The sequence below is a fragment of the Misgurnus anguillicaudatus genome, chromosome 18, assembly GCF_027580225.2.
Source record: "Misgurnus anguillicaudatus chromosome 18, ASM2758022v2, whole genome shotgun sequence".
Lineage (NCBI taxonomy): Eukaryota > Metazoa > Chordata > Actinopteri > Cypriniformes > Cobitidae > Misgurnus > Misgurnus anguillicaudatus.
The window spans coordinates 28669644-28917105 of record NC_073354.2 but is presented as its reverse complement, the minus strand read 5'-3'; the positions used below and the strand labels follow the sequence as shown (position 1 = coordinate 28917105).

The window sequence follows — 247462 nt, the reverse complement described above, 5'->3', positions numbered from 1 at the left end:
CTCTATCAAACAACCTGTTTTGGCTTGTCCATTTAAGCTTTTGTCACTTTTTCTTTTGTTAAAGGATTAGTCCATTTTCTTTAAAAAAAAATCCAGATAATTTACTCACCACCATGTCATCCAAAATGTTGATGTCTTTGTTCAGTCGGGAAGAAAGTTTTTTGAGGAGGGAATTCCAGGATTTTTCTCATTTTAATGGACTTTAATGGACCCCAACACGTGACAGTAAAATTTCAGTTTTAAATAAACGATCTCAAACGAGGCATAAGGGTCTTATCTAGCGAAATTATTGTTATAAAAATATAAAAATATGCACTTTTAAACCACAACTTCTCGCCAGCACGAAAATCTTGAAATGTTTTCGTCAAAAAACATAATTTCTTCTCGACTGAACAAAAAAAAGACATCAACATTTTGGATGACATAGTGGTGAGTAAAATATCTGGATTTTTTTAAGAAAATTGACTAATCCTTTAAAGCTCTTTATCACATTATTTCTAACTTCAAGGCCATTTTTTATATTAAATGTACAAAAAATGAAAACATGCATTTCCTTACAGTATTACTCTAATCTATAATTGCCCATTTGGGTCCATCATTGTTTTAGTGATGACAGATGGTAGAACGCAAAAATGTTGCCCCTGTTCAACCTGAATTATGATTCAAAAAGGCAGCCAAAGAGGTTTACAGTGGAAAATCCCTTGCCACAGGCAAACAAATGGTTTCCAGAACCCAGCTATTAGGAATGAGGATTAAAGAACTACGCCTTCCTCCACTTAACTCAGCACTGGATGGGCCGGTTTTACTTCTGTGATCTGAACTATATTCCCTTTTCGGTTTTATCCCCATATTACATTAGGATTATTTTTTACTTCAAGAGATATAAGGCATTATATACACAAATTTAGCCATCACATTTCATATAGTTTTGTAAAATCAAAGGCGTTCATGTTTTGACACATTATAACATGCACATTTATTCATAGCTAAAGTGTTCCTGTAGCTCAGCTGGTGTTAGCAGTGCAAAGGTTTGATTCTTAGGGAACGTACATAGCTACTAATAAAAAACATATATGTATACGTACTTAAAGGCGGAGTGCCAGATTTCTGAAAAAGGCTGACTACCAAAACACACTTGTAGCCAATCAGGTGCGTGTCTACTAGCCGAGGGTCTATCAAAAGAAGGTCCAGATATTTGTTTAAGTGATTTCAAATGTCAACATTGGCTTTCAAAGATCATGGACCCTGCCTTTAAGTCGCTTTGGATTAATGTGTTGGCCAAATGCATGAATATAACAAACATGCTAAAGCTTTTTCATGAATACATCAGGCCCCTGAAGTGCTTAAAATAATGTGTGTTAAAGTTTTTTCTATAAAATATTCAAAGCCTCATATTTATCTAACTCAACCCGAGCCCCATAAGCAAAATGAGAAACCCTAAAGCAAATACAAGACACGCTAACTGCTGCGCAGGCCCTTCACCTACCGTGGGGTTCGATGGGGTCTTCCAAAGTGCATGAGTGCTCTGCAGTTTGCGGTTAGCTGTGGGGAGTGTGCAAGAGTTTCCAAAACTGAGGTGTACTTGTTCACAGTAAGTGCACTTCAGTGAGATATGCATGAGGCTCTGGATGTGTGCACCCATCGGTCATTCAAAACATTTTCATGTTCAGTCGACCCCAAACTCTCTGACATGCGAGTGCGATCCTACAGCGTAGATAGTATTATGCAATACGGTGCCAAATCCATCTAGTTAGGTGCCCTGATGTCTGACACTCAAAAAACACAATTTCTAAATACATGCTTGTATTATTCAAATTCAAGTAATTTTAAACCCAACGTGTATGATGAATTAACACGATAAATAATAAAGCCATAGTAAATGCAGCAAAGAAAAACATCTAAGAGGTTGTGCACTTGTGGCTTTTGTGGCTGGGCTGCTATACTGTCTATATGTCTGCTTCAATTTTCTGTTAACTTAAAAAAAATCACAGCATACGTTATAGCCAATAAAATGTGCGATGTCAACCATTATTTAACCACATGTAAAAAGACCACAAGTTTTAATGCAGTCTACAGTCACAGCATAGAGCAATATATCTGACTTTTGGATACATCTCGCCACGGTTGGAGTTGTGTGGGGGAAAGTCACTCTTAATCCCTTTTCCCCTTATCAATCTCTGGCCAGATCTGCAGCCAGATTTCATGCACTAAGATGCTCTTGTGCATGCACACCTAAAAGAGTTGGTTTATTAACAACATCATGCCATGGACCCAAACACCGTGAGCATTGATGCTTGGATCTGCAGACATCAAAGTCAGCCTAATCAGTCTAATGAAGAGAAAGAACCCACACATTTGCTCACTAGCACCCACCTTGTGCTTAAGTTGTTTTGGATTTGCCAATTAGATGTCCCTTCTTAGAAACCAACCAACAGATAATGAGCAAATATTATTCATGCATTACAATTGTCTCCAGATTTAAATTTGCTTATATTGTTAATGTTCCTCTATAGCTCATTGCATTAGCAGTGCAAAAGGTCATGGGTAAAATGTATACGTTGTAATGCACTGTAAGTCGCTTTGGATAAATGCATCTGCCAAATGCATAAAATATACATTTAATCATATAGCATCAACACAGATAGGACTTTTGCAAAGAGACTGGATAGCCCACTGATGCTTTAATGGATGCACTTGTATGTCTGTTTTCAGGAATGACGCATATTCATCTATATTGACAAAATTAACATTTATTTACAAAGTATTGAATGAAACCCATAACCTTTGCGCTGCAAATGCAATGCTCTACCAAAGAGTTACCACAACAATGCAAATGTGAACTGCACTAGGATAACATGTCCCTTTTATTTGGACACAGTGTATCTATGGACACTTTAATGTCTACATTATGCACACCATCCATTTATGCATCCAACCTTCCATGAAAGTTTTAAAGTTAACTTTTGGGGTTCTCAAATAAAAAACATATCTTACATAGTACAGTAAAAATAACCCATCCTTCTTTATTTTCTCAATTCTCTCATGGTTCATTTGCTCAAGAATGAAAGATGCATGTGGGTAGGTTCTAATTGTTTTTGTGGACGTGAAATTTGAGTATGACTGTGCCAACAGCTTTCTTGGACAAGCAATAAATGATACGGTACATAAAGCCATTACTGAAAGCAACCGTGCTTCTATAATAATGCACCATTCCATATTAAAGTGTTTGTAGCCATAGACCCGCAGTGTGGACAGATATGTTTAAAGCATAAAGGGTGTGGTATTTGGTGTTTAATGGAGAGGTGTGAAAGCCAGGTGGCTGTGAAGAGGTGTGTAAACACTTCACTCGCACTGGTGTGGAGATAAAGAAAGTGTGTACAAAATGCAAACATCCACCTTGACAGCATAAGAGCTTTGCAAACAAAATAATGAGCAATAATAACACACAGATGCTATTGAACGTGACAACTAAATAGGATTAACTCGCCTCTTCTTGCTGAACTATTTCCATACCTGTTTAAATACTGTAAGAAAAAAATGTCAAAAACTGGTCTCAAGTTGTTAGTGGGGCAGGTTCAAGATATGTGCCATTTAGGTAAGATATGTATACATGTGGTACCAATATGCACAGTACCGTGCAAAAGTCTTTACATTTGATCATTATTTCTCAGTCTCTTTAATAGAATACATTCAGAGAATACAGGAAATGTGTATATAGTATTAAAAACTGTATAAAAATGTAAACTGATGTGTCAAGTTTTTAGGGTAAACTCCCTTTCCACTCCAGCAATAGCAGGAAACTGGATCTCAGGATTTTAAAGAAATTAGTCTTTTTACTTCATTTTGCTCAAAAACACTTGAGATGTGTTTAGTGCCAAGAGAGGTCACACTAAGTTATTTACACTTAATTTACACTATCAGCCCCCCACAATTTTTTATATGATTTAATATTCACATATTTCATATTTTTCAAGTATGACAAACATGGGCAAGTCTTATATCAAATGAAAGCTCCCACTCTCAGGAATAAGACTACAGTGTTATTTTTGTACTATTGTCATCACATATCCAACAATCGTCGAATGAATTATGAGGTAAAAATGGTCTTTTGTAAACATATGGGAAACTTGAGTGTGAACTGCCTCAGATAGCACAGATAGCCACAAATGATACACCATCTTTTCTCTTAGGTCCTACTCTAAAAAATGAGTCCATTCACAGCATTTTCTTTGGTTGTGTGCATGAATAATCCCTTGCTATTTATTATATGTGCAAAACAAAAAATTTATATTCATATGAAAAATGTATTTTCGCACCCTTCAGTTAATTAAGAATATCTTTTGAATGCGACATGCTAAAGAGTTCATTCTTTTTTGGGGTGTGTACTGTCTGCTGCTGCTAACAACCAGTCTGCAGTCTGCTAGAGCACCCAGAACCAGAGTTATACACTATCAGAGACAGTATTTACAACATAAAAAAAGAAAATTTGGTGTTTTATCATATGAAAAACAACATAAATAACACTATTTGTCAGAAACAGCAGCTTTTTATGTAACTTCAAAGGGTTTTCTGCAAAATGATATAAAGATATTGCATTTATTCCACTGTATGTGGTTATGGGAGCACTTCAAATGTTTTTAGGCAGAAATTTTATACAAAAAGGGAATCATTCCTCCCATCAGTTGGAGTAAAATAACTTTTGCATTTATTATGATAGAGAAAAAAAATCCTTTTTCCTCTGTAAGCTGGCTATTGCTGGAATCAAACAAAACTGTCTGCATGTTTTGTTACCACTCAGGGCCAGAGTTATACACTTTTAAATACAGACTTTAGAAAAAAAACATCAAAAAGCACCTATTTATTTTTGTGTTTATTAGAGGACTGACAACACATACAACCATGTTGAGCACTTTTAACAGTGTTTTATGTAATTTCAAAGGGTTTCCTGTAAAATGATACCAAACTTTTGTATGTGCACCTCTGCTTGTGGGTATGAGAAGCTTTTGAAATTGGGTAGCCCAAATCCAGGCGGAAATCCCCAAAATAGCCTCAGAGTGTTAACACTGTATTGTTATTGAATAATTTATTGTTCGGCCAAGAGGGGTGTTTTTATCAATTAATTGTGATACCTAGATGTATATCACTGTGTTGCCTTTTGTTTACTTTATTTAGTGATTATCTGTTTCACATTGCTTATACATGACCTGGGACAAATACACTAAACTGGAAAAATTTCACATTGTATTTTTCCCCTATAAACTTTAGGTTAACATTTTTATATTTATGATGCCAATAACATTGATTGAACATTTTTTAAACTTTCACTGAGGCGTGGAAACTAAACACAGAGCATAAAAGACTACATAAAGCGTGTTAAAACTTAATAAGCTGAGCTTTCTTTAGTTTACAATTTATTGTAACCTAAGGTTGGCAACTGCAAATTTAAGACAAAATGATTGTCAAAAGACTGACTGTCAAAAAGTCATTCTCTCTGATCGTGAGAATGTAATGACCTGTCTGATTTGTGGGAAAATATGAGCCCGGAACCCATATGTCCCCCAAGTCCATCATGGAAAACCTGCCTCAACCTTTTATCATTTTGTGTCAGTTGGCAACTTCAAATGCAGTGCATCGGTCTCATGGGATGGAGAAGTTTGCAATCGCTGGGCTGTAATCTCACAAAAACGTGGAGACCGCCTTTGTGCAGGGGCCCCTATGTCCTGTCTGGAGTCCTGAAAAATTACATACAGTACATACACACATACTGATACAAAATGTATAGACTGAAATCACTGTAAGTCAGTTTGGATAAAATTGTCTGATAAATGCATAAATGTAATTTTGATTTCCTGATACTGATATATTAATTGTTGTCACTGAATCACTAAGGGGAAGTTTCCCAGACAGGGTTTAGATTAATCCAGGACTAGGCCTTAGTTATATTAAGAAATAATAAGGCATAATTCACCCAAAAATGAAAATTCTGTCATCATTTACTTACCCTGTGTTGTTACAAAACCTGTATACATTTCTTTGTTCTGATGACCACAAATGAAGATATTTTGAGATGTTTGAAACCAAACCGATCATGAGCCCCATTCACTTCCATAGTAGGAAAAAAGAATACTATGGAAGTGAATGGGACTCATGAATGGTTTGGTTACAAACATTCCTCACAATATCTTCCTTCATGTTCATCAGAACAAAAAAAATGTAACAGGTTTGTAACAACATGAGAGTAAGTAAATGATGAATTTTCATTTTTGGATGAACTATCTCTTAAAGTAGTTTTAACAAACCTTACAAAAAACAATACAGTGGTGCATCTTAAGACAAAACAATGGCACTTGATATATGTTAAGAGATATGTCAGTACAGGGTGTTTTAAATGAAGGCAGCTCAAACATGCATTTTAGTCTGGGACTAGGATAAGCTCTGTCTTGGAAACTTCCCCCTAAACGACAAATACAAAATATTTTATAAGGAATAAGCAAAATAATATTTAAATAAATAATTATGTTTATCAACCCAATAGTGGTCAGTGACATTGCAATATCATTCTCAGCCACCAGAGGTCTTAAGGCCATTCCTCAATCAGAGAGACCAAGTGACCTTCAGCAAAATATTTTCATTAAAAATCTGTAAAAGGTTTTTTTTTCAGTCTCGAACTGATACAATATTAGTTCACGCAAAACTCAACAGGATCATTCAGATCCTGTTCTTTCAACAGATATTTAACATCTGATTCATCAAAAGGTAATTTCGGCAATATTCCTGGAAATGAACACTTTAATAGTCTCTCTCTCTCTCTCTCTCTCCCTCTCTCTCTCTCTCTCTCTCTCTCTCTCTCTCTCTCTCTCTCTCTCTCTCTCTCTTTTTAATAGTCAGCAGACCCAGCAATGGAATGAGTTTGAAATGTTATTAACTCTGAGACTTTAGGTGTGTCTGCTTGTCAGGCATTTGTCAGTTTTACAGGGCGGTTTTACAGCTTTAGGTACATAAGATGAAAGGAATCGTTTAATGAGGATTCACTGTCATGCCACATTAGTGCCCTGCCTTATCGTACAGACCAAATGACCTTTGTCAACTGTAACATGCTCTTATGTAATTTCCTGGCAACCGAAAAAAGAAGTGTTGGGATTCCTGTCATTGACGCATTGCTGAGGTTAATCACAGGTGTGTGAACACTGCACACAATAGCTGAGGATTTCTTGGGGTAAAACTCGAAGGGTGAGGTCGCGCTCTTTAAGTGAGCACTGGTGAAATGACTGCGGTCGTTGCAATTTTACACCATCTCTTCTAGAGAAACAGATACAGCCTTAGGCTATATTCATGTGTCATACATAGTATCTGTATGTGAGATCTTTTAGGTTATAGAAGTGCAGCTTGAAATGAGCCTCTATGTCTACAAAAGTCAGGAGGAAATCCAATGCTATTGATATTCGGTCTTGCTTTTAACATCTTAATAACAAAGAAAGCAATTGTAGAGTAAAAGTAAAGATATCCAGCCTGATCTCACAGGAATTTGTACGTATTTTATGGGTCGGCATAAAAAGTGAATCGTACGAAAAACGTACAATTATTAGAAAAAAAAAAACAATAATGAATCCCAACTTCACAGAGCTGAAAGCACATCGTACAAAAAGGTATGAATGTGGTCGTACAAATTACCCTACTAAGAATTACCCACCCCGTAAAATATGTACAAATTGCCATGAGATTGTGCTGAGATTTCAGATTTAGCTAGAAATGCTATTATTTTTTAATTTACTTAATTAGTCCATTTTCTTAAAAAATCCAGATACTCACCACCATATCATCTAAAATGTCGATGTCTTTCTTCGTTCAGTTGAGAAGAAATTATGTTTTTTTGAGGAAAAGATTCCAGGATTTTTCTCATTTAAATGGACTTTAATGGACACCAATACGTAACAGTTTAAATGCAGTTTAAAATTGCAGTTTCAAAGGACTCTAAACGATCCCAAACGAGGCATAAGGGTCTTATCTAGTGAAATGATTGTCATTTTTGACAATAAAAATATGCACCACAACTTCTTATCTATCTCCGTTCCTGTGACGCGCCAGCGTGACCTCACGTAATTCCGTAATGCCGTGGAAAGGTCATGTGTTACATTTATGAAACGCACATTTGCGGACCATTTTAAACAATGATCTGACACAAAGACATTAATTATTATCATTCGAAATACAACAACGTCGAAACAGTCCTCTTTCTCCACATTTGTAATCACTGGGCCGTAGTTTCACATACGTCATCCGTAACCTTGACGTGATGACGTATTGCGTGAGGTCGGGCTGGCGCGTCACAGGACTGGAGATAGATGAGAGGTTGTGGTTTAAAAGTGCATATTTTTTATTTTTCTTGTCAAAAATGACAAATGTTTTGCTAAGACCCTTATGCCTCGTTTGTGATCGTTTAGAGTCCTTTGAAACTGCAATTTTAAACTACATTAAAACTGCAACGTGTTGGGGTCCATTAAAATGAGAAAAATTTTATGTTTTTCTAAAAATATAATTTCTTCTTGACTGAACAAAGAAAGACATCAACATTTTGAATGACATGGTGGTGAGTAAATTATTTGAAATTTTTTTAAGAAAATGGACAAATCCTTTAATTAAAGTTTAATTAAATATAAATTACTTAAATTAATTAAGTTATATTAAAAATTACTTTCAAAACATTTTCCTCAGATCAAAAATCTGCAAATTCAAGTTTCAAAAACATTTAGTGCGTTAGGCTTTTAAGTTTTTTTTAACTGTTAATGCTGATCCATAACATGAATTCCAACCAAATTTACAGTAACTTACTGGTTACTACTTTACTGTAAATGCACACACTCATGAACAATGAGCTTAGTCACATAAAGGCATGGCTTTTGTTCTCTTGTACAAAGCTTTTCTTTTATTCTCGTCTTTGCTGACGTAGGTTTACGTCTATTAGGCCACTAACAGTGCACTATATGGTCGTAAAAAATAAGTATGTAAATTGGTAAAAAAATGATTTTAGTAATCACAGTCATAGGAGTTTTGTTCTGCTTTTTGTCCACTTATGTTTCTGGGAAGCAAGAGTGCAGCGTGATTCATGACATTCAAACATTTATAATAGCACTGTGATTTTATCCGGTCCACTGGTGATTTACTGAGAACAGCTCTGGGCTGCAGGGAACACCTTAATGTCCTTGAGCAAATGACTCTGCATGTTGAATACATGCAGGCGCTCTCCAACAGTAAACGCCAAGCAGTGCAACAAGATGACTTGATAAATGTTGATGAAACATGTCCTTTGGGTCAAGAACAGACATTTTCATTTCCTTTTATTTCCTGCAGGATCGTGCTGTTGACTCAGATTGTCTAAGCCGGTCCGGCAACGCTGATTTATTTGTGTGCTCTGTCAATTATGCTCGAGTGAATCAGATGCCAAGTGTCTTTGGGGATGCCCTTGTTGACGATTAGAGAGGAGCTCCCTATTGAGAATGTGATGGGAACTCCAGGACACATCTGATGTGATCGCAAGCTCTTTATGGGAAGCATAAAGTATCCCATTAAACACAATACAGAAAATACAAAGCACAAAGAAAGTTGGAGCAGCTTTGTAAATCATGCAAGAATTCTTGTTTATTTGGTGTTCTTGTAGCTCAGTTGGGAGAGTATTATGTTAGCAATGCAAAGGTCATGGTGTTGATCCCAAGAACACACATAACAATGGAAAAATATATTGCTTAAATGTACTGTAAGTTGATTTGGATGAAGTCTATGACATGCATAAATGTGGCTAAACAAGAAGTAGCCTACATGCAGAACTGACAATGAACTATGCTGTACATCTGCATTTACCACATGCATTTTTCTCATGCAAGAATGGAGAAATATAAAAAATCCAAGGACACCAAGGAAACTATTAAATGCTGAAATAAGTTACATATTGTACAGTACACCATAAATGATTACCATTGTGCATTATCTACAGGTCCATCTTGGGACAGATAAAAATCATGACTGCAATATAATATTCATCCAACATTATGAAACGGTATTTCAATGATGTCTTACTCCGGTAGTCTAGCAAGATTTACAAGTCAAGTAGACCTAATGTCACGGCGCGTACCCGCAACGCCCTGCAAAATCAAATACAAGCAACTCTCAACATCTGTCGCGGTTTGCAGTTGCGCGCACCCGCAGCCAGTTCTGAGGAAAATTCGCCAAGGGAGTTCCCTCCTCCTATCAAGACTAGGAAGAGGCCGGGCGGGTTGTCTCGGTCAACCCCATTCCCTCCCTCCCTCCTCCTTCTTCCCTCTCTGCCGCTCCAAGGGTTGTACCTCACACCGGGAACCGCGCTGGGGGATCCGATGACGTCACAGTCACGCTGACAAACGCCAGCTACTTCTCTCCTCTTCACTCATGCGCTCACGCTGCTTTTCTATTCTGGGAAGCGGCGCTAGGAATAACCCTGTCTGTCCCCCCCTCAAGCCCCAGCCGAAGCGGACACTTACTCACTTTCATCTCTTCCTGAAGCAAACGCGCAACGCACATCTGGCTTTTGCAGAATCGCTACAATTTCCCGCGAGCTGTTACGGCGAATTTAAACATTTCGATATTGAAGTGATACACTGAGAAGGAAGAGTCTCTGGAGTTAACATAAAGAGGTTGACATTCGCCTGAAATGTTGTGGACGTTTCAAAGGGGGCGGATTTGAACGCGTTTTACCGGTAAGTAAACGCGCACCTTATTACTTTGTATCTGAGGTAATGTCATTGTTTTAAAACCGTAACCGTGTTGCGGACGCGTCTCCTCCGTTTAAAAGGATATATGGGGAATACCCAGTGTTCTTGCAGATAGTGAATATTGCGTAACAACTGCCAGAGGAATTTGTACGGCTGGTGTGGGAATACGAAATAAGTCGACCTTGTCCTAATTCTTACGATGGTCGCACCCTCAAAGGGTCAGTGTCGTTTGTGTTATTGTGGACTGTTGTTTTTATCGGCGTCCTGTGTAATGTTGTGATCTGTATTTTCATGTACACAGTGCCCGTGCGCGTGTATGTGTGTGAGCAGGAGCGAGAAGGTGGGCGGGGCTCTGGCTCGTTCCGGGAATGTTCCATGACGTGCTTTCAGTCAGTGAAGGGCCCATCTTAGGGGGAACATCTAAGAACGATTGTTGCTCAAATCAGATGTTATCTGAAACGAATTACTGTATTATGGTGTGCTGGAACATTTTGTTGTTGCTTTTTATTGATGTTATTTTTAGATTCACCATCTGTTCTTCAAATGAAAATGCTTGGAAAGTTGGTTTTTGTTATCTGCATATGAATTTCTCAAATTTTACTCCAAAGCAAAGCAGAATTATTGTTTCCTGTTTATTATATTATAAATAGACGCTTCAAAATGAAATATGTGTCAGGTTAGTATGGACAGTAGCATTATGTAATTGTGTAGAGCACAGCAGTGCAGCAGGGTCAAGGGTGCACCCAAGTATTTACAACCCATCAGGCAAATTAGTTTATTTGACTATGCCAAACAGATGAGCCAGTGCTCCTTTCTCTAGGTTGATATATGTGTGTAATGCAATGCATAAACACACCCCTCAGTATCTCTTCCTGACACTGACACATGATGTATAAACATAATTTTCTTTTCCATCACCTGAGTTCTATCTATCACAAGGAAACAGACAGAGTTGGAGGTTTGATAAATGTCCTTACACATTTTTTCCACAACAAAATCAATCAAATTGATTTCCTTCTTGAGCTTTGACACATCTAGGCTTTCTGGCAATTTGTTTGTAATTGTTTCTCATGGAAAGTTGTTTTTAAAGTTAAACTGACCCACTGTGTGTTTACACTATACATTCAGATTCGATTCGGTTTTGGAGTGACCTCCAAAAAGTTTTTGTTGTGGAAGCCAGTGGTCGGTTGCATAAAAGTTTAAGACTAATCTTCATAGTTATGCCGAGTTCAGACTACGGCTGGGCAATTTTTTTTAACATGGTCGATTCAAAATCGATTCTTAAAGCCCACAAATCAAAAAAACGATCATATTTATTTCCGCAAACACTGAACGTAAGATTAACGTTAATCTAATTACTAGTCTTCCCCATAAGATGTGATTCATTCATTCAGTCTTTATTCTTATATATTCTATATAATGTAATATTTGAATATCATATAATATAATATTCTATATAATCTATATTCATTGAGTTGAATTGAACATCGAGTATAAAAATCGTCCCGAGAATCGGAATTGAATCGAGAATCGAAATCGAATCGATTTGATAGCTTGTGAATAGGCCTGCATAACGATTAATCGTGACTAATCGTTTGCAGAATAAAAGTTTTATTTACACACATATATGTGCCTGTGCTGTGTATAATAATTATGTATATATAGAAACACACACACACATTTATGTAGAATTTTAAGAGAAAAAAATATATTTATATATTAAGTATTTATATTTATTTATAAAATAAATTATATATAAATATAAAAATGTATATAAACAAGTAAATATTTCTTAAATATTTACATGTATGTGTGTGTGTATTTATACATAATTATTATACACAGTACTCACACATATTTGATGTAAACAGATTTTTTTATTTTGCAACGATTGGTCACGATTAATCATTATGCAGCCCTACTTGTGAATCGAAATCGAATCGATCTGGAACATCTGATTCGATACCCAGCCCTAGTTCAGACTCAGCACATGCAATTTTTAATAATAATCCCAGTCTCACGTGAGAACTAGGGTCTTGCACACGTGACCTCGCATTGTTTCCTTCACGTGTGTTTGGTTGTGAGACGTAGTTTACGCACCGGGACAAAGTTGTCGGCGATTCTTCCTACGGTAAAGTCATGCAGTATGAAAACCCCTGTCGCCAATCCATCATGCAGTCTGAACAGCAGCGACTCAACGCTACCCCAGATAATCACTCAGTATGAAAACCTCTGTGACCCGACTAGTTTGAAAATAATGCAGTCTGAACTCGGCATTAGTCATGAATTCATGAAGACTGATCATAACTGTATGTTACATAGAAAGGTAGATTGGTCTAATTTAAATCCAAATAATAAGACTGATTAGCCGTAACTAATTGCTAGTTAGTCAGAATCATTCTTAAGACGAGTATACTAGTATACTCTAATTACTTCTGCATACTTCTTGCTGCCTTATCAAAAATGTATATGTGTTACCACTAAAATTGGTGTGCACCAGTTGTGGTTAAATGCTAAATTGTTCAAAAAGCCACTGTTGTTTTTCGTGTGCATGATAAGAGGAAGGGGATTCGATCTAGAAGGAAATGCTTGGTGTATCACCATTGACGGGAATGTCACATGAATAGGGGCCTACATCTGGGTCGTGCTTTCCACCTGTTGTGTCAAGTTACATAATTGGATTTCTTCACAAGAATGCAAGGTTAGGATGAAAGATAGCGATTTGGGTTTGTCATGTACAAGTGTATGCCGTGGGGCCGATAGCTTATCGAGGACAATCTGAGATAAGTGAAAATAGTGGATGTGCTTTTAATAGATTCCCTCAACTGAGAGTCTGCTGGTGTGCACACACTGCAGCAGTTACAGGCTACAGAATGAATTTATAGTATTAAATTCAACCAGGTACACGTAAGGACGCAGGTCTGTTGTAATCCTGAAGCCGCCGGGAGAGTTGTCAAGTTGAGCCGGCGCCTGTGTTGACACCCGCCAGGGTGCGAATGCTGCGAGTGACGTCCTCGCTCGCTTCAGCTGCACAACAGGAAATACTCACGGCCTCCCCTCCTTCCTGCTTTGAAAAAGAGGTAGTCTCGCACTCGCTCTCCAACTCGGCCCCTTCTTTTCTTTCGTTTTCTGCAGCAGGGCAAGGCGAAACCTATTTTAATGCCATTTCTCTGTCTGCAACCATTGCCTGTGTGCCATCGCTGTGACCGCCACCCCCTTTGCTCCATCTGGCCAATCGGAGCGCAGCAGCTTATGCCGAAGAAACATGATCGTTTCTTTCGCTCTTTCGTGCTGCTCCTTTCTCTGAGCGAGTGAAGGTGGCAGAGTGCGAGCAACCAAAAAAATAGTGTGTGAGCAAGAGGGAGGGGGAAGGAGGAGGGAGAGAGCGAGCGAGCGAGTGAGTGAGCGAGAGAGAGTGAGAGAGAGAGAAAGCTGCAGACAGTGGCAGGGAAATAGCTTGTCGCACAGAACGTGAGCAAATGGTGATTGTACGGGCTTGCGCGACTGGCAACAGCAGAGAGGAAGGAGGTTTGGAGACCCCGGGGATCTGCAGGATGCAATGTCAGGTGGGCACTTGGCCGGGGCAGAGAGATGTAGTGGTGGAGGAGAGTGATAAAATGAGAATGAAAGTAAAAGAGATAAAATGCTGGTTACACTGTAACTAGTTTAATTTCAAGATGCGTTACTGCTTGTTTTTAAGTCCTGTATGGGTTCTGGTTGAAGTGACTGGCTGTCAGGTAAGGATAGAGGGTCTGATAGATGCTGGACGCATTTACCGTTTAACTGAAAGTAGGAACAAGTTTGTCAACCCACTGACGTACCTTTGCTGATACTGTGAAATACGGATACTTTGCACATTGTTGATTTAGTAACAAGAGGTCTTCAGTAATGAACAAATAAATATTGCTGCATATTGTATATTTAAAGTAAGGTTTACATTTTTCTCATGTTGTAGTGAAACTAGCATGCTTAATGACATCATTTTTATTTTTTATTTTTGTACAGGGTGTGTGAGGAGGGTGTGTACCTGGATTTAATTCCCAGGACTGCAACTTTAGGTAAAGTATGTTTAAAATATGTTGTGTTGAAGTTACACTGTGACATATTTATGACAAATTGTTTGTGTTATGTCGCAGCACATAGGTGTTAATGATGTGGTTTATGCTAAAATGATAGCCTTTATTAACGTCATCGATTTCTGTGTATTTCTGGGTTGTCAGAAGAAACCAGTGCTAATCTGTTTGCAGAAATGCACATACAGTAGGGTGGTAGTTCAAGCAAAAAGATTACTTGGTACCCATCACACCTTTTTTAGTTTCCGTGCTTTGTTAATAGGGCTACATTATTAATAAGCAGGTAAATGAGTTGGACTAATTATTCATTATGGGAATGATGAATATCATTGTAACTGAAAGTCTTTCTCAATTCTCATTATTTTCTGCCACTTCTGATGAACTTGTAGTCAACTTTGTTCAGACCGAGTGCGAGATAACAAAGAACACGAATTAGTGGGACTAAAGGAATGAGGAAGTGAAAATAGTAAAAGTATCAAGAACTTTCTAATCTGTTACACAAATCTATAATATAGCCCTCTTCAGCGCATGCATGCACTGTTTAACAGTGTTGGTTCGAGGTAGGCCTACAGTTATATTCATATACAATATTGCTTTGTTCCGAAACGTAGTGTGCTGCCTACAGTGACCATATTTTAAGATGTCACAGGCGTACTTTGTTATTTTGATACCTCGCTTTGGCCAAATTCCAAGGCAGCATTGTATGTACACAGGGAAGGCAATCCCAGAATGCATTGCACCAAGATCAGTAAAAAAATTGAAGATTGCAGAGAAAGTTGATATATTTTACTCAGTGCTGAGAAGTATTTAAAGCTCCTGTTATGTCGGTGATTTTGAAGCTTTGATTGTGTTTATAGTGGGCAATATAAAATGTGTTCATGTTTCACGTGTAAAAAAACGCGGTATTTTTCACACAATGTACTTATCTGTATAGCGCTGTTTTCACTGTCCTCAAAACAGGCTGATGTCTTCCTTATTATGTGAAGTCCCTTCTTCAGAAATACGTATCTAGTTCTTATTGTTTAGTTTGTTTAGTGTGCTGTGATTCGATAGCTGCTTAGCTTAGCAGATCAGTTTGAGCCAAAGCTGGTGACTGACGTATTCATGTGGGCGGAGTTTAGTCAACGAACTGTTTTGCTGACGTCATTAAAGCAGGAAATAAAGGGCTGTAGTCAGGGCTCAAAATTAACTTTTTTATTTGGTAGCACTGGTGCTCCCAACTTTAAAGAGTTAGGAGCACCAGCAAAAATTTAGGCGCATCCATCCAAAAATTAAAAAGTACCACAACTACAATGTAAATGTTAATAGATTTATTTTATTAAAAATAAAACACCACCACCGGGCTTTACACGTCCTATGGCCAGCATTTAAAAGTTGGTCTTCTATTTTATTTTATTTTATTTTTTGCTGCATAAATTCCTAAATTAATATCCAAATGCTGTTGAAATAGTATAGCAGCAATAATAATTTAACAATTACAGGTAACATGATTAAGATTTCATAGAAAATCTTGCACACACGTAAAACACTGATTAATTGTGACATTACAAAAGTGCCCCTAATATAGAAGGCTAATATATATTGGTATTGATAACTGCATTACCAGGATGCTTTTACTACTAAATAGGCAATGTTTTAAAAAATACAACAAAAACATACCATCAGCATTGTGGTATTCCACAGCAACATGGACCACAAGGATGTTTGTCGAATGTCCATTCACCAGCGCATGCGCACATACACCATTAAACACACTGACAGACAGGTCGGTGTCTCCATCAATAATAAACACATTTGTCATAACACGTCTTGTGTTTTTGGCACTTTCGCCATGTTTAAGCAAGGTACGTCTGGCGCTTAAAATGTTTTGATTCCGCCATTAACACCGTTTTACAGGATTTACAGTAAACAGTTACATTTTCATAGACACTCGGAATCTTTAAGCCACTCTCTCTGAAAGGTTTAACGTCAACTCGCATTTTCCGGTGGTGGAGTTACATTTGAATCCCGATCGTCGTCAAAAAATACAGTAATAACCTTGGCTGTAATCGGCTCGCTCTCGTCATGCTCGCGACGCGTTCGTCTTTTCACATTTCCGCGCTTCACTGAAACAAGGAATGACTGACGCTCATATTAGCCAATCTGCGGTCTTCATTAAACGCAAGAACTTAATGGTGAAATTTGATTGGTTATGTATCGTTGGAGAGAACACTGACTGAACCTGGGACAGCGCCATAGATATATACACTAGATGTCGCCTTGGGGCTCTGAGCATGCGTCAAAACCGCCGCCATCTTAGAACAGGGGTCTTGTCATAGGAAGTATCTAGGTAAAGCAGCTATCTCCGCCTGTACCTCGAATTCATGAAAGATGCCGGACTTTTGTGCAGCGCATGGATGAAAGGGCTACTAGCACTATGCATTACAGTTAGAAAAAGTAAATTTTCATAAAATAAAAACTTTAATTTTTTCCTGTACTGAATGCTAAATACATGAAACGAACCAAAAGAAAACCAAGAAAATCGCGTTCATGACGATTTATGGTGATTTTATTTCTGTTACACCATTGCCTACAATGACGCTTATGCGGGATTCCCCTGTTTCAAGATGGCGGCTCTGTTTTACGCATTCGGTCAAATGAACTGCCGTAGCCAAGGCGACATCTAGTGTACATATCTATGGGACAGCGCCAGCACGCAGGATCACAATCAACTCGCGTCACAACAAAATGGGCAGTCGCACAAATGCTCCAAAATATATTTTAAGGTCGCACAGATTAAATTTCGGTCGCAATTTCGAGCCCTGGCTGTAGTCCAAACCGGTCGTTCATTGTAGGCTTTTAAAGAGGAATTCTATTGAAGGAAATATATATCGCCTGGCAGTGAACTTTGAGCTTTATAATTTTACAGGTATTATTTATGCTATTATAGCAACATTACACACTAACTAGGGTTTAAAAAAATGGTATCAGGAAGAACGTTACCTGTAATACAAAAATATGTAAATATTTTAATTTGTAAGTTCTGCATAACGATTAATTGCAACTAATTGTTTGCAGAATTTTTTTTTTTGTATTACTGTGTATAATAATTATGTATGTATGTATGTATATATATATATATATATATATATATATATATATATATATATATATATATATATATATATATATATATATATATATATATATATATATATATATATATATAAAAACGGTTAGTTCCAATCCTTGATTCTGATTGGTCAATAGGTGTGCTTTATTGACAATAAAACACTGCTATGACCGCTTCACCCAACGGTTTTATTTAATATCACTGCGCCCTTAGCAACACATAAACATATAATGAGACAAAGTCTGAGAACAGTTTGTTGTTTTTATTTGAGCTTTCATGTTGTTGTTCGCAGGCAGGGACTATTTTTTCTAGCAGAAGGAATGATTTTATTGATTTAACTTCATGAAAGTTGCACTAATATTTGTTTCTACTTTAATATTATGTGGTAACCGTTTTATAAAAGCAATAAGGTACTCGAGGCAAGTGCTGTATCGTGAATAAGTAACGGCTGAAGGGGTTGCAGGCACTCCGCTTCGCGTCGTGCCTAACAACGCCCTTCAGCCGTTACTTATTCACGATACAGCACAGCCTCTCGTACCTTATTGCTTACATATAATAGTTATATATATTTAAGAAATTATTATTATAATTATTATAACAATTATTATACACAGTACACACACATATACAAAAACTTTTATTCTGCAAACGATTACTTGAGATTCATCGTTATGCAGACCTACCCAATGTTTGTGTATGGTGTTTGTTTTTAAGGATTAAAACATGCCAAACTAACTATCACACGTACAAGCTTTCGTTGACAGTTATAATGCATCCTTAGAAGGCCTATGTAGGCATCTCATTAGGTTATAAAACAGAGCATAAACATTCTGATTGTAAGTCTTTATGTAGGCCAGCCTATTCTGTTTTTCTCTCAAGCATTTGCTAAATGTACAAAAAGCTGTTTGTGGCTACGTGCGTGGTGTGCACTGTAGCCACGATAAAAAATAAGCAAATGAAACACCGCTAACCATCAGGCACCACACAGGTCTGCCAGTGGATCAACAACACGGAGACACCAGCCACACAGTGTAAACTCACTGTACAGTATAAGAGTAGAAAACTAGATTTCATGTGTTTTGGTTGATTAGGTTGTGGTGCTCACATCCATCATGATGTGTGTGTGTGTGTGTGTGTGTATTTGTCGTTGTGGAGTGGTTAAAACTGGGCCATGGTTACTTAAAGTGTTGTGTCTGTCTGGACTAGAGTATTGTGGGTGGCAAATGTTGATCTATGCTTGAAGCATTCCAGTGAGGTAACCACAGGTTGCTTGAGGTGATAGAACAGGCAAACTATTGAACTTTTCTGTTTACTTTTCTTGTGTATTTTAGATAGGGTTGAGCAACTTATATCGCAACTTATATCCTTGGATTGGTTTTTCATTGGTTGAAAATGTGTGAAGCAGAGTCTGATTGGTCTTGTTTCTCACTGGCTGAGAAAGTCAGACTCTTGTTTGTAATTGGCTAAGAAAGTTGTGAAGCAGAGTCTGATTGGTCTTGTTTCTCATTGGCTGAGAATGTTGGACTCTTGTTTGTCATTGGCTAAGAAAGTTGTGAAGCAGAGTGTGATTGGTCTTGTTTGTCACTGGCTGAAAATGTTGTGAAGCAAAGTTTGACTCTTGCTTGTAACAGACTGAAAATGTTTTGAAACAGAGTCCGATTAGATTTGTTTCTCATTGGCTGAGAAAGTTGTAAAGAAGAGTTTGGCTCTTGTTTCTCTCATTGGCTAAGAAAGCTGTGAAGCAGAGTTTGGCTGTTGTTTCCCATTGGCTGAATAGGTTGTGAAGCAGAGTCTGATTGGATTTGTTTCTCATTGGCATTACAAAGTTCCCCTCGGGGATAATAAAGTTTCTTGAACTTGAACTTGAACCTGGCTGAGAACTTTGTAGAGTTTGATCAGTCTTGTTTGTCATTGGTTGAAAATGTTGTAAGCAAAGTCTGATTGGTTTTGCTTCTCATTGGCTGAGAATTTTATAGAGTTTGATCAGTCTTGTTTGTCATTGGTTGAAAATGTTGTAAGCAAAGTCTGATTGGTTTTGATTCTCATTGGCTGAGAACTTTGTAGAGTTTGATCAGTCTTGCTTGTCATTGGTTGAAAATGTTGTAAGCAGAGTCTGATTGCTTTTGCTTCTCGTTGGCTAAGAAGGTTGTAAATCAGAGTTTGGCTCTTGTTTCTCATTGGCAGAGAATGCTGTGAAGCAGAGTCTGATTGGTTTTTGTTTCTCATTGGCTGAGAAAGTTGTAGAGTTTGATCAGTCTTGTTTGAAAATGTTGTGATGCAGAGTCTGATTAGTTTTGCTTCTCATTGGTTGATAATTTTGTAGAGTTCGATCAGAGTTTGAGTTTGATCAGTCTTGTTTGTCATTGGTTGAAAATGTTTTTAGCAGAGTCTGGTTGGTTTTGTTTCTCATTGGCTGAGAAGGTTGTAAAGCGAAGTTCAACTCTTGTTTATCATTGGCTGATAAGGTTGTAAAGCGGAGTTCAACTCTTGTTTCTCATTGGATGAGAAAGTTGCGATGCTGTTTGCTGATTTAAAGTGACAGTAACATACAAATGGTGCCCTCCAGTATCAAACACTGTGGTAATTGTAAATTGACATGCTTCTGTATGACACTTAGCTCCGTGGCAAATGCATTTGTCTTCGTTTACCCTGGGCAGCGTGCAAGTGGGTATAAAGATCAAAAGGTCATTCTTAGAATTTTCATTGAGCAGTCTGCGTCGTATGTGGGTAAAAATGACAGATGATAATATGAGGAACTTTGACAAAGGTCAGTGTGTTTAATGTGTTCTAATTTTGATCTAGGAAGATTTTTACATTTGTCCTAAACAATGCAACCTTTTGAACGAAGTCACCTTTTTATTGACATCTGTTATTGTGCATTTAATGTTTACCATTTCGTAGCTTAAAATACAATTTTGCATTGCAGCATATTTGTGTATGCATTCTTGCATTCTTAGTTATTAAAACCTGACAAATCATAGTGACAAGGATGTAAACAAATATTAAAGAACAGAGTTAGAAATAACTTTTGATCTAAAATATTGTGATCACATCTTTCTGGCTTTTGGGTCACTGCTCTTTGCCAATAACTGAAACGTTTAGAAGCCAAGCCAAGTTAAGCTTAACATCAGCCGCCAACAGACATTTTGCTACACCAGGTTAACACTTATGATCAGAAATAATTCTTGCTTTGTCACTTTAAACAGCATAGAGAACAGGAAGTGCACGACGTGGTAAATCATATGGCAGATGTTGAGAAAGTGTCTCGTGGTGAAATGCTGACTGATGTCGCAGCCCATTATTGGCATGTCGGTTCAGGAAGGAGGTAGCTGGCATCAAGCATGTGTTGCTTAAATGAAGTTGTGAAAATAACGCACAGACATTCTGGAATTGCAAAAAGCTTGCAAAAAGTGCTGATGTGTCATAATTACGTTGTCATGAAGTTAGCGGAACCCAAATTTACTGGTTGAACTTTTGACCAATGTGAATATGATGACATCATTCACTCAACTCAAAATCAGTCCAGTAAGTCCACGCTTTTTATAATGACTAATACTTACGGAAACTATATATCATCTGTGCAGCTGTCAGTGTTTCATAGCCAACTGTGGCAATGGGGGATTTTGTTATGGATTACAGTTTAGAAAGTTGGGGCGTTTGCCCGATTTGTCTGTATAGAAGTGTTTTGTCCCAAAAGTGCATGAGTTTTTTCACCTGTCGGCCTGTTAGTTTCTATCCAAGTTGTGGGTGCTAGATTTGTGCATTTCTGGATCACATGCATTTAAGAAGTAGAGCAATATGTTCAGTAAAGTAGAGTACAGCACTGGTTAGTTAGTTTGTAAAATATGCACATTTCAAAAAAATCTCCTCACATTGTCTTCCAGCTTGCACTTGGCTAGCACCACATACTACTATAGTAGAGAGAGAGTGTTTGTATCCGATGTTAAACTCTGTCTCAGACATAGTAGACAGGTATTACGGCATAATTTACCGAGATGCACTGCCTGTTTATGGTTCCTTTATGCCATATGATATCACTTAAATTGTTTCTTGATGCATTTAGTCCTCCATTAGCTCTTAAGTGAAGTAGGCGGTTCAGTATAAGCGGCAAAATATACGACACAGCAAAAACACTATGCTTGATGGTTATACAAAGATCCTCCTTTGCCAGCACTTGCAAGTATCATGCTAGTGAAGGATTTAACTCATTAGATGAGCACGACCTTTATAGTATCTACGCTGTGATGATGGCAGGTATAACAGGTCTAGAGGTTAGAGGAAATGAGAGCTATTGGTCAGCCCGGCGCTTTTGTGCAATCCCCGACAGAGACAATGCACGAGAGCCCCCTAAAGCAGGAACACATACTCTGTTACTATGGGAACCTATCAGAACTGTGCTTTTGTCCTTGACGGAATCAGATGGATTGAGATGTGAACAAGAATAAAAACAGGAAGTGGCACGAGTGAGTATGAACGGAGGTGAGATAACATTTTCGGAAAATGGCAGGGATTGGCCCACGTGTGTATTATTTCAGCACTCCGAAACCTCATCAGATGGACTTTATTGACAGTAATGTCTCCCCCCATGTCCTCCTTGGCTTGATCTGCCTTTATCGATTCAATACATTAAGCATTTATTCTGTCGCTGGATCAATCGACACGTCTCTAGATTACACAAGCTCTTTTCTGACTAATTAGGTGCCCTGGGTGAAACTAAAATAGACAACAATGTATTGGGTGGGCAAGATAAAAGTAAAGGTTTCTACACACGGCACACAGGGACCAAAACTAGTCTCATCTTTCCCAAGCCGAACAATGGTACCTGCAGGTGTTTCTTCTGATCAGAAATCGAGCCCCCACCCAACCACCCACGTACACGTACAGTTATACAAAGACACACGGAAACAGACACACACACATACGTTCTCATTCACCTAAACCATATTCTCTCATGAGCAGCCTTGCATGTAGGCTGAACACCTTTTTTTAGACACAGGTTGTGTGAAAAATAAAATGTGTAGTGCGTATATTGTGGCCTGTGTTAGCACCAAGGTGTACAGTACACATGATTTTGGTAAAGAACCTAACCTTTCTGTTTTCCAAATGTTATCGACTGTAACAGGTTAGAAGTTTTGACTGAATGGTTCTTTAGGGGAACCAAAAATGGTTCTTTATAGCATGTACCTTTGTAGCCTCTTTATTTTTAACAGTGAAGATATGATATTCAGTGCAGCACAACCTCTCAGCTGTTTCGTTTTTCCTCTTGCCACTTCCAGATAACAGAGCATTTGAATTTGAATAGTCCAGAGTCGGACAACAAGCGCGTGCACTTCCTGTAGCCAGGCAGAGCCGAGAGACGTGTGTCCGTAGGCAAAGCACATGGAAAGCAGCGCGACTGCAAGCAGGAACTGTCCTGCCCTCCTCTCCCACGCATTTCACTACACGGCACACACAACGTGCAGGCGGAGAGCCGAAATACGCCCTGATTTCATTTCCTTCTCTCTGCTAATGCAAATCGTACACCATCCAGACGTTGCACGGTTGCAGCGGAGCACGCTTCCTGTTTGACGAGGTGCATGCGCGAGGTTTTGCAGAAGTGGAGGGATGCGAGCTGATGATGGATGTCAAAGACATGACGGGCCTGTGGTTGTCTTGCCCACTCAGTTGCCACATGCAAGGGCACACGTGTGCGTGTGGGTGCTCAGTCGAAGGAGCCGCGATAAGGTCAGACAACGACGGCTGTTTTTGGTGTGGTGTTGCATCACAGCGATGGACCAGGGTACAACTTTGGCTCGTCTCTCTCTCTCTCTCTCTCTCTCTCTCTCTCCGGATGTGTGCCGTGTAATAGGGAGACAAAGAGGCACTCATGTGGTGCCTCTTTAACCTAATGCTCTATTTTAATCAGCTGAGGAGAGGCTTAATCTATATCTTCTCATTGTATCAACTTGGCATCTGCAGATGACCCACAGAATGCAGCGATAATTTGCATGAATATCCACATCATTAGATTACATACATTTTATGCAACTAAACCCAGTATGGATGTAAAATAGCACCATGTGGCCTTAAAACTATAGATTTTGTTCAGTTCTATTTGTTTATGCAATCTCACTCTTGGGATATCACTTTACGAAGGTTGACTATGTGTCCAAGGACAGACTTATCTATTAGCGAGGTTAAGTAGTTCATCTAAATTTAAAAAAAGAAATAAATCCTGGTGGCAATAGCGATAAAAAAGCATAGCTGGCAAAAATATTATAATATTTAAAAGATAAAAAAAATCTTCATGGACCAAAATGGTGTTAAAGATTTATGCAAGTTGTGTTTTTTTCTCCCTCTCTCTCTCAGGTATGTGGTGCTTGTTAATAAGTTAGCACATTTTGTATCATTTCAGTGTCATTTTTTTTACCCAATGACTTTCATATCATTGACGTCCATAGTACGTGTTTTTCCCACTATGGAAGTCAGCGGATAACGTCAACTGTGTGATTACCATCATTTATCAAAATATCTTCTTGTGTGCTCTACAAAATAAAGAAACTTATACAAGTTTTGAACAACATGAGGCTGAGTCAATGTTGACAAAATACTATTTTTGGGGAAACTATCCCTTTAAAAGAATACTCTACTTTCATAAAAAATTACTCACCCCCATGTCATCCAAGATATTATGTCTTTCTTTGTTGGGTCGAGAAGAAATTAAGTTTTTTGAGGAAAACATTCAAGGATTTCTACATATAATGGACTTTAATGGACCTTAACAGTTTACAGTTTCAACCTAGGCATAAATCTACGTTTACACCAACAACGTTTGAGGCGTCAAAATCGCGGGTACCATGCCTAGTTTGCCACTTGAACAGTTTGAATCGATTTCACGCGTCTAGAGTGAAGTAGCAAAATACATGCACAATAAGCGCCATTCGCGCGTCCTGCGCCAGGCTCTCAATTCGCGCCATTCGCACGAACTAGACACGCAAAGACCTCCAGACGCGCATCAATGCATCTTCACATTGACTAAACATTGAACTCACTCGCGGTTCACGCCTTTACCGTGGCTGGTGTAAACGCAGCATAAGAGTCTTAGCTAGCGAAACGATTGTCATTTTCTCCCAAAAAAATTGTCGCGTGATGCACCAGCGTGACCTTACGTATTGCGTAACCACGTCAAAAGGTCACACGTTACATATGTGAAACCCACACTTGCCGACCATTTTAAACAATAAACTGACACAATGACATTAAAGAGCACCTATTGTTCGATTCACGTTTTTACATTTCCTTTGGTCTGTACGTGTGTATTAGTACTTGTTAATGATATGCAAAAGATAAATACTCTAGAGTAAACGATGACGTGAGTTATCGTCTCCAACGTAAATTTCTTTTCTTAGACTACAACAAACATGGATTGTAGGCAACAGTTTACTTACTGGGATTGGTGATGTAGACAAGACCGACATTATCATATTTCCTCCCGCTTCGGACTTACAGCCTGTAAGTTAACTAATGTTAGCAACTGAATCTTTTAAACATGGTAAGGAGCGTCATGTTTCCGGCTGACGAGGTATTCAGGCCAATAACAATAGACAGATTAGCTGGCCAATCAGAATCACAAAGCTTTTCAAATCCGTGTGTTTCAGGAAAATAGTGAAGTCTGGAGCTACAAAAATGTACGGTATGTGAAAAAATTATGTTTTTAACCATAAACCACACAAACACATTCTATTATACCAAATACACAAAATAACTTTGTTTTTTAGCAATGAAATAGGTGCTCTTTAATAAGTATCATTCCACATACAACAATGTTGGAACTTTCTCCATACTTGTAAACACTGGAGCGGTAGTTTCATATACGTAATGACCTTTTAACGTGATTACGTAATACGTAAGGTCACGCTGGTGCATCACACCGTTAGTGCAAGAGGAGAAGTTGTGATTAAAAATATATATTTTTGGGCAAAAATTACAATCCTTTTGCTAGATAAATCCCTTAAGCCTCTGTTGGGAACATTTAGAGCCCTTTAAAGATGCATTAAAAATCCACTGAATTGAAACTGTAAACTGTTGAGGTCCACTATAAGGAGAAAAAACCTGGAATGTCTTCCTCAAAAAACGTAATTTCTTCTTGACTGAACAAAGAAAGTCATAAACATCTTGGATGACATGGTGTGAGTAAATTATCCGATTTTTTTTATAAAAGTGGAATATTCCTTTAATATCTCAGTTTTTAAATATGTAATTTCGCACATAATTTCAGCTTCCTCTTAATTTGTTTATGGTAAGCACATATTCCTGAAATATGTTTGATATGAGTTTACCAGTTAACCATTGACTGAACTGTATTTGCACATGATTGTGACTTTTTGGCCAACATTTGTCAGAAAGCTGGATAAAATAGGTAACACTCATTGGGGGGTTAGTCAAGGAGAGCTCTGTTTCACTCTTTCTCACTTTCTGTGGTGCTTGTAGAACAGGTGGTGAGCTGAGCCTGGTAGGATTGGTTGGCAGAGACTGTCGAGTTTCTGCAGCTGCGTTGAGCACTGAGCAAAAGTAGCGCGCCCCCCTTCACTTTCAACACACCCACGTGCCACCCGCATGCCAAAAGAGAGCTGCTCTCACCCTACTTTTGCTACGCCAGGCTTAGGGTGCGAGTGTGTGATGTTGCAATCAGTGTAACGGTGAGGCGAGGAAAGATTTCAGCAAATTTGCTGTGCAGAAGTCACTTGAGGAATAGTGTTGTAGTAGTGGCACATCACACATTCATCACCTTGCCTATGTTTTTAATACAGGATATTTATTGTTTTTATTTTCTTTGGATGTGACCTATGTATCAAAACTAAAGGAATGAAGTATCGCTCCTTTTTGTACAGTTTGAGCCAAGTTATCCATACTGTATGTTATCTGTTAACCAACAATCCTGCATATGGAGGATTTGGCCAGTGATGGGGATATGGAGGGGACAGGCCGCCCCCCGCCTCCATCATAAGTGCCCTGCCGGGAAAGGAGCATCCCTGACATTGGCCTGTTGGCTCATCTACCCAGGTCATTAATCCAACATTCTGTCATTAGCGGTCCCACGCTGTTCCTCAGCAGCTGCCCTTCACACTTGATAGCAGTACATCGAAGAGATTATTTAACAGAGAGCAGGCTGGACAGTGTTTCTCTGTCGACACAAATGAATGGCGCGTGTCACTCGGCTTCCCTGCAGTCAGGAAGGGTGCTTGCGATAAATTAGCGCTGGTCTTTCCAACCAAGGATACAGCCAAGAGTTGTTTGACTGTGAGATGTTTGTAGGTCAGGAAATAGACAACAGCACATGGATGTGTGGATGCTGAAGTCATTTAATTTCAAACTAAATTTGAAGGTTTTTGTTGCATCAACATATTTGGATAGAGTCAACAGTACCAGTCTGAAATGGTGTTGTCGGGTGGATTTATACTGTTTATTAGCGAGGATAATTCATTTGATTCATTTTCTTTTTTAAATTTAGGGCCTGTATCTGTTACTTACTATCAAGTAACACACACAAGTATATATTTCTTTTTCAGGACCGAAAATTTTAAAGGGGACAGAGAACTAAAAACCATTTTTACCTTGTCTTTGTTGAATAATGGTAGTCTACCCACATTCACAAACATACAAAAAGTGCTAAACATGCTAAACATCTCAGTCTTATAGAAATTCCTCTTTTACAAATGTCAGCCAGAAAACAGCCCAATCTGAAAAACAGATGCTTATGACATCACAGGCATCTAACTGCCCCTCCACTTTAAAATAATTGGCTACATTTTTTGAGTGGCAGCAAAGTCAGACAATCAGTAATGAGATTGCAAGTTAAGCCAGTACGGGGAGCCAAATAGGTGCAAAACCACTTGTTTGAAATCCCCCACCCTAATAGAGCTATCTGAGAGAGGTTTTTAGGAAGCTTCTAAGGCATTACAGACCCAAACAAAAATTTTTTTGTCTACATGTCACATCACAGAACAAGGATAAATACTCCGTTCAACCATTCTATGTCACCTTTAAAGTTATTTCGTGACATGCCAATTAATGGCGGGGTGAATGTTTTTTTGAAAAACGCTTTGCAGGGTTTCCACGCGTCCTTGAAATTCTTGAAAGTTTGTGAATCTGGGGGAAAAATTCAATGCCCTGGGACGTTTTTAAAAATATACATACATAGATACAGGTCATTGAAAGTGCTTGCATCTATATTATGGATTTTTTATTCCCAGTAGTGTAGGATAATATAAAAATTCTTGACCCTTTAAGCACACGTGCTAAACTGTTCGCTTTAAATGTTTATATCTTCTGTATGCGGATGTTGATTAATACCAAAATGCTTTTTTGCATAGTTGTGTTTGACACATCAAACGTTTCGGGTTACGTATGTAACTGTTGTTCCCTGAGAAGGGAACGAGACGCTGTGTCTCCCTTGCCCTACTTCCTGTGTCCTTGTAATGTGGTCTTTGGCAATATTTCAGGTAGTGAAATACTTCCTGGCTCCCGCGTCACCCTGTCTTTTTTCGTTTAGCCTCACCATTTGTTGAATTTTATATACACATTCAGATGCATTTACCCCTGGAGGCGTACCCAAAGTGTCAACGCAGTGACGCAGCGCGAGTTCCCTCGAAAGGGAACTGTAACAATATATCTTGAAAGGTAACACGATGTAACCTTGCTCTCACTTGAAATGTGTCCCCACATTTACTCCTTGAATTCGAGGGTATTGGACCTGGAAAGTCCTTGAAAGGTCCTTGAATTTGAAGTTAACTAAGGTGTGGGAACCCTGGCTTTGGATAAGGGAGTTGGGCCGAGTACCAAAACACACTTGTAGCCAATCAGCAATAAGGGGCGTGTCAGAAATCGTGCACTCCGCCTTTAATACAATTATTATTTCATATTCTTAACATGTATTAGAAGTCTTCAAATTTTAAAACATTACTTTGGGATTAAATAGAGATTACAAAAAGTGACTTTGAGGTCAAATGCAAAATCTGTATTTTAATTAATTAACTAAATTAACGTGTTAAATTGATAGCCTTAATTATGAAAATAATAAATTATATCATGTCAGAATCATATTAGATACTAGCAACCCTGCTCCCTAGACATCAGTAATGGATATTGGAAAACCCACATTGGTCGACCTCTATCTATCATCTGATTTTAATTAAGAGTTGCATTAGATTGAGAAACAGAATCCGTTTTGAATGCTGAAAGTTTGACTGCACGCTACGCATGTGGATCTTTTGTCATGTTTGATGGAGGATAACAGTTGAATTTTTATAGTTACTCAGTGTTCATTTATTTAAAATGGGACATTTTTACCGTAGTACTGTTATTTATTGTTGTTCTTTTCTGAAATGAAACTCGACTTTGGAAAACCTAATAGACCGCTCCGAATGTTTTTATTAAAACTGCCATCTTCACAGACTCATATGATGAATGGCCGGCTAAATCCTTCCCTCGCTCCAATTTACTTCAGGGATTAATAGAAGTCAAAGTTTAATTACGGCAGGCGGACAGAGCTGCGTATTAAAGCTCTTTGTTCTCCCTGTACATGAAAGGTGATTACAGGTGTAGTACAGCTTTATGTATCACTGCCTTGGAAATACACCTGTCTAAGTCACCTTTAGTCTTATTTAAAGTGAGGATAAAAGCAAAGAGGAGATTTTATGGTGCTGACTGTTTTGAAGACTTTAAACTCTGAGTAGTGAATAATAAATAAAGTTTGGCTGCTGTACAGAGATGGCAACTTATCTTGAGATTGGAACCCACATGTGGTGTTTGACGTATAGTTTGATTTGTTGTTGAGGTATTGTTCTTCTGACCTAAAAAAACGTTTGCCGTCATCCAGACTGTGTGAATTAAAGTGCAAGAACACAATGTATTACTCACCTGATGTCTCTTGAGTCGCCGAGTGTCTTTTTCCACATCAGCAGTCCCTCCAGACAAGGTCGGATATTGACATGTTGGAAACAAGATCATCATGGGATTGTTTTTTTTTATGTGCCTCATAAAGCAGCTCTATACATTTTTTCCAGGCAAAACTCAATTTCAATATTTTTGAAATTATTTTAAATATTATTTTGTTAATATATTACATATTTACATGATTATATATTATATTATGTTTGCATTTGCATGTATGCTCCTGTATAGCTTTGTGGTAGACAGGGCTCAACATAAAGGAATGCTCGGTGGCCGGGGGCAAGCGTGAGAGAAGTTCGTCCCAGTAGAAAGTATTGTCACTTGCCCGATCGTGCCAGTGCTTCACCCTCAGTCACTAAAATATATTTTTATCAATGTATATTATTTAACATCTTGGAAGCAGACATTTACTATGGTAAAACACAACAAAAGAAAGGATGCAATATTTTGAACAATTTGCTGTCATTTTACAGGTAAAGCAGAAAAGTTGGGAGCCTTTTGTCGTTGGAACATGTCTGTTGTATATGTACGGAAAAATTGACGACTGGCTATTGAATTATAAGAAAATAATGCACACCCAAGGTGGTTATGCGGCACGACGCGAAGCGTTATCCCGCCGCGGGTGTGCATTATTTTCAAATAATTCAAAGGACCGGGGTCAGTTATTCCACTTATACCACGGTTTTTATACCGACTGGGCCAGGCCAGTATCAAAAATTATTTGCGTTGAACCCTGGCATTGCATGCAAAAGGTCATGAGGTTTGAAACCAGGCAACACACACACACACATACACATGAATTGTATAGCTTTGGATAAAAGCGTCTGCCAAATGCATAAATGTAAATATAAGACAATTAATTCAAAGTGGCATACAGTGCATCATAAGGTATACTTTTATCAGGATGTGTGTTTGCCGGGATCTCATTGAGGGGCAACCTTTCGATCTCTCTGATAAAGCCAATACGGAAGTGATTTAAATTGCAATTCATCGAACAGCCGCTAGAGGCTGGCTCCAAAAGTTAGTCAATTCCCATAGACCCCAATGTTAAAATGCCCATCTTTAGAGCAGAAAAACATGTATACAGCCTGGTAAAAAAAAAATTTGTTCGGTGTAGCTAATCTTGGCCTTCATGACAACTGTGAGGGGGTGAATTTTTATGCAAGTCATCCGTTTAACTTATATTAAGCCTTAAAGTTCTGCATAATTAAGGGCGTGGCCACTTATGTGACAGTTGAACAGCCACTGCTGTCACTAGAGTCGAGCTAGGTGGGCGTGGTTTCAGCAACCAGCCACCTCAGCTTTACCCACGTCCCGCCTCTTTACCCATTTTGGTATATCCGGGAGTGATGCGCCGAAAGGCACCACCTACTATTGGCCTCAAAAACGATCTTCCGAAACCTATGGGTGACGTCACGGACACTACGTCCATCTTTTTTACAGTCTATGGATTTAACCCATCAACTTTTGCACTGCTAATGCAATACTTTACCAACTGAGCTACAGGAACACTTAATTTTGTCAGTGATTTCTCTCATAATGCAAAAATATGTCTCATATATAAAATTGAGAAAATTCTTTATTTTTCAGTAAAGAAAAATACAATTATAAGAGCTGAGTAGCTCTGCAGAAAACGTTTGGTGTCCTTTGGTGTTTGTCTTGTAATGGAGGCATTTAGATGCAGAAGCTGATGTGATTTTTGGATTTGATTTGTGTTAAGCCTCTCTTCATTACAGGAGGACAGACGGAGAGCCTTCAGTCCTCCTCCTTTGAGTCTGGGTCCCTTGATCTGCACACCGCCAAATGCACTGTCACGGGTTCTGACGAGCCCAACCACTCACAGTATCTGTGGCACACAGCTTCAAAGAGTGAGCTGTCTGCTTCAGTGAGCTAAATCTGATCCCCTTCTCTTCGACAACGTCTCGCAACAGTGAAACTGACAATGTTAGCAAAAGAGATGAGCCCTTTACTTGACGTGTGTCGAAACGCGCGCTTTTCGAGCTCACCAAGCGAGCGGTGAACCACGCTACATTTACGTAGACGTTTGTTTGTTCTCCAGTAAAAGAAACGCCTACTTGGTTTGTTTGAACAGTATGATCAACCGGCTCGCCAGGACCACTGTGTGACAGGATGCATTACAGATAAAGACGTTATTACACTGACAGCCAAAAAAAAACCAAACACAATACAAGCCTTATGCTATGTTTTACTCATCTTAATGTGTGTGAGTAGATAAAATGGACCTGTGCTTATCAGTGTTTTGGCTTTATTGGAGTGTGTTTATTTTATTTAATCCATCTGGTCTTCCTCACAATTGACCCCATTACTATGCTTTGTTTTGAGAGAGACAACATGATCCAGACTCCAGCATTGTACCTTAATCTGGTCAAAAATCATCAGTTTGAACCGGAAATCTGAGTACACTTTAAAGTGATATAGTACATAGTAGCTTAATTGCGAAGGTCATGGGTACGATTCCCAGTGAACACACATACTAATAAAAATGTATACCTTGTAAGAAGTGGATCACACAGAAGTTAAAGTGCACCTATTTCATTGCTAAAAAACACGTTATTTTGTATAATTGATATAATTCAATGTGTTCATGTGGTTAATGGTAAAAAAACACATTATTTTCCACATACTGTACATTTTTGGAGCTCCAGATTTCCCTGTCTTCCTGAAATGCACAGATTTTGTACAAAGCTGTCCCTGATTGGCCAGCTAACCTGTACGTTGTGATTGGTCTGAATACCTCTGAATGTGACGCTCCTTACCATGTTTGAATGATTCGGTCACAATGCAATGCTAACAGGAGTTAACTTAAGGGCGATTTGTGGTCGTGCGTGGGTCCTACGGCGTAGCTACGGCGTAGGCTATCCGTAGCCTGTGCGTAGCTCTGCGTAGCCTGACGCGCACCTCACAAAATTTCTAACAGCGCGTCGGCTCTACGCGGACCGTAAGCGCTGTGATTGGTCCACCAGAACCCCTCCCGTCAGGTAAAAAAAACTGCGTCATAGGTATTTCCGTTTGAGACGTGAAAACAAAGATGAGCCAAGTTGAGGAGTGATTTAACTCAAACTGAAACATAAGTCGCTGTTTATTTACTTCCATCATTGCTGGTCTTCTCAAATTATACACAACAAGTTGCTATTTCTTCTTCGTTTGTGGGTTTACTTGCTTAGCTTCTTCTTCTGTGACGACTTCTGCTGCTACTGTGGTTACACGCGTGATTACTGCCAACCAGCGGTTTCGCGTGTGTTTGCACGTCGACGCGGACGGCGACGCACAAGTATAAATGAAAACCGACGCGGAACCTACGCCGTCGCTGCTACGCCATAGGACCTACGCACGACTATAAATCACCCTTTACTAGCTGTGAGTCCAAGCAGGAGGAATTATGATAATGTCGGTCTTCTCTTCATCATAAATCCTAGGAAGTAAACTTTTGCCTACAATCCGTGTGTTTGTTGCATTCCAAGAAAAGAGATTTACATTGGAGACGATAACTCACGTCATCGTTTATTTTGTGGTATGTACATTTTGCATATCGTAAACATGTACTAATACACACCTACGCACCAAAGGAAATGGTGTGAAGGGAATCGGACCATTGGTGCTCTTTAAATGTTTAACAGTATCTAACCGTTTTTAATCGAAGCACCTTCGTTTAGCCTAAATTCTTCACACCTGCTCGGTGTGATGTCATCGATGTCTGCCTTCTCGTGCTCAACATGTGGTGTGATGTAGGGTGATCGAGCGAGAGGAGGTGTCGCTGGTGCACATAGACTCGCATGCACACACCGTATTGGAAGGCTTTAGGAAATGTGAGCTGCCACTGTTTCGGGTCTCTGGTGCTTCCAGCAGCCCATGCCAAAAACATTCAGGCTTCCTGTCTGAGCTGACGATCTGCTCCCTGCTGACTGCTCATGTGTGCGTGTGTGTGTATACAAGCACAAACACTGTGAAATTCTGTTCCTTTGAAATGTCAGGTGTGCAGCTAATGCAAAACCGTGTTAGTCACAAGGCTTCTGTTTGTTTCTTGAAAAGACTTTACTTGCCTTGAAAGCCTCAGAGAAAAAATGCAAGAAAGCAAATTTACAGTCTTCGAAAATTGCAACTTCCATTTAAAAAGCTTTTTAGTCTGAAATATCTGGGCCTTTGCCTGGCCAAAACAAATTGTGTGGCAAAGCAGGGACATTTTAGCTGAGACTTGAGGCGTCGTCCCCGGAGGTCTGGATGTTGGCAGTGCTGCACCGGTAGCGTGGCAGGAGGGGGTTTTCACTTTATCTCAATTCTGTCTGTTTCCTCGTTCCATCTGTGAGCTTGGCAGGCTTGTTAAACTGACATTGCTAGTCGCCTATCTCACCTTCTAATTTGGTACCCACAAACCATCCAAGATTCACAAGCGCATCCGTTCTCCCGTGCTGATGGTTTCCATGGCGTTGAGGAACAGGTCTGTTGTGGCATGCCGGTTTGGTGTACGCTGTGGTCCCCCTTCCTGAATTAAAGTAGCATACTGGGACAGCTTGTTTTCTTACAGAGTGCCCTCAAGCTCCGGTGTGAAATACTCTCTGTGTTCATGATTAATGTCAGTTGGGGAATTTGGGAGTAAAGAGAAATCCAGTAGCAAGCCGTAGGTGAAGACAGGGACACTTTAGTTGATAACCCTTATTCCACAGGCCCTCTTGAGCTCTCTTCTGTACTCCTGTTAATATGAAGGGTTATTGCACCGTGTTGAAGAATGGAGGGCAGGTAGGCCAAAAAAAACAAAACAAAGTCCTATAGAGATGGTTTTGTTTTTCTCGTGCTAATGGCAAGATTTTTGTGACAATCATGGTGATATTTCGGATTTGAATGCGCTACCTTACTGTAGAATTTGATTTAATTGTATTTAATTATTACATTTATATTTAATGTTTTGTTTAATGTTTGTATTTAATGTTTGTAGTATAAAAACTTGACATTTTTGTAGCATAGATTACAGTCTTACAAGACTTTTTACACTCTTGGTGTGGGTTTATGATCTAGGTCTGTAGTCTGTCATTGAATTTAAAGCTGTAATTTTGTTGTATGTGTGTTTGGGGGGTTTAAGTCTCTCGTTGATAAATGAGACCCAAAGCAGCTCTGCTTTGCTGGACGTATAAATATTGAGGCAGCAAATTTCCGGGCTCAAAACCGTAATCCTGTCACCAATTGTTGCAATTTTGCAGAGGTTCAAACATTTATTTATGTATTGACTGAGATTTCGTAGCTGACGTTCAACACTGTTGCAGGCAAGCAGTTTACGGCATATCAAGTAATGTTATATTAAAAGTTTTGCTGTGTTTACCAAAGTTAGATGAGGTGATGAACCTTACTCTGTATCCCTCAGAGAACGGAGACTGGTACAGGAATCATAATTGTGCTAATTAGCACTAAATAGAAATGGCAGTGTTCTGCCCAAATCTCTTTGGGATTGTAGGGACACAGCGGCACACTCCCATTGGTGAGGGGAACTCTCAATTACCGTGCAGAACCTTGTATGTGCTCTCTACGTTGATGTGAGAAGGTGTGAAATATTCATGTCTAGCTTTATTTTAATAAGTTTGGATTGGCACGGTCAGAGTGGATTGGCCCCTACGTGGAAGAGAATCGGAGTCTGGCGTTTTGCATGTGTCCTGCTGAGAAAGCACTTTATTGGCTTAGAATGTCAGCTTTGTAAATACACAGGCTTGGAAGCCCTGGGAGTGGCAAGGTGAATTGATTTCCTATGGCGGGACAGACCTTGGTTCTGTGTGAGGAGTAGCAGTCAGACAGCTGGCGTGCAGGGGAGATTCTTCTGTATTTTTCTGCATCAAGGACACTTCTTGACCAGTTCTACACTATCGTACTGTTTACTGCTCGTTCTCTGCCCACACTTCCTCTATCTCCCCACTGCTTCTACCCTTCATCATGTTTTTCCTTTCTGACACTTTTCTCCCCTCTGAATATATTGTCGCGTCTGGCTGTGCGTGTGCTTTAAGCACTTGCTGTAGCCTTGAAAGATATTCTCTCTCTTTCTCCGACTCTTTCTCTCCCTCTCTTTTTTTCTCTCTCTCCTATTTCTCCATCCTGGCTGCTGCAGGTCTGTATTTCTCTCCCCAACAAACTCGGGCTGTTTTCCCAGTGTGATGTTAGATGCGGATCTAGGCGAGCAAATGGGCGTCCAATCGTGCGCCTCCCACCGCTTCCCCCACTTCTCGTTCTGCAGATGGGCTCAGGATCCTAAATTTAGCCGCTCAGCGTTCCGTGTTGTGCTTGCAGTGCATGGCATATTAAGCCATTACACACAACACAGCAGTGTACGTCTTGGGCAACGGATGCATTATATAATGCGTTATATAATTTAATGCATATTTTATGTTTTATGTTGAAAGAGAGAGAAGATATGTGCCAGTGTCAAGATTACAGTACAAGTTTATGTTCGGCCTGAAGATGTAAGGGCACCTTTAAGGTTAAATGATTTGGTCATTGTTGTACATAAACAACTTTGCTGTTATGTTGTGTTATGTTATGTTATGTTATCTATTGCTAACATAAAGCATCAAATCTCCAAGTTTTTTACCAATGTTTTTTTAAGTCATTGTAAAGTTACTGTGTCTTCTTTGTTGCGCATGATTATTTAGTCAAAAGCGCTTTATGAAAAAATCAATTCAAGATGTTTCTAGTAGAGTGTTCTTTGTAAACTAACAAGTCTCGTTGATTGTTTGGGTAATTGCTGTAAGCATCAGTGAGTCATTTCTTTTCCCGAAAGCGAAAAGGTTTACAATAGATGTTAACAAGCTCATGGCATGGTACCAGCCTACAAATATTTGACTGGAAAAGGGCTGCAACATAATAACCCCTCAGGAGAGAAACATTTGTGTCGTTTACAACTGGAACATTGAGCGTGTCATGACCTGGCCGTGATATTAGAATGTAACGTGAGATAACAGAGATACACCCAACTTTGAGTTTGTTCTCATAGTCTTATAAATGAAAACTGCATACTTATTTCATAATGGTGATCACACTCGTGACATGGAGTAAATTATGTAAGCTGCGGTTTTGCACGAGTGAACTGCCTTGAACTGCTTTGGGGTTGTAGTGGAATCTGCGGGGTGCTCGGAGGGGGAGATTGTGACCAGGCCACCGCTGTGTGAGTGGATCACGTTTCCAAAGAGATGGATATACTGTAGCCCGGCTCATTGACAGAGCTTCATTTGTTTGTTCTCTCCGGCAAACTATAGATGTTCAGTAGCCTCTCTGCTTACAGATTCATTAGCCTTGGAAAAAAGTCCTCTATAGAAAGCCATAACATCAGAGTAACTGTGACCGAGATTCATTCAAGGATTGCGCTTATTTGATTTTTTTTTAAATTTTGTGTGTGTGTGTGTGCAGTCCAAAGCAGTCTGTTTCTGTTGAATAAAAAAACTTAAATCTAGCCAGCCATTAAAAACCATATAGATAAAAACAGATTGTAGTGAGCTGCTTTAAAATGGCGAGCCTGATGCACATCCATTGATAAAAAAATCTCCTGCAGTTTCACCCGGCAATCTGTGCCTTTAGAGTTTGTGCTTGACATTTTCTTTTTAATTCATGTGGCTCAAACGTGTTGCCAGAGCAATTGATTTAATTTCAGCTACTAATGTTCTATTCACAGTAATTGTTCGGAAGTGGAAAAATATAATTTCTCAAATTGCCTTCATATAAGGTCATTTTTCGAGTTGCATCCGGTACCGGGTGCTGAATAGGTGGCGAGCGGCACATACAAAGCCCAAATCTGTTGGCGTGCGCTTTTAATAGAAGCCTTGTTCTTGCCCTGGCCGTGTGGCGGTGAGCGAGTCACCTGCGCTGCAATGTGTTTTGGTTCTGGGAAGCAACGGGGAATTGAGCACAACAGTGGGACTTCTGTTTGGGAAGCCCCCAGTGTTCCTTCCCAAAATTAGCCAGCTGATCTGATTCAGGGCCAGGGCTAAAATTGGTCGTGCTTGTCTGGGTGTTTTTTGTAAACCGACACTGTGTTGCAAGAAGGCGGCAAGGGGCTCTTTGGGGGCGTCCGTGCCCCTCCCCGCCTCCCCTCTATAGCAACAGGTGCAGCGGGGCAACTTGAGCCCGCGATGGAATGATCGTGGAGCGCTAAAAGAACCGCTCTGGGGAGTACACTTGGAGGGCTATTCACTCCAGAGGGTTGCTTTTGCCGTTTTTTCCTTCGGGCCAAATTGAAGACAGCTGCCAGGGAGCGCTGCACATAGGAAAACATGTTCCCGGGTTGCATAACAGGAGAAAGCAGGTCCCTGATGGTGCACCGAGTCTTGCACTCCAATAAGCAATTGTGCAGCGATCGCATGAGAGTCTGTTTGTTTTGGAATAGCTGCTGAGTGACTGTTTTCATCAGCTTTTGCGCATGGCCTGTCAGACTACACACACGCACCCCTTTAAACTCCCTCAGGGCGTCCTAGGCGAATCACTCCTGGCGTGAGTCACACTGGGGTTGGAAGGTCAAGTGGAGCACTGACACAAATTTCTGCTCGGTTCATGATGGGCTGAAGTGAGATTCTCAGAAATGTGTGACTGAGACACTGCAATGTGTCGAGTAACAGACTCTTCATTTTAATTTTAATAAACGCTTTAGCCTGGAAGGTCATCATTCATGTAGATGCAAATTATGAAGTCAAGTATGATGAATAGGTATAAATATATGCCATTGTTGATTATGTTCTGTACGTTTCAGCTTTTGTTTGAACATTGGGTGTGTGCTATAAGGGAAATTGGAACTAGATGTCACATGATTAAGTTGTCAAGGACTCCATATCTCACCCAATACATTAGCATATTCAGGCATGACTCAACTATATTATGAAGGCTATAACATTTTCAAAATTTTTATTGATCTTTGATTGATTTTAGTGCCCCAGATGTTTTAGATTTTAGAAATCTATGCTATTTTTACATGTGCAATGTGCTGCTATTTTATAAATATTTGTCTACTAGCAGGTTTGGCGGGTTTCCTTGGGACAACAAGAGCCAAGGTGTATTTAACAGAGTGCCGTAGGGATGACGTATTTTGTAGGCAAAACCCGGAAGCAAGCATTTTAGCACTTTCGGTTCCATCGTCCCAAAGTCAATCGTTTTTGGATGGGGTTTTGGTTAAACGGCAATTTTTTTGGCAAGAATTTTCATTCTTATGTGAACTATCGCTTTAAGTTATTTGTATACGCAAATTACGTGTGACAACTAGTCCCACTTAAAAAAAAAAATGTTAATGGTTGATTGAGAGGGCCATGCCAGAATAACAGTATTTTTGGTTCATTGTGGTTAATGATGGTGCTCTTCTCACAACCACTCCATATTTGTCATAAAATTTTCATTTTCTTTATAGAGGAACACCATGTGTACCTTAGGTATGTGATAGCTGTGGTTTTTGTTGTATGATAATTGGATACTGCAGTGTTTTTGATGCACTCTGCCCCAGTTCGTCTTCAGGTTAATCACTTGTGAATCTGCAAACCCCCCTGTATGGTTAACATGCTCTAATTGTGTGATTCATGTGCTCTTGTTTTTGAGAAGTTGGCAAGGCATGTGCTTGAGGGATGGGATGGAAAATACTATGCAGCATTACAAATGAATCCCAGCATAGGTTGCATTCCAATTTACTCCGCTCTAGTTATCCACTATTGCATTATTTCCTCTTTTATCTCTTATAGCTGCGGTAGCTGCATTTGCAGCACTCGTATATGAATGACTTGAATGAGCAAAACAGGCTCAGAAGAAACATTTTCAGTGCCACCCCCTGCAGATTCTGCTCCTTTTTTAGTTATATACAATTTAACGCTCTCTCGGCGATCATTACACTTGAGGATTGATGGTTCTTGAAGGCACGAGCTTCTGTTGTCACCAGAGCAAAGAAACAAAACATCCCTCATTTCCTTCTGAAGTTCCTTAACGCTTCAGACTTTTCATTATGACTCCACAAATAGATAAGAAAGAAAGCCAGCCGTGGTATGATGCAGGTCCTTTGTTACAGAGAAATGTTGAATTATTCAGTATTAATACAAAACCACTTTGATAAAGATATCAGAAGATGTCTTTCCTTGTACACCTTAATGGGAATACAATACTTACAGCAATACTTAATATACATTATTAATGCCATAAAGATGTACATAGGGAATTCAGGTTCTCAATTAACATTAGATCTGTTTCACTGTAAATGTTTCTTGCAGTTTAAGAATCATTGCAGAAGCCAGTTTTTCCTCATTTTTAAAATTTTGTTTATTTGTCACTGTAGTTGTGTGCACTGCATCTGGACTAGATGAGCGAGTTGTTGACACATACAGCATGCTGCACCATCAGGTCATAAACCTTGTCCAGATACCTCTAGCTTGCCATGAGCTATGAGTTTCATCCTCAAATGAAACGTCGACTCGAGATAAACTGCAGGAAACGTCCTTGGGGAACCCGACAATTGATTTTGCTTGCAAATATAATCCTCTTGGAAAAGGCTGTTCGCAAGCATTTATTTGGCACAGAGCACAGACTAATTTCATCTTAGAATGAATACATGCTTAATATATGGGAAACATAGGTTGACATATCTCGCACTATTCTCAGTACTCTGGTGTAGCAAAAATAATATGAATAATATTATGAGTAATAATTTGCAATGTCATACAGAGTTCAAAAGTTTGAAATGCCTGTAGCTTGGAAAGCATTGCGCTAGCAATACAAATGCCATTGGTTCGAATTGGTCCCCAGGGAATGCTAATACTGAAAAAATATTATAGCTCAAAGTAGATTTGTGCAGTATATTTGTCATTGACATCAAAGAAGAAAAACTTCCACGGGAAGCGGAAAATTAAGGCAAATCCCAGCTGGGGGTTCGGTGAGGTAAGCAGAGTTCACTTTGGTGACGGGAGGATCCTTCATTTCCCATGTGCCCTTCCCCTCATTGCAGCCTGCTGATTAGAGAGAAGCACTTGCAGTTTGGCAAATGTCCACGACTGCATCTCGGCCATTAAAGTGTTCATTCAGCAGTAATGCCAGCTGAGATCTTATTCCTCTTCTATTGTCCCTGGGCCACAGAGCCGTCAGCCTGTTTATTTACCTATAGGATGATGCGAAAAAACAGACAGACGTCTGTTCTGCCCTAGATTGTGTCTAGAGACAGAGAGTCTCATCACTCACCATTACCATGACTGTAAAATGCTTGTGTCTGTCTACACGCCATTGTGGCACTTTCTTATTTAATGTGGACTTGGTCCTGCTATCCATCAGATAAGTGGCATTTCTGCCGTTTTTTGCTCTCACAAATCATTCACACGGTCTTATATCAGTAATGGCTTGGATTGAGGTACTGTGTACCTACACTTCTGCTCAGCAAGGCTTATTTTAGATCAAGGGCAGTCATATTCTGAGTTGTTAAATATTAATGAAACTTCACCTTCCTAGTTAGCAAGAAGAATTCCACTATTATGTGCAAAAGTGTTTAGGGGAAATTTATGTATATAATATTTATGTGTATAATATTTATGTGACCACAGTTAGCCGATGAATAATTGATTTGTGAAACATGTTAAGACAACAAACATTGGGACGTAGATGAAACCTGCTCTTTGTTTTTTCACAGTAAGCAGATGTCCTGTTCTCTAAAGCACAACTTACTGTTAAACACCGAAAAGGCTGGTTTAGATTGAGATCTCATCTCAAAATCCATCTCTATAACATGACAGTTATGGTTGCAATAAAGTGCCATGAAACAGCATGTCCGAACTTTGTTCCCTATCAAAATCAATTTAAGGGTCTACAAACATTTACGTTTACATTTACACATTTTGGCAGAAACTTTTATTTAAAGCAACTTTAAGGGGACATTCACAATACTTTTTAAAATGTAAAATAAATCTTTAGTGTCCCCAGATTATGTATATGAAGTTTTAGCTCAAAATACCATATAGATAATTTATTATAACATGTTAAAATTGCCACTTTGTAGGTGTCAGCAAAAATGTGCTGCTTTTTTTATACAAATGAGCTGATGAAATGCAAACATTGTTTGCTATAATGGTGGTTTGTTGAAATCGAAACTCAGTTGTGCTCTCAATTATTTTATCTCGCTTTATCTCTGCATTAAATGGCAGTGCCGTGATAGTGCCAACTAAGGGGGTAAATTATTATAATAAGATCTCATTTTGACATCACAAGGGGAGCCAGATTTCAATAAATTATTTTTTCACATCCTTGCAGAGAATTGTTTACCAAAACTAAGTTACTGGGTTACTAGGTTACTATTTTCTAAGTTACTATTTTCTAGGTTGATAAAAGCACTGGGCACCCAATTATAGAACTTTAACATGAAAAAAGTTAGATTTTCATGATATGTCCTCTATAAGGCCGAAGTATGGTCCATTTTTTATGTGTATGCGAGGGTTCACATACAGTGTGCGTGACAAATTTTTTCATCAGAAGAGTGCATCCGTACTGATTTTTGAAACCCTCCATACATTGTACATGTAGGTTGCGCATGCACCTACAGGAGAATGTAGTAGGTTGCCCAGGAGATGCATTGCATTTTGTCATAATGGGCATGCGTCAAAGTCTGTGTTCATGCAAGTTAAATAAACTATACTTTGCAAGGCTGTGCGTTTGACCGTGTGTGTACGTTACTATACTCTGGGCTTTACAGTGCATTGATGGTTTTTCTTTTTAGCAGCATGTGTGTTCCTTGGGATAAAGTCAAAAAGTACTTTAACCAGAAAATTTGTTTACAAAGATACTTGTTCAGGCAATAAGTGAGAACCCCCAAGAAGCTCCACATTTTTATTCCCACGTCTCTTCGCTGTAGATGTCATATGGGATCTCACCTTCTAGTCAGCCAGATTCTCAGTTAGTCACTTTCTAGAGGTCAGCACTGGTCAAATATATTTAGCAGTGTAAATTGGATTCTGTGGTATAGGCAAAAGCGTGCGGGACAGCTGTGTATGTTAAGCGTAGAAACTTGATGAACTGATTCATCTTGGGATAACCGGCATAGTTGTTATCACAGTGGCACTTGACAGCTTGATGTCATCCCAGAGGTTTGAATAAATGGTCTCCGGAACGGTGCTGCTGCTGTGCAGAATGTGGCCATAACTCTCGAGCCAGGTGACCCTCAAAAGGGCCACATTGCTGTCACTCAAGACTCAAGGAGCGGAGGTAAATATATTAGCGTGAGAATTAATCTTGTCTGCTGTCAAGGGTCGGGAAGGAAGTGTTTGCTCAGCAGGCTTTCGGATCTTTATCGTCCCCTCTCTGGGACTGTCGCAGTGCACTTGTACAATGTCACATTTTGTTCAAGTATGATAAAAATAACCCTTGCTTATTAAATATGCACAGGCACAAAATAACACGTCATGATCTGCAAGCTAATCGTATCAGTATCGGGGCTAGCCAGGAGTGAACGGTGAAAGCACATCTATAAAGGGATTTTGCAGGAATTAGCCTGGTGAGCTATTTATAGGTCCACGGGAGGGGGGTGAGCGGTGATACCGCTGTGTTATATGCACTCTGTGGACAATCCCCAGGTCAAAGGCGCCGAGGCCAGACTGCAATTAAATCTCAGTCCGATAAAACTCTGCGTCATTACACACAAACACTCATGCAAACATACAAAAGCTGCCTGTAATCCCACTCCACCCTTGTACCCTGACCTCTTTTATTTGCGGTCAAGTGCAGCTTTCCAGAATTAAAACCTCTTTTGTGACAAGGCACAAAAACAGCAAAGAAAAACAGGCGCTGCGAAAGTACCTCTCAGCGTAGCCTGTTGCGCAACCCCTCTTGGGGCCCCAGTGCTATTTTTGTTCCTGGATATGCGTCACGACTGGGTATTTTCTCTGGTGACTAGCTTACATCAGTAGGTCTCCTAGTATACGCTCTATCAGCGAGAGCCTTCTGATTGATGGGAGTTTCGGCTGGCTGCCTGGTGTTTTATTCCTAACCTCCTAGAATGGACAAGGGGAATTCGAGATCAGGGGAATGTTGTGGATGACCAAGGACCTTGAGAAGCCAGGTTGGTTCTGAAATCTGTATTTTTTCCTTCTCTTCTGTATCTGTCATTGTGTCTAGTAGCGATCAGAGAGGTGATATCCCCCTCTGGGCTGACGTGACCATAAGGCAGTGGAGATATATGCTTGTGTAAGCTGTTCATCTGTGGCTGAAAGCAGAAGGCTTGGCTGCAGTAGGCTGTCAGAGAGAAAGAGTCTCTGCTCGCCTGCTCGTACCGCTTGCATGCTGAGCTATTGATGCCATCTCTGTCTGATAACAACACTAACATCTGCTTCTGGAGAAACAGACAAAGCATTAGATTGTATTTCTCTTTCAGTTTCTCCTTGCAGAGCGTATAATAGACATGCACTTGTTTGTATGCGTTACATCGGTGTACATAAGGTACAGTAGCTGTTCGACCCGCATCTGTCTGCGAAGCTTGTGCAGGAATGTCAGTTGCCTTTTTGGTGAAGGGACACCCCCAACCTTATCACCCAGGTTTACATGCCTTGCATCGTTTATCATTCCCACTGGGAATTATTAAAATGCTTTTTTGCAAAATAAATATCTGCGGACGTGCTTACCTCCCCCATGCAGCTGTTTGATTTATGAGCATGGCATTTAAAAACGTGAGGAAAGGCTTTGACAGTAAGACCAAGGGAACACCACATAAACACTGGGCGGACATCACAGATGCATATATTTGCATTAACAGCTTTATTTTATAAAATATTTATTTCATAAAAGCACATATCCTTTTATGTATGTGCATATGATCCTAATACATGCATGCCATTCAGAAAACGTACAACAGGGGAACCCAGGGTTTACAGTGACCTTGAGATGAGTGTCTTGATGCAGGTCAGGAGAGCACACCCTTCACTACTCCTCACGTGTCTACCTGTACTGAGAGAACTGTAATACTTTTGTCTGATAACAGAGAAATTAACCAGCAAGAAGTGTGTATTTTCCATTCACAAATACTATGACTTTATTATCTCATTGCTCTGAATTTTTCTCTCCGACGAATTGTCTCTCCGACGGAATTCGGGAAATGCCCAGCTCGACACACATCGATGAATATCAATAACTTCTTAAGAGAATGCTCGGCCGGCAGATCAATTGTGTGTTGTTTGCGTAAACGTTCCGTTACAAAAACCCAGTTCGTGTTTTCCTTTGGGTTTTGAGTAAAGCGGGTCAGCTGAGGGAAGCCTGATATCGCAGTGGCAGATTCTTTCCTAAGGTGATGTGCCGGCCTGCCAGCGGAGGGGAAAGCAATTACCAACCCGTGCGGGAGCTCTGTCTGCCTGTGACTACAAGAGTAATGTGATGTTAGCTTGCCGCCAGTGCACTCACGGGATTACAGAAGACCCTCGTCCGCAACAACCTGATACAGACCCGCTACATCAATTGCACTGCTTTGGCAGCGGGACAGGGAGTAATTGTGTCCAGGTTTGGGTGCTACATTCCTTGCTGCTTGTTTTTGCTGGCTTATGTTGTTTATGTGTGCGGATGTCACACCTATCGAATCATGTGTACCCAGAAGCCCTCAGAAGGGGGTCTCCTCTTTACTGCGTTTAATTTTAAACCTGTCATGGGGGTATAAACAGTAAAGATGTCAGTATTATTAAGAATCTAGTGAATTACACTGTTTTAGGATGTGACCTTGCGTCTTTTGAACACACTTCCTCTTTGGATGAATTGAATTTCTCCACTGAAAAGCTTGCCACTCGCTTTCACACATCGGTATGCATTTCCTTTTAATCATGACACATTATCATTGCTTTTCTAGAAAGAAGTGGATGTTATGCAAGACGTCTTCGCGTGGTGATTAAATCCTACCATTCAGTGGCTCAGCTGAAAGCTGTTCCATTTAAAGACAACACGTCTGAAATAAGTGGAGAGCTATAGAGTTTAGATCAGGGGTGGGCATTGCTGGTCCTGGAGGGCCACAGTCCTGCAGAGTTTAGCTCCAACATTAATACAACTGAATGAAAAATCTAATTGTATAACTTTGTCTATGAAAAAAGTATATATGTTTGATTAGGGTTGAAGCTAAACCCTGCAGGACTATGGCCCTCCAGGACCAGGAATGCCCACCCCTGGTTTAGATGGTAGAAGGAGCCATCTGTGCACCTGAGAGGAATAATCCTCTGTGACCTTGTGCCAGGATGTTCCATCCTCTGTTGAAGAGGAGTAAAAGAGACCATTAGCACATCCACGGCTGATCCTGCTGAATAATCCCCTTGATTTCTCAAGTGTCTCTTTGGTAACACAGAGACCCCCTTTTAGTACCGTGTGTCGTTGACAGATACTGATGAAATGACAAAAGATATGTTGATAATATTCCTGAATATATCCAAAGTGGCCATCAGGGATAGTAAGCATGTCCATGGACATTTTTATAAGTAAACGTGGCTGATATTAATTTATTATTTTAGTGTATAGATGGTCTGTGTACTAGGTGTTGCTGCATTTTATGTACTGTTCACTATTGATTCATTTCATTATTTGGAAAATATTTTTTTTATTTAGTTACTGCATTTCATTGACAACAAAGAACTTTAGATGAAATCTGATCAAGGCACTTTCAGAATATTAAATTACAATACAATTAAACCACAACTTAATCATAATATGACTCATTTCACGTCTTGCACAGCTAAATACCACTGATTTTATGGTTTCTTTGGCTTTACCGTGTGTTTTTGGAAACATGACAGAGTAATGAATCATATTGTTGTACAATAGCTTGAAGGCAGATGGCCCACTTGAAACAGCACTTCTATTATGACCACGAGTGACCACAACGCCTAAAAGGAATTGAGGAGCTCAGATGCAAAAGCAGCTAAACGCCACCTCCGTCAAAAATGAGATAATGATATTAACCGAACACTCTCGGCACGTATTATTCGTTCATCAAATACTTTTAAATGCGCTTAATCTCCACCTCAGGTCATTTAGAAATAACTCTTTTTTTTTTGGCAGAATCCATTGAGAGAAAAAATGCTAATTTAAACAGGAAAACATGTCAGACAAGCTCCTGAATTATTCTCTTAATTTTATCTTTATTATAAACCTGGGTCTGATCGAAACAGCATGGTCAGGTTTTTATAATGAAGGCTTAGGGTTTCATTCAGACCTAATCTAGCTGTGCCCCGTGACGCAAATGCCACTGATCCGAGTGCCAGAAGAGTGTGAAGGTGTGTGGATAGAGGTTGGACCGACCCTGACTGTGTCCCCTTCTCTGTGTCTGTGGCCGAGGGTCCGACTGAGCTAAGCTCTCCATACCTTCTGTTCAGTTTTGATCAATGCCAGAACTATAGCAAAGACAGAGACCCAGATACCCAACCTGTGCCAAATGGGCAAACACTCTGTGGCTCACACATCAGTGAAAGTGCGAGAAGGTGGAAAATCCAAGATTGTTTTGTTGTTTGCTGATTGTTTGACTTGGTTAATGATTGCACACTTACATATTTTTGTTATGCTTTGACTATGTTGTACATGCATTACCTTGAATTCGAACCTATGACCTTGGCATTGCTACCTATTTGAGCTACTGTTGTTGTATGTTTGTAGTGCATCTTTATGGCCTGGGCAGGGAGTTTACATTTATGCATTTGGCAGATGCTTTTATCCAAAGTGACTTTACAGTGCACACCTAGCTACACTTTTTGATTGGTATGTGTGTTCCCTGGGTTTAAACCTATGACCTATTACACTGCTAACGCAATGCTCTACCACTGAGTTATACAGGAGCACAGTTTAGTCAACCTGACCCCTCGCCTTATTGCAAATTTTGGTGTTTGGGCGCATACTGTGTCGTTATTAAGTTCTACCAGCCGGCAGCATTTTGTATTTGTATGCGTGTTTGTGTGCATTTTATGTGTGTGTTCAGGCCAAGCACTGGCCAGACCCAGAGTGTGGGCTCAACTCAGGAAGTAGGCAGGCAGGCATGTGGCCTTCTGCCACTCGGGCCCCAGGGTTCCTATCACAGATGGCCCACTGACATTAGCCCAGGCCTGGGGTCAGCTAAGACATCATACAGAGAGCAAGAGAGAGAGATTCATGACATTCTCAGCCGAACGGATGAAAAGACAACAGTGAGATACTCTTAAACGAGAGCAGTACCAAGGCAATTGGCCAGCGCTCAGCTGAGACGGCTTGCAGGGTTGGCAAATTTAAGCCAGATTTTGGAAAACGAATATAAAAGGAGAGATAGAAAGAGTGGGAGGAACTTCACGTGGAGGTGCGAGGGATGCATGAGAACAGCCAGGAAAATAGTGGGTTTTATTCCATGGCGTAACACTTTTGAATCACAGGTGAGACCACCTGTCTCCGCTGGCTTGAATCTACCGCATTCCTGGCAGCGTTCATGCTGTTTGTGCCAATTGAGATTCGCATAAAAACAATTTACGATCCAGATCTATCCCAGGTACAGATTTGACGTTACATATATTTATAGACTTTTATTGCACTGGCATCAATTCATCCAGCAACCTTCTCTGAACCCACTTTTATGCCATGGCATAATCTGTTATTGTTTTGACCAAAGTGTAAGACGTAGTCATGCTTTTAATATCTTTTTCATCTCATTATTCCTAACAACAGATATTTTTGTCCATATTTCTCTTCTTGGTCTCTTGGTCTCTTCTTGAAGTCAATTGCGCTCTCTGAGAGTCTGCAGGTTTCATTATTAATGCTGAAAAAATCTGGCTTTAGTTGCAAAGCTGGTAGACTGCATGTTATTAACATCATCCAACATCTAAATCAACGATTTTATAGCTAATACAGAACGTCGTTTGTCGTTTCAACTCAATTTTTTAGGTGGGGGTGATGGTTTAGAAACCTGGTAAGCACACCAGCCTATCAGCATTTTCATAATGCAGGGTCATTTCTTTAGTCAGGCACACAAAGATACAACATCTGTGCCCTGGAGAGTTAGCGTGTGGCAGTATTTTCTAATAACAATCGAGTTTTCAGAACATAAAAGTGTCTGATTAATGGATAAAGAGAGCTCACCTGCATCTCAAACCAACGAAGAGGAGAACAGCTGACGTTTATTCAGCCTACTAATGCCCTGACAACAAGGCAAGGTGAGGACCTCACTTATATTTTTAGCCCGTGAATGGAAGCGGCAGAGAGTTGAGTCAGAGAGAGGAGAGGATGGAGAAGAAATGGAAGGAAATGTGAAAAAAGGGTGCAGGCTGATGGAGAGGCAGCAGCCGTGGGTTGCTGTGACTGAGATTGTACTGCTCTATTTAAAAACCGCAGGAGTTTGTGAATGCTGCCGTGGGGCGCATGGTATGAGTGTGGAGATGAAGAGCGAGCAGGACGGAGGGAAGAAAACAGAAAAAACTTGGTAGCAGTGCAGCCGTCATTACAGCGCGACCACATAATGTGTTCCAATGACACTTATCCACGATGGTTTATAGCACAAAGCATCCGTGTCCAATGCATCCAGGCCTTGCCTGAATATGCAATATGCTGATTTTTGAACGAGGTTAGCAGTCTTGGGACAGCGAGACGACCATTAAGAGAAGGGATAATGACTTGATGATCTAAATTACATGCTTGACCTGATATTATATCTCATGTAAACAGCCCACAAAGAAATTGGTCATTGTACAGTATAGAACAGTATTTAATTTGGAATTTAAAGTGCACAATTTTATGTAATACAGTACATTTCTTGGCATCTGCTTTGGAGCCGTGCTACCAAATGATTTTAAATGGTTAAATTACAACATTGGAACTGACGAAAATTTTTAGCCTGAAAAAGAACATCTCCTGATCGTTCGATAATTGCTGTAATAGATGGTAACGGGGGGAGAGTTGATCTCCATATGTCACATTGAATATGCTTCACATCGGCCACCTCCCATCACGCCAACACATGGGAGATCGCTTTGTGACCCGTCCGTCTGCGAAGGGCCGCACCGAACAAAAGGCAAGCAAAAAGCCATTCAGCAGTGGGAGAAACTAGATCTTTCCTTGGTTTCTGTCTGCGTTTATCACCCGTGGAGACGGTCTAGGCTGCCTTGGTCGGAAATAAAACTGCGTCCTTGGTGAAATGGGGTATCGGTTTTTGGCTTTACAGTTGCGCAGTATTAATATAGCAGAGTGGTGGAGCCAGGATCAGTCAGGATGTGGCCTTCAAGAACGAAACCTCAGAGGGCATTAGAGACCATGTTGGTGGCTCAAGAAAAGCTTCGGTGTGATATGTAATACCTTTCTATGTTCTTTTAGCTGTCTTGAGTTGATGCACTTATGGCATTTTGGTTTTGGATTATAAATTGGTGTTCCTGTAGCTCAACTGGTAGATAATGGTGCTTGCAACACCAACGTCATGGATTTAATCCCACTTGCTGTGAATTTTCAGTGAATTTGGTGTAAAAGTGTCAAATGCATTAATATTACCTAAGAAGCATTTACTTGCACAGCAACTGATAGGTCCAAAAACAGCAGTGGACTGCCTGTGGGAATATCCCATTATCAGGGAGACATAAACACACAGAGAGATCCTCAAACACTCTTACACTCCACTCGAATTCCCAGGCTAAGGCATATGCCGTGCACGCTCGTCTGGCCCATGGAAAGGGAGGAATGTGGAAAACCTCGTAACGCACCTCTGATTTTCCACTCCTGCTGTGTACACATCCCATTATCAGTTTTATATGAAGGCTGGAAATTCCTCCAGTGAGGTGACTGCGGCGCCCAAATGCCCTGGGCGGCAGTGCCGCTGCATTCCTGACTGGGGGGCTTCCTTCCAAGACAACTTAGGGTGGCCCTTCATGGCTCATTTAATAGTGATATAAAAAAACTGGTATGCTCTTTCTCCCCAGCACCCCACTCATCAACTTGCAATGCGGCACCATATAATATGTGTGTTGAGTTGCGTGGACGTATGTTTGTGTGTGCGGTGGACTGTGACCTCATGAGCTGGCGGGTCAGGTCTATTGCTCTCCGCTTGTTGATCCAAAACTAATTAAATGCCGGTTAAGGAATAATTGTTTGTGGTAATGGCAAATTGTTAAAGAACTGTTGATAGATTTCTAACGTGTTGGAAGATGATTGGTTTTATAATATGGAGGGTGAAAAAAGTTTTATGCCAGAGTGCCAGACCTCAGTTAAAATGTTTTTGCATTTTGATTTTAGCTGAAATAAGTGTGGTTGTAGGCTTGTGGGTCCGAAAAACGCTTTTTACTTGACTGATACAGTAGAAAATTGATGTCACAAACATTACAGACATGATGTTGTCTGGCAACCTTGGGTTTTACCTTCTAGAAGTCACATGCTAGTATTATTTGTGTCAGATACATGAGGACAGACAGAGTCCACATAATAAAGAACGATGTGAATCAGGCTTATTTAGACAGAAATGAGACATAGTTTAGTAGATTTTGTAGCTTTGCTCAGTGTGAACTCAAACAATGCTATCAGATATTCAGGTTTTTTTCTGGAAATTTGTATTAGCACACATGGAATGTATGACGTCTATGTTTAAGATTCCTGAACAACAGATTTGACGTAGTCGCATTTTGCTACGATTTCACAACAGATGTACTTTACACAGAAAGCTGATTTGGGTTAAAATGAGCTCAGACTTGTTTTGCAGTGTTACAATCCATTCTATATTTACCCCAAAACGACTTCCAGATTATGGAAAGACGTGTAAATCAGGTACGGCAATGACGTGGCAGCTTTAGCCGTACTATGATTGTTTTTTTACAGGAATTAGTACAGATAACATATTTATTGGGTGTTCCTCTGTATATTTACCCCAAACTAATTTTAGACAGCAAGGCGTCTTAGTCAGGTGCTGCAATGACGTGACTGCTTTAGCAGTTTTAGGTTCCTGGAAAAAATGATGACATACTACTTGTTTTCTTCTATATTTATCCCAAAACTGCTTTTAGATTATAGCAAAGTGTCTATCACGTCTTAAAATAAAGGGTGCTACACTGTCAGAATAAGGTACAGAAGCCATTTAGGTACCAATATGTACCTTTGAAGTAATTATATGCACCCCTTAGGTACAGAGGTTTATTTAAAGGATTATTCAAGTTTTATAAAAAATATCCCGATAATTTACCCCCCCATGTCTTTCATTGTTCTGTCGAAAATAATGTAGTTTTTAAAGGAAAACATTTCAGGATTTTTCTCCATATAGTGGACTTTAGTGGACAACAATAGTTTACAGTTTCAATGCAGCTTAAAAAGCTCTAAACGATCTAAACGAGGCATAAGGGTCTTATCTAGCGAAACAATTGTCATTTTTGCAAAAAATAAAATAAAAAACATAATTTTAAACCACAATTTCCCGTCTTGCACTAGCCGTGTGATGTGCCACTTTACATATGTGAAACGCACACTTGCGGACAGTGTTGGGGGTAACGCATTACAAGTAATGCGCATTACGTAATAATATTACTTTTCTGAAGTAACGAGTAAAGTAACGCATTACTTTATAAATGTACACATTAATATTTGAGTTACTTTTTTAGTAATGCGAGTTACTTTTAATTAATTAAATTTAAAAATAAAATAATGTACTGAATTAAACTGAACATATTAACGTAGAATTACGCACTCTGTGTGCCTAAGCGCGAACACTTTGAGTCAGAAACAGAGATGGCAGGCCAGAGCTTGACATTTTTGCGATCATAAAAACACCTGCAAGGCCTGAAAGAGATCAAGCCTCAGCAAAGTAAGAAAAAGTAACGCAAAAGTAACGTGAGCATTACTTTCCATCTTAGTTACTTTTTTGGGGAGTAACTTAATATTGTAATGCATTACTTTTAAAAGTAACTTTCCCCAACACTGCTTGCGGACCATTTTAAACAATAAACTGACACAAAGACGTTAATTAGTATCATTCCACATACAACAACATCGAAACGGTCCTCTTTCTCCACACTTGTAGACACTGGAATGGTTTCGCATACGTCATGCGTGAGGTCCACTAAAGTCCACTATATGGAAAAATTGTTGAATGTTTTCCTCAAAAAACGTAATTTCTTCTCGATAAAATGGGGGTGAGTAAATGATCAGAATTTTTTTTTTTTTATATATATTTGGAATAACTGGATTTTTTCTTTTAGGTGAAAGGGTACTGGCCCGGTTTTTGAAACATTTTAAGTAGAATGAGTAAGTCACCCAAAAATGATCCCCATTGACTTGACCATAGTAGTTTTTATTCCTACTATTAAAAGTCAATGGGCCTCATTCTTTGGGTGGACTACTCCTTTAACATGCAATATTATACATAATAGTATTATATACTAGCAACAGGTTAATGAAATACGGTGAGGAATCTAAATGGTAGGAGCAAGGCACTAGGCAGATGTTAACAGTAAACACTTTTAATGTTGTCAACCGTGCACCCTGTGGAATTGTGGGTAAACTATAATCAGTCATGTTACTGTGGCTGCAGTTCTTCAATGTCGCAGTGGGGCAGAAAGATCACTCATCAATGAGACCACTGATCTCGGCTGCCAGTTCCTGGGCTACAATGCCGGCAAACATATCCGCTCTTTGCTTTAGGGGAAAAAGAATCAACCACGGCGTATTTGCCTATGTGGTTTGTTTATATGTTTACGTATTCCTCTTACCCCTAGTCTGATGTGTCTCCAGAGATAAATGTAAATACGCAAGTACAAACAAGCTCTCTTGGGTGCACGCACACCCACGATAGATGTGCACGTACAGGCATACATAAACACTCAAATATTCAGGAGGCCTCATGTGTGCGATCGAGCTCGGGCCAGATTATGATGACTTGTTTGCGATGGGGGCCAGCAGTGACCTCAGATGTTTAACAGAGGAGCTAGTGTACCCCTCCACCCCTCTGACACAGCGGAGTATGCATACTCCTCCGCCCAGCGAGACAGCGCAGGATCTGTTATGCAAGTCACACACATGCGGGCGAACACACTTCATGTTTAGTGCCGGACCCTAATGAAGAAGTCCACACTGTTCGAAAACACCCAAACCTGGGTGTCGCGCAATAGCCTCGCATCTCAGGGCGTCCATCTTTCTTTCCCCGAGAGTCAACTTATGACATCAGCTGAACTTTCCTCCCATCCAGCGTCACTTTCAACCTCATGTTTATGCGTGCAGAAAACGGAAAAATGGGTTTTGTGTCTGGCACTTGAGATGAATGATCATGTTGTTTGAGTGTGAGAGACAAGAACTACATTGTGCTTATATATAAATCAAGGAAACTGGACTAAGATGTTTGATTTGTGTCGGGGCACGAGGGTTGTTTTTATATGAAGACGTGCTGATAGACAATACTGTGCTTTTACACACTTTGTGTCGCTCAGAAGTCATGGAAAGAATGTAATTGAAAGCTTTTTATGTAGTGATATTTTAAACGGCAAATAGTGGTTTTAATTTGGTGGTTCGGTGACCTTGTTTACATGGACAGAAGTCATTCAATTATTGACCTTATTCTGAATAAGACAATAATCTAAGTAAGGTGTTTACATGAGTTGCTTTTAGAGTAGTCATGTTCCCGTTTTATATGTTATAGAACATAAACCGATTATTGGCAGATCCCCATTACGTCCCCATGCCAAGCCATCAGACATCAGTCCAAAATTGTACGTATCAACATACGCAGTTCATCGTCGTTATGATAACATATATATTTTGTGGGGGTTCATTTTTAATTTTACAAAAGCTTCAAGCGTTTTGAAATTGAGGGGTGAGCTGTTGGTTGCAATTCACAATCTCACCACTAGATTCCACTTAAATTTAAACACACCACCATTAAATTATTTATTCGTTAACTCTTTCCTCGCCATTGACGAGTTAACTCAAACAATAAAAACTCAGTGTGTGTTTTGATCATGGCTCTGAATCTGATCTATATCAAAAGTCCTTTACAAAAAATGCAATTATCTCAGCTTTTTGAAACTTGTTTTGTTTTAAAGCATGTATGTTTATATACATTTTAAGAAGAACATTTTCTAGAAGGCGTTAAACTTTTGTGAAAATCATAAAAAATGCTGCCGCTGGCGGGGAAAGAGTTAAATGCATTATATTAGCATCATATGACAGTCATTACAATTCATGCCTTATTTTAGTAAGAGAAACCTGTACGCCAGTGAGAGAGAACATTAGATTTCTTTACAGACTATAGAGTATTACTTATAACACAAAATCTATGATTAAATATTAATACTGGTCGTAATGTCATAGTTGTTAATGAAGACGCTGTCGATTTAATAAATAATATGCTAATTCCTCACAAAAGCGGTTCATTCAGCTTACTGGTGCCTCTCTTCCACTGACTTTTATTTAAAGAAAAGGCCTCTGGTCTCCTTCCCTGCGTAGTGCGTACTGCAGCGTTACACATTTTATGTTAACCTTGCAGGGTTGGCTTAAAGCGGCTTTGGCTCGGTTCTTTTGTTTGCCGTCAAGCGGTCGATAACTGCAGTGTGTGTTTGTGTCCTGTCGCAAAATACGGTGAAAAGTCCCACACGATGTTAATACACGTTAAAGGAAAAAAACACAATTTTTCAATATTTTACTATGTTCTTACCTCAAATTAGATAAATCTTTTTTTGTGTGGACTTTTAATCTTTGCACAGCGCTTCTTGAATGTGTTAGCATTAAGCCTAGCCCCATTCATTCCTATGGCTCCAAACAAAAGTTTTATTTTGTGCCACAATAGTCGTGTAACTCCTCATGTTTAAATAGGGAAAACATGGAAGTTCTAAATGGAAGTTCTAAATTCATCCCTGTTTGGATCCTAAGGAATTTATGGGGCTAGGCTAAATGCTAACACATTCTCGAGGTGCTGTACAAACATTAAAAGTGCATGCATTAAAAAAAGATAGGTATGTATTAATTCATCTAAATTGAGGTAAGAACATAGTAAAATATAAAAAAACTGTGGTGTTTTCCTTTAAGGTGTATACATGTCCATGAAGCACTTCAATAATACGACTAAAATAGGAATTCTCCACCTGTCTTAATTCGATTTGTGTTTACTTCGATTATGTCGGATTATGGTAAGCAAATAGTCCTGTATTGTCTTAATCTAATTAATATTGAATTATTGTTGTCCATGTAAACAGAGTCAATGTCTCATTCTTCAGAAGTTCACAAGAGCACCTGCAGACACAGGCCGGTTTGTGCCGATATACTGTATCATCAGATCTTCCAAACATTACTTCAACCCAAAACAGTTTTTTTGCTGTCCCTTGGTATCACACGAGACTTGACAGAGCTGAATGTGACAGTGGTACGATCATGGCACGGAACAACTCAAGCAAACGTGTAAACGAAATGGCTCGGCTGCGTGTCAATGGAACTGGAAAAACAATTCTCTTAATTTCATATTGAGTGGTTTCGTCCCAGTGCTCGGGGAGAAATAGTGAATGAGAGGTTTTAGTCCTGGTCGAGTTGCCTGTGTCTCTTAATAATGGAAATTCACAGTCAGATTACACTATAGACCTGTTTTTTGGAAATAAACATGCCCATGGAGAGGAATTATCTTGTTATGACTGACATGGAAAAGGCAGAACGCTATTTGATTTTTCCCCTTTCATTTTGCTAGGACAATAATTCCGAAAGAGACTGTCGCAACAAGGGGAAAAATACTACAATGCCATCAGAAAGTGCTTCGAGCTTGTTTGTGCAAAAAATGTGTGCGTGCTAGTGCCCAGCTTTTCCATGGGTAACATTTGGTCAGACCTATTTCTCCACTTCTTTCTCCTCCAGTGGAACCTCGAGTTTCCAAGCCTGGAACTATTACTGAGTGTTTGTTCAGAGCCCAAGTGTGCGTGTCAGACCCCTTCTTCACAGACGGAAAGCTAGGGCCAGCCCCTCCAGTCAGAGCGAACACAAAGAAGAACAATTCTTCCTCATTCTTAACCTCACTTCCTTTGTCTCCTTACTAAAAGAGAGCTATAGAGATTTGCTCTTGCATGTGGGCGGATGTATACGTGTGTTTGCGAGCGAGCGAGTCGTCTGCACTGTTGTGGTGTTGTAGCCTGCAGTCTTGTGGGAGTTTTGTTCACACCTTGACGTTACCACTTCCTGCAACGTCAACGGCACGGTTCCTGCCTCAATGTTGTAATCACTGTGCGGATCTGAGCGTGGGGTTTGTGCCCTACAGGTGCATGCTGGGATGCCCCTCCTGTTCAGAAAAACTGACTTCCTGTGATTGTAATACATTACAGCGTTGGGCATAATGTAGACATTTCGGTTTTACCATTAGCCTTCAAGATTGCTGAAAAACGATGTGAAAACGATGCTTGAAGATCACAGGTCAGGCTTTAGCAATGACTTTTGTTCAAAACATTTCCTGTCCGTCTCTGTGTGGTTCTGCAGTGAATTATCCTAATGCAAATCTCATGCTCCTCTCTTCTCTCAAGAGGTATGAAAGCTCTACTGAAAAATGAAAAATCTTCACAGAGCACACATTTGAGGCTTCTTTTGGAAACAAATTTAGATATAGAAACAGGATTACTATTGTATATTGTTGGCTGACATCTCTTTTCCCACGAAACTGCTCTTCAAAAAGAGACTCCTGTGGCTCGGTGGGTTGAGAATTGCGCAAAGGTCATGGGTTCGATCCTAAACACACAAATCAATAAAAGAAATATTCAAATTGAATTCTTCGGATAAAAGTTGTATCCATGTTAAAAGATGTTTGCCACTGGATTTTATTTTTTAGGGGAGACTCTACATATATTTATTCTATTTAAAGCAACTATATACATTTATAATTCAAACATTTTATATTTGTTTAATTTTATTAAAAAATGTAACTGTTCAAGCATCATCCATTACCCAGTCAAAAACGGCATGAAGGCGTTAAGACCATGAGCGACAAACATCCATGTACAGGAAATAGACATGCTGTCATTTTACTGAAGATGCCATAATTATGATGCCACAGCGGCTTCCTCTTTTCCCTCACACAGCTGTGAAAACCCCACCCTCTGCACTTGAGCCAGACACCCAAACTGCTTTGTCTCTTTGTCAGATTCTTGGAAGTTAAGGCTTTAATCTCATTATACAGTACAAATAGGCCCGATTTGCGAAGAAGGTCTAACTCCGATAAAGATCTTGGCATCTGGAATTGTTTGCGCTTGAAATGTTCCTCTCGTCGCAGTTGCAAACATGATGCTGTGTCCATTATCTGTCTGTTTAGCAGCAGGAGGCGGAAATGTAGACGAGCCGATTCCTGGGAAGTAATTTGGCACCTGGACAGTATGATGAGGTGTGACTTTGGTCCCGTTATTGTGCGCGTGGGACAAAGACTACTTCACAAGCTCTTCCCACGGGGCAGAGCATAAAAAGAGAGGGCCGTGTTTTGGAAAAGCAACCATGTCCTTTAGACTCGAGTGTCGGAAAATGCCCTCCGTCGCTTTCCTTCCGGATGGATTATGTGGCCTTGACTGCCGGGCTTGTCTGAAGTGGGCCACTTTAGTGCTTTAGCTTAGCTGCACTTCAATATTAATGCATCAGGAGGGTTATGGAGGGGATGTTATTATCTTCCGTGCGTGTCTGACTCCAGCAGTGTGACAGTTAAAGGGACAGGCGCCACAGAGCAAACAAGCCTGTTTTCTCTATGATGCGCCCAGAGAAACACTCAGAGGTGACAGATTGATATTCTTGGCCCCCAAAATTCTCCCCCGTGGCTTGTATTCACTCTTAATTATAGGAATGGTTGGAGGGCAAGGCGCTCTCTATCCAGTAACAATATTATTCTATCGGGTCTTAGGGGAGAGCCGCAAAATGTCAAACTTTCTCAGCTCCATTAATGCTTCGGTGATGCACTCTGATCGTTGGTGAAATTCCTGTGTAGTCTGAAATGGAGCGTGTTCAGTCGAGGTTGAATCAGATCTGCTTTATGTCTGCTCTTAGCCACAGCAATGGTGCTTAGCGGCGTGCGAGCAACTGCAATTACACGTTTATGCGTTAACCACCATAGTTTCCTCTCATCTTTTTATGTCGAAGACGGGCTGTAACGTCGGCACACAGCTTTCTTGAAGCTGGTACTGGTTTGAAACAGCTGTGCAATGCAAGCACAGCAGTGTGGATATCAATGGCCAGTGAATAGCATGACCATGGCAACGTTACTCCCACAGTGCCGATTCAGCTCTTTACCCCTAAAAAGAGCTTTTCTCAGTGTTTGTGGTTAAGCAATACCAGATTCACTTTCGACAAAAAGACAACAGGACGGGTGTAGCTATTGTTGCAGAGATATATGTGACCCTAGACCACAGAACCAGTTATAAGTCGCACAAGTATATTTGAAGATCCAAAACGAGATAACGTTTTTTTATTTTTCAAAAATCTTGTTTTTAATATCAATCAAACTGCAGTCGGTTTGTGTTGATTTCAAACTTTTGAGGTTTTAGCTCAAAATACCATGTAGATAATTAATTATAAAATGTTAAAATTGACACTTTGTAGGTGTGAGAAAAATTTTTTTTGGGGGTGTGTCCTTTTAAATGCAAATGAGTTGATCTCTGCACTAAATGGCAGTGCCGTGGTTGGATAGCGCAGATTAAGGGGCGGTATTATCCCCTTCTGACATCACAAGGGGAGCCAAATTTCAATGAACAGTTTTTTTTCTTGCTTCCAGAGAATGGTTTATCAAAACTTAGTTACTGGGTTAATCTGGGTAAAATCTCACAATTGAACATGGCAGTCGGATTTTCATGATATGGCCCATTTAAAGACAATTTTCTCAATATTTTGATTGGTTTTGCACTCAAAGATTCCAGATTTTCAAATAGTTGTATCTCGACCAAATATCATCCTAACATGGAAGGCTTATTTATTCAGCTTTCAGATGATGTATAAATTGCAATTTCAAAATATTGACCCTTATGCCTGGTTTTGTGGTCCAGGGTCACAAGCTTATGTTCCCAAGTCATGCTCTTTAAAGTGACATTTAAACATGCCCACAATTTTAACATTTGTGTTGTTTGTTCTTGTGAGTGTCTTGTGGTAGACGTCAGTGTGATCTTGCGTGATGGCTCTCCAGATAGTTCCTGAACTACATGACCTTTGACCTAGACTGAAGTATATATTTGAGCAACTTGTGATCGACTTCCCTCCAGTGTGAAACTCCTTTACTTATTGACACAGGCAGCATGTCACCCAGTGTTTGAACTTTTATATAGAAAAAGCATATGTGATGTTTTGTTGTAGATACATTCTGAGGTTGTCACAAGTTTAAAACCTGTCAGGGCAGTGACTGTTTCTTCTAGAATTACTGAAAGCTGTGCTTTCTAGGTGCAGTATTAAGTTCCTCTAGAGCTGGATGCTGGCAATTTTCCAAGGTTAGAGGTTTGATCCCCAGGCAACTGATGAACTGCACATCTTGAATGCACTGTAAGGTCATCATTTCATTTATGCATACATCAAATCTCATGGAAACTCAGCAATAAAGCCTAGAACACTCATTGTTGTGATGTTTCCGGACACAGTCATTGACTGCCAGTTCCTACAGATCGGATATATGTCTGAGTTTGTTGCGCTTCTGTGTATTGCAGGTTTCAGGAAATTTCATCATAAATCAGAGTTGAAATCGGATTTAGGTTGGTAGAAGTAGCACTGTGTTTTGAGAGTACCGCACAGGAAGAGCCGTTTTACACCCCTGAGGAGAGGCCAGTGGGTTATTGTTTAGACCTGCAATGAGAAACCAGCTGCTTTCACCCACATCCTTCATCAAAGACCAATTCAGGAAAACACACTTCCTGTTCGTCCTCAACACCTAATATACAGGAAAAATGGCCTGCGTCATATGTCGTTCTCAAGATAGTTTAGTTAAAGGCTTCTCGCCTTTCAGGTTTCTACTGAAAATGTTTCTTATGATCTTAAAAAATGTTTGATATGAAGAGCAGTGGCGGCCGGTGACTTCTTTTTTCGTGGGCGCTCGATGCGAAGTTCATCATATACATGCACAAGCCAATCATGTGTGTGGTTCCTTTTTTCAAAATATGTGTTCTGCGCATTGAGAGATCCTGTGTGCATCACGTGTCTTGTCAAAATAAGTGCCTGCTGCAGACGCGTCTAAGGGGTTTATGATAAGAGAGACACTCGCGTTTGTCAGATACTCACATAAACGCGTAATCAGAGTTTACTGTTAAGGGAGTGTCTTGCGTGTATATTGTGAACGTGGACGTCTCTTTTGTCAAAAAAGTTTTTTGACGGTGTGCAGCAGGCACTTACTTTGACAAAACACGTGATGCACATGGTTCACATGACGCAACAAACACATATTTTGAAAGCGCAAGTAACACACACGACACTCCGAACACTTTTTTTGAATTAGCTCACGAGCCACCACTGATGAAGAGGTATGCTTAACATTTTTGCCAACATATTATTTATTTCATTATTAAACTACCAAAACCATATCATTAAGAAACGCAACCAACACAGCTTGAAAGTCTTTCAATACTATTTAATAATCATCCCAAGGTAAGATAGGTTTATAAAATGGCAAGAGTACATTGTGCAAAGTGCAGGCAACAGGTGGCTCCTCTGAAGGTGCGAAATATAACAGCTTTTAGTCAAAATATAATTCCTATAGTGCTGTTTTTGTTGGTTCAGGTTTGATGAGTTAAACTTTTCTATATTATTTCTAGAATAATTGTTCCAAATATTTTGACTGGTAGTGTGTTATTTTGCATTTCTATTGATGATTCAGTGCTAATAGGTGTTGTTGCTTACACTAATCTGACTCCTCTACCTTACGTCGGGATGTTCATATATGGTGTGCTTCTATAAAAGGAGCTCATGTCCCTTCCAGGGTAATGGCACTGCGCTGTACTGCCTGAGCCCATCAATTACAGCTATAAAGCTCTCATTTCAACCCAAAGGATATTGCAGAGTCCCTGCCTGGGTACATTTAACAGCTGCCCTCGCCAATACCCCCCGGCCTAAGAAAATTGGTGAAAAGGCATGTTAGAGAGAAAATGAGTGGAAACTGGACAGACGGGGCCTGGATGTATTTTACGGACTGACTCAGACACCAGCTCAGCGCCAGCTTCTTGACTTGTATAACAGTGCAGGGATTGGAACTGATAGAGCAAGATTGACTCACGGTGCTATCATGAAGAATCTGCTCTTGTTTTTCTTCAGAAGAGGAAGGAGAGAGAACAGAAGGACAAGTGGGCGGACTCGCTTTGCACAGCAAAAGACAGCCGAACCCAGTGACCTCACAGTGGTCCTCGCGGAGCATTATCTTCGGCCCTCGGCCAGCGTGGGGTGTTTTACAAACAGGCTCCCAATCCCATTCTCTAGTAGGGTGGTTTATATAGTGCCGTGTTACTATCGCACCCGATCCAGTGGGCTTATTTTGTGTGATTTGTCACGCCTCCCCCGTTTAAAGGATTCTTTTGGCAAGGGATGCACATCAACTGATGCTGGTGAGATGCGTTCGCCTGTGATCAGAAAAGTTGCGCTGTTTATGAAAAGGGGCGAGAGGGATGCTAACCGGTCCACTCATCCCCTAATGACGTAAATGTCACTTCCCCCTTGCAATCTGGGCATTGGAGTTATAGATACATTGTGAAGGGGATGGGTTTAGGAAGATGACACTGATTAGCTTGCTCTGGGGGCGACTGTCGTGGCTTACGCAGAATGGCCGTGGCACTCTGTGATTAATGCCCATTAAACGCCATGTGGCTCCAATTTGTTGCAGCCCAAATCCTGTTTCCCAATGTGCTGATTACAGACTGAAAGGCCTGCGCTTCTACACCTGCTGGATGAAGCGATGCTCATTGTGCCACGTTCTTGGTCACGTGGTCCTGCTAACGCTTTGGATAAACAAGCCACGAAGAGACGTCCTCCCGTTTTGCCTAATCAACATTGTGTGATCGGGGTTTCATAGCTCATCTGAATCACAATAAACCATGAAGCTTAAAGATTTCTTTCCAGGAGTTTTGTTTAACTGGAAGATCTCTAGAGGTATTTGCCTTGCGATGTTTCAAATTAGTCGTGAGCAATGAATCAGTTTTTCGCCTTTTAAGAGCAGTCAGTTTATAAATCATTGAATACCTAACATCATTTTTTAACAAAGGTATGTGGCTGGTTATTTTTGATGCGTTTCTTTTATTATCTCTAATGTTCTTCCAGTGCTTTAAAACATTTTGCTTTTATCAAATGTTTCTGAATTCACCAAGCAATTGTCATGACACATAGAAGTGATTTAGGTGAAAGTACTGTGGTTTAAAGTACAAAGGTGATTGGATGGCCACTGACTTGGAGTAAACCCAGTCTGAGTTTTCCATTGGAAAGATCAAGCACATAAGTTAAAAGCACAGGAGGCTCCATTTTTCCCACTTTGACCTTAGGTCCTAACTTTGGCCCTGTTTACACGTGGTGTTTAGATGCGTTTTGGTCGATCAGATCACAAGTGGACGATGTTAAAGACAGGTGTAAACATGTTGTAAAACATTTTGAGTTTGTCCACATTCGACCACATTCAGAAGTAGCTGAAAACGCATTTGACCGGATTACTTTTGTGGTGTAGACGCTCATGTGTTCGAGCTGCCACAAAAAATGCTTCTACTTCTGATCACAATGTCCTTACATCAGCCCTGACTGCTAGTTTTGAGAGTGAAAGTTGGGCAAGCTTATTTTATCAATTGCTCTGAAATATCCGAAAAAAGTATTTACGGTACATTAACACAGGACAGAAGCGTTAACGCTTGATGGAAGGCTTGTTTAAAGCGTGACCAACAGCCAATCACAGTGGCCGCTACACATGCTCTGGTCTTCCTTAAACGTAATTGGCTGGCTCTGCATGGTTATTTGCATAAGGCGATCTGACTGACTTACGCATGCGTTGCTGCTTGAAAAGTTGAGAATCCACAATTCAGTTCGGCAATGCATGACGTCACCCATTAAAAGTGAATGAGAAGCATCATAGTCACTTCCTTCAAATCAGGACAGACACCAGGTGTGAACTGACATGCGTCTCTCTCGTACACTTGCTATCCGATCTACCAAAACGCATCTTAATACCAGGTGTAAATGTGCTCTGTGTCTTAGGAGATAATTTGAGTCAGCCAGTATTATCAGGAAATCCACTTAGTCCAATTTCCCGGTTCTTGTGAGGGGTAACATGACACCGGACCCCGGCTGTCAGGGGAATACTCACGGCCCAACAATAAAACGTGTGACTCTGATGTCCTGACCGCAACTATGCGCTGAATTCCTTTCTGATGCACTCATCTGTCAGCGCTGCTCTTTCTATTAAAACGCCCTGTCATGAAGAGACATGGGAGTCATGCAGTGAAAAGAGGTAGACGGAAAAATTTAAGGGGGGATTCAATGGGGAAATGTGTGCAGCTGGGGCTGTTGAAGAACAACATAGCCTACTGGTTTGTTTGTTTGCTCTGGGAGACATGAGAGTCTGTGTTCGTTTTTTTCAACCTTTTTTTTTAGGACGGAGCTGAAGTGGGGAGCTGTCACCTTTGTTGGTTGTGTCATTTGTCAAACGTACTTTCCCGTTTCCTTCCATAAATTTTTAAGCCGTCCCATTAAATATAAGGTAATTGCATTGTCTCTATATGGCGCCTGGAGCTACAAGTCCTATTAAAGAGACACAAAAGCCAGTGAATTTTAAGAGTATTTATTAAGAAGAATGGTATTAATTATGGGGGAGGAGAGAGCTAGATAAAGAACCTTTGCTCTGCAGTGATTATTCGCCGGGACTAAGAAAGAACTTGTGATTTGGTGATGGTCATGATGAGTGCCATTCACATTGGGTTTATTTGTACATACAGTAAGGCTGTCAGTACAGCGCATGTTGATGACAGTCCAAGGGTCGGGGATTTGGGCAATCTATTATTGGCAGTAACAGAGTTCCTCCTCACCCTGTTATTTGTCCCCAGCTGGGCTTCATTAAACTGATTTCCTCAAGTAAAGAGGTTCAGTTTTGGAGAGGAATTGTGTCATGACGTGCAAGAGAATACAAAATGATTCACAGGCAAAGGAAAGAGACCCAAATGAGCAAATACAGCCATGGTAGATGCGATGGAGCTGTCAGGCAGAGCCAGGTGCACCTGACAGAGCGCTCATTGGTTCCCATGGTTGCAGGGTCGGTACAATGATTGGCGAGTCAAAATAATGGCAGCTCGGCTTGCCCCAGGGCTCTTCCTCCTCCGTGATACATTTAACTTCTTAATGCCACCTCAAATGATCTCGCTAACTTTCCTGTATTACTCGGCATGAATTTTTTAGCACTCTGAATAATGTTGTGGAAGTGAGGCAACAGGAAGGCTCATCGCCTTGACGAATTTCATTGGGAGGATGTGGTCTGACCACATGCAACAGTAGCGCCAAGTCAATGTAAATAAGACTTAATGCATTCATACACTGTGCAGCTTAGTTGTTTTGTAGGATGTGCTGCTGGCATCATGGCGTCTGAAACGAACATGTAGTGCAAATCTATTTTTAAATACATTAATAAATTAAACCTTGCTTTTAACTGTTCATCTTTGCATGCAACACATACACCATCATCAACAGATTCTTGCTAGTGTTAACTGGAACTGGCTATAAAAATGTTAAATGATAATGTTTCCTCCGAACAGGACTTACTTCCAGGCTGCACAGAGTTTGTAGTTATGAAGCGTGTGCGTTCTCTCAGTAAATGGAAACAGATTAGGGGATGAACAGATTTCCCGTGTCAATACTGTAATCCTATTCATTTTAAGATAAAACGGCAAAATGGTGTGAGGATGTTGGGAAAGAGAGTATGGTGGGAGTGTGAAATGCATTTATGGTATTGCACATTTTCAACAGAAACCATTTTTCTCAGAAAATACTCAAGATGATTTAAATAGAAATGATGCATTCACTTTTCATTTTTACGTTTTATTTCACACATCGTGAAATGGCATGGTACAGTTTGTGAGCGCTTTTGATAAAATGTGCCACATGTCCTCAAGTACCTTCAAATGATAATTTCCAGGGAAAACGCAGAGGCATATCATTAGAGGCAGTTATTTATACCCTGAACATCTCCAATTCATTGCCTGTTCTTTTAACTAACAGTTCCATGTTGGGTATCCATTTTGGATTAAGATGTACTAAGGATTAAGCACTCATCACTGCCCCTACATCACTACAGCACAGGGGCTTCAATAGTAAGATTGTTTTTTGTGCACACAAAAGAATAACAAGTCCACAAGCAATTCTTTGGGGAAATTGTTTTTTCTCAGTGTACAATGACTTTTGTTTGGTGGACTTTTACTATTGGAGTTCAAAAAAGGATCAGTTTCTTCTCATTCAGTCAGAAAAAATGGTAAAAAAAACAATCCTGTAAAACGAAACTGTCACTGGGGCAGTACCCTTTCAAAAGTACACCTTTATACCTAAAGTCCAATTTATAGTCGTGCGTAAGGTCTACGCTGTAGGTTATCCGTAGCCTCTGCGTAGCCTGACGTGCACCTCGCCAAATTTTTAACAGCGCGTCATTTCTATGCGGATCACAAGCGCTGTGATTGGTTCACTAGAACCACTCCCGTCAGGTAAAAAAAACATGCCATAGGTATTTCCGTTTGCAACAGTGAGAACAAAGATGGATCAAGTTGAGGAGTGATTTAACTCAAACTGCAACATTAGTCGCTGTTTATTTACTTCCATCACTGCTGGTCATCTCAAAACATACACGACAAGTTACTGTTTTTCCTTCGCTTGTGGGTTAAACTTGTCAAGCTGCTTCTTCTTTGACGGTCGAACAGCTACTGTGGTTACATGCGTGGATACTGCCTACCAGCGGTCTGCATGTGTGTTTGCACGTCGATGACAATGCAAAAGTATAAATGAAAACTGACGCGTAACCTACTCCGTTGCTGCTACCCAGTAGGACCTACGCACAACTATAACGTGCCCTTATAGAATTCATATTAGTACATATTGGTATCATGTCGATATATCGGTACCTAAATGGTACATAACAGGACCTTTTTAAAGGATTCTGCCCCGGTGACCGCTAGGGAGGGACTATTTTTTGTTTCTTTTTTTCGGGCAGTGTAAATACGCTCGCTCTCACCTAAATGTGAATGTACTCTGAGCCCTGTTATGGGTTTACTGGCACCTTAAACCTATTTGAGCAATCTAAAGACTCTCCACTCCCTTTAATATAAATTATTTGTACTTTTTAATTATAGAGACCTTATAATAATATAACTTTCCTCATAATGGCGTCATTATGTCTGGCGTCTGGGTTTTTGAATTTCTGATGTTTTGATTCGCAACCCACCCATGTTTTGGAGCGCAGTGAGATATACAGTACGTAAGGCCCGGTGACAGATATTTTTGCGGGTGAGAGGAAGTGCTGCCTGTGTTTACCCTGGGTTAGCTCCACTGCAGATCGTGATGCAACCTCACAGAAATGTCTTGTTTTTCTGGGTTAGCTGTGCTTGTCTTAGTGCAGCAGAGCAGCATAATGGTGTTTGTAATATCTCCAGCCCTGCGGCACATTTTAGATTGCGAGGCTACACGGCACAGCTTGGCTACGTTTACTTGGAGGAAAGGGGAGACATGAAAACATTTGAGCAGGCTTTTGGAAACCAGGCCTTAATAGCTTACAAAGGCAAGCAAAGCTGTTTAACTAAGAATGTGATGTCCATTACGGGGTTACTTACAGTTGTGGAGTTCTGGGCAACATCTTTAATCTTTATTATCTCGATTAATTAGAGTGGTGTGGTGTGCAATTTGAGAGAGTTGTATACAGTACGTGTACCTTAAACCGTTATGATCCTTAGTAAATGCTAATATGGATGCTAGCTTTAGGCTCCATCATTAATTATAGATTTTAAGTGTCTTTAAATGATTTTTTGCATGCCACATTACTTTATTCAGCCTGCTATCTGATCTTTAACCAAACTATTTTTGTAGCAATACTACAGCAAGTTTCTTTATATCTTGCTGGCAGATGTTCAGTCTCGGCCAAGCACAAACAGAGAAGCCCTGTGGTTGTTGTCTGGATTCTTTGCTATTTTAATGTCTTCAAGGTCATTTTCTGCCAGTTTAGTGTCTGTAATTTGTTTTTCAAAAGCAACGGATCTTTGCACACAATTTTCGGTGAATGGTAAAGATGTGATTATATAATTATGGCTTACTGTGCTGTACAGTATGTTGATAAGATCATGTCACCTTGCATTAAAGGAGGGTAGATCCATATGAATCTGTCAAAAGAATGGCAAAAGCGTTTTAGGGAATCAAATGGCATTTTAGGGAATAATGTAGACGGTAGCCTACAGTTTAAAGGAAAACACAGTTTTTCAATATTTTACTATGTTCTTACCTCAACTTGAATTAATGATGAATTAATACATACCTATCTTCTATGTGTGCACTGAATGTGTTAGCATTTAGCCTAGCCCCATTCATTCCAATGGCTCCAAACAGGGATGAATTTAAAAGCCACCAAACACTTCCATATTTTCCCTATTAAAGACTGTTACATGAGTAGTTACACGAGTAAGTATGGCGGCACAAAATAAAGCTTTTGTTTGGTGCCATAGGAATGAATGGGGCTAGGCTAAATGCTAACACATTCAAGAAGCGCTGTACAAACATTAAAAGTGCTCGCAATGAGATATGTATTAATTAATCTAAGTTAAGCTAAAAACATAGTAAAATATTGAAAAACGGTGGTAAAGCTGTTCCTGGTTCCAAAGGTTCATATTTGATCAAGATCTGTATTGCCATTTCACGTTACACTTGTTTATTAGTTGGGCTCCTGATTGCAACAAGGTTGTGCATAAACACATCAGAGGATTGCTATTAATAGCGCAGGATGGCTCCAAAGGGAACAGACTTATTGTCCTAGCAGATGCTCACTGTAGTTTCAGTTTATTCATTCAATACGAAGATCTACCCTGAGAGATGTAGTATTTTCATTAAACCTGTCTGTTCTTTTCTCTGTACAGCGGTCTGTATAATCTCAGCACCCTGGCTAGTGGATCCTTTCTGTCACCACACTGCCCGACCCATCTGCCTGTAGAGATAGCAGCGCGAAGGAAAACCCTTAGATCCTAAACCCGTCGGCTGGCCTCGTCTCGCCAAGACCCTTCCGGTGAGTTTAAGATGTCACAACACGTGTAAAAACAGCGAGATGTGAGTGAACACATGGGAGCCCATGAAGGACCCAGGTGTTTACTATGGAAAAATGGAAAAAGAGAGGTTAGGGAAAGACAGACATGTTCCTCGGGCTGTGCATTTGGAGGGGCTGTGTGCTAAGACTGCATGATTCACAGATGCAGTGGGAAGATAAAAGTGCATCGCTGATAATGTCTGATTAACCACAGCTGATACAACTCACGATTAGACTTTGTGGGGCATTTAATCGCATCGGCCGTACCATTTGTGACAGTTAAAACTGCTACCCACAGCATACCGCCACATATCTGGGTTTTTAAAAACAAGCAACAACTTTTAAAAAGGTCCTATTATTTAAGTATAGATAGCAATTAGAGGTCTACACGGAAGACCCGAGACCTATATTTTAAATGATCAGCCGGGTCGGGTCTCAATATAGTACTTTGGGTCAAGGGTGTGTTTAACATTGTGGGTAGTACCAGAGTCGATCGGACTCGGAGAACACACACTCACATTTATATAAAATATTTCAAAAACAGCAAAAAAAAACGCTCAAATTGCGTTAAAAAGTTTATATTTGATTGTTCCAACCAGGCAGCTAACACGCATGTGCTCTATGTTTCTCTGGCTACCAGTCAGGAGGTTCTGCAGTAAGATGCAATGACTTTACCTTTGACAATTGGCTCTTTTATTTAAAAGGCGGGACTTGTTCCGCCATACCGCGTGTTTTGCACTGACCTTTCCAATTTTTATAATAATATTATAAATTGACCATCTTGCTGTTATATCTAAAGTTTTCGCGCAGACTCTGCTTAAAGAGCACAGGTATGATAGTAAAGAAGTAAAGCTAAAGAAAGCAGCCATGGCACTGAACGAGCAATCGTTATTAACCAGATGAGCAAACAGTATAATTTATTATGCAAGTTGACCCGATAAACAACAAATGTAAAACTGCATTATCACCGTGACTGTAAAGTGGACTTTTAAAGCTGGAATAAGCATTAAGCATTTCAATCGTCAAGAGAGGAATAACATGGATGGAACGTTATTGGCAATGAGGATCTATGGGTAAGACAAAACGTTTAATTTTCGCTACTTGTTATTAATATGTCAATAAACATTTAGCTTAAGAATATTTGCCGGTCTGGTCTGTGTCTTCTCGGACGGGTTCGGGTCCAGGTTTTAAATAATAGATGGGTCCGCGTCGGTTCCGGGTCCAGCTTTTAAATAAAAGACGGGGCTGGGTCGGTTCCGGGTCCAGCTTTCAAAATAACAGACACGTAGCACATTTACGGGTCTCTTCGGGTTCGGGTAGGAATTTTTGGAGTACCAATATGTACCTTTGATGTTTAAATATGCACTCTTTGGTACCATTTAGGGATGCACCGATAGGATTTTTTGGGCCGATACCGATTTAAACAGACAACTTCTTGCTGTTACCGATGCCGATATTAAACACTTGTATACAATACAGTTGGTCTATTAGCTAGTTTATTTCTGCATCAAATTATTTTTACTGAACATGGATTTGATCTAATTATTAACATTCAACTGAACAACATAATAAGAGAGGCACAAATTAAGCTAAAACAAATATAATAAGAAAGCATGACAAGACAACCTTCAAAGGTGGTTTTTGCTATTCAGCATTTATTTTATTAACAACATTAACTCATTTTTTTTGCATATAATGGATTTCTTTATGCAGTTAATTAATAAACAATCTGTATCGGCCTTTCTCGTGCAATTGTCGATATGCCGATGGTTTCAAATTCATAAAAAATCGGCCGATAAATATCGGCGGCCGATACATCGGTGCATCACTAGTACCAATGTCTACCTCTGAGGTACTAATATGATTATTAAATGTGTGCTTTTTGATAGAGTACCACCCCAGTGACAACTAGTGACCTTTTTGACAATATTTTTTCTGATAGTGTACTATGACAAATGTGACCCTGGGTATGGGTCAAAATTATCGATTTTTCTTGTATGTCAAAATCATAAGGATATTAAGTAAAGATCATGTTCCATGGTAAATATGTCATATGGTGAAATATATAAAAAATATTTATTATTGGTAATATTTGTTGCCAAGGACCAACTTTAAAGGTGATATATATATATTATAAACAATCACTTTTTAAATGTACATTTGTCAGTTTGTGTCCCCTGTACATACTAGAATGCTTTTTGATTGATTTTTCAAACTTGTTAAGCAACCTGTCAGACTAATATTTAGATTTAGTCTGTACAACAGAGTAAAGATCAAAGCCCACGCCTATGAGACTTCTCAACATCCACTATGGTGTTTTCGTGGACGTCACAAATGCTGCAGCTTCAAAGCCTGAGCCAAGAACAGTGACAGAGTTTATTTTCCCTGGTGCTCAGAGGAGTGGCAGCCAGACGTCCATCTAATTCATGTTCGCCCACCAATGCTTAAGCTTTTAACCTTGGTCAGTGACTAGAGTCATTTATTTGGTCTACTCCATGAGGCCAGGGCACACTGGTGGCAGATGTTTCAACTCGGAATCACAGCTTCCAGATGGTCTACTTCTTGTTTTGTACCTTCTCTTTATAGAATTTTGGCAATGGAAAACTTGTGAGGTATACTGTTCCACTTGGTTTGGCCAAGCATGTGCAGCCTTTTATTTTGAAGTACCAGTACCCAGCAAGTTATTTTACAAAGCTGCAGGGAGAATGGCATGCTAGTTAGATAAGTCTATAGTATTTTATGCTATAGTATGCTATTTGATAGTCTTTAAATCAAACTGTAAAATTCATCATTATATGAAATCCCTGAAGGCATGCAAGCTATCTTGTTGGCACACACTACAGACTGTAGTCGTTTTTAGGAACATAGTGATGAAGAGGACATCTGGCTGCTGTCTCTGTATTATGACACACCCGGTTTAACTAATGAGCTGATGTTTTGAATCAGGTGTAGTAAAAGAGAGACATCCAATAAGTGCAGTACTGTGGGTCTCAAAAACGGAAATGAACAAACACCGGTCTACAGGATCCAAGCTGTGTCCAAAAGAGAACTAGCAAAAACGTTCCCCTTGGGTTCTTGGCTTTTTAGATTTAGATTCAGTTAATACTGTTTGTAAATTAGAGGAGGTTCAAAACCAAGGATATAATTTTAATGAAGCATAATGTTATAAGTTGGAGACAAATAAAAAAGAAAGACAAATTAATGTGGTTCCACAGCTGCTTCCTGAAATTTCTGCAAAATGTTGTGGAAAATGTAATGAAGGCTAGCTTGTAATGGTTTCAAGCTTACCCAGTGGAAAATATGACAGTCTTTCCATAGACAATTAGGACCAACATGAAGCCCTGTTTTTTAATTCCTGTCTTTCCTTCCATAGGGCAGCGTTCCGTTTTAAGCCAAGCGTAAATGGAAACATGTACGTTAAAACAGATACAGCTGTGGAGTCTGAACAACCCCTAGGATTGCTGGCGCTTTGCGAAGCAATCTTAACTGTGGCACCTACAGGAAGCTTTAGCGTCAAATGTTGTTTTATTTTTTTTGAAACGCCTCCTCCAGGAATATGTCATAAATCCATCTAATGACCGACCTATACATGGTGGTGATAATCTTCCCCATCCACGACGTTTTCCAGCATTGCACCAGTCCACAAATATGCAGCTCTTGTTTTGGGAACGGGTTATTCACGGAGAATGTTTTCATCTGTGCCGTTTTCAATTATCGAACCATCCTGTAATTACAATGCACTGCACCATGTTTGAGTGCTGGTGTGCCTCAGAGTCCCGGGCCAGACCAGGATACATTTTGCTATTCCGGGCCTTTTTCTCTAGTGGCCAGTCCGGGCACTTATTTGATTGGTAACAGTATCTTGTGCGGGGGGAATTGTGTCTGGGCTTTCAAAGTGCCAGTTAAATTAAGCATGACCTAATGTTGAAAGGGATTTATTCTCTTTTAAATAGCTGTTGTGTTTTCTTTCAACCGGCCCTGCTTTTTGACCCGAGACCCACAGCACTCTTACCATGAGACAGTGACCATCCAAGCCTCTTTATTCAGTGATAGGAGACCCCTCCAATTACTGTCAGACCCATCCAAATGGACATCATGAGCATTATTAATATTACATAATTGAGGAAAATAACAGCTAGCTACTTTCTTAACGGCTTTAAGTATTCATTAGAATAAATCACAACATAATAAAAAGTCAAATTTCAGCACGTAGCAATTTGCTGAATGAGCGGGCGTCTGGACAGATGATGTTATTTAAATAATCATCATTGATATGATTATAATGACAAGCTAATGGCTAATGTGTCCCTTCCGCTGCCCTTTCCCAAAACTAATCAGAGAGAGCGAAAGATTTCTCCCTCTTCTTTATGCAGCGATATTGTCCTTATGAAAGAATTGCCCATAATTTCCATGAATGCAAGTCTGTTGATGCATAATTTTTCCGGTACATTCAGTCTCTCGTTCTCGCCTAGTCGCTGGCATCACAGCTGCTGGATAATTACGCATTCGACCGAATGTCTTGAAGGGTTGTATGCGCCTCGTTTCCGGCAGCGCGCACATCGCTGCAGCGTTGCCATCCTTCTCGGCCCACACAGGCAGAGAGTTGGATGGGCCGGGTTGTGTAACTGAAGCCCCTTTCATAACGCAATTCATCAACACCGTAACCCTGCATGGTATTCATGCCTTCTCCACCCACACAGGAACAGTCACCCACTCTCCTCAACCCGTCTCGAGATGGCTGTAGATGCGTCCCACGCATGCTTTCTCTCTCCAGCGTGCACGTTAACGCTCTGGCTCTCCTGTGCAAAGTGTTAAAAATACTTCCCCTTCACTTTAATGGCTTCCTTTCTCCTCCGTGTAGCTTTTAAAGGCCGGTTGATTTGTCTGAACTGCGAGTGCAACTGCCTTTTCTTGTAGTGCTTTTCTATTGAAAGCGTGCTATTGTTGAGGACCGAGTCATGGAGGCCTTGTGCACTTGGAAGGTGATTGTGATATTGTAGATCTCTGCTGACCATATGGACATGATTTTAACAGGCCCGTGTCTCTGTGCGTGAAACGTTATAAAAACCGGAATTCAACTTTAGGGTTTTAATGAGCAGTCGGTACGACACTCCAGGGGGCTGACTCGCACACATTTTGGGGCGATACATCCTCCCGTCCTGCTAACACAGACCAAAATCATACCGCAAAAGTTGCTGGATGAGCAAAAGGTGAATCTTGCAGGGAGCTGCGATAAACTGCAGAAACTAAAGTTTTGAGCGGGTAATGGAAAGGTCATGTGAGGATAGACTTATTGGGTCAAAATTGTCTTGGAAGGATCGTCTAGGAATTTTTCCTTTCCCAGAATGAGCGGACGGTGCCTTTTGTTACTGTAAGTTAGTTAAATGAAAGACAGCTATTCAGATCATTCCCTAATACAGTTGATATAGCTTAAATAATTAGTCTGCCGATTTAAAACACAAGACTTTATTGTCAAATCCTTCCCTTTGTCTATTTTCAGACATTTTCTATTCCCAATGATAAAGCCAGTTAAATGAGTTGGGAAAGAGCCATGGAAAGCAACTCCTCTGCAGGAATAGTGGTAGTTATGCACACTTGAAATTCCCTTACGGCAGTTAAGTCCCTCTTGAGACAAACAAGCAAACACAAGGAGTAAGCAAAATGTATAAGGTAGAAACCAGGAAAAATATTAACTGGAACTGACCATGATTGTATTAGCGACATTACTATAACATCTATAATCACTAAGTGGAAACAATTAGCAGCTTGTTGAATTATTCAGTGTCTGCCCTATACAAGGGACATAAAAGTGTACCATTTGTACTTAGGGAAATGAGATCTGGCTTGTGTACCTCCCCAGCACCGTGGCTGTGATGTCACAGGGGAGTAGACAAAAGGTGGAACTTAATCTCTGGAACATACCGCCCAGTGTGGCCAAGTGCAGCGAAATAGATGATCTAGTAACCCAGTCTGCCTCCAAAGAGTCCATTAGGTTAAGTATGCAAGCTAGAAAGTCACATACTGTACATATCTCCTAATTCTTCCCGAGCCAGTAGTAAAACTGTGTATCTTTATATGCTTAAACCAGCCGATCATAGCATACATTTCCTTGCATTGTAAAACCATCCCCTAAAAAAGTGGTTAACGGGAAATAAAGAAGCTTGACTTATTTTTTTAACCATGTTTATTGCTTTAACCCAGCCTTATTGGCAGGAGTTAAACAGCCGGGCAGCTGATAATCACTGTTAAAGAGCATAGTTTGGCAAAACGCCTTTTTTCCAGGTCTGCTTCCATTTTACCCTTTACTTATTTGTTCTTTTCTCTATTTATTTGTTTGCAGTCTTGAAGTGTCCTGTAGTAACCTTTAGGGAGATTAGGTATGTCTGCTGCATAATGGCTTTGAATTTGACACTTAAAAAAGACAGGGAGTCTCCCTTCAAGTGAAAAGGATATCCAAATGGCTTAGGATGTGACATGTTTTCCCAAATCCTTTTAGGGCTGTCATACCATGCAGCATCCATTGACAAACGGACTCAGTTTAAGACTGCTGTTAATCCCTTCACTGAAATCTGACAGCAGAACTGTAAAATCCATAATCCTTGCATTAAATTAGGTAGTGTGTTTGTATTCACGAGCAAGTGTCTTCGTAAGGGTTTTTATGTTCTTTGGTATAGCGGCAGTGTGCATCAGTTGGAGAGCTTGATGTAACCCCAGGCTAAGAACCTCCCACAATAAACTATACCCACAATGGTATAGTGAAGTAGGTCAGCTGTCAGCAATGTACTGATCTCTGCCACACACAAGGCTCCCCAGATTCTTTAGGCTTAAACATGTTGCTTAAGCATCTAGCAAGTACTTCATGGGGTGGATTTAAATATGTTTTGAGACGTGTACGTGTTGGAATGCATGTAAAAGAACAGTAAATGAAGAGTTTCGTTGCAAAACGAGATAAATCCATTTTTTAACATTTTTGTCAAAACATGTTTATTATTATGTTATCATGTTATTATTTTGTTTTATGGTGCTACTTAGCTGTATTTTTTAAGTTATGAAGGTTTAAATCAAAGCAAACCAACTGCAGTTGCATTGAAATTAGTTGGAATGCACAACCAAAAAACGAGATTTCTGAACAATTAAAAAAACGGTGGTTATCTCGTTTTGCAACGAAACTCTTCAAATATTGTGGGTTCGCAGGGTACTAGTGTCAGTACGGAGGACTCATGTCTTTTTAGATAGATTCCTGTAACCTTTTTTGCTTTATGTAATTTGACTTAGTCATTCTGTTCTGAATTCTGATAGATTTGCTATAAATGTGGCTGCTCTCATCCTTCTGACAGCGTTTGTGTCCCACGCATGCACTCTTTAAACTGTGAGCACATCCTTCTGCCTATTAAAGTATTTTTAACCTGACTTAAAATATAGATTATGTAACTCATTCAGTAGATATAGTGAACTGAAAACCCACTGTCTCGCATTCGGTTTACGAGAGCTAGAGAGATGTAGTGACAATGGCATGCCGTGTGTTTTTAATATACTAAGTTAAAATATGCACGTATGAAAAATTAGTGAGGTACAGCTAACAGAAAAATTGTTAGTCAATGATGATACAATTTTTTGACTTCTAAATTCGTGATCAGGAATCTCACTGAATTTTGGCCCCATTCTTGTCACATCCTTCTGAAAGTATTACATTTATCCATTAATAGGGATGTAACGATTCAACCGTGTGTCCCATTAAAAATGCCTGTCTGAAATCGATTCTGAATCGCAAGGCTGCGATTCTTTGTTTCATGCACAGCTTGTGCCTGTACTACGGCATTTGGTCAGTAGGAAGTCCTTATCAATCTAAAATTATAACGAGTCGGGAGTCGTTAATAACGTGCATTTAAAAAAAGCAACACTCGTTAAACAAAATCATTTAAAATATTCTTTATTATCATGAAAATACCTGAAACAATTTGAAGAACAGTGATATAAATATTCCTGTAGACATTTCCTGGAATAGCATTCGTAATGCTACTTCTTCTGTGGTACAAAGGGAGTTTCTGCACGGGAGCGCCCCCTGGCATTCGGATGTGCCTGGATTTCACCGTAATTCATTCAAATTTATTCATTGAGAAAACACGCATTTGCACGGTTAATTGTTACACCCCTATGCATTAAATAATTTAATATTCTTGAATTTCTTTTAATTTCTGAAATGATGGGTGGTACTATAATACTATGCTATAGTTTGATACAGTAAAATCTGCAAGTACGACTGAGCCATTACATTTTAAAGGTCTCACTAACTTACATAATTAGGAGCAGAAATTTTGTTGTGCTTATTTCTGTAGGAAACTATACAAGACAAAACTGATATACATTAAAAATGGCTTCCCTGGTGCTACATCAGCTCTGGAGCCCAGCTCATGGTTTATCTTGGTTTGTGAACGCATACTTTCCTGTGTCAGACATGGAAGAATATGAAAACAAAACTAACCAAAAGTTGATGTTTGAAGTGCTATAAATACCAGTGGTTTTCTGCCCTGCTATTTTTAGTTCTTGCATCGCCTTCTAGATACCAGCGTCACACAGTTTCCTCTCTCATATTCAGGCATTGCTGTCTGTTGCAATCAGAACAAATCAGATTACGATATACAGTACGTTGTACAGAGAGCATGTTCAGTATCTTCCCTCAATGAACCCATCCATTCTGTATTTATTGGGAACATGCTGTACCTTGAGGGTGTATTTTGGTCTGTCTCTCCCACATTTGTCCTCAGTGTTGTTTTAAAAAGCAAAAAAAAACGTGAAAATCTTAAGGAAGTAAATGCTCAGAGTTTGCCCTTTAAACACCCACACACATTACATCGAATGTCATTTGCATTCCGTGGGCTATTTTAAAATGTTTGTGTCTTTTTAGGAAATGAGTGGGCAAGGTTGTTAATGATGACTCATGAGCAGAGGGAGGTGTTAGCTCCACTGCATCAGTTCATTGAAAAGTCTTGACACGCTTGCTAGGCGAGAAGTACACAGCTGGTATATCTGTGCAGATGCCTAGATATCAAGCTAAAGGAATGAGACAAGAAAGCAAGCTGCAATTTAAGTATGACTAAGTCACGTGAATCAACTGTCAATTTTGCTCAGCAGTGCTACAGCAGACATCACCTTTACAATCTAAAGTTCATCAATACTGTTGTGCTAATTTTTCTTTTAAACTGTTCAGAAGATTTAAATTGCAACTTATTGTTCTGTCTTCTCTCATTTAGATACTGAGGAATCAACAGACTTTGACCTAAAGAGAAACAAGCTTGGATGAAACAAACAGTGAATGGACTGCAGTATGCTGCAATAATGAGATCAAGATAATGGCCTGATTGAAAGAGGAACACGTTATTGATTTTGATGCAAGAGCAACTCTTTTGCAAAATGGACCTGGAAGGACTTTTCGTTTAGGAATCTGGCATGCTAGCCTACATAAATAGAATTTAGCAAACACCATCTTAAGAAACCCCATACAAGTACAAAGAAAAATGGAGCCACATGAAACTGCTGTTGGCCAAAAATGTACCAAGGATCAACGGGAAAAGATCCCCTTACAAAGAAAATGGGTATCTGAGCCCTCTGCTGGAACAAAAAGGAGTACTTTTGCAGATCCAGATGTTAAAAGACATTCACATCGTGAGCATAGTCTTACAAGTGGGACAAGCCTTTCAAGCTCAACTCAGAAGTTTAGCTCTGGAAAGCTGTTGTCATCTGCAGTGTCACAGTCATCACAAGAAAGTCAGTTTCAACAGGTCTTTCCTCGGCCTTACTACCAGTTGCCACAATTATACCCCCAGGAGCCTTTCCTAGGTGGTACAAAGCCACAACCTGGGTTAGAAACCCATGCCTGGCCCTTCTCTGGGCAAATACAATCCCTGCCACCAGATGATATGTTTCATGTACAATCCCGCACTCATGGAGTCTTTCCTCGTCAGAAGCCTCCAGCCGTGTTCGGTCAGTTTTCCCAATCTGGACCGGAGCAGTCAGATGAAGTTCATAAGAAGGAACAAAAGCCCAAGAAGCCAGGAAAATACATATGTCACTACTGTGGAAGGGCATGTGCTAAACCCAGTGTGCTTAAAAAACACATTCGATCCCACACAGGGGAGCGCCCCTATCCTTGTGTTCCATGTGGATTCTCATTCAAAACCAAGAGCAATCTCTATAAACATAGAAAATCTCATGCCCATGCTATCAAAGCAGGTCTTGTTCCATTCTCTGAGTTAGCAACTCGAACAGACACTGATCAAGCATCTTCAGTTGGAGAAGCAGAGGCACATTCTGATGGTGAACAAAGCACTGACACTGATGAAGAAGTTGCAGAAGGTACAGTGTTCCCTGAGAAACGTAGCCCACAAATATCCTTTGACTCTGAAAAGAGCCCAATGGAAAGAGGGCCAGCATATGCTGATCCAGCAGAGGAACTGTCTGTGGCATCTATGAAAGTGCCTATACCTCTACTAATTGTTCCAAAACAAGGGGTACCGTTAACAGCCACAGAGTGTCCACTGTTTCCAGAAATGCAAGGTTCCCTTACTACTGGACAGATGGGCAGAGGGGACGAGTCTCATACTGTTAAACAGAAACTTGCCTTACGACTCACTGAGAAAAAGGACCAGGATTCTGAGCCATCTCAAAATCTGTTGAGCCCTCACAGCAAAGGCAGCACTGATTCTGGTTATTTTTCCCGTTCCGAAAGTGCTGAACAGCAGATCAGTCCACCTAACACCAATGCAAAGTCATATGAAGAAATTATGTTTGGAAGAACTTGGCCCAATAAAACCAACTCCAGACCTAGACAATCAGTCACAGTTGGCATGGCAGCTATTGCAGGTCAGGACACTAATATCCATATCAACAAGACTAGTGCCATGCAGGAGGCCATGGAAAAGATATCAGAGGGTCATGTATTTTATCGTAATTTTGGAGAATCACAACTAGTTCCTGGCTGTGACCCAAAGCAGTATCATCCTGGCTCTTGCCAAACCAATACAGGTCTACTGGAAGCACCATCTGATTCGGGACCACTTATTAGGAGTAACTCAATGCCAACACCTTCCCCTACAAACCTCAATGTACCACTGAATCTAAAAGGAAGTCACTCATTTGATGAGATGATGAGCCAAGATGATGTTTTTTACACTGCTGGTCTTAAGAGGTTAAGGAGACAGGCCGCTTTTGAACACTCTGCCCAAGAAGGGCATGGAGAATCAGAAAACTATGGAAAGATCACAGGTCCAAACACAAGTTTGAAAATGGGAGAGAGAGGTCTTTATATGCCAGAATTCAAAGGCTCTGGGTCAGAGCTTGCTTGTCCAGAAGTTCGCACAACATATAGTTCATATGGTACAAAGGTGGGAATGACAGAATCAAGAAAGCGACGTATGAAGAAGAGTGTTGGTGAAGAGGAAGACTGCCTTGGACAAGATGATGGTAGTCAGAGTGGCTCTATTGAAATGACTGGGGATTATGATCTAAGGCAAGGAAGTCAAGATTCTTCAAAGGCTGCTCCTGCCACTAAGGGAACAATGTTAAGAACCCATAGCCCATCAGACAGTTTTGACAGAGGCCTGTGTATGACTCCAGAAGATGTGGTACTTGTTCAGGATTCGGACACAAAGACTGTTGGTAATGTTATATCTGTCATACAGCATACTAATTCGCTTAGCAGGCCAAATTCATTTGAGAAGACTGAATCAATTGAACATCCATTTTATCAGCCAGAAAAGTCTGCTGGGCATCTTTCTGAGCAATCAGACACAGAGAACATTGATGATGTGCAGAGCCCTGATTCTTACCATAGATCAGAAAGCATCGAACGTCAGCAGCAAGGTGATAATGAACACAGATCATTCTCTTCTAACCAACTGTATCATATACCCCACAAACTTGTACGACAGCCCAACATTCAAGTGCCTGAAATTAGAGTTACAGAAGAGCCTGACAAACCAGAAAAAGAGCCTGAGGTGCAAGTGAAAGAACCAGAGAAACATGTTGAGGAATTTCAATGGCCACAAAGAAGCGAAACATTGTCCCAGCTTCCTGCAGAAAAGCTGCCTCCAAAGAAGAAACGTCTGCGTCTTGCAGATATCGAACACTCTTCTGGGGAGTCAAGCTTTGAGTCAACTTGCACTAGCCTTTCAAGAAGCCCTAGTCAAGAAAGTAATTTATCTCATAGCTCAAGTTTTTCAATGTCATTTGAGAGAGAGGAAGGCTTAAAATCTGGGTCCCCAACTAAGCAGGAAGAGTTTGGTAAGCAGTCTGAGTTCTTAACTGTTCCAGGCCATTCTCTGTCTATACCAGGGCATCATCAAAGAGAGATGAGACGTTCTTCATCAGAACAGGCGCCCTGTGCTTTGCCCACCGAGGTTCCGGAAATCCGCAGTAAATCATTTGATTATGGAAGTCTTTCAACTGGTTCAAGGCAAGGAGAAGTATATTCAAGTGCTTCAGCTATGAAGGAGCGTAGACGTGGCTACCTTGTTAGACAGGCATCCCTCAGTGTCTATCCTGAAGTAGTGGTTCAAGAGCCAGTCTCAGAATTAAATATTAAACAGGAGCATTCTGACCATGTTCTTCAAGCTGCCTTAACTGGTACATCCTGCTGTGTAACCAGTGACTTGGCAAAACCCAGAAGAGGTACACAGTTAGCTTATGGATCACGTCACTTGCTGCAACAGAGCATTAGTGAAGACAGCCAAACAGAGGATAATTTCCAAAATGCTCCTCGTTTGCCAGCACAACTTTCAACTGATAGTGAGCAGTCAGTGCATGAGCACATGAGCCAGGAGGTAATTCAGCACTCTTCACTTCCAAGCAACTTGGCATCTTCACCCTTCTTGCCATTTCAGCCTATGCTCTGGCATCATGAATCTGCACAAAGACAGAAGCAGCATCTGGCTTTTCAGACACATCCGTTACAGAAACTACATATCAAACAGCCAAATTTACAGCCCATGGTACAGAAACCACACCAAACCCCTCATCAAGTTCAGGTGCAAGCAGACTCCAAAACTGATGGCACTAGTCACAACTATCCTTATCCCTCAAGAGCCTCCCCACAGCAGCTTGGGGTCTTGTCATCAAAAGTACTTACTACAAGCTTCTTAAAACAAGTTCAACCCATCTTTGCCACTCAAAATGTAGGATCAGCATCATCACCTCCCATGCTTGTCCCAGTCAGAATCCAGACTAACGTGCCATCCTATGGTAGTGTTATGTATACAAGTGTTTCACAAATCATTGCTACCCAGAGTACAACTTCAATCAGAGTTATATGCACAGACAATGTGTCTTCTGCTTCACTCACAGGTACTGCATCAAAGCACCAAGTAGGGATTAATTTATCCAAAATATTAGGTCATTCTGAAGGATCCTTACATTTTCCACAGTGGAAAGTTCCTGAATATTTACCTGGAACCCTTAACACAGGAATTCCTCTGTCTTTGACCTCAGGAACTATCTCTACTACAGATGCATCTTCTAGTATTGGTGGAAGTAAGAGAATGTTGTCACCAGCCAGCAGTCTTGAGCTCTTTATTGAAACCAAACAACAGAAACGGGTCAAGGAAGAAAAGATGTATGGCCAGATAGTGAAAGAGCTTAGTGCGGTTGAGCTGAGCAATTCTAGTGCACCAAAAGATATCGATAAGTCCCCAAAACCAGAATTTTCAAACAGAGATGACTCAGTAGATGATCATGAGAGGATGTCGTCATCTCCACCCACTGATTTTGTATCCTCAAAATTCCTTCGGTACCCATCTGCACCTCATTTACCTGATGTCCCACCAAAAGATAACTTTATCCCACCCTTGCAAATTATTACAAATGTAGCCAAAAGAGCAGATTCCCCTGAAGCACTTGATGTAGATGAGTCCACCCCTGATGCAAGCCCAAGCCCTCAGTCAGTGATTTCCTCAAGTGAGACTCAGGAAGAATCTAAGCAGACCATGAGTAATAAGTTCCCTGTAAACATGCTGGTGCAACTAGCTGCCAATCAGGGTGGAGGAGTTGCTGGTAGTACTCTTCTGCTGACTGACTTGGCAGATGTCCATCAGTATTTTCAGTTCCCAAGTCTTCGAACACCAACCAGTGTCAGTTGGTGCTTCCTAAATTATACAAAGCCAAATTATGCACAGACAACTCCTCTAACCTCTGTCTATGGGTCTTGGTGTGTCAGCTCTTACAATCCCAACCCACTCAATCTCAGCACCAAGGCCTCTCTGGCACTTCTCCGCTCCAAACAAAGAAAGAACACAGAGATGTATACAATGGCTGCTATGTATCAACCTGGCTCTGGAAAACTTGTTTCATCTCTCCGGTGGAAACAGAAGTTTGAACAGGTAAGAATAACTCCTAAAATTCTAAAAGAATAAAAATAACATATTAAAACACTGGCTTGTGTAGCGTGCATTCCAGCGTGCCTCCCCAAAAGAAAATTCATGACATAAAACCCAGAATTTGAATTAAACAAAACTAATTATTGATTAGAATTAATTTGGTTTAATTACACCAAATGTATTATAATGTACTCTATAAAATGTCAGAAAACTGGGGTCCCTGGCACCATCTTACACCCCCTCCCCCCCGGATTTAGGATTTAAATTTAAGTAATATATAGTTTGATGTAGCTTTTATAATAATATTTGATAATACAGATGTTTACAGTATGATAATGGCTCAACACTCTTGTGCTTAATTTATACATTTTAGAGTTCATCATGTAATCTGTGTAATCTTTATGTTTACATTTTTAGTTGAAGCCAGAGCTTATACAGTTGGATGTTGGAAAGTTTGGGAAGAAAATGAAGGGAATCAGCTCGAGAGACAGGGGAAAAGAGGACCATGGAGAGAAAGAAGTTTCTTCAAAACAGGCTGAACCCACCCGCATAAAAATCTTTGATGGAGGGTATGTGAAGATGAGTGTGCTTATTTTTGGACATCTAAGGTAGATAGAGATAGATTTCATCTTCTAAGGTCTAATTAAATTGTAACACTATATAGAAACAAATATAAGATCTATGGAACCTAACATCTATAAATATAAAAATTATGCCTTTTAATAGTGCCTTCAATATTTGGACTCTGGAAGAAGAACATTTATTGCTTAAATTTTTACTGTATTTCTTGATGTTGTAATTGTCCAAAATCTTTTAAACTGAATTCTTAAAAAACGAAAATCCTGTACAGCAATAAAAAGACTTTTGAATGGGTACAGATGTAAAATTGTTTCAGCTTAAAAAGCTGAGATAAGAATCATGGCCTCATGAAATAATTATACCTTCCAAATGTATAATGTGAACTTTGATGTATTTGATTTCAATCCCCATCCATATTCACCGATATACTCGATACCCTCCAATAATGTTAATAAATCTTGCTTTGTTTTCATTTTAGGTACAAATCCAATGAGGACTATGTTTACGTACGTGGCCGAGGCCGGGGAAAGTACATATGTGAAGAGTGCGGGATCCGTTGTAAAAAGCCAAGCATGCTGAAGAAACATATTCGCACACACACGGACGTAAGACCATATGTCTGCAAGTTCTGCAACTTTGCTTTTAAAACGAAAGGTGGGTTTCCTTTCCCATTTTCAAAAACCATACACATGCCAATGTCCACCTAACAGCTTAAACAAAAACATGATTCATAGACTTAATAAAGTCATATTTTTCGGAAACCACATTACGCAACTGAGGATCTCTGTACTACTTAATGTGGATAAATGAAGAGAGTTAAAGATCACATGTTTCACACATTACATAGTTTAAACACTTCAAATCTGTTTTCAGGAAACCTTACAAAACACATGAAGTCAAAGGCTCACATGAAAAAATGCTTAGAGCTTGGAGTGTCGGTAACATCTGTGGATGAGGCCGAGGCTGAAGAACCAGGTATGATTTAGACACTGGGTTGACAGTAGCCAATATATTGCAGTTTATGATGTCTGGAAGTAAAAAGTATTCCAGTATTATGAGGCTATTTAAAAACAGCAGCCTTGCTTCTAACAGTTCGAATTAAATAAACAAATTACGATCCCACAATAAAGATTCCCATTCCAATCACATCTGTGTTTAGAGAGGGACAAAGAAACCCTATAACCCTTCTGAATTAACTGAAATTTACACATTTTGACAGTATCTGCAAAGTGAATTGAGAATTTGCTTTTTAATTTGCTGCCGTTCTTGTTTTTCCCAGAAACTGCTGAGGAAGTCCGAAGAACATCTGAGAAGGTGGCAGAACACCAGTTCTCTGACGCTGATGACTCAGATGGAGCTGAAGACGACGGTGATGAAGTTGATGAAGATGAGGATGATGATGACGAATACGATGGCGATTCAACACCGAAGACACGCTCTCGAAGCACAAGCCCACAGCCATGTGCCATCCCCTCACTCTCCATCACTGCAGTGGCTGCATCACAGGAATCCAACCCAGAGCTTCTAGGTTCAGCCTCTAAACAACCTCTTTTCACTTATTTCACTAGTCTGCCCAGTATTCAGATCACCCAACTCATGGCACCCAGTGAAAAAGCAGGGGAGGCCCAAATGGCAGAATACCAGAAACTCCTTCGAGGGGCTCTGGGTGAAGATCACAAAAACCGACTGGATGTCCCTAGTTCCATGGATGAAGACTTTGCTCTCTCTCCAGAACACAGTTCATCCTCCTTCGACTTTTCCCCATCCCGTATGTCTTCACCAGGTTGCGATTCCTCCCCCCTCCGAGAAAGTTCACCTTCCTCCAGGAGGTACCTGTCCCCACGAAGGGACCTCTCCCCACGTGGCCATTTGTCACCAAGGCGAGAAGCATCTCCACTTAGGCATATCTCTCCCAAGCGGGATCCATATAGAAGGGATCTGTCACCAAGGAGGGACCTTTCTCCTAGAGGGCATCTCTCCCCCATCTCCCAGTCAGGACGGCCAACATCCCCAGGAAGGGATCTCTCAGGCAGACTATCTCCCAGAAGCCGACACAGGGGCATGTTTAGACCTGTGTCCCCCAGGAGGAGTCTTCATTATCAGACTGGTCCATGGGCAACCAGCCCCAGTCCACATGCAGAGCTGTTATCATTAAGCCAAAAGACCAAGAACCATCCAGAGATGGCGACTGTAAGTCATTTTCTTTTAATTCTCTTCAGTCTTTTTAAGCGTGCTTTAAGATTGTAGATAATAACTGTAATGGGATAATGTAATCTTTACTCATTTCAAGCTAAATTGCTTTCTTAAAGGGCTGATTATAATTAGTTTTTTATTTGTTCATTTTAAGTTTTAGATCTACAAAACCTCAACAACTCTATTTAAAATTTTGTCCTTCAATATAAAATACTCTTAAACTTATTTGTGGAACATATTGCTCTTTGAAGCACAATTGTTATCCATGAGAAGAAGTATTGTATTGTGAAATTGTAGGTTAATAGCTCAAACAGAGTGGCTGGCTTGACGTTTTGAATATTGCAAATTTAACCCCCAGTTGCTAGGCAACCATACATCCCATCAATCCCAGTTACACAAAATGTCACAGACCGTATTGTAGTTGCATGTAAAGCTTGGTGAGAATTAACCACAGGTATGAAAAGTTAAAGCTGTTCACAGTGAAGAAAAGAACAATTAAAGGCTAGCGAAGCAAGAAGAATCGAGCATACATTGGATTTCTTTTTTTTAAGTTATATATTTAGTATAGTGGGTACAGAAAAGAATTGGGTGGAGATAGGGCAGCAGGATTGACCTTAAAGACGGGAATCGAACTTGGGTCACCGTGTGCTCACTGACCCTATACTGTGTCGGCGCTCACCACCATGCATTGGATTTCTAAATTTCCCCAAAACTCGAGTATAAAATTGCAAGACATTTTGTGAATGTCTGCTAAACGTAAATGGCAATGATAGCCAGTAAACAGTTCTAATAGTACCCAACTAATAATGTGCATGTAAAATGTAAACGTTTTATAGTGCTTGTTCTCATCATACTTAAATGGAGCATTGCTATTTAAATTAGTTGATTATGAACCTCTCTGAGAAAATGCAGTACCCATTGTGCTTATGCAGTACAGTTATTAATTCCAGCACTACTTGGCTTGTTACCATAGAGCTAGGGGGATAATAAGATAAATGAGCAATGTCTATTATGTAAGCTTGGCCCTTTTCAGCGGTAACTGATGTTTTTGTTCCTTGTGTTCTTGTTAAATTTTGCAAACTTTCCAAAGAGCTCCAGGTCAAATCACTACAACTGGCACCAGATTAGTGAAATAATTTAGCGTTCAAGTGTTAAAAGTATCATAGTCTAAAAGTGCAAAAGCAGCTACATTACTAATATTTTCAACTAAATAAGATATTTTAACAATGTAGCCTAATTATGTCTTTCAACTTTTTAGGACCAGAGGGATCGCAACACAGACGCCCCCAGCATCAACCAAGGATTATTTAGCCACCTTCCCCTACACTCCCAGCATCAAATCCGCACACCGTTCTCCATGATACCCATTGGCGGCATCCAGATGGTCCATTCTGTGCCCGCTTCCATGACAGGCCACGCCCACCCAACCCGCTTTCCCCTCCAGAAGAGCACATCGGAAGAATCCGGCACCAGTGAGGTGTCCTTCCACCTTCCCCAAGGCAGAGGGGCCAGCAGCAGATGCCCAGCCGACTCACCCCAACCCCCTGAAAAGTCAGTGTCCCCAAAGGCTCCATCGCCCTCCTTACAAAAGTCAAGAGAGGACAGCACAGACACTTCTGATAAGGAAAGCAAGCAAGAAGAGTGCATCCAAACGTGCACTAAGGCGATCGCCTCCCTGTGCATCGCCTCCGAGGAAACTCCTGAAAAATTATCAGTTTCCATCGATCCTTTCCATCCTTATTCACCTGTGGCTCAGCAAGACAGTCCACCGGCTAGAGCGCAGCACTATTGCAGTTCGGAGATCAGTCACCCTGTACACTCCAGAGCAGAAAACAGTATGTCCACCACATCAAAGAATCCCACAGCAGGCCATTCCACTCTCTACAATACTGAGGCGGCAGAACGAGAGAGAGAAAGAGCGCCTGGCCAACAGGGCCATGGAGATAGGCCAGTGACCATAAAGAAAGGCAAAGATATAAAAGATTCTATAAATAACAGGTGAACAAGGTCAAAGAGAGTAGTAAATTACGCTCGCACGTTTTATATTTACACATGTACACACACACACAAAAAATCAAGTAAACTGATTCAAAGTGGTTTTAATGTACATGTATAGCATGCCTTTTATAACATGGTTTGCTATATCTCAACTATAATAACTTTCTTATTTAAAGTTTTAAAGAATATACATATATGTTAACTTATATATGAGCCTGACCAAAATCGCTTATGGACTTTGTCTGGTACTTTTAAATGTACAGATGTGTGTGCCTTTTCTTTACTTTTTGCTTATATTCTTATAAGCATTAAACGGGAGGATATGTAAATATATCAAGTTTTGTGTATCGGCTTTGTAATAAATGCAATTTACCGTCTTTTCGGGACACTCGAGTCTGAACGATGTGAAGTATCAATACATGTAAGGTTGCACTAAAACATATTTTTATATGAGTGAGATTAAATGGCTTTTGTGTACAGCAGCAATTCTATAATACTATTTATTGTATCATGTTTCATAAATTGTACATTTTTTTCTTAATGTCGTGGATGCCTTTTCTATGTAAAGCATGGGTTTTGCTATTGCATAATTAGAGCAAAAATTATGTACATGTAATATGGCTTTATATATTAGAAGTATGTGTGCATATACTTCTCAGTAAATTCGCTTTACCTAGAATTCTATGTAATTTAATATATATATATATATGTCTATATATATTGAGTATATAGATAAACGAGTATATATATATATATATATCTGCACATATGGTTTGGATTGACACCTTCATACAGTATGGTAGTTGGTTCTAAGTGCTTGTACCCTTCTCTTTCATATTGGCTGGCTGGTAGGCTACACTAGTTTTTTCATTGTTCACATTTTAAATGTAATACTGTTAAGCATTAAACGAATCAACTTTCGCACTTCTGCATTTCCTCCAGAGCTTACTGAGGTAGATGTTAAAGGTATTTTGATCTTCTGTGAATTGTTGCTTGAAGTACTTGACTTGGTGATTAATATGGGGAACATTCCAACAGATGTAAATATTGGATGCCTACGGTTCTGTACGCTCACAGCCATACATATTCATAAACTGAAGGAGTTTGTCACGGGCCACGTCATCAGTCCATGAACACTTTTTTTGTTTTTTTTTAATTGTACATGCAAAAACTCCAATACTGAGAACTCCTGAAATGCACCTTATGTTTTCTAAACCTTTGCAAAAAATCCCAAATTATATCACTTTTAGAACTGGGATTGGAAATACAGATGTTTTTTTCTGTTTTGAATCGAAGCAACCTAATTGAACTGGAGTACGAAGCCAGTGCACTCTTGTGTGTATATCTGTATTTTGTATTGTGTGTATATGATCTATGTAATTTACTCCTTTGACATTTTTGTCAGTAGTCCCAACTATTCACTTAACTGTATTAACTTGTCTTTAAAACCTAAGGTATCAAAAGCACAAATCATTGTATTAAAATAAACAAACAAACAAAAAAAGGAATAAAAGACAATGAATTAAAAATAAAAAATTACTTTGTGATGTTCAGTGGAAAACAATAATATGTACAATCTCGGGTTTGAGAATGAATCACAGCACAGGTAAAAATACAGATTGCTGTTTTCAAATAAATGCAACTATGGTATAACTTTTGGTCTGTGGTTTTAATGCTTCTCTTTTGCACGGTCAAATCCGCAAAAAGTCTTTTGATTTATAAATGTCTGTGTAGTGGTAAAGAGGACACAGATTTTGACAGGTATCGGATACTATCAGATGTGATTTACGATTGCAGTTCACAAAGATGTGCTCCATTTCTAATTTTAGTAGCTACAGCACCTAAACTTTATTGTTGACAGAAGTAGGTTTTTTGTTCATTTACTAGTCAGATCAACCCACCAATTTTAACAGTTTTGGAAATGTAAACTATAATCAATCATAATCATTATCGTACCTAAAAAGTGTTTTTTTAAGAACAAGAGATACTTGATCTAAAAATAGCAAAGCTTTATCTATCTCTTAAACCTTTATATGATATTGCTTTCCACCCAACTTCCATCAGCAAATACATTTTTAGTACATTGTTATTGTGCTTAATAATACGCTGTAAAAATTACTGTTGAAATTACAGTATTACTGGCAGCTATGAAGCTTTTTTTCAGTACCTTGATATACTAAATACCAGTAATACTTAAACAGATTTGTGGTGTATTGAAATAAATGGTGTCTCAAAATAGTTGAGTACACTTGGATGTTCTTATGTTTATCTTAAGAAGTACTAAAGACTCATTTTTTGTATATTAGTATATTTTAGTGCAGTTTTTAACATGGATGCACACTACAAATTATCAATGGGGTGGTACCTTTTGAAAAAGTACACATTTGTACACAAATGGTACCTCAAAAGATACATATCTGTATCAAAATCTTACATATTAGGGCCTTCTTGAAAGGTAACTTTTTAAAATATACACTATACTAAGTGTACATTCACATCTAAATGATCTGTCATGAATCTTCCAGGTCTGACTATAGTAAAAATATGGGTTTGTCGGCAAGACAGACACCTGTCAGCATCTGACCATGATATGATCCTACATCTGATTATGTGGAACAAGTCTTACTGTGGGTTCACACCAGCCACGTTTGAGGCGTCAAATTCGCATCTACTGCGTCTAGTTTGCCGCTTGAACATTTTGAGTTTACTCGCCTCATTTCGCGCGTTAAAGCCGCACATGAAATTCTAGTCATTGAGATATTCATGCGGAAATTCGCGTCATGGGAGGGGCTTCTGCGACTCCGCTCGCTTCCTGTAATCACGTCACTACTTGAGCAAGCTCCTGATTGGTTAACATGGTGCTTGTTTCCGCCAGTTCAAAATTTTCAACTTGCGTGTTTACCGCGGCAACGCGCGAATGAGGCGGAATCGCGTCTACCGCGATGCACTAAACCAGTGGTTCCCACACTTTTTCAGCGTGCGGCCCCCCTTGTGTACGGTGCATTCCTTCGCGGCCCCCCAAAGAAAATTTGTGACAAAAAACTGTTCTAATACTCAACATTTTAATTAAAAAAACATTATATTATACAAAAAAGTACAGCTTTTGGTTAGTAGCCTTATTTTTTTTAGGTTTAATTACACAGAATTCATGATAAATTAATGTATTTCATAAAATGTCATAAAACTGGGGCCCCCCGGCACCATCTCGCGGCCCCCCTGGGGGCCCCGACCCCCCGTTTGAAAACCACTGCACTAAACGGCTCATTCACGTCGCCAGACCTCCAGACGCGCATCAATGCATCTTCACATTGACTTAACATTGAAATCACTCGCGCTTGACGCCTCTACCGCGGCTGGTGTGAACACAGCATTATTAGGAATGAACCTGTGTATAACCGTGAGTTCACACCAGCCGCGTTTGAGGCATCAAATTCGCATCTACTGCGTCTAGTTTGCCGCTTGAATATTTTGAGTTTACTCGCTTCATTCGCCCGTGAAAGCTGTGCCTGAAATTCTAGTCGTCGAGAAATTCACACGGAAATTTGCATCATGGGAGGGGCTTCTGCGACTATGCTCGCTTCCTGTAGTCACGTTTAAGTTATGATAATAATACGCTGTAAAAATTATAAACACTACTAGAGCAAGCTCCTGATTGGTTAACACGGAGTGTTTTTCCACCGAAGTTGAACTGAATGCACGAATGAGGCGGAATCACGTCTGGCGCGCTAAACACCTTGCGAGACCTCCAGACGTGCGTCAACGCGTCTTTACAACATTTATTTTATTTTAAGAAAACATAACTTAATCATGTGCAACCTATGTCCAGAGGTTTTTTTTCAGTGTCATACTAAGGGTCATTCTTCAATTGGGGTGGCAAATGAGAGGCAGAAATTGTAAAAATGCTTTTAATAAAATGTGTTGTTATGCATTTAAATTGAACTTTAATAACATGTTTAATTTTAAATAATTAAAAAAAATTAAAAAACACTGGTGAAACCATCTACTTATGTCTGTGGTGTTACCAATATTTGAAGTAAGACAGTAACACCACAGACAAATTAGCCTAAATCCAGTCTTTTCTAAAATTGAGGCTGCCATGATGATTTCAAGATCAGGGAGCATTTAGGAAATATTAATTTGTATTTATTAAAATTTGATGAAAATATTTAAAATCCACAAGTTATAAACACTACTAAAGTGCGACACATGAAATTGTCAGAAATTTAGCTAACTTTAAGAAAATTAATAAGAAAGAATTCACTCACATATCAACCAGCACTTGCAATGACCTTTACACACAGGAAGTAGTCCAAATAGATTTCTACCTTTTTTTAAAGGGGCAACATCCATTGTTGTAACACTACAGACATTAATTTGGAGTACAGTACGTTTTCGAAAATATTACAAAATATATATATTTTAAAACAATTTAATGAAATTGTACATGTTAAATAAAATTTATAATCACAATATAAAAATGATATATTGTTGCAATTACAATCCATAATACCTCTCTGAGGTATTTTATTACAAATGCAATCTCTCAAACTCAACTTATTATCTATTTTAAAACAAAAAAATTATTGTTAATAGTGCACAAATTGGGTCTATCCTACAGAATACAAACATGGAAACATTTTATAATTTGTTGGTATTTAAAGTTTATTTTAACTGTTGTAAAGTCTTCAAATTGAAGAATGACCCATATATAAATAAATTCATTAGCATTTGACATACAGTCTTTTCCAGTTGATAATTCCCATAGAGGACATCATTACGTTGTATTAACTTTCTAACTGACAAGGTAAATGTGACAGTCACCTCTCTGTTGAAATGTATGTAACGTACCACTTCCTACGCCATCCTCTATACATTCAATGATTGTGCAATAAAGTCTTATGCAACTGAATCATTTTAGGCGGCAAGCAGAAACTCGACAACTGTCATATAAATGTGCATAGCAGAACTGTATAATAATGTAAAATACCACCTACAGTATAAAAGCACTTCTAAAAACCAGCTTTCAAAAAGGAGCCTTGTTGAACAGAATTAAGTGGGACACACAAGCTCACAATAAATGTTTGTGATATATTTAGCCAGACTGACTTATATTTGCCTTGGCTGTTTTATATTTAAAAAGTCGTATTTGTACAGCCTAAATGTGGGGAAAATAATTTGTAATTAGTATGTTAGGTCTGCACATTTGCTGCGGATCTAACTGAAAGTCCATGGGAACATATGTTTGGAACAGTTCAAATTTTTCCTATGAGCAAATCTCTTGCCAAGAAATGAAGAAAACCAAGCCCACATTTTCCATGTGTAGCCCATGTTCTTACACGATCCTACACTGCTTTATTCATGGCCATAACATTGCCTGGAGGTCCTGCTGGAGGTGACCGGATGTCTTGTCATGTTTGACAGAAAGGCCTTGTGTGCCTAGTGCTTAACTGTAGGAACATTTCTTGATGTTATTTCAAACACATCACATTTGCAGTGCAGTATGCCACACAAACTGTAGCTACAGTACGAGTTCACACTTTGGTCTTTCTTTAAGACATACTGCCATCTGTTGGTTCATGAAATAACTGTATAACTGTGTTTACCTGATGCCATACAGTAAAAAACTGGCTTTCTTCAATTTACATGCAAAGTGTAGTATGCATGACTTGTAATTTATGTAACAGTTTATCTGAAACGTACCAGGAACTAAACAGCATTTTATGAAAGTCAGAATAACAGACTGCACATAAACTATAAATGAAGAGTTTCGTTGCAAAACGAGATAAATCAATTTTTTAACATTTTTGAAAAAACATGTTTATTATTATGTTATCATGTTATTATTTTGTTTTATGGTGCTACTTAGCTGTATTTTTTAAGTTATGAAGGTTTAAATCAAAACAAACCAACTGCAGGTGCATTGAAATTAATTGGAATGCACAACCAAAAAACGAGATTTCTGAACAATTAAAAAACGGTGGTTATCTCGTTTTGCAATGAAACTCTTCAAATCAAGGTAGATTTTAACATTTTATACACTGTCAGAAAAACGGGTCTTTCGCTGTTACTGGGCCAGTGCCCTTTATAGAAGTACCGCTTTGCACCTAAAGAGTTTATAAAAGTACCTCATAGGTACATACTGGTACCAAAGAGAGCTTAATAGTATATACATTAAAAATATATGTATATGGGTCAATGACCTGACGTTAATAAATTTTGTCTGTATGGATAAATTAAACGTAAAAGAGTTAAAATTTCAAAATAAATTTGCAGATTACTTGCATACATTCTCTTTTTTGAGGACCAAGTCTAAAATTTCTGGTTTTATGTCATTTTGAAAGAATATTTGGGGTATAATTGCAAAAATGTCAATGTGATGTAACCCGTCTTTGTCAATTGGTGTGTAACTAGTATTTTTTTTTATTAAAATATAAATATATTTATAAAAATAACATTTGTCAAAGATTATTTAGAAAACAGAGCTGTTTTCAGCATATGTCAGGACAAATATTACAAAACGCATTAAAATTTACATTTAGAAATAACTAATAAAATTATATTTATTACATATATTTAAAATTATTATTATTATTATTTGATGATTACGCTAACATGCCATCAAGGCAGATAAAATATTTAATATTTCTCATTCTTTGCGCAATTGGCGGTTACACCATTTGACATTTTCAGGTCCATTAAGTCTTAACTTTCATGAAAATGGTGCAAATGTAATTTTTTATTGCATAAAATTAACATAAATACACTGTGCATTAAATTAAACCTGATGCATGCTTTAAAAAAAGGTTTTTTTTTTACATTTTTTTTATTGAATTTCTCAACTTGCCAAACCATTTTTGTCACTGACCCACATATATGTCCCTATATACACTGTCAGAAAATATTTTACAAAAATGTACAAAACTGGTATACAACACATTGCCATGTTGGGTACCTTTATTTTTTGACAATGTATCTGTATATCACAACCCAGTCTCATGCAGATGCGTATAAATAGCACAAAGTGTGAAAAGTCGTGCAATACATACGCCAAATTCAAATTTGGTGTGCACATGATACGCCAGTCCTTCCCATTCATTTAAAACGGTGCATCTTTTTTTGTCATTTTATGTATTGGTTTCTCTTTTTTCTTCTTCTTTTTTTTACCATTGTAACTTGGGTTTGGGGTTAAAACAACTTTTTGTTACATAAAATGATATCCTCCTAACCCAAACCCCAATTCTAACCTCAACTCCAACTCCATGGCTTAAAAATAGATAAAAACATGAAGAAAACGATATATTTAACAACATCCTAAAGCAAATCTCAAATCTAACACCAAACCCAAGCGAAAATGGTTTAAAAAATACATGAAACGTAAAACAACAAAATTGGAATTTGGCATATGTATTGCATGAGTTTTCACACTTCGTGATATTTATACGCATCTACATGAGACTGGGAAAACATATCAGGACCTTTTAAAGAGTACAACACCAGTGACAGCTTGGGTACATACATGAACCATTTTTCTTACAGTGTAGTAAAGAGACCACACCACAGTGATTATAAACGCATTGTTGATCAACTATCATATGCTTATTTTAAGCTTCACATCAGCAGCTGTTAATGGTACCCTGATAGGACATAACCCTAAAGTGAATATCCATTAGGTGATGTGATTCGTTTTACAGGCCTTTACCGGCTGGTCCTCTGTTTATTGAGAGGGACAGACACATATGGCTTGCATGGAACTTCTGAGTCATAATAGGAAGCAGATGTAAAGAAGACAGCGACGATCTGAAAGTCAGACTTATAGCACTGTTTACAGTATTTTCCCTCCAGCTCTCCCTTGCGCCGAATGGCTTTGGTACAACTTTCCAAAATCAATTTACAGGCAATATATTTTGCCCTCTTTCCACTAAAGCGTTTAGAGACGTTCCTGCTGTGCTTAAAATACGTATCTAACTGTGCTGAAATATATCATGTGTCATGTCATTTAAAGAGCATGACTTACAAGTTACTAAATTTTTACTACATCTGGATAGTCAGCATATTAACCCTGGCAACACACAGGACAAATTAAATTTCCTAACATGAAATGATGTACTAGCTGTAAATGTCAATCAAAGCGAATTAAAATCAATAAAAACCATATGCAGTAACTATAACAATGTGATGATGGTGTGCAAGTACTGTGTGTTTGTATTTTCTTTTGTTTTCCATTATATTGCTCTCTAATGTAACCGGTGCTATGTTGTGAGATCTATGGCATGTACACTCTCAGAAATAAAGATACAAAAGCTGTCACTGGGGCAGTACCCTTTAAATAAGTCCAAATATGTACCAATTAGGTACAGATTGGAACTATTATGTACCTTTGAGGTACAAATATGCACTCTTTAGGTAGAAAAGTCTACTTTTTGAAAGGGTACTACCATCCCAGTGACAGCAGTTGTACCTTAAAAGGATAGTTCACCCAAAAATGAAAATAATGACATTAATGACTCCCCCTCATGTCGTTCCAAACTCGTAAGACCTTCGGAACACAGTTTAAGATGTTTTAGATTTAGTCCGAGAGCTTTCTGACCCTCCATTGAAAATCTAGTAACGGTATACTGTCCATGTCCAGAAAGGTAATAAAAACATCATCAAAGTAGTCCATGTGACATCAGTGGGTCAGTTAGAATGTGTTGAAGCACCGAAAATACATTTTGGTCCAAAAATAACGACTTTATTCAGGATTGTCTTCTCTTCCGCGTCTGTTGTGAAGCGCATGCGCGAGACTAAAGTCACGTGACGCGGATGATGTACGACGCGGTTAACGTGTTATCTGGTGCGTCCCAGCTGTTTTTTGTGCGCCCGGCCTTCGTTTAGAGTCTGAGGGAGACGCACGCTGTAAAATTTTGCAAACATGTCTGAGGATAACACGTCATCCGCGTCACTGCAGTCATGTGACTTTAGTCTCGTCTGTTTTGAAGCGAATACCCAGAAGGAAAGACAATGCTGAATAAAGTCGTAATTTTTGTTATTTTTGGACCAAAATGTATTTTTGATGCTCCAACACATTCTAACTGACCCACTGATGTCACATGGACTACTTTGATGATGTTTTATTAACTTTCTGGACATGGACAGTATATTGTATGTAGATTTTCAATGAAGGGTCAACAAGCTCTCGGACTAAATCTAAAACATCTTAAACTGCGTTCCGAAGATGAATGGAGGTCTTACGAGTTTGGAACGACATGAATGACATTATTTTCATTTTGGGGTGAACTACCAGTATCCCTTTAATTGCTAAGAGTGTACACAACCATTAAAAAGTTTGTGGCCTCACTTATTTTTCTTTATTTGTACACATTTTGGAATAATAGTTAACTTATCGAATATTTTAGCATCTTTAAAGTAGCTACTCTTTGCCTAAAATTAGTAAAAAAATGCTATTTTATCAGCCAGCTTCTTGAGGTTTCACCCTGCAGCATTAAAGGAGCTCCCACCTATGCTGAGCTCTTATTGGCTGCTTTCTACAATATTCAGTCCAAGTCATGCATCTCAATTTTTCTACTTAGAAAAATCTCTAACATGTAAGCACAATTAAATTCTATCTACCAAATTAATCTCACACATTTAGGCACACACCTTCAGATTAACTGACCCTAAACGTTTGAACAGTGGTGTTTTTTTCCTAAAAAAAAAAAAAAAACTATGTGGAAGAATGACAGTATTCACGTCAGGTGTGTTTAAACTGAAAACCCAGCTGCCACCTGTAAAGTGATGTATTTGGAACCGCTTGGGGAAAGAACAACATCAATTTCGCCTTGGTAGGCTGTGGAAAGGTTTGGGGTGTGCAGGTACATACACAGAGGTTACTTTCCATTTATAAAACAAGGCCAGGGAAACCACACCGCTTTCATTAATGCAAAACTCGTACTCACTCAGTCAATGGCCCCAAAGCCGTCATGTTTTGGCAGGGCAGGAGCCAGGAGAGGATGTTTAGCTGTCATTAATCTCCTTTAGGAAGTTCAACTTTGATAGTATCGGACATACGATTCCACACTTGTAAAGGAAAATAGAGATATGTAAAGTATAGTGGAGGAAGGAGAACAGGCAGCAGAATAGTAGGGGTGACGGAAGCCCAGCAAGACCTCACTGGCATATGGTAAAAAATCTGTTCTTTACTGTTTTTAAGTGGACTACATTCAGCCAAGGCATACCCAGCAAGCCATGGCAGACACTAAGTACTTTTCTCACTGAGAGATGACGCATTTTGTTTAGGTGAGCACTGCAGGACTAAGCACCCTCTGAAAGTCTGATATAATTAGAATGCTTTGTCGTCATCTTACAGTACATTGATGGTCTAATTATATATTCTAGAATGTCATTTAATACTTGCTAAATGTTAAACGCGTGTCCTTTTTAATCTCTTTTTTATATGAAAACAGCTTTTTACTACAATGTGTATGTTTTAAGTGGTTTTATGAATACCAGAGGTACATTCTTAAAGATAAAGGTGCTTAAATTGCACATTGATGCAACAGAAACCAGTCACATTTTTTTTCTTATAGTTTTATATTATTCACTACATACTGTAAAACAACGTTTTTTTATGGAACCACACAGCCAAAAATGGTCCTTTTACAGTATGGCATCATGTAGCACCTTTATTTTTAGGCGTGTAAGTCAAATTTTACCTCAAAGAAATTGCCTAAATTCTTAAAGACCTTCCTTGAATCCAATTACCCAAATATAGCCTCAAAATCTTTTTGCTACTTTAAGTTACGGTTGACCAACATGTGTTTTTCTGGTGGCATAATTACTAGATTCAGCACCAAAATAACATTTCATTATCTTTTGCGTAACCTTTCATTCGTTTTGTTGTTTTATCTAATTTGCATGCTCTATAAGTGGTACTTGGATATATTAGTATCCTAAAATTCTGATGTACCTCCACAAGTGACAAACAAGTCACCATAAACTATATAGCCACATTAGTGCCAAAGGGACGCATGTGCTGTTTTCATTTTACTATAAATAAGCATTATTGCCCATATTTTGCTAGCTATCTTAAAGAAAATGACCTTTTTGCTTTTGAGGGCACAAACAAAAGTAGTAAAATTGTGCTTATTTTAGATTTGTAATGAATCATATGCCATAAAAATAGGTATTATAAATCAAATTAGCGAGGAACCTAATTACATTTTAATAATTTAAGATGCTAAAACCCAGTAAATTGCCAAAGATAAAAGTGCTGCGCTTCTGTCAGTGCATTTTGCGATAGCAACACAAAAGGTCATAGGTTCAACCCAGGATACATACTGATCAAAAATGTATACCTTGTATGTAATGTAGTCAACTGTAATTTGCTTTGGATAAAAGCTTCTGCTAAATTCGTAAATGAGTCATAAACAAACACTAGTCAATTCAATTAAATCATACATGGGGCTCAGCTTGGAAATCTCCAAAAAGCACATCCTACCATTATTAAAGTACTCAAAAAGAATCTAGTGGGCCTTTAATAGGTCTTCTGTAGTTTGTGAGAGAAAACAATTAATATTTTTGAGCTTATTTATAGCGACCGATAGGCTATAGGTATCCACTCAACCGTTAATTAAGTTCAAATATGGCGGCATGTTGGGAACTCTCACGTGAAGAAACGCATAATGAAAACGAGTAGTGATAACACGATGGCACTTTAATATAACATTGAATCATGTTCTCACCTTGACAGTTACATCCGTCGTCATGTTTATTCAGCCGAGGTTTCCTGGTTTTCTGAGGCGATGCACGTGCACCTGACTGACGAAGTGCTACGTAAGTAAATCTCACAACGTTTTGTGAATAATCAATGTTTGTCAAACACAAATAAAAATGTATATTGTATAATACCTTAGAGAAATATTTAGATTTATGTGCTTTACTGTTGCCTTCATGTTGCCTGCCACTACAAATTTTAGGCTCAATCGTATTTAAACTGTTAGATTTGACCACTAGGGGGAGTTATAGCGCTCCTTATCTGTCAACCCCTATTAACGAGGTCGATTTCATTTCATTTTTATTGTTCAAATAAGTGAAAAATAATTATGACCAACACAATACACCAAATGCTACTTAATTTATGCATTGTTTTTAGATATACAATTCATTACACTTTAACAAATAACTAAATATACAGGGGTATATTATTGCAGTGGGTAGTGTTAAAGCATGGTTTCTATCAGCCTTAGGATAGGCCTACAGTATGACAGCATTTTTATTTTGGTGCTAAATGATCCCTGATTTCCAAAAACTCTGAAACCCCATCACTTCTTCCTCTGTTATAGTACCACAGGCCAGTTGAATGCTTTTTTTCTGACTGGTTGAGAAATGTAGGTGTTAATTATTTTTCTGTAAAACGCACACTACCTGCCAAATGTCTTAAAATAACCACCAGGGCAACACTTGTGGTAAGTAACCATGATATAAGCAGAATGATTGACTCAGGTCCTTTGAATTATTTGAAAATAATGTACCCCTGCTTCGCGTCATGCCGCAGTACCACTTTGGTGCGTGCCTTATTTTCAAATAATTCAGTGGTCTGTCGTCAACTTTTCCATAATCAATTCTGCAGTCAGTGTGATGGACTCCTGACAATTCTTTGGCAATGTCATTCCCAACACTCTCTAATGGGTCAAAAAATATCCCGCAAGCACATTACTGAAGACTTCACCCACCCAGACATCACGTTACAAAGATTCTCATTTTAACATAGTGTGCAGCTCTAGTTAAACATCTTTTCCTTAGATGGTTTACCATAAGAAGGATGTGCAGCTGAGGGTCAGTGAGAGTCCAGGGAAGTGTTTCGAAAACTGCACCTGTTTGTGCTTTGTATAAGGCAATACTGTTATATTGGAATAGATATGGATACGTTTTGGCATTGTCTTTTGATTCAGTACACAATTTAAATGCACAATTCAAGGAACTTTCCACTTTGTTGAAAGTATGCAGAGGAAATTTATGTCAAAGGTGACTGCTGTGTACTTGCGGCATCAAGCTTCAAGTTCATCCAGCCTGATCTCACGAGAAATCGTACATATTTTACGAGTTGGCTAATTCGTATCAATTCATACGAAGTTAATTGTGCAGAATCATACGATTCTCATGAAAAAACAACAACAATGAAACCGAACCCCCAACCTAAACCCAACGTCACAAGGGTCAAGGCAAGTCATACAAAAACGTACAAATGTGGTCGTATGAATTAACACGAATTAGCCAACTTGTAAAATATGTATTCTTGTGAGATAACATTGGTTCATTTGTCTGTATATATGACTACTATAAGTAAATCACAAGCTTTCTTATAACATTAAACAATAAAAAAAGAAAAACACTGCATTAATTTAAACAAACTGATATACACTGCTGTTATATGCGTATTAATATGAGCACTTAGGGTGATTTCCCGGACAGGGATTAGCATATACCAGGACTAGGCCTTAGTTTAATTATGAAATATAACTAGTTTTAAAGGGGACATATAACGAAAATCTGACTTTTTCCATGTTTAAGTGCTATAATTGGGTCCCCAGTGCTTCTATCAACCTAGAAAATGTGAAAAAAACCTAGTAACTTAAAGGGATGCTCCGATCGATCGGCCGATCATGCTTGCTATGTTTCTCAATGAATTACGGTGAAATGCCGCTACATCCAAAAGCCAGGGGGCGCTCTCGTGCAGAAACTCAAAATGCGCTGTAGACGAAGAACAATACACACGCAGCTGTGATGACACGCAGCTCCATGAAATGGCTGAAGGATATATTTATATTTCTGTTCTTCAAACCTTTTAGGTATTTTCATGATAATAAAGAATATGTTTAATAATTATGTTTGACGAGTGTTGCTTTTTCAAATGCATGTTATAAACGACTCAAACTAACAGTGATTTTAGATCGATAAGGACTTACTGATCAAAAGCCGTAGTACATGAAATAGCTGTAATATGATCGGCTGTCCGATTCAGAATAGTGATCTGCAACGTATTATTAGTGGAGATCGGCATTGATCGGAGCATCCCTAGTAACTTAGTTTGGTAAACCATTCTCTGCAAGCATGTGGAAAAAATAGGTCATTGAAATTTGGCTCCCCTTGTGATGTCAGAAGGCCCCTTAATCTGCACTATCCAACCACAGCACTGCCATTTAGTGCAGAGATCATTTGCATTTTAAAGGACACACCCAAAATGGCACATTTGGCTCACTCCTACAAAGTGTCAATATAACCATGTTATAATAAATTATCTATAAGGTATTTTGAGCTAAAACTTCACATATGTATTCTGGGGACACCAAGATTTATTAATCTTTAAAAAGTCTGGTGAAATGTCCTTAAAAGGGCAAAACAAAGGGCACTGGTGTATTTTAAGATATGTCAGTGCAAGTTGTTTTCAGTTTGGACACCTAATACATTTATTTTAGTCTAGGACTAGTCTAATCCCCGTCTGGGAAACCGCCCCATTATGTATTAAAACTAAAATAGCAAAAAATAAAGCATGGCTGCGGTAGTGTTTGCTACTTTTATTGCAGTAAACTCTATGGGGGCTAAGGGGCTATGATCATGAACAGACACATTTATTCAAAGAATTCAGCTAGCATTCAAGGTTCACATTAAATGTGAACATTAATTTTATTAGTATGCATTCTCAAACCCACAGTCTTGGCATTGCCAGCATCATACTATCATAAATGAAGCACCAGGAGCACTACAGTTTGATATTAAATAATTTTTTCAGTATGTATCTACTACACTTATAACTTGTGAAACATTGGCAAGGTTTCTATGGTTCACAGTTCAATGTAACAAACTCTTCAATAAACTTTTTCCACATCTGCAAGGAAACGTTTGGAGCTCTGAGGTTCTCCTTCCTCCACAGCATCTCACCTCTCAAGTCTAATTGCCGTAGCCGGGGGCTCTCTGACCAAATATGTTGTTTTGTGTCGTGCCCAGCCTTTAATTATCTCTTCTGAATGCAAAACTAAGCCTAATCTGGACTAATGAGAAGTCAAAAGTGAGCTAAATAAAACTAGGGATGGGAAAAAATAGCCCCTGTGGTTGTATCAGATTTTTCCCTACTGTGATTAAACGACTTCTTATTTAATTTAACCCTATACAGTTCATATCTCTTTTTATTGCCAAAGCATAAGATCACAAACTGAATGATGTTTAACCTGTTAGGGAACCCTCAAGGGTCTGGGACACAGATGCGTATACTGAGATGTTTCAGTTGGGTTTTTATTGTTTCAATTAAAACAGAGGTTTACCAAAATGGGCTTCCCTTGGTTTGGGAAAAAGACCTGGTCTGTCTAGGGTTTTCACTTTGAAGGAGATGGGTTTCCTTACCGGGTTAGTTTTGACTTTGTTCTTGAAGTTTAAGGATATGAGCAGTGGCGGCTCGTGACTGCTCATCCGAGGGGCGCAAATTCAAAATAAGTGTTCGGAGTGTCATGTGTGTGCGTTTTCAAAATATGTGTTTGTTGCATCATGTTACCCATGTGCATCACGTGTGTTGTCAAAATAAGTGCCTGCTGCACACGCGTCAAAACCTTTTATAATAAAAGAGACGCTCATGTTCACAAAATACACGCAAGACACTCCCTTAACTCTGATTACGCATGAGATTATGCGAGTATCTGGCAAACACGAGCGTCTCTTTTATCATAAACCCTTTAGACACGTCTGCAGCAGGCACTTATTTTGACAAGAAACGTGATGCACATAGGTTCACTCGATGCGCAAAACACATATTTTGAAAAAAGGGACCACACACATGATGGGCTACATACATGTTGTGACGAACTTCGCATCGAGCGCCCTTGAAAAAAGAAGTCACCGGCCGCCACTGGATATGAGTAATTCCCATTACATGCAAGCTCACATTCAAAGTCCAATTTAATCTGATATTAGTGCACTTAGTATTAATTATAAGTATTTGACTTTGTCTCTGAAATCCAGGCTAAAGTCTTGTAATCTATTTTCACTCATATTTGACATGACCTTACTCAGTCAATATGAAAATATCACAAAATCACAAAAATAAGAGTTTTTGATCCATATAATGTAATTCTATGTTCCATCCCCTGATGAGAAAAGACATTGTGGAGAAATCTTTTCCTCTGTGGTTTCTATAAGAATTGGAGCATCTATCCTTAAAGATCAGATCTTTGTCTATAACGGGTATGCATCCACGTGACCACCCCGGAGCACGCCCTGTGGCAAAAGTTCAACAAAATGGCTGGTTTTCATAGCAGCTGCTGCGAAAATGCCAGTAAAAATTTACTTCACTACATTCTAAAGCATAGAAACATACTTTATATTGCATTTTAAAATTTATTTAATACCTAATTACATTAAAATTGTGTATTTTTACTTGAGTAAAAGTACGTTAATGTATTAAATGTAAAACAAGAACGTGTATCTATTAAATGTAATAGAGTAAAAATTATGATAATATGCTTTGGAATGTATTTTTTCCAAAGAAAAATACGGATAAAATACAAATACTTGAAAAAATACTTTTAAGAAGAAAGTAAAACCTCAGCTTGATAGTGACCCTAGCGACTTATCAACCCACATGTTGTCTGTGGACTTTGGCATGAACGATCAATTTACTTCTCCTTTTGGTGTTTCTTGGCAGTCTGTAAAACGATAGCTCAGAATTCTGTTAGTACAGTCTATCGCACAACAGCTTTTTCCCATTTAGATGCGTTTTTCGCTGATTTTACACTGTACACAAATTCTGCCGCTCTGTCTTTTGCCACTCAGTGGGCGTATAGGCATTTTTGGTGACGTCACGTGCATACCCTCTATTTGAGGTTGTAAAACACCTGCTCCTAGTATTAAAAAAAACATGGCAGGGTGAGATGGGCATGGGGAGGAGGATGTGGTAGGCTGGAGGTGTCTAGAGAGTGGCAGGAGTTTCTGAAAGCCTTCATAGTCTGCTCTCTCTCTCCACACACAGCTTCTCACTCAGCCTTTAGATAGATATCCTGTAGATAGGCTCGCCAATTAAAGCGCTGTGCATTTTGGGAAAGGAGCATTATGGATTTTTTTCTCTCGTTCTTCATAAGTGGAGTTGTTTTGATGTTGGAACACCAAGGTAAATAAATGATTGTCATGTTTTATACTGACTTAGTGCTGACATATTTGTAAAATGTCTCTGCTAGATCTTATAGTTTACATGTGATGCTTTTCTATAATGTAAGCCATTGCTTTTAAATTAGATTTGCAAATATTACTTGACACTGTCACTTATTTAATTATTAAAAGTATTGTACATTTTTTGCAGTAAATTGAAGAGATCAACATTTTTATATGAACTATTCACTCTAACCTATGCTGGGTTGATTTAACCCATTGTTGGGTTAAACATACAAATTTTCTTTGTTAATATAACACAACAACTGGATTCATCCCATCAACTTCTGTTATCTTATGCTAGTAAAGAAGACATCTGACATTTGGTAACATACGCAAAATTATTGCCAATGGCCATAAAACGTGATAGAAATAAGTCAAAGGAATAAATCTTTATTACAACGCCCGTCACAATAGGCAGTTAGCCGTGATATACTGTAATAAGGAAAGCATTCGAGGGTTAAATGTGGCGTAAAATGCTGTTAAATCCTGTCTGGGTTTAGCATGTAATGGTGGAAACCCTGCATGTGTAGGCCATCTCCTATAGACCACAGAACTGTAGTTGGAGGCTCTGTGGGTAGGCTTGAATTAAATAGCGTTGGAGAGTTCATAGCCAGTGCAGGTTTTCTCTATAAACATTAAAACAAAAAGAACTGATAATTCTTGGACTTACCATGTATGTAATGCTTGCAAATCCTAAATCAACTAATAAAAGATGGTTAGCAGGCTGCAAAACCTCTGTATGTTTGTTCTTATAATAAGTTCTTATTTCAGCAGCGGATTATTTTGTATGCGGTGCAGGTTTTTGGGCTATCACAATGTATAACAGTATATTGTTACTACATGGCTGGAATGTGAATTATGATACTTTCCAGTAGTGTTTGGTTTAAATCATATTAAACGGTAAAGGATAACAACTTAAAACCTGCTGCTGCTGCTTATATTCAGTTGAGCAAGATGTGCTTTAATGTTTGTGGTTATGTGATTATGTAATTTCTCGCTTGTACTGTGCTGATCCACATTGGCACTGTCTTCAGGGCACAGGACACAAAATTACATTTTTAGGAAGTTTTATAGATCCTACCTAAGGGTTTATGTCTAGCCTAATACCAGGGATGAATAAAATATTTCCTGATTGTATCTTTCTCATGATAATTTAGGGTAGGGTGGTACAGGGGTCAGTATGCGAGGCATTTTAAGCAAGACATTCCAATAGGCTTTTCTTTAACTCCATTCATCACTATGGGGTGGCTTCCTGGACAGGGTTTAGATTAATCCATGACTAGGCCTTAGTTATATTAGGACATTTAACTCGTTTTTACAAGCATACATTACAACAAACAATACTGGTGTGCCTCTTTAAGACAAAACAATGGCACTGAGATATGTTATATGCCCTGTCCACCCCTAAACGTATTACTTTTCATTGACATTTATTATAACAGAAGCATAACTGTCTGGACTATTGTAACCGTAGCTTGTGCTGTGAGGGCATCACCAAAACATGAGCATCTAAATGCTGAGCCTTTAAGAGTGATGTCATTATAATCTACTTTATAATCGATTTCATTTAATTTATTAATAAAGAAAAAAGTACATGATGATGGTATTACCATGGAAACAGTACTATGGTGCATCTTGTTCTATGGTAATACCGTGTTGTTCCTTTGTTTGTTGCTCGTGTTGCTCATGTGTATTAGCCAGAAACCTGGTTTTCATTTAAGTTTTAAACCGCAACCAACGGAAGCTGTAGTGGTGGTTTGGTTTGTAGCAGGATCTGCATGTACTGCAGGAATCCTGGAGGCAAAAAATGCGGTCGGTCACTGATTCGTAGTTGCTGTCTTCTTGAAACACAATCCACATGGGCCACTTGGCTCACTCACCTCAACCTCAATGAAGTTGAACTGAATTCATTTGTTTGGGCTTTCTTTATTTGAATGTGTTTTAGCCTTTTATCTTTTTAAATGATAGCTAAATGTGGGAGATTATTTACATTACATATGTGTCTCTGACCCACAAAACCAGTCATAAGTAGCGTGGGTATATTTGTAGGAATAGTCAAAAATGCATGTGTATGGGTCAAATTTATCTTTTTTTGTGTGTAAGGACTTAATTTGGACAACTTTAAAGGCACTTTTCTCAATAGTTTGATTTTTTTGCACCCTCAGATCACATATTGTCCTATCCTAACAAACCATACATCAACATTCTATTCAAAGCCACTTACAGTGCATTCAAGTCTTGTTAGCTTGTTAGCTGTACATATTGTCACACAGCAGCTTTTAGGCATTATTCTGTTTTTTTGTTATAAGCCAGAAATGACAAGGAGGCGGCCTCTCGCAATACAAAGTCAATGGAGACGGTTGGATTGTTTTCCCCAGGTGGGCGTTGTTTTCAAATGTGCATAACTGCGCTCTGTCTCTATGATGTCGGTTACTAGACACGCCCATTAAACCCAGTCTCACCCCATGGGCTCTATCTTACACCCGGCGCAATGCAGCGCAATGCGCGACGCAAGTGTCTTTCGCTAGTTTCCACCCTAATTTTCACGTTTAGCGCCGCGTTGTTTAAATAGCAAATGCATTTGCGCCCCCTTTGCGCCCATGGGCGTTCTGGTCTGAAAAACGAGGTGTGTTCAGGCGCATTGTTGGCGCGTTGCTATTTTGAGGCAACTAAAATAGACTACGCCATTGACCAACAAAAACCTGGTCTAAAGTCTAAAGTCAATGGCGCAATATGTTTTATGTTATTTAAAGAGCGCATTAGTAATATGCGCCTATAAACGGGAGGACAACGCGGGTTTGCTTATCACAAAGTACATAAATGCGCAGCAGCACAAAAATGCTTTTAAATATGAAAGATTAAAGGATTGAATTTAAGAGATTATTACTGAGTCTCTTGGACATATTTATAGATGAGGACTGATTATGAGACGTTAGAAGGCGCAAAGAGCTGCTTCACCTGCAGCCTGATAAGTAAATAAATGCTTTGCTTTAAACAAATGCGTCTGTTTTTAAATGTTTTTTTTTAATGCTACCTCACGAATTTATTGTATATGATGTACCTGTGGATATGGCGAGATGAGAAACATTTGTAAGTAATGCTTAAAAAAACTCTTTGCTAAAAAAACCGCTGTCCAAAGTGCTGAAACGTGAGGAGAGCCGTTTGTAATTTCTTTATCTCCTGTTTGTTACAAATAAAGTATTTTTAGAGTACAAACCTTATCTTACATACTTGTAAAATATTTTTGATGATATTGGATAGGCATACATTTAAAGCAATTACAAGCCTGCTTTTTTAATTCCATGACTAAAAGAAAACGGCTTTTAAAGGTTTTAATAAAAAAATAACAATTTCAATACAAGTGAAAAACAACACAATTATTTAACATTAATCTTAAACTGGGGATCTTCTTCCTCCGCTTAGTTTTTCAGTTTTCAAAGTTCGTCATCTAAATAGGGATTAGACATAGCGCCAGCGCAACTTGCTTTTAAAGGGAATGAGAGCTGTGACTCTCATTGGTTTACTGCGCGTTACGCCCAAAATACTCCCATTACAATAGGACCTACCCTTTTCGACCATGCGCTCGGCGCAAAAATCATTTTTCCCGTCGTTAAATTAGCAAAAGTGGATTCGGACACGCCCATTTAGACGTTGCGCTGTGCGCTTTAGACAATGCGCTTAGATCGTTAAAATAGGGCCCCATGTCGTCAATATTTGACGACACTTGACCATTCGTCAATATGTGACGCGGAGGGTATACCTTTCGCGTCATTTTTTGACGAACTGGGGACTTCAATACTATTACGTCCGTTGCATTCTCTTCTCCTATTTTCTTACCATTTTCGCGTCGGTTTAGGGTTAGATTTACATAATGACATCCCTACCCAAACCTAACTCTAACCCCAACGCCAGGTGACAACTGTTTCTAACCCCAACGCCAGGTGACAACTGTTTAATTTCGCGTACACTGTTTAATTTCGCGTACACTGTTTAATTTTGCGTAATCTAACACTAAACCGACGCGAAAATGGCAAGAAAACAAGAGAAGAGAACGCAACGGACGCAACAGTACCGAAGTCCCCATTCGTCAAAAAATGACGCGAAAGGCACACCCTCCGCGTCACATATTGACGAATGGTCAAGTGTCGTCAAATCCCGACGACATGGGGTGAGACTGTGTTACCCATTACTGCTGATTGGCTACAAGTGTGTTTTGGTACTCTGCCCAACTCCCATTTCCAAAGCGTTTTACAAAAATGTTGCACCCCGCCTTTAAGGCGTACACCAAAGCAAAAACTTTAGCCTTTGAAACGTTTCAATTGCAGAAAATTAATTTGGAATTAAAATGTTGGGTAAATTGATAAAGGGTCGGTTTCCCGGACAGAGCTACTACCAGACTATTTGAGCTGTGTTAATTTAAACACAACTTGCATTGACATGCATATCTTATATCAGTGCCATTGTTTTGTCTCATGATGCTATAGGGCTGTAACGATTAATCGCGTATCCCATTAAAAATGCCTCTGAAATCGATTCAGAATCGTTTCTGTTTCAAGCTTGTGCGTGTACTACGGCATTTGGTCAGTAGGCAATCCTTATCAATCTAAAACTATTATGAGTCAGAGTCGTTTATAATGTGAATTTAAAAAAGCAACACTCCTTAAACAAAATCATTTAAAATATTCTTATTCTCATGAAAATACCTGAAACAATTTAAAGAACAGCAATATAAATATTCTTATAAACATTTCCTGGAATAGCGTTTGTAATGCTACTTCTTCACAAAGGGAGTTTCTGCACGAGAGTGTCCCCTGGCTTTGGGATGTGCCGGGATTTCATTAAAATTCATTTTTTGAGAAAAAGCACATTTGTCCGATTAATCGTTATTACGCTACTCACAGCATTGTTTTTTGTAAAGTATGTTTGTAAGAACTACTTAAATGCCCTGTTCCTGGATTACTCTAAACCCTGTCCTGGAAACCTTCCCAATATGTACTGGTGTTTAGTTATTTGTAATTAAAACTTATTTTTTGTATTCAGCCTACACAGCATCCCTGTCAGTCCCACGGTCCAATGCAAACAGAAGCCGATCTGTCAACTCTACTTTGCAAATCCATCATCGTGAGAAGCGCTGTTCCTGTGGAAATGTGAAGGACAAGGAATGTGTTTACTTTTGCCATATTGGAATAGTTTGGGTCGATACACCCAGGTACACCAGCCGCACACAGACCAAAGACGCAAGATTTACTTACACTGGTTTACGTTAGTAGATGTGGATGTGTAAAAAATGGCCAGAAGTGAATCAGGGAAGTTGATGTGTGCGGGGGAGTGATGTTGGTAACCTGTGCATGCTGTAAGTGTGTGTCTGGTTGTATTTAAAGTAAGTATGTGGTTTTACTAATGTGGCCCACGCATGGAGGAGACCTGAGGACAGGCAGACTGCCTTTGGTGAAAAACAACCTAAAAACCAAAGACATAAAGGTCTGGCTCCTGGGAAATGAAATAAGTAGCTGAGTGTGAACTCTTTAACCATCTAGAGAAGGTTGCTGTGTTTTATTTAAAATAGTGATCGGTTTTCAATTCTTTCTAAAATATTCATTGTTCTCTTTAAGTCAAGTCGTTCCCTACGGTGTGGGTTCGCTCCAAATCCGTCTAAGGCGAGATGTAAAACGATGCCTTTGTGCAGACCAGAGAGATACAAAGTGCCTGCAGTTTTGTTCCTGCAGACATCTGCAACGAGAGTGAGTATCATTTCTAAAAGTCACTGCATATTTGATAAAAAATATCTTATTGATGCACTGCTCCTGTTAAAATTTCAGAGAGGAAAATGGCAGTGTCAAAAAGAGCCATCACAGAAACTTCAAAGAACATTACAAATCTAGATTCCCATTGAGACTGGGGAGGCACAGTCTAATCCAAACAACCTGAAAAGGGTAAAACATATACTACCATGGTAACTTATTGTATTTTTTTTTTTTAGATTCTGGAATCTGGCGTGACAACATGTCAAAATATGTGTGCTTTATAACTGGTTGTGATGGTACAGTATTAGACATTGTTCAGTTTTGCCTTGTCATGAACGCTATCATCTCCATAATGCCCGTATAAAAAGTATGTAGGAAGGATAGATTTACTAAATGTCAGTTGCAAATGTTTCTTTCCACTGACGTTTCTTTATAATATTAAAAAATGAGCACAATATTTAGAACAAACTTGAGGGCAATAGTGGTATAGTAGTGTGCAATGCAGTGAATTTATAGAAGTATGAATTAGAAGACACTATGACAAATATTGGAGCCTACAGTATGTCAATAAAACACCTTATTGTGTAAGTCAATAAACACTTTACACTCTTAAAAATAAAGGGGTTTCCATAAGAGAACCATTTTTGGTTCCCAAAAGAACCATTCAGCCAAAGAAATCATTTATTTCATGCCTTTTTAAGGTCTTTAGGAGCTTTTATGACTATAGTGAAACTTCTGTGCAGCAGAAAGGTTCTGTAGATGTTAAAGGTTCTTTATAGAACCCTAAAAGAACCTTTATTTGAAAAGTGTATTTGCAGTTTTAAGAGTTATGCCACTTAGGTTTTTTTTGCAACTGGCTGCAGTTTTAATTTGATTTAACTTTATTTGAATGTTTTTGAAAATGTAGAAAAATACAACTTGCATTCAAAAGAAATTATCAAATTTTATTTATTTATTAGATTTTTTGGTCAACAAAAGAAAATTCCATTTGCATCATTTTGCACATGAAACATAAAAACGTGTAAGTACATACAGTTATGGATATACACATACAAAATCATTCAAAAAGAGAAAAAAAAAGAAGAATATTAATAAAAATAAAAAATAAAAATAAAAATTCCATTACACTTTTATTGACCAAAAGGTGTAGGCTGAAGCAAAAGCTTATTAAGCCCACCCTTAACTCCATACAAGCAGCAGTAATTTTCATTATTTAATATGGCGAAATAAAATATTTTCAATATATATTTAGAAGTACATGCATTATTATTATTGTTATTATTTTCACTATTAATTTTATCATTGCTATTCAATATATCTTTTTAATACCAATCCTTTATAAAGTATTTTAAATTGTATTAATGACCTGGCCTTTTTTAACTCATCTGGCAAGCTATTCCAAAGCTGAACACCTTTATTTGATGGACAGTGTCTTCTTAAATTTGTTCTACAATACGGTATATTAAACATATAAGCCCCTCTTAGATCATAAGTACTGTCTCTCAAGCTAAACATAGCTTGCAAGGACTGAGGGAGAGTAGGTTGTCTTGCCTTATACACAAATTTAGCTGTATACAAATCTACCAAATCATAGAATTTTAATGTTTTTAACTGAATAAACAAAGAATTCGTTGGAGTATTATATGAAGAATGTGTAATTATTCTGATAGCCTTTTTTTGTAGTAGAAAAACTGGAGTAGTTCTAACTTTATAAGTATTCCCCCAGATTTCTATTCCATATGTTAAATATGGAGTGATGAGAGAACTGTACAATATATATAATGCACTTTTATTCAAAATATATTGCAATTTATATAAAATAGCAATTATTTTTGATATTTTCTTTTGAACATTTTGTATATGGTATGTCCATGCCATTTTATGATCAATAATCACTCCTAAAAACTTAATGTAATTAACTCTTTCTAACAAATGATTTTCAATTTTAATATTAATATCATTTTCTATCAATTTATTATTAAATACCATAAATTTTGTTTTAGATAAATTCAAAGATAATTTATTTAAGTCAAACCAACTCTTTAATTTGTACAGTTCCCTCTCCACTACCATTACCAACTCTTCCAGATTTTGACCCGAGCAATAAACATTTGTGTCATCAGCAAACAAAACATAATTGAGTACATCAGACACCTTACAAATATCATTAATATAAAGCAAAAATAACTTAGGTCCCAACACCGAGCCTTGGGGAACTCCACAACTTATTCTCTGCAAATTAGAATCTACACCATTTATGTGTACGTACTGAAGCCTATTTGTTAGATAATTTTAAACCCAAGACTGTGCTATACCCCTGAAACCAAACTTTTGCAATTTATATAATAAGATGTTATGGTCTATTGTGTCAAAAGCTTTCTGTAAATCTAAAAAAATTCCAACTGTATACTGTTTTTTATTCATTGCTTGTGTAATATTTTCAACTAAATTAATAACTGCCATTGTTGTTGACCTATTTTCTCTAAAACCAAATTGTTGTTCCGTTAAAATGTTATTTAATTCTATATAGTTATCCATCCTTTTAACAAATAACTTTTCTAATATTTTAGAGAATTGAGAAAGCAAAGAAATGGGTCTATAATTAGAAAACAAATGCTTATCACCTTCTTTATATAATGGGAGAACTTTAGCTATTTTCATTTCATTTGGAAAGATACCAGTTTTGAAAGACTGGTTGCAAATAAAGGCAAAAGGCTGAACAATATTATACATAATTTCTTTAACTATACACATAATGAAGCTGTTCAAATGTATCAGTGGATACAGTTAGATTTTTCCTTGAATGTTTGAAACTACATCTGCTAATGTAATCGCCTAATTCCCAAACTTTTCATTTTATGACCCACTTATATGGGTCAATGACGTGAAGTCATTCAATTAAATGTAAAAGGGTTGAAATCTCGAAATAAATTTGCAGATTACTTGCAAACATTCTCTTTTTTGAGTCAAAAATTTCTGGTTTCATTTCATTTTGAAAGAATATTTACGGGATAATTGCAAAATTGTCAATGTATTGTTACTGGTCTGTGTCAATTGGTGTAACTATTTTTTTTTTAATGAAAATATAAATATATTCATAAAAAATATGGAATAAAATATAATCATCTAGTTTAGTGTAATATGATTTTTTTACATACATTTTTACATAATTTGTCAAAGAATATTTGAAAAACGAGCTGTTTTCAGCATATGTCAGGACAAATATTACAAAAACATGTTAAAATTTACATTTAGAAATAAGTAATAAAATGATATTTTAACATTTTTTATGATTACGCATACATGCCATCGAGGTGGATAAAATATTTAATATTTTTCATTCTTTGGCTCAATTGGCGGTAACACCATTTGACATTTTCAGGTCCATTTAGTCTTAATTTAAAACTTTAAAAAGATAAAAAAAAGTTTTTGTCACTGATCCATAATCTATTCCGGGAACCACCGGCATATTTTTAAATAGAAATATGATGAAATGCACTTTCTATTTTATAAGAGTATTTTTTTTATTTCCTTGTTATTATATTAATGAAATGTAAGTTTAAAATGCTTAATTATACACTATGGCAGTGCTTCCCAACCTAAGGTCTAGGCCCCCCTTAGGGGGGGGGGGGGGGGGTGCAGATTTCAAAGCATAGGATACAAAGTCACTTTGATGTCAAATAACGATGCATGAACACATCTCAATGTGTAGAGGGTTGGGGTCTCAGATTGTCATATATTTACTTCTGAGGGGCCACAAGGAAAAAAGTTGGGAACCCCTGCCTTAGGGTATATCATGTCAAAATAATTGTAATTGCTTGTCATTAGTTGGACTAAAATATTGTTTGTATTTATTAAACTGACCGGGTTTATTTTATTGTGAAAAGGCAAATAATAAAAAAAAAACTCTTTTGGGGTTTTGAAACTTTTTGGTGTTTAGAGTGAAAAAGACAGTAAAGCACCTGACCATCATAATGTGATGATAATGTGATGCAGCGTACTCATTAAGAACAGCTTGACACAGGTTCAAACTTCAGAAATTGCCTTCAGACTCATAGACTTACATAAATTGAATATGTCCGTACAGCGAAAAGTAACTTAATAGGGGAAATATCATGAAAATCTGACGTTTCCATGTTTAAGTGCTATAATTGGCTTTCCAGTGTTTCTATCAACCTAGAAAAATCTGAAAAAAGATCAACCCAGTAACTTAGTTTTGGTAAACCATTCTCTGCAAGCATGTGCAAAAACAGGTAATTGAAATTAAATTTGGCTCCCCGTGTGATGTCAGACAGGGATCTTAATAATACCGCCCCTAAAAACATATATGCTGGGGACCCCAAAGATTTATTTGACATCTTAAAAAAGTCTTGTGAAATGACCCCAAAGATTTATTTGACATCTTAAAAAGTCTTGTGAAATGTCCCCTTTAAGAAGACTACTGTAAGAGAAACCGATATAACAGTCACCATGCTTAGAGATCAAACAGGAGTCTCATCATGAGAGTCTTAATGACAAAGCTTAACGTTTCCATTGTGCTAGAGGCTAGCAATTTTCTGAATAGCTGCATTTACGCTGTCTTCTGTTGATGTTAGTTTTCCATGAGGTGATGTTTAAAGCCTTTCTGTTGTAAAGTGATATTGTCGGTTGATGATAAGCGATCACATAATGTAGGATAAACCATATATTTAAGATAGATAGTAGCGGGTCTGAATTTCCAATCTTTATGCACTGGCTATTTATCTCTCTTCATTTTCAGCATCATCAGGAATGCTGGTTTACCTCACAGGAAGGCTTTCACAAGAAACCTCTGGAAGAAATTTGTGGCGCTCGCATTTACCGGGACAAAGGAACAAACAGACTCTATTCCTGTCTACTATGCTTCGGTTAAGACTCTTTGAGGCAACCACTAACCACATTGTTAGGTGCTGGGAAACACCCTCAAAAATCCCACAAATGATTAAAAGTGAGCTAAAAACAGATTAATGTTAGCAAGATATGGCTGAGTCACATAATATGTTCTTGTTTTTCAGCATTGTGATATTGCATTTGGCTTTTTTATTTATATATTTCTTTGTTTTATATTACATTCACTTTACAAAGCTTTTACTTTATATTAACTATTTTATTGACTGGTGTCGTATGTGCAAATTTGAGATGATGTCACTTGAAACTGCTACAATGCAAACATGGCCGCCTAGTGGTATGACTTCCCTAAGGACTTTGGGCATACTTGGTCTGATATGCATTTTTAGTAATGTAAGCCCAACAGGTTCTGGATAGAGAATAGTAAATTGACTTAAAGGGATAGTTCACCCAAAAATGAAAATAATGTCATTAATGACTAAGACATCCGTTCATCTTTGGAACACAGTTTAAAGAGCCAGTAAGATGCCAATTTTAAGCGTCCTATCACTGTTTATAAGTATTCAGTAGCCTACTCTGCTCTGATTGGTCAACTGACACAGTCTTCACAGACCACAGATCAGTGGCACAGACCAATAATAATGCAACATGATTTACTAAAAAGACATTATCGACATCAATACACGTCGTTCATCATTAATCAAAGCAATAAAAACGACGACAGAAACTAACATTTTACACTCATTTAAGCATTTATGTAAGCTAACCGAACCATAGCAAAAATGTAAACACTTAAGTTAGTGCACATGCCTTAGCCGCTTGCTAACGTGACTCTCCGACAGTATATTAAAAACAGTTTAAAGATGCAGTGTGTACATTTTTGCAGCATCTAGTGGTAAGGTTGCGCATTGCAATCAATGGCTCAGTCCACTGCTCACCCCTCGCTTTTGAAATGCATAGAGAAGCTACGGCAGCTGCCACCGGACAAACATGTCATCGTCGGAGACAATTTAGTAAAAAAGTTTGTCCGTTAAGGGCTTCTGTAGAAAGATGTCGGCACAAAATGGTGACTTCCATGTAAAGGGACCCTCGTTGTATGTAGATAAACACATCTCATTCTAAGGTAATAAAAACATAACTGTGCATTATGAAAGGTCTTTATATACCACTGATCATACAGTTTTGTATAATATTTTGCATTTATGTCAAGAGATCCTTCTAAAAATTACACACTGCACCTTTAACAAACAACATCAATACACATCATTCATCATTAGTCCAAGTTATAAAAACGACAACAGACATTAACATTTTTATACTCCGTTAAGCAAGTATGTAGCTATAATCGTACTTACAGGTTGTGGTAAGGAGACGCATGTTGTTCCAAATAAAGTGGGTACCGAACCATCTTTCATTTCCAAACGTCTAGTAAATCCCTCCGTGAAAAAGTAATTTTAATTACTGATTTTTCACAGTCGAACGTCTAGTAAATCCCTCCGTGAAAAAGTAATTTTAACCACTGATTTTTCACAGCCGAACGTCTAGTAAATCCCTCCGTGAAAAAGTAATTTTAACCACTGATTTTTCACAGCCGAACGTCTAGTAAATCCCTCCGTGAAAAAGTAATTTTAACCACTGATTTTTCACAGCCGAACGTCTAGTAAATCCCTCCGTGAAAAAGTAATTTTAACCACTGATTTTTCACAGCCGAACGTCTAGTAAATCCCTCCGTGAAAAAGTAATTTTAACCACTGATTTTTCACAGCCGAACGTCTAGTAAATCCCTCCGTGAAAAAGTAATTTTAACCACTGATTTTTCACAGCCGAACGTCTAGTAAATCCCTCCGTGAAAAAGTAATTTTAACCACTGATTTTTCACAGCCGAACGTCTAGTAAATCCCTCCGTGAAAAAGTAATTTTAACCACTGATTTTTCACAGCCGAACGTCTAGTAAATCCCTCCGTGAAAAAGTAATTTTAACCACTGATTTTTCACAGCCGAACGTCTAGTAAATCCCTCCGTGAAAAAGTAATTTTAATTACTGATTTTTCACAGTCGAACGTCTAGTAAATCCCTCCGTGAAAAAGTAATTTTAACCACTGATTTTTCACAGCCGAACGTCTAGTAAATCCCTCCGTGAAAAAGTAATTTTAACCACTGATTTTTCACAGCCGAACGTCTAGTAAATCCCTCCGTGAAAAAGTAATTTTAACCACTGATTTTTCACAGCCGAACGTCTAGTAAATCCCTCCGTGAAAAAGTAATTTTAACCACTGATTTTTCACAGCCGAACGTCTAGTAAATCCCTCCGTGAAAAAGTAATTTTAACCACTGATTTTTCACAGCCGAACGTCTAGTAAATCCCTCCGTGAAAAAGTAATTTTAACCACTGATTTTTCACAGCCGAACGTCTAGTAAATCCCTCCGTGAAAAAGTAATTTTAACCACTGATTTTTCACAGCCGAACGTCTAGTAAATCCCTCCGTGAAAAAGTAATTTTAACCACTGATTTTTCACAGCCGAACGTCTAGTAAATCCCTCCGTGAAAAAGTAATTTTAACCACTGATTTTTCACAGCCGAACGTCTAGTAAATCCCTCCGTGAAAAAGTAATTTTAACCACTGATTTTTCACAGCCGAACGTCTAGTAAATCCCTCCGTGAAAAAGTAATTTTAACCACTGATTTTTCACAGCCGAACGTCTAGTAAATCCCTCCGTGAAAAAGTAATTTTAACCACTGATTTTTCACAGCCGAACGTCTAGTAAATCCCTCCGTGAAAAAGTAATTTTAACCACTGATTTTTCACAGCCGAACGTCTAGTAAATCCCTCCGTGAAAAAGTAATTTTAGCCACTGATTTTTCACAGCCGAACGTCTAGTAAATCCCTCCGTGAAAAAGTAATTTTAACCACTGATTTTTCACAGCCGAACGTCTAGTAAATCCCTCCGTGAAAAAGTAATTTTAACCACTGATTTTTCACAGCCGAACGTCTAGTAAATCCCTCCGTGAAAAAGTAATTTTAACCACTGATTTTTCACAGCCGAACGTCTAGTAAATCCCTCCGTGAAAAAGTAATTTTAACCACTGATTTTTCACAGCCGAACGTCTAGTAAATCCCTCCGTGAAAAAGTAATTTTAACCACTGATTTTTCACAGCCGAACGTCTAGTAAATCCCTCCGTGAAAAAGTAATTTTAACCACTGATTTTTCACAGCCGAACGTCTAGTAAATCCCTCCGTGAAAAAGTAATTTTAACCACTGATTTTTCACAGCCGAACGTCTAGTAAATCCCTCCGTGAAAAAGTAATTTTAACCACTGATTTTTCACAGCCGAACGTCTAGTAAATCCCTCCGTGAAAAAGTAATTTTAACTACTGATTCTTCACAGCCAAATGTTTAGTATATCCCTCCTTGAAAAAGTAATTTTAACCACATATTCTTCATATATCTTCATCCTTTGGTAGTGAAAACAACACAAACTGAAAACACAGCGGGATATGATGTTTACACACTAACTAGCTGTGGGCAGGTCATAGTTTTCATTTCTCTCGCGAGCAAGGCTGTAGGCGGAAATTATCATTCAAAGTGTTGGTATTACGTGGATAAAGTCAGCCAGGAGATTCAATCCATATGATGACTCGTTTCAGCGATTCAGAGTCGACTCCCTACTTTAGAAGCCAATAACTTTATTAATCGTGCACTTTATGGTTCAACTACTATGCACATTGTTTACATTGATGGACAGCTACATGACACACTGCAATACAGATCATTTTGGATTTTGCATCTGTGTGGCTCTTTAAGATGTTTTAAATTTAGTCTGAGAGCTTTCTGACCCTCCATTGTATGGTATACAGTCCATGTCAAGAAAGGTAAAAAAAACCTCATCAAAGTGGTCCATGTGACATCAGTGGGTCAGTTAGAATGTATTAAAGCATCGAAAATACATTTTGGTCCAAAAATAACAAAAATTACAAATTTATGCAGCATTGTCTTCTCTTCCGGTTCTGTTGTGACGCGGCTGACGTGTTATCCTCAGATATGTTTGCTAAGTTTTTTTTTCAAACTTACAGCATGCGTTTCACTCAGACTGGCCTCAGGCGCACACAAAAAACAGCTGGGGCGCACCAGATAACACGTCAGCCTCGTCACTGCAGTCACGTGACTTTTTTGGAACGACATAAGGGTGAGTCATTAATGACATTAATTTTATTTTTGGGTGAACTATCCCTTTAACCAGAAAAAAACAATGCCCAGGATGCAATCATGATTTTAAAAATTGTACCAGTCAAACTTTTCAGATTCATCTACAAATATCAAATAATGTTACTGTGTTGTTTTAAACATAGAAGACATACTAGAACTGGTTTACGTGCATTTATTATGCAGGATGTCACATTTTCAATAAAGCATCTATAAACGCTATACAATGATGATCTACACTGAAGACAAGAGCAAACTGAACAATCCTTAAGCATTTAATTTGCCGACACTTTCTTGAAGCACAGAAAACGTATAAAAGCCTTTAAAATAAATACCAAGTCAAATTAACAATGTCATTAAACTACAGCAATAAAAAACTTGTGAACTTGTTTGATTTGGTGTTTAGCTGTTGTTTTCCATTGTCATGCAACAGAGGTCTTTGAAAGATTGAATTACTTTTCTAACCTGACTGGTGTTGGTGTTTCCCGATATAATTGTATGCATTGAAACAAACAAACAATGACCGCATTGTAAAAAAACAACATAATGTGTTAATCAGTAGTAGATCCTGTGAAGTCTAAAACAGAGGACATTTAAATAATGACAAAATAAAAGCATTAAAGTTTGAACTAATTTACAGTGAAAAGTATGCATGACTGCTTAAGGGTAAGAAAAGCAACCTCTGATGCAACCACAAGCAACAAAAAATCAATCTTGTTCTTCAATCCTCAGTCTTTGGATACAAAATGGTCCCGCTGACTCTTCAAAGAAGTGGCAAGCATTTACACAGTATATACAAAAAGACTCAAAACAATGTGCAAAAAAGAAAGTACGCCAAATGGAAATTAGAAACAAACAGTAAAATATATTATGATTATTTACAGATCACAAAGTCAGTATAAGCTGAATATCACAGTATGTAAAATCCACACTTTCATAGCTGTCCCTCTCTATAGGGTTATACGTTTCTCTACTCCTGATACGGAGGGTTATGATGGTGAATAAACATTTCAGCCCCTCTCGCTAAAATTTTGTGCTATTGCTAAAGCTGTCTGACATTATAATGTTTTTGTAGAAGTTGTCAGATCGCACCGAGCAGTAGCCCTTCACCTTGTCCAGGACCTGGTGTACGGGAAGTATGGACGAGGACGCCTCCCCATCGGAAGTACTGCATTTGGGGCTGCTCTGATTGGAGAAACCTTTACCTGCAAGTATGCCAAAATGAAGGAAATGTAGTGACTGGTGAGAGGTAAACAGGAAAAATATTTAATTAATCATTCCCAAAATTTACACACGGAGGAGTTCATTGCCCAGGATTTAATGGAGTTAAATTCCAATTAGGTTAATTCCGAACCAGGCGTGCCACGTACGAAAAGTATTGCCAAAACATTTTGATCGGGCCCTTGTGGCTGACTGTAGTATAGGTCATAAACACAGCCCTCTTCATGTGTAAATGAATGCAAAAAAATAAATAAATCGAAATGCACTTCAAAAAAAGTTTCGGTTATTTTAGTTATTTGGTATCATGTTGATGTACTTTTCTTTGTGTGTTTGAGTCAAATGGGAAAATGGGCGGGGCCTTGATACTGCAACTCCACCTTATGATCACTACTGTGCAGACTCTGGCTCCATCAGCGCAAGACGTCAGCGGCCATTTTTGAGATATTTTGGTTTCATTTTCACTTGTCTCAGATGTTTCTCTGCATATAGCTCAGATAAATTGGTCCTTGAAAAATCTGATGGTGATGAATGTCCAAGTTACCTATTTTTTGAGGTGGTATTCTTTAAAAAAGTAAAACGTTTGCCTAAAAGTGTATATTAGGGTAACACCTTACTTAAAGGGGTATCCACAAGAATGACATGACACATTCACAATCACGACACGACACGTGTCATGAACACGAAGGAGATTTTATGCCCATTTATGACAACTGTCGTTAAGTGTCATTCGTTCAATTATGTCATTTTTAATGCAAAGATGACATTGTTTCAGATTTCCTTGTTATGACAACTTGACATTACCAAGACAACATAACTGACCACTTTTTACCAGTGATACAAATATCATTTGTCATTAAAATGTCATTAAGTGTTAATACTCTGTCATATAGTTTTATAACAGCGTCATGAATATTTTTCTTGACCTCAACTACAGTGGTACAAATGTAATTTGTTATTAAAATGTCATTAAGTGTTAATACTCTGTCATACAGTGTTTGGAGACTGATTCACATACAATTAAATGAAAACAGTACAATAATGGGTTAAGCCATGCAGCGTTGGGTCCATATCGCTACAAAGTTAATTACATTAGATTAAATTGATTTAATGTTTTGTTAGTTTTTTCTTCTATGTCAGACAATTTCAGAACCCTCTGTGTGAGGAAGAACAAGTTCTGTTAGTTGTCAGTTTTTTATGTATTGTGCACATACATGAAATTAAGTATAATATTTTGACGTGTCTGTTGCATTTTGTTGAGGTATTTAAAACTATTTGACAGTATTGACACTTAATGACATTTAAACCAGTTTAATTTAATGTTAACCCATAAAGCTAGGTAGTTTCTTAAGTGTGATAATTATTCTGCTATGTCATGTTCATGACAGATTTATGACGAGTTATGATGTATTGGTTTATGTCAAGTTGTCACAACAAAGACAATTCAAACAATGTCATATTTGCATAAAAAATGACATAATTGAACAAATGACACTTATTGACAGTTGTTATAAATGTGCATAAAATCTTATGAACACCCCTTCAAGTATAGTGTTACCCATTATGGCTACCTCAAATGTATATATTGAAACCAAGTGTACCTAAATGGTACCAAACCAATCCCAGTGACAGCTTTTGCACATTTTTTAAAAAGTTGTAGGATTACAAATGACACTCACTTTAAACAATTTCTGAACATATGGTAGCCTGACCATTTTTAAAGTGCCCATCTTATGACTGCTTTTCCACAAGTTAAATAGGTGTATGAGTTCCATAAAACATGTTTCAAAAGTTGTTTGCTCGAAATAGCTTGTAGGAAAAGATTGTTACCCATCTCTAGTAGCCTCTGTTTCAGTGCATTTCAGATTGTGCCGTTTTGAGGTGGTCATTACATATTTATGAGCTGCTGCTCCTTTGGCCACGCCCCACTACTAACATCATGTGCGCGTGCATAGTGATATCGTGAGCAGTACAGACCATACTGTGTTATTTGTATATATTATTATTATTAACGGTTTATGTTGCCAACAGACAAATCAAGCAAAAAAAGTATCACTAATAAGTACACTCCAGGAGAAGAAACTCATGACACCCAATGATTTCAGAGTCAATTGTGATGGAGCAGTTTCAACAATACACTCGTTTTCCCTGGACAATGCTAACATATTCCCGTTATAAAACATTTTCAAACGCATTATTTTCGCAAATGACAGAAATTTAGACCCGGCGGGGGGATGTATACTGCTCGTGCTAATTGCTAGAAGCTAGCGGGGGGTCCGGACCGTATCTTGGGAAAGTGATAGAGACTTAAGGGTACGTCAGCCTCGTCGGTAAGGCCCGGTCTCGGTTAGTTTGGCAAAGCACTATTACTTAGTTCATGTAACGTTAGAATTGTAAAATAAAACCGTTAAATATTTTTTTTTAACTTTCGAAACCACGCTGCAAACTATCAAGCCTGCAAAATATCTATATCTAGGCAGAGGACATTCAGAAACGTGTATCTCACTCAAAACAGCATGGATGGATTTTTTTCCAAGTATGTATGCGTGTGGGAGCATCAGAGACACAAATGAACACCCCAAAACCCAGAAAAAGTGAGTTTTTCATAATATGGGCACTTTAACACTTGGATAGTTTGATATTATTTTCCAATTCATCCAAATAATAGTCAATAAAAGAGGTGAGTCATTGTTTTCCATGCCATTGTTTTGATCTGTCATGCCTTTGTACATTCTTAGGCAAAAAAAAACAAAAACATTCCAATGCACACATGCACATCTAGTTTTCTATACGGCTTTTACCTTCAAAATGTATCTGAACTGTGTTACAGTGTTACAGTGAATGCTTTGTATTGCATTTGCAACAAATGTAACACCCATTGCCTTTTATGATCATTAAAGTTAAATGGAAAACAAAGCAGAGTTTCAGGACCTGTTATGTTTCCACACCCCATGCCAAACAAATCATTATTTAAAGATAGGTCAACAAACAGTCAAAAATGACTATCAAATGTTTTTTTAAGTAACAGTGGAATGCAAAAATATATAGAAAAATAAAATAAATGAGAGATAAAAATCAAACAGCCCACCACGAGGAAAATTAGTGTCAAACAGTGCAAATGACATTGAGAACTTTTAAAAGCCACTAAGGCTTGAGATTTTAATTGATATATTTTAATGTATATATTCTTTATAATAATGCATTCAAAATTGAAATGTTCATCTATTTGTTTCTTTATTACTCTTGACAATAACCAACAGCACCAGTGCGCTTTCTAGTTCTCGAATGTCACTCCACAACTTGGATTCAATCCAACAGGCGATTATATCATCTTAAAACATCACAGTAGATGCCTAGTTTTCAAAAGGATCAGTTAACATGGACTGTTTTGGGGATAAAAAGGATTAAGGAGGGTGTTTGGTTAGGTATCATGTCTAGGGGCCGATGGATTGAATTCACTCTATCCCAAAAGGGGAAGCTGATCACACAAAATAAAGAAAAGCAGTGCAAACTCAAGCTGGCTTGCAATGGTTTTACCTCAGGAAGTCTCTCCGTGGCATTATTGCAGGGTACTATCTATACCACAAACATAAATACACACACAGCACCACTGAGTCCAAGAGTCACACAAAAGTAGCATGATATAGAAAAACTATAACACAATACATGAATGATAAAACCTTTATCAAAAATAGCATTTCACATCACAGCAATACTATGCTGGCATGCTACGTGGGAATAAAATACCCGGGTCAATATCATTATAAAGTGCCTTTGAGATTGCAACCCCCCCCCCCCCCACACTTCAAAAAGACCTTAGGCTGTTTGTTAGAAATGCATATTGGTCAAGCTCCAGCACTTTTTATAAATAAACAGCAAGCAGACACCATACAAAACCCATAATAAAATATGTCCACCCTGTCATGCAAATTCAATGTAAATGTTCATGACAGGGTGGACAATTTTAGCTAAATTTAGCATTTAGTGAACACATGATGTAGCTAGCTAAGTGGTTCACTGTTGAAGCTGACTGCACTGTTTAAAATACATATTTTGATTTGTTTTATGTTAATTCATATTTTGCAATAACAGGGTGGATATTTTAAGTTTGACAACACACACGTTCAAACACAATATGATGAAAATATGGAACAATAAGTGTAGATAGTTACTGTGTGTGCATTGTATGTTTTAACCTCTACTGAAGAAAGACCAAATGGGGGACGGGATGTCACTGACTACATCCGTTGGTTTCTTAAAGGGGCGTTTACCCCAAAATGACAGGGTGGACAGCTATTTCAGAGACACGTGCAAAATGCTTAATATTATTGTAATAATTGAATATAAATGATCAAAATGACTTGATTTTATAAATAAGTTGTTGAGGACAATAAGAAAAATCAAAATGTTTTTGAATTTTATGTAATTTATTCACTTTTTACACTCACTAAAGTTAGCTGAGCAGTGTCTGGGACATGCCAAAATCGCATACATCCAATTAAAGAAAATGGTATAAAATGGGAAAAATTCAAGGGACTTATCATTGAACGTGTATGTTTGTAAATGTTTGGCCATTTATAATAAAACCTCAGAATTTAATTATTTTGATTATATTCATGACGACTGAGTGATTCTGATGAGGACAGCAAAAGGCACTTTATAGTGATATTGATTGTGAGCTGAACCCTTTGATGCATGGCATTCAATACAAAGCTTTTTAACCATAAAGTTTGACTAAAGACATTTCTTAAATAACAAGGTAAATTCAAAGCTGCTGGAATTGTATCTCTAAACATTAACAAATATTTTTTTACAAATATATTTATTTATTATAACTAGACTAATATTTATAAATAAATAAATACATCTATAAGTTATGAACATTAACAAATATTTTTTTACAAATATATGTATTTATTATAACTAGACTAATATTTATAAATAAATAAATACATCTATGAACATTAACAAATATTTTTTACAAATATATGTATTTATTATAACTACACTAATATTTATAAATAAATAAATACATCTATAAGTTATGGTTTAATAATTTAGACAACATTAATTTATTTGTTGTGTAACTGTAATGTGATTTCATAATTTATGCATCAAAGGGTTAATTTAAACAAACACCTCTTGGTCAATCCACATCTTTTTTTTAATGTTTATTAGTAGGGCTCACCTGCATTACTGTGTCTGGCAAATGGGTTTAGTGTGGCTTTGGCTTTAGATGTCCAGTTTGCAGTGGTGGAGCCAAAGGAACTGGAGGACAGGGACTTTCCCAGGTTATCAGAACTCACTTTCTTTGTATTATTGGTAGCAGTCTTGCTCCAGTCTGAAAAAATATGGTGAATATTTTGTTTTATTTTATTACAGCAAATGCATTATACATTATGCCTAACATTATATACAATATGAACATCACTGTTTGTCGTTTAAGCATTAGTACAGTACGCAATGCGTTTAACTTAGGCACGTGACCAGACACAACTGCACTTTGCAACAAGCATTTAATTTAAACCCTTAAATGTAACTAAATGTTTGATATTAATATTGTTTTTAATTTGATTTTATAGTGTCTCACACAGCATGAATCGACTGTTAAAATATTTACCTGAATTGTCTGCCAAGCGGAACTTTCCACAGCATAAGTATCTTCTCCATTGTTTCTGTACATTTTCTTTCAGGGCACAGTGGAACACAAAAATAAATAACCCCTGTTGAAATAATACAAAAATCCGTGAATATACAAGCATTTTAAATAAAAAAATAATATTTTAAACTCTGTCACATTATCAAGCGATCTTCTAAACTCATGCGACCTCTAGCGGAGCGCATACTGAACTACATATTTGATAGCCCACCCCCTACAGGCCGAAATAGCTCAGTTGGGAGAGCGTTAGACTGAAGATCTAAAGGTCCCTGGTTCGATCCCGGGTTTCGGCAAACCTTTTCAACATTTTAAGCGACGAAAACACAACTAATTACAGCGAATTTTTTTTAAGTTACTGGGATATTATAATAAAATATTCCTTTTACTTTTTATATAAAAGTATGAATACATGTGACTCTGGACCACATAAGGGTCTTTTTATTGAAATGTATTTTATTATCTAAAAGCTGAATAAATAAGCTGATGTATAGTTTATTAGGATAGGACAATATCTGAAAAAATCTCAAAAATCTTTTGTAATTTACTTGTATTTTACATATAAAATCATCCTACAGAACATTTAAAGGTGGGCTGCATTATATCTAAAAGCAAATGTTGATATATAAAATCACCTAAATAAACACACCCCTACCCCAATAGAATCTGGACCTTCTTTTGATAAACCCCGCCTGACTCCCTTTTCCAAAGTGTTTTTCAAAAATCATGCACCCCGCCTGTAATGAAATAAAATCTCTATATCTTTTAGATTTACTAAGACCATGTCAAAGATGAAAATCAATGTGAAATCAAACTTTGATCCTCCTAATCTTATAATCCAGGCTGGATTTCACACACAGGGTCACAAATGCAAAATAAACCAAAATACGCATTGAGAAACCTAATGAGTACAGAGGGTATGCACATGACATCACCATCGGTGAGAGGGACTGCGGTTACACCCACTGAGTGGCAAAAGACAGAGCGGCAGCATTTGAGTACAGTGTGACATTGGTGAAAACACTGTAAAAACGCATCGAAATGGGAAAAAGCTGTTTGTGCGATAGACTGTACTAACAGATTAACAAGAATTCAGATCTATCGTTTTACAGACTGCCAAAAAAACACAGAAAGGAGAAGTACATTGATCGTTCATTCCAACGTCCACAGACCACAGGTGGATTGATAAGTTGCTAGGGTCACTATCAAGCAGAGGTTTTACTTTCTACTTAAACATATTTTTTCAAGTATTTGTATATTATCCGTGTTTTTCTTTGAAAAACACATTCCAAAGCATATTATCATAATTTTTACTCTATTAAATTTCATAAAAAATAAGTTTTTGTTTTACATTTAATATAAAAGTACATTAATTTACTTTTACTCAAGTAAAAGTACACAATTTTAATGTAAGTAGGTATTAAATATATTTTTTATTTGCAATATTAAAGAATACACAGTATGATTCTATGATTTAGAATGTAGTGAAGTAACATTTTTCCCAATACAAACATCCTAATAAAGCACAGATGCTTGGAAAATGTAACTAATGTAACAAAGTATTGTCCACTTCTGCTATCAAGTCCAACTAAATTCAATTTAAGCTGATAATAGTCAGTTTTACTGGCATTTTCGCAGCAGCCGCTATGAAAACCAGCCATTTTGTTGAACGTTTGCCACTCGAAGGGGTGAGTTCTGGCGTGGTCACGTGGAAAAGTTACATCATTGCATACCCTCTATTCGTGAAAAAATACTTCATTAATAATGTTAAAACTTGTAGTGAAAATGGTATGTGCATGTACATAAACCCACCCTGTAGAGAGTTGAAAATGGAGAAGAGGTACATAAAGGCCAGGCTGACCGGGCCCCAGGCGAAAAATGCAAAGCCCCAGGTCATGCCAAGCAAGAAAGTCAGGCTGACCACGCTGCGAAGGTTGCGCAAGATCTCCTCTCGCAGAGTCCGATTGCTGCGCTTGCCATTACGTCCGCAGATCTGAATCATGACCACGATGAACATGGCAACATTCATTAGGAAAAGCATGGAAAAATAGCCCACGCATGTCACGTAGAAAACCACAGCCGAACGAATCCAACAGCTGTCGAAACAAAAACCAAGAAAACCAACAAAATTAAAAAAAAACAAGGAATTCTATAAGATTCCGCAGCTAATTTGGTTAGCATTTAAACTCCAATAAAAATGTACTTTAGTTGTATTTACGTTCAGTTGGATTCCTTTGGGCAAACTTACAATTCTGACGTGCCGTTTCCATTCTCGTCTTTCCCATAATAGTTTTTTCCATAGGAATCTTTGCTTGCAGCCAACACAATGCCAACAATTGCAGCAGGGACACCTAAAAACACAGTGTGTCTCATATATTAAGTGTAAATACAGAAGACAACAAAGTATACAAAGTACAGCAAACATCTACTGTATCTAAAGTGTTTTAGTATATATCGCTCACCCCATCCAACAATGCAAAACTTGAGGATGTACCGCCGTATGTACGTGTTGAAAACCTTGACCAAAGCAATGTACATGTGGATGGACTCTAAGCCCATCCAGGTGAATGAAGTAAGAAGGAAGAAATGCAGAAGGGCCGCCACGGTCACACACAGTCCCTCCCTGTCGTACGATGCCAACCAGCCATCCAGAAGAAAAACCATATTGAGGAAGAGCAGTGAAGTGCTGAGATTCATCAGGATCTTGGAGGGATAATCTCGCCGCAATTTCCTGTATGATTCAGATGTCAATAAAAATAATGTCAGCCACAGTTTAACCAATGAATGACAGTGGTCACAACTTTACATAACTCGCAACAAACCTGTCTATTTAACAAGCCACACGCAAGCTTATGTTTATAAATGTGGCAACAAGAAGAAGAAGGGGGTGCAGGCCTTCTCAACTCGGCAATACACAATTCTGAACTTACAGTAATCATGGTTAAAGGTACATTCCACGTTTTTTGAAAATATGCTCATTTTCCAGCTCCCCTAGAGTTAAACATTTGATTCTTAGCGTTTTGGAATCCATTCAGCTGAACTTCGGGTCTGGCGCTAGCACTTTTAGCATAGCTTAGCACAATCCATTGAATCTGATTAAACCATTGGCATCGCGATAAAAAAAAATAGTTTCGATAGTTTTCCTATTTAAAACTGGACTCTTCTGTAGTTACATTGTGTACTAAGACAGACAGAAAATTTAAATGTGTGATTCTCTAGGCAGATATATAACCAAGGGGACTATTTTCGGGCAGTGCGTAATATCACTACGCCTGCTGCAGCTATGTTACAGCAGCAAAGTCCTTGATTATTATGCCAGAATGAGAGTATAGTCCTAGCCATATCTGCCTAGAAAATTACAAATTTTTATTTTCCGTCGGTCTTAGTACACGATGTAACTACAGAAGAGTCAAGTTTTAAATAGGAAAAATATCGAAACTATATGGTTATTTTTTAGCGCAATGCTAATGGTCTAATCAGATTCAATGGATTGTGCTAAGCTATGCTAAAAGTGGTAGCGCCAGACCTAGAGTTCAGCGGAATGGGTTCCAAAACGCTAAAAATCAAATGTTTAACTCTAGGGGAGCTGGAAAAGGAGCACATTTTCAAAAAAAAAAGTGGAATGGCCCTTTAAGTCCAAGGGAAAAATGTGGTAGAAAGCATATTTTTCTGATTGCAAATGTTTTAAATGCATGCATGAATAAATTTGCATTGATTTTCCATTACTAACGCCATAAAAAAGGCACACTTTGGTTCCTTCAGTCAAAGGCTTTAGGAAACTCACTCGAAAGCAATGTACGTGAGCAGTGTTGCTGCTGAAAAAATAGCAGAGAGGCCACAGCCAATGTAGGTGATGAAGGTAAGAACTCTGTTATTTTTCTCATCGATCTGTGCAGCAGCTCCAGAGATGTCCTGCAAGATAAAAGCAAGGTGAAGGTTATCCATCGATGACATTTATCAGAGAAGAAACATCTTGTTTGGTTTAATACCATAAATGTAAAGTCTACAGTAAGTTACTGGCAGCTGCCAGTAATATCCATTAATACTGTAATTTCTACAGATTTTTTTTACAGTGCAGTCAAACTCTGCACGTTCAAATTCAAGCAAAATGAAAAACATGAACCCTGACAATAAACAACACAATATTATGTGTAAAAAGTCTGGTGACTTGTGCCATGAAACTTTAAGTATTTGGCCGTATCTATTTCATAGGTGGTTAACCGCTCTGGATGACAAGAAAGACACTGACTTATTTTTTACTTTACTGTGCAAATATAAGAAACTACTCTGCTGGGTAACGTCGTTGCCAATCCCACAAATCTCACCATAAGAATGCCAAAGTGTGTGAGGTGGTTACACAAGCAGATGGTCATGTTGCTGTTGGACTCCAGACTGACCTCACAGCCTTCGCTGTTCCAGCCACCATTACCATCTAATGGAAATAAATGTGTATTATACAGTTACCGTAAGCCTATATGTCTATATGTCCCACTCTAATACATTGTTTACTTTACACTTACTTTGGAGGTTGAAATCCCAAAACACACAAAGAGGCTTTGGATCTCTCTGCGGGACAGGCAGACACATTAAGAGGTGTTAGACACAAATTGGAGTTTTAGTTTAAATAAATACTTTTTTGAAGAAATTCATTTTATTGGCGGGAACTTAGAATAGCAAAATGAACTTCGTACAAAAATGTTTTTACAGATATACCACAGTTAGGACAATAACTGTCATGTCAAACGATGCGACAATCATATGTGGAATTAGCCACCACTTCGATAAAATTAATAATAGACACCAGTGGCGGCTCGTGACTGCTCATCCAAGGGGTGCAAATTCAAAATGTCAGAGTTTCATGTGTGTTGCTCGTGTTTCAAAATATGAGTTTGTTGCGTCCTGTGAACCATGTGCATTACGTGTTTTGTCAAAATAAGTGCCAGCTGCACACCCATCAAAACCGTTTATGATAAAAGAGACGCTCATGTTCACAAAATACATGCAAGACAATCTCTTAAAGTATTAGTCCATTTTCTTAAAAAAAAAAATACAGATAATTTACTCACCACCATGTCATCCAAAATGTTGATGTCTTTCTTTGTTCAGTCGAGAAGAAATTATATTTTTTGAGTAAAACATTCCAGAGTTTTTCTCATTTTAATGGGCTTTAATGGACCCCAACACTTAACAGTTTTAATGCAGTTTAAAATGGCAGTTTCAAAGGACTCTAAACAATCTCAGACGAGGTATAAGGGTCTTATCTAGCAAAACGATTGTCATTTTTGGCAAGAAAAATAAAAAGTATGTACTTTTAAACTATAATATCTCGTCTTCCCCCGGTCATGTGACGGGCCAGAGACCTCACGTAAAATGTCATCACGTCAAGAGGTCATGGATGACGTATCGAAACTAAGCCCCAGTGTTTACAAGTGTGGAGAAAGAGGACCGTTCCGACGTTGTTGTATGTCGAATGATTCTAATTATTGTCCTTGTGTCAGTTTATTGTTTAAAATGGTCAACAAATGTGCGTTTTATATATGTAACACGTGACCTTTCAACGTCATTACGCAATTACGTCAGGTCGCGCTGGTGCGTCACAGAACCAGCGATAGATGAGAAATTGTGGTTTAAAAGTGCATATTTTTTATTTTATTTTTGCCAAAAATGTCAATTGTTTTGCTAGATAAGACCCTTATGCCTCATTTGGGATCGTTTAGAATCCTTTGAAGCGTTTAAATTGTTAAGTGTTGGGGTCCATTAAAGTCCATTAAAATGAGAAAAATGGCAAACGTGAGCGTCTCTTTCTTTCATAAACCCTTTAGACGCGTCTGCAGCAGGCACTTATTTTGACAAGGCACGTGATGCACACAGGATCTCTTGATGCGCATAACACATATTTTGAAATTACGAACCACACACGACGGCCTACATATATGTTGTGACAAACTTCGCCACTGATAAACACAATAAATATTTTAAACAATAACATACCAAGAACTCGTATTAATTGTCTATATTATACATTAATATATTTCATAACTGTAATAACTATGGTATTCTTATAAAAACTATTTACGGGTACACTAGGACGGTACTCTTTAAAAAGGTCCTAATATGTACCATTTAGGTACAGATACATTTGGTACCAATATATACCTTTCAGGTACTTCTATGCCCTCTTCAAGTACAATGGTGTACTATTTGAACAGGTACCACCCAAGTGACCGCTTTTGTAGCTTTATTTCTGAGAGTGTATTTATCAGATAAAAACACAGTCTTTATGGTCTAAAAAACAAAGTGTCTTCTGAGTACCTGGTACTCCAAATGGGCGATCTCTATCCTGACTGGATCCTGTAAGTTTTTAATGCTTAAGTTGCCCACACTGCTTGCCACCACATAGCTTTTCAATGACAGGCCATTACTGTGTTGATCCTGAAAAAAATAAAACCACTGAGAATTAAAAAATGTACAGCACCCTCTGATTTATAGGATTTTTATCTGTTAACATTAGTTAAAAAAGGTGAAAGTATGACCAAAGTACATCACGTCTGTTAGCTATTAGTTAATATTTAAAGTAACAAGAGGTACATTTAGGTCAGGAAAATGACATTATGACAGTTAACCATATTATTATTTTATTGAAATAACAAGTTTATTCAAAGGAGTTAGTTTACACAGCAATTAGAGATGCACCAATATAATTGTTTTTCTGAATGTTACTAATTCATATAATGAGCATTAAAGGTCACGTTCTTCCTGATCCCATTTTTCAAACTTTAGTTAGTGTGTAATGTTGCTGTTAGAGCATAAATAATACCTGTAAAAAATAAAGCGTTTTTTTTTACATGTGAAACATGAACACGTTTTATTGCGCACTGTAACACAATCAAAGCTTCAAAAACACAGAAAGAACGAGACCTTTAATATTAAAATTTTTACATTTTCTATACACAGAGCTCAACTTCATTGCATTTTTCTGTTCTCTTTTGATTGACAGGATATATTGGCCATGATGACTATCGGCTGCTTTTAAACTATCGTCCGATAGTGTAAAAAAATTGCTTTTATCGACCGATGCGATTATTGGCCGATATATCAGTGCATCTCTAACAGCAATACGTTAAAAACACCTATAGTAAAGATTTATTACCATACCATGAATGATCCAAAGTGCTATTGATAAAAATATCAATAAGACATGTCAATATTATATTGTTCTTCAGCCTTTTACATAGAGGCCTTTAAAAAGTAAAGGTAACACAGCAATACCGTATTTACTTATAGTTAGTGCTCACCTGAAAAAGTCCCGTCTTGCTGAAGAACATGAAATTTAATCTGGATGTTCTTTCGATTTCTGTGCTGCTCAGGTTCTGCAACAGTGTGGGAGGTAAAGTCACCACAGCCAAAGCATTATGAGCCCCAGACTCCAAATCAATCTGAGGAAAAAGTGAAAATCGTGTTAAAAACTCTGAAATGTCTTATATGAAATCTGTTGTTTTAAGGGTGGGTCCTGCTTATGAGTACCCAGGTTGTTTATGTTACTGCAGTGAACTTAAAATCTATATATGAAGAGCTCAGATGCAAAAGCCGCTAAACGCCAAATCTGTCAAAATAGAGATAATGATATTGTTGGCACAGATTGTAACACAGATTAAACAGCGATTTTTAGTAAAATCCTTTAAATGCACGGAAGAAGAATGTGTGATAATATTGCATTTCAATTACTGACTAATAAACTTTTCATTGCCGTTAAAGTGAAATGACTAAATCTTAACATAAGAGTCTGATAAAAAATGCTCATTTGCAAGAAAACATTTTAGACGCACTTTAAGCGTTTTGCATCTGAGCTTGTCATATCTAGTTAGTAGTTCTATATAGTAAGTATTCCCTGTCGTATTATGTCAAAATATTTTTGTACTTTTGCACCCTATGATAGAAAAAATGCAATCAAATAAATGCACTAAAATAGATTAGTCAGAGCAAGCATAAACTAAACAGTCATCTGTTGGTATCTCTTTCATGTTTTTTTTCAACACAATTTCATTGCAATTTATTACTATTTTATGAAGTGGCTAATTTGAATAAAAAAATTTTAAGAACTCTTTAGTACGTTACAGTACTATCTGCTTTTGGCCCAGTCTTGCAAAACAGTCTCAGTTACCTGTGAGATCAGGTTAGTTTTCTCAAAATACAAGACCAAAAAAACTGTTCCTTTAAGTCAGTGGTTCTCAAACTGCATGGTGGGCCCCCTTTGGGGGGCACGAGATGGTGCAGGGGCCCCAGTTTTATGACATTTAATCAAATACATACATTTTTGATAAAAAGTGTAATTAAACCTCAGAATATAGCTACAAACCAAGAGCACTATACATTGCAGAATGTAATATGTTTTGTTATATTCAAATTATAAGTTCGAGATTGTTTTATGTCATGAATTTCCTTTGGGGGGCCAACGAAGAGATGTACCCTACATGCCAAAAAGTTTGAGAACCACAAGTGATTGCATAAATTGTTGCTACTGCAATTTTAATACTTTAAATTCTTTCTTGAATTGAATGAACTTAAATAAATTATTTAAACTGTATAATGCAATGTTAAAAAGCACACACAACAACTAAAAGTATGTTGCTTTTTTCGCTTAACCTCCCCGACCCCAAAAAAGTAAAAAAAAATACACCCTGAAAATCTACTTAATTACCTAGTAGCAAAAATATACTCATACTCAAGAAATGTGTACAAATGTGTCATTTTCTGAGTCCACTCAGACTGGACAATGTTGTTTTTTCCTCCCACGACTTTCCAGGAACCCTCGGCTCTGAATCAGTGGGTGCGACCCTTGTGCTCCGCACACATCACCTCTCGTTACACTGGCTTAATTGCTGAAAATTACTTTAAAACACTTGCTCTTCAGAATTACTACAACATATTTAGACAGCCGGCTTTAGAAAGCTTTTAAAAACCCATCAAATTAAAATTACAACTTTGTGCCTGCCTGTAAGTCCATGTGTATTAGCTTTAAGGCCATCTAAGGGCTTAACCACTAAATGTTGACAAAATTCACTTACAATATGTCTCTTCCAGAAAATGGACAAAAAATATTGATGACTCAACTTGCACATGCTGGGATGATTCAATCTGTAGTTGGGAAAAATATGGACAAACCCAATCGTTCGGTTTAAACTAATCAATGCTTGGTTGTTTCAGCACAGAATGCATGGTTGCTTTCAACTCATGGATGGTAATATTCTAGGTTAATTTAACCCAATGGCTGGGTTTGTCCATATTTTAACCATACATGTCAACACTCCTGTTTTTCCTGGGAGTCTCCCGTATTTCACACGTATCTCCCCCCTCCCGTTTTATTATTTCTCCAAGAAAACTCCTGTAATTTAAACGGCCCTACCTCGTTATATGAACAATCACATCAATATGAGTTTGGTTCCATAACACGATGAACGCCATTTAAAAAAAATTAGTTACTGCCAAAATCAGTATTATATCAGGTCAGTATTTAAAAGTAAATTCTTAATTTTACGCAAAATCCAATATCCGCCTTGTTATTCTGTCATCTCTTTTCCCTTTTTTCCCAAAACGCAATAAACGCCACTCCTCGTTTTCTGCAGAATGCAATAAATCCGCTCCACAAATTACAGCGCACCATTCCACGCACTGTAAACAAACAATGGCGGTGCTATGAATACACACAGAATCCTAGTTTTCCTCATCTACTTTGTACTTCGTGATCAACAAACAAACAAAAATAATACTTTAATGGCATTGATAAACCTGTGGTGGTTTTCTCTGAAGGGAAAGAAACGTAAGCCATCAACATCTAATAATTTACGCGAGAGGCACTCGGGAGACGGTCGCTTGTTCTCCAGACAGCATTAAGTTTCTGTGATGCTAACACATTGACCCCAGGGGATCTTATGAAAAACTTTCCATAATTTTACTCAACGTCAATGAAAATCGAGCAGGACCAAAACATTTTACAGCTAATCGCTGTGAAAAATGTTAAACAACAATGTCCCAAGTATAACCGCAGCAATGACTATATGACAATAGTCTATTTTGACTAATAACATGTTTATTTTTTAATCAGTGTGTACAACTGTTCAACTAAATGAATATAACATGGCAAAGATGAATGCACATTTATATACTGATTCAATAGATTTATAGCATTTTGAAGAAAAAAAACTTGTCATGGATTTATTGCATTTTGTGAAAAAAATAATTCGTTTTTATAATTTGAAAAGCAAGTTATGGATTTTAATTTTTTATGTTTTTATGCTATGCTATGTGATGCTATGTGAAAGTTTGTAACAGAAAATAGTGGTTTTCATCTTGTCACTTTCTTGGTATAGAAAACACGTTTTTACAGAAATTTGTCAAAATGGATTTATTGCGTTTTGGAACCAAACTCTTCATATTATTCCAGTTGCCAGATCTTGGCATGAAACTCATCCTACTCACACAATTAACACATCATACAATTTTGAACCCATTTTTGACCTAAACCTGGCAACCTACAACTTGCTGTTGATATCTGCGCAGTTAAATAGGGGAAGCTGAATCAAGCATCACTATAAAAAATGGCATTAGAAAGCTCAGGTGGTGCTACGGCTATACAAAAATATATAGCTGCAAATTAACAACAGCTGGACGGAGAAATTTAATTTTGTACTGCGAATCAACATTGGCTATGCACGCTTTTTACAAAGTATGTCGCACTCATTTTAGTATCCAGTGGCGGAGTGGCAATCGGGAGAGTCGGGACTTTTCCCGGTAGGCCGGTGGTGTTTTGAGGCCGCGAGAGCCGGTCTGATAAAAAAAGCAGTGCTTTCAGTCTTTAGTCATGCACTCCCGCCACACTAAAAACTATTTATCATATATTTATTATCCTGCAGCGCTCAAAATGTACCGTATATGTGGCCGCACCGTTCTCTCTATCAAGCCCGTCTTCCCTGGAGTTCTAGTCGAACGTGCCGCTTATCAGCCAATCAAAAAAAGAGAAAGAGGCCACACAACAGCCAATCGGAAAATAGCACTGTTGTATCTGGGTAAGATTTAACGCAACAACCAATAAAAAAGCATAGCCTCGCACAACCGCAGAGGAATGGAGCTCCGAGCATCACTTTAAGCAGCACAGAGTAAGTCTGATCTCCTGTTTTAATGTTACAACAAATGCACAACTTTGACACAAACAATGACAACTTAACTGCTGTTAGAGAATGTTTCCCAGATAATCAGCATCAGTTTTTCATGAGTGTATGTAACTTAGCCAACAGTTTAACTAACACAGTCTCACACCCATGGCGTCAATATTTGACGACACTTGACCATGCGTCAATATGTTGACGCGGAGGGTATACCTTTCGCGTCACTTTTTGACGAACTGGGGACTTCAATACTATTAGGTACGCGAAATTAAACAGTTGTCACCTGACATTGGGGTTAGGGATAGGTTTGGGTAGGGATGTCATTATGTAAATCTAACCCTAAACCGACGCGAAAATGGTAGAAGTCCCCAGTTCGTCAAAAAGTGACGCGAAAGGTATACCCTTCGCGTCAACATATTGACGCATGGTCAAGTGTCGTCAAATATTGACGCCATGGGGTGAGACTGGGTTGGTTTAACAGCCTTGTTCACTGACAACACCTGCTCAGAACATGCAAGTTAGTCTAAGCCTTGTTATATTTTCGTTATCACACGATGACTGACATTTTGTCCCATTAAACATCTCTCTCCAAACAGGCATAATAATTTTATAAGCAACTGCTTTGCAACCAAATTAAGCTTTAGCTTACCTAAAACTAGGGAACTTTTGTTGACTTTAAGATCTTTTAAATAATTATTATTACACTTGGTATTTCATGTTGTTGTGCAGTCATTTTATAGTAATTTTAGATTTCAGCATTTGCTTATTTACAGGGAACCATTTTCTTTTTTTCCGTCTTACTGCAGTTGAGACATTGGGAGGTTGGTAAAAGTAAAGAAGGGTTTAAATAAATCCTCATTGCAACAACCCAAACTCCACAAAACCCCCAATCCCCCCCCCCCCCATTTAGAGGTCTCCCTCATTTTGTAAATACAGTAGAGGCAAAGTTATAAGTGCATGGCATAGAGGCACCATGATATTTACCTGAGGATCTGTCGTATTTGTGCCTATGAATGCACTGAACGTGCTCCCATTGTAATTGCTGGCGTTGAAGGCAGAAATTCCCACAGCAAGATATTTGGAGTTAATGGTCAATGAAGGTCCATCAAACTCAACCTTCTGCACCAGTTCATCCACTGCTTTGAGAGCTCTGAACCAAACACATGCAAATACAAAAACAATAGGATGAGATTAAAAATAATGCATCCTTAAAACTTAAAGTATGTAGATACATGCAATGTTTTACATTACATTATGTATTTTTCATCAGTACGTGTATGTTTGTTTCCTGAGGATCAAACCCATGACCATTGCACAGCTAACAATATGCTCTACCAATTGTACTGTACTATTGGCACATACGTTTCTGAAGCAGCCAGCTGGGCGTTATCTGAGCTGGTCATCACATTGGAGATAATAGTGACCACGGTGTTGGCCAGGGTGACGTTGATTTTGACAATGTTCACCAGCTCCATTACTTTCGAGACAACCTTTGTAACTTCTTCCATGGAGAGCTCATTGTTGGTAATATCAGCAAGCTGTACAGCCACATCTATTGCATTCTCTGTGTGATTGAATGAAAAATGTAAATAAAGAAATCAAGTTTTAATTATCTGAATATGTGTGCGGTGCAGATCAAAATTTACTGTACCTTGCGTAACGGTAATGTTCTCTATATTAGTGCAGTATTTCAAGTCTGGGGAGCTCCAAAATGACGTATAATTTTCTGTGCTTATCATACTGGAGAAAGAAACAGATCAATAAACCTTTGAAACATAGTGTCGACAGCAGACAGGCATTAGAAAATTCATTTTAACCATTTAGGGTGCGATGTAATATGAAAGATCCTTCCCAAGGGGAAGCCTTTAAGCAGAGCGAGAAAGAAAAAAAATGATGATGATGAAGATTGAGAATGATTATTTTCTTGTTTTGAGGCATACAAAATTTCCCCCTTTCTGATATAATACATGATGCATCAGATAGGGTCTTTTCTTTTGTATTAGGTGTTTACATATAACATATAACAGAGACTCCTAATAACACATCATTAAAGGATTAGTCCATTTTCTTAAAAAAATCCAGATAATTTACTCACCACCATGTCATCCAAAATGTTGATGTCTTTCTTTGTTCAGTCGAGAAAAAATTATGTTTTTTAAGGAAACATTCCAGGATTTTTCTCATTTTAATGGACTTTAATGGACCCCAAAACTTAACAGTTTTAATGCAGTTTAAAAGGACTCTAAATGATCTCAAATGAGGCATAAGGGTCTTATCTAGCGAAACAATCGTCATTTTTGGCAAGAATAATAAAAAATATGCACTTTTAAACCACAACTTCTCATCTTCCTCCAGTCATGTCACACGCCAGTGCAACCTCACGTAATACATCATCACTTCAAGAGGTCACAGATGACGTATGCAAAACTATGCCCCAGTGTTTACAAGTGTGGAGAAAAAGGATAGTTCCTACGTTGTTGTATGTGGAATGATACTAATTAATGTCTTTGTGTCAGTTTATTGTTTAAAATGGTCCGCAAATGTGCGTTTCAAATATGTAACACGTGACCTTTCCACGTCATTACGCAATTACGTGAGGTCGCGCTGGCTCGTCACACAGCCGAAGGAAGACGAGAAGTTGTGGTTCAAACGTGCATATTTTTTTTCTTGCCAAAAATGACAATCGTTTCGCTAGATAAGACCCTTATGCCTCGTTTGGGATCGTTTAGAGTCCTTTGAAGCTCCGTTGAAACTGCAATTTTGAACTGCATTAAAACTGTTAAGTGTTGGGGTCCATATTAAAGTCCATTAAAATGAGAAAAATACTGGAATGTTTTCCTCAAAAAACCCAATTTCTTCACGACTGAACAAAGAAAGACATCAACATTTTGGATGACACGGTGGTGAGTAAATTAACTGGATTTTTTAAAGAAAATGGACTAATCCTTTAACATTTGTACCAATGTCTACTTACCAATTCCTGGATGCGTTCTGCTCTTTGTAAGGAAAACAGGGCACATATTGGGTGACTGTGGGTCTGCTCTCCGGCCATCTGTAGTGGAATGGGTTCTCTTCCGACTTACAGTTTTCTGAAGCAAAACACACACGTCTCTGTCACATCTCTTGACATTTACCAGCCCCTGCGTTGCCCTAACCGTGATCCTACATTCATACATGTGGCACGTTGTAACGTTAAGCCAGAGTGACCCAAGAGTATACATTTGATCACTTTATGCGCAGCCTTGAAACAATAACCTTGGAGTTGCAATGTTATTGATATTTGGAGCATGCCATACCCATTAAGCTCACACTCATGTTGTTCAAAATAAAGCCACTGGTACTGGCACTGGCACTTTGCAGCCTGTTTGTAATCACCCCCACCGACAGATCTGCATTAGTCGTATTCGTGTACACCAGCAGGGCCATGCAAGTATATCTGAGAGAGAAAACACAGCATCGCAAACAAGAGCTCTTCTTTCAGGCATCAAACCATTGAAAACAAAGATAATAAAACATGGGTACATTAAACAATTTTACCCTGTAGTTGCAGCCCTTGAGAGAAGGGGGGTAGGTACGGCCCTACAAAGGATTCACAGTATTTAAATGTTTTTGATTTCACAGTGTATACATAAAATACTGTAAATACAACTAAAATCACAGTATTTAAATGTTTTTGATTTCACAGTGTATACATAAAATACTGTAAATACAAATAAAATCACAGTATTTAAATGTTTTTGATTTCACAGTGTATACATAAAATACTGTAAATACAACTAAAATCACAGTATTTAAATGTTTTTGATTTCACAGTGTATACATAAAATACTGTAAATACAACTAAAATCACAGTATTTAAATGTTTTTGATTTCACAGTGTATACATAAAATACTGTAAATACAACTAAAATCACAGTATTTAAATGTTTTTGATTTCACAGTGTATACATAAAATACTGTAAATACAACTAAAATCACAGTATTTAAATGTTTTTGATTTCACAGTGTATACATAAAATACTGTAAATGGAAGTACAGTACCCTTACTGTAAAAAGTATTCACAGTAACTTACTGGCTAATTGTTGCCAGTAAGTTACTGTAAATGTTATGGTACATTTTTACAGTGTTAGTAAGAATTGCTAACAGTTATTTTTAAATTAAAAGCAAGAGATTTTTATTTAAACTTTCGTGAAAAGAAACCATACCTGACATGTTCAATGTAAACTTTGTAGCTCCAGTTGTTAAATGTTTGATTGAGCTGTAAAAACATAAATGCATGTATAGAAAGAGATGTACTGTATGCAACTCAGTCTGTAAAAACAATTTTTGTGGAAATTATAACCTTGATATCTTTATTATTGACTGAGTAAAGTCAAAGATCAATGAAATCAATGGAAAGTCAATCACTGAAATTAAACGTTGATGCTTCTTTAGCCTGGATTTCACAGGCAGGGTCAAATATATCAGTTGATGAGGATTCAAATATGGAAAAAATATTAAGGCACTATTTACTTCATGTATATAACTTCATGAAAAGTTATCATAATATCATTTATTAAAGATAATTCATTTTAAAAAGTAAAAGAAAACAATCACATACATACCCATTGAGCTATCATGGTGTCAACTGGGATGCTTGTCGCTGCAACATTTACCAAAAGGGATATCTTGTAGTAAATACCCTCTGGGAATTGCAAGAACATATTTTTTTGTAGTTATCAATAAAAACACAATTTCCATAATACACAAGTCCTACATTTATTTCCGTGTTGCATAGCAGTAGATGGAATTAGTTCATTGTAAATGGCAATTGTGAAGCAAATGTTTTCTCAAGATATTGTTATTTAATCAAATCTACCTACAGTACTGTGAAAAGGATTTGGACAGAATCCAAAGCAATTAAAAGCCTGATTTCAAGCCATGTACTGTATATAGAGATCTACTGCTATGCCCCACTGCTATCACAAGATGGCTCTCATGTATCTTAGATTGTTAGTGCTTCACTACTGTACAATGCATCAACTACACCATGCCAAAACTTTCTTAGGAGACCCCTGCAAAAATTCAACATTTTCCACATACTGAAAATTATTCTTTTGGAAAAGCTGAGTGAAAATGTAATTGCTTTGTATGGGTAATGAAATAAGGCAGTCTCCTGAGAAAGAAGAATAATAAACATCAGGAAAACTAAATGTGCCACTATATTTTAAGTCTACAGTACAAGCCAGTACATACATAAAGATCGCTGAAATTCAGTGATTGTCAGATGTGTCTATGATTAATGTGCTAAAATAAATCAAAGTCTACAATTTGTACACTGAGAGGACAGACAGATTTTCCCCTGATTTAGCAACCACCGATCACTTGAAGAATAAAGAAGAATAAAGAAGTTCTCTCTTTTTCTAAGTTCTAGATTGTGATCAGAAAACATACTGTTCCCGGTTGAAAGTCCACACAGACATGTAAAATGAAAGGGAGCTTTACATGGACATGATGCCAGTTCATGGGATTCTGCTGTGGTCCCATGGGTGGCACCAGAGCCGGAACCTGTGCCGAGTCCTTCGGTTGGGGCTTGAAGAGCGATTGTGCCATTTGTAGGGACAAAAGACTGGTCGTCAATAGCTGGAGACGGATGCGGCTCGCTATCTGTGGTGGCGGACTGAACAACGAGCGCATTGTGGCTTTGGCTGGAGGGGTTTGCTGATTCATTCTTGGACCAAAATGGTTGCTTTGTTGTGAAGGAGTGGACATGTTTAGTGTCCGGCAAGTTTTCACTGCGGTTGCCACTCGAGATGGCAGCATCCATTGATTTGGTGGGCTGGAGGTCTGGAACGAAGATCTGAGCACTAATTTCAAGCTCCAATGGCTCTGGCCTGGTGCTTACATGTTGATGAAACACAGGAGCGTGTTGGGTGTGAGACTGCGGAGTCCACATAGCAGAATGAGTGTCAGTCATGGTCTTTTGCGAAGGAAAATGAGGGTGTGGCAAACTCTCATCAAACTGTTCATTATGTGGAATAGTGCTTGAATGGCTGTTTTTTTTAAATGACCTAGATGGGAAATCTAACCCAGTTAACAAAGCAGCTGTTTGGGTTGGGCTATTTGTTTGACTGTGCTCACCTAAAACTACAAACCTATCATGATGAAATGCTCCTTGAGACTTAGAGGGAAGGATATGCTCTATAGAATTAGAAATGGTCTGATACCTGATTTCGCTTTCATAAGGTGATGCATCCTCCGGGATCATAAATGTCTCACTCAGCGAGCTGAAAAAAATGGTGTAGGATGGAAATATTTCTGTTGATGAAACTTGGGAATCCGTTGTCTGGATTTCGATCTCGCTGGCACTCCTCCACTCGGCTTTGTAGTCGCCCGGCGATGCCAACGAGACTGAGCCAGAGTCAAAAATGTTGCGGGTGGGTGAGTTGAATGTGGGCGATGCGTCTATCTTCTCTACTTTCATTTGAAAGGCTGAATTAAGGGGTGAGGACTGAGAGCCTCTCCATTCGTCTGTCAGGTCCGCCACAGAACTGTACAGTAATTCTGAGTTACTGCTGACAGAAACATGAGGCATGTGTGACAAGTTCCTCGGTTCGACCTCTGAAGGATTAACATCCCCTTGACCATTTAAGCTTCTGAAAAGAGTCCCTGGCCAGTTGTTTACATGCGAGGGCTCCAGCGCCAGAGGTGAATCTAATTTGGACTGGCTACCCACTTTTGATGTAGAAAAGACACTCACGCTGCCTGGATGCGAGGTAAAAATGCTAGGAGTTGGAAAATGACTGGAGTCAAAAGCACGTGGGTTTTCAGAGCGGATAAGTGGATTCTTTAATGAGGGTAAAAGCAGGTCCGTGTTGTTTTTGGCATCAGATATAGGGAGACTTTGGACTGAGCCTGGTGTCAGAGATGGGAAAACATCAGTGGGCTGCAACGAAGACAACAGGCTCGGTCTGATGGCCTCTGTCATTAAGGAGTCACTTTGAACCACTGCAGTAGACATCGGGCAAGCGTGTGAACTCAGAGTGGCAGAGATGCGGACTGAATCCATAAGCAGTCCAGTCATTTCTTCAATAGGAGAGAAAGAAGAGATAAGTGTCTCGGTTGAGAGGGGATATCTGGCAAGAGGGCTTACTGCCAAAGACTCCATGGATAAAATAGTTTGATCAGGGAGATAGGGGGGAGAACCCTGTCCAGAGTTTGATAAAGAAATGACAGTGGGGGTATCGGTAAGACTATACTCTGGATCATTCAAGCTTGTCCTCCCATAACTCCCTGCTAAAGTTTCTATTTGGCCATGTGTAACCGCTGTAGGCTTGATCTGATGAAGTTTTGTCTTCATGGACTTTTCCTGACCAGGTTGCACATCTTTAAAAGTGTCATCCATGACAACTGCATTTGAGAAGCTCCAGGAAACAGTGCTTGTTAGCTTCACATCCACGGGGTGGGCGAGTGACTCCTCTGGCCATGAGAGCGAAGTCCATGCCACTGTTTGGCCTGTCAGACTCTTTAGGTCATGCTGGTTAATTTGCACACCTGTCCCTTCTGGATTCATGGCGACAGTGGGGATAAGTGTCCAGCTGCTGTTTGTTTCAAGCTGCTCTGAGACTTGGGCCAACTCGGACATAGACCATGGATCACTGTGTAAATGTTCCTGTTTGCTATCATCTTGTACCACAGGTTCAGAAAAAGTAGGGTTGACAGTAGACACCCTTTCTAGCGCCATAAAAGACATGTTATGGGGAACGACAGTGGCCAAGCTTTCATCCAGAGAGTAGGTGGAATCAAAGTCAAACAGACTGAAGACATCATCATCATCATCCAAGTCGAGATCATAAAAAAGACCCTCTGGCCCAAACCCAGATGGGTAATCGAGAATCTCAGATCTGTTCTTGTCCCCATCGCTCTGGATTGGTTGCGGTGCAAAAGGCTTATTCTTACGATTACCAAGTGGCGGCACCTGGAAATACTCAGAATCTTCACTCTGACTGTAAGCGTCTGGTTGCCACAGAAGTTTCACCTGGGAATAGCCTGACGTCATGGCCGTAGAGTCTGTTTTCTTGGAAACGGGTGCCACTGAGAATGTTTCGAGCTGGTGGGATTCATTCGTCACGCTTATCGTCGGTTGAGCAGGCGGTTTAGTTAGATGGATGACGGGACGCTTGTGTGGTCGAGTGACGGCAGTCTCTACTTTCTTCCTCACGGGCCAAATGAGGGGTGTGGAGATATAGCCGAGTGATGTTTTGGGGCTCCGGGGGGCAGGGGCGACCAGAGGCCTAGCAGGGGGAGAACGGGTGGACGGTGTCTCTGAACGAGTAGTAAGCCGCAGCAATGACCACAAAAATGCAGCCTTCTCTTTCTCTGCTTCAGCTCAATTATATAGCAAAGGGGTTCGGTAAAAATGAAGAGGTCAGAACAAGCTATTACTTATTTTCACAGAGACACATCATACAGCACAAAATCAACCCAACTGTAACAATACAATAAAATATTTTTCTGGTCTCTTTTTGTGTAGCAAGCCATACAGCTTTGGAATAACATCACATAACTTTAATTTTTTGGGTGAATTTGTGCTCTTTTGAATACATAAAGCACAAGGATAATTCAGTGGTTAGAACCATACTAAGGAAAGATGAAGTTACAGTACAGTGCAGAGAAACAGGTCATAAAAAATGAAAGCAATACAAGTGAGGAAAATGGCTTAAAGAAGCACCATTAATAAATGGAAACTGACATATTAATGGAACTATAAGGACTTGACAGTCAATGTAAATGACTAGCTATATAAAATAAAAGAGAGAGTGCTATTCAGATAAAGGGTAGCTTAAGTGTAGCCGAGCTGAAAAGCACAAGAACAGCGGAGAATTGTTACAGCTGCCTGAAAAGCTTTTAGCCAAACCCAAGAAACTTAAGAATGTGCAAAGAGAAGAAAAAGTGGTGTGGAGAAGTTTGAAAACTGCTAAGACCTGAAAGAAAGTTTGACAGATGTAGAAGAGGAAATAGTCCAGGACAAAACAGCACAAATTCAGCAGACTCCTGATATGATAGATATAAGCATGGAAATGAAAATAATCTAAAAATGACTAGGGTTTAATAAAATAATATTAGATAACAGAAGAATGCTCGAGAGGTATAAAGCCTATCAGGCCAAAAAATTTCACAAAAATAAACCCAGTAAGCAAAAAAAAAAACAAAAACATCCCATTTCTGCTCAGACAAGACCTTCTGCCCATTTAAAGGAGGTTTAGCTGCGACATCCCCTGTGAAGCGCAAGCAAGCCATGTATAATGTTAAAAAACATAGGTTTGGCTTACCAATTGTTTTGCTGTTGGACAGAGGTGGGTTAGTAGCAGCAGCTGCAGATGAAGGAATGGATTATATGTTTGGTGGCATGTGAAATGTTTAGGTAAATAAAAACATATTGGGGTGATTTCCCGGACAGGACATTTAAGTGGTTTTTACAAACAAATCTTACAAAAAACATTACTAGTGTGCATCTTGAGACAAAACAATGGCACATACATATGTTAAGATGTGTCAGAACAAGGTGTTTTCAAAATAAGGCAGCCCAAACATGCATTTTAGTCTGGGACAAGGATAAGCCCTGTCCGGGAAACCACCCCATAGAGTAAAGCTATGCACAATGTTAACGAGAAATATATTGCAATGTGTTTTTCTGTTTAGTGGTCCGTGCTGGTTTTTTATTGCTTTGTTGGGCAATTAAAGATAACTGCCAAAATCTGTGCTACTATTCGGTCCAATTAAAAGTTTTAAAATGCTATAACTAGATAATATTTGCATGTTAAAGTTAGGTTTAATATTAAACGTAACATCCGTTAAAATATTTAGGTCAACAATACATAAATTAACTAAATATATAAAGTACATTTACAAAATTCATTTTGGAATGGTACAGTGAAACACAGTAGCCCAAAAACATATTTAGACACAGGTCAGATTGGACTGGGGTGATACAGAAATGAATAGACCACTTTCGTGTTTGCAAACAGAGATGACATTTTTTGTGGGCGGAGCCAAACTGGTTGCAGAAAGTGATATCTCCGCAGTAGCGGTGACAAATGTTTTAGCATTAAACCGTGATTGTTATGGATCCGGTGTTCTGTCGAAGTCTGATTCAGCTATGTTTCCCTTTAGTGCAATATTTTTATAGCATTTTAAAAATGTTACATATATTTTTTAGATAAATAAAAAGTTTAAATGGCTTGATATGCATGTATGTAATGTATATGTATTGGTCTTTTTTGCTAAATCAATTATTTTTACAGTCTGAATCGCTAAAGTACATATAAAGCAATACTATCGTGTATTCTATATAATAACGCACGTTTATTAAATATTTAATCATTTTCCTGTTTTCTATTATTTTTTCCTTATATTTATAGCCTACGTGTTTGTTCTAAAACTATTATAAAAGTATTATGTTTACACACAAATTAGGCCTGTTTATATATAAAAAAAACACTTTACATCATGTGTGTGCGCGCGCTATATTTATATATTTATTAAGAATGTAAACATAATAATAAAAAAAGCATAAGCTAAGATATAAGGAAATAAAAAGAAAAAATAGAAAACGGAAAAAATGCTGAAGTATATATATATATATATATATATATATATATATATATATATTGACATTATTGCTTTTTCAGTATAAAAAACATTTATTCTACATAAATTATAAACATAACGTGATAAAAACGCTATAAGAAATACATAGAGGGAACAGACTTCGACAGAACACCGGACATCTTCTCTAATTATTTTCTATTTTAATTATTAATTGATTTCCAGATGATTTCATCGCTCCAGTCTGTCCGTTTAAGGGCTTATTGCAACCATAAACACCTACGTTTATCTTCAAATGGTATATTTGAAGATGGTATTCTATAAAAATGAAAAAATTCCTATTCTGACACTTAACAGCACAACATTTTTTAGTGAGTTATCTTGCTCGTTTCACTCGTGTGTAATTAATTTCCACTGTTTTTCTGCAACCACAGTGCACGCAGCTTGCAGTGATGTAACTGTGACGTCTACTCGAAATTGGTCTATAGCTACTGCATCAAAGCAATATAAACTCTATAAAAAACAACTACAAAATATATCAATTAAAATATAAAAATCTGGTTAACTTGGCTTACCAGTAGTTGTGGTTGTTGTTTTAGCACTAGTAGTCAGTGTGAGTTGAGCTATAGTGTTGGTACACAAAGGCAGAGCCATGCATTGATATTAGTGAAGGCATTTTTAAACCTCATTTATAAAACAGTAGGCAGTCTATATAATCGCTTACCAGAATTTGTGGTTAGAGACATGCTATAAGTAGATGTGGAAAGTAGATGTGAAAAAGTGGTAGTAGGAGCTGATGAAAAAAATAGAAAAATAATGAGATCTACAGAGGAAAACTTAACACGCACACCGTATATGTGTAATCTGTTCAACTATATATATACAGTACTGTGCAAAAGTCCCAGGCCGACACCACCACCAGACTTGTTGTTTTAGAAGTTGTAATGTCCATCCTTATTTATTTTTCAATCTATTTTATTAAGATACAAATAAAATACAGGAAATATGTACAAAAAAAATAAAAAACATAAATTTTCAGGACTAAATATCTTCTTTAGGCATCATCTGTGTTTAGTGTAACCTCTCTTGTCACTAAACACATCTTGAGCGTTTTTGAGCAGAATAAAGTAAAAAGACTAATTTCTTTAAAATTAGAAATTATGATTTAATTTTATTTAGGTTTAAGAGATCCTGCAGTTCCCTGCTATTGCTCAAGTTGAAGGGGAGTTTAACCTAAAAACATGACACATCAGATAACATTTAAACAGTTTTTAACACTATATACACATTTCTTGTATTTTCTGGATGTATTCTATTAAAGAGACTGAGAAACAATTATATATGATAACTATAACATTACAAAAACAACAAATCTAATTGTTGCATGGTGGCTTAAGACTTTTGCACAGTATTGTATATACTATAAAACAACTGAGGAGCTCAGATGCAAAAGCTGCTAAACAGCGTCGCTTTTTTGATAAGCACGCTTATCAAATATCTTCCCTTCAAATCTGCTTAATCTCACTCAGGTCATTAAAAAAACCAGTTTGTTGGCAGAACCTACTAAGCAGATTTCTACTTTTTGCACTTAGAGGGTTTTGCAGTGAAAGAAAACCCTTTTAATTGCTGACTAACAACCTTTTCATTGCCATTAAAGAAACATTTTTGAATCTAAATGTTAGAGTCTGGTAAAAAAAAATGCTCATTTACAAGAAAACATGTCAGATGCACTTAGAGGGTTTTGCATCTGAAATACACTGGTGGAAAATTATTTAGAAGATGAACTTGAATTGGTGACAATAATTGTGGTGAAATTATTTCATGCCACAAAGAGAGAAAAATAGTACTTGCTTCCTTTTTGAAATTTAAAAGCATTAGTTCACTGTAAAAACTCTGAAATAAGCAAATATTACAATTCTTATAAATCCTTGTTTTCCATGAAGAAGTAAGCTACACAGGTTTGGAATGACATGGACGCTGGAACCAAGGAGTAAATAATGACATTATTTTATTTGTGGGTGAATTAAGAGCAAATAATGATTAGAAAACATCAGTAAATATCATATAACACCAGCACTCATGTGGCCTGTGTACTGCAATGATCTGACTGCAATACCCTAAAAAAAGATTCAAATCTAGGGACACTATCAGTAAGGTTCATCTCACTGACATTACTTCAAATGTACTTTTACTACTTCATTTTCCATATTAAAAAACTTTATATAACAATTATGGTTGCTATTCTGGAACACAGCCGCTGGCATTATTAAAAAGATAACCGCTTTCCATTTTTGGATTAGATCATTACTCTTGCTGTTAAGCAGGATGTTGTCCAAATGAGTTCGAAAAATGTGAACACCACCTGTTCTGTTTTATGCAAATGACATTAGCACCATTAAACAAAAGGAACAAAGCCATTAAATGATGAGAAGGCAGAGGTGAATGCTTACCGTGGGTTGTTGCATTAGTAGAAATCATGTTAGTGGTGGCAATGACTGCGTTGGTAACGGTTAATGTTGCTGGTGGCAGGGATGGAAGAAGGGCACATTGGCATTAAATGGAGGTTAGAGGGAAACATCGCAAAAAATGCAAGAACAACTGTGTACACGCAAGATCAGATTGTGTGCATCACAAGCATGGCATGTGAAAGACAGATTTCCAAGACTAAATGCTTTGATGATGGTACAACTAACTAATGATTTATTTTAATTCCCCCCTGTGAAAACTATGATGGAAAACATCTTAGAATAGGCTTAGAAAAGCAGGTTTGCTGGTCTTTGGCAAGATAGATCAGAAGCTGGGCACATTCAGGCACAATGAATTGCAAGAGCTTGAACATTTAATGTCTCAAAATTCACACGACTTGCTAGGGGTGTTTATATTCCAATTGGGATTTTTGTCTTGGAGATGAAAACAACCAATTAGGTTAAAGGTTACCATTTGTATATTGTTAAAATGAAATGAAAACTATCACAATCTCACAGATCAATGATGAGAAGAAAAGGCCACCCATTCCATTTTTCCTCTTCATGGGAATAAACATGACGCAAAAAAATAATAATCAGACCGGTGGGAACGAAAGTGAAAAGTTAAAACTGGACAATGACCTTTAATGGTCATTCATAAAAACAGGAGGCTCATGGTCCCCAGCTGATGATGGACCTTTATGGACATCAGCAACATGCAGGACAAGTCGCTCTGTGGGAACGACCGCATGCAGCCAAATGTACAAAAAAAGGTACAAATGTCTGGGATAGTAAAGGTCATAACATGTACCATTTTGATTCAGATACGACCTTTCAGTTACCAGTAGGTACCTCTAAAGCAGTGTTTGAGGACCAAAAGTGTACTTTTTGACAACTTTTGTTTGAGAGTGTACATGTGCTGGTCATATAATAAAAATATCATCAAAAAGTTAATTTATTTCACTAATTCCATTCAAAAAGTGAAACCTTTATATAATATTCATTCTAGGGGTGACCCCGAATAGTCGAAGATTCGATGCATCGATAGGAGAAGCCTGATTCGACTACCAATCTCACAGTAGAATCGTCGCAGATGTGTTATGAAATGAGGATCATTTAATTTTGGCCGTATATGGGTGCACACATTATCTGATTTCACATATAACAGCTTTCTCCCAATATATTAATATACAGCATATTATGATAATGCTGCAAATAATATGTGAAGTATCAGCTTTCAATAAATATTTTTAAAATCCGTTAATAAATCCAACATCCCCTGTGACCGGGCTACACGGAGGTTTCTTCGTTAATAAATCATTGCCTCTTTGTTTCTACATTTAAAAGACAAAGCTGGCAATTATATTATGGCTATACTTTTCTATTCTTTTAATAATTTATTTTATTTATAAATCACTCTGGGTTATCTGATTTATCTATTTGGCTTGTGTTTTGTTTCTGTGCACTTGAGGCATTTTGCATATTTGTTCTGCACTTTACTTCTGACCTTATTTTATTAAAAAAAAAATATCTATTATAAACGTAAATTCTGATCTAATTTAAGTCTGTAAATTTTGGATAGCTTTTCGTTAATGTTGCGCTATTGCGTGCTGGCCATGCTTGCGCATGTAATTTAGCCGAACGTGCTAGGTGCTCTGCGTCTCATATTTAGGAATTCATCAAACTAAACATTAAAAAACGGATGTTTTTCGACGGGTATAAGTTTTTAAAATGTATTTATCATACATTTTGGTTATCTTGTCAAAAGTTAAACTACAAAACAGGTAAGCCGTTTTTTAAAATTTCGGTGATGAAACGGAAACTATCTGCACCGAACCTATTTCTGCCTGACACGAATGTCTATCTTGTGATTTAATATTATGGTTGGTGTTCACTTTTAAATGATAGCAAAGAGATTCCTGAAATAAATAATATCATCCGGTCTTTCTGTATCTAAAGTGAATACAGAGATGATCAAAGTCAGAGCAAGCAAGCAGGTATTTCTGTGGTAAATAATAACGCGTGGTGTCTATAAAATCAATAATTTCAGTGTTTTTCTTGTTATAAATTAACGTTTAATGAATTGTAAATAAAGATTAGTTTTTATCATTTACAGTCACAATCACAAATTATTTGTCATTTCTCATTTGTCGGGTTTTTTTGTTCATGACTGCTTTGACGCGCTATATCTCCAAATTAAATAAAAACACTTAATTGTAGCCGGGGTTTCCAAGGCAGAATCACCTTTGCTATTTTTTTAGGTTTAGTTATCAAAATGTATTTTTGTGTGATGTTCTGTAGATCGTGGCTTTAAAATGTTATGAGGAATAAATAAACAAATGTTGCCTTATATATTTTACCTTAAAAAAATAAATATATAAATGCATGGTCAGTTTTGTCTTCGTTCATCACTTGAAAGACAGTTTTGGTCACTTTAACAGAAAGTTGTTTATGTGTGCTGCTTGTGAAAGAAAATAAAAGTTACCAATTTGTACCTAGCCTGGCCCCCTCCCAACCCATGCAGACAAACATAGATATGATTCGACTATCGGTCGACTATGGAAAGATTCGACAATTCTGATTCGAATATGTAAATCTTTAGTCGAGGACACCCCCAATTCATTCATTTCACACAGACTGATATATTTCAATTGTTTATTTCTTTTAATTTTGATGATTATAACTGACAACTAAGGAAAATATCAAATTCAGTATCTCAGAAAATTAGAATATAACTTGAGACCAAAAGAAGTCTTTAGCCGAAGCGAGACGCTGTTTGTTGTTCAAGAGTGCCTTAATGCGACAGCTGAAACCCAGGTCTTGCATACGTCTTCGCGTAGTGGTTCTTGAAGCACTGACTCCGCTCTTTCTGAATCTCCCCCACATTTTTGAATGAAGTTTTGTTTCACAATCCTCTCCAGGGTGCGGTTATCCCTATTGCTTGTACACTTTTTGCTACCACATCTTTTCCTTCCCTTCGCCTCTCTATTAGTGTGCTTGGACACAGAGCTCTGTGAACAGCCAGCCTCTTTTGCAAAGACCTTTCGTGTCTTGCCCTCCTTGTGCAAGGGGTCAATGGTCATCTTTTGGACAACTGTCAAGTCATTATGGTGTACCGTACAGAACTAGACTGAGAGACCATTTAAATGCATTTGCAGGTGTTTTGAGTAAATAAGCTGATTAGAGTGTGGCACCAGAGGTCTTCAATATGGAACCTTTTCACAATATTCTAATTTTCTGAGATACTGAATTTGGGATTTTCCTTAGTTGTCAGTTATCAAAATTAAATAAATAAATAAACATTTGAAATATATCAGTCTGTGTGTAATGAATGAATATAATACACAAGTTTCACTTTTTAAATGGAATTAGGGAAATAAATCAACTTTTTAATGATATTCTAATTATATGACCAGCACCTGTACATATAAGTCATTTAAGGGATAGTTCCTCCAAAAATGCATATTCTGTCATCATTTACTCACCCTCATGTTGTTTCAAACGTGTATAAATTTGTGTGTTCTGCTAAATATATATTTTAGTTTGTAATAAAGCAGTTTTGGAAAACCACTGACATAAAAATAATATCAATGCTCCAAAATTTTTGGTTTAAACATTGCTTTAAATATCTTCCTTTGTGTTTAGTAGAACAAAGAAATTTACACAGGTTTGTAACAACATGAGGATGAGTAAATGGTGACAGAAATGACATTTTTGGGTGAATTATCCCTTTAATTTGTGCAGATTAATCAGTACAACTGAGAACATATTTTTTATTATCCAATTTGTTTTGAAGCCATTAAATAAATAGGACACAAAGGAATACAGTTCATAGCAGTATAAATAAAAAAAAAAAATACATAAGGCTTTGTTTATATGGGGTTTATATGGGGTCAGCTAATAATCCAAACAATTACGGTGAGAGAAATAGCTAATTATGTGTTCAGTAAGTTTTTTAGATATGAATATTGGAATCAATTTTAGGATTTAAAAGATATTTCTTCCTACCTGGGCAGCCAAGGCCGGATGAAGCACAACCTGGGTTTACTGGAGGATGAGTTGGTATGGCAGTACCTGAAAGATTATTAAGTAACACATATTATTTACAATCATATAAATGTTTTGAAAATGATTAGGAAAAATAAACAACATGATGATGCCATAGTCCAAAGAATGCTTTATGACACACCTGTCTCGTCTAAAACGAATAAAGATTATGGATCCACCTTTCTGTGCCCCAAAACACAAAGAAAAAGATTTCTCTCTCTATCTTGCATACAGGCATGCATTCACATTTTAAAGTCTAACTCAGGAAATGAATTACATTGTAAAATTGACATTTTTGCCATCATTCCTCTAGGCTCGACCTCAAAACGTCCACGCTGAACCTCAAACATCGACCACTCGATGATGGAATTTAATCATTTGCCACAGATGAGTGACTAAAAGGTTCTGCTGGTCTGTCTGAATCCAGGTCTAGGAAGGCTGCACCTTTCTCAACAAAAATGCATTAGGGATGCCTAAAAAATGATTTCTCTATTCACATCTCTCCAATTCATCTTACTAAAAGCTCAAGATGAATGCATACAGTAACACTAGATTAGCTATGCAACAGAGTTTCTGCTTGCTTTTGATATTGAAAATGCTTTGATAATTCATTTGTCAATTCAAGACCATGTCAGCGCATGATCAAAAGTAAAAAAATTCAAATCTAATTACTCAAAGAAAACCAGCAATTTTTCTTTTCAGCTAAATAAATTTATAAATGTAAAGAAAAATAATCTTCATTTCCATGTTCACTAGGAATGGTTAAATCCAAATATATTTGACAAATCCTTTGTAATTTAAATTTAAAGGAATGGTTCGACCAGGGATTGAATGACTTCACAATACGTGTGGACTACAAAAATATGGTAGCTATAAACTTGTGAAAAACAGCTATGTGACGATTCATAAAAAATGTCCCATTTGTGCTTTCTTGTAAAAATATCAGCATCAGTGGCGGCCGTGACTTCTTTTTTCGAGGGCGCACGATGCGAAGTTCGTCACAACATGTATGTAGCCCGTCATGTGTGCGTTTCGTAATTTCAAAATATGTGTTCGGCTCGTCGAGTGAACCTATGTGCATCACGTGTCTTGTCAAAATATAAGTGCCTGCTCGCATAATCTCATGTGTAATCAGAGTTAACTGTTAAGTGAGTGTCTTGCGTGTATTTTGTGAACATGAGCATCTCTTTTATCAAAAACGCTTTTGACGTGTGTGTAGCAGGCACTTATTTTGACGAAACACGTGATGCACATGGTTCACGTGACGCAACAAACACATATTTTGAAAACACAAGCAACACACATGACACTCCGAACACATATTTTGAATTTGTGCCCCTCGGAAGAGCAGTCATGAGCCGCCACTGATCAGCATGTATGTGTGGACCAACATGAGGGCGATTCATTTTGGGGTGAAATATTCTTTCAAGCTCCAAGGAAAAGTCATTTAAAAAGTGCCCCCACCCCCAAAAAACTAACGCATTACAAGTAACGTGCATCACGTAATAATATTACTTTTCTGAAGTAACGAGTAAAGTAACGTATTACTTTTTAAATGTAGACATTAATATTTGAGTTACTTTTTTAAAAAAGTAATTCAAGTTACTTTTTTAGTTTTTTTAAATTCTATAAAAAAATTACTGAATTAAACTAAACATAGGGCGCACTCACACTATCCAAACCAAACCGCGCTCGAGCGCCCCCCAAAGCCTGGTTTGTTTGACAAGTGTGATCGCTCTGTTCCGCGCCCGGGCGCGGATTGGTTCACTTGGGCTCAGGCGCGGAAGGCTGTGGTGTGAGCGCATTCGCGCCTGAGCGCGATTCAAAAGGTGAAGACGTCAGCTGCGCGACCACTCACTTTCATCTGCCGCCGTAAAAACCTTTTGATGCACGCAGCGGGGTTACGTGAATGTCCAAGCTGCGCACGTGACAGATCAACTAAGCAATATGATGACATGTGAGAAGGCTGTCTGTAATCGCACACCAAACGACTCCGAATTAAAAACACAGACTTATCATTACGGTGGGTTCCAGTGTTAAGAGAGAGCTTTACTTCCTGCTTTTTTCAAAACAATCGCATTTTAATGACGAAAGCGCGGACTCGGATCGATAAAAAGTACAGTGTGAGTGCGTGCACCAGGGGGAGTAGGGAGGGGTGACAATCACGCTGGGGCATGGTTAGGTTTGGTTTGGATAATGTGAGTGCGCCCTTAGTCACATAAAGCACTCTATGCGTACACGCCTGTGTGGGAACAGTTTGAGTCAGAAAGTGAGATGGCAGGCCAGAGCTGAACATTTTGTGATGAAATATGCAATTTCTGAATGCAGAACTTTTCAGTCATAAAAACACCTGCAAGGCCTGAAAGAGATCAAGCCTCAGATACACTAAAAAGTAACGTAAACATTGCTTTCCATGAAAAGTAATTAGTTACTTTTTTGGGAGTAACTTAATATGGTAATGCAATACTTTTAAAAGTAACTTTCCCCAACACTGGTTACAGTTAATCCCTGTAAATCTAATCCATATCACAACTTTGAGAGCTCTTAAAAATATGAATGAAGACGTCACACTGAGTCTGCTGTCTAGCGATATATCACGGAGACTCTGATCATCTCAAAGTTCTGCGTTAAAAGGCAGGACAAGGATGAAACAGAGAAGCTCTGAGGACATTGTCCTCCGGTGCATTTTCATGCAAGATGGAATCACCAGGTGGGATCCCGCTGGTCTCGTCAAGAGGATGAGAGGGAACCACTCGAGTAGCCAATGGAAACAAAGGGGAGGGTAGCGATTTGGATGCATGCTTATTAGTGACAGCATTAGTTTAGCTCCAGGCTCAACTTCACGGGCCTCTTGACTTTATTCCAACATCACAAGCACAGCTGGTTGTAACTGAGCAAAGGAAATAGTTATGTGTCATTGATTCCAGCGTCTAACTGTCTGCAGTGGGCTTCAGGGGGTCTTACAGTGCTCCTGTGAAGGTCAAAAAATGCACGCTCAATGCAAACGTGGCTTGCCTACACTCTTAAAAATAAAGGCGCTGTGTAAAACGATGGTATAAAGAAAAAAAATGGGTTCTTCAAAGAACCTTTCAGTCTCACAGTTTTATAGTCTGTAAGACCTTTCCCACTACAAAGAACCAAAAAAAATGGTTCTGTGGATGTTAAAAGGTTCTGCCAAAAAAACCTTTAACGGTAACATTGTTAAACCAACCAAATTAATAAATACATAAAAATACATAAAACATTCAATTATGGCAACAGGTACAGCACAACATTGACTTGTACACAATCATGCATGGCAAGCCATCACTCACATATTAAGCATGTTAGCAGCAAACTCACCACTAGATGAAGCATCTGGTGTTATATGTATGCAATTTGGGTAACAGACTGCAAAAAAAGATGAGAAATTAGTTGCTTTTACAGTTAGGATAAGCAATGAATGTTAGCCAGCGGTTGGATGTAGAATATAGGCTCCAAATCTAGCCCAGAAAGATTAAAACATATCTTTTTGAAATTGAGAAGTTACATTTTTATTTATGCATTTGGCAGGCACTAAGCAACATACATACTGCACAAATGTAAAACTTTTTTGCAAGTTCGAACCCATGGGCGTTGCTAGTGACATCACCAATCAAACTCAACTTAAAAGGCTTTGAGATCCTGAGCAACAGTATATGCGAGTATATATTTAAATAAATTTGCATGTGATCTGTTATCTAAAGGAAAACTGGTGAGGAATCAGATCACTTTGTGGTTTTATGTTTTCCGGACAAGGAAAGGCCTTTAACAGTGACTCGTATTCATACTGCCGTCATGTGGATAAAAGAAACAAGAAGCATTTTTTCCGTAGAAAAATTAAGATCTAAAACACTTCCGAAACTAACAGATCAAATATTTATGTAGGATGTATAGCGTTATCTGTTTTAGAAAACCGAAGGTATACAGAGAAAGTACATGCATTGATATCTAAGGCACTGTAGTTTTAAGGGACGCATTTTTCCATGGGCTGCAGGCCCAGCTGTGTTGGGCATCTAGAGTTTCAGGAACCCAGTTACAGTAAGTGGAAGAAAGACGTACCTGGCTTGTTATGCATCTAAATCACGCCTGCCTTTCTCCCACCCAGAGCTCATTTCCCTAAACTGAGTTGGAGGATGTTTAAAGGGCGTTAATAGCGACAGCTTAGCTTAAGTGTAGGTAGTTAGATGTAGTTTGTTTCTTAAGATCCTTTCTGCATTTTCTAAAAAGAACCCTGTAATGGTATTGTGGTAAAGAGATGGTAAAACCATGGTACTTTTATATACAGTTTATATACAGTACCATCACCAGCTTTGTTGTTTTAAAAAAGTTTTAATGTCCATCCATATTTTTTTCACTCTTTTCATTAAGATACAAACAGAAAATACAGGAAATATGAAAAAAAAAATAAAAACATTTTCAGAACTAAATGTCTTCTTTAGGCATCAGTCAGCTGGGGTGCGCTGGGCAAAAACTAACGCGAGGTTGCACAAGGTTGAGCGTTTTATTTTACCAAAAGACGTTCTCCCGCAAATTATTGGAAATGTATAATGTTTTTACAGAGAGTTATTGATGAATGAGTGTTTTGGTGGCATGTAAATACATTTTTTCATCATATGTTTTTTTCGGCTTCTAAGTTGCGTGAAGATACCAAATCCAACGCTGTGTTACAACTAACCCCTCGGCACTTACAATATAAAAACCGCCAACGTTAGCGTAATTCTTGCCGTTGTTTTAAATAGGCTACACACTAATTTCTGCCTGCTAACAAAATAAATGTGCCTGTCTTATCAAAAATCCTGTGACAAAATAATTTTTGTTCATATCTTTAATATTGATTGAATAAGGTCACGTCAAAGATTGAAATCATAATATAATGAATGGCTAAAATCAGACTTTGATGCTCATTATCTCAGAATTGGATTTTGAAACTGTAGTATGATTATTACAGACTGGGTCACATATAAAAAAAATGTTTGTCATAATTGTGCTGCTTTTTCTCATTTATAATTGAACTATTGTTAGAAAAGGGCTGGATGAATGAATACAGTGTGGACAGTGTTGGGAGTAACGCATTACAAAATATAATATATTACAGTAATATATTAGTTTTTGCTGTAACGCAGTAATATAACGCATTACTAATAAAATTTTGGTAATATTTTACTCGTTACGGTCTTAGTAACGAGCGCGTTACAACAATGCATTTCAAAATTAGACTGTGTTATTTTAATTTTTTTATTTTTGACCAATCCGCGCGACCAGCATCCACACATGAAAAAGCTGCATGTAATAGTTATGGCTGCGTCCCAAACCGCATACTTCTATACTATATAGTGGGCGAAAATCACTACTTCTCGTACTCTTTGCCTACTATATAGTATGGAAGTAGGCGGTTTGAGACGCAGCGTATGTCTGTTTCCACGTGCTGTATGCAACATGTTAATTTTTACTTTAACTTTGTATTTGAAATGCGATTTGGACGCGGTGCGCATCAAATATAGACATGTGGAAGTCCGCGGCCGTAAGCATTGACTAAAGTGGTCGCAATCAGGTCCGGTAGCGCCGCACACGCATAATTTTGCGAATAAGAGCACTAAGTTAAAGCAACAGAAAGTTTCTATCGGTCTCCTGTGCTGCTTGAACCTCAGAAGTAAAGAGACTTTTAGAAATCTTGCCAGTAAAATCTATATCACACCAGCAATGACAAGGTAAGCTTTGCTATGATTACAGTGCTAGGCTATTCCTATGCTATCTACAGTTTTATTACAAACAGCAACCTAAACTACAACATAACATTAGTGAAGACTTAAACATGGTTATCTAAATATAATTTAGTACATTTAAACATCACTGTTTAAAGTTTTACAAGCCTTTGTATGGGAGCCTATATTCATTGTTTGGCAAAAGCAGTGTTCCTCTGTTTGTCTGTGTTTTATTAAGCAATTATATGTTAGCCTACATGTAATCCTTATATTGGACTGAAATGAGCTGTATTCCTTGAGGCCTGATCCTCCAATAGCACTTTTTGATAAGTTGTGTCAATCCAGTGCATGCCAGGTTTGTGCTGTGAATCTGAATTAAGAGTGATCACTTAAGAATAGAAATGAAAAGAGGTTGCGTGTCTTGCCATGTTATTAGGCTATAGGTTGCATTATAGTGGGCTCTATTGTGTTTGGTATGTGTACCATAATTTACCAGACTTTTACCAGATCATTTGTCTGTGTTTTTGATTCTGACAGTGATTGTTACTGTATTTTGCCATAAATCTTCACTTTGCCTATTCAAAGCTCGAGGGCCAACACATAACTTCTAGATTTATAAGCAGCAACAAACTACATTTTAACATTTTATAATGCTTTCGATGAAAGTAACTCAAAAGTAATGCAAAAGTAGTGTAACTCATTACAGTTCAGAGACAGTAATATTGTAATGTAACTAATTACTTTCAAATGACAGTAATTTGTAATATATAATGTATTACACTTTGGAAGTAACTTGCCCAACACTGAGTGTGGATACCTGTCTATTATAGACAGATATATAAACAATATCCACTTTAATTATATAGACAAAATAGTATTGAAATATTTGCCTGCAAAGTGTTACAACAAACCCCCTGCCTGTTACAATTAACCCCATCTATGGGATAAGTTGTATCGTTTGCACTTCTGTCACGTCTGGTGTAATTGTCCAAGAACGGTAAGTACTAGAAACAAACTTCAAATGTTCATTTGTAGCAGAGATGTGTGTGTTGCTTGTGTTAAAATATAATTAATCAAACTCAAATATTTTTTGAATGATTGAGCCAAAACCAAAAAGCGTTAGGTTGTGCCCTGCTCTCCCCTATATAGTGTGACCTCTCTTGGCACGAAACACATCTTGAGCTTTTTTGAGGAGACTGAAGTCCTGAAGTCATTCGATTAGAATTAGAAATTAGGATTTAATTTCAAAATTAAGAGTTCCTGCAGCTGGCTGCTATTGCTCAGGCGGAAGGGGAGTTTACCCTAAATACTTGACACTTCAGCTTATACGTTTATACAGTTTTTAATACTACATACACATTTCATGTATTTTCTGGTTGTGTTCTAATAAAGAGACTGAGAAATAATTATATATGATCACTATAACATTGCAAAAACAACAAATCTAATGGTAGCATGGTGGCTTAAGACTTTTGCACAGTACTGTATATTACATCATTGATTAAAACTGCAATCCGTAATGAACGAAAATCAGTTATTAAGCAAATACTTGTTTAAAACTGTTCCTTACCTTTACCTGATTCACAACGAAAAGCTAACAATAATGATTTGTAATTTAATCGGCTGGGTTTTTGTCAATTTTTTGCGTCATTTCGTCACATTCGTAAACAGAATGTGTATGCTACCATTATATTTTAGCTTGTTCAACATTTGCTTAGAATTTAAACTAGTCAACTAAATGGTGTTGTTTAGTGTGCAAGGTGTTAAACGACGATCATACTGGGAATATCATGCAAACATGTTAACATGCAAAGCACAATGCAGAAAATCCTCAATTCTCAAATGCATGTCACATTACTTAGCAAGTTATTATCGCACATTGTGTATATATATTTCATTAAAAGAGCAAATATAGACAAAACTGCCCTCATTGGGACCAAAACAAAAGGTATGCAGTCACACTAGACTTTTCTTTCCACTGACTTCTATTCATACGCATACAAATTCAGCAGACCAGACATGCAAGCTCATTCGTAAAACGTTTGCATTTCGAGGTGTTCCAAAGTTAAAGTCTGGGAAACTCTGACTCGCGAATTCGTATCATGTGAAAACGTGTGACCAATAGAGGAAAATCACAGTATTGCACAATCCTATTTTGTAAAATAATAACATAATCAACAAAAATTCAGTTTAGCAAAAAGTCACTTTAGCCCATGATATCATGTCCGGCTGCCTGCCTGTCCACAAGGGGTCTTGGTAGAAATTTTGCAAAAGTCTAGTGCACCTGCAGCTTTACTCAGTATCACCATTTCTATTTTTATCACTGTTCTGAAACAATTTCACATTGGCTCAGATGTGGTGACCTACTATGGAGTGCTAATATATGATACTGTTTTACCATCCCGATTAACTAAACCAGCATTGACACTACATGTATTTTGCTGAAACGGTATACTCACTGCAGCTGAGCGTGCTGTCAGTCTGTGTTAAACTGCCAGGAATAGTCCAAAACTGATGATCCCAGTCAAAGATGTTACCCACTGCATCACAGGTGAGAGCCGCTAACTCAGAGTGAGGCATGGCATAATTCCACAGACGAAAATTGTAAATAAAACCATCCATATTTTGGCCATCCACACTGACCGAGCTTGCCCCCTTTCCTCCAATCTGAAAGACCACTCCACCCTGAAGGGTGTAAGCCTGAGAAGCCAAACAGGTGCTGGCCCGATAGCCGCCTCCAGAGTACACAGCCACAAGGCCAGATGATTTTTCCCAGGTGAGGCAAATAAGCATCATGCTGGAGGTGATGTCCGAGCTGGTGATCAGATCATTTATCGTGCAGTAGGAACTGCCTATGAACAGCTCCATACCTCTCGCTGTCTTTTCGAATGCCAAAATGGATGTCCCAGCAGCACTGGACATGGTAAAAATGGTCTCTGTGCTCTTCTGGGCTGTCCGGGCAATCTCAAAGCACACGGTGAATGCAGTAAGTTCAGGAAGGTTGACTGAATTGGACACTCTCACTACGTTCTTGCTGGTGTTTGGGATTGTGACCTTCTGGTTCCTCAGAGTCACAGCCACTGCAAGGATGTAAAAATGACTTTATTCAGTACTATACAATGAAAATAGTTTTTGGGGAAAAATGCACCACAGTGGGTAATTATTATTGTGGGATATTATTAAATGTATTGTCTTTTTGTTCCACATGATATTTTTATGTACAGCTGCTTTACACCAGTGCAAAAGTTTAAAAAGCACTATAGAAATTAAGTCGAATTGAATATCCTATAATGCTTTTAAAACAAACTGAAATCAAATCTTTCAAATTTCAAAACTTTGTCATCTTGCGCTTCATCCCAGAATTTGGTTCATGGTGCTTCAATCCCTTTATACAAACAACAATAACATTGACTAATTTTAAATATAAATCAACTAACATGATTTGTTACATAATAATCTGGCATCACTTACCGTTGAGAAAAAGTTTAATGAAACCCTCCAAGTTTGACAGGAACATTATATTAAATAATCATAAGACAAACATACAGTCCTAAAGTTCTTTCAAACTAGACAGTCGTACTTCACTGCCCAGGTTAAAGCACTTCTTTTAAGTCACATTTGCTGACACATTTCATTTTAACAGTGCTTCAAACTTGTGGGAGTTTGTGTCTGTTGGCGTTCTCAATATGAAAAACCACAGCCAATTTGCAATGGAAAAACACACCTCTGGTTGCACTATTAAGAGTCAGTATGGCTTTTATTGATGTTCCTTGCGCTCTTATTCGTGATGAATTCATGATGAACATTCCCAGAGAGCATTAAATGATCATAAGCAAGAAATAGTTAAACATTAATGAGCTCGGTTTTAATTGTTTATTGGATATTTTTATTGGAACAGATGGCAAAACAAAGTACAAGGTCAAAATATGGGTATATTTGTACACACTGTCAGAATTTATTTTTTTCAAAATACTGTATGCGCCCCCCAGCTATAACGGAGGTTGTACCCCTTCAAAAAGTACAGTTTTAAAGGTGCAGTGTGTACTTTTTAGAATTCTCTCAACAGAAATGCAAAATAATATACAAAACTATATTATCAGAGGTGTATGAAGACCTTTTAATAATGAAACATTCATGGGCGGAAATCCCGGGGGGGTCGGGGGGACAGGACCCCCCATCTGAGGGTTGTCCCCCCTAAAATATCATTAGAATATGTGTATTAAAAATAATTTAATGATTTATAATACTTAAAATAGTTGTGTAAGAAGTGAAACAATACAAATTCAAACGGAGCAACAACAAAAAAACGTTTTAAACATTTGATTCCCCCTCCCTTGCCTCACAGTGGTTTGGTCCACTGCCCGCGCCCCTTTTACCTCACCACTGACACACAGTCCGGTGGTAGAGAAGTGTACGGAGCCGACGCGTTAATCAGCTATATACACAATACAACGTTTCCCATCACTTATCAGTTTATCCTCATATGTTTTAAAACATTTAAAAATTGACTATTTTGACATATAAACATGAACATATTTCGTTTTCTGAGAACAGAAGCAGATAAACGATCGAGAAAACATTTTTATGCATTCATGCAGAGGTGAGGCAGAGCTGAAAGTAACAAATTACATTTACTCACCTTTACTGTAACTGAGTTTTCTGTGTACTTTTACTTTGAGTAGTTTTTAAAATCTGTACTTTACTTTTACTTAAGTATGTTTAAAGTATTGTAGGCTACTTAGCTACATGTTAAATCATATCCGTTACTGAGTAAATAATAAATAAAAAAGTAAGGTGATAAAGATGCGCCACGGTCGGATGATGGATTGATGGGCGGGGGAACGCGCAAAAAGAACCATGGAGAAGGACGAGACAGGCGCGGGCTAATGCAGACCCTCAATTCAATTCTTACGAAAGAAACCCCTGGCCATTGACGCAAAGCGATTGTTTCGTTCAATTAGGGTTCATGCTCTTGAGTACGGAGTTTGAGAATTGCCGACCGGGTTTTAACCGCTAATTTGCACGATGCGTTTTTAATACATGCGCATTATCTTCCGAGGTCTAGCAGCTGCGCGTCAAGTCAAACAACTTAAGAACGTCCTCGAGAGTGCCCAGATCATTAGACATTGCAGAGAGAGAGAGAGAGAGAGAGAGATTGAAAGACACCAGGTACACAGGTCTGGGAGCTAATAAACGTGTAAAGGATGTGTATAGCCATGGCACTCATCTCATTATATGCTCATTTATGTATATAGTTTAATAACATAATGTATGTTACCAGCAATACATCAATTACAACCTTCATATAATGATTGTATTTACTAGCTGCTGACCTCATATTATTTTTGCTTCAAAAGTGCATAACTCACCTGTACAAATCATTAAATAATTCCATAAATGTTTCTTAGTTATAAAAAAGCTTTTTATTTTATTAACATTTGTTATTGCACTTTAATTGCAGAGATGTTTACAATTAAAAACATAGTTTGAGATGTACATATCCTTCCTTTGTGAACTATACTAGAAACCTCTCCCCGCTGTAAAAAAGTAACTTTAACTCTTAAAATTAAAATGACTTACTTTTTACTTGAGTAGATTTTTAGACCAGTAACTTTACTTAAGTAAAATATTATTAAAGTAACTTTACTCTTACTTAAAGGCGGAGTCCATGATGTTTGAAAGCCAATGTTGATATTTGAAATCACCTAAACAAACACGCCCCTACCCCAATAGAATCTGGACCTTCTGTTGATAGACCCGCCCTACACATACGCAACCCGGCATTTGATTTGATTTGATTGGCTATAAGTGTGTTTTGGTAGTCGGCCTGTCTTCTTTTCCAATGCGTTTTTCAAACATCGTGGACTCCGCCTTTAAGTAGAAAATTTTATTACTCTTTTAACCTCTGCATTCATATGTATTAAAATTAAATTTGCGTCCGTTCATAGAGAAAGAGAAACGTTTTCTATCTGTACCCATTTCCTTGCAAGTACAATTTTGCCTGTATTATTGGTGTCCCCTTCAAAAATTGTTCTTGAAAAAATTTATGTTTATTGTCCCCCCCAACATTTAGATGAGATTTTCGCCCCTGGAAACATTATGTTTTTATTACCTTAGAATGAGACGTTTTTATCTGCATATACCGAGGGTCCCCTTACGTGGAAGTTGCCATTTTGTGCCGCCATTTTTCTACAGAAGCCCTTAACGGACAAACTTTTTATTAAATTGTCTCTGACGATGACATGTATTACCGGTGGTGGCTACTGTAGCCCCTCTATGCGTTTCAAAAGCGAGGGAAGAGCAGCGGACTGAGCCATTGTTTTACCACTAAATTTACACACTGCACCTTTAAAGTGATACATTCTGTATTTTGACCATATTTTCTAACAGGTTTTCAAGTTGCAAGTTTAGTATTTCCTCTGAGGACATTATGGTGCTCTGTTGTAACAAGTAAACAAATCTTCGTCCACCGATTTACAAAGGCACCCTTGTTGTTTGGACAATGGGCCACAACTACCTACTGTAAAAGTGTATGAATGTTCAGGCATTCGGCTGGGGTTTTGTTTATGGAGATTTTGGTCTGAACTGATGGTCGGACACAGATAAGAAAACAGAAAATATTTAAGACATACTTAAATTCACATTATGAACGATAACGATAAAAATATAGTTTAAAAAATTGTTCTGTATGAAAGACAATACCACATTTACCACAATTATAACGGTAAAGATACATGGAGCGATATCGTTGGGATCACTTCCGGGTCGGTTTAAAACTGTATTGTTAGAAAGTTAAGTTATCGTTATCATCCAGTGGTGCGGATGCTAAAATAGTTATCGTTATAGTTGACGTTATGGTTGTCGTTAAAATGTAGGGGTGTAACAATACATCGAGATCCGATGCATCGATGCCACACTCTAAGAATGGCTAGGCCACTTTCGACCCACAATGAGCAAATATTAGACAGAACACACCACTGGGCCAAAATCGACCCAATGCTGGGTTGCTTTAAATCAACTGATGGGTTATTATACCCCCATGGTTGCATAACAACAACCCAACATTGGGTTATTTTTAACCCAGTATGTGTCCTGTCCAACATTTACCCACCACGGGCCAAAAACAACACAGCCATTCCCAGTGTGCAGCACTTGTGTAACAGCTTTATTTTTTATATTAGTTTATTTTTCAATTTCATTTTTTTTAAACTACCTCAGTAATTGTAACTATTGGACATTTTGGCTCAAAATACTGAAAGACTTTGACTGTTTCCATCATAAGCTTGACTTTATGCGACATTTTGCCCCTCATTATTCATTTTTCTTTATTTAAATAAAGTGTATTTTTGTAAATTTGTTGTTGTAAATGTTCCAATTGGGACAGAGATTGTGCCATTTTTAAAAAGTTTAATTAAAAGTTCATGTTATATATTTTGATTGCATTTGCAAATAAAAATGAAACTGCTTAACTAGGCACATAATATAAAAAATACCGTTTGGATCGAATGGTAATCGCATCAAAGAAGCGCTTGATGTATCTGCAAAAATCACATCGCTGGCTGAGAAAATCGATTTTGTATCGAATCGTGATGAACTGTCCGATTTACACCCCTATTAAAATGTGAACGACCGTTAACTCTGAAAATAAAAATTCTTAAAAAAAAAAAGACATTTTGTATGAAAACATGTAAAAATACAACAATTGCAAATTAAAATCCAAATGTATATCTTTTGTCCTAAAAGTGACTTTAGAAAATATATTGTGAAAAGGTTATTTTTTAGTCAGGAACATTTGGGATAAAATAATATTTTAAAACTTAACTGAAGTTTTATTCTAGATCCTTTATTATCTAATTATTTTTTCTAGGAATGCACGATATATCGGCCAACATATTGTTATCGGCCGATAACTGCTTATTTTTAATATTATCGGTCTGAAAGCAAAATGAGGCCGATAAATGAAAGATTGATGATGGATTATTTTGGTTTGTTGAACCACTTCACTTGCTCATTGCTGGCCATGTGAAGTTTTGATTGGTGCTTTCTGTGACATAGCACGAAGATGACACATGTTGCGGGCTTAAGAAGAGTATGCTAGTCAAGCGCAAAGACAAGATGTCCGCGGTCTGGGAGTTTTTCATTGTGAAAATAATATGAATATTTATCGGCCTATATTTAAGCAATATCGCTCGAGTAGGAGTGTGATATAGCTCTATATCATCACGGCTGTGATTAGGCCAGAGGCAATCACAGCCGTGATGATATAGAGCTATATCACACGACTCCGAGAGTGATATTGCTTTTATACAACAGTTCGACGGCACACGTTTGAAAAACGAAAACTAGAAAACAACAACGGAGATATTTTAAAAGCCTCTTTGTTTGAGAACTACTTCTTCCGCCACGGATTTGAGGGCGGCCAGAATGACAGGTAAAACTTTCGGCTGCTTTGAAGCTCATAACAACTCAATGGACGGAAAAGCCGTTACTTTATATTACCGTTTCTTGGTCACAAAGTGTAGTTTTAAGATTAGTTCAGTCGTGAATGTATATGTATTATATTTAAATCTGCAGTCGATTAGTAAAGATAGCGCCTGTTTGAACGTTTGCTTAGTGAGATTCGGTACGAATGAGAACCAAAGCATGAGCGGACTTCAGTGTTCACTCGCCCCGCTGACCACCGCCCTCTCTGGGCTACATCTCTGACAGAAATACCCTGGGTCTCATGTTGGCCTTGTTTGTTTATGATCGTCAAAATGAGATCAAATCAGCAGTATTTGGTGTCATGATCAAACTATTACTTGTTTTTTAATTCATATTTAGTGTCTTTTGTGTTGTTATTGTTTTGGCGCGAGGTAAAAGTTAATAAAACTACTTGTATAACGTTACTATTGCTTTCTCATTTATTCTTAACGTGATACGAGCACTCGATTATTATTATTAAACTTTGTTCTTGTCAGTACTATATAAAACGGTTTTTATAAGTGTCAGAGAGATGTTTTTGCATGCTGCTTGTACAAAATGCCCACCATCCCAATAACGCACAGAACATTTAACACTGCTTATAAATAACGTTATACCAGTGGCGATATCTCATAACATGTTTTAATAGTCACGTCACGATAAAGTAAATGATCAATGTCCACATTTAAAAGCTGCGGGGCTTACCTGCAGTTCCACGGTGTTTTCGCGTTCTGATGAGATATAGCTCCAGAAAAAAAACGAGTGTTTATATTCCTCTGTCCAAGTGTTAATCGTCCACACGATGTGACAAGACATTTCTCCCATTAACTTTAACGTAACATCCAATAATAACTTCCGATTGGGGATTCACAGACTGATTTATGAGCTAGTAAACTAATGAGATACACGGAGAGTGATTCAAAACAGCGCGTCTGTGTTTTTCCATTCAGAGATGAGCCTGCTTAGGACCTCCATTCACTAGGTGTCGGAATGATACGAAAGGTGAAGCGGTTACAGTGCCGATATTAGCACAATATCGCATAGCTCTTAGCCAATCAGATTCGAGAACCAGAAAGAACTGTTGTATAAATATATATATATATATATATATATATATATATATATATATATATATATATATATATATATATATCGGTTATCGGCCCCCAAATATAAAGAGTTATCGGTTATCGCTATCGGTGCATCCCTAATTTTTTCAAAATGATTTTGCATCTGAAGTAAATAGCCTACATTTTATTTTAAGGATGTTTAGATACTTTTACAAAATGTACTAATTTAAAGGAAAACACCAACGTTTTTCAATATTTTACAATGTTCTTACCTCAACTTAGATTAATTTATACATACCTATATTTTTTAAATGTGTGCACTTTTAATCTTTGACAAGCGCCTCATGAATGCGTCAGCATCCAGCCCATCCCCACTCACTCCCACGGCTCCAAACAAAAGTTTTATTTTGTGCCACCATAATTACTCGTGTAACTACACATGTAACAGTCTTTAAATAGTGAAAAGTGTTTGGTGGTTTCTAAATTCATCCCTGCCTGGAGCCATAAGAATGAATGGGGCTGGGCTAAATGCTAGCACATTCACGAGGCGCTGTACAAAGATTAAAAGTGCACGCATTGAAGAAATACTAATTCTTCTAAGTTGAGGTAAAAGTCAAATATTGAAAAACTGTGTTGATACTGATTTATGACTGATTTTGTTAAGTGTGTAGCATAATACCCTTATTAAGAGTGACAGAAAAAAATAACTTAATAAAATAATATGCTAACTAAATGTTTGAGAATATGGTCACATGAATGTAATGGGATGATACTGGTAGTATGAAAGCAAAGGCAAGTGAGCAGCTGCAGTGTGAAATAAAGCAGCAGAGTTTAGCAATGTAATCTTAATAATGTTGTTATCTGTGAGGTCTGGTGTTTTTCACTAAATCAAAATTTTACGTTCATCTGGAATGGTTATCTGCAGTTTATCGATTTTATGAACCCATAAATTACAAAACATAATCTTATATTAATGACTTTCCATCTCATAACACAGGACCTGACCCACAATAATAAACCAGATTTATAAAGCACAAAACAAATAAATAAATAAATACACTGTTCAAATCTTGGCTTAAACATACCTTGTTTGTAACTGATATGGAAGCCTTTCTTTTGGACACTAAAGTCTGAATTAAAGGCAACCTCCATAACATTTCCAGTGGAGTTGAGCGTTAATCCATTGGCTGTTAAACCGCAAAATTTGACATTGGCTGTGCCAGTTCTGATGACGACGCGGTCATAGATGCAGCCGTGCGCTTCTTCAAGATCAAAATCTAGGAAGGTGATCTGCACTATGAAGCCGGCTGGGGCCTGTATGGTCCAATTGCAGGTCTGACTGGGTGGGTAGTCGGAGGGGTAGCAGGGGGACGTAAATGACCCCATGGAGTCGGTGAGTGACACATTGCAGTTCTCGGAGCAGCTCGGTGCTACTGAAATTAAACAGGGGACATGTCACTTTAACTGGCCAGACTCGGGTAGTGGACGAACAACAAAGGCCAGGGACAGTAGAAGAAACAGATGACAGGAAGATGCGTTTAGACGCTGGGTTAGTCAGTACATCGACAGGGACAGTCAAGAAGAGAAACAGATTGCATCCAAGTGCATGGGAATGAACATTGGTCGGTGTGGGATTCCCCACATCCTCAGTGTTATATTTACAGCAATATTAGCCAAGTATATTAAGGTTAAATGTGCCTATTTTAGAAAGATTTTCATTGTACATAAAGGCTGCAAGTCAAGTATAAAGATGTAGTAACCGTAATTTCAGTAATTGTGTGAATGTACCTAACTCCAAGCCAAACTTTACTGGTTGTCAATCGTAAATACGGTAATTAAGACATGCTGTAAGCACACCTAAAGCTTTAAATAGAACTTCAAAAAGTCACAATGACATAATATAGACGCTGCACATAACATCTCCACATGATAAAAAGATGAAGAAACTGCAGTGAAAATAAAGCGAGAAGTATTGAAGAAAGTGCTAAACTAGGCTAAATACCAAGCAAACCACCATTAGCTGGCAAGGTCCTGTCTCATGGGCGGGAAGAGGGGGGTAAGTTGCCCAGTTCTAGGCAAGATATGATGAATTACATACGTATTCCCAAAATCCTTTTCAGCTCTTTTCCAGTAAAGAGAAGCAAGGCTTGAACATTGTTATTTAACCATTTGGTAGATTAATTATATATGTCTCCAACAAAATTCTGTATGATTCCCATAACTCAACTCAGCTCAAGGAAACTTTAATGCTCAGGAAATGAGCAGTTTACTTGTTCATAGACAATGGCCTCTGTTCATACAATGCAGAGAAGTATACATAAGTAAAAACCACAACACTTTTTGGCCAATTGAGCAGCGTTGAAAGTAAATTCCCACTGCAGTCCAATTAAACTTTCTCAAGTTGCAGCGGCTCGGGATGTGACCACTAAATTTGATTTACGTAAACAAACAATGCTGACAGTTACATTTCATAACAAATCCAAACAGGACATCTCAAATTGGAGAAAAATAAATTAAGAATACTTTCTTTGTGTGAAAGTAAACTTTTACACATTTACAATGAGCTCAAGAGCTTAAAAATGATATTTTATAGTACTTTTTCTCTGTGTAAACAGAAATTTTCTCTTCCAGTTATGATACTGTTGAGAACAAGGAACTGAATTTTCATGCGTGAAATGCTAAAGTGGATCGCACACCGGCCGCGCAGCTCAGCGCCGCGTTGCGCCTAGGAGAACTCGGAGGTATTGTAAACCGGAAGTGCACATTAAATAGAGCGAGCTTCGTCAGATAGCGTCTACTTCCAAATGCAAAATATACGTTAGCAGCCAATGTTAGTCGTTAATGATTTGGGACAAATATGATGTTATTTAATGTTAAACTGTGTGAGTGGCGCTGTGTGGCGCGACAGGGATTTGAACAACTTCCTGAGTCACAGCTGGGCGGCGCGGACAGGCGCCACCTGGCGGCGCCGGTGTGCGTACACTCATAGAAAACAATGTGTTACATTTTTTTTTAGAACGGCGCGGCGCTGCGCGGCGCTGAGCTGCGCGGCCGGTGTGCGATCCCCTTAAAGCTCTTAGCATGAAATATCCAACAAAGCACAATGGTTCATTATAGTGGCTATAAAGAGATGAAATCGAGTGTTGATGTAAGTTAGCTTTAAACTTTTGTGATTGTACCTCTGGTAAAAGGTAATGTACGATTTGATTTCTTTACACAGATTCCTAGTGAGAAACACTAAAATTGGGACACTTTAAAGGGACACTCTTTTTTTTGAAAATTTGCTCATTTTCCAGCTCCCCTAAAGTTAAACATTTGATCATTACGTTTTTGGAATCCATTCAGCTGATCTTTGGCACTTTTAGCATAGCTTAGCACAATCCATCGAATCCGACCAGACCATCAGCATCGCGCTAAAAAATAACCAAAGAGTTTCGATATTTTTCTTATTTAAAACTTGACTCTTCTGTAGTTACATTGTGTATTAAGACCAAAAGTTGCGATTTTCTCCGGCGGAATATTATTGCGCCTCCTGCAGCCATGTTACGACAGCAAAGTGCTTGATTATTATGCCAGAATGAAAGTATAGTTCCTAGCCATACCTGCATAGAAAATCGCAACTTTTAATTTTCCGTCGGTCTTAGCACACGATGTAACTACAGAAGAGTCAAGTTTTAAATAGGAAAAATATCCAAACTCTTTGGTTATTTTGTTTAGGTGCGATGCTAATGGATTAATCAGATTCTATGGATTGTGCTAAGCTATGCTAAAAGTGCTAGCGCCAGACTCGGAGATCGGCTGAATGGATTCCAAAACTGTGAAAATCAAATGTTTAGCTCTAGAGAGTTGGAAAATGAGTATATAATGAGTATTTCAAAAAAAAAGTGGAGTGTCCCTTTAATCCTGAGAACTCTACCCTAATGCTGCGTCAAGCGCGGGTGATTTCAATGTTAAGTCAATTTGAAGACGCATTGATGCGCGTCTGGAGGTCTCGCGGCATGAATGAGGCGTTAAGGGCGGCGCGGTAGACACGATTCGTGCTAGTTCGCGCTAATGGTGCGAATTGAGCGTCTGGCGTGGTACGCGCGGTATGCATGAATGGTGCTTTTTGTGCATTTGCGTTTGAAGCAAATTTGCGGCTGGTGCCCGAGTTAAAAATTTGAACTTCGGGCGGATTTTCGTGCCACCAGGAAGTAGTGCAGCTGGGCATAAAGCCTATTAGTGTGATATAAATTGTGAAAAGTCTGGGTCCACACAATGTTTTTTTTAAACATTTTAATTAAGCTCCTATATCAAATTACTGTTTCAAATACAAATTACTGATCAAATTATAAATAACGGTACTCTACCATCCAGCTTGGCGCTGGCGGTGCCATTACTGAGTAAGCAAAGCAACTGATTTCCAGCATGTGGGAAACTCTGTAAGACTGCTTTTCTTAGGCACAGTTGTGCGTGTGGAGCGTCCAATGCAAACCACGCAACAAAAGTCTCAAAATCCGAATGAACGGAACAGAATAAATGCGCGCGTTTTGCCTAACCCACTAATGCAAATCCACTTTTTGCCTGCACAAATTGTAATATAACGATACAAATTATAACCACTGAATTCACAAATACGTCAAATATGGTTCATTCATTCATAGTTTTTTTGTATTGGCTCATAAAATGCTTTAAACAATAAAACAAAAGTCTCAAAATCCAAATGAAGAGAACGGGATAAACGCTGGCGTCACCTGATCCACAAATGCACATTTTCCATGCGCAAATTATGATATTTGAATACAAAATCCATTTGTAAAAATTGATACACATTCATTTAAATTCTGAATTTCACATATTCAAATCTCAAGACATTTGCTTGGATAGTAAAATACATTTGTAACATGCATCAAGTTCACAGATAAATGTGCATGTATTTGTTAATTATTTTGAGTCTAATTTCAACCCATAAAAAGTTGTCACTGGGACGGCGGCACCTTTTAAAAGGTTCTACTATGTACCATTTTGGTACAGATATCTACCTTTCAGGTTCCCGTAGGCACCTTTTAGATACAAAAGCACACTTTTTGAATAGTACGTACAAATTGCCACAAGATAAAGGCATGCATGCATTGGCAAAGGCATGCACCTAAGGAAGGGAAACAGATCTTTCATCTGTGGGAACAAAGCTGAAACCATTCATTGTATTTAGGTCAGTATACTGTAGCACTGACTGAAGAGACCGGATTCATGCCTTTTTCTCACTATAGTGGGCAGTTAAAGGAACAGTATTTAGGATTGTGGCCAAAACTGGTATTGCAATAACAAAACTAGTGGCTAAAACTGGTACTGCAATCATACAACTGGTGGCCAATACACAAAATGACAACATAAACATCAGTTGAGGGCTGCAGTGACATATCAGGGACATTTTATGATTAATTGATATAAATTTCTTACATACTGCTCCTTTAACACAGAGGTTGAATTTTGAATCTTTTATAATCCGAATCTCCGAATCAAATTTCTGTTTGTGCCATGCAAACAGCACATGCTAAACAGCCATATATTGCTAGTCATGCACATCTGTACAGTTCATTAATATTCATGAGCTCAGTGTTCTGCGCCTTCTCCTGGTTCATTTTTTTTAGGATCGGATACATTACCATAAACACTAAAGCAACACACTAGCCAACAAGTGACTCAGGTCAACTGGCACAAACAAGCCTCAGTCACAACACCTGGGACAGATAATGAAGGAAAATTCACCTTTGCCCAGAAGAAAAAGAAATAAGGAAAGAAAGATCATACTTTCCTCAATCATGCCTGGGGGTTTAAACAAGCAAGGAACAGGATCGGCTTTTGACAAGTGGCCTGAGAGGCTTTCACAAAATAAAGCTGAAATCACTATTGGACAGAATCACGCTACTGGAATATCCCGCTGGTTTATAGATGTGCGCAAAGTTGTCAGTTGGGCCACGGTATAAAGCAGCACGGCCAACCATGCCACTGTGCTTGTGAGCGGCTACCAAAGCCACACCTCTGACCTGGAACAGCGTTGTGTGGCACTAAAATCCAAAGCTCTGGATCCCATACACATCACAGTTTAACTCAACTTAGTGTTTTGTGCTGCATTAGTCAAAGTAAACATCACATTAGTTTTAAAAATATAGATAGTGCAACATGAATTCCTCCACATTTTTAAAAACTATTAAATCCCTACACTCATAAAAATTTGGATTTATTTAATAGTTTTTTTGTCAGGCTGTGTGGTTCCATAAAGAGCACCTATTATCCGATTCATAATTTTACATTTGAAGAGTTTGGTTCCAAAATGTAATAAATCCATTTTTACTAATTTCGTTAAAAATGTGTTTTCTATACCAAGAAAGTGACAAGATGAATCCACTATTTTCTGTTACAATCTTTCACATAGCATCTTTAGTTAACAGGGTTTCCCGCAAAAAATTTGTTAGTTAAGGTGGTAGGGTATTAAAATATTTTTATTTAAACTCAAAACTTAATTTTAAAGAAACTATGACAGAAAATGAACACATACTAAATTATTAATGAATTAAATTTTTTGTAACAGATACCTCTAACGAAAATAGCTGCGTGATGAAGTGAAACTAAAAGGTTTATAAACACAAACTGAAGCAGATGTTGTAGAACGTCTGGCGAACGATGATAGATAGTGCAAAAATTGTAAAAACTGATTATTTCCCACTATGACAGAAAAAGAACACATACTAAATTATTAATGAATTAAATTTTTTTAAACAGATACCTCTAACGAAAATAGCTGCGTGATGAAGGGAAACTAAAAGGTTTATAAACACAAACTGAAGGAGATGTTGTAGAACGTCTGGCGAACGATGATAGATAGCGCAAAAATTGTAAAAAACAATTATTTCCCACTATAATTACATTATTTTAAAGGAGTGTAACTACTGTAGCATGTAAATAATGCACATAAATAATGTGAGCAAGAGCGCTCAACAATTATATCTAATCAACAGGCACGCGAAACCTAGCTAGCAGGTTGCTCGAACAACAAAATCACCAGCTAACTTACTTTAAATTTGCAAGAACTATAGACTAAAACAATAACAGGCTTAAATAAACCCAAAACATAAGTCTACTTACAGTTCTCACGGACACGTGTTTTATCAACTGGCTATCCTGCAGACATGAGGGACTACGTCTTTATCTCATTTCGGCCGTGTGGCGCGCGCGATGTGAAGCGCCTTCACGGTATTCTTCAAGGCGTTTTATCAACTGGCTAGTTATCCTCCATTTAGTGACGGTCCGGACCATGTCTTTCTCATTTTGGCCGTGTGGCGCGTGTGCCCAGTCGCGGTGTGAAGAGCGTCCATGCTATTCTCCGAGATGCACATGACGGATTTTTTTGCAGCAAATTTTTTTTTTTTTTTTGAACGACCTAGTTAAGGCGGTAGGGTTTCCCAGCTTAGGCAGGCCGCCCAAACTGAAAAGTGCTGCGGGAAACCCTGGGTTATAAAACATTACAAATTCAAATCCATAATTCGATTTTCAAAGATTTATTATAAAAACAGATAATTTTTTTCTGCAAAATGCAATAAATCCAAGTTTTTTCCAAATGCTATAAATCTATTGAATCAATATAAATGTGCATTCATCTTTGCCACGTTATATGTATTTAGTTGACAAGTGGTATACAGTAAAAACATTAATGACATTATTCAAAACATTTACTTTGTCATATTAAAAACACTGTCATTGCTGCTGTCATCCTTTGGACGTCGTCGCTGAACTTTTTTGACAGCGATCAGCTGTAAATTGTTTTGGTCCTGCTCAATTTTCGTTGACTTTGCGTAAAATAATGGAAAGTTTTTCATAAGATCCCTGGGGTCAATGTGTTAGCATGACAGAAGCTTGATTCTGTAGTGTGAGAACAAGCAACAGCCGGCATTTTTCCTTCGCCCGAGTGCCTCTCGCGTAAATTAGGCTATTCGATTTTGATGGTTTACGTTTCTTCCCCACCACAGAAAAGCACCACAGGTTTATCAATGCCATCAAAAGTATTATTTTGTTTTTGTTTGTTTGTTGATCACGAAGTACAAAGTAGATGAGGAAAACTAGGATTTTGTGTGTATTCCGCGCCACCATTGTTGTTTACAGTGCTTGGAATGGTGCGCTGTAATTTGTTGAGTGGATTTAGTGCATTTTGCAGAGAAGGAAGACTGTCGTTTATCGCGTTTTGGGAAAAAAGGAGAAAAGATGACAGAATAATACGGCGGAAATCAGATTTTGTGTAAAATAAAGAATTTACTTTTTAATATTGACCAGATACAATACTGATTCTGGCAGTAACTTTTTTTTTAATGGCGTTTATTGCATTTTGGAACCTGGAATACAGTAGCAATAGCAGGAATCTGCAGGCTCTCTAAAACCGAAATAAAATGAAATCCTAATTCGAATCTCTCAAAAGAGTTCAAAATGTTCTTACTGCCAAGACAGGTCACACTCAACATTGTATTTTCTGTTAGTATCACAAAAAACATAGAGCGAAAAATAAATATTGATGCTTGTGGTAGCCTACGATTTTTGCACAGTATATAGCGACTCATTGACATGCAGCCAACACAGCGGTGACAACAAAAGCGCTTGTGGAAAGTAATAACATTACAACAGCAAAGTGTACGGTTTTTCTCCTTTTCCATTGTCATCACCTCAAACTCCAGTCTAGACACGACAGGTGAAAACATAAATATATAAATAAATAAAACGGCTGATACGATGAGATTCGAGCACTGTTGTGACTGACTTGTGATGAAATGGAGGTCGATGCATGATTATAGAGGAATGAAGAAGAAAGCTTTGATCTGAAAATGGTATTTTAGAAGAAAGCCTGCTTTGAATTGATGCCAAAGCATGGAGTGCCAAATCTACAGTACAGTAGGCCTAAACCCACCTGAAAGAATAAAAAAGGTCTTTCAGCAGCGCCACATTACGTGAACGCTTCATTCCTGATGTTTCTAATTTCTTTAGCTCTCCTGGTAGAGATTTCATGCTGTGTCTGTACCTCAGGTGAGCTTCATTCATCTGTCATGGATTACAGAAGTGCTTTACTGAGTCCGTCACTTAATAAATGTCTGCCGCTATGTCTGTGCGTATATATATACAAGCAACCGCTTTTAAACAGAGCTATTCCTTCACAGGTCTGCTTTTAAAAGCACAAATACATTTTTGCTTTGCTCGCAGCGAAGTTATTCTACACGAATGGCACTCTATAAAACACCCATGAGACTACATACAACAGATTTGCTAACGATACATGGCAGAAGATCAAGTCTATGCCACAAATAAATGTGTGATATGCTGTGTTGGGACTGCAGTGTGAAAACAAAGAACAAAAGCATAGCATGAACCTATGAGCGAAGGATGCCAAAATCACATCTGGTTATAATAAAAATCTCTTGCAGAGGGACAGTAAAGATTCCCCCTCCGGAATCTGATGTCTGGGCGGGCTGTTTACACAATGTGACAAATCAGATTTCATCAACAAGTCGAGAATTTTCCAAGATTTGATTTAGATGTGATATAAATGAGATTTGGAAGATCCCCAGAAGTCGCATGTTGTGTTTGTAAAACCAGTATTAGTATGAATCTTGGGTTTCTGTGTGAAGTTGTCCAATGCTTAAAGGATCAACGCGTTTCAGTGCCGATTCCCGGCATTAAAACCGATCTTTCTTATAAACCATTTCTGACAGACAGCCAAAGACTGTAAACATTCCTGTTCGGACCAATATAAGACTAAGAAAAAAACAGGCATGGTGTGTGACTAATAGTACAAAAACACATGCTTTTCATATGCAACTTCACACTGATGTTTTCTTTAGTGTTGGTTGTGTGTACGGGGGGTGATGTTACCGGATTATATCACCTTTGCAAAAATAAGGGTTTTGCGTAATGACTGGCCTGCAAACAGGAGCAGTCACGGTAAACAATTTAACCAGGCAGGGCATGCTGAGAGACCACTGACGGAGCTGGCAGGATCACACAACTCGCCTTTGGGTACCAGTTTAATCGTACGCAGGATCATTCTGCAATGAGCTCATTATTTCAGGCCGGGGTAAATCTCCACAGCCAACATGATTGTGTCATTTGGACAGAGATGTAAAAGAGATTTCGTCCAAGATTTATGCTGACCTCTCGTGTGTTGACGTTTATTAGATTACAATTATGTTCTTGTTGAACGTTGTGGTCTTTATGGTTTGTGTAGAGCTGATTTCTAAGCAAAGTGCAATGTAATGGATAAAGGTGAACAAGACACGCAACACAATTTTGCTTAGAGAAAGTTGAAACATGAAAATTAGAGTTAATGAAATGAGGTGAGAAACATGAAAATTAAAAATGAAGAGGTGAGATGAAAGCTGAATGTTGGTTAGCATGATGAGTACATACATAACAAATCAATAAAGCTTAACTGTGTTTTACATTTTCACATGCCAGACTATTTGCAATATTATATATTCATATGTATCATTTACCTGAAGTTGGAAGGCACGTAAGCAGCAGGATAATAACTGTAAGAATCTTCTGGAACTTCCATCTCCACCACCTACCACTGATGTATGAAACCCTGCCAGATAAATTTAACACATTAAATACTGAAACAAAACAACAATTCAATCTAACACTTATTTTAGATATAAAAATATAGGTGCTTAAAAGGTCCTTAACAGCAATGCCACAGGAGAACCACAAGGGATCAGAGGGTTCATTAAAAGCAATAATTGCATTACATTCATGCATTTGGCAGATGCTTTAATCTGAAGCAATTTAATACACGTGTACAATATTCCTTTGGGAATATAGTTTTTACACAAATTGCACCAAAAGCCAACATGAATGTTGTTGGAGTAACCCAGCTATTGGCATAAACTTCATACATAAACTTCTCACTTTCTCATAAACACACAAGAGCACAATATCTTTATATGTCGATGTGTTTATAATTTAGGACAACTTGGAAGGTTGAAATGAGGCATTTGTGGCATGGAAACAACTTTTTTTCTCGTTGAAAGTCCGACCACAGCGACGCAAAAGCTGCCTTATTACATAATGACTAATCATTCTCCCATGTCAGGGGTAATAAGTTTCCTGAAACCAACATTTACAAAGCATAACATGAAATGACAGCGAACCAGAAACTTAGAAATGTCGGCCAAACATAAAAGTCATCTACGGTTTATTTACCGTAATAACTATATTTTAAGGTGTACTGGACACCAGACTTGTTGTTTTAGACGTTTTAACATCTATCCATATTTTCTATTATTATTATTATTATTATTATTCATTTATTTTATTAAGATACAAATGGAAAATACAGGAAATATGTACAAAAAAATTATTTAAAATTTTATATATGTCTTCTTTGGGCATTGTCGGTGTTTAGTGTGAGCTCTCTTGGCACTAAACTTGAGCGTTTTTGAGCAGAATGTAGTAAAAAGACTAATTTCTTTAAAATTAGAAATTAGGATTTAATTTCATTTAGGTTTAAGAGATCCTGCAGCTATTGCTCAAGTGAAAGGAGAGTTTACCCTAAAAACTTGACACATCAGTTTTTATACATTTTTATACAGTTTTTAATACTACATACACATTTCCTGTATTTTCTGGCTGTGTTCTATTAAAGAGACTGAGAAATAATTATATATGATCACTATAACATTGCAAAAACAACAAACATAATTCTGGCATGGTGGCCTAAGACATTTGCACAGTACTGTATATAAAGAAAATCATGCATAAGACATACTATGAGATAAACAGAAGGTATACCTTTAATCAATAGTATTATATTAAAACACTACATAAGATTAAAAACACAATTTTAAAAAATGTTACGCTCTTATTTCATATACTCTGTCTTTAAATGTAGGCTCTTTATATAGCATTTTTACATTACATACCGCACAATGTTATGAATTCAAGTGCTCATTAACATTTACACTGTTTTTGGAATACACTTACACAACTGTATCATTCATAACTACTTAGCAGTTGTCAATGCTCACTATAGTTAACATAATAAACATAGGACGCTTATATTAAAATGCATTTATAGCAGATAGATATAGATCTACACTCTAAGGGCTCAGTCACACCAAAAGCGTTTATGGCAGTTGCAGGCGCCTTTTTTGAATGATATTCTATGGGCAGGGCGCGTTTGCGCACTGTTTATGTGCGCCGAGCGCCTTGCGGTTTTCTGCCGCGCACGCGTTTTTGAAGGAGTGCTGAGAGCGGAGAAGCGCCTGACGTCATTCGCGTCTTCCATTGTCCAATCGAACGAGGGAAGAGACGGGCCTTACGTTGTGGTGAGGGAAGTTTACAGTTGCTTTGAAGAACCGGACTCCACTCGCTCACTCTCTCCTGCGTGTTTGTGCACCTCTCACCCTCAAACAAGGTCAGAGCAAGCGTCCTCTTTTTAAAGTTTCTGCTAATATGACAGTTAACAGCAAAAGAGCGCTCACGCTTCAATATTTGATTGACAAGACAGGTGGTTGCTTAGCAATATGAAAAGCCGCGCCGCACTGCTCTTTTTTAAAAAAGGCAGTGCGTCGCGCCTTGCGTTTGCAAGCGTTTAAAGCGCTTTTGGTGTGACTGGCCCCTAAGAAAGGATATGTTAATTTTTTATGTTATGCTTTTAACACATTATGTGTCATTTTAACACTATGTGTCATTTTAACACATTATGTGTCATTTTGTGTTGATTTTGTGTTAAAATAAAACACAAGTTGTGTTAAAAGTTACACAAAATATGTTGTTCCAATAATAACATAGAGATGTGTGTTTATTTTGGAACAACGCATATGTTGTCCCTAAACTAGAGTGCTTTCACATCTGTATTTCGGTTCATTTACTCCTGACCCAAAGCAAAAAATTATATATTGTAGCTTTTTTAGCAGTTTTGGTTCCTTTTCACACCACACTGATTGCTTTGGTCTGGACCAGTTGAAACAAACAAAGATGCAGTCATGTGATAACATCCACATCACTCATTTGCCACATGTCTTTGTACGTATTTCCTAAAATACGGGGTTTGTAAAACCCTCTGCAAATGGGGTGAGATACCTGTGAAAGCACCCTAAGAGTGTATCTGTACAGTACACTGTCAGTAAAAATGATCTAAAATGGTCCCAAGTTGTCACTGGGGCAGTACCCTTTAAAAAGGTCCAAAATGTACAATTTAGGGACTGTACAGATATGTATACATTTGGTACCAATATGTACCTCTGATGTACTAATTTGTAATATTTAGGTTCCGTCTACTGGTTCTGTTACGTAACGAGTGCTGGAAGTACAGTGGAAGTCCTTATATGGGCACTTCATCCCGAATAGCTAATGCACACACCAAGCAAGAGCTGACATGAAATCAACGTTTCTAAAAAGAAGTGTGTTTTTGTTTGTGAGGGAGATTTAAGCTTGTTCAGCTTCCCAAAGAATCCAGAATTATGGGAACTGTGGACATAATTTGGTTTACCAGGATTTGTATGCTGGATTTTGTTGAAATGGGGCGGTCCCAGTGATAAAATAACCGTTCATGAGTCACAGGCAGTAAGTAAAACTACATCAAATGTCTGTGTTTTGTTGGCAATCGCTGCGTATGTGCATATAATGTAAAGAACACGAACATGTTGTGAATCGTAAATTATCCAGGGATAGTGGGATTATGTTTTGTGTGTGTTGTGTGTTGGTGCATTGAATTTCACATCCAGTCGCTCATGTGCGACCAGTAAATTTGACCTTTTTTTGTGATGTGACACTGAATTTGAAACAGCATCTTTCTGCATCTATCATCATAGTATTTATTAGTAATGCAGTGGAAATTTGTAGAATTGTCATTATTTGATTAGCATGTTGAATTACGGTGTGTGCCCCTAAATTTTTTGGTTGCTCCCCTAAAATTTTCAGTTGGGGGCCACTGTGCTCCTAGTGAAAAAAGTTAGTCTGGAGCCCTGCCTCTACAAGCTTGGATTTCTTCGAGAAGTAGTGGAACAGCTGATCTGTCTTTTTTAAATCTGATAAAGCTCAAGACTCTTCTGAGATATGAAGGATGCAAAAGATTATCTTTTATAAATCTGATAAAGCTAAAGACTCTTCTCAGATATGAAGGATGCAAAAGATTATTGTGAGATTAGAAGAAATCTCACAATAAACTACATTCTATAAATTATATTAAAGACAAACAATAAGTATAAGGAATAAGAATGAATATAATTATGCATAAACATGCTGTCACTAAAGTTTCCCCTGGCACGTTTTAAGTAAAGGTGGGCAAGCGTTTTCAGTTCATTTCACTGAAACTTCAGCGGCAAAGTGTCAAGGTGGATTGTGGGATTGAGAGAAGCATGGAGAAAGCGTGCTCACGCGCCCAAAGCTACAGTGCTTTGGCATTGTAAGTGGAATTGGGCGGATTTGGCTATTCTGTAAAGACGTATACGGCCTTCAGCACAAACCACATTAGGATGCAACATCTACAATTGATTTTAAACAAACAATTACAACCTGAAATCTGCTTCCAAGAAGGCAAACTCCAGTGAGCCATTATCCAAAGTTCACAGAAAAGGAAGATTCCAGTGGGAAATGACGACGATCACCGAAGACCTCATAAGTTATTCTGCTAAAGACTTTATTTGTTTAATTGGGCATTGTTCCTTCGCATTAAGTCGATAAATGTCTTCATTAAAACAAATTGATGGAAAAACTCTCTTTAGTACTTTCTAATGAGATTACCGCGATGCTTCATTTGATACCACGCTTAAGTTCATAATCCTTCGTTGCCAAGTGTGTGAAGTTACAAGATCTCGTGTGAGGTCCCAAGATCTATCATTTCAACAAGCATTGTTAAGGGACTCAATTGGGAAAGATAATAGAGATCTCTATTCCCAACCCACAGTACACTCCAGTGAAGGCAGAAATAGCTAGCAGCACAATGGATTTGGCCCTGAAGTCATATTTTATTTAACAAACGCAACACTCCATCCATTGCATACATCAGTAGGCCACAATGGTTGAATACAAACATATTAAAAGATATATTATCCGTTTAAACAAGGCTAGGTTATCACGCTTCAACTGGAGATGGAAATCAGCTTACCTGCACAACTCAAAAGTCAACAACCAGACTGTTAAAACATAGTTTTATCCCCTAAATAAATGAAGTACAGTCTTCAAATCACTTCAGTAAGATGGCGCATTTCGAACCACAATAATCAAAAGCACAGAAGAGCCAAAGAAGCCATTATATAATATTCATGTAATACATGACATTACAAAATACATGAATATGGCTCAGAACATTCAACTAAGAATATGTAAATACACATGAATGGGGTCAGAGACTCAAGGGACCATGCAAGCAGAATAAAGACTTTGATTCATGGCAGAAAGTGCTTTCTGGTATTCATAAAGATCCAGAAAATCATGAATCTAGAAATGAATACAAATGCCAATGCCTAAAAACGCATTGGTGTAATTGTGCATTATTGTGAAGACATTAACAGTATTAATGGTCAATAGTTTTTGTTTACAACAAGACTGTAAAAATATACGCAATATTAACAGTTTGTGTTTAAGAATCAGCCATATATAAACTACTGCTGGACTACAAAATTGAGAGATATTAATGTCTGTGGTTATTTTGGCCTTGTTAAAAATAACAACCGGTAAATGACAAAGAATTTAAGCTTTAGAACGTACAGGCACGCTTCAACAGTTTTTAATTACTTCTCCAACTTTAGAGACACCACATCTGTCATCATCACTACAAGCAAATTGGATATTCATCGTTCAGTCATGCTTCTCTGACACCTGAACTCATCACATCTAATGACATAAATTCCAAGTTTACCCAGATTATAGTTATATGACTCAAAACCAGATGAACAACAAACTAGTTTGTGAGTTACATTAGACTCAAACCATCAAACATTTAAAGATATGAATGTAAGCACAGATTTTAAAAAGCATATTTAGACATTTATTGTTTCATTTGTGTCTACTCCAACACGCATTTCCATAATCCATTTATAAAGAAAATCTTTGTAATGTGACACCCATGCTTTTGGGCCACAAACACGTTCCTGTCCTGAGTAAAAGGTAAAGTTAAAATACACCAAAACTTAAAACATTATCAAAACAAGCCTGCATTTTCTATTTGGGCAATGAGTTGATGACTTGACTGGAATATCAACCATGTTTAAAACATTAATGAAAATCATAATAAATAGATAAATAACAATAAATAATCAAATACAAAGCATTTTATGTTTCTCTCAGTATTGCAGTATATCGTAACTTGACATGACGTTGTATATTAAAACATCAATCACTTGCCGTCACAAATCTTGCCACAGGGAAAACCATATAGCCCAACTTTACAGATAGTGCCCCAAGATGTCATTTCGTAAAGAAACATGTAAAAAAGAATAAAAAAGTGAACTTACATGATTTCATTGAAGCTCGTCGCTTTGACGGAACATCCTATCTCTTCTCCAGATTGAACAACTTCACACAAACTTTCAGTGAGACGAAGCGCACGAGTCACTTTCACGCGCCGATGTTTCTCAAAAGCACATTATTAAATAGAGATTTACTTCAACCAAATAACTGTTTTGATGAATGAACCTGTTCTCCGAGCTGACAGATGCTGGGTTAAGCGCTAACAAGAGTTAACCAGACTAAACTGCGTCTGTCTCACCGATGGAGGCAGAGCCCGACAGAGCCCCACCCTTCAGTATGAGAAATCCCCAAGGAGAACCCCAAAAATAATAAATACGTAAAAAAACATACAGCGTAAACATTATAACATTGTAAATCACACTAAGTATATACTGTATATATTATATATGTTATGGATTTTTTTATTAAGTATTAAGTATATTTTAATATGTAGGCTATATAGTAAACTGTAGTAAAAGTCCAAGATACCATAGTGTTTTTGAACATTATCATAAATAATAAAGTATATTACAGGGTTAACCACAGTTTATCAATTCAGTAGTTAATAATAATAATAATAATAATAATATATTATTATTATTATTATTATTATTATTATTATTAACTACTGAATAAATAAATAAATAAATAAATAAATAAATAAATAAATAAATAAATAATTTTTTAATGGTTTTGAATTTATTTTACATTTCTGTTATAAAATCATTTAAAAAAACTGCAATACAAAACTGTCCTCAATCACCCATGTCGACCAGTTTGTTTTCAACGTCAGAGACGATCTTCCAGTTAGATAGTTCTTGCAAGTTGGATAACTGTATTTGCATATCTGATACTTTAACATTTTAACATTAACCTCAAATAACATGAAAAAATCCAATCCATGTTTGCCAAAACCACGAGTTTGTTTGAACTCAAATAAAATGGGATTTTATATTTTATATGTTCATTTAGTAATAGTCATTAAGTAGAGTCTTAAAGCTTATTTGGATCATTTGGATTTCTTTGAATCCATTAGAGATTGTCCCTTTAGGGTTATTGACTGTTCTTAATGTATTGTGGGTGTGTGAAACCGTGTGAGGACCCAAATACACAACAACACAGGCATTTATTATAGCCTCATGACATTCATATCAACCTTTATGCTTAGTACTGGGATTTATATGCCGTTTGACATGCTTTATCACCACAACACTGGAAATTGGCTGAGGATTGTAAATGTGAATTACAAAGCCAAGTTTGAATGTGAACACTTGCTGCTCACAATTACTCATTTATTCTGGTTTATAGTGAATGAAACACATGTTGAAGTTTAAGAACAATAATGAAGTTCTGTAGATGTGTGGGATTTTCCTTGTGGTGAAAGAAAAATGGAAAGCTTTTCTCAATCCCAATAATACTGACACAGTATAAGTTTTCACTTTACTTGTGAGTGTCGGTGCCAACACTTTAAACAGATGAAAGGTAGATTATAGTTTCTGAAAATCTATGTGTCACTCAAATAATGAGTAAAGGTTAAAACACATATATTATTGTCAAATGTATTACGCTTTAACACACTCTGCACACTTACGTAGTCCTTCTAGGTTGATTTTATCAGTGACGCACATGGCATGGCAAAAGCATTACTTTGTAAATTTACTAGAGCCAATTAAAACACCCCCTTAACAAAGGACTAACATGAGTCGGATGGAAAAAAAACAGGTGACGTTCATTTGCATCCACAATGAGGCAGGAAAGGATTCAGGCAAATGCAGTGATATCTCAGTCTACTTACAGATAAGTGCAGTGCCCTTTCTACAACACTTCAGGACAACGGCTGATGGCGGAAAACAGTGATCATAACACTGCTAATTCATTCAAGAAGTGCAAGTTGAGCAGAAAACAACAGGAACCGTCTATTGTAATGAATTGTTTCCTGAAAATGCACAACTTCTTCATTTACGCCAGACTGGTTATGAATATGGACACTTGGGTCTTTGTGGTAAAATAACTTCCAATATTATATTTGCTAATAGGCATTGATGAATAATACGGCCTCTGTACATGTAATGACATATTGTGAGCCCCAAACGTGCTTGTTTCCTTATTTTTATGTAAACCTTGTGCATGCAAAAGACAGGCCAATCTCAATACAACACTGACTGTGATGTCACAGTCGAGATGTACAACCCCCACAATATAAATAACACATTAAATTAAGTGCACAGTTGTTAAAATGTTTACTAATGTGAGCTACTGACATGAGCCTCAGAGCAAAGCAATCAGAGCAGAGCTCAATATTATTATTAATGACCCTTTTCAAATAGGGCAAAAATAGATCATTTCAAAGGACAAATCCTGGGGTTGTAAATGGACATGTAAAAACTTTTCTGGATAATTTTTACACTTAATAAAGTAACATACCTTCTATGTAAATATCAAAGAACAATGTAACATATTATTTTAATAAATTCTTTGGCACCTTTAACTGAAAACAGCTTGTACTGACATCTCTTAAAATATATCAGAGCCATTATTCTGTCTCAAGATGCACATCAGTAATGTTCAGTGTTGGGGGTAACGCATTAAAAGTAGCGCGCATTACGTAATAATATTACTTTTCTGAAGTAACAAGTAAAGTAACGCATTACTTTATAAATGTACACATTAATATTTGAGTTACTTGTTTAAAAAAGTAAAGCGAGTTACTTTTCAGTTTAATTAATTCAATTTAAAATAAAATAATGTACTGAATTAAACTGAACATATTAACGTAGAATTACGCACTCTGTGCGCCTAAGCGGGAACAGTTTGAGTCAGAAATGGAGATGGCCGGCCAGGGTTTGACATTTTTGCGATCATAAAAAACACCTGCAAGGCCTGAAAAAGATCAAGCCTCAGCCAAGTAAGAAAAAGTAACACAAAAGTAACTTAAAAATAACGCAAGCATTACTTTTCAAGAAAAGTAACTATGTAACGCAATTAGTTACTTTTTTGGGGAGTAACTTAATATTGTAATGCATTACTTTTAAAAGTAACTTTCCCCAACATTGGTAATGTTTTATGTTTGTAAACACAATTAAGGCCTGGTTTCACAGTCAAAGCTTAGCTAAAGCCAGGACTAGGCTTTAGTTAAATGAAGATGTTTAAAGGTCACGTTCTTCCTGATACCATTTTTAAACCCTAGTTAGTGTGTAATGTTGCTATAATAGCATAAATAATACCTGTAAAATGATAAAGCTTAAAGTTCACTGCCAGGCGATATATTTTCTTCAATAGAATTCCTCTTTAAAAGCCTACAATGAACGGCCGGTTTGGACTACAGCCCTCTATTTCCTGCTTTATTGACGTCAGTAAAACAGTTCGTTGACTAAACTCCGCCTACAGGAATACGTCAGTCACCAGCTTTGGCTCAGACCGCTCTGCTAAGCTAAGCTGCTATCGAATCACAGCACACTAAACAAACTACACATCAGAACTCGATATGTATTTCTGAAGGAGGGACTTCACATAACAAGGAAGACATCAGCCTGTTTTGAGGACAGTGAAAACAGCGCTATACAGATAAGTAAATTGTGTGAAAAATACCACGTTTTTTTTTACACGTGAAACATGAACACATGTTATATTGCCCACTATAAACACAATCAAAGCTTCAAAATCACAGACAGAACGGGAGCTTTAAGCATCGTTTATAACATGCCTTAAAAAAGTTACTGGTGTATATCTTGAGACAAATCAATGGAATGGCACTGGCATATTTTAAGATCTTAAAATTTTTATTTTAATTGCTGGCAATTTGTTTAAAGCTGTTTGCATAGAGAACAACTGTTAACACAAGTTGATCATCCTTCATTTAAAAGCTTTAACAGCTGTGAGAAATGCTTGTTTGCTTGATCCAAGGGAAAATGACAACATTTAATACTCAAAAACCCAAAAGCGGAACTTGCATTTGTTAACATGGTAAATATGCTAACATGAACTAACAAACTGTTATCAAAAATTAATAAATGCATATAAACTATTATTCATTGCTAGTTCATGTTAGATAATGCATTCACTAATGTTAAAAGCAATTAAATCCTGTAATATGGTTACTGTAAAAATTATTATAAAACGAACACCATGCACAGCAAATGATCCAAAACGATTTATTGTCGTTATAATAACTAACCAATGGTTAGTGTTTATATATACTGTATACAAATCAGAATCCTTCTACCCAAAGCATATATAAAGACAGTGAAAGGCAAAATGTCTCTTGCATATTACTCATGTTTCAGATAAATCTAGGTAAGAAACAAGAGTTCTTCTTTCTGAGATATCTGTGCACCCATGCATGTCTAACCAAACCTGTCGAAGTCAGAAAAAGGATAATTTAATAATATCCCAAACCATAAATATTTATTCCTCTTAAGAATTTGAAAAGGTCTTTCACATGCACCTGATTTTCAGTTTGGTATCTCATCAGTCTAGTAATGAGCAACTATTGACATTCAATATGACAGAAACAGATGTTGTATTGAGTGATGTACTGTAGGGGTGTGCTATCAAGTGCCTCTTTTTGATACAGCTGGGGCTATAGGGAAATAGCCCCCCTTTTCAGTTCCATTGGGCCAGATTGCTGATAAAGTTGCTTGGGGGAGACACAATGGTCTCATTCTTTGCCAGTGGTTAGTAGCTTGAGGGCCTTCTGCAGATTCTGGATGGCGGTGCCCACATCCTCATATTGCAGCGCGCTGCCTGCGTACTTACAGAATTTCTGCGCTCGGGTAAAGTCCTCTGGTGTGAGCCTTACATCACCTATTGAAAGCGAAGGATTAGAGAGAATTAGAAAACTGAATGAAAACAATGTTAACTATATAAAGTATCAAAAGTTTGACATTACTGTTAGGTAATACATTAAAAATGTTGCTATAGCTCAAGTGGCAGAGCAAGTGGTCATGTGTTCAATTTCTAGGTAACATCAGGGTTCCCACACCTTAACTTCAAATTTAAGGACCTTTCAAGGACTTTCCAGGTCCAATACCCTCAAATTCAAGGACTAAATATGGGGACACATTTCAAGTGAGAGCAACGTTACATTGTGTTTAGGGATGCACGATATATCGGCCGACATATGTTATCGGCCGATAACTGCTTATTTTAAATAGTATCTGTTATCGGTCTGATAGCAAAATTAGGCCGATAAATGAAAGCCGATAAATGATGGATTATTTTGGTTTGTTGAACCACTTCACTTGCTCATTGCTGGCCATGTGGAGTTTTGATTCGTGCTTTATGTGACATAGCACGAAGATGACACGTGTTGCGGGCTTAAGAAGAGTATACTAGTCTAGCGCAAAGACAAGATGTCCGCGGTCTGCGAGTTTTTCATTGTGAAAATAATCGGAATATTTATCGGCCTATAGATATCGGTTATCGGACCCCAAATGTAAAGAGTTATCGGTTTTCGGTTTCGGCCAAAATTTCCATATCGGTGCATCCCTAATTGTGTTACCTTTAAAGATACATTGTTAAAGTTCCCTTTCGAGGGAACTCGCGCTGCGTCACTGCGGTGACACTTTGGGTACGCCTCCAGGGGTAAGTGCTTCTGAATGTGTATATCAAATTCAACCAATGGTGAGGTTTAACGATAAAGACAGGGTGACGCGGGAGACAGGAAGTATTTCGCTATCTGAAATATTGCCAAAGACGGCGTTACGGGCCGCAGAAAGTATGGCAAGGGAGACGCAGCGCCTAGTTTCCTTTTCAGGGAACAACAGTTACATACGTAACCCAAAACTTTTGATGTGTCAAACACAACTATGCAAAAAAGCATTTTGGTATGAATCAACATTCGCATACAGAAGATATAAGCATTAAAAGTGAACAGTTTAGCACGTGTGGTTAAAAAGTCTAGAATTTTTATGATATTATCCTACACTACACAGGGATTTTTCCAGAAAACTTATTGCATAAAATAGATTCAAGCACTATCAATGACCTGTATCTATGTATGTATATTTTCAAAAACTTCCCAGGGCCTTGTATTTTCCCCCCAGATTCACAAACTTTCAAGGATTTCAAGGAACCGTGGGAATGTATAGCTTGAATGCACTGTAAGTTGTTTGGGATAAAAGCCTTTTAATGCACAATGTCTTGTTTTTGACATAATGCAAAAAACATATTACAGTATCATTATATATCTACTATAAGTATTAAGTATTTGGATGATTCCCAAGGAAAAATTAAGAAAAATGAATGCAACCATACGATACATGCATGTCTCACCAGCCCACTAAATTATAAGGTTGAGTTGAGGTTGGGCTAGTTTACGAATACTCAAATTCAGGCATTTGCCAGTGGGCATTTGAAATATTATAGCTATAGTGCATGAATGTCTTTACCACAGTGTAAACCGTGCTGGCTCTCACAATGACACGTTGAGTGACAGTTTGAGCTGAATCCATAATGTGGGAGCACACTAATGACCTGGACAGAGACGACCACCAAGACGCTCTGAGCTTTCAAAACACATTAGGTGTATCATTTCTGGGAACTAAACAGCAACTCTGGATCTCGTCTCCTCCATAATTAATATTTAACCATAATCCTTTTTTTTCTACTTGTTCAATGGAATTGCTTGCTTGCATCTCAATGTATCTCAATATGCAGAAAGGCGCTTTGAAGGACTTGAACCACACAGCTGTCTTGATTGAGATCTAAGTTCAAAAACATTTCAACAAGTGGATACTGTTAATGCTATGACCTAGCTTATTATTTTCTTTGGAGTTTCTGTAGAGGGATGACATTTGGAGTTGAAGGGATGCAATTGTGCAAATGTTACTAAATTTGTACAAACTTGTTAATAAATATAAAAACGTTTGAATGTTTACATTGCATAAATGAACGACAGGGCAGAAGACCCAGCACCCACTTATGCAATATTCTTTCTCGATAACAAAGGTCTCCAACCACCAGTTCGCGAACCAGTACTGGGTCGCAAGAACGTTCTGAAAAAAAAAATGCGTATAATAGCTACGTAATAACTTTATCGGGTGTTTTGCCCTTTAAGAGCAGACTTTCGATCATTTCCACTTTTGTACATGCCTGCGCTCTCTCTCTCTCTTTACCAGTGCATCTACGATCACGTGGATTTGCTGTCATTAGAGTTTGAGCATACTTCTAAAAACAATCGATCAAAGAGCTGTAAAGGTATGGAGGTATCATCAACTCTATTACTGCAGTAACCACAGTTTAACGGGTACACTTTAAACGTAGGTTTGGAAGAAACTTAAACATTAACTCCTGTGTCAATCATCATTAAATGTTCTGTTACTTGTAGGGATGCACCAATACCACTTTTTTGGAATATGAGTACGAGTATTGCATTTCAGTACTTGCCGATACCGATACCGAATACTTAATAAAAAAAAACCCATGATATACATTTACAGGTAACAGATTTAGTCATATAATTTAACAAAAAAACAAGAGACTAGTTTTCCAGTTTGTTGTAAACTCTGCCTCTTTGGACAACAAGAGGCATTAACCCCTTACACGCCGCTCAAACATAGACATTTCTCAGACCGTGGTATCGATCCCCGGTATCGGAGAACTTTTAACGAGTATGAGTACTTTAGAAAATGTGGTATCGAGTCCGATACCCGATACCAGTATCGGTGCATCCCTAGTTACTTGAATTTGAGACTCGAGCCCAGCCTCAGGTTTACCGTTAATTATTATAACTGAATGGGTAGGCAAACTCGTGAAACAATGAAACTAAAACAAACCGACAAAATGTGGTTCTGCACTAGGGGTGTCACGATTCTCCAAATCCTCGATTCAATTACATTTTCGATTCTAAGGTCACGGTTCGATTTGTTGTAGCAATATATCTCGTGTTTAAATATAAATTGCGTTCCACTGTACCGATGTTTTTAAAGGCACCCTCTGAGAGTGTTTTTTTGGCCGACCGGACGTGACATGGGGGCGTGACAGCATCAACAATCCCATTTTTTAATTCGAAGTTCGAGGTTGTGACTTAATTTCGATCGTGAAATCGTGACAGCCTTATTCTGCACTTATACCAAAATAAATCCATTATTAACATTCCTCGTCGATTGCTCTTTGATCTTTACTTCTGTTTAAATTATTATACATTTCGCAAAGTAGTATTTTTAGCAATAACAGCAATTAAAAATAAGTGATGAAGCATCACCCCAGTACCCCCTGGGTCCGCAAAAATATTTTCACGCTGAAACTCAACAAAAGGTTGGGGACCACTGCTCTATAAACAATTTTTAGGACATGGTTTCCCAAACTGGGTTTGTGGTTTGCGGGGTGAATTGCAGGGGGTTTATGAGTTAACAAAAAACAATTACAAGTAATTTATAAAATGTATATGAATAGTTTAAATAAAAAGATGTATATAAATAAAACACTAACAAAATAGATATTTTATTCGTTTAATTTGCATGTTGTGATCATTACACAACACTACAATATATCAGAAAACTGAAAACCCACACAAAATGGATTAATATGTTTGATTTACCAGAATTACCAGATGAAGCTTGAATAACAGGTAATAATAACAATTACCATGTAAAATACTGCTGATTAAAATGGATAAAAAAATAATGGTTTTAGAAGGTAAACATGCAAATGTGCTATTAAATTAATGAAATATTTTTCTTAAAATCTCAGGGGGTACTTCAAGTAAATTATTTAGGTCGGGAGGTTCAGCTGACAAAAAGAGGGAATGGAAAACTAAAAGGTGCTGATCGATATACAAACGTCTAAAAGGATTCATTTTCAAAGCCTTATTGACTCAATACATCAGGTAAACTATGCTTTAAAATGTATATATAACATCATCACTCTTGACTACTGCCCCTCTCGCTCACAATTCCCAAGTCAGGAGTGATGATGTTACTGCGCCCGAGGTCGAAGTGCTGTAAACTAAGTGCTCTTCCGCCGTACGGTATAGTTCTCATTTTTATCCGCTTAAAAAATTGCCACGTTTTATTTTGTGCCACCACACCCACCCGTGCAACTACCCATGCAACAGTCTCCAAATAGGGAAAACACGGAAGTGTTTGGTAGTCTCTAAAATCATCCCTGTTTGGATCCTAAGGAATTAATGGTGCTAGGCTAAATGTTTACACATTTACAATGCGTGGTACAAACATTAAGTACACGCATTGAAAAAAGATAGGTATGTATTAATTCATCTATGTTGAGGCAAAATATTGAGAAACGGTGGTGTTTTGGTGAACAATTTGGTACCGGTTACATTTTATTGGTACACAACAGTTAACTGTACATTTAAAGGTACACAATAGAACCTTAATGGAAAAGTAATGTACCCAAAAAGGTACAACATTTTAATGTGTTGTATACCCCAAAAGGTGTATTATGATTAGTATATCTTTAAAGGTAAACTGAACCTTGGGTTCCACCCCAACGACTTAAAGTCATGTCTGGTCTGTTGTCATTGAAGGCCCTTGATATCTGAGTGGCTTAAGAGGTTCGCAGGTGGCAGCAAGACAAAGCTATATTTATATTTACATGTGATGTTTTTTAGGGTAGGTTGTTCCATTAATTTGTGATATTTCATTTGTAATATTGATGATGACTACTATTTATGCATTGCTTTGCCCACATCTGGCCATGATACGACTTTAATTAACCAAAACAGACTGAACAGAAAGACTGTTTTCAATGTATACAAGTCTGGAAGGACTAGAAAAGCGACTCTTGTATCTCAGAATCGTAACTGGAGAAATTGAGTCTTACTCTGCAAATCTGACTCAATCGCTCCAATTCAGAGCAATTCCCATAATAATAGGCAATCATTGTATATCATGACCTCACTCATGACTGAATTATTTAACTGGCATAGGGAATGCCAATACTAGGTTTAGACACAATCTGCATTAATTCCTATTAAAGGTGAATTCCACTGATACAGAAAGGGAATTTGTATTTTGAGACTTAATACTTTTAGCTTTCTCTATGGCTGCTTTATTTCCACTCACTATGGTAAGTAGAAGCAGTGAATATGCATCTTATAACAGCTTCATTTACTTAGAAAACCAGTTAAACGTCAGATTTTTCCTCTGGCCAAATGAGCAGACAAATGAAGTTCAGCATATCAATGAGATGTGGTTGATCTTCTCTGTTAAGAAGCAGGGTGCACTCGAATATGTTTTTTTCACAAAGTTGTCAGACCTCACATTAGCGCTTACCTTCCTGGGGATTGTTTAGGAGCGAAGGATCGACCGCTGGCATGGCTCGTGGAACAGGCACTGGTTTGATGGGTTGTGCTGTTCCAAAACAGACAGAGTCCATTAGCTCATAACTGTGGATGCACTTTTACATTTGCATATACTGTAAGACTGTTGATAGGATACTGAAACAATGTAATGGATGAAGTAACAAAATCATTTATTTTGGACCACTACAGATTTTGTTTCAGATGTCTTCAGCTTGCACAGAGCATGGTCTTTCCAAAAAAAAAAGAAGAGCAAAAGTAACTTCAGACTTAAAGGGATATTAAGAATCAATATATAAATAATAAGAGGATTTACGTGACCATGTAGAAGTTGTTTATAATCATGATAAGATTGTTATAACAATAAGATTGCGATGACAGACAAAAATTGTACTTTTCCTGGCTGTGCCTCTTTGAAAGGCTTTTGAAGGATCCCATACAATGTCAGAGAAAATGGATTGTTTAATTTTACCATGTGTATTGTCGTATCAGCACAGGTGCATCATTTGTAGTGTTGCCAGATCCCAATATTAAATCCTCTTTAAACGTAGTGTTTTAGAAATCAATGTGACACGTATAAATTATAATTTAGATTAATAGTGAGGAGTCGCTATTAGTGTTATCAATGTCATTTCTAAATGACAAAGTTTTAACTTATTTTGTTCTTTTTGTTCTTAATTTGTGTTTGTTTTGATACCAATATCTGGCAACACTAGGCACCAGCATCTAAACAAATAAGGCGCATGATTCAGCATGAGCAGGTTATTGCTGACAGGATACTATACAATCGGTAAGACAAATGCCATAATCATCATTGTAAGAAATGGTTACAATATAAAAAAGAATAGAATATAACACGGATACAAAGAACGATAAAACAAGTGCGTTAAATGTAGGGCGTGGCATGTTTTTTTTACATGGTCGATTCTCAAAGGCCACAAATCGATTTTTTATTTATTTATTTCCGCACACTGAAGGTAAAAATTAACGTTAATCTAATTACTAGTCTTCTCCACTAGCCTGTTCTGACTTTTTTCAGCACACATTTTTCATCTTGCATCAATTTGTTTTGTATTTAACATAATTGTATGCATTTGAAAATTAGAGATGGGTTCTGTTTTAATGTACCCAAGTGTACCTAACTTAATATACAGGTTTGTGGCTCTTACCCTTGTAAACGTATGTTCACTCATCTTTTTTATAAATATAGTATTTGTGTTAAATATAAATTAATTGAATTGAATCGAGCATTGAGTATAAAAATCCTCCCGAGAAAAAAAAAAATCAAATCGAAATCTAATCGATCTGGAACATCTGAATCGATACCCAGCCCTAGTTAACTGAAATTTTTTGTGGTCCAGGGTCACATTTGGAACAAGTCGCACGGTATATATGTAGCAATATCTAACTAACAATACATTGTATGGGTCCAAATTGTGGATTTTTTAAATAAAAAAATCATTAGGAAATTAACTTATTTCCCGCCATTGATGAGCTAACTCATCAAGAGAAAACGCTTCCCTGCCAATGATGAGTTTTTCCAACAATCCGTATTTCCGCTATTTTTGAATTAACCTACCCAATATTTGGATGATAAAAGAACAAATAAAGGTAGAATCAAACTTTTTTTGTTCGAAAGCAGAGGGTCTGTTCTTTTATTTGATTTATTGTATGAACATTTTCTGGAAGGCATTAAACTTTTGTGAAAATCATGAAACATGCTGGCGCTGGCTGGAAACCTTTTTTTAAACCACTGGGGGGGGGGGGTTAAGTAAAGATTTTATTCCATGAAGATATTTCATAAATTCCCTATTGTAAATATATATACAAAAATTATTTATCACTGATAATATGTGTTGCTAAGGACTTTATTTAATGTTATATTCTCAATATTTAGATTTTTTTTTGGACCCTTTCAAATACTTATATAATAGTATTGTCCTATCCTAACAAACCATACATCAATGGAAAGCTTACTTATTCAGCTTTCAGATTATGTATACATCTCAATTTTAAAAAAATTGACCCTTATGACTGGTTTTGTGGTTCAGGGTCACAAATATGTAAACACTGGCCATAATGAAGGCTATGTTATTTCAGTGTTAACCTTTAACAAAGTCATGCTGAAAACATTTATAAAAGCACTAAACAAAGTACTTGTAAAGATCTTGTTCATATAATATTGCTTATTAAAATTATTACAATAATAAGCATGGTTGCATTGAAAAAAACCCCACCATTAATTAATTAGAAAGTATTGTGATCTAATAAATAGAGGCTAATATAATATAATATGTATCCAAAGTAAAAAAAAATGGCAAAAGGTTCAGAAAAAATACATTAGATTGTATTTGTTAACCCTTAACACCCCACCTTGGACCGCACTAATTTTCAAACCCTGGTTACGTAATTAATAGTAGTTAATATCAGTAGTATACCTGTAGTTAATATAATGTTTATTCCTATTGTATGGAAACAAGCAGTGTTCATATTGTTCAAAAGTTCTTGTGTTTCCTAGAGGCTAAAAAAGTTATCCTGCTTTTTAACAACATGAGGATGAGTAAATGGCAACAGTATTTCCATTTCTAGGTAAATATTCCTTTAACAAGGTGTCAAACACATCAGCAGGAATACATTTTTTTCAACATGTTTTCCGGGTTTGAACGAGAACATGTCATCTCTTATCAAATTATATGACTGCACCTCTGGGGTACCGTGGTGAGGATTAGTCATTTCCACCGGGCCTGGAAGCTGAGACACTAATCACAGAGGACAATCACCAGGGGAAATGCGCCCCATATGGGTGCACCGAGCCTGCCTTTCTGTTCTTTTAAAGGTAAAGCTGGGAAAACAGGAAACCTGAACAGGAAATATACACACTAGAGCTCCATCCCAGCCCTCCCAGAATTACTGATTAACTTCTACACTTGAGTTAAGTGATTTCGATTGTTATAAATGATTTGGCCGAGTGTGTTTGGGAGACTCGTCAACCATAATTTAGATCTTTGGCTGCTGTTCAGACCAAATTGAAAAGACAGGTATTTAAAATGCATTCATCAAATGCATAACAATTGCACATAAAACATGAATGTTATTTCTAAGAGCAAACATGCAGATGATTTTAAGATATTAAAGGGGCCACAAGACTTTTTTAAGATGTCAAATAAATCTTTGGTGCCCCCAGAGCACATATGTGAAGTTTTAGCTCAAAATACCATATAGATAATTTATTATAGCATGTTAAAATTGCCACTTTGTAGGTGTGTCCAAAAATGTGGCGTTTTGGGTGTGTCCTTTAAAATGCAAATGAGCTGATGAAATTTAAACACTGATCACAATGATAATGGTTTGTTGCTATTAAAACTCAATTTTGCTTTTCTCTGAACTAAATGGCAGTGCTGTGGTTGGATAGTGCAGATTACGGGGTGGTATTATTATAATAAAAGCTCCTTATGACATCATAAAGAGAGCCAAATTTCAACAACCAATTTTTTCATGTGCTTGTAGAGAATGGTTTACCAAAATTAAGTTACTGGGTTGATCTTTTTCACATTTTCTAGGTTGATAGAAGCACTGGGGACCCAATCATAGCACTTAAACATGGAAAAAGTCAGATTTTCATGCCATGTCCCCTTTAAATCTTGAGTGGATTTAGAGTGAATTCTGTGCTTGCTTACCTTCTGGACGGGGAATATCTGCAGGTGTATTCGCTGGGGCGTGTGACCCTGGGGGTATCTGAATGTTACTGAAATTGGATGCTGGGGGCTGGTCTGTTGGATGACCATGGAAAGAGGGCTGGGATTGTGGTGGACCCTGGGAAGGTTGCATAGAATAACCGCCCTCTGCGCCATATTCATCATCTAAAAAAAGAAGCACAAATGTTAATTTTATACTTTATATTTCTTTAAATATGAATTTGCTTTAGTATGGATACTGAAGAACATGCAGTTTAAATTTATTTTCTTCCTGCAGCCACAACTAAAATCATGATCGACCGTAGTATTTTCCTACAACTAAAGCAGCTCTGAGCAGCCAGTTGCCATCACTAATCAAGACTTCTCGGATTTCTCAATTTATCCAATCCATTGCTGAAAGATTCCTATGTTCACACCAACACTAACATGAGGCCAGGCGACTTTTTTGGCTTTTAGATAAAGTGGTAAAACTGATGAAGTGCTTTAAAAGTACCAAAACAACTTCCTGCATCCTAGGAGATACTTGGAAACAAAGCACTTAAGGACATAAAAAAGTCAAATTTGGATTTATCTAGTGACATTTTAGAGTTTGATTTGACATCTCATTTCAATGCCATGCTTTGCCTCAAAACCCTGGAACAAGTCGATGAAAGCAGTTATTACATTGCACGCTGAACCCTATGACATCCCAAAATGAGTGACAAACGTAAATAAATAGACATTAAAAAAAGCACAGGGTGAAAAAAAGAGCTAGGAATTCCAATAAACTGTGGCCGAGTTCTTCCATTTGAGATATTACAACAATCCCACATTCATAATGTGTTTCTAAAACCCACGGGCAGATTGTATTTGCAAAAATATTATATTACAGTAAAACGCACGGTTTAGAGGTTCGCACCATATATATTTGCCTACATCAGCAACATTTAATAACAAGGTAAAACTTCAATATGACATTCCTTTACTAGGAACAAGTAAATGAAGCAAATGAAAAACACATTTCCAAATATAGTTGATTTAAACATGCTTTTTTCCATTCTCCAGACTTGTGTCAGGGGGTTTATTTTCATAATCCACAGTGAAATAATAAGGGTGGGGCAAGTCAAACAAACATCATGCGCTTATGAAAATATGGCCTTCATATGGTTTCAGTGTAAAGGCACTTGATCTGCGGCAGATCCGGGAGATTCCTGGCTGATCCTGGAGGAGAGCTTTTCTCTGGGAGCGACGCAGCAGGCAGATGAGGAATTGTGAAACAGGAATGGGGTAGACTCCCAGAAATACACAGGCACGACAACATACAAGATAGCTTTGTACTGCCATAGTGATGTGCGGGCTTGTGATTGCGCTTTTATACAGTTGGAAGGGATCGATGTGTGTTCATGACAGTACTCTGAAAGCACTACAGTTATATTTTAATAGATTGATCTCTTGGTTTAGACCCGATTAAAGTTTTTATAGATGAGAATTTTATAGAGGCACTGAGCTCTTAAGAGGACACACGGCTTAAGAGGAGCTCTCAGCCAATAGGGCTCTTTATTTATTATTGATCTGTGCTGATAGTGGAAGTGAATTTTTAAAAGTTTTGAATAAGTGCACTAAACCTGACACTCTTCTGCCGACAATAATATAGTGACCTACTCCACTTAAAAATGTATTCATTGCTAATTAGTATCAGGGAGGGAATGGATAAATTGTGAACAGATGGAATTGTTTTAGTATGCAATATGAAGTGCTTGGAATATTGCAGTCATGTAAGCTGGCAAAGCATTGTGTTTATAACAACTCAGAAGCGTGCATACAACTTTTAAGGAAGTACTACAATAGCAAGGAAATATTTAAGAGGGAAAAACTAAACTTCATAGCATTTGCCTTATTTTTAATGAGCAGAAACATCCAAAAACATTGCAGGCTTTTTAACCAGACACACGTGGACCTCAACACTTAACACAACCTCAAAATTGGTAATAATTAACAAATACATAGTGAAGCACAAAGAAATCTAAACAGCAAGTTACAGCAAACACAAAACACGAGTATTAACAAAATGCAAAAATACGTAAAACTGTAGTTTATATAATTTATTCAGGTTGTGGTGCAAGCTGGGAACTTAAGTATGCAAATGTGATCTCGTAGTTCCCATTAATTAAAATTTGATGTGCTGAAAGATTTTTAAGTTAAAAATTATTTTTGTGGAGCTTTTTCACATCACGTCTTTTTTGCTTAAAGGAAAAATCATTTTTCATCACTGATTTCGGCAGCAACGAAAACGGTTTATTGCGGTTTACAGTAGTCGGCCAGGGTAATAAATCTTTATATAGTGCTTTATTATTAGGTGTCCAAATCACTTTTGCATCAGGCACACTATACAACGGCTTTACTGTAAAATCAAATCCATGACACATCAGCACTTACACTTAGGCACTTGGCAAAGCAACTTCGGTGCTTTCAAAGTATACATTTTAGTCAATATGATGCATGAGAATTAAACCTACAACCAAACTGGGGCTTATGAATAGGGGGTTTGTGAGTTGATAAAAATAAATACAATTAGATCATAAAATGTAAATAAATAATTTTAAAATAAAATATAACATTCTAAAAACCATTTAAATAAAACACTTACTGATGAAAAATGCATTTGTTTAATCTAAATGTCAAGTAACCATTAAAGTGGATATTTCACAAGACTTCCTTAAGATATTAAATAAATTGTTGGTGTCTCCAGAGTACACATGTAAAGTTTTAGCCAAAAAAAACTTTGCACTAAATGGCAGTGTCGTGGTTAAATAGTGCAGATTAAGGGGCGGTATAATCCCCTTCTGACATCACAAGAGGAGCCAAATTTCAACTACCTATTTTTCACATGCTTACAGAAAATGGTTTACCAAAACGAAGTTACTGGGTTGATCTTTTTCACATTTTCTAGTTTGATAGAAGCACTGAGGACCCAATTATAGCACTTAAACATGGAAAAAGTCAGATTTTCACGATGTCCCCTTTAAACACCACAATATATAAATAAAAAAAACTGAGAACTAAACAGATACGTTTTACAATAAAATAAGATTACCAGATGAAGATCATAATAATAACAACAATTATGTAAAATGCTACTGATAAAAACTTTAAAACTGATAAAAAATATGTGTTTTTGACGTTACAAGCAAATGTTCTATTAAATTATTTTAAAAATTACTTAAAATCTCTGAGGGGACTTCAAGTAAATAATTTAGGTCAAAAAGATTCAGCTAAAAAAAAATAGTTTCAAACCCCCTGAGCTAGAGGAAATCCCCCCCAAATGTGAACTATAAATATAAATATATAATATCACAACTGTGTTCATAATTGTTAAAGTCATTCAATTTCTTAATGCAGCCAGATTTAAATGGAGCAATCCAGAGAGTCACCTGCATACTTAAAACTCATTCTGACCATGATTTTCGCATGTGTAAATCGTGTAAGTTTGTCGACTTATGGGTCATTTTTTCCGTGCTGTACTTGTACTGACACCCAAGCTCATTTGACCTTAATTTCTGAAAAAGACATTTACTTTCCATTGAGTCAAGGCATGAGGGTAAATCCTGCTCCAGGAAACTAACAGCTACTTTAAACGTTGTACATGAGGCTTATGAATAGCACAGGTATGCTAATTGACAAAGTTGTAACAGATTTGCTCCCCTTCCTCTCAAAAATCCTTTTTCCCATGCCCTGCGGTTTGCCTGTCATGCATATATTCCTGTAAGTGGGAAGGCCAAAGGCATATGGCGGGAGACAATAACGCTTGGATGGTTTTAAACATAGCAAAGGCTATTCCCACATGATATTTCATTGTTCCAAAAGAAAAAAAAAACACTTAAGCATGTAACTGGTGAGCTGTAATTTACTTTGTTGGTGGAAAAGAGTAGCTTTGGAAAAAACAAAAATCAATTATGCTTATTACAACCTCCACAGGAGCTAAATTTTGGCTGCGCTCATCTTATCTTGGCGTACTGGTTGGAATAAGGTCTAATTGTCAGAGGGATCTTGGAAGGGAGCTTGGTTAACTGTGAAGGACGCTAGAAAATAAACAGTAATAAGCAGCCCTGATGCAAGTATGCAACAGAGTCTTTTGTTAGTTACAGCATACAAAACATCAAAGCTTATTATTTCTTCAAAGACACCTCTTTGGAAAATTATGTTTGACAGATATAAGTAAAAAGATTGTGATAAGGTGCTTAAACTCAACAAGGCAAAAAGAATGATATCAGGTTTCTATTGGCAGTGTAATAATCATACATGATGTCACCCATTAACAAAAAGCACCCAGCTGTGAGACGTAAAGCAGAAGAACAAACTTAAATACCATTATAGCATAAAGCAACAGCGGTACACATAAATTAAGTTTTAGTTTTCGAACAAATGTTTAGTGATGATATCGACAATATTATGCAAGTATATCACACACTACAGAAACAAACTTTGCATGCACGTACGTCCCAAAGGCTGAGTCCGCAGATGACTTCATTTCTAACATAAGCGGGTCAGGTCAAAAGCAGCACGCCCAACAGATGTGGACGGGAGAGTGATCTAACTGCACCCCAACGCCAAGCAGTTAAATCTCACAAATGCACCCCGACAATCTTTCACTTTTGACATAAGGAATCTTTAAAAAACGCATTCGTCTGTATGCGCTTACATTCATATCTTTCACCTAATAGCTTGACAAAAAGCTCTTTATTATGATAAAGCTAAAACAAAGTCATATATTCAAACAAAGGTCTTATTTTGAGGACATAGAGCCCAATTTTAATATTTACTTCATAAGTATGTCAGAGTTATTCAATTCTGTTCCTTTAGATCCAACTATGGTTTAACACACCTGCCTGTAATTTTCCATAAATCCTGAAGGCCTGGATAAGTTGGTTCAGGTGTGTTTGATTAAAGTTAGATCTAAACTTCCGAGAACGTGGCCTTCCAGGAAAGAAATCGGATATCCCCGCTACACGCTACAGACATGTGTGTGCTACGTGTGGTGATCATCTATATAAATATGGCTTTAAGGATGAAAGTACTTTAGTTTTGCTGTTGTGTAAACACTTTCTTTAAGAGGATGAAATGGTATTTTCTTTTCCAGACGTGCAAATCCAAATGTTGACTAATGTTGGCTTTATGAGCATAACTCTGTACAGAACGAATCAATTAACCGAAGCATATTCCAATTTACTAAGATAGAGAAATGTAAACAACCCAACAAAGTAATGAGTTTTGAAGGCACCATCATTTTTTTGCATGTTCTCTCCAATACATTTTTCTTCGAGTAATGTTTTGTCTAATACACTTGAATAACTGTAATGAAGTTATATAAGTCTTAATTTGGGAAAAATAATGTTGCAAGTTCTTTATCCATTAATTTATTAAGAAACCAAATAATTTTTTGCTACCTTAAAATATTAAGTACATATATTAAGTATAAATTTGCTTTTCATGTCATTTCAACTTAATTAACAACTTAAAATAAGTTAAGCAAAATAATTTATTTATGCTTTGTCAGATGCTTTTATTCAAAGATAATAGACTTTTTTTATAATTTGTGTGATCCCTGGGTTTGAATCCATGACCTTTTGTGTTGCTAATGCAATTCTTTACCACTGAGCTATTCATGAGCTCAATAATAGTAAGTTCAAAAAACTTAAACTAAGCAAATTTGATTTTTCTTAAGCAATTACTTAAAGAATAAGTCAATTTTCTTAAAAAAAATCCAGATAATTTACTCACCACCATGTCATCCAAAATGTTGATGTCTTTCTTTGTTCAGTCGAGAAGAAATTGTTTTTTGAGAAAAACATTCCAGGATTCTCATTTTAATGGACTTTAATGGACCCCAACACCTAACAGTTTAAATGCAGTTTAAAATTGCAGTTTCAAAGAAGAGAAGTTGTGGTTTAAAAGTGCATATTTTTTATTTTTCTTGCCAAAAATGACAATCGTTTCACTAGATAAGACCCTTATGCCTCGTTTGGGATCATTTAGAGTCCTTTAATACTGCATTAAAACTGTTGGGGTCCATTAAAGTCCGTTAAAATGAGAAAAATCCTGGAATGTTTTCCTCAAAAAACATAATTTCTGGTCCATTAAAGTCCATTAAGATGAGAAAAATCCTGGAATGTTTTCCTCAAAAAACAATTTCTTCTCGAATGAACAAAAACATAAACATTTGGGATGACATAGTGGTGAGTAAATTATCTGGATTTTTTTTTTTTTAATTGACTAATCCTTTAAATGTTCCTTTTGTATTACATGCAAGATTTATACAGGTTTGGAACAAAACATAAATAAAATTATGATGATTCATTTTTAATTTTAAGTGAACTATCGGCTCACAGTGGACAATTTTGCACTATTATGGGGAAAGGAAACCCCTGTGATTATGAAAATAATCATTACACAAATAGCAGCCTGAGCGAACATGCATGGAGAGGAGTTGTTGGGTGGTGGTCATGGGGCAAGGCGGTCATCGCCTGCATTCTCAACTTTGATAAGGCACACAATGCACTAACATTTACCGAGCTACAACAGCACACACATAAACTAAGGAAGCCACTCAGTGGCTCTGGAGGAAAGCCTCCGACTAGTTTGTATTTTGCTAATAGGAGTCACAGAATCGTTCGGGCGGAACAGATATAATATCAGTGCTTACCATATTCTTCCCCCTCCATTCCAATAGGACCAGCCTGTGGAGTCTCACCATTCTTCAGACAGTTGTGGATGTATGCTGCCTTCCACTTTGCATACTTCCTGTGCTGGACGTTCTGGATAGGGGAAAAGGGGAGGAGTCCATAGGTGAATCATTAAGATAAGAACTACTCAATTAGTGAACTTTCCCAGAAACACAATAGGAGCTAAAATTGCAGATTACAGCTAAAAAAAACATTACAGTGATGAAAGAATCACTCACATATGGCGCTTTTACATCGCATAGCACCCCACGGTTTGGTTTGGGTCAGGTCGGGTCAGCTCACCTCACTTTGGCTTGGTTAGCTTTTCCATTGAGTTAAGTAACACTTCGGAGTGGGAGGGATTATAGGCGTGTCTTTATATTTGCGCTGCCTACTGCTGTGACATTATACAAGTGAGAGCGTCATTGTACATTCCCATACATTTATTTATTTCTCAGTTAAAATTAAAATTGACCACCACAAATAGATGTCTGCATATCGTGTTTATCACTACCTCTGTATCACATGATGACAGTTTCTGTACAAACACCTGTGGCGTCAGTCGACGAGCTCCGCTGCATTTAAGCATATATGTGAACATATAAGTTGCATTTAAGCATATATGCGAATGTGCGCATTGCGAATGTGCCGCCACAAACTGCAAGTCTAGAAAAAAATTAGTTTGGGTCCTAATTCTCAACCTGTGGATGTTTTCATCGCTAAAAGGGAGTTTGGGAACTTACAGCAAAGCACAGATGACAACATGTTTGCTCGAGACAGCACAAGCTAGCATGAAGGTAAAGCTAATTTTTTACATTATAGCGATGACGCTGGTGGTGACGATTCTCTTAGACCAATCAGTGATCTACAGTGTTTTCGCGTCACGTTTTGGTATCAGCTCGGGGCGCTTGGGACCCCGACCGAGGTGGTCCTAAAAAAAAGTTTCGGTACTACGTACTGCACCCAGTGAAAAAGCTCACAAAAGTAAGCTGATCCAAACCAAACCGTGGGGCACTATGCAATGGAAAAGCGCTAATATATTCACCACAAACACAAGTGTAGTAATCAGGTTGATCAAAAAGAGTGTTGTGCTACAAGGCCTTTAACAAATGCTCTTACTGTTGAGGGCATGTGCTATGCATGACACAATATGAAAAAGTGCTGTAAACACACCCTAAGGTTATTTCTTTTCAAAAATAACTATTAGAGCTTTATTGTATTTTTCGGTCAAAAACATGCTAAGTTGAGCACCAAACTGTTTCCATCCTACAAGTAATCCAATATAGCTCGACTCCTTGTGGCATTGTCAGGGAGAAACAGCACAGTAATGGTGGGGACTTCTGAGGGCTCATTGTATGGGTTAGTGTTACAGAGAGAAAGCGCACTGTTGAAACAGTAAATCCAATGAGCTGTCTACAGTAGGAAAATGTCTGGCCCTTAGGGAGCGAAGAACACTCAATGAAACATTGTCCATCTTCAGACACAGGTCAATTCCCCTCTGTATAAGAGACATCTGCGGCCATGGTGACCAGTAGGGATAGCCTAATAGTCACACTGGCAATAGAGTATCCAAGACAGATTTAACTGGTGGATTACCAACACTTTCCAGGCATGAGTTAGCCAAAAATCGGCACTCTCAAAACCTCCGTGTACATTGTGAGTGATGAGGCGTTGTCAATCCCTGGGTTCTGCTTTACAGTTTCGCAGTAATTTCCATGTTTTTCAAAAAGTTCATGTTTTTGCAGCAGTTTTCAGATTCGAACTAGAGAACTTGGCTAGTGATGTATTCGATTCCATTCGATGTTTTCATGTTCCACTAAATTAGGCAAGCTTGTGTGTCTGTGCCATCAGAAACAGGGTGATTGTGTCAAAGAACACATCTCATACCCATATTGTAAAGGAAAGTTCACCCAAAAATGACAACGCTGTCATCATGTCAATTCAAACCTGCATGACTTTCTTCTGTGGAACACAAGAGATGAATTTGTGGTAGAATATTCTGGCTAGTCTGCTCATATAAAGTAAATGACGACAAGGGATGTTACAAAATCTTAAAAGTGGATCACGGGGCAGCACTGTTGCATCACAGCCAGAGGGTCCCCCAGTTCAAGCCTCAGGAGGCCTGTCTGTGAGTTTGCACGTTCTCCTTGTGACTTTGGTTTCCTCAAACATGCAGGTTAGGTGAATTGGAAATGTCAAATTGGTCTTTCCTCAACGTGTGTATAGAACAACAGTGTGCCGTTTTCACACTGGCAGTTTAGTGCGACAACGGCCATAGCTCGCATGAAAACTTGTAATGCGAAAGCTGTCGTGCGAAGCCGGGACCGCACCGGGGTACCGAACCCGGGACTACCTGAAAGAGGTGGTCTGAGCTCAGTTGCAATGGAACTGTGGCAGGGTTTGTGTAAAGGTGAAAAAACCTCGGATTCGGGTGCGCACTTGTAACCTGCCCATGTGTTTTAAAAAGTAACCTGCGCATAAGAAGCTCACAATGACTCACCTCATCTGATAATTCACCAAAGACATTCAACACGTCAAACAAAAGACTTGCAGTGTAGAAGGACTTGATCATGTTTCTGCAATCAAAAGACACAATGAACAAAAGACATAAATAACACAGCAATACAAAGAGACAAAATATTTTTTAATTGCTAGATACTTTCTGATCCCGTTTTTCAAACTTTAGTTAGTGTGTAACAGGGATGGAAATTAATATAGCATACTGTTTCCCCCGGACACTTTTAGAGGAGGCACACCTTCAAAAAATGTGCCGTTACATCGTAGGCGTTAAGAGGTCTGCAGAGAAAACATCTATGGAGGAGCCAGTGGACAAAAAGGCGAAGGTCAAAAATGTTTTTTTAAAGAACGATGGAGAAGAGCAGACAATGGGGAGTCCCGCGACTGGTTAGTTTACGATGGTCTCGTACACACTGCATATTATTCGGTTGTCACTTCGCCTTTTAATGCTTAGTCCTGTTTTGTACACACACAGTTCAGTAATTTACGAGCCTGACAACCGCATTCTACAACCGAATTAACTCCCGCAAAATGCAGGTAGCGACAACCGCATTTACAAAAACTCTGCATAGTGTGTACATAACCGAACTGAACAACAAGTCATTAATAAAGTGTTTAAACGTGCATCATGGACATCACAGGTCTTTCTTCTGAAAAAATAAATGCCTAGAAGTGGAAAAAGTCGTCTGTATGCGCGGTGCAGAAAATGATAGAGGCTGTATACACTTGGCATTAACATGTGTCTTCGTCGATTGGTTCACAAATTGTCGACGTTTATTCCACGTGTAACCGGTGTTCAGAACGTTTTGAGCTCGTCCACTTTCGACCACATCCAGAGGTGGTCGAAACCACTTTCGATCGGATCGCTTTGGAGTTGCGGAACGCACGTGTGGTTGAATGCGTTCGAACAGCCACACGCGACCGCCTTCTCTCCGCCCATTTATCTAATCTGAGGTATTAAACACAAGTTTTACGTCTTTTTTGACTTCTGGCGTGAACATTCGGTGAACAGCGCTATTTTTAGCCTTTCATTGATAAAACTAAGCGGCTGATCTCCGTAGTTTCGTTCTGAAAGCGTGTGAAAGTTGCGCGATCCTATTTCATCCATTGCGCTGAAGATTCAAAGAAAGCTCTTACATACTCATGTACAAAACTCTGTGCAGCATGTTTACTTGCTAAACAAGCAGTGCACTCTGACATAATATTAGTTTGCGTCCATATAAACTCATAATTACTCCCGCTCGGGTTTGAATGACAGCAGAGAGACTCGCCCACCGTCTCACAGACCACCCCCTCATAGTATTCAGCACAGAAGCGGTCGAAAGTGGACAAAAGAGAGGGATTTAAATACCAGGTGTAAACGTAATGTGTCTTTCTCGTCCACTTGTGATCCGATCGATGAAAACACATCTTAATACCAAGTGTAAACAGCCCCATAGAGGCACAAGCGTTTGCTGACTAGTGTTGCCAGATCTTGCAAGAAAAAGAAAAATCCAATAATAAACCGAAATAAATCCAAATGCTTTATCTCAAAGATCAAAATATTTGTACCGACATGTTCACACTTTAATAACACCAAAAACTTGAGCCAAAAGCCATAAACAGTTAACGGTATACAAGTACAAAAAAGACGAGTTCCTGGCAACACTTCAAGAAAGCGTGCTGTGGAGCAGCCTCACAAATGCGTGCAATACACAACGCCAAGACGGAGGTTTATTGCAAAACATGATGCTGATAAATTATTTTGGTCAAAGTTGTGAGTGATAAGCACGCGAGACGGCAGAACGTTCCTAGTGTTATCTATTTATCAATCATCGCATTTAAATGCGGTTGTTACTTCTGAAAGTAGTTTGCACGAGGCCACATATGATTTGAAATTATCCCTCACTTTACCAAACCTGCTCTTGACAGAAATGCAGTTATTTGTACTGTGGATTCATCTGTTCTGTGGCAGACATTTTGTTTCAAATTAACTTCTGAGATAAATATCAAAACATACAACACAATATAATTTAGATCTAAATTATATTAAGACATAAATAAGTGAATGTGATGTGTTTTAAAGAGCACCTATTTCATTGCAAAAAACAATGTTCTTTGGTTTAATACAATGTGTTCGGGTGGTTTATGGTTAAAAAATTATTTCCACATACTGTACATTTTTATTATAATTATTATAATGTCGGTCTTATCCACGTCAACAGGCCCAGAAAGTAAACTGTTGCCTACAATCCGTGTGTTTGTTGTAGTCCACACACACACACACACACACACACACACACACACACACACACACACACACAGTAAAACCCGATAAGTTCAGAGTTCTCAAAAAAAAAATTTTAAGTAAACCAAATATTTTAATCAAAAACTTAAAAGTTTATGCTTCATTTTATTTAATATTCAAGTACACTATACATAAAACTATACACTACTACTAACAATTGTGAAAAGCGCTATATAAATAAAATTGAATTGAAATGAATCAGAATATAGGTGCTCTTTAAAAATATCCTATCACAATAAATCAACTTGGAATGGAGTGCAATTTGTCTGAGAAACAGGAAACCTTTAAGACTCAATAAGGAAAGCAATAAGGAATTAACTTCCAGGAATTGTCAATATATAAAATAACTACATCTGCGCATTTGGCAGATACTTTTATCAAAAATGACTTACAGTGCATCACAAGGTATACATATTTATTAGTGGGTGTGATCAAATCCATGTCCAATTCTCTACCAACTGCAACATGTTTTGTGGAAAACAATATTACACAAAAACTTTTTCTTGTGTTTTAACATCGAAGATGTGCCACATAATGACACGTAAAACATTTTCTTGTTCCTACTTTGTAATTTGGTAATTTGTGTTTGGTTTCATGGTTGTCTTTTTTAAATAGGGACAGAGTACAATAATGTAGTCCTGACTCAACATCATATTTGTGTTTTTTTTATCTACACATGGTACCAATAAACAGACCACAGAGATGCCAATGATACCATTAACATACCGCTTATGCCGCTGACACCAAACTGGTTTTCTAACTTAAATAACAATAAAAAAAACTTTATTTGGGTGTTTTAATTTCTTATGGACGCTCTGCAGTCACCCTAAAAGTCAGGTATGGTCCAATATGCAAACAACAGTCCCCTGTTACGATCCTGGAACAGATTTATCATAATCACACTTCACTCAATACCTACTTTAAATTCAAGGCTGAAAATCACTGCTGCAGGTAAACAACAGTCATGTTTCCAACCAGTTAGAAAAAACATCCTAGGTATAAACTCACATTCAATCTGTTTACTGATCAGCTAATTGCACACAAAATGATGTAAAAATTTTACTCCAAACAAAACAAACAGCTAATGTTTGTTTTTCCTGCCAGTCAGAGAGAGTAGGTGGTTCTTGCCCAGAATAAGCAGCAAACTGCTATACTAAAAGTGACTTTCCCCTGTTACTGCAAATAAATAGCGGTCATTTAAAATAGCTTATTTGTAGCCTCCTGCAGTAAACTTGTATTATTTCTCCACCTTACAATCACATTGACATTTACACATTTCCCAGATGCTTCTATCCTAAGCTTACATGTACTGTGCATAGTATTTTTTTTAAATGTCAAAACTGGGGCCTCTGGCACCATCTCCCACCCCCAAGTTTGACAACCACTGAGCTACAGTAACAGTAGGGGTACATTCACATTATAAGCAACTTTTTTTTGTCGCTTGTCTCTTTCAAAAGAGGCGTTTCTAAATCTGGTTGTCATTAACAAATGAGTCCATTCTTCCAGTCGCCAATGGTCACGTCACTCGTGTTGCCGGAAGTAGCCAAGTTTCCATTGAAAATAATGAGATTGTGTCGCTCTACTACTGCTAGTCACTGCTAGTCTGAATGCAGCTTAGCTAGACTGGGGCAGAACATTGACTTCAGAATAAAACCTTTAAATTGCTGACAATACTGGGGTTGTATAAGGAAATCTGTACACAATGTTTTACCTTTTGCATTGTTAAAACAAATCCTAAGTACATGACTACTTTTTAAAGAGTGACCTCTGGACAAAGTGCACGCAGGTCTGACAGCTTCCGAGGGCAAGATTAATCTCCGCTCTAAACCTCATAAGCAGGAAGGGGACAAAGAGCATAGGAGAAATTTTGGTACGTACGGTCAAAGTTTGTGCCTTTTAAGACTTGCCTTAATGGGACACTCCACTTTTTTTGAAAATATGCACATTTCCCAGCTCCCCTAGAGTTAAACAATTGATTTTTTTTGTTTTGGAATCCATTCAGCTGATCTCCGAGTCTGGCGGTACCACTTTTAGCATAGCTTCCATTGCATCGGATTAGACCATTAGCATCGTGCTAAAAAATAACCAAAGAGTTTGGCTATTTTTCCATTTAAAACATAACTCTTCTGTAGTTACACCGTGTACTAAGATCGACAGAAAATTAAAAGTTGGGACTATTTTTGGCTGCTGCGTAATATCATTGCGCATCCTGCAGCCATGTTACAGCAGCAATGTCCTTGATTATTACGCCAGAATGAGAGTATAGTTCCTAGCCATATCTGCCTAAAAAATCTGAAATTTTAATTTTCTGTCTTTCTTAGTACACGATGTAACTACAGAAGAGTCAAGTTTTAAATAGAAAAAATATCCAAACTCTTTGGGGGTTTTTTGCGCGATGCTAATGGTCTAATCAGATTCAATAGATTATGCTAAGCTATGCTAAAACTGGTAGCGCCAGACCCGGAGATCGGCTGAATGGATTCCAAAACAGTAAAAATAAAATGTTTAACTCTAGGGGAGCTGGAAAATGAGCGTATTTTCAAAAAAAGTGAAGTGTCCCTTTAACAGTCTTGTTGTTTACACTTACATTAATATAAGCTGTTAACAAACCACATAGAGAAATTTTCCATATGATTGCATAGTGTACTAAATTCCAACATTATGTGTTACATAATTCTGCGTTTTATCAGCAAACACTTCGTAAACACCTACCCAGACATACAAGTTTTTTGTATCTCAACACATCCAAAGTAATTGTGACTTGAAATACCTTGGGTAATACCAGCCCTCATGACCCGAGGCCTGAGCCATTGCCAAGTATTCAGCTTCTGGACCCTTTACAGGTCATACACTGTCTATGACGTAACCGTCCACAAGAACTTCATTATTCTGCCGCGACCCGTAACTCTACACCTAGCTAATCTACGCCGTCTTACTCCCAGACAACTGCCCTGTACAGAACCAGCTTTGTTGCTAATTTTAGCCTGCTACTCACTCCCTTTATGTGCATTATAGTGACAGTAGGATTATGCTGTGTAACGGTTCAGTGAGTGGAAAAAGTAATCAGGACTTGCACATTCAAAAAGAATGACTCAAATAAGCTGAAATAAGATGAAAAAACTGGAGACAGAGAGGCCTACACATCCCAGAATACACCCAGATGTTGGCTTACTTGTGGAAACGTCCAGCTCGGTCTTCATTGTCTGCATAGAGGAACATTTTCAGAGCGTAATTCTCGATGTGGGCATTGCCGACTACCTCCTGGGTGACGGACTCGTGGTCGATGAGCTCTTTCTTCATCTGTAACACAGAGAAGAAAAAAACATTTAGTTTTAAAAAGTGTAGCACTCACATTTATTGTAATAATATTTAGGTTACTTTGAAAATGAGATCATAACTAAAATCAAACACTGGGGCTCAGCATAATCAAAAAAACTAAACTTTGGTCTAAAACTAACCCTAACCCAATACTGTAACAAGTGTTCACTGCATCACTTGAGATAATTTTAGATGATTGTTCTCCAAAGCTCTAGTTTCCATGGCATGACTCATTAAGTCCAGAGATGCATCAGTCATTTCAATTCCACTCCAGAACTCTGGTGTAATTAATATCTTGCTGGAAAAGTGGGTCCCGGTGGAGACCTGCCCACGCCCAATTAGTGGACTCACTCACCCAGCTATTATTATGATCTTTTTGATGACACCAGACGAATACATTTGTAACTTTGGCATTCACAGAAAACTGTTATAATGCAAGACAATCACAAGTGGGCTAATGTTCTCCTCACCTCTTTTAATACCGAGCACACCATCACACTAAATATGCCTTTGTGTTTTCCTGGCATGCACTTTCAAAGTTTATAATAAGACTCGCCTTTATGGACTTCTCCATGATGGTACATTGACAATAAATGTACTGTATCTTTATATAAAATAAATTGTAGACTATTACACAAATATGACTAAGGTTGTTTTAAAAATGTAATGTCTGAGGTGGTCCTGCGTACAAAAATCTTACTTTGTTGCAACATCAAATGGAATTGACCATTGACAAGTTCGGTATTTTACACTTACAGCCCTGTTTTCAGATTGTTTATGATGAAATAGAACGGTTTTGACTGAAATTTGGACATATGATGCTGGCCCGAGAATTTTTGGGTGTTTCTTGTATCACCTCCCACCTCTATAATGGGTTTATAGGTGCACTGGAACAATCCTTCCTAAAATGCATTAAACTTTCATTTACAAAGACGTGAAACTCACCGAGTGGTCAGGGGTGTTCACTGATATGCTCACACAAAAATACGCATTCCAACAGGTTTTATCGTAGTTTTTGCAAACTCCATTGACTTGTATTAGATGTGCTGTGAGGTACGGTATTACTCCGCGCTGGGAACTTTGTTTGTATTCTTGCAATTGGCAAAGACGGATTATCACCACCACCTGGACTGGAGTATCTATTATTCAAGCTCTCGGCGGAAGAATGTACGGGTGTGAGGCGTTTGGAAAAATAGGTCCACAAGTTTACAACGAATGGTATAACACCTGTTGGAAAGCATATTTTGCAGCGATTTTTGTGTGAGCATATCAGTGAACACCCCTGACCACTCGGTGAGTTTCCCGTCTTTGTTTAATGCATTTTAGAAAGGATTGTTCCAGTGCACCTATACAGCCATTATAGAGGTGGGAAGTGAAACAACAAACACCCGAAAATTCTCGGGGCAGCCGCATATGTCGAAATTTCAGTCAAAACCGTTCTATTTCATCAAAAACAATCTGAAAACAGGGCTTTAAGTGTAAAATACCGAACTTGTCCTTTAAAGCTTTAGCCGGTCCGAGCTCTGCCTTTCATTCTGTGAAGTTACAGTCTGCTAGAGAGCGTCAGGTTTCCTTGTAAAATCACTAAAGCAAATACGTCTGGTTACATTTCAACAGGTGGAACCTGGGCGCCTGAATGGACTCACTGTTAAAGTTTTAGCAAAATGTATGAAAAAGCCCTGCACAGCACAGTATATCACTTGTGTCGTATCGGAGAAAAGTATATGAAAACATAACTCGGAAGGAAGTGCATAAACAGCAGGAAGAAAGCGATATTGAACACCTTCACAAAATCGAAGCCTTGAAATCAGATCTTGGACTTTTTGGGGTTTGCTCAAAATCCCCTTGGAGAAAAAAACAACACTGGAGTCATTTTAACACTGTAGGACAGTTTTACTAAAGGAACCTTGTTCTTTAAGAAAAAACTGAGACGGGTCAATGTGTTTTTTGGCTGATATTTGGTACGAGGGCATGATATAGGTGAAGTGAACCTTATCGTGAAGGTTCCACTTCCTGCAAGTATTTTCTTGGGACAAAAGCAAACACCAGAAGCTTTTATCACGACAATCGGCTGTAGTTCTTAACTAACAAAGATTATTTAAAAATGGTGTGCTAAAGTGACATTTGGTGACACTTAGCAATGTTCACAATATGAATCATAACATTAAAAATGATTTGCTAATGCATAAAATGCATATTTGCTAAAGCATAAAAAATAAAATCATACTATGTAGAAATTATTGGAAGAAATCATTTGGTGATGGCAACAGTGAAACTACTGAAAATCTATGTACAGTATTAGATTTAAGACACAGTGAATTCTTATTGTCTAGCACTGCTTCTGCATTGTCCTCTAAATGACATCAGGACAATTCAGATCACGATAAGAAGCTTCATTTTGTTCCTGCAGATTTAGCAGTGTTACAAGAGAACTTTGTGTTTCAGACCTTTTGACCGGATGTGCCCACCAGGATCTGCCTCTCCACATGCTGTTGTTTCCTGTGTCCGTGACATTTAATAAACTGGACTAAGGCGATAGTAAAAGCCAGCTCTGGAGACCGCGGGGTCTCCACTCTCGTCTAATTGGTTTCAAAATGTCTATAAAGAGTGGCTAGGCATAAAAGTAAAGCTTCATTTATTTTCCTGCTCCCCTTGTGAGGAGACCTATAAACTCAGCCTTTTGAACTGTGATGAGAATACAGTGCCCTTAGAACACAAAAGGTCATTCATTATCGCTATTGGGAAATATTTGCCACACACATAAAACTGAAGCGAACTTAAACTTTCAGTCAAAAAGTTATCTGTGAATTTTTGTGCACTGCAGCTAATAGCATAAAGCAATAAAAAAACAATATTGTTTCTATGAAGTTCAAGCTATGTGATCTCTAAACAGAGATTTATTTAAAAATCATTCACATGAAAGCACAAATTAGGGTCTTCAGGACCATTTCCTTACCATTTCCAACTGATCCATTAGTTTCACAAGAAACTTTCGGCACTCTGGAGTTTTGCTATCTATTTTCATTCCAGTCTGCATGGCATAAAGTCGACCTGAAACACAAAGTCAACATATTAAAATCAATGAGAGCAAATTTAATCATACTAGAGACACGTTTTACTTTAAATGCTCAAACACTGAAGTAATGACATGGTGCTACATTTTGTCAAAGCAATAACGCCTTTTAAACACACTAGCAAAGTTTGGAAACGCATAACTTAATGAATCAGATAAAATGTTGAAGGCTCATACTTAAATACAATGGTTTTGTTTTTGTGTACATTTTTTTTTCAATTGATGAGTTAAACTGAAACTAATAGAAAAGCAGCCAACATGTGTTTCACTTTTGTGTCTATGCATTAAACCGCCAGTTGAGGTTTAAAACCATGAACAAGCCTCAACATCTGGTGAAAGGTGTTTTATTTGCCACATGTGCAACGTACTGCTCTTTAAGAATAATATACAACAGTGGTACATGGCACTGTAGTTAAAAAAAGCAAAAAAAGCCTTTAAGGCATCGCTTCATATGCCATTTCTGTATGCACACTTTGAATACTGTAGCTACAGCTGTAAAGAAACAAAATTAAATTCACATAAAACTGAATTCATAAATGCAAAGTGAATTCACTTTACCACTGACATTAATGTGCATTAACCCCTGACTCTATTATAATGTTAAACTACACATCTTTTTCAATTAAAAGAAAATTAATGGCGATCTGCAAAGCATATAAAAGTGAGGCATGAAACAGAAAAAGCAGAGTTTGTTTGTTAGAATTCAAATAGGATCAAGTCTTTATTATGAGCTGCCTGCAAGATGACAAGTCAACAATCAATTACTATTGCACAAGTTTAAAGCCATTAAGTGCTGGAGTGAACACATTTGGAACAGGCAGTGAGCCCAGAGCCTAAGGGATATGCTCGACCACTAATGAAGATAGTATCTGATCTCACCCACACTTTCGCCCATTTAAAAACTCACCTAGGTGATTCCACGCGGTCCCAGAGGAAATTAACAAGATGTGGCCTTATAAAGTATTCCTGGGCCTTCACTGCTTTTACCCAATAAAAAGCAATGAAATGGGTCCCTCATGTCCAAACATGAGACAAAGTTTTACTTCAAGTATTTAAAGTCATTAGCTCTTAGATTAAGTTTACCGTATTTTACAGACTATAAGTCACACTTTTTCATAGTTTGGCTGGTCCTGCGACTTATAGTCAGGTGTGACTTGTTAGTCAGTATGAATTAACCAAAAGACATTATTACCGTCTACATCCACGAGAGTCTGCTATATGCTGCTCCTGTATTTATGTAATTCAATGAATTCAGTGATGTGGAATGACACGCTTGCGAACTTGATGCTCGTTGGCTTGTTCTGGTCATTTAGCCTATTCAGCCTTCCAGGTATGTTCAGTGTGTTATTGTGTATCGTGTAAATAACTGTTTGTATTACGTTAACGTACGGACACACATTCAGCCTGCTGTTCTGTGTGCTATTGAGTGCGTTTACATGCACAGTCTTACGCCGATTATGCTTAATAAAGTGATAACACGTGGGGTCATGTAAACGCGTAAAATGGTTTCCCATTATCGGGGAAAGCCCATAAACGGCGTAAACAAAAACCGATCGGCACAGGTAGTTTTTTTGCTTATTACGCCAATTTCGCGTGGCATATAAACACCTTAACCGTCTTTCTCGCGGTTTTGTCCATGTGCGCATGTCTCCGCGTATGAAAGATAAACGTCACACGCGGAAGTAAGCGCAAAGTAAAGCGTAAAAGTCTCCGCTCGACTAAAGCAGTTGACAGAGAAACTGTTAAAATAGAAGCTCATGTTACATTTACAGGTTCTGTAAACCCGAAAAGAGAGACAGTACAGCTACAGCTTAAGACAGATATGCCGTTGACTTTTTGAACGACTATTGTGTACTATAGGTGGTGACGTCACTGCCTGCGAGAAAACTGATCATTCTTCAAGTCCCATGTAAACGCAGTTGTCTGCATAGCCGGCTTACTGATTTGCATGTAAACGCATAAAAAGATTTTTGATAGTTATCCGCTTATTCTGTGCATGTAAACGTACTCACTGTTTAGTTGAATAACTTGCCAAATTAAATGTCTGTTCTTGGGCTTGGATTTTGTGAAATCATTTTCTAAATAAACGACACATATAGTACAGTGGGGGACTTATGTTTCTTCCTCTTCAAAATGCATTTTTGACTGGTGCGACTTATACTCCAGAGTGACTTATAGTCTGGATAATACGGTAAGTAAGAAAACCAAGCGTCACTTATCTGGTAGCAAAACTAATGTAACTAACTTAAAATTGGGTACATTTGGGGGAAACACCATTTAATGAATATATTGTAAAACCTGGCTTACATAATTGGTATAATTGCCCCATCATCTGTTATACAAACAAAATTAATTTTATAAATGTCCTGACAATCGTGATTTTTATTATGGAACAAGGCTGAAAAAAACATTTTCCGTCAAGTCAAGAATTTTTGCAACATAAAATAACCAAATCCACATGCTTAGCTGAACTGACAGACTTTGAATGGCACTTTGTGTAAGGGCAGACCTTGAAATCGGTCATCTAATTCCGATTTGAAACTCATTACCTAGTAAAACATGATGAACTAGCAGTTACAACTTCCTGAAGGAAACAAGGAAAGGCAAATATACCCAGCTGCAAGGGCTAAGGCCAGGGCAAACACATTCTGAGTGTTGTCCCAAATAAAGGTGTATGTATGCTGCTGGGCAGAACTGCGATCTGCCAAGATGTGAGAAGAAAAGTAAGCATTTTTTCAAATATTTTTACTAATCACGCAATCGAATGTAGCGAAAAACAAATGGTTTGTTGGAGAACACCAAATAAGACATTTGGTGCACCAAGGTAGATAAGGTAGGTATATAAACAGCTACTACATCAATTACAGCAAAACAGAGAAATTGAAAAGCTCATGTGATAAAGCCATACAACTAAGCTAATCAATTAACTTAGTAAAATAAAACTTTAAACTCATAGGGGTAGTTTACCAGACAGGAATTAGCTTAAGCCAGGACTAGGCCTTAGTTTAATTATGAAATATAACTAGTTTTAACAAACATGCCTTACTAAAAACATTACATGGGTGCATTTTGAGGCAAAACAAAGGGCACTAATGTATTTTAAGATATGTCAGTGCAAGCTGTTTTGACCGCTCTTATATTTATTTTAGTCTAGGACTAGTCTAATCACTGCCTGAGAAACCACACCATATAGGTTAAAGTCACTCTATTTCTAAGAGTTCCATGTTTGGCATTGTTTTTCCACTAGAAGCAAATACTTTGAGTGTTTGTTATGTAAGACTTCTTTACACTGTGTCTTCAGGAAAGCAGCTCTATTACAGGATCTGGGAGAAGACGGGTTACACTTCGGTTAAAGCACAAATGGTTATCAGTTAGATAACCCTGAACAAAATAAGGGTTCTGTAGATAGCAGCTCATTTCTCAAAATTCTTTTCAAGTCCTTGTTTCTTTAAGAAAAGACCATTTCCTCTTCCACGAGGCCCAATTTGCGGAGATCTGATGTCCATCATAGCAGATCACAGCATACAGTGACAAAGTTCTTCTTTGTAACTGTATTACGCTCATACTGCTCAACATCCAAATTTCCTCATCTGAAACAATGCATCATTGAGGCCATTCACAGTCGCAAACCATGAAAATAAAAACCATAATCCATTTTTTGCTGCGGGCGATTCTATTTCTTTCTGTACTTTAATGAAAGCGAGTGAAAATGAGGACAGTGTGACGAATGCCAGCATTGTTGACGCATTCATGGAACGTGCAAATGTCTAAGTGTGAGCGTGTTTGTTTACTAAGTTACCACAAAGCAATGCTTTCTAACTTTAAAAAGCTCTGTTGTTGTTAGTACAATCTGCATTTTAAACTACATGGAAAGTTATATTAGGGGGCCTCAGTTTTCTTCCTACTAGCTAGATAACTACGCTTCTTGCACGTGCCTGGCATAAATTGCATCCATGCAATGACCACTCTGCCAAACAACCGAGAATTGCAGAGCATCACGAATGCTTATTCTCAGCGGGTAAGCATTAACGCAAGCTTGACGTTTGACGGACGAAAGAGAGTTTGACTCTTCAGATTGAGGACATGCCCCGGGTACATCACTGACATCTGCAGTAAGAACAGAATTGTATATTCAGGAATGTCGGCCCGCGCACTCTACTTTCTCTACTACAAGGATGTCATTATGTAGCGGCTGCTCATTCTGAAGACTGGATAAGGTCCAACGAGAAGGAAGAAAAACAATGTCAAAGAGGGCCTTTTCCATAGGTTTACAGCATGGTGCCAATCAGAGAACTGAAGCTTTGTCAGAGACAGAACCCAGAGCGGTCTGTTAAAAAAAAACAATAGAAATTCAATTCTTTTACATAGAGAGATGTCTATCCTAACTTAAAGTTGGCCTTCAAAGTATTTAATGTAAAGAAACACTATTACTTGTTATCATTGTTTTGAATTAGTAAATGTTTTGAGCTGAAACACGATCAGTTACCTATCACGTTAGTTGATAGTAACAGTCTGAAAAATATGGGGGTATAGCTATGCCTATACTGTTGTCCAACTATAAAAGTTTTCTATAGCAAAACTAAAGTTAGAGGTAGGCATTGACTGGTTACCGGTTTCAAGGTATACCAAGGTTTTAAAAAGCCAAGGTTTCAAAACCACTAACATTTTCTGTAATAACGTTTGAAAGGTATGAGCTGAGTTTACATAGAATTAATTAAATCATTAAGTCATGTAATTTACATTTAATATATATTACAAAAAATTTTTTTGAAAGAAAATTATAATTTAAAGGCTTAATTTTCACCCAGCATACATGTTGTATATTGCTTAAAAATAAATTCATTCCGCCAAAATCTTATACCGGCCCATGCCTAGTTAGAGATAGGGATGGGTACGAGTACTCGATTGCTTAAGTACTCGAATGTGGCATCGATGATTGATCACAAAAAAAAAAAAAGGGGATCATGTGCAGGGGTCAACGCAAATACTTTTTTATACTGGCCCGGTCGGGCCAGTGGTTCAGGTTTTTACTTGCCCTGCCAAAATTTTTACTGGCCCCAATAAAAAAAGTCAGTGTCACATATTTAAAAAATAATAATTCAAAAGTCAAATATGATTGAATACATACTATAAAACGGTTGGTTCCAATCCTTGATTCTGATTGGTCAATAGGTGTGCTTTATTCACAATAAAACACTGCTATGACCGCTTCACCCAACGGTTCTATTTAATATCACTGCGCCCTTAGCAACACCCTTAGCAACACATAAACATATAATGAGACAAAGGCTGAGAGCAGTTTGTTGTTTTTATTTGAGCTTCCATGTTGTTGTTTGCATTCAGGGACTATTTTTTCTAGTGGAAGGAATGCTTTTATTGATTTAACTTCATGAAAGTTGCACTAATATTTTTTTTACTTTAATATTGTGTGGTAACCGTTTTATAAAAGCAATAAGGTACTTGAGGCAAGTGCTGTATCGTGAATAAGTAACGGCTGAAGGGCGTTGTTAGGCACAACGCGAAGCGGAGTGCCTGCAACCCCTTCAGCCGTTACTTATTCACGATACAGCACAGCCTCTCGTACCTAATTGCTTAAATACAACAGACATGTGTTCCAACGAAAAAAGGCCCAACTTTTCTGCTTTACCTGTAAACTGACAGCAAATTGTGCAAAATATTGCATTGTTTCTTTCGTCGTGTTTTACCCAAGTAAATGTCTACTTCCAAGATGTTAAATAATAGGGATGCACCGAAATTTCGGCCGAAAATGGCATTATTGGTTTCGGGCCGAAATAAAAAATCCAGCCGAAAATGTAAACCGAAAATGAATGTCAACCGCTCCCCTCCCATCTGTGCGCTAGCGCTTGGGTTTCACTCACGGTGATCAGTCGTCTCCCACCCCTCCCCTTCGTGCTCAATAGTGCTGCAACGACGCGTCGACGTCATCGATTACGTCGACTACGCGACGCGTCACGCTGTTTACATTAATCTCGCGTAATGCGGCTTCTGCTCCTGGCAGTGTTATCCATACATTTATTTGTTTGTGTGCGCCACAAAATCAACAATGGTCGCAACATTTACATTTTTATTTTCATTTAAAACGGCTTCATTTATTGTTGTGAGCGCTCGGTGGTGCCTCTCTTGTGCACGCTCTCTCTCTCTGTGCGTGAAGCCCCTAGACAGCGCCTCTCATACATGACACTGAGCGAAAGAATTAAAAGTTGGATGTGTTTTCCATGCGGATTCCTCTGTGTACTTGCATTTTCACGTAAACGTCAGATGTTACTGAAAGAGAAGACGACTGATTCGAGTTTATCATGAAAGGTCAGCAGTGTTTTCCCACACACACTGGTTCGCTATGTGCTTGTGCGTGAGCTCTCTCTCTCCCATGCCCGCGCATGCCTTCTGTAGTAACTCTGTGTAATGGCAATTTTTTAATTTGCGCCGAATTGTCTGCGATGTCTCGTTTATAAATCAAGATTTTAGTAACTTAGTAGTTAAAGTAACAGCTGGTTGGATTAAACACAAGGTTATTGGGTCATGTTTAGTCACTATTTTAATAGTCTTTGGGGTGGTTTCCTGGACAGAGATTAGCTTAAGCCAGAACTAGACCTTAGTTTAATTAGGAAATATAATTCGTTTAAACAACCATGCCTTACTAAAAACATTACTTGTGTGCATTTTGAGGACAAACTAAAGGCACTGATGTATTTAAAGATATGTCAGTGCAAGATGATTTCAGTTTGGACAGCTCTTATATTTATTTAAGTCTAGGACTAGTCTAATCCCTGTCTGGGAAAACGCCACTATATGTCTGACAACAGAACAGATAATATGTGAAAATAGCTTTCAGTTGTGTTAAAATGCTAATTTCAGACCTTATTAATGTACAACTTTGTTCTTTTTTATAAATGTTTGCAATTTCTTTATTGTTTATTAGATTTTTCCCACCTTTTTGCTGATCCAAAAAATAATCTGATCTGTGCCTCAAAAACTGTAATGTGATCCGAACTGTGAGTTTTTTTTATTCATCACACACCCCTAGTAAAGTTAGTACACAGTGATAGCCATAAATGCAATTGTACTAATAATTGGCATAATAATTTATTTCGGTTTTTCGGCCTTGGTTTCCTTTTTTTGGTTTTCGGTTTCGGCCAAGAATTTTCATTTCGGTGCATCCCTATTAAATAATATACATTGATGAAAATATATTTTAGTGACTGAGGGTGAAGCACACATACTCGTTTTTCAGACCTATGGATTAATCAAAATGAAAAAAAAGTGACATAAATGCAAATCCCTAGTTAAAGGTTCTAGTAAGCTCACAACTGCAACTATTACAGTAAGAAATGACTCAGTTAAATGCTGACCTCCAGTGGCACATTTAATTCCCAATCTTTTAAAAGCAGCTGCTCAGACCTTCAAGATTTAATAGTTAAGAAATATCTCTCAGTAAAACATAACTGGTGTTTCAAGCAAACAACTTTCAGAATCAAAGCCATCACAGAAAACCCTAAAAAAACATAGCAAACTGTCTTGAATACATAACTGCTACATAAATACATAAAGTCTTTAAAGGTGACTAAATAAATAAACTTTCCTGCATAGATAGAATATGCCTAAAATACTTTAAAACCTCCATTAGCTTTAAATGACTTCTCAGGTTCTGAACTAAAAAGTTTAACATTTAAAATCACCAAGGAAAGGACATAATGTCCCACCATTAAGACATGAAAAACTGTCTTAGCAATGGGTGGTCCTCAGTTGATGAGGTTAGACTCAATGACTACAATGAACTGACTGCAGTCTACCTGCAAGATGCTGCACTGGTTGCCATGACAACAGGAATACAAAAAGGCTTCTGTTTAATGGGCAGAGTGGGATAATGATGTGATGCTGCGATGGTGCTTGCATTGTAACATTGAAGTTTAGGCCATGTCCGACCGACGCTTTTATAAACTACTATTTTTGGAAACAAAGAAGCTGAAAATGTACATTTTAAATGTCACAAGACAAACTTGTCATTGAACACAAGCTAAAAAGTGTAATGTATGGAGGCAATTAAGCCAACGTGAAACTAAACTGAAAGTCGCCCAATCTACCTCACACTGTGCAACACAACCATTATGTTAAATGTATGCTGCTGCTGAAGACATCTGATCCTGTGGCAATGAAGACAAGACAGCATTATGCTATAATTTTCACTTAAGTGGGCTTTTGGGAATATAGGGAAGTTTTTTTTAAAGCTTATAAAGTGAACGATATGCAAAAGGTACACACCCCAAAGTAAACGATGACACGAGTTATCGTTTCCAACATAAATCTCTTTTCTTGGACTACAACAAAGACACGGATTGTAGGCAACAGTTAACTTCCTGGGATTGGTAGGTAGAAAAGACTGACATTATGGGGCTGTTTACACTTGGTATTAAGATGTGTTTTCATCGATCGAATCACAAGTGGACGAGAGAGACACATTACGTTTACACCTGGTATTTAAATCCATCTCTTTTGTCCACTTTCGACCGCTTCTGTCCTGAAAACTGTGAGGGGGTGGTCTGTGAGACGGTGGGCGAGTCTCTCTGCTGACATTCAAACCCGAGCGGGAGTAATTATAACTTTATATGGACGCAAACTAATATTATGTCGGAGTCCACTGCTTGTTTAGCAAGTAAACATGCTGCACACACAGAGTTTTGTACGTGTTTATGTAAGAGCTTTCTCTGAATTTTCACACGCTTTCAAAACGAAACTACGGAGATCAGCTGCTTTAGTTTTATCAATGAAAGGCTAAAAATAGCGCTGTTCACCGTATGTTCACGCCAGAAGTGAAAAAAAAGACGTAAATCTTGTGTTTAATACCTCAGATTAGATAAATGGGCGGAGAGAAGGTGGTCGCGTGTGGCTGTTCGAACACATTCAACCACATGTGCGTTCCGCAACTCCAAAGCGATCCGATCGAAAGTGGTTTCGACTACCTCTGTATGTGGTCGAAAGTGGACGAGCTCAAAACGTTTTGAACACCATTTACACCGGGCATTTACGTCATCCACTTGTGATCAGATCAACGAAAACGCATGTTAATGCCAAGTGTAAACGGCCACTATCATAATTCCTCCTGCTTCGGACTTACAGCCTGTAAGTTAACTTCTGTTAGCAACCAAATCTTTCAAACATGGTAAGGAGCGTCACATTTCTGGCTGACGTCAGAGGTATTCAGGCCAATCACAACATACAGATTAGCTGGCCAATCAGGGATACAGAGCTTTTCAAATCCATGCGTTTCAGGAAAAGAGCGAAATCTGGAGCTACAAAAATGTACGGTATGTGAAAAAAAAAGTGTTTTTAACCCTAAACCACGCAAACACATTGTACAAATACACAAAAAAACGTTGTTTTTTAGCAATAAAATAGGTGCTCTTAATGAGTGTGTCAAGGGGAAAACATAGGGGTTTTAAAATATGGGTTCCAAACCCATTTGGGTTTCATAATTTTTTGCTGTACTGTCAAAGAAAGTTAAGCTTTGAGATGCGACACAATGCAGTGATTGCGACTACCAATGGAGCGTAGATGTGGTCATGTCATGTGGGTTGATGTCAAATCACCTCCAAGTGATATTTCTTTTCGAAATTTAATCAAAGTATTTATACTATAAATCATACTATAAAATTTCTGTTGCAAATCAGGGAAAGGTAAAGAGACCAGTGAACACTGATAATTTATGTGCTTGCTTAATAACTTTTATACTTTTTTAATAAAAATAAATACCATTTTATAGATTGAATCTTTAAGTTAAACGTTAAACAATTTCTCATTCTACCTACATCACCGTAAAAATATTTCTGCTGTAATATATTTAGACTGACACAACTAGATGATGATTTATCCATACAGCCAAAGCCTTACACATTTTCAGGTTATGCAAGTCAGTGGTTCTCAAACTGGGGCCCTGAGATGGTGCCAGGGGGGCCCCAGTTTTATGACATTTTATAAAATGCATGAAGTTATCAAAAATTCTGTGCAATGAAACCTCAGAAAAATAAGGCTACTAACTATCAGCACTGCATAGTATATTTTAATAAGTTTTGGTGGTTCATTCAAATTTTATGTTTTATATCATACATTTTCTTTGGGGGCCACGAAGGGCACAAGTGGGGGTCACAGTAGGGGGGCCGCACGCCGAAAAGGTTTGAGAACTACTGATGTAAGTGACACCCTGCTGGATGAATGCATATTTTCATATGAGATAACTTTTCCAGCATTATACTGACAACAAACAAAACTTCTGTCAAACTACATTATGATTTCTGAATTTACTGTAAACTTCCCACATCCCATAATGCCCTACTAACAAACCCTGACCTTTCCCTACTAAGTATAAAAGCAACTGCACTGCAGTATCCTCCTTTAAAAGTGATGTCATCGCACAAAAATGTCTCTGAAATGACTCAGCAGGTCTCTAAACAATAACAGCATCTAGCCAAAGTTTATTTGCCATGCAAAACAAGCACAATAGCACCCTTAATGTATTACGAACAACGTTTAAATTATAAATATCGGACTGATTTGTCCACCACGTGAAACTACATCTGATATGCTTATGATGTAGTTTCAGTCAAATGTTTCCAAACAAACCATTTATCCACTATTGCTACATTTGTTGCTAAACCGGTTTTTAACAAAATACGTTTATGGAAAATGTATACTATATAATAACCAGAATACTGACTTCACTTTAATTAACGACATATTCTTGTAAATATTGTATACGTTGTATGTTAATAAAGGAAATGTACATGAAAGCAGTAGCAAGCTTAGCAAAAACCTGGCTAAACACACAATGGCTAACGTTAGTTAAACACTGAGGTAAATCTCTAACAACACCAAGCACTTCACAATTTAAACCATTACACCTGCTTTATTCAAGTTATACTGGTATAATTTGAAAATGACAAGTTTGATGAGTGAAATGGTCGGCTATTTGAGTAACTGTAGCTAACAACAGAAAAGAAATCGACATGTTTACAAACTTACAGTAATAGGCGACCGCGGGGTCTCTTTTCTCGTGTTCCTGCGCTGTTCTTAAATAATGATGTATCGCTTTTAGCTGTGGTGGAGCCGCCATCGCTTAATAAAGTCACTGTTACTAACTTCTAAGATTACTAGTAAGCAAAAACCGACCAACAACAAAGATGACAGGTGCACGCGAAGCAGCAACTTCCGCGTCTTCGCGAGAACGCGCAGGCACGCCTTTAGTGACCTCCATAGGTAAGGAGGGGTAGTGACACTGAACTATTACAAAATAGATATGGCTTTATTATAGTACTTAGTATTTTATATTATAGGCTTTATATATTATATCATGTTTTTACTATAGCACTAAATCGTAACCATGTTTTTTTGCTTTATTTGTAGCAAAATCGTGGTTCATCTTTATAATGTACATCTGCATAGAGATCACTCTGAAAGATCAAATTTCAGAAATAAATATTATATAAATTCTGTAAATATTTTGTAATAAAGACCTTTGTTTATTTTAAATTGACACATGTACATGTAGCCTACTTTAGTTAAATGTAAAGCTATAAATTATAAGCTTATACTAAATACTAACAAAGCCATATGAATCAGTTTTGTTAAACCCACTGTCTTGCCATAAAATGGCACTTTTGTTTCCATTACTGTAATCCAAAAGTTGTTTGTTTTCTTTTTTTTACATTCTATTTCATCTCACATCACAATATGTGTAATCTCAAAGTAAGCTGTAAGTTGTTTTAAACCATTAGAAATGTATTGTATCAGGTTCCCGAGACAAACAGATCTGTTCTGAATATGAATTCCTTTATACAAAATAGAGTGATAATACATTATGGTTAATATATATGCACAGACTATTATGCCTGAAGATTTTCATGCATAATGGGCTCATAAATGTCATAAACAAAACCCAATAAATATTCAGATCTTCCAATGCTCTCTAAAAGAAAAGGTGCTAAATAGCAAGCACTGGCTCGTAATCAGGGAACCATTTTTTAGTACTAATCAAAACCTATGTAGAACCTGTGTAGGACATATGGTTGCTATGTTGAACCATAAGTATTGCTATATTCATGCTTTAGCACCATTTATGGTTCTACAAAGGTGCTATATATTGCACAAAAAATGGTTCCCCTATGATTATGAGCTTTTAGTAGTATTTAGCTTCATTTCTTTTTTTGTTTTTGTTTTTAGCATAAAAGTTATTACTGAGGCAGCTGTAGAATGGCAACCAAAGACATGAAAGACAAACTGTTCCTCCTCAGATGTTTCTTTAATCCACTATTCACAAAGGTAAACACAAAATAATAGTTTACAGTGTGCCATTTTGTTCCTGAGATGAAACGCGTTGCTGAGAATAATAACAAAAGTTGGATGGATGTCTGATAAAATGTACAGATACAAATACAACAAACCCTGTATTGTATACACACTAGAATATATAGAAATCAACGGTATAATCAATGTGCATGGATTTGACCAAATGGACTAATTAATAATGATCTCAGGCAGCATTAATCGTTAAAATGTACTTATACCTTTGTCTCTTACTGGGAAAATCAATCATTAATCAAGTTTAAATATAACAACCAAAATAGTACTTGAAATGTGTGTACTGTAATACTTTCATATAAAGTAAATTTTTTTAAGAAATCAATACTGCATAAAGATTAATTGGGCAAATGGTTTTTTGGCTTATTAATATAATATAAGTCAATTAAAGGTGCAGTGTGTATTTTTTAGAAGGATCTCTTGACAGAAATGCAAAATCATATACTCTATAACTATATTATCAGGGGTGTATAAAAACCTTTCAAAATGAACTGTTATGTGTTTATTACCTTAGAATGAGACCATTTTTTCTACATACACTGAGGGTCCCCTTATGGAAGTCGCCATTTTGTGCCACCATGATTCTATAAAAGCCCTTAACGTACAAACTTTTTTTACTAAGTTGTCTCAGACGATGACATGTTTGTCCGGTGAAGGCTACCGTAGCTTCTCTATGTGTTTCAAAAGCGAGGGGTGAGCAGTGGACTGAGCCGTTGGTTGCAATTCGCAACCTCACCACTAGATGCCGCTATAATTTACACACTGCACCTTTAAAAACTAAATATACTTTATGGTTTCCATTGCTAGAGAGGTGGACCCTCTAGACTTAAAATATTCAGATATAGCCATTGAAATGATTTGACAGCTTTGTTTAAAACATATCAAAAAGGAACAGCAAATGATCCGAACAGAAAATGTAGAGGTATGTGTTTATGTCCTTTTTGTCATTCAGAGACTCAAAAAAAAAAAAAAAAACACTGGGGACGCATCACTCAAAAGACTTAAAGGGACAGTTCACCCAAAAAATTCATTTACTCGTCCTAATGCTGCCCAAAACCTGCATGAGTTCACTATGTTAAACACAAAGAAGATATTTTGATAAATGATGGTAACCACACAGTTGACTTCTACAGTAAGAAAAACAAATGCTATTGAAGTCAATAAGTACCCTCAAGTGTGTGCTTACCATCATTTATCAAAAAACTCATGCAGGTTTAGAACAACATGAGGGTGAATAAATAATGACAGGATTTTATTTTTTGCCTGAACGATCCCCTCAACATTCTCAAGTCGTTGGCTGGTTTAAATAACCTAGTCTTCGAAATAGGATTTCAAAAACTTCAGCGATGCAGAGGAGTATTGTGATGATGGTGAAAGTATACATTGCACTGAGGAAGATGGTCTTCTCAAAGTGTTCAGGGACCATACACTTTGTGATGTTGAATATCTTCACTATGGCACTGGCATCGCACATGTAAATAGGATTAACCAGGAAACCAAAGAGATGACGTTGAAGCCAAAATGCTAATACTTCCAAAATGATTCTCAATAGGACAGAGATGATGTAGAAGACTGTGGACACCGGCCGTTGAAGAATCTGCTCTTGGTCTATGTTTTTACATGCAGCATAAAGATGGAAAACAGCTCCAGGTACTAAGACAGTGACAAGCTGCAATGCCCAAAACACCTACGAGAAAAACAACATTATATTTATTCAAGTTTCCAGAAGCTATATAAAGCATACATTTTTTATTATAAAGTTACATACACGTGTTTATAGTGTTACAGTGGGTTGCTGCTTTGCTCACTGTTTAAAATTTTACTGAAAGTTTGTTGTTGTTTTTCAACTTGTCATTGATTATTGATCACAGATTAAAACATCATTTCATATATATGTTTTTTTTTATTATATAAACAAATACTTTTACCTGGGGTGTTATAGGCCTGAACTGGTTGTAACAGTAAAGGTTTAGTTCCCTTCTGTATGGGATACAGCTGAAGTGCAGAGCCTCATTGCCATAGACAGCGAATCCAAGGACCCCAAGGAAAAACGTACGCACAGAGCCGAAAAACAGTGTGTGGAACTGGCCTATCACTGTTGGAGGCCTGAGCTGAAATATGCAATGAACATTACAGTTTTAACAGGATGCAAATGAAATGCACCAAGGACACGGATACACACAATGATTTGGGCACTATCAATGCCCACAAATCAATAGTCCTAAAAGTCATATTTTATTTTATTACAACTTTAGATTTCCAACATTCACATCCCTCATAAAAAGTTTATGATGTAGGGCATAATCTGGCTTTAAAATTCTGCATAATGCAAAATATGATTATTTGTCACCATCATTGCCAATCTTCTAGCCACAGGCACAGGCTGATGGCAATTCTGAACCTCTGAATGACCTTTCGCTTTAGAAACTCCCTGTCCATGCATATTTCGCTTTTATCCGCATTGCCTTACTCACTAAGTGAAAATACAAACAATAAACAAAAAGACAAAACAAAGGCCAAAGGACACGTGGTCAGCCAATAGGTTAATCCCTATCCAACTATGTCAGCAAAAAACAACTCTTGTAACTAACAATAGAGTAGAACAAACATGCAACAAATACAATTGTCACACAGGACAGATTACATAAAGGTAAACAAAAATTAAGTTCAAACATTTAAGCTTAACATTTTTCCTACTACACCTTAATTCTAATTGGAAAGTAAATTCAAGGCAACAATGCATGATTCAGTACAGTGCAGTTTCCATACATTTATTACTGATGTTAATATGCACAGTTGTCAAAGTATATGTATTACATAAAAAGTGTCTTCATTATATAATTACAGTATACATACTATGTTATAGAGATTGTTTATTTTTAACTTACTGTAAAGACAGCAGGCCAGGTCAAAGTGTCTCTAAACTTATACTCTCTAAACTACGGCATGCATGAGTTAGAGGTTAAAAAAGTTTAAAAAAAACTTAAAATTGTGTATAAAGAGTCCACACACCAACCGTAATCCAGGCGGAGTGCTGTTCATCCCCCTTCTTAAATCAGACCCGAGGTCCTGCGCTCATGTGACTGATGGAGATGCTGAAAAAGCGGCATGATGGGGGCGCCTTTCTAACGCCACGCTTTTCCCAGTCATAAACCAGAGAGTAAACAGTCAGGACATGAAAGAAACGCAGTAGAGAATAGACCATAAAAACACAGAGATGTTATTTACCGCAATAAGCGCACCGAGGCGAGCTGGTCAAATGGTCAGTGCGCACGTGACGCACGCGCAAGCATACTGTAGTTGTCAACCAAAGTGATTCTTTATAGAAGAGGCGTTGACTTTTGTTAATTCTTTAAAGGCTCCTTAGTTTTGGAATATAGGCTATATTATTAGATGCTATGTTGTTACATTAATATATTGACATTTTTATTCATCCAACATCACAAAATCGACTAAATATTCAAACTCCCCGTTTTTTTCAGGTTTAGTCTTGTATAAAGTTTAATATGTAGTGATGACAGTTTTACCTTTCTTTAGAATAAAACAACCTTGTAATTTGTGATTATTTGCATATTTAGTATAATAATACATAATAGCCATAATAAATATTTTATCATAAATAGTTTACACGTGTAAAATGTCGTTTGCGATGTGTATAATATATTTAAATGCTTATATTTTTTGTATAACATTGTGGCATCATCAATGTCATAAATGCCAGCAGAGGTCACTAAATCAACATATGAAATTACCACGCGCTGCATGCCAGTAACAATTACGACCTTACCAGACGCAACAGTTACATCAACAGAAAACATTTTATTTTTGCAAATTTAAAAATGCACACAAATAAATGCAGGGTAATGGTGTTTAAGATCAGAACAAAACACAAAATAATGTGGGAAGTAAGTACAAGAGTAAATGATCATGTATACAATGTCAACATACATTTCTAGAGAGACAAAAAGAGTGACATTGTAAGATAGACGTTTGATGCATTTGTATTGAAACATTTGTAGTCCGAAACATATTATAGCCCGAGGCTCATGTCATGTTGGGAATTTGATTGTTACCTTGGTTGAGCTGTTAGAACTCAATGGGAAAAACACTCCATCATTCCTGAATAAGTGGCTAGCAGTGAGAGTTTCAAAAATATTTAGATGCATCAGGCAATAATGTAGAGAGCGAAATCAGGCAATACAGACCAAAATAAGGCATTTGCTATAAATTATTTGTGTATTAAAATATGTTTAAATATATTTTAATATTGTAACCTGACACCAGGATAAAACATTTCCAACTGAATATCCAATTTCGAGAACTTAAAACCTTGATCAGACACTTTCAATTAGACTAATGTCTGTTGCTCTGTTTTGTCTGTTTTGAGAATTTTAAAACAAGCAGATTAGAATGAAAACATAACTATTTGATGATAAAATAACCACAATTATTTATTACTCTATTCTGTACAGCGTAATGTTCCAGATGTTTGCAAAGGAGCCTCTTTTTTCTTTCACACAAACACCTGTTTTCCCAATCCAATTGTCCAGACCCAGCTGGTTTCCTGATTACGTATTTATTGGAATTCTTTCCTCAGTAAATCCCCCTGTGTGAAAGAGCTCCAGTCGATCCCCGATAAGAGTGAGGACAAAAGCAGAACCTGAAAGTCCATGAAAAAATCCCTTTTTGAGCCATTGACGTTGAAAGACTGCAGGCCATAACACAAATATGAACCCTTTCAGTACTATTTCAGTACTATTTATAAAAATACATGTGTTGAAATTCATTCAGAAAAACAATTTAAAACCAGTATAACATGGATGGATTTCTGTAGCTCAGTTGGTAGAGAACTGCGTACGCAGCGCAAAGGTCATACGAAGATACCTTGATAAAATGCGCAAAGATAGATAGATAGATAGATAGATAGATAGATAGATAGATAGATAGATAGATAGATAGATAGATAGATAGATAGATAGATAGATAGATAGATAGATGCTGACTGAGCTCTTGGTTCTGCTCTCTGTAACACTGTGCGCATTGAGGTGTTCCCCCTCCCCTCTTTTTGCTCCTGTCTGTCAAAGAAGGCAGTCAACTTTAGGCAGCTGGATGCGACGCTCATTTCAGCACCAAGTTTGTCGGACAGCGCCTCTCTCCCACGCGGGGAAACTTTGAAGACCCTTTTCGTCAACTTCTTTCATTTTAAACCACTAAACCGAAATATGGATAACACTTTGAAGAACATCTCCTTCTCTGAGAATAGCTCAATCTATGAAAACTCCACAGACGTTAGGATGTCAGATGAAGGGGAAACGGTACATTTCATCATCCGATGCGTTATACCGTCGGTGTACATACTTATAATAACGATTGGTTTGTTGGGCAACATCACACTAGTGAAAATATTCATCACCACCAGCGCGATGCGAAGCGTCCCCAACATATTCATTTCTAGCTTGGCCGTTGGAGATATTTTGCTTTTGGTCACTTGCGTGCCGGTGGACGCGTTCCGGTATTTTTACGAGGAGTGGATCTTCGGGACCGTGGCTTGTAAGATGATTCCGGTGATTCAGGACACCTCGGTCGGAGTCTCTGTCTTTACTCTCACGGCACTGAGCGCAGACAGGTAAGGCAAGAAATGAAATCAAGAATGAACTGCTGGCACTATACCACTCAACAAAGTATATAAATGTATATATATTATAACGTAAAATCACTTGTGAGATGGTTATGTCTGTTAATTATTTTCTTATAAGCAGTGCACAATTCCATATCAACACAGGTTCCTTGTCAGGCTGTGTGGTTCCATCAAGAACCTTTAACATACAGAACCTTTATGTTGCACACAATGATCTTTGTAGTGGAGAAAGGTTTTACAGACTATAAAAGATGAGAAAGAAATGACACCTTTCATTTAAAGCTCTTCCTTATGTCTTCCTCAATGGCATCACTTAACCCTTCAAGCACCTTTATAATTAAGATTGTAGCACCTGTAGCCCATGCAAATACTTTCATTCACCGAAAAAAATAATCTTAAGCTTTAGGTATTACTGGACTTGGCATTGAACAGCCTACAGAGGTTTTATTTTAAATCTGATCCATGGCTCAAAGTCAGATTTCCCAGCATGAAAAATGCAGCTCTGGATGGTGTTAGGTGTGCTTGACCACAAATAATGAATCATTTATTAGGCTGTTGTTTTGATTTTTTTTCATACGTATAAATATTGTTTTGAAGGCTAGGATATATCTTTAGAGCCTGCCCTGGACATCATTATTCTGATTTATTTACACCGCAGAGAATTTTATTAAAGAAATGTAGTGCTTTCATAACCGAAAGGCTGCTGTAAATGAAAGAGACACATCAGTGGTAGAGATACGTTACAATGTTAAAGACTATTGCTTATTTCAAAACATATCATGCTCATAATTCCTAAACATTTTAATAATTTTTTAATTTTGAAAAGGCACCTGAAAGTTTGTAGTATCTGCAGATTTTCCTTTCCAGATTGTAGTGCATCAAATCCTAAATGATGATTGACAACCCAATATTATTAATTTCGACAGTCTCATTTTTGGTTGCATGTCTGTGAAATAAATATTTATAATTCATGGGTCTCTGTGGTGAAGATGAGCAGTGTTATATCTGTCCTATACTTACTTAATGCTAAGGGGGCTTGACTAAAAGAAATGACCTTTTCAAGTCTGATTTGTGTTTCTTCTCAACGATCTGTTTGTTGTTCAGAGCACCTAAAAGTTCATTTATGCCACAGTCATTAAGACCCTGGGGTCCAATCACATTTCTTTTATTGATTTGAAGTCTACCTTAACAGTACCTTTCCTAAAAAGAGAATTGTAATGCTTAATGTAATCAATGTGAATGGGTGATTCTCACGAAAACTTGGTTTCAAACATGTCAAGCATGAAAATGTAAAAATTGCTTAAATTTACTTTTTTTCCCACCAGACATTGAAAAACAAAGTCTGAAATAAATGGGAACATTAATTTAAAAACTTTTACTTATCATTTAACACTTTTTGTAACATAATTTAAAAAATTAGTCCTAAAAAATCTCATTACCGCAACAGTCAGAAGACATCAACACTGACATATTTTCAAAATGACATGACAAACCTTCTATTAATTAAATTAACATTTAATAAGCATCTGTTGCGGTAATGATAATCAAAATGTCGTGTAAGCATTCTAACAAGACAATATTTCAAATTAACTGTAAAAAATGATCTTACCTGGTAGCCATCTTGAAGTAACTGGTCCATGTGCTTGGTCACTTAAAATCAAACTTTATTAAAATTCTGTATGTGTGCTTAATCTGTTCTCAAAAAGTGTTGCGGAGGATGAGAACATCAGGCATGGACACATCATTTTCCTAATTTTTCTTCATTATTATTATACATGAATATTCAGTAAATATTTTTTCTGTCATCTAAAGTAGTCTAGCAAAACATCCATTTATTTTTTTCTTAATATTTTTGTGTTAATTTGATTAAATTACAACATAACGCATGTTCAAACACAGCCGGACACATTGCGGTAATGAGAATTTCAGCAGAAAATTAAATAAAATTTACAATTATAAATTCTTATGTTGAAATCACACATTGTGCAAGGTAGAACACAGTATTGTGTTAATTCTGATGCTTTTTAATGTTACTATATTACACATTTTAAAGCTAAAATCATTAGTGCCGTGGTGTTTCAATGCTTTCGTGAGAATCACCCGAATAGTAAAATAATAAGCTCTGTCCTGTGCTTGAATGCACTTTGTATGAAATTGCTTTGGATTAAGGCATCAACCAAATTCTATAAACGTAAATGAATGTTGACTGTAATCTGATTAATGCTTATTTAACATTCACAGTCAAGTGTGACATACAATCATTGAATCAAGCACATCTGAATGTCAGTTATTTCATACGCTCAGCTCTGTCTTGAGAAACCAAGCCGTAATGGTGGTGGTCCTCCACTGACCCTTGCCTCAGGGTGGGTGGTTTGTGTTCATTGTGAGAGGAAAGAGCAAGCTTATCAGTGCAGCATGGTGGAGCAGAGAAGTCAGGGTGAGGATAAAGTCATATGAGATTTACCTTACTGATGAAGACAGCTAGACACTGACAGACGGTTTTTTTGGAAGTGATCAACATGGAGATGATGCATTTATAACTTTGAAATAGTTTTGGAGTTGGTATTTTCAAACTCCAGCGTACATTTTTCATGTTTACGAAAATGTTTCATATTTTATTTAGCATGGATGATGCAAAAAATGTAAAAGAACAAAATGTTAAGAAAATCTGCAGTTACATACTGTATGCTCACTGAATTTTATGATTATTTTTCACAAAAACAAGTTTGCAAATGAACAGAATTCAACCCTAAAGTACATAAATAACATATCCTAGTCCTAATGCTAAAATAGAAAGTGTTATGTACTGATACTATTTTTAAAAGTAAACATTAGTTAATATATTCCAAATGACTTGAAATTTTAAAGTAAAACAATAAAAAAGCTTTTTTTAATAATTTAGAGAGTCCCTAAAGCTTTTTTAGGGAACATCATGCTTTTTTTAATATAAACAATAATATAACAAATTAACATAATAAGCTCATCTAATAATGAAAATGTATCCCTAGAATTTTACAGTAATTTTAGTGGCGGCTCATGACTGCTCTTCCGAGGGGCGCAAATTCAAAATATGTGTTTGGAGTATCATGTGTGTTGCTCGTGTTTTCAAAATATGTGTTTATTGCGTGAACCATGTGCATCACGTGTTTTGTCAAAATAAGTGCCTGCTGCACACGCGTCAAAACCGTTTAAGATAAAAGAGACGCTCACGTTCACAAAATACATGCAAGACACTTCCAGTAAACTCTGATTACGCATGAGATTATGCAAGTATCTGGCAAACGCGAGCGTCTCTTTAATCATAAACCCTTTAGACGCGTCTGCAGCAGGCACTTATTTTGACAAGACACGTGATGCACATATGTTCACTCGATGCGCAGAACACATATTTTCAAAATTATGAACCACACACATGACGGGCGCTACATACATGTTAGTCATGGAATGAAACTGAAACAACAGAAACTAAGATGTAAAAAATTATTTCAGCCTTCTTTTTGTCTTTACTTTCAAAACTGTTGTCATTTCATTCATAACATAGCAATAAAAGTCCCACAACCAGGTGTGATATAAAATCCCTCAATACAAATCTTCGCAGAACCTCAAGGATAAACCTTAGCATAGAATCAATTCTGACTTAAGATAAGAGGCCATGGTGTTTTCCCCCTAGCAATGACAATATAAATTGATGATAAACAAGCCAATTTTCCCTTTCATCCAGCCACAACCTGGATGAAAGGAACAGCAATCTGTGACGACAATTCTTCTCATATGTTCCCCTTAGACACAAAGCTATTGTGAACCCTATGGACATCCAGAGCTCCGGTGCAGTATTCTGGACCTGTCTGAAGGCCATCGCTATATGGATCGTCTCAGTGCTGCTGGCTGTACCCGAGGCTGTCTTCTCGCAAGTGGTTCACATGCAATACAAGAACACGACGTTCACCGCCTGTATGCCGTATCCACTTTCCAATGAGATGCACCCCAAGATTCACGCAATTATGATTTTCCTGGTCTACTTTCTCATTCCTCTGAGCATTATCTCTGTCTACTACGATCACATCGCAAAGACACTTATCAAGAGTGCTCATGATATGCCTGGCGAGATTAGCGAGCACTCCAAAAGACAGGTGAGAGCTTCAGTGTGATGATTACATTGGCAGAATGCAAATCGTATTTTTTTCAGTGTGTACATCTAAGGTACCAGCGTGCACCTTAGAGATACCAATATTTCAACCCTGTATCACGAAATTATGTACCTATAGTCACGTAAATTTGTGAGTCTTTTCCGTGACACTGATATGTTTTTCCGCCTTTTTGCGTGAACATGTCATGCATTTCTGTTTACGTGTCATTGTCACGAATTTGTTACTCAACTGTTTTGTCCTATTTTCAAACCACTGACGCTTCGGTTTAGGGTTAGATTTGGTGTTTGCTTTAGGAAGTCACTTTAAGTATTGGTTTATAACTTTTTTCATGATTTATTATTTTATATTTTATGATTTTTAAACCATTGTCGCCTGGCTTAAGGTTAGAGTTGGTTTTGGGTAAGGATGTCATTTTATGTAAATCTAACCCTACACCGAAGTGACAATGGCAAGAAAACAAAACAAAACAGCTGAGCAACAAACACGCGACAGCGACACGCAAACAGAAATGCGTGACGTGTAAGTGTCACGGAAAAAAATCACAAATTTACGTGACTTTAGGTACGTAATTTCGTGATAATGGATTGTCTGGGATAGGAAAAAAAATATTTTAACATGTAAAAGATATTACATATATCAAATAGTCTCGAGCTGTCACTGGGGCACCATTAAAAAGGTCCTTATATACCATTTAGGTACAGATATGTTTGGTACCAATATGTACCTTGGGGAAATAATATGAACTCTTTAGGCGCAAAGGTATACTCTTTGAAAGGGTACCGCCCCAGTGACAGCCAGGGACCATTTTTTTGGCAGTGTTTACAACAATGATGACAAGGCAGCCTGGAAATACAATTTGTAACCACAAAACCAATTATAAGGGTCAATTTTTTTTAAATTGAGATTTATACATCATCTTAAAGTTGAATAAATAAGCTTTCATTGATTTGTGGCCTTTTGGAAAGGACATTATTTGTCAGAGATACAATCAGGCCTTGACATTAACTTTATTGCTCACCAGCCAAAGTGGCTAGTTGTTTTCCAGTTAACAGAGACTTAGCATTTTACTGGCCACAATTTTGTTGTTGGTAAAATACATTTTATAGGATTAAACGTGACTTTGGCATCCTAAAATGACTTTAATTTGAGTAATTTTACTTCATTTAGCTAAATTAGATGCAGATTGACTTTCAAATGCAGATTGACCACCCAAATTAAGACTACATTTATTAGCTGGTATCAGTATAGATCATATCATATATTTAGGTGCATGAAAAACATGCTAGTAAGGCAAAAAATAGATTAACTTGTATATATAAAAGTGGTGCAAGGGTGTATAAGATTAACTGAAAAGATAAACACAAAAACACTTTAAATATTTATTAACAACAGTAGTAAATACTGTCAAGAAGACATGTACATGAATTTTACTGTCAACTTGTTTATGCAGATTTTATTTTATAAGCTTGATCATGGTTTCTGTTAAAAGTGATTTAAGAATTCAAGGCGCTCTTTTACTGACAAATGTTGAGAGGTCATTATTGTTCCTCAAAGTAGCTTATATATGATGTGCGAACCTCTCTGTTTCCCTTGACTTCGGACAAAACGTGTGCACATATGAATCTCCTCTCTTACCCAGAAAGTGTGCACACACTTTAAATCTCTTCAATCACTTTCATGCAATTGCTTTATCTTTCAGTGTGCATGTATGCGCTCAGACTGCATCCTGTGCATTCACAAATCCATCAGACTGGATTGTCACTTTTGTGTCTGTAAACGCTCGTTTTTTGAGCTCGACAGCTTATAAAAATATATAAGTATGTATAAGCTGTCGACCTTAAAAAAAACAAGCGTTTAAAGACACAAAAGTGGAAACAGGCAACTTTTCATTGTACTACTATTAACGAAACTGCATCCACTAGGGGAAACGTAGTCGGCGATCCACTTTTTTCTCCTCAAAGGCTGAGTTTTACAGCTCGACAGCTTATAAAAACTTATTTCTGGGTTCGTTGGCTTATTAGCTGTACATATTGTCACACAGCAGCTTTTAGGCATTATTCAGTTTTTTTTATATGCCAGAAATGACAAGGAGGCGGCCTCTCGCAATACAAAGTAAATGGAGACGGTTGGATTGGGCGTGGTTTTCAGGTTATGACGCGCTGCGCTCTGTCTCTATGTGATTGGTTGATTAGATAATTGCATTAATGAGAAATATATATATATATATATATATATATATATATATATATATATATATATATATATATATATATTCAACCTGCCAAAGTGGTTAGTGGGATTTCTGACTTACCCCCCCCCCCCCACCACAGCAGAAATCTACCTGTATTTCGCATGTTAATGTCAATCCCTACCACTACTTGAAAATATGGAATCTGAGGGTGCCAAAAATATTGAGAAAATTGCCTTTAAATTTGTCTAAATTAAGTCCTTAGCAATTGCATCCACTCACAAAATAAAAGTTTTTAAAAGTCCACTCATAAAATAAAAAGTACCGTTTTTATATAAACGGTAGAAAATGTACTAAATATTTTCATGGAACATGATCTTTCCCTAATTTTTGGCATAAGAGAAAAGTCCATCATTTTGACAAATGCAATGCATTTTTGGCTATTGCTACAAATACGCCTAAGACTTAAGACAGATACAATCCATATAAACAGTAACAACTTTCCTACAACATGCAACAGAACAAATTATATGCCAAATGTGACCAATCAGCATCCAGAACCAGAACTCTCCATCTTTCAATGAAATAACAGCTGCTCTGTAAAGTGGCATTAGTCATTTAATGCAGATCGATGATGAGTTTCCTTCAACCAAACACCAATCCATAAATATTTTAGTCTCACCTGAACTGAGGGAACCTCTTCATTGACTGTTCTTACATAGTATTTTATCTTTCGCTGGGCTGTAAATAGCCAGTTTAACATTGTGCCAAGAGTCCTTAAGGATGACAGATATTCTTGTTAATATTCTCTCTCCCGAGCTGTTTCATTGCATTCTTAACTTTCTCCTGGGCCTGACACCACACATCCACATTTATTTATTACTCCTTTAATCTTTCTCTGTTATGGATAAATATGCATTTCAAGTGTAAAAAGAGACATTTTACACTTAAAAGACATCAAATGTTGTTCAAGGCATGCATCTTACATTTATTTGAACATGCAAACACACATAAAAGGTGGACCTTGAAAGAATTAAAAGTTGCTTTTGATATATAAATAATGAAAAAAAAAGTAAATCTGAATCAACATGAAAAGCACAAACCAATACGAGTAAAACAGGAATTGCAAACCACAACACATTCATGGTCTGCAAGAACAAATAGATTCCAGTATGACAATCAATCTTTGGGGGCGTTCAGAGCAACAACTCAACTGCTGACCTTGCATGCCTGTTTATTGACTTTTTACACATCTAGTATGCGCCTCATGCTTTATTGACCGGTCTCATCAGTCATATTTTTCTTATCTTTTCAAAGACGGAAACCAGAAAGCGTCTAGCCAAGATTGTCCTGGTGTTTGTGGGCCTCTTCGCGTTGTGCTGGTTCCCTAACCACGTTCTCTACATGTACCGCTCCTTCAACTATCTGCAAATCGACTCATCGCTGTCACACCTCATCCTCACGCTGGTGGCGCGCGTGTTGAGTTTCTCCAGTTCCTGCGTGAACCCTTTCGCCCTGTACCTGCTGAGCGAGAGCTTCCGCAGGCACTTCAACAACCAGCTGATGTGCAGACGTCGCAAATTACAAGAGCGCAACAGCAGTTACCTCCAGAGCACCACTGCCATTCGCATGACATCCATCAAAAAGAGCACGGCAGCTGTGACCAACGGACATGGACAAAAGACTGGAGTCTGCATTTAACATCTGACCTCAAACCGCTCACTTTTGGTTTACTAAGACCTGGTATGAGGGTTATTGACTTGCATTGAAGTTTTCGGTGACCCAGCTGCGTGCCGGTTATTGGTGCAGGAAAGACAGAAGGATTGCTATTGTAAATATTGCATGCAACTGTTAAAACTTTGCTTGAGCCCGAGAATGAAATTGTTTGCGAATTATTCTTATTGCACCCTGAAATGAATGGATACGTTACTGATAACAAGACTAATTCGGTTTCATGTGAAACAAAATACATTTTAGAAAGTATGAGATCTGTACAGATCAAACCAAGGTCTCCATTATTGCGTTATGGCTTCACATTTGCTATTCAGAACAACCGTGTTTCCGTTTTCATGCAAGGGATGTAGTGGAAAGATGAAATGTTAGTTAACTTGTATAGATCGAAAGTGCACTTAATACGGTAATTGAATGTTAAGTAAATAAAACGAGCGGTTTTGATTTCACCAATGAAATTAAACAAAGCCTTTATACAGGATTATTACACATATACACCAAAAATCATTTATTTTGCCTATGGCCGCATCCTATTTCACAGACAAATGCAATATATTCAATTTAGAAGCAACAGGAGCTATAGACACAGCCATTTCCAATGAATGTTAATGCAGACTAAGATATATCAGACAGGTCATACACTCAAGGGTAAACCGTGGTGATTGGATTAATATATGCATAAACAGATTACGATTCAAAATGAATATCAATTTCGCAACATGTTTTCCTGTACCTTCCAAAATATGAGGCATAAGGATAATAAGATCATTGTGGCAGACATCAATATAGCATCTGCGTATCATCTCATATTCACCACCAAATATTATCATCTTAATCATTGCATTAGTTGTGTCTATTCTGAAATATTTTCCTTTGTTAGGAAATGTACGGTATCATGTCTGTATCTACCAGCACAGAATAATCATTCAACCGTGACTTTAAACCATTATTTCTGTAACAAATTGAATAAGCGGCCAACACATAAGCCACATTATCATCCCTTCCAAAACATCTCTCTCTAACATGAAAAAAATCGGCTTTTGTGATTTCAGTGTTTCTACAGTATAATCAAATGTACCTTTTCATGTAAACACTACCACTGCATTTTAACATTACCCAATGCTTAATTTTTAGTTTTACATGTTTTATGTGTTCATGCAAAGAAGTGAAAAAAAGTTACAGTATATGTACATTTTCCTCCAGCATTGATTTTTACTGTCCCACAGAAGCAGGATCTAAATATAATTTGGTAAGATTGATTAAACCGACTCTCTACCCACTTCCTCTGTACTTTATTGGTTTTTGACTGTGAGAGTAAATTCAATGTATAGGTTAACTTAAACAGTCCTCTTATACTGGATCAAACGGAGTTCAATCAAGTGATCAATAATCTCTAAAAAAAGCATAAAATCAAAAAAGTGTTGAGTGTAATCCTTAAATACTTAAAGATACAGTAGACACTTTCAGTTAGATTTGTACTGAAATAATGGGTTTTACATTAAACATTTAGTTTAAAAAGACAAAACCGTACTTTTTTTTTAAGGAATCTGGATGTCTATCTCTTTACAATCATCAACACCTAAAATAACAACCTGATACATTTTACACTTATATGGATAATAATACATATTTATTGTTTTATTGTTTATCTGCAACCAATCCACATCCCACATGGATAAGATTTACCCGTAACTGAAGAACTTTGTGAAGCTCATTTCAATTTTATGGTGCTGTACTGTTTTAGAGAAGTTAACTGACCTCTGGGTCTCTGATTTGTCTTGCATCTGTTGTTTTTCTTTCTCTGTTTTAAAGGGACACTCCACTTTTTTTTGAAAATAGGCTCATTTTCCAGCTCCCCTAGAGTTAAACATTTGATTTTTACTGTTTTGGAATCCATTCAGCTGATCTCCGGGACTGGCGGTACCACTTTTAGCATAGCTTAGCATACAGTAGTTCATTGAATCTGATTAGACAATTAGCATCACACAAAAAAAAGACCAAAGAGTTTTGATATTTTTCCTATTTAAAACTTGACTCTTTTGTAGTTACATCGTGTAGTAAGACAGATGGAAAATTAAAAGTTGCGATTTTCTAGGCAGATGTGGCTAGGAACTACACTCTCATTCTGGTGTAACAATCAAGGACTTTGCTGCAGCAACATGGCTGCAGCAGGCCCAATGATATTACGCAGTGCCCGCAAATAGTCCCCTGCTAGGTAGCTTTCAATGTGACCGTCACTAAGTTTGTGTAGTTGGGAGTTGCAGCCGGGAATATTTTCTGCACTGCGTAATATCATTGCGCTTGCTGCACCCATGTTAAGGCAGCAAAGTTTTTGATTATTATGCCAGAATGAGAGTTTAGTTCCTAGCCATATCGGCCTAGAAAATCGCAACTTTTAATTTTCCATCAGTCTTAGTACACGATGTAACTACAGAAGAGTCAAGTAAAAAAAAAAACGTTTTGGTCATTTTTGAGCGCGATGCTAATGGTCTAATCAGATCCAATGAATTATGCTAAGCTTTGCTAAAAGTGGTACCGCCAGACCCAAAGATAGGCTGAATGGATTCCAAAACAGTAAA

The 247462-nt window shown here is 37.8% G+C and overlaps 6 protein-coding genes and 1 non-coding gene across 31 annotated transcripts; 4 read left to right on the top strand and 3 right to left on the bottom strand.

The window, feature by feature from the left end:
- The first annotated feature begins 10245 nt into the window (after positions 1–10245).
- hivep2a (HIVEP zinc finger 2a) lies at positions 10246–89765 on the top strand. Of its 6 annotated transcripts, none has more exons than XM_055186407.2 (9): positions 10246–10727; positions 14748–14800; positions 68813–68958; positions 78228–83345; positions 83760–83911; positions 84400–84575; positions 84795–84896; positions 85201–86111; positions 87373–89765. In XM_055186407.2, exons 4-9 carry the CDS (start codon positions 78492–78494, stop codon positions 88114–88116), a joined length of 6939 nt encoding a protein of 2312 aa, XP_055042382.2. In that variant the 5' UTR covers positions 10246–10727; positions 14748–14800; positions 68813–68958; positions 78228–78491; the 3' UTR covers positions 88117–89765. The 6 variants fall into 6 exon arrangements, with proteins under 6 accessions (XP_055042382.2, XP_055042385.2, XP_055042381.2 ...); XM_055186406.2 differs by lacking the exon at positions 10246–10727 and adding an exon at positions 13933–14308; XM_055186410.2 differs by lacking the exon at positions 68813–68958.
- A 9993-nt stretch (positions 89766–99758) lies between these two features.
- LOC129429745 (endothelin-2) lies at positions 99759–116010 on the top strand. 3 transcript variants are annotated; one of them, XM_073855423.1, is made up of 5 exons: positions 99759–99923; positions 110325–110493; positions 110897–111025; positions 111104–111217; positions 115788–116010. In XM_073855423.1, the coding sequence occupies exons 1-4, from the start codon at positions 99893–99895 to the stop codon at positions 111210–111212; spliced, it is 438 nt and encodes a 145-aa protein (XP_073711524.1). In that variant the 5' UTR covers positions 99759–99892; the 3' UTR covers positions 111213–111217; positions 115788–116010. The 3 variants fall into 3 exon arrangements, with proteins under 3 accessions (XP_073711524.1, XP_055042613.2, XP_055042612.2); XM_055186638.2 differs by lacking the exon at positions 99759–99923 and adding an exon at positions 105092–105243 and having other exon boundaries at positions 111104–111237; XM_055186637.2 differs by lacking the exon at positions 99759–99923 and adding an exon at positions 105094–105243.
- A 4249-nt stretch (positions 116011–120259) lies between these two features.
- On the bottom strand, positions 120260–187234 carry adgrg6 (adhesion G protein-coupled receptor G6). 17 transcript variants are annotated; one of them, XM_073856259.1, is made up of 31 exons: positions 186966–187234; positions 181002–181093; positions 171576–171923; positions 163417–164037; positions 158577–158624; positions 155196–155261; positions 151173–151241; positions 149447–149515; positions 149298–149345; positions 147447–147488; positions 142740–142819; positions 142341–142393; positions 141672–141713; positions 141431–141570; positions 141109–141223; positions 139786–139874; positions 139497–139698; positions 139119–139284; positions 134268–134408; positions 134128–134145; positions 133285–133404; positions 131493–131538; positions 131298–131404; positions 130757–130884; positions 129435–129703; positions 129221–129323; positions 128790–129068; positions 126937–127043; positions 126505–126657; positions 124854–124892; positions 121164–121303 (listed from the first exon to the last, which is right to left on the bottom strand). In XM_073856259.1, coding segments are annotated over exons 1-30 (3780 nt in total). In that variant the 5' UTR covers positions 186968–187234; the 3' UTR covers positions 121164–121303; positions 124854–124875. The 17 variants fall into 17 exon arrangements, with proteins under 17 accessions (XP_073712350.1, XP_073712351.1, XP_073712353.1 ...); XM_073856249.1 differs by lacking the exon at positions 124854–124892 and having other exon boundaries at positions 120260–121303; XM_073856250.1 differs by lacking the exon at positions 124854–124892 and having other exon boundaries at positions 120260–121303; positions 171576–171920.
- On the top strand, positions 127196–127268 carry trnaf-gaa (transfer RNA phenylalanine (anticodon GAA)). Its single transcript has one exon. It is a non-coding gene; the product is annotated as a tRNA-Phe (tRNA).
- A 3863-nt stretch (positions 187235–191097) lies between the features above and the next one.
- Positions 191098–230049, bottom strand: vta1 (vesicle (multivesicular body) trafficking 1). 2 transcript variants are annotated; one of them, XM_055186520.2, is made up of 8 exons: positions 229844–230046; positions 218693–218787; positions 215591–215718; positions 210115–210190; positions 207596–207707; positions 200899–201081; positions 197196–197273; positions 191098–191763 (listed from the first exon to the last, which is right to left on the bottom strand). In XM_055186520.2, the coding sequence occupies exons 1-8, from the start codon at positions 229932–229934 to the stop codon at positions 191618–191620; spliced, it is 909 nt and encodes a 302-aa protein (XP_055042495.2). In that variant the 5' UTR covers positions 229935–230046; the 3' UTR covers positions 191098–191617. The 2 variants fall into 2 exon arrangements, with proteins under 2 accessions (XP_055042495.2, XP_055042496.2); XM_055186521.2 differs by lacking the exon at positions 197196–197273 and having other exon boundaries at positions 229844–230049.
- Positions 230050–232231: 2182 nt separating this feature from the next.
- Positions 232232–234470, bottom strand: gje1a (gap junction protein epsilon 1a). The gene is made up of 3 exons (XM_055185276.2): positions 234191–234470; positions 233107–233289; positions 232232–232865 (listed from the first exon to the last, which is right to left on the bottom strand). The coding sequence occupies exons 1-3, from the start codon at positions 234218–234220 to the stop codon at positions 232464–232466; spliced, it is 615 nt and encodes a 204-aa protein (XP_055041251.2). The 5' UTR covers positions 234221–234470; the 3' UTR covers positions 232232–232463.
- Positions 234471–236034: 1564 nt separating this feature from the next.
- nmbr (neuromedin B receptor) lies at positions 236035–246301 on the top strand. The gene is made up of 3 exons (XM_055185275.2): positions 236035–236804; positions 240601–240946; positions 244470–246301. The coding sequence occupies exons 1-3, from the start codon at positions 236401–236403 to the stop codon at positions 244851–244853; spliced, it is 1134 nt and encodes a 377-aa protein (XP_055041250.2). The 5' UTR covers positions 236035–236400; the 3' UTR covers positions 244854–246301.
- The last annotated feature ends 1161 nt before the right edge of the window (positions 246302–247462 follow it).

Excerpts from the sequence above, each read along its gene's own strand:
- hivep2a (XM_055186410.2), top strand. The coding sequence starts at position 78,492 with ATGGAGCCACATGAAACTGCTGTTGGCCAAAAATGTACCAAGGATCAA. Across the intron at positions 84,897-85,200 it reads GGCCGAGGCTGAAGAACCAG|AAACTGCTGAGGAAGTCCGA; the intron begins GTATGATTTAGA and ends TGTTTTTCCCAG. Across the intron at positions 86,112-87,372 it reads ACCATCCAGAGATGGCGACT|GACCAGAGGGATCGCAACAC; the intron begins GTAAGTCATTTT and ends TCAACTTTTTAG.
- LOC129429745 (XM_055186638.2), top strand. The coding sequence starts at position 105,186 with ATGGATTTTTTTCTCTCGTTCTTCATAAGTGGAGTTGTTTTGATGTTG. Across the intron at positions 105,244-110,324 it reads TTTGATGTTGGAACACCAAG|CCTACACAGCATCCCTGTCA; the intron begins GTAAATAAATGA and ends TTTTGTATTCAG. Across the intron at positions 110,494-110,896 it reads GTTTGGGTCGATACACCCAG|TCAAGTCGTTCCCTACGGTG; the intron begins GTACACCAGCCG and ends GTTCTCTTTAAG.
- adgrg6 (XM_073856249.1), bottom strand. Across the intron at positions 149,516-151,172 it reads TACTAATGCAACAACCCACG|CTCCTACTACCACTTTTTCA; the intron begins GTAAGCATTCAC and ends TTTTTTCATCAG. Across the intron at positions 139,285-139,496 it reads CAGCTGGCTGCTTCAGAAAC|AGCTCTCAAAGCAGTGGATG; the intron begins GTATGTGCCAAT and ends TGTTTGGTTCAG.
- vta1 (XM_055186520.2), bottom strand. The coding sequence starts at position 229,934 with ATGGCGGCTCCACCACAGCTAAAAGCGATACATCATTATTTAAGAACA. Across the intron at positions 210,191-215,590 it reads CGAGCTGGACGTTTCCACAA|AAACATGATCAAGTCCTTCT; the intron begins GTAAGCCAACAT and ends TTTTGATTGCAG. Across the intron at positions 197,274-200,898 it reads AGATATTCCCCGTCCAGAAG|CACAACCCATCAAACCAGTG; the intron begins GTAAGCAAGCAC and ends GTTTTGGAACAG.
- gje1a (XM_055185276.2), bottom strand. The coding sequence starts at position 234,220 with ATGAACAGCACTCCGCCTGGATTACGGTTG. Across the intron at positions 233,290-234,190 it reads CTCCGCCTGGATTACGGTTG|CTCAGGCCTCCAACAGTGAT; the intron begins GTGTGTGGACTC and ends TGCATATTTCAG. Across the intron at positions 232,866-233,106 it reads TCAGGCCTATAACACCCCAG|GTGTTTTGGGCATTGCAGCT; the intron begins GTAAAAGTATTT and ends TTTTTCTCGTAG.
- nmbr (XM_055185275.2), top strand. The coding sequence starts at position 236,401 with ATGGATAACACTTTGAAGAACATCTCCTTCTCTGAGAATAGCTCAATC. Across the intron at positions 236,805-240,600 it reads ACGGCACTGAGCGCAGACAG|ACACAAAGCTATTGTGAACC; the intron begins GTAAGGCAAGAA and ends TGTTCCCCTTAG. Across the intron at positions 240,947-244,469 it reads GCGAGCACTCCAAAAGACAG|ACGGAAACCAGAAAGCGTCT; the intron begins GTGAGAGCTTCA and ends ATCTTTTCAAAG.